At 28.3% G+C, this 232,079-nt stretch overlaps 3 protein-coding genes, 4 non-coding genes and 1 pseudogene across 11 annotated transcripts; 2 read left to right on the top strand and 6 right to left on the bottom strand.

The window, feature by feature from the left end:
• Positions 1–32,596: 32,596 nt before the first annotated feature.
• On the bottom strand, positions 32,597–33,903 carry LOC147802188 (uncharacterized; annotated as a pseudogene).
• A 29,026-nt stretch (positions 33,904–62,929) lies between these two features.
• On the bottom strand, positions 62,930–91,732 carry LOC107457061 (uncharacterized). The gene is made up of 11 exons (XM_087153910.1): positions 91,259–91,732; positions 90,919–90,970; positions 90,701–90,785; positions 88,308–88,367; positions 87,059–87,114; positions 83,716–83,820; positions 80,234–80,447; positions 75,162–75,341; positions 72,123–72,323; positions 69,000–69,099; positions 62,930–66,279 (listed from the first exon to the last, which is right to left on the bottom strand). Exons 1-11 carry the CDS (start codon positions 91,365–91,367, stop codon positions 63,068–63,070), a joined length of 4,374 nt encoding a protein of 1,457 aa, XP_087010036.1. The 5' UTR covers positions 91,368–91,732; the 3' UTR covers positions 62,930–63,067.
• A 7,237-nt stretch (positions 91,733–98,969) lies between these two features.
• On the top strand, positions 98,970–115,921 carry LOC107457062 (uncharacterized). The gene is made up of 6 exons (XM_016075108.5): positions 98,970–99,228; positions 105,317–105,504; positions 108,497–108,638; positions 110,056–110,189; positions 113,995–114,172; positions 114,872–115,921. The coding sequence occupies exons 1-6, from the start codon at positions 99,202–99,204 to the stop codon at positions 115,496–115,498; spliced, it is 1,296 nt and encodes a 431-aa protein (XP_015930594.3). The 5' UTR covers positions 98,970–99,201; the 3' UTR covers positions 115,499–115,921.
• A 16,877-nt stretch (positions 115,922–132,798) lies between these two features.
• On the top strand, positions 132,799–230,776 carry LOC107457060 (uncharacterized). 5 transcript variants are annotated; one of them, XM_087153906.1, is made up of 3 exons: positions 132,799–132,882; positions 217,183–217,855; positions 229,760–230,776. In XM_087153906.1, exons 1-3 carry the CDS (start codon positions 132,826–132,828, stop codon positions 230,071–230,073), a joined length of 1,044 nt encoding a protein of 347 aa, XP_087010032.1. In that variant the 5' UTR covers positions 132,799–132,825; the 3' UTR covers positions 230,074–230,776. The 5 variants fall into 5 exon arrangements, with proteins under 5 accessions (XP_087010032.1, XP_087010033.1, XP_087010034.1 ...); XM_087153907.1 differs by lacking the exon at positions 132,799–132,882 and adding an exon at positions 139,756–139,874; XM_087153908.1 differs by lacking the exon at positions 132,799–132,882 and adding an exon at positions 166,150–166,313.
• On the bottom strand, positions 186,339–186,411 carry TRNAV-UAC (transfer RNA valine (anticodon UAC)). The gene has a single exon. It is a non-coding gene; the product is annotated as a tRNA-Val (tRNA).
• Positions 186,933–187,005, bottom strand: TRNAV-UAC (transfer RNA valine (anticodon UAC)). The gene has a single exon. It is a non-coding gene; the product is annotated as a tRNA-Val (tRNA).
• TRNAV-UAC (transfer RNA valine (anticodon UAC)) lies at positions 187,417–187,489 on the bottom strand. Its single transcript has one exon. It is a non-coding gene; the product is annotated as a tRNA-Val (tRNA).
• TRNAV-UAC (transfer RNA valine (anticodon UAC)) lies at positions 188,207–188,279 on the bottom strand. Its single transcript has one exon. It is a non-coding gene; the product is annotated as a tRNA-Val (tRNA).
• Positions 230,777–232,079: the final 1,303 nt, after the last annotated feature.

Raw genomic sequence — 232,079 nt, 5'->3', positions numbered from 1 at the left:
TTAATAATAGACATTATTGCTGTTGAGATCATTGGTTCAGTTTCAATAGGCTCCAAAGCTATCAATATCGATACTATTTATTATATTTATACTGCATTAATACGGGGCGGTTTTCATGTGGATACTGTAATATACTGTGGAAAGAGCCTCTTACTGCTACTCAAACGAAATAAGTACTGGATAAAATTGCTCATTATAGCAATTTTAATAAAATATTTCAAAATATTTTTCGAAATATTCCCCTTTATAAAGAACACGTTGGCACACTATGCAAAATTTCTGAAGATTTCTTATGTTCTCTACTTAAATAAAGGCCGATATTTTGTATTTATTTTAACCTGTAGTTTAAAGACTCGTCCCCATTTATTATTTTTATATAAAAAACACGAGACCAAGTTGCAGAATTATAGACGAGTTAGTTTGGGCAGAATATGGCCTAATTATACTGTAAATCTTTTTTTGTTTTTTTGTGCGTGTTCTCCTATACATAAAAGACCTACAGTTTGCTTTTATGTTAACCTATAATTTGAAAACTTCTGCCATTTATAACTTCAATATAAATAAACACAAGGCCAAGCGGCAAATTTATGGACGAATTAGTTCGGGATTTTAGGGTTTAATAATAATGTCCTTTGCATATACATAAAAGCATATAAGTTACCTTTATATTAACCAATAACTTTCAATCTTTGCCCATTTGTTATTTCAATACAAGTAAATACAATCCCAAGTCGTCGCAAAATTTAAAATGATTCAGTTCAAGCACCAAAGGCTAGTTGTAATATCAATATTCCCATTATAAGAGAAGAGTATAGCAGATGTTCTAAATATACACGATGACCTTTATCTTCTCTTAATACGAATATATAATTCTGAAACTTGATCAGATATATTGATATAACGTGATAAACTATCACACCAAGTCTCAAAACTATAGACGAAAAAGGGGGTCCGCGCAATTTCTTTGTGCCCCAATGCAAAACCGCAAAAAATTACTTTGAAGCTTGATTCTCGTGAAGAAGCTAGACGACAAATGTACCGTTGTACACAACATGAAGCTCAAGAATTCATGCTCCTCTATTATATTAACAGAAGCGTCAGAATTATAGTTTAATATAAGGTGATGATATGGGTTACTACATGTATTCAGAACAAGAGCAAAACTTTTCTAAGTTCTGACGCTTTTATTATAAACGCACTAAAAAAAAAAAAAAATATTTTATGAAAATTAACATACTGTAAAATATTAAAAAAATTGTTTTGTGATTAAAAAAATAACGCTTCTATTATAAACGAAATAAAATATTTAAAAAACGAATAAGTAAAAATTAAAAAATTAGCTTTCATTAAAACAGACTTTAAGAAAATAAAAGAAAAAAGAAAGAAATACTTTATTAAAATAAACATACTAGATAATAAAAAAAAATGGTGCGTAGAGTCCCTCAGCCCGGAAGAAGTTAAACTTCGTAACCTGCGACGTTAATTGTAGAAGAATCAGCAGTCGTAGAAGGATCACTAGTTCTATTCAACGACTCTTTTTCCTGCTCCTCTCGCTTCCGTGCTCTGTAATAACGGTAATATTGTGCATTTTTCCCTCGTGAACCTCTTGAATCAGTGGAAGTGCTTGTGGTTGCCTCATTGTCTCGCCATGGAAAATGTATTTGTATTAATAATGTATGTGAATGCGTCATAATGTAATTTCAAAAGAGAAAACCTAACAATCAACTGATATTCACATGAGACGTACCTTGACATAACCTTAAATCCGTCGCATTGTCCGTGGGATTGTTTTCACTCATTTTTTACAATTGTTATCCACTAAATTTGAAAAAAAAAATATACTATCCTATTAAATTATATGCGTATCAAATCAAACTAAAAAAATATTTATAGATAAACAATACTTTTATGACTTTTATTATTTTTATGCTAGTGAGAACCAAAATAACATGGAGATGAATGAGGGAAAACTGGATCGTACCACGTGATTTCCCGGCCAATAAAAATGTAGTGTTAAACGTTTAACGCAACCTTGTTGGAAGTCGCATAAGAAGTGCAACTTTAAAAAAAAAAAAAAAAAAAAAAAAAAAAAAAATTCCTTTTTTTTTTTTTTTTTGTTTGGAGATGAAAATATTTAAATTCCACAGTAGCGGTTATCAAACCACGAAACACGAGATTAATACTTTTGCGCAAATTGTTATGCATACCACGGACCTGACTGTTAGTCCCAATTTAAGCTTTTTTAAGTCATTTCCGCGGTTTGGCATAGTGGGTTTATACTATGCTCCATTGTTCGGATGCTATTTTTACTATAATTTTTGGTAAGGCATGGTAGTTTGAATAATCAGCACAATATAACGGAACAAGTTTCAAAGTTATAAGTTTAATTTAAGCGAAGATATGGGCCATTATACAGATCCAGAACATGAGTGAAATGTTTCTAAGATCTGGCGTTTTTATTATAAACACACTTAAAAAATAATTAAGAAAAAAAATTTAACAAATTCAAAATATGATGGTTTGGTTTTAAGCAGCATCATGAACTCTGATAAGCTGTCTGTTTAACACAAATCAAGTTTTTCAACTCATTTCCATGATTGTGTATAGAAAGCACAAGCACTTAAAAAGATAGGAAAGAAATATTTTATTAAGATTTCAATACTGTGAAATAAAAAAGAAATTGTTCTGTAACATAAAAAAAAAATCATGCTTTTATTATAACAGATCGGAAACGATCATTTATTGAAATCGAATGAAAGAGACGAATCAATAGTTGATAAACTACAGAACGCCATTCTTCAAGATTTGTTACTGCGTTTGCTGAAAATAATAAATAAAGAGTATCAACTCTGAATTCATCCCCGTAAAATTTTAAAATAAAATTGTTAATCGAGTATATTTTTCTTAAAATGACTGAATTTTCAAGAAGTTTAAAATAATGAATCCTGCAAGTAAGGAAGGCTACATGTCAGAATAACTTTTTATTAGATGGCCCTTAGATTAGAACTATCGAGTTTTTCGATTTTTACTAGCGTTAACAATTAAAAAAAATATTGAATTGAAAATCTAATTCTTTCGATTTTTCACAAAAAATTAGATATTAAAATTCATATTTGTTGATGTTCTAACACACGAAAAAATCAGGAATTTCAGAGGAAGGAGCTAATAATCAGGACAAATGTGGATAAAATATTTTTATCAGAACAATTATATACCCAGTTATTTAATGCATTATGACTTAAAAGAAAATTTAAACAGATACTAAAATTATCTTTAAAAAAAAAGCACGACGAATTTCTTCTACTAAATACAAATGATCTTAATAGTCGTATGAATAACTGTGAAGTTAAGCACTTTTTTTCAAAACAGTGACCTTATATGTCTATTCTTAATTTTCAAACAAGCTCCATTAATTAATGAGGCCTAAACCATCTTCACTTACACATCCAAACAATTCAACTCTTTTTCGTATCATTTTCCTGTTTCCTTTAATTCAATCGCCATATAAATTTTTTTTATTCTAATCATTCTCTTTTCGCCAAGAGTGATGAAAAAAGATTGAAGTGGCTGCTATTGAAAACAAGAATTTTTATTTTCACTTTTAGTGGCGAGAGCTTAGATAAATGCAATTAAACTACATTTTTTATTTATTTATTTTTAAAAAAGATAGCATCCATTTAATTGAATGTTTTTCCAAGGGATCTTTCGTAAGTGAAGTCTTGTTTAAGAACTTCTTTAGCTTTTTGATAAATTTTTATTTTTTGGCGCCGCAAGCATGTTAATTATACATTCAAAAGCAAACAATGGACGCTTAAACTGAATTCCGTTGATATGTCTGGAGAAAAGAAAATGGATAGCCTTATGGAAATTAACTTCGATAAGAATAGCGTAAAATGATTAGATTCTACAAGAAATTTTAAATTGAAAATAACTTAAAATTTAATTGAAAACCACTCTTCTTAACATATTTGATAAATTTTATTATACGTTTCTTAAGCTTAAATATATTTTTTTTATTTATTTAAGTGATATGAAATAATTATTTTTACAAAAGAAAAGGCTTTGTTTATCTAAATAATAGTTTTTTCCCTTGACAAAATCTAAGCAAAATTTATAAAATAGTTTATATTGGAAAGAATTTTTTTTTTCAAAGTCGAATTTTAGTGTTTTTTAATCAGTTTACAAGATCCCAAATCTGAACCTGTAAAAAAAAAATAATCAGAAAAAGAACAATAAGTACAAGAAAAAAATACGTTCAATAAAATTATGCATAAAAAAATGCTTGTAAATATTTTTATTAAGAGTCAGTTTTTTTAAAAAAATCAGGCAAATCAGGAAATTTTGTATACCTGAAATTTTATTATTTTCTTGAAATTTTCAGAATAAGACTATTAGACTCTTGTTGTTTTTTTTTAATTTAGCGAAAAAAGAATTTCTGGAAATTTCGATTGATTAAAACTGAAAAATAAATTGATTTACATGCGGCAGTACTTTCTGTGAAACCAGTGAATCACGGTACTGACCGTTTTTTACAATTGGAAAGAACTTAAATTTCTCCAGCTCTTTCAGGGTCATTAACTATTTTCGCCATAACAAGGCAAATAGGAATTTTTTTGGAAAAGAAGCCTTAAGTATAGCAGAAAAAAATCAGTAACTTATATTTGCTGATTAAAAATTTTTATGATGTGGCCCGAAAGTTTGAGACCCATATCTGAAAAATAAAAAACAGAAAGAGGTTTTGAAATGTGGTAAATCGTTTTAAAAAATGTGATTTAAGTCCAATATAAACATCTTGTGTGAACACCTTCTCCCGTGCTGAGCTGCAATATCCATCTAGAAAAGTGGTTCCCAACCTGGGAGGCACCTCAGCTGATCGATAATCCTCAGGTGGCAGATCAGGGGGTGATGAGTAATCAAAATAAAATAAATTTGCAATTAATAATAATAATAATAATAAAAGCCAGCAAATCGCTCTTCATCTGGGTCCTGTCAACAAATTCAATAAAAGATCTAGTTCGGTCGTACAGCTTCTCACAAAACAAAGAAGTAGGTTGGACATTCATTTCAAAGGAAACCTACATTTAAATCTGACTAACATGAAGTCTGGTATTCAAGCTATAACTGAAATCCTCCAAGCACAAGGTATATCTTTGAATGCATAAATAGATGTAAGTCGAACATTGTTCTTTTTGAGAAAAATCATTTTAACTCTTATTATTTCAAAATCTATCAATTCAGTCTCGATCTCGTTCGATTTAGAGTAAATAAATACATAAGATAAAATGCATTGCTTGTTTATACATTTGTTGTTGTTGTATAGCAATGTCAAAAGTATTATTATGCATACGTACAAGTCTGTACTTTTTATCTACAGAAATTTTCATAACTTTTAAACTATTACTAATAGATCTATAAACTTGGCTGTGGTTTTATTCGATTCATAGTGAAAAAAAAATATAAAAATCTAAAGAACACATCGGAAATAATCTATTGCCCCCCCATAAAGCGACACATCAAGTTCAATGCCAGTTAGTTGGATGTAAACAATAAAAAAATAAAAAAGAGGTACCAAGAAAAGTTGCAAAAATTATCTGTCCCATTTCACAAAAAAAAATAAGAAGTAGTAAAAAAAATAGACCACTTTAAATAACCTGATATAATGATCAGATCTTAGCGTTTTAAGACTCAATCATAATAGTTCGAAGGAGTAGACTCACACTTGCTAAATAGTGCAGAGGATATTTTAAGTTACGAAATCAGCATAAAATGGTTACTTCCTATGACTAAACATACTTTTTTTATGATGAATTCGGATTTCTGATCCCCAAAATATAAAGCAGAAAATTTGGGAAACATGTTCAGGAGGGCAATCCAAAGTTTTGACCCTTTAATGTCAATTTTATACTTTTGGCGTATTTCGTCATATCTAGAGAAAATGTTAAGCGAATTGAAAATTTTTTGCAAACAATCATAAAATTCGTTTATCCAAAGAAAATTCCGCGCAAAATATAACATTTAGTAAATATTTATTATTTTTTATTATTTATTTAATAATAGTTGAAAAAATTTTGAATTGTTAGGTAAATTATATTTCACATCATTTTGACGAATATAATTTTACATACCAAATTACAAAATTTTAGTGAAATCAAATCTCAAATTTTTTATTTTTGTATTTAAAATTAAATTCTTTAAAATGATGTAGGATATTGTAAACCTTGCCATTCAAAATTGTTTTGACTCTTACTAACAAGGGAAACTAGGGAAGTGTGACTCGCCAATTTTGAAATAAACTAGTGGGATGTATGCCTTATGAGGAATAATTTTAGGGGGCAACATTCGTTTCGGCCCATAGAGGGTACTATGAGAGATAAAAAATAATTAAGTATGTAGAAAAATCGGTATTTCATTACTTCAATGCAGTTGAGTATTAGTTATTGTAATTATCTTATACTCCAATTAATTTTATGGTACTTTCACGTACTATATAATGCATATTTATTGTCAAAATTGATTTCGAAAATTTTATTTATCTGTAGTTTTTCAGAAAAAAAAAATAAAAAAAATTGGCATTTTTAAAAAAAAAAAAATTGGCATCAAATTTTTAAAATTTTTTTTTTTTCAAAAAATTTTCCAATATTAAAACTAGTAAACAGTAATAAATTTCATTTATATGAGAGTCGAAATATAATACGCATTTTTCCAAACTGAAGGAATTTTTTCATATTTAATGTGTATCCAAAAATGTAATTTATAAAAAAAAAAAATTTTTTTTTTCATATTGTTAGATTTTGCAAAAAAATCTGAAATAATTTATGTGATTGCATAAAATTAAATTTCATTTATAAAAATGTTTTCAAATTTGTTTGGCGGGAAATTTGAACTTAAAAAAATCTTTCAGTTCTCAATGATTTTCTTTTTTTCTTGAAAGGTCAACCGTACCTTATAAACAAAATTTGTAAGTATTTGTCGCTTCAATAGACACATTTTTTTTCTTAATTTTCTTTATTGCACAACTGAATAAAAAACGAAAAAAAAGAATAAGTTTCAAAAAAATTTAAATTTTTTGCCAAGAAATTAACATATTATTAAAAAAAGTTGTCCTGTGAATTGTTCAATATTTTGTCAAAACATTGCTATTTTTGAAATATTATTCATACAATTATCTTTATACCTGATATCCTAGCTAATGCCAACTTTTAAAGTTAAATATTTCAAAAATTAGCTAGGATATCAGATATAAAAATAATATTATAAAGATAGCAATGTTTTGACAAAATATTGAACAATTCACAGGACATAGATATCAACGGATTTTCCACTTAAAGTGACATATCACTTCAAGTTTTGTGTATACAGTACAGTTGATCTTTTATGAAAAAAATCGAATTGAAATATTAAACATTATTTAAGTTCAAATATCCCGCCAAACAAATTTTAAAACATTTTTATAAATGCAATTTAATTTTATGCAATCACATAAATTATTTCAGATTTTTTTGCAAGATCTAACAATATGAAGAAAAATTTTTTTTTTTTGTAAATCACATTTTTGGATGTTACATAAGCTATACTCACAAAAAATTCCATCAGTTTGGGAAAATGCGTATTATATTTATATAAATGAAATTTATTACTGTTTACTAGTTTTAATATTGGAAAATTTTTTGAAAAAAAAAATTTTAAAAATTTGATGCCAATTTTTTTTTTTTTTTTAAAAATGCCAATTTTTTTCATTTTTTTTCTGAAAAACTACAGATAAAGAAAATTTTCGAAATCAATTTTGACAATAAATATGCATTATATAGTACGTGAAAGTACCATAAAATTAATTGGAGTATGAGATAATTACAATAACTAATAGTCTGCATTGAAGTAATGAAATACCGATTTTTCTACATGCTTAATTATTTTTTATCTCTCATAGTACCCTCTATGGGCCGAAACGAATGTTGCCCCCTAAAATTATTCTTCATAAGGCATACATTTTACTAGTTTATTTCAAAATTGACGAGTCACACTTCCCTAGTTTCCCTTGTAAGTAATATAATATTGAATAAAAAATAATTACTTAAACTTATTTATTGCATGTGATTGTCTAAAAAAATTTATAAATTGGGAGCAAGAATTTTTCTATTCACTTAAAGAGTCCTCGAGGTATGACGAAATACACAAGAAGTGAAATTAACACGTAAGGTCCAAACTTTGAATCATTATTCTGACCAAACTATGGGACCATATTTCCCAGATTGCAGCTACCACTATATATTAGGGAAACAAAACTTGAATCCATGAAAATATATATATATATTTATTCAGAGGAAGTACGTTTCTTATGTCTGATTTCGTAATTTAAAATAACGTCTGCGCTAATTAATTACTATATATAAGGTTTATCCTTGAACCATTAAAATTGAGTCCTAGAACGCGAAAATCCGATCATTAAGATCAAAAGTTATTCTGGATGGCACATTTTTTTATGCTCCGTAGATAAGATAACTGGCTCGTAAATTTTCCTCTACGTAGCTTAAATGCGTTCATAAACATTCCTGCAACAACTGGCCTGCATCCGAAAGGTTCTGGGTTCAAATCCCGGACAAGGCATGTATTTTCTTTCATTCTTAGTATTACATTTACACTCAGTACTCAGTACTACAGTTTAATATTAAGATTTTTGTTCAAATTGAAACAAAACAATATATTATTTGACCTTAATACATTCTGTCACATTGAAAGTTGAAATCAAGTTTCAAAATTTTTTTTAATTTTAATTTTTTATCTAATTGAAGATTTGGGAATTTTTTATAATTACTCAGTAGTACAGTAAAAAAAAGATTAGGATACAACTATCTAAGAATCAAACTGGACGTAACTTTATATTTAGTTTCATTTAATCATTTTAAGTGAAATGATTAGAGATATGTTAACTTTGAAAATGGAGATCTTATCTGTTATCACACGAAATCAAAAGGCCGGCAAGGAATTAAGAGAAAAAAGAATTACTTGTAATTCAGATTTTGAGAAATGAAAAAAATCTAATTTACAAGAAGGAAAATTTTACTTATACGTAATCTGATACTTTTTAAAATTAAATCTGAATGTAAGACTTTTAATTATTTTCTAGTAAGATATTCAGTATCGAAATAAGTTAGGATAAGATTTCCAATTATAATCTGACAAATTCTTATCGATATCCTTAAAGATATATCTTCCGAATACTTCAATTTAATAGAAATTCGATTCTGATATGTAATATGTATAAAACAATATCAAATATTGTCGTTAAATTTATTATTTTATGCATGATTCAAAATGAGAGGACAGTGAAGCTTGTCGAGCTGACCACCGGACAAATTTGACCTCTATTGTCAAGTACAGAATTTATCCTACAGATGGAGTGGGGGAGATCTTTGCAACTTGACCGCCTGTCTATATTGTATGTTGACTTCTAAAATAGGGTTAATTTGTCTAAAAGTTTTTGTACTGTTTTGAACATCTCATAAGTAAGCCAGAAAAAAAAAATTCGTGAAATCTGGTTTTTCCTTATAGTATGTATTAAAATTTTACTGATGTGGTGAATGGTTCTTGTACAATTTAAAAAAAAATAGTTAGAGTAAAAGAGTGGAGTAAAAGAAATAGTTAGATCATCACCAACAAAATGCGTGTATTTGCTGTTTTTTTTCTTCAAAATTAACCATTTTAGTATTAAATTTTATGTAGTATATTTCAATTAATTATAGTAATTACTTGCGTTTCCTAAGATGCGTGAAGTACTTACTGACAAAAATAACAAATTCATATTAGAAAAATTTAGCTACAGCCGGCCAGGTGGCCGAGCAGTTAGCGTGCCTGACTGCGAAGCCATAGGCTGCGGGTTCGAATCCCGCTCTGGGCATGGATGTTTCTCTCTCTCTTTGTGCTGTTCTCTGTTGTGTGTGTGAATGATGTGTGAATGTGGCCCACCCTATAAACGGGTTTGTGGCAATGTGGCGTGGGCAATGTTGCTCGCCTCCGTGACTTTGGTTCACAGGTGCCCACTGGGTAACGCGAAATGAGCAACAATTCTGGCATAGTATAGGCAACGATTCAAATTCAGTGCCTGCCATAGGGGAAAAAAATTTAGCTACATTTGTATCTATATTCATTGTTAATATGTAAGAAATACATGAAAAACAATATTAAACCATTCATTTGCAAAAATTACTGTTTTTAAGAATTGATTAATATAAAATTAAAAAAAAAATCACTATCTGTCTAAGTTTACCGATGAAGCAATGCACTGCAAATGGCTAACTTACCCATATTTCACAACATTGAGAAAAGGATATAGCTTTAATTCCTTTTTTTTAAAAATGTATACGGAAAGGGATGAAATTTAGATGTGTTTTCGAAAAAATGTATAAGAAAAAGGATATAGTACTAATGCGTGTTCAAAAAAAAAAAAAAAAAAAAAAAAAAAAAAAACTTGGAAGAGGTATAAAGCTTAAATACGATTTGAAAAACAATACGCAAGGAAAAAATGCGGCTTAAATGTGTATTTGAAAACATGCATAAAACTCAAAAGGCGAAATAACCTGTCTGCTGCAAAAAACCTGTCTCAATTGAATAAACATTCACCGGCAGATTTGTGAACTTTACGAAGGTTCCTATTGGCATGCTGACTGGAAATGTTACTACTTCATGACAATGACTCTTTCCTCAGCTCAGTCTCAAACTTTGGACTCTTTTTGCTGGGAAGTGTTGGACTACCTCTCAATGCAGCCCAGACCTATCGCCAAGTGATTTTAATCTTTTTCGATGTTTCAAACACTTTGGCTGCAACCAGTACAACGATTGCGAAGATGTGAAAAATAGCGTGACCTCTTAGTCATTGGAGCAAGTGGCAAATTACTATGAAAGGGCTATTCTAAATCTAGTTGTAAGGTATGGTGAGTGTTTAAGCAAACTTGGAAGCTATTTTTTATTTATTTTATATCCGTCGTTGAACAGCAGACCCAATTTTATCGGTTTACGACTACTAATGTTCAACTCCGTAGCCTTGCAATTTTGAACCCGATCCAGAAGACAAGGGCATTTGCGTTTCATGGAGAGGAAGACCACGAAAACCTTAACATTAATGATTCTGTTAAAACTCGAAATCTGATAAGTCCTAGCAAATACCAAAGATGCATGGTAAAGTCCAAAGTATCCTTTATTGTTATTCCATCTCGGCCTCTTACCAAGTTCATTGCGGTAGAACCTTAGTATTACCAAGTCACTTTGGCAAATTTTAAGTTTCACAGGCAAAACTTCTGACTTTTATCGAAACAAATAAAATACAGCTTTATAACCAAACTATTCAGATTAAATTTTATTAGAAATAAAATAATTGTATGCATCACGTTCATCACCCAATCATCTTTCTTGTGAAAAATTGGCTTAAACCATTCTTCCCCTTTAGTATTTAAATGATAACCATAATTTTGGAAATTTTCGAATATTTTCCCATTAATGATCCCTCTAGATACCTAAAATTCTTTTTTAAAAAAATTATATCCCAATTGACGAACGAACCTCTATTCTAAAAGAATTGAAATTAATTATTTTCTCCATTTCCTGAGGGCTCAAGAAATACAAATTCAAACTCAAAAGAACCATTTAGTTTTCCTCTCATAATTCAATTAGCTAAAAACTCAATTTGTTTCACTAAAATACCTTTTTGGATACCATTAAGAAATCAATACACATTCTTTCAACTAAAAGCATACACAACCGAATTCTCTTGATGAAACTTAATAATTAAATTTAGTGTCATCGGGATGATAATATAAATCTGCAGGAAAACTTTCTTAATTATTCTTTTAGTTATAGAAATCAGGAAATAGTTAAATAAATTAAAAACAATGCAAATTTAAAATAATTGAAAATGTTGGTCTAACTATTATAATCATATTATAGATGTATTGTTTTTTAACTACTAAATAATGTGTAAATCGAATTCTCCAATATATAGATATATATATATGTAATAACAGGGCTCTAACCCTGTTATCAGTGTTGTATTTAGCTTGAAATAATTGCAGTCTTAAGCCATCATACGTTCTAAACAGGTTTATTTAAATGTAGGCTGGTATTGCTAACAGTTCACGTCCACACTCCCTGTGGGAGGGGAATGGACAAGACTTCTGACAATTCCTGAACAGCTTATCAGGATCAAATCATGATGAAAAGGACACGCAAAACTATGCGTTCTTACGTTTTATACCAACACAGATTTGAGGTAAAAAGGCACATTTCGTACATTCCTTGTAACCTTACGCATTAAGGAAAATCATTTCTGCTTCCTTATATGGAAGTGAAAAAGGGAACGATTCTAAAAATAAGTCTTCCTTTAAAATATAAATCTCTTTATATTTCAATGGTATGTTTTCAGCCTTGAATTCCCAAAATAGAATCTCTCTACGTTTATTCTTTAACAAAGACATTTTATGGAAACGAAAGAGTTTTAATGCTTTTATTAATACAAAAGTATTTAATTTTTGTATTACATATATATACCAAGTTACCCGAGATTGTTGAGTACAAAAATGTATTATTATTTTCCTGAACTTCAAACACATTACTTTTAAAATACAATTCTTACTTACACTGGTGTCCAAACTTTCTTTTGTTCCATAGAGCTTTTTTAATCAATGTAAATAAAATAGTAAACATCCATTCTCTTAGGCATAAAAAGATACTTTAATTGTCACTGAATAATTAGCTGGTTAAATAATATTCAATGCCAGAATAGAATGATCCGTTTCAATTTTTGAGCTGTTATTTTACCACTTAATGACAAACTAAGCAGAATTTAAAATTTCAGTTTACCACAATTTCAATGACGACTGCTCTAATGATTTTTGATTAAATTTTGCCAAACGCCGCCAACGGCGAATTCTCTCTTTTGCTCGATTAGTCCGAGAAGCATTTGCTAAGTAATAAGGGTGAATGGGCAGACCATCAATTATTGCAAGTCCAGTTCTATCCGGCTACGAATTACCGCGGCTTTGCCGGACGCGGAACTGTAATTCGGTTAACAGTTTAATTTATATGTAAATAGAGCGTTAACATGACTCGTCTTCGACGTTTGTCACCCTAACTTTGTAAGATTATTGTCGAATATCTTCAGAAGACGCCCGAGGCCGTTTTAACCTCAGGATTAAATTAAAACCGAGTCTGCGTTCTGGGACTTGTAACGGGGCTTTACGCTGAAAAGCCTTCCCAGGGCTTAAGTATGAAAAGCCCCTTTTCGCAGAAACCTCACTCTCAGCGCTGTAATCGCTGCATTAAACCTACCAAGCAGCAAAGCTAATTCCCGACAAGGAAACTGGAACGGTATTTTGTTCCAGGAGAAATCGGAAAACTGGAGATTCTTCTTGTATTGACTTCGGTGAGTGAGTGAACATTATAGGCTTAAATCGGGGAATTAAAGGTTTGCCAAAGACTTAAATAAGATTAGCTTACGGTATGTTTAGGAAGATGGAAGGAAGTTTGAAAGTTTTGTCATATTTGATTATCAAGATATATTTGATAGTATATACTTTTAGAAAGCGCATTCAAAATCTCGCTTTAAAATATTCGTGCGAAAAATATGACTTTAAAACAGCTTTACAACTCAAAAGATTTGGATTACTTAAAATATTGTAAAGCAAATTAAGCCGTTATCTCTGCATAAATTAAGTTAAACTCCATATGAACAAAAATTGAACATACGTTGAAATAATGCACATTATTTCCTAAAATTTCCTTCATAATACAAATTTCGAATAAAAAAAATGCATTCATCAAACATACAAAAATGTATGTTTGGAAAGTTTTATAAATGTGAAAACATAAAACTAAATTTAATGCTTTGACACTTATGTTTTAGATATCTCAGAAAGTGCTGCTTATTACTGCAGTGAATGGATCATTCTTTTGTGGTAATTTAGATTGTTTTCTAATTTTCTGTTGATAAAACTATAAAACGCTGTCTGACTAAAGGTTTCCCATAAATAGTGCTATTAGCTTTAAAAATTCCTTTTCCCCTGCTAAAAAAAATCTGAAGAAAAGGTGTATTTTGCAACTTTTTTTTAAAAAAAATTTCGGTTTCTTCCTTTTTTTAAAAAATTGCAGAAATTTACAATTTAAAAAAAATGCCAAAAACTTTTATAACAAAGCAACAAACAGGGCATTTTGATATTGTTCCCTCCCCTCTCCCGCAAAGTAAAGATGTTAAGTTCAGTAAAGAAACATATTTGATATTAAGCAAAAATGCCGACCGGCCTGTGTAGAGGGCAGGGAACTGTACTTGCATCAGAAAGGTTCTGGGTTCGAATCCCGGGCAAGGCAAGGATGTTTTTTCCTTCTCTGTACTATCTGGCCTCACTGCGGGAGTAACTTTGGCCCACCTAATATGGTACCCCTGAAGGAGAGGCCAACAAAATCGCCCTGTAAATGCCTGAATTGACGGATGTTAACACAAGTGGGGATTAGAAAAAAATTTTTAAGTAAAAATAAATTTCGTCTATACAACATGCTTCTGTAGTTTCACTACACTGGACCAACTCTTAGTATCTATATATATATTTCTCTTACACGGCACCGAAAAAAAGCCTCATTACAACTCCCCGAATGGCAACGTTAGAAAATCGGCCAATGATTACTGCTAAAAATGTCACATGGCAAATGTCACATGAGCTGGCTCAACATATAGCGCTTTTAAAAACGGAAACAATAACCAGAGTGAGCATTATCAGGTTGTTCAATTCAGATTCATGCCCTAAAAACATGATAATATTTAATTTATTGAAACGCAGTGCTATAAGCGAAAGCAGAGAGCACGCCGCACTTTACTATACTCAATACTCAATATTTAATTTAAACTCAATTAGGAATTAATTAGGCTGGCCTTCTCCATGACTATAAATAAGTCACAAGGTCAGACTTTTGAGAAAATCAGTTTAGTATTGAGTAAACAAGTTTTTAGTCATGGACAACTAAGTCATTTGACAGCCTTTCAGTAATTGCTCCAAGATGCCAAATCTATAATTGTGCTTTCAAAGAAATTCTAAATGCTTAGTGTTAATTTCTTAGAGCTTTGCAGAAAAAATGTTTTTTGGAAAAAATTTAATTGAAATTTCTATTGGCAGTAGGCAAGGGGAACTGCCAAAATCAAAACTCCCCGATTAGAAATGCAGCATGGCGACCTCCACGTGGTATTTCTCGGGTAATGCTAAAAGCTATGCATTTTAATTTATTGTATGTAAAACATCCTTATTTTGTTCTAAAATGTTATGTACTTTATCACAAATGCCAATTAATATAGAAATTGATTGCAATAATGCTGATCACCAAAAAATATTTCATTTGGCGATAAAAAAAAATTTTGTGTTCTTGAAAATGAAAGACTTTTTGAGGGTTATTATCTCACAAGGAAAATTTAGGGTTTAAAGTTTATATTTTTAAATAATAAAATTTTTTTCTAAAACTTTCAGAATTTCTAGCATTAACTAATTTATTATACACATTTAGTTGAATTTAGGTGAGTAACTGCAATATTTGATAATTTATTTTGCTAATATGTTTCTCATTAAGCTAATTTTTTGATTTTTTCACCATGTACAATCTAAGTAGCTAATATACTTTTTTAAAAGTCAATAAGAACATTGATAGAATTCTTCTACATAAGTACAATACTATGTCTTTGATGATAAAATACTATGTCTTTCATGATAATATACTATGTCTTTGTGCTAGAGCATTGTGTTCATTGGCGAGCGAGCGCAGCGAGCCATGGTTCACGGCGTGAACCACATAGGATTGCGTAGCAATTCTCGGGGGTTGGCGAGCGTTAGCGAGCAGGGGGCGGAGCCTCCTAGTACTAAATATTAACGGTCGTAACTACATAAAGCTTTCTAACCCACCTTGGTTGGATGTGCACCCTCGTTTAGGGTATTTAGAAGATTTGTTGGATTGAATCAGTCCCTTATTCGACCTCAGGACACATTTCCCACAACTGTTCTCATTGATGAACACGCAACTGTCTTTTAGATCCCACCCCTACATTATTTTGCCTCCTTCCAAGATTCGCTTTGACATGACAAACACAATCTCCTGTCATCAACGAATGTCATACCTTAATCAAAAAGTATGTTATGTACGAAGATTTTCTTCATGGTTTCAATATTCTGCCAACTGTAACATACGGAAATTCTCTGTCAACTTTTTCAACAGAAATTTTCTGCAATATTAATGGATTTTTAATTTTTAATTTTACAGTGCATGATCAATACTAATTAGTTCATACAAGTATTATGACTAGGGATTATTTCATACACGCAGACATTTGACTGGAAAGGACATGGCTTCTTGCCTAATTCAAAAATCAAAAAATCCATACAGGAGAATCTGAATAATGTTCCAGAGACAAAAGTTCTACAGACGTAAGTCTAATTCATAATATCATTCATGTAAGAATCCCAACTTCGATATTATTGCCTTTGTTATTCAAATAAAATATACGAATTAAGAAAGTAATTATGTAATAAATATTATATAACTTTTCAAAAAATACATTATAATTTTAACGTAAAAGCGTTTTGAAAACTATAAACATTCCAAAGAAGCCACTTCTATAACACTGTACAAAATCTCATTTAGACGAAAAAACGTGTTTCTTGTATATTTTTGGCTGAAAATGTCTGAACATATATTATGATTTTTTCATATTATATTTTGCATTGTTTCCCGATACCATATTTCGTCTCGTTCACCGTTGGTGACTTCATGTATTTTAGAAGTACAGAATAGCAACTTAAGACTGTTTTTCAAGGGTTCCGTCGTAATATAAAATGCTTTTTTGCGAATAATATGCTATTCTTAAGACTGCTGTGAGTGTGCAACTGTTACTCATGACTGTTGGATCAAGTTTAGCCTATCTAAAGCCAGCGCTGTCCACACTTATTTTGAAAATGGCGCAAAATATCAATATGGAGAAAAGGCTCAGTTTTGTGAAAGTGAAAAACGTTTGTGATCTAATTTCTTACTATTTCAAAACTTACTCCAATGCTGCATTATCTGGGCTCATAAAAATTTACAAAAACTAAGAATACGGCAGTGATTTTGATAATTTTCATCTAGGGGAAAAAAATGTCGACAAATTGGCGATTTTTAAAAAGAGTTCAATAACTTTTAAAATATTTAAGTTAATTGTCGGTTCTAAAGCCCAGATAATTCTTCACGGCTAGATTATATACATAACTTAAAATTATCACATTGATTCAAGTGTAAGGCACTTAAACTATGGCTTTTATTATTTTCCTTGGCGACAAAGCTTCGAAAAATATCGTTAAGGGTAAATGCAAAGCGTTATTGTTGATTTTAGGATCGTCGCTAACTTGATGGCCATTTTAGGGATAAAAGCCTTATGTACCTTCTTGGCGTTTCGAGGCTTCAGATTCATTAGAAAGCGAGGTATTCTACGATTCAATCGTATTTCTTTCAAAACGATAAAAAACGATGAATGAAAATCGAACGATGAATGAACGATGATCTTGAAAAACGATAAATAAGGAATCATTTTTACGATGTATGAATCAAACAACTTTTATTTATATTGAATCTCATACATAGTTTTATCTAAAGAACAGGAAAAAAACGTTCAAAAGCACTGTGTTAGATTGCGATCAGCAGTTTTAATTGTAAATATGGATTAGACTTATCATAAATTATTTTCAATTATCAATAATTTTAATAAATAAATAAATTATAATTTATGAGTTGAACGGTATAAAGCAATCAGTGAATGATGGGAATTGATTTTAGTGAATGGATCAGGTAATTGATGTAGATGTTAAAGAGGGTACAACTTGTAACAGATCCTCAGGGGAGACAAGTCTGGAGACAAAAATTCTTTGATCTTCCGTCCTCAAAGTGAACTTTACAACTTCTTCTACCAAGCAATGCTTATAACCAACCGAAAATATTTGAATTAATACCAAAAGCAGAAAGTTTTTTAATCAGCAATTTTCTCCTGATATAAGTCATACGCTGATTTAAAGTCAACAAATACAGCTGTCGTAACTTCTCTATTGTAGAAAATATCTTTTATTGCCTGGCTGAAATAACCAACATGATCAGCAATGGATACGATTTCTTCTAAAACCTGCTTGTTCCTGTCATATTAACTTATAATTCTCTAGATAGCAATTGAGTCTCGTGTTTACCATTCTCTCATTACCATTTTAGTGACGATACCAGTTAGAGTGATAGGCCTATAGTTTGACAGGAAGTCCGGTTACAAGCAGTCCGGTTACAAGCAGTCCGGTTACAAAACCGGTTTTACCTCTTTTTAATATTGGTATGACTAAAACACTATTCCAGTTTTCAGGGATAATAGCCCTTTTCCAAATGAGGTTAAAAATTTTAAAAAGCACTTTCTTCGCATAATTTTCCAGATACTTCAAAAATTCGGAACGTATTCTGTCCTCTCCTGGCGACTATTTTAATATGAGTTTCTTCAAGAATGATTCAAATTCAAATTCCGTAAAAGGAATCGAATATATGACCATATCAGAAACATGAACACTTACTGATAATTGAAATTTCTTTTTCATAGTTCTTGAATTGTTTATTGCATAAGGGTTCTTATTTTGTGACAATCATTAAAGTCTACCAAGTGCTTTCCATATTTATTCTTCCATTAATTTAAAACGATTAATGGTACACGTCCTCCATGTTAATACGTACTATATTCGACATTGAAATAAATTTAAGAACAAAAAAGATAATGAGAAATTTAAACATTTAAAATAAATCGTAATTTACTACACAAAATGTATATTTGTCTACAAAACACTGGACATATTTAAATAATTAGCATCTTGCATTTGATGAAATAACACAAAACAAATGACCAAACGATTGCAAAAAATTTTATAAATCCAATTAAAGATAATAAAAGAAAACGATAAATTCATCTAACAGTAGTTAATCTTTTTACTGTAGTGTGGCGCTATAAAACGTACGACCTGAGTGTCGCCATTTTGGTGTTCATCAATTAAAAAAAAAAAGCTTCTTCTTTTTAAAAACTCTAGTTCTTAGAGAGGTAACTTGATATATTTGACATTGAAATAAATTTAAGAACAAAAAAGATAATGAGAAATTTAAACATTTAAAATAAATCGTAATTTACTACACAAAATGTATATTTGTCTACAAAACACTGGACATATTTAAATAATTAGCATCTTGCATTTGATGAAATAACACAAAACAAATGACAAAACGATTGCAAAAAATTTTATAAATCCAATTAAAGATAATAAAAGAAAACGATAAATTCATCTAACAGTAGTTAATCTTTTTACTGTAGTGTGGCGCTATAAAACGTACGACCTGAGTGTCGCCATTTTGGTGTTCATCAATAAAAAAAAAAAAGCTTCTTCTTTTTAAAAACTCTAGTTCTTAGAGAGGTAACTTGATATATTTCTCTGTGGTCAACACAAAAACGATTATTATTATTAAAATAATTCTTATTACGGGATACTCAGAATTCAAGAAGAAAAATACCAATGATACACAACCACCTGACGTCTCAGATGCTTCGCGCATGCTCACGGATGAAAGTGTTAACTGACAGTTTATGATATCATAAAATTCCCCACTTGTAGAAAAGTTTAAACTTGAGTTCGTTTATTTACAATCATCATCTTACATTCGTGAAAACAAACTTTATTATTGATTTTCTACATTGTTTTACTAAGTTTCTTTTTTAAAAAAAATATGAATTTGCTCAATCTAATAATTTAACGAATTACAACACCGTATCGCATATTGAATTTGTTTATATATATATTTCTTATCTACGTCTTTATTTAGCCTAGATTTATTATTTGCTTATGTATTTTATTGCCACAAAAATCATTTTTGTTTTGTGTCTTGCTTATTTTATTATTTTGCGTGTAAAATAATTCTTGAAATTCTTTTTAGCTTTCAAAGTTAAAAGTCAGTTCTTTTTACTCAGTCAAAAACCTCAAAAATGTTTCTTTAAAAAAACATTGATTTTAGGAGGAGGAAAAACGAAAAAAAAAAAAAAAAAAAGGAATTACGCGGCACTTAGCCAAGATTGTCGCAGAAGGTCAGCATTCGTTTCACCAAAACAAAAATCATTCTGTGGGAAAAGGAAGGGGAAAGTAATAAAAAAGAGGCAAAACAAATAAACGAAGTTCCAAGGAATCTAAAAAGGAACAACGTTATAGCGTCGAGTAGTGAAAAAAAAAAATGGCTCCAACTATGCTTTTTTATTGTGACTTTTCCCTTTCTTGGCCCATTCGTTCAATCGCGATCGTTGTTGTCCAATACTTTTGGGAAATCATTGGCGTAAAGATCGATAACCGTAAACAGTAAATTCTGTCCCTTTGTTTGTTGTTCACTTACTGCAACTGGTCTGTAGTTTGATTATATGAAAAAGTCTTTTTATACGGTATCTTTGAAGTGAAGATTTAGAAATAAATTGAGTCAAATGATTTGCTTTTACTATTTAAAGCAGTGGTGGTGTATACAAAAAAGATTAAGTTTAAATAACGGAACAGTGCAGGTTTGCTGCTGTATTTAGACATAAGGTCATCATTAAATACAAAAATCCTTACTGAGAACAACCATTTTTAAGATGTATTTGTAGAGCTTTGTAAAAAAAAAAACTTTTTTTTTTACATCAAAACCTGTCTTATTTGAAAATTTATGAAATGAATTTTACTCTGTGTTTTGACACTGACATTCAAAATTAAAAGAATTTTCATATTTGATCAATAATCTCTGGAACTACTGAATAAATTTTAATCAAGTTTGGTTTGAAAATAGGTGCATAAAGCCTCCTGAGACTTAGAAACCAATATATCAGACAATATTGGGTATAATTTTGCTCAATATATTGGGCAACATTTGGTAAAACTTTTTCACGAAACAAATAATATTTAAGGACTTTTTTTTCTGCTGATCTGTCGTCACGAAGCAATTGTTGATATAAAACTGTAATTTGATTAAGCATGCTAGCCAGAGGTTTTTAGTTACAATGAAAAATTATGGGAAAGGTAAGAAATTTGATTCAAGTAAACCTTTGAAGTGGCATATAAATATGTTATTAATTGATTTTTGGATTTTAGTGGATATTTTCATGTTCAAAGCATAAGAAATACGCTATAAATGTATGCAAAACTATGCGAAAAATGCTAAAAAATTTTAATTTATCATTTTTTAAGCAATCATTAAAAATAACCACAAAGTGTTAAATTAATTGAATTTTTTAAAGCATTTTATCACAATTATTAGTTTAATTTAGTATAATAGATAGGTATAAAACAATAGTTGCAAAATCGAACAAATAAAATTAGGTTGATAGAAGTACGTCCCTCTACATTGACCTAACAACTTTATTTTAGGCTTGAAATTAAGTAGTTTAGAATTTCATGTAATTGTTTATAATAAAACAGAAGCATTGTTTTTGCGATTAAACAAATGCTATACCGCTGGAAAAATCTTTCGTAACAAGTTCTCTTTCAAGCACATAAGTAATTTGAAATTTAAAGTATAGAGAAAAAAAATAAAGCTTAGATAAACCAAGAGTAAGATTATGTTTCAAATACTGATTTTTTTTCCTTCCAAACATCAAATTGTAAACAAATAAAGGCAGAATCAACTATTTTTATATATAGAAATGAAGTAATCCTACCGTAATTTGTTTTAAATTTGGCATTTTGAAGAAAAAAAACTAGAATTTAAAACTTCATGGTTTAATCTTGGTTAATCTGAACTCATTTTTTTCTTCTATTTTAAATTACTAAAGCTGTTGAAAAAATAATTCACAATGAAAACTTTCTTACCGCGTCTAGTTGTCTTCTAAGCGTCTTCTTAACAGTTGTCAGAGGGCATACTCTACAAGTTTGAGGTCAGGAGATTTGACTCAATAATTCATCGTTCGAATATCTTCCCTTTCCAGAAAATCGCCAACTTGATGAGAGTTCATTGTGCCCCTGAAGAAGAAAGGCTTCAAGATCTCATTTCTATAACTAACAATACTCAAAGTGCATTCTTCAAATGTATGGAGGAGTGTCCGGCCATCAAACATGAAGCCTTTTCAGACCACCAAACCTATTACACCGTAACGATCAATTTCCCGGATTCTGGGGGACACAGATCGTGAATCCCTGGATAAAATTGTTTTTACTTTTAGGTGGAGAAATCGAAGCATAAAACTGTTACCTGTCCTTTGATGTTCAAGAAATTAACGACTGCGAGAGCAAATGGCTGGTAATTTGGACAGGCATAATGTTAAATGGCTACGCAACCCTCCACGTTTTTGAAAGATAGGCAGTTTTAACTGCTGTTAGGTATATGAATTAGATGTAAGAGCCTTATGTTCAGCTTTTAAATGTTATTGTTGTAATTATAATCGTCATTGAGCAGCCGAAAATGAGTTTACGACTACTAATGTTCAACTCCGTACGCCTTGTAATTTTGAACCCAATCCAGAAGACAAGGTAACTCCTGGATCAAATATTGGGAGAATTTTGACTTCATGGAGGACCTTTCTATTACATTGAGAGGAAGACCACTAGAACCTCCCACGGTTAGCCTGACGGCAAAGGACTCTAACCCATGATCCATCTACCACTGAGGGTGTTTCACCCTGATTTCATTTAACACTGATTTTATTTTTATGGACAATAAAGCATGGAACGAATTTTTATGGATACATGAAAGGTATTCGTCAGGTGGTTGGCCATCTAGATTTTCAAGCCTCAATTTAATAAAATAAGCCAGGGACCCTCTGATGAAGAAGATTGAAACTTGCAATCACGACCATCCAAGTCTTCAAACGTCGTTGCTATGTGAACTATTGGGACTAATAGCGAATTGCACGAACGCACATAACGCGCGTATACCGTTGCTAACCGGTACACCGCGATAACTGCAATCTTTTTCTTTCTGTTCAGCAACATTTATCTTTAAATAATCTAGAAATAATTCAAGTAACCATAAAGTAAATAACCTATTCAAATCCGGAGACTTAAAGTTTCGTTAAAATTTGTTTAGTTTGTAGTAAAACGATTTGCTTGGTACGAAGAATTTAGATCACACATGAAGCAATTTATTTGTGCAAGCTATACAATGACTAAAATTTTAAAAAAAGTTACGTGTACTAAAAAGTTCTAGTTAAATTTTAGATGATTTTGCATTCCTTGTAAGTTTGTTTTTTGGAGGGAGAAATATTGGAGTACGGATATATATACTACTAGCCAATCAAAAATTGTTCCTAAGCCGGGTAATTGAAGCTTTTAAAAATTGTTATTTCATATTTATGCCCACCCTTACTTTCCAGTAGTTGGCTATACCATGCACCTGTATAACATTTCATAAGCAAATACGGTGCTTGCAAATAACATAATTTCTTGGCATAATAGGATTTTGTAAACAAAACAAGTTTTTATTCATGCTCAAAAATTATTTTTAACCCACAATTTCTAAATGAAAAATTTCAGCTGTAGATTAAAAGCTTGCATATTAAAATTTATTTACATCTAAAAAGGTTTTCTGATTAAAAGTCATTGCTGTAGTGACTTCAAATAAACTTCAATTTTAGGAGAATAATTACAAAAAGTAGCTTTTTATTTTAAAAGTGTATCTCGAAATTCACGTAAGAACAGAATTTTGTATCATTTATTCCAAAAATGTAATTCAAACAAAATAAATAAATAAAAGACAGTTTAGAGTAGTGTAAAAAATTGAGAATAACATATTTTCACATCTAAGCAATGTTATGTTAAATTCTTGTAATTGGACTTAAGTCATTGTTAAGTCCAATGTTCGGTAGTGTAATTTCCAGTTTTGATTTCTAGAATTAATCACCTAGATCAGTGGTGCGCAAACTTTTTTCGACCGCGACCCCTTTTGTAGAGAGAAAATTTTTGGCGACCCCTAGAGATAAATGTTCACCAATACGATGTATATTTCGAGCATTTCTTTCGTTTCATCGAATAAAAACATCATTATAATCATATTTGACTCATATTAAATTTATTTATAATTTTAAGAAAATACTTTTTGTATAACACAAAAATCAGTAAATTGCCCTTTAATGAGATGTATGTGGCTGCAAGTTTCTAATTATCTCATCGATGTTTGGATGTATGTTGCTAATTGCAATTCGCATATCATCTTCAGGTTTTAAACGCGAGTGGTATTTAGTTTTTATTGAAACTAGTTTGCTAAATCCAGTTTCACATAAATACGTTGATGCAAATTGTATTAACACTCTGATGGCATTCTTGCATAAAACGGGATATTGTTTTTCCACGGATAGCCAAAACGTTTGGCAAGGCTGAGTCTTAAATTGATTTCGAAGAGTATAATCACTAATCAGATCTATCAATTGCTCTTTCTCACTAATTTGAAGCGTTGAACTGCATATGTCAAAGGAAAATGGATCACGAATCCAACCAAGATCGTTTTCAGGAAAATCCTCGAATCTTCTCGAAAAATTTTTCTTTAACTTTTCAATGCGATTGGAAATGATGTTTTTAAATGTAAATATATCTATATTATTTTCCTTGATAAAATCGTTAAAGCAAGGGAACATGTTGGTGTTGTTTTTATTCAGTTCAGTTTGCCAGAGACTAAACTTATTCTTAAAAGCTTGAATTTTACTGGCTGTAGTTATGATAGTTGAATTCTCACTCTGCAAGCTCAAATTTAAGTCGTTAAGTTTTTCGAAAATATCAACTAAATAGCTCAGCTTCCCTAGCCAAACTTCATTGATATAATAACTTGCCAATCTATGTTTCTTTTCGATTTAGAACATGTACACTTCATTTCTCAAATCAAATATCCGTCATAGTATTTTCCCACGTGAAAGCCATCTGACTTCGATGTGTAACAGTAATTTCTCATACGTTGAGCCCATCTCATTCCAAAGTATTGAAAAGAGACGGCTGTTGTGGCTGTTGCATTTAATGTAGTTAATTGAACTAACAGCGTCTTGTAATACGTTGTGCAACTCTTCATCCATATCTTTTGCAACAAGAGCTTTCTGATGAATCATACAGTGATTAAATACCATATGAGGTGCCACCTTCTGAATTAAGCCTCTGAGCCCTTTATTCGAACCTGTTAATGCTGCAGCACCATCAGTACAAACCGCAACACAGTTTGCCCAGGTAAGGGACTTTGTTTCAAAATATTCATTTATTACTTCGAATATTTTTTCTCCAGTTGTTTTTCCTTCCAAATTTTTGCAACATAAAAACGTTTCTGTTATATCTTCCTTAAAAATAAACCTAACGTAAATAATTAGTTGTGACATTTTAGTAATATCGGTAGTCTCGTCCAGTTGTAAAGCAAATACAGATGAATTTTGTATGCGTTTTATGACTTCTGACTCGATATTTCGTGACATTTCGGAAATCCAATTGCAATTAAACAGTGAGTGATGGCGCTTCACTCTTTATATGTACACTGTATGGTATGCAGCATGCAGGGATAATGCATTTCATAAAAATTTGGCGACCCCCAAAAAACTTCTGGCGACCCCCACAGGGGTCGCGACCCCTAGTTTGCGCACCACTGACCTAGATCATGTGATTTAAAGCTATAGGGCCTTTCATTTCAGTTCTTTTTATGCCTAAATTTTGAGACAACACGATCTTCTTTCATCATAAACCTTATCTCTAAAGTTTATGATGACATAAATTGAGCTCTGTATCTGAAAAATTCATACAAAATTATGCAATATAGTTTTTGAATTAGTATGCACCAACAAAGTTGAGGAAGCTAGTTAAACGATGTGCTATTCCATATTTGACCTTCCGCTGTATGTTTTATGAATGAATAAAAAATTCTACGTTTTTAATTAACAAACTGTATGTTCTAAAATTTAATTATATGAGTAAGTTTTGAGACTATGGCCTTTAAAATATTACGTAAGCTCCTAAGGGTCTTGTGATTTTTTTTCATTTTTGCTGACGAAGGGCAAGGAGGGATATGAGCATTGCATAAGTAAGAATTTTAACATCCCCGTGTTTTCAACAATACTTAAGCAAAGAAAAAACGGTAACAAAGAAATTACGCATAGCAATATTTCAAATTTGGAATAAGGTCAAGGAAAGAAGAAGTTGTAAAAAAAAATTTTGAAAAATTCAAAGGTCAAAAGTTTTCTAGCGCAATATATATATATATATTCTGAAGAATTTTTTGTTTAAAATTTTATAAACTGAAATAGAGCGCAAATTTTGTTTTCTGTAAGCTTATATTTTTGTGTTTAAATTTTCTCCTAAAATTAGAAGTCAACTTTAAAACAAAAACCGGGGGGGGGGGGATGTTGAGATTTTCTTGCGTAAGCATGGAAGGGCTTTTTGACGTGTTTATTTCAGCTGACTAAGGGGGAGAGGAAGCTTCAGATTTTCAGAAACATGCTTGCAAAATACTTGAACCGTCCCACATTTCGTAGATGCCGCAGGTAGCAACTGTAAATATTTGTCATTATTGGCATTGCATTAACTGAAAACCATTTTTAGTTACTGATGTTGCTCTTGAAAATAAAAATTTAATAAATACTTTACTTTTATCAATTTAAAAATAAAATCAACTTTCATAATGAGCACATATTAAACATTAGTTTTCAAGTTTAGCAAGATTTTATTTAAAAATAAAAATGAGAGAAAGTGAAGTATTCTTCATTTCAACTCGTTTTAACTAATGGGATTTTTAAAATGTGGTAAATTCTTTGAAACGATAGCTATATTCAAACAAAATCCAAAAACCATTTTCCCGTTAAAATGAAAAAGGTTTTTAACATATCACTACCATTTCCAAGATTCGGAATGTCATTCTATTCAAAAACAGCTTTAATAATCTAGCTAAAATTAACGACGATTCTTAAAAATCACTTTTTCAAACTTTTAAAAGAGTATCTATAGATACGGACACGACATCATTAGCGGATCCGCCAATTCAAACTCAAAAAACAGTTTTAACGAAGAAAACCATTGAAAGTACGAAAAGTTAAAAGAATTTTATCTCCCCGAAGAATCTCCGCAGAAATCAAAGAATGTCAATATTAAAAATAACTAATAATTTCAAGATGAACATTAAATTTTATCGAAAAAGTTGAGCATTCCTGGACTTTCATGATTATTTACGCTCGCCCTAATTACCCGCTGGAGAGGCTATTCGGAAGTAAGAGTCTCTTCACTTCACTTCGAATTTAGTATTAAGAAGAAAGATTGCTCGTTCTTTGGAATTCGTTCTTTTTAAATTCCAATAATGGCGCCCTCTAACGAAAGAGGCAAAATTAAATGAGAGCATATTTTATGTGTTGGGTCAATTAAGCTAAGTGCCGTTCCCCCTAATTCTGAGCTTATTTTTGATTCTCGCTTATTGAAATTTTTTTATTTATATATGGCAACACTAAATATTCTTTTTTATTCAGTTTCCGTTTTTTTTCCTTTGTTGTAATGATTAATTTAATCGAATCTTTTGAAACTCATTGCGATCTTATCGAGAAAAAGTTTGTGGACTTGCTACTAGTTCAAAAAACATTAATTTTGTTACTTTTATCTGGGTAAAAAATAACGAAAATTGTGAGGGGAAAAACCTCATTTCATCGAAAAAGTTTTTTTTTAAAGGCAATAATTGTTATAAATGTATTTATCTTTGTCCTTAATTGTTGTTCGTTACTTACGATAAATGATTATTAGAATTTTTAATTATGCAAAAAGTTTTCTCGTTAACTGGAAATATTTTTATTCAAAAGCTTCTTAACTCATTAGTTAATGAAATATTCAGCTTAACAGTATATGCAATTTTATTTCGATCTTCCTTTTTTTTTCACCGCATATCCCCGATACTTGATCCCACTTTTTCTAGATTTCAAACGTATTTCTTTTTCAAACTAATATAAAAAAGCAGTAGTGTGCTGAAAGCAACAATTATGTTTTCAGTTTAAGACAATGATTATAGTATTTTTGTATATTTTTGAATTTTTGGCACTAAATACTAACGTAGTAAAATATAGAAAAGATTGACTACATTTGTTCTGAGTTAATGTACCAAAGAGCTTTCGAAAGTACTCTCGTTTGTCCCAATATCCTTTTCCAACATATCACCAGATCGAATAATGTTGCTTTGCTTTGCTCTAATTGTTCACCAAAACAATTATTAAACTTGGGGCTTCCAAGCAAGTTTTTCCATTTAAGTGACAAATTCTGTTTTAAGCCTGCAAAAAATTTGACTCATTTGTTTGGTCCCACGATTAAAAGTATTTTTGGAGTGTTTTTTAATCTAACATATTAAAAGTGTTTTTTGGAAGTTGCTTTGCCAATGAAAATAAAAAAGTCTCAATTTTAAGTGCCTTACACTCGATTCAAGCTATAAGATAAAGCTACATATACCATCTAGCCACGAAGAATAATATGGACTTTAGAACGGACAAATAACTTATAACTTATATTATAATAACTTTTATAATAACTATATCATAAAAGTTATTTAACTTTTTTTTTAAATCTCCAAATTTGACGAGATTTTTCTATCTATATGAAGAAAATTAAAATTTATTAATAATTCTCCGTTTATTGAAAACTTTTTATGAGCTCAAAAAAGTAAGACATTGGAGTAACTTTTTAAATATTGTGACGCTTATCGTCACTCAAAATTAAAATCAAGAGAAAGGGCTAAAATTAGATTTCTAGAACATTTCAAAGTCTTCGATTAAATAAAACTACAGTGGGAAATCTCCATCGGCAAATAGTAGCTTAAATACGGATAAAGTAATTCAAATAAACAATTAGGTTTAAATCTTACAATGTCACCCCATCATGGGATTAACCCCATCATGGGACAAAGTCGAAAACAATAACCTTTGGACTTGATCTTTCCTCAGATTTGCAACTTTTTATCACGCAAAAAATACGATATAAAAGCAGCCGAAGGAAAGGGTTGGAAGCAATCAAAAGAGCAATCAGCCAGAGTGTGCTGAAACCGAAACGATGACTAAACTTGGTAAGTCTCCATATCCATCTATTCTAAAAGCACGTAAGAATTAATGTTAAAATGATAAGTTGTTTTAATTGTATATTCTAATTCTAAAATAGTTATGTAAATGCTAAATTGGTTTAATATAGTTATGCTATTTCTTAAATTGTTTAAATAATAAAATGTTGCTTAAAAGCAAGACTTATATTAATTCTTTATTTAATTTAGCAAAAACGCCACAATACTACAAAAAAAAAATATACATCACAAACACTTTTACAAAAATTCATATTAACATTCTGCACCATTTTCAGAATTAGCATAGAGGGACAAGACTAAAGACAGGCAGAACTTAACGTAACATGCATGAATAACTATTACTAACTCACAAGTAGAATATAAAAATAGCATATTATTCGGTAAACGCTTAATTTTATGTGACTGCAAAACTTAGGAAAAAAAACTTTAATAAAAAGTTGTAAAGAGTGTTTTTATATAAAAGTTGGAAGTCAATTTCTGGGAGGGTCTTTGAAAGCGTTGTATTTAGCTTCGCACACAACCAACACATCTTGTTAAAATCATTTTAAGAAAATTTATGACTAAAAACTACAGTTTAACAACCTTTATTTGATTCATGATTGCCTTTATTTGATTTATGTGGGGAAAAACCATGCTCGCAGGACTTGAAAAGTAGCAGAGATGAAATTTAGATCACTTATTCACACTCAAAATATCTATCTCAAAACCACGTATATCGTAAAACCACATAATTGTTTCAGAGCCTGAAGAGAGTTGTTATCTTGCTGGTGACTGTTATTTTACTAAGCCAGTACTAGAAGCAATTTGGATCGTTTTACCGTTATGGATTAAAGTAACGGTCCCCAAGATTCAAATAATCCTAACTTTACAATACTTTTCAGAAAACTTCATTTAACATTTTCAATATGTTTAAGTTAATTTCTTATTCCTTAAAGCTTATTCATATTTTATTCAAATAATAAGGATAAAAAATGTAAAATAAGTAATTAACTAAATAACTTTTAAACACGTAAACTAAATTTAGTTTGCTATTGTTTTCCGAAATTTAATGGTCGACTACAAATAAAAAGAAAAAATAGAATTTAACAAATTCCGCAAAAATTATTCTTTCACAAAACCGAAAACAATACCGAAAGTCATTCTCCCAAAATTAATGTAAAATAATACTTGACAGTTTCGGAAGAAGAAAGATTTTTCCACAAGAGAACGGAAGTGAAGTAAAGTCTGCTAGGTATCGTCAGCAACATTGTTCCTAAATTCAGGTGGATTACATTAAAAGGCAATATGATAAGATCCTTAATCCCGGGGATTACATTTTCAATTCTGGTTTCGTTTGAAAATTCGTGCAAACGATTTTTTGATTGTGCGACGCGTACTATTTATTCCAGAGGGATAAGAAGAAGGATTTTTCGGTGATAAATGGAGTTCTAGATAAGAAGTGTCTTTAAGAAAGTTCTTGATGATGCGAAGAAAACACTCGGGGGAGAATGTCACGGCCATAAATTTAAAATCTATCCAGCTTATGTGCTTTTTGCGGGGAAATCGAGCTTTAAAATGTTGCTGCCTGAATTATTATCTTGAAGTTCTCAAACTCCACAATGAGTTTTTTTTATCTATTTATTTTTTCACTTATTTCGATAGGCGTTGAAAAATTTAAATTCCTAAACTGAAAAAAAAAGGATATTTTATCATGATTTTTTTTTCTCTATGCAGATTTAAAGCTTATATTAAAATTTTTATTTCATGAATATAAATAACTCTTGGTTCTGAATAAGAATTTACTTGATAAAAGTTACTATGGTGACTTTTATTTTCCATAACCTAATGCAACAGACCTTCTATACATATGCAGATAATTTTTGATGGATTGCTTATAAGAAGAAATGACACGATATTTTCTTTCATTAAAAATTTCCATTGGATAAGCTTTGACAGCTAATTTCAAGCATTTTTTATATCCAACATAAGATGGAGTCAGAGAGCCACTTTTACATTCTTATAAACTGGAGCAGTAAGCTAAAATACGAATCGTCTGCAATTTAAACTTCACCAATGCCTAATGATATCCTATGAAAAAATTCATTTTCGTTCACCCCGCTCGAACGATTCTTAGTAGAATGTTCTAATATCGATAGTGACTTTCCCGTTCTACGAACTATCAGTATGACAAATTTCCTCGATTTCAGACGAATGGTTTAGTGGTTTAGGAATCTATAAAGAGCAGACAGACATATAGTCTCATACAAATAAATTGAAGGGTATGTCTGTGCGTCTGTCTCTCTTATAACTCCAGTACCGCTAAAACTAACCTCACGGAATTTAGAGACTGGATTGGAAGGGGCAATTTTAGCACCCAATCTTAAAAGTTGTCCGAAAATTTGAATTAAATTGTTCGAGAGAAACGTTTGAAAAATGGAATTTCTTCATTGTTTATAAATCCCCACTGATAAAAATTATAGATGATTCCGTTCTTTTCCCCAAGTATTAAGATAACATAACTCATGTTTCTAACTGATAGCTCTCATGAGTTTTTTGCGCGTTCATTTTAAATTATTTTTCAATTGTTATGTCAGATTAACAAACTCAACGATTAACTCAAAGATTAACAAAAACGTGGTAGCATAGGCAGACTACATTACTAAATTAGTATTCCTAAATCTATCCACGTGCTAATTTTGCTCATAGTTATGTAGTATTATTCTTAATTGATAATGAATCGATTAAGCAAGATGATTATAAATCATTTCTTGTATGTTGGCTGGCAACAGTCTGGATGAAAAATAGAACTTCAATGGTGATGAAGTGTTGTTTTATCACTTCAATAGAAGAAAGACTTATTCAGAAGGTTAGCAAATATTTATTCACCATAGCTGTTCTATTTTTCATCCAGAATGTTGCCATCCAACATACAAGAAATGATTTATAATCATCTTGCTTAATCGATTCATTATCGATTAAGAATAATACAAGGTAAATCTCTAGTGACTTCGTCAATAAATCTTTGGAATGTAGCTCCTGCGTTGCACAGTCCGAACTGCGCGCGCGTACTTTCGAATAGTCCAAAAAGTGTATAAATGACCGTTTTATGAATGTCATCAAGGTTAATTGGAATCTGGTGATAGGCCTTTACTAAGTCAATGTGACTGAAAATTTTGGCGCCATGCAGTTCAGATGTGAATCAACTACACAAGGAATGGGATATTTCTCCTTCACAGTTTGTGCATTTAGTGCCCTAAAATCACCAACTGGCCTCTACTCCAGTGTTCCCTTTTTGGGAGCCATGTGAAATAGGGATGCATAATTACTTCTAGATGGTCTTATGTGCCCTAACTCCATCATTTTTTTTTTTAAATTCTGATTTTGCAATTTTTAGTCTATCCGGAGCTAATCTGCAAGGTTTTGCTACTACAGGAGGACCTACCGTATTTATAAAATGAAGGGTGTTATGTTTTACGGGTTGATTGGGATCTGGTAATTTAGGAATTGAGGGAAATTCTGCTAAAAGTGTATGAATCACGGAATCAACTGATATTGTTTTAACTGAATGCAAAATTATTTCCTTAACATGACCTTTTGTTCTAAATTTAGTCGTCAAATCTCTTAGACATTTATTGCGTAGATCTGGCACTAAAGCAAAAGAGTGAAGGAAATCGGCACCTAAAATTGGCGTCGTAATATTAGCAATAAAAAATGACCAAGAAAAAATTCATCTTAATCCGAAATCTATAGAAAGTGTTTTTTGTCCATAAACATTAATTGGTGTAGAATTAGCAGCGAAAACTGTTTGCAGAGGATTATTTCTTTTTTTAATATAATTTGCCGGGAGAATGGACACGTCGCATCCAGTATCGACCAGAAATGATAAGTTTGTTGTCCGGTCTCGAATGAACAGGTGACGCGATGTTTGTGGCAAAGAACAGGTCGCGTTTATTCTTCGCCAACTCCGTTTTCCCGAAATTTACATGGCATAACGCATTTTCCTGGTTTACATTTGTTTCCAAAATGGCGATGGTACCAGCAAACAGATGAATCTCGTTTTTTTAACACTATTACTTCTGTTTCTGCGAAAAGGAGAACGAGACCTAGAAAGTTCAAGCTTATCAATTCTTTCATTTAATTTTTTAATTTGGCGAAGTAATTTCTCTTCCATTGAATTTGAATCGTTTTCAGTTATAGAGTGGGTTTCCATGGGAACTGGCGGGACTTCTAATATCTTATCGGAAATGTCGGCTGCTTTTTCTAAAGTTAAATCTGAAACGGCTGCTAAAATCGTTTGCACTGATGTCGGCGAACGCTGCAAAAAATAATTCTAACATAAGCTTTTCAGGGACTTTTAATGTTTCTGCACGATGTTTCATAATCCTTAATAGTTCGGAAGGTTTCCTATTACCCAGTTCTTCACCAGACAAAAGTTGACGAAATTCTTGTTGAGATGATTCGCCTGATCTAACAATTAATTCTGTTTTTAAATTATTGTAAGGATCTGTACCGTCAGGATTCATTAAAATATCTCGTGCAATCGAGGCAATCTCTGGCGGTAATTGAGAAACAATGTAATTATATTTGGTTATAGATTCTGTTATAGGTTCGGGAGATGCCAATCTAAACGTGCTTTCACACATAATAAACCAAAGAGCAGGATCTGATCTGTTATATACTGGTATTTGTACTGCACTTACCTCAGACATGGCGAAAGAAGTCTGAATGGCTTCACAAGATTTTTTTTCAAACTGAAATCAGAGTCAAACTAAACAAAATTCTTGATGGATATCATTAAAATCAATTCAAATCGTCCGCATAGTCACCATTGAAGTGTTGTTTTATCACTTTAATACAAGAAAGACTTATTCAGAAGGTTAGCAAATATTAATTCACCATAGCTGTTCTATTTTTCATCCAGACTGTTGCCATCCAACATACGAGAAATGATTTATAATCATCTTGCTTAATCGATTAAGAATAATACTACAGTGACTATGCGGACGATTTGAATTGATATAAATTATATCCACGAACTAAGCAAGGTTGTTTAGTATAAAATATTATTTATCAATGATGTAAATAGTGTAATATTCAAAATTTTATGTGAAATATTATGTCGTTTCAGAGTAAAATTCTCTGTCACTGGGGGGATACTCTGTAGTATTATTCTTAATCGATAATAAATCGATTAAACAAGATGATTATAAATCATTTCTTGTATGTTGGATGGCAACAGTCTGGATGAAAAATAGAACAGCTATGGTGAATAAATATTTGCTAACCTTCTGAATAAGTCTTAATGTATTAAAGTGATAAAACAACGCTTCAGTTATGATTCTAAAACGTGTTTCTATAAAACAAAATAAGGAAAAATCAACGGTAGTTGAAGTTAAAAAAATATATGTACTGAAAAGCAAAATTTATGGAGTATTATACCCCCAAATATGGGTATGCGGGAAAAATTTTCATCTTGTCGCCGTGACAGTTTCCCGCACAGCCGGAGGTGGACAGAGAGTATCTGCCACACGCACTGGCCGAGAGGCCCGGCGAAGCCCCTCCGTGGCATTTATTTAAAAACAGGAAAAAAACATAGTACTATTTTGGCAACAGCCCGGAGGTTATCGGGCAAAAATACAAAAGTAACAAGTTCCCCTCAAAAATTAGGCGTTTTATATGTATAGTTGTGATTATTCCGACTATTAACTATGAGGTGAAATTAAACATCTAAAGATTGATGTTTACAATAAAATATATAAAAAAATCAAGAAAAAAATTTTTTTTTTTTAAGTTGAAGTTTAAAATTTGTCCAACGGACCCTTATAAGAATTTGAAATTTAATAAATTTAACGATATCAACCATGTGAGATCCAGAATTTACCATGTGAGAGCTGTCAAAGTATAATGGAATTTGTACAAGCTTCATGAAAAATATCTTTGGTCAAACCTCATGACCGAAAACTGGTGGTTAAAAATTTAAAGTTTAAAATACAGGAAAAATAATAAAAAGATTGTAAGGGACAATTGATAAAAGGAAAAAAACATGAAGTTAAAGGCTAAAATTATACAATTGACCAAAAGGGTCTAAAAATTCAACATAAAAATTTGTAAAAGATCGAGCATACTCTCAAAGTCGATATAATAAGACATAAAAATTTTTAAAAGATTAAAAATGAATATAGCACTTTAAGTAAAAACATCGAAATCACTAAAATGATTAAGAGAAGTACAGTTAAAATAACACAAAAGACTGACATAAAATAGTCAACATGTACAAAAACAGATTAACATTAATAAGAAAAAGTTGTTAAAATTCATTGACTAAAATACACGAGGTCAATAAAAGAATAGTACAATGAAAGAACGTTAAAAATGTGAAAGCCTAAAATAGGCAAGATAATATCAAAACAATTAAAAATGCAAATAAAGTAAAAAGGTGGTCTAAAATCGTATAACTACACTTTAAAAAAAAAAAAAAAACTTGGTTCGTGGTCCATAATATAAAATTTCAAGCTGATCCGGAAATGGAGATATTAATTAGTTGTTAAAAACTTGTGCCAGCAGATCCTCTAGAGCGGTTTTGATGATGGTTTTGATTATTTCTCTACATCTATTGTTTGCAAAAATTTGTTGGTCATTTTTATCATTGAATAAGTTTTGTCGGAGTGCTTGGAAATGATTGCAGAAATATACTAGATGTTCAAGTGTTTGTTTTTCGTTACAGTATTTACATTTATCGTCTTTGTTAAAAAATCTCTTTTGATAAGTTCCAAACACTCCGTGCCCCGTCAAATATTGATTTAAATAAAAGCTTGCTTGTAGTCTGGTATTACTTTCTTTAATAAATACTAATTGAGATTAAAAATATTAAACTATTGTACTAAAAACCAAATCAATAGAGAAATGGAACTAACTAATTTAAAATAAGCGTAAAAAATTGCACAACATTGACGCCAATGATCAATGACGGGAACAGCACAGTAGAAGTCTCTAAAAAAGAAGGATTTTGCAATGAATTTTGAAACGATTGTGATAAACTTAACTTAATACTTTTTTTTTATCAAATTGTACATATTTTAATCTTTATGTTACCTAGTACAATCATTTTAAGAACTAGCGCTTATCTAATGCAATGTTTATGTCATATATTTTACATTATCCACAACTTGTTGTACTCATAAGTAGAAAAAGAAAACATACAATATTGATTCCGTTTCGAGTTTTTGAAACTAGATGAATGTAGTTTTTATTGCACGCAGAATTTTTTAAAAATAATTTTTTTTCACAAAATGGTAGTGTTCTGAAAAAAAAAGACCTAAAATTTCATTGATTGCACAAAACAAGTCAAGCCAATTAAGAAATCACTACGTGCAACGTAGACTATATTTAGAGTGAACATTGTATCAACAGTTCGCGTAAATCGGTAGAAAATTGTACTAATTAGAAATACAGCAAGTAAGAAAAGCATAGTTATCTATAAATTGTGCTTAGTTTCGTGATCAATCATCCATATAGATGTAAAAATTTTTTAAATTAATTATCAATACCAGGTCCCTAAGATTTATCTTTTCCATCATTTTCAACAATTTAAAAGTGCTAATTTAGCACTTTCTTCTCCATCTACCCTCAAGTGACGCTTCATATTTTTTTAGAGCAGCAGCTGAAATTCTGAGTTCATCTTTATTTTGAGCATTTTCTTTGGCTGTTGGGCCTAAATTTAATTTTAATTATTCCAAAACTATCAATATCCCTTTGCAGCATCCATTTAAAATTATTACAGCTAAATAAGTTGCAATTGCAACTATGTATATTGAAAGTGTCATTGATTTTTTTTCATTGCATATAATTTAAACAAATTCTTTAAATAGAATAGTTTTTTACCAAAATATTTTGATAAGAGAAAGAAAATCCATTAAACAACAGAACGCACACGCTCATCAAAGCGCTACCTACGTCACACCACGTGCTCGGTATATAATGCTGAGACTTCTGAATTTTTAAAAAAATCAATTCAATATTTTGCTACAATAATCTTAAAAAGATAAACTATCGAAAATTGAAAAACAAAATATAATCTACACACTTAGAAACAAAATTAACGGAGAAATGATACTAATTCATATAAATGAAAAGTAAAAAATCGCCTTAACATTTTTGACCCCAATGATGTCCAATTAATTTTGATAATAGTTGAAATAGTTTCGATAGTAATTGAAATCAAAATAATAATAATAATAATAAGCTATGCACTGTAAAGTAAAGCTATAGTAACAATGGTACTAATTTATTTAAGAGAAATGTGATTATTGACACAAACAATGCTTAATTAGTTTTGGTAATAGGTACTAATTGAAATAATAAAATAAGCTATGTTCACAAGAGCAAAATAATGGAGAAACGGTACTAACTCATTTAGGAGAAAAGTAAAAAATCGTCATATCATTTTTGACGCCAACGATGCTAAATTAATTTCTTACTTACTTTATTTAAAAACAACTGGGCACCTGGGCCGCGCAGCGGCCCCTATCCCATTCATCGTGAAATTACAACAATGAGGTAAAAACATTTTGAATATAAGCAGTCGTTGTGGTAACTTTACAATAATATTACCATGATTAGAGAAAATACAAACTTGAACAGAGATATTTACAGTAATTGCCATGAAAATATGTACAGAAAATATAACGTTGATTTGAAAAAATTACAACTTGAACAAAGATATTTACATTAATTGCCATAAATATGTACAGAAAATTGAATATGAGCATTAATAAATGATGATTATGTATATACAAAAGTCGTGCTTCAAGAACGTGAAGATTTAACATAAATTTTCGACAAGCCTTAGTGGCGCCATCTGGTATGCTCAACTTTAATTTGAAAGGGCAGTATGCAGTATTTATTTATAATCTGTATGGAAAATTAGAGTTCTGAATAATAATAAGAGTTCAAATCAAGTAAAAATAAAAGATGTTACTGTGCAAGAGTGGCTTCCCCCATAATCCTTTGAAACAGTTGAAGCACTTCTTGATTTTTTAAAAGTTCTTGCAATTCTTTAATTATTGTAACCAGCCTTTGAGCAAGTCCTGTTATTGTTGGTGGTATGGCACGTGTTCCCCTCCTGCGGGGACGGGCTCTGCACCCCGTGTAGTTGGCTGTATGAGAGTCTCCGCAGTTGCTGCACTTAGGTTGTGTATTTTTATCTTTTTGGCACTCGTATGATCGGTGTTTGGCGGCGCACTTTTCACATCTTGATGGTGAATTACATGATCTTTGACTGTGGCCAAATTCTTGGCAGTTGTAACACTGGATTGGATTTTGTCCGCCTCGGAACCTTTCAATACTGACCGGGATACTTTGTATATTGGTGATAGAGAAAATTTGTCGATTAACATCTGTTTCTGTGAGAATTGTAAGAAAAAGTGGGAGGAGCCTGTAGGTCCCGCACACTTTTCTCTTAAACTGAATTATCTTTTGCGTTATGATGTCTGACTTCGCCAGTTGCTGGGAGATATGATCAGTACAGAATCCAACTGGAAGACCACGAATAAGAACTTTTATATGCTTAATTGGTTGAACTTTTGCTGGAGTTGTGGGTGAATCTACAGTTGAACTGGAATCCTCCTTGGGTGGGGCTACGTCAGTATCAGATATAGATTCAGATGGTTGTAAGGAGGTGGCGGAATCTATCGGTGAAAAAAGTTTACTATTCGTGGTCATGATTAGATTTGCTTCAGCTTTTTTGACATTATTTTTCTTTTTCTTCTTCTTTAAAGGGGGTTCTGCAATATTTTTGGTTGAGTTTTCTGAATCTGTGGTAGACTCATTCCCCGTCTGTTTCAAAAGTTGGCCTCCTTCATAAGTTTTCATATCAATGACATCAATTGGTGTTGTCGGTATTTCGGGCCTATTTGGCACAGGCATGAGAAACTGCTCCAATTGATTTAGTTTCTCAAGTAGTTCTTTATTTTTCCTTTCATCTTCTTTAATTCTTCTTTCCATGTCTGCTAACTCTTTAGCCATTTTGGTTTCAAAATCCGAGCATTCCTCATCCGACGTTGAGCCACGTGCAGGTCTTTCGGTCAGCCGCTTTCCGCCTCGTCCGTGGTGGTGATACGTAGCCATTGTTGCGTAATTGCAAATATTAATTTCAGCAGTGATGTTAACGTAAATTTAAAGCTACTATATCTGGCAGAATCGTTTAACTTAACTTGCATCTACTTATACTCTTAAGTTAACTCAGAATTAGAAAACATACATGATTGCAAGAGTATGAAATAGGTATTACTCACTGAAACGCCTCCAATGAAAATCCGAAAGTTCTACGACTTCCTAAAAGCATAAATTGTTCTTCCACATCACATCAGACCATCATAAACAACATCGGTATGTCCGAAAGGATCTCTTCTCGAGATTAAAATGACGTGGCTAAATTAATTTCGGTATAAAGAAAGTACTCATACAGGTACAAATTATATTATGAGTAAATTTGAAGCCTATTGGAACTGTACCAATACTATGCATTTGTATTACAGATATGGTTTTACATATGGGCCCCTCGAAGACATAAGTATAGGGGAAAAATTGATTCAGCTATGCGTTGGTTTCGAGAAACAGTATTAATCCAGATGATACTGAATACAGTCAATTTTGAAAGAGCGAGTCTCTAAAAACATGCTTTAGCTTAATCTCTTTAACTGTAATTCATATTAGTATATTAATGTAATTCACAATAAAAAGTGATAATTGTAAACAGGTTAGTAAGATTAGACACCGATTTAAATAACTTTATCTTAAAATGTAATTACATTATTCTAATAATAATGACTAGTGGGCTGCACCCCCTGCTCGCTAACGCTCGCCAACCCCCGAAAATTGCTACGCAATCTTATATGGTTTGCTTCGTAAACCAAGCTCGCTTCTAACTTAGATACATTGCAATTGCACAAAATTCTAAAAATTCAAAACAATCATTCAAATCCATATAAAAACTTTTTTTTTTCTTTTTTTTTTTAAATTACATCTTTTTAGTAAATATTAAGTCATTAAAATAAATTTGAATTCAAATAAATGACATGTAATTCGTTAAACCTATTAGAAATGTGCTATAATATAATTCGTGATATAAATCAAAAATCGTCAAATAAATTCGTAATACATAAATTCGTGAAAAAAAGCGTTTCGACAAAATACTAAAATAGAGATCTATCGACAAAGACTACTCACTTCTGCCTAGCTTAAAAGTATGAGATTGCCGCAGCTGATGCTCTCTGGTTATTTCAGTTTCCGTTTTTAAAAGCACTATATGTTGAGCCACCTCAGCTAGATTCTAGATTTGGCATGTGACATTTTTAGCGGCAATCATTGGTCGATTCGCCGTGTAAGAGAAATAGTAACGTAAACAAAACAAAGCAAACGTTGCCACCAGCGGAAAAGAAATACAGCCAAAACTTGGGAGCCACATAAGAGAATCATATATATTAGATAATAAGCAATCCTCCTAAACTCTTAAGTAAGAAATCAAACAAAATTAAAAACGTAATAACATTACAGGCAATTTTAACCTTGAAATTACGGGAGCAAAAATATTTGTAGGAAAACTATAACTTTTGTGACTAATATCAATTTCATGTTGATAACAACCTAAGTAATATGAAAATTAATGTGTGAAAACTGCATCCTATTATGTGATTTTTTAGCCAATAAAAATGTATTGACAACAATGGAAAACTCTGACACCATCATTAGACTATTATCTATAGTGAGAAAAGCTCTAGAACTTGTATATTAAACTGAATAACATAAATTGTCTATAGAATGTGACTGCTTATTTATTCTCGCAACTGTTGTTTCTCTCAAATTTTTCTGCTATGGGTCACAAATCACTTTCTGATACTATTTTTTGCACAAATATGAATTGCCTATGTATTTAGTGTAACACAAACCCTTCTCTAGGAATGGCACAGTGAAATAATCCATTGATTCAAGTCTGGCGAATATAGTGGCCATTCTCGTACTGTAAGAAACTTAGAAAATGCGTCTTTAGTAGTGTGTGTGCCTAATAGAAAGACCATTTATGAATTTTGTCAAAGGAAATTGAAAATTTGCAAAACCAACTACTATATCTGCAATAAAAATATTTAGTATTAGATTTTATCTGAATTATTACTTGTCGCCATGTATATTAAAGTTAGTCATTACAAAACATTGATACTCATTACATCATACTGGTATTAAAAGCATTGATACCCATATGTTATTTTCGTCTTGTGTTGGAGACTGTTTCTTCGAATTGCCTTCAACACGAGCAAGTCCCGACACTATAAAAAAAATTTTTTAGAGCATCTCAACACCAAAACTAGTATCAACTGCTTGACACTAACGTGGTGTATTGAAACGCCATGTATAACTCTTGGGTTTAGTGGTTCACTACATGTTCTTTTACACTACTTATTGGTGTAAAGTAGGCAATAACACTAAAATTTATAATTAAAGTAAGATGCAATACACATAATAGTTAGTAAAGTTACTTTTACAACACAATATAAAGTAAGAATCATTAATTTAAAATGTATGTGTATACACTTATTCTTAAAACGAAATTAGTTTGCAAATACATACTTGAATCACTAAGAAAACATTTAGATGTAGGCTTAACAGAGAGGAAGCTGATAGAAACCACACATTATTAAAATCAAATAATACGAGTCTTAGAGATTCAGTAATTAAAATATAATTACCCTTATTACACGTCTAAAAGCAATGAATTTTTGTTTCTGATGATGAATAATAGCGTTGAAAATAATAGCAAACTCTCGTCAACTCATTCCAAATAGTAAACAAATTGCTCGCGATATTCTACTTACAAGGGAAACTAGGGAAGTGTGACTCGCCAATTTTAAAATAAACTAGTGGGATGTATGCCTTATGAGGAATAATTTTAAGGGGCAACATTCGTTTCGGCCCATAGAAGGTCCTGTGAGAGATAAAAAATAATTCAATATATAGAAAAATCGATATTTTATTACTTCAGTGCAGACTATTAGTTATTGTAACTGTCTCATACTCCAATTAATTTGTAATTAATTGGTTAATTAATTAATTTTCTAATTAAAAAATCAATTAGCAAATTAATTAATTATTAATTAATTGATTGATTTGCAATTACATACTCCAACTAATTTGGAAAATTTTTGAAGAAAAAAAAGTAAAAAAATTTGATGTCAATTTTTTTTTTAAATTAACCTAACAGGTTTTTTTTGAAAAACTTACAGATATATAAAATTTTCAAAATCAATTTTGAGAATAAATATGCATTATACAGTGGCAGTCAAAAGTATTCGTACACTTAAATTACTAACTTCAAAAGTGAATAAAAATTGAAATTGCGTAAAAATTAATTGAAATTTTCAAAAAATCTTAATGTTTTTCAAGTTGTTGCATGAATGATTTGAATTTTTAAGAGGAAATTTTTAAATTTGGTCATAAAGAGCTCCTCGATAGAGTGAGAATTTGAATCTCACCACTAAACCTCGTGCTTCAAAAGTATTCGTACATCCAAGTTGTAAAATAATAAAATTAAGACAATTTGTGCGCCAAATATCGTTTGTGGGAATATATTTGGCGAGATTTTATATTATTCTTACTTTTACCGCTTTATCTGTTTCATTCTTATGTTTACTAGCTTTGAAACTCGCATTTTTTGTTGTCAATCATACAGCTTTAAATTGAGATGGCTCGGAAGGGAACTTCTCTCGCTGAAAGAAAACTGATAATGAAACTACATAATAACTCTTTAAGAAAGATATCACTTGCTATTAGAAGACCCCGATCTACAGTGCAGAGATCGACATTGCCAACGCAATACTGTTGAAAATATTCCACGAAGTGGACGTCCAAAAATTCTCAGCATTAAGCACAGACGCTTACTCGTAAGATTGATTAAGAAAAATCCAAAATTGAGTGCCCCGGCAGTAAAAGTCCTCAAGCAGGGAATTTCGATCTCGGTAAGTACTATACGCCGCACTTTTAACGAATCAGGATTCCATGGTCGAGCATCTCGGAAAAAGTTTTTTGTGTCGGAAGTTAATAGAAAGAAACGAATGTCTTTCGCCAAACAGCATGTTAATAAAAATCCTGATTTCTGGAACAGGGTTATATTCTCGGATGAGAGCAAGTTTAACGTGTTTGGATCTGATGGCAGACAAATTGTGTGGCGTAAAAAGAATACAGAGCTACAACCAAAAAATTTGAGTGCGACAGTAAAGCATGGCGGTGGTAACATTCTAGTTTGGGAATGTATGAGCGCACATGGAGTGGGTAAATTGCACATCATTGATGGGATTATGGATCACAAAAAGTACATTGACATTCTAAAAAGTAATTTAAATTCTAGCGCTTCACAAATGGGTCTTCAAACTAACTATATATTTCAACAAGACAACGACCCTAAGCATACAGCTTATAATGCTAAGCTCTGGGTATTATATAACACTCCCGAAAGACTCAACACACCTCCACAATCACCAGACATGAATCCTATTGAGCATTTGTGGAGTATTTTAGACGACAAAATCAAAAATCGAGGAGTAAAAAATAAAAATCAGCTGAAAACCGCCATATTGGAGGAATGGGCATCAATTACACCAGATATTACAAAGAAGTTGGTAGATTCAATGCCAAGTCGAATGAAAGCAATAATTAAGGCGAAAGGGTATCCTTCTAAGTATTAAACTGTGATATACTATATAATTTTAGGGAAATTTCTTAAGTGTACGAATACTTTTGACACAAAAGTTTTGATAATTAATTCCTATTTTTTATATTTTTTTCCTGTAATTGTTTTACAAGAAAACTTTTTTTGATTAAATTGCTCAAAAATAAAGGATACAAGGCCTGGTATCTGTGTTTAATGACGTAGTATAATTAATAAAATACTATGAAGCGATGAGCACTTAAAAATTCACTGTACGAATACTTTTGACTGCCACTGTATAGTACGTGAAAGTAAGTACCACAAAATTAATTGGAGTATGAGACGATTACAATAACTAATAGTCTGCATTGAAGTAATAAAATACCGATTTTTCTATATATTGAATTATTTTTTATCTCTCACAGGACCTTCTATGGGCCGAAACGAATGTTGCCCCCTTAAATTATCCCTCATAAGGCATGCATCCCACTAGTTTATTTTAAAATTGGCGAGTCACACTTCCCTAGTTTCCCTTGTTAGCAGTTCTTGAGTTTTTGATATTCAAAGAGCAAACATTGGAGTTTTCAACCTTGGAAATAATTCTCGTATATGGCGTAAAAGCGCGAGATTTTGGTGTGATATTATTCAATTTTAAATGCTTAGATTAAAATTACACCTTATAAATCGTATATGAACGTTTGATCTTCGATCTGTTGTTAACCTGGAAAAAAGTATTCCATCACGCAATTAATTGGGTTTTTCAAAATTATTGAGCAATTCTACAAATAAACGCCAATTAAGCCGCCAAAAAAAAAAATTTGGCCGCCTAATTAGCGTTTATTTGTAGAATTGCTCATATTACACCACAGTTTCTACTGTGTATAACCAGATAAGTACGAATTTTAATATCACGATGTATTGTCAAAAAATATCGATATTTCACAATATAGCGCTATATTTTCCAATTTAACTAATTTATTTCATTTTTATATTGATCAATATATTCGTTACCCAAATAAAGTTACAATACCATACACAGTAATTATCGTTACAAAAAATAATGACGTGAATACATTCAAGTTCAAATTCTTTTTTCATTGTTATGCTATTAATAATGATCATGATATTATCATAGTTGATAAGTATTGTTATCGCTTGTTGAATATCCGGTACCCGAAAACCGAAGTAAAGAACAACCTGGCATTGTTCTTACGTATTAGCAGACTTTTGGCTTCATGGTCCCTAAAGCCGATAAGTACAAAAGCTTTCATATGCAATCAAATATATAAGTACAATTTATATCAGTCACTTTTGTATAAATTTTTTTTTGGGGGGGGGGGGTTACGACTACTCATCTCCGGAACCTTGTAATTTTGAACCCAGTCCGGAAGACAAGGGAACTCTTGGATAAAGTATTGTGAGAAATTTTACCTACGTAGAGGACTTTTTGATGGAACTAATTTGAGTTTGCGTTACATGAAGAGAGAGATCACGAGAACCTCCCATGGTTATCCTGACGGCAAAGGGACTCTAACCCATGATCCTTCTACCACTGAGGATATTACACGGCCGCAGTGAGGTCGACGCAAGCAAAATGCGGATTCGTATCGACCAGCCATAGCTGGGATTCGAACCCGGTTCACTTCATTGGAAAGCGAAAGCTCTATCCCCTGAGCCATCGCTGCTCTGACATTTTTTTGTGAAATTGTTAGACAACTAGACAATTGTTTTAGACAATTTTTTATGAAAAAAATATTGTACAAGAGCTTTTCGCCCAAATTTATACAGCTAATAACTATTTTTACGTATTTATTACAGAACAGCTAAGTAATATACGAATCAAACATACTTAAAATATAAGTAATTAATTCTAAAAAAAGATCCTAAGAAAAGAAGTTTTAAAGCATTAAAATAGATTGAACTTAAAATGAGAAAGTGAAGGAAAAAACATACTGGTAAATTGTAATAAATGCTCTCAATATATTTATAGAATGCTTTCCAAAAAGGAAGATATAAAGCTTAGGGCAAAGTAATATAAAAAAAGTGAAAAAATTAAAATATCTCTCTAATCATTATCCCGATCAGGTAGAGCAAAGGAGAGATTAAAATCCTCAAAAATCCGTTCTTTAGCTTAATGAGATTAGAATGCATACACCTCATTATAACTTAACTAGTTTTAAAGGATTTTAATTTTTTTATTATTTGAAAAATATATTACGTATTAAGAATAGTTACTATTGAGGTAAATAAGAGCAAGGAAAGGATCGAAAACATCAAAAACCAGATTATTACTCTAGTAAGACTGAAACATATTCACCTCTCTTGAAAATAACTTGAGCTTCGTCCCTTAAATAAACCATTTTTTGATGATTTTAATCCCTTTTTCGCCCTTAGTTACCTCTAGTTAGGGTAATAAGTTTTTGTCATTTTCATACTATTTTTATAAAATTTATACGTTCCTGACATGTATCGATCTTACAAGTATTCTAAAAGTTTCCATTAAGGGAATTTATTGGAACACCCTGCATATCTGCTTCCAAAACATTCATAGTTTTAGTAATTTTACAAAAATAATAATCATTTTTTTTGAAAAAATTCAATAAATAGGCAAACTACTCTGAACTCTTTCTTCAATTATCTGTATTAAACCAATTCTCTGTTATGTACCTCAATATCAGATTTAATTTTACATTTAAACTCGTCTGAAGCCTTTTATTCTAAAGCTAAAAATTACGATTCATTAGATTTGTCTCTGCAATGTCATAACATTGATTCTAACTAATGGAATAAAATAATTGCATTAATCTTTATCGTTCCAGAAACACGAATTAAATGTTCTTTTTCGGTTTCTTGGCCTGAGGCACACCGTTTGTTAAGCCTCGTTAGTAGAAAGGATATATTCTATTTTCCCAGAATTCCACGAATTTCTAGTTAAAAGTCTCTGGGGATCTTAAAAGGGCTCGACTCAAATTTCAGAACATTTAGGGGGAGGGAGAAGACTGATTTAATTTCTATATCTTCTCCGGCTAGTTCAGCAACAAAGGTGGAAGTAAAATGAGATTATATTCGAATTTTCATGATGGTAGAGTTGGAATTTAATTTCGGAATCAACAAAGGAATTGCATATTTTTGCATATATAATCAGAATTTCGAGGAATATGCAATTTGAGAAAGATTCTTCGCTGACTCTGTGTCTAGAAATGATGAGCATATAATTTTATTTTCTATGTTTGTTTTTTTTTTAATCTTGATAAAAAGTATAAGATAAAATTTATGAGGATAAAAATAAGTTTTTAAAGAATTATTATTTCCTTTTTATTGAATTAGCCGCCTTCGGTTTCAACTACTCGCACCTTGTCATTAGGCGACTTGTCACTTGATTTGAATTTTATACCTTGAGGGAAAAAAAGAAAATTTCTTTCGCCTTTTCCGAAAAAGATGCAGTTCAAAGGTTTGCAAAAATTTTACTAAAATGATAAAATAAAAATGTGATTTAAAAAGCACGTTTTTCGAAAATCGTAGAGGACGCGGCTTTAGAAGCACTTGCTAAAGTGTTAGACCCCCCTTTCTTTAATTTCAGATTTGGCATTTCCTACTTTTTAATCTACTTAAAAAGATATGTTAGGGAACTTCGACATACTTAAAATCGGGTTTTTGAAAACAAAACTTTAATATTATTTATAAACTTTAATTTTATTAATATTATTATTATTATTATTACTTTCATTTCAGTTTTGCACCAGACAGTTTGTTTTTGTCCCAAAGTGATAAAACTTTCATTTGATGAGTTCATTTTGGTAGGTTTTTTCAGGATTGGTTCAGTTTTCAATTGTCACTTGAAAATTCATTTCAAATTCTGCATTTAGCTGTCATAAAGTAATTGAACTTACATTGTTATTCGGCAAAGAGATCCAGTTAAAATATAAGCACTCTAGCTATTCAGAAAGTGGTCGAGTTTTTGATTTGTGATAGATAAATTCAGCTTGCAGAGGTCGAAAAGCATTTAAAACTTGTATTTCTGTTAGAGTCATAGTTCAAGTTGAAAGTTCAGCACTCTTGTTAGTCGCAAAGTGGTTAAAATTGTCGTTGGAGATATAAATTCTACTTATGACAGTCAGAAAACAATTTAAGCTTCTGGAATAAAACGAGCACAATTCAGGAAATAAAAAAAATTCAGTTGATCATTAAATAATTGATATTATGAGTAAGGAGTATTGATATTATGAGTAATTACATAATTTATTCAGCATAGTGATTTCAGTTAAAAATTTGGGCACTCTTGTTAATCGGAAAGTAGTCAAGATTTTGATTGATGATAGAGTGATAAATTGTGTTTTTTTGTGGCTGGAAAATGTTTAAATTTTGAGCTTTTATTAGATACAGAGCTCCAGTTAGAATTTAAACTCTCTTGTAGACTGAAAGTGATCGGAATTTTAATAGAAAATAAATCCTGCTTACAACGGTCAGAAAAAAATAGAAACCCCACTTGAAATTCGAGCACATTGTGGAAAAGGACAGAAATTATATAAGTCAGAGAGTAACTGAAGTTGCACAAATCACTGTAGTTTTCACCTTACCTCTTGCCAGTCGGCACTTTTAGCTAAAATTGCACGGTGCTGAGCATAGTTTTGAGGAAGATTTGGAAGAGATGAGTATAATGGCAAATGTATAATGAACAAAAAAAATTTTTATAGTTCAATCTGTCTATAGCTCAAGCTATAAGTCAATTGGCTTCATGATAATTTTGCATATTTAAAGGACAGCTTAATAAAGCAAATTAGCACTTTTGTTAAAATCAAACTTTATATATCCAGCAATTGGCATTTCATTGATAGTAGAAAACGATCTCTTTCATGCCAGTTGTTTTTATTTTAAAATGTTTTAAAGGGTTATATTAATGATTGAAGGCCATCAAAAAATTATTTTAGACTTTTTTTTCCAATTTTTCTGATCCCCCCCCCCTCTTTCTCTTTATCACTGAGTGCTTCACTTCACAGCACTCCCTACCATCACCCCCGCCTTTTTCACATGTCAACATGCATTTGCAATTCAGAAACTGAGAACTGCCTTATAGTTTATATTTCAGACTACATTTGCGAACATAGCCACATTAATTATTATATATGCACAATCCATATTTTTTATTTTTCTGGTAAAATCTAAAAATAATTTTTAAAAATATAATTTTAAATGCTTTCATTTTAACCGAAATGATGTATTATGACACCCCTTTTGTAACCCTTTCGCGACTTTCCATTTGTCACAATTTCAGAAACCCTCTCCTCCCTCCTAGTGTGTTATCATTTGTTAAGCGGCAGTCTAGAGGAAACGAAATTTAATTACTTTAACATTTTATAAATCTTTATCCAAATTACAAAAGTCAAAATTTTTTTTATTCATTTTTTTTTAAATTTATCTATTTTTATTTATTTATTTTTTTATTTTGTAAAATAAATTCATGAAAAAGTGAAGTTTTCCTTTCAAAACTTTACAATCTCTCTCACACACACTTGAAATTAAAATTTTGAAAACAAAGAAAGATGTGTTTTTTCGAAACGAGCTCAAATAATAACTTTTCAAGTAAAAGCGACGTACAAAGTTTGGTCAAAGCTGTTTTAGAAATAAATAAAAAAAATCTAAATATAAATGCATTTTTTTAAAGAACTTAAATATAAATTTATGTTCCCCCTATTTTTAAATGAATTAGTGATGCGATAGAAAAGTTTCGTGATTTTTTTTCCTAATTACAAAGAGCATGTACGCAAATACACTGGCAACACATGGTACACACGTGGTATTTGCAAGCGTGGTATTTAACAAAGATTAAATAAAAAATGTGGATATTTATTTCCCAAAATAAATCAAATACTATGAATCATTAAAGAATAATGCAGTTAAAGTTCGTAACGAGTGTGGTACAATACAAAAATTTCTCTAAAACTATACTTTCCTAAAACACCGTCAAGTGCGAACACTTCAGATAAAAAAATTACGTGTTCATAATAATTTAAAGATACTCGCCATCCGCTATTATGACAAATTTTTGAGAGGCATTTTTATTTATTTTCAATATCAATAAAGAAAAGCGAAAACGAACAATATTTTCACCTAATTTCTTTCTTGCAATACTAATAATTTGTTTATAAAATAAATGTGTAAGTGACCCCGGGTCAAGTAATTTTCCTCCATACAAAATATAAAATCTTTAGCTATTATCTTTAGCTATTTTTAGGTAACCCATTAAACCCTTCCAAAGAATGCACCTTTTGATGACTTTTCCATTTTTTTCAGGATTTTTTTTCCTGGAACAATTGAAATCAACATTCCAGATAATCAATGACGTCAGAGGCTACTATTGCATTTCCGTTTTTTTTTTTTTTTTTTTTTCAGATATTTTAAAGATAGATTTTGCTTATAACGACAAGCTCACTATAACAACAATTCTATCTGCCTTGTGAATCGTTCGTTATAATGGACTCTTAATATATTCCATTTTAAAAATATAGATACAGGGGTTTCCAACTTACACGAGGCCGGGGGCCACAATTAAAAACACAAATCAAATGGCGGGCCACAACTTCCTCAAAATTTTATGTAGGACTCTTTTATGTTTGAAGGAACATTAAATATTACTGTCAGATTTTTACCAAGTTGTACAAAACAAAAGTATTGAATTGCAAATTAAAATAAGAAGTAGATTTTTAAAAATATTTAATTGCATATTAAAAAATTGGGGTCACAATAACTTTAATGTGCATCCCTGCATTAATTAATGTGCAGCAGATATCTAATTGTTAAAATATAAAACTTTGAAAAGGTTGGTATTAAAACTTACATAGTAGCACACAAAATGCTCAATGACAAAATTGAAGTTTGTCTGCTGCAACCACCAGAGAATAGATATTAGCATTTAAAATTTACAAATGTGTGTGTGAAAATATTTTCATCCAAAATGAGTGGTTTCAAAAAGTTAAATCGGAGAATTATATTCACGAAATACAAAAAAAAAAAAAAAAAATGAAAGAAAAGGAGCAACATACACAATTATTTTTGTATTTGAATAAATATTTTCTTGGATGCAAAACTTGAGAAATAATTTTTTTTTTTGCACCGTTGGTATGATAAATTTCCCAGAAACGAAGAAATTAGGTTTTTATTAACGAGAAAAGTATTTTAAACCCATATAGATTTTTTACGAAAATTGTCCGCTAAAAAATGACAACTAATATATTTTAGTTCGCGGGCCGGATGCGGCCCCCGGGCCGCCAGTTGGAAACCGCTGATATAGAACATCGACTTTTATTAAATTTGAATTTTTTTGTATGCGTAACAAAATGTTATGTTTAATAGGTAAGTTTAATAGATAGGATGTGCAAAGGTCATTGTTTAATAGGTATGTTATGCATAACATACTTATTAAACAATACAATATTTAAAAACAAGAGTCCTAGGTCCCTAATTACAAGAAGATTAGATCAATAAATCACGAGAAAAAAAAAAGAAAACAAAACATTATTATCCAATTTAAGACAGCTTCATTGAAGTAAAAAATTCAAAGAAAAGTACTAATCTAAAGCAAATGTTCTAAATATAGCCTAATTAATAAATCGGCAAAAACTGTATTCTCTACGTCTAGTTTAGTTTCTTTTTTCTTCCTTTACTTCTCAACATTAATTATGATGACACAAAAGTTAATTAAATATCTTGTGTCAACATTAACTTAAACCATTCAGAAATCTTAAAAAAATGGAATCTGTTATCAATAACGAAGAAAGAAGTAAATTTATTTTTGCCTTTTATTCTGCGTTAACAAGACGGAAATTAGAACAGATATGGGGGGGGGTCTATTAATTAAAAGTACGAAAATCACCAAAAAGGTAAATATTTGTTAAATATTAAGCAAGTTTACAGTCGACTATAATTCAAATATAAAGAAATAATTAAAGCATAATATTGATGTTACTGCTATGACATAATGCGTTTTCCTTCAAATTATTTATTTGTTAACATTCATTTGTTTTAACTCATTTGTTAAAATTCTTATAACCTTTATACAAGGGGATTTGCAATAGTCCACACGTATTATTAATGCCTAGAAACCTTATAAAAAATAAAGTCAAAAAAGTATATACGTTTGAGAACGCAAATTAAAACTTAAGTGAATAAAAAACGAAAACACGGTCATATCTTACTGAGAAAGGCAAGATAAGAAATATCAAAACCAGTTTGATTACCTGATTAAACATAAAGGGATTTCAAATAATCACCTTTCAACTTTCTCCGTTTTCTTCGGTAATAGAACAGATTTAGATTTTGAAAATCGTTTTGTTTCGATATCGTTTTTTCCTAGCTGATTAATTTGCAAATTGTGTTCTTTACGCAATTTTTGACAAGAATTATGAAAATAGATATTAAGGGTGGTCATTACGGGACACTTTGTGTAAGACTCTCAATGTTTCTGATTTCTTTTATAAGTTCTACATTTTTATAACTACTATTATTTTTGTAGTTTGAAATAATTTATTTTAGAACTTTGTGCTGACACTGAGATTGGGTAGGTTTTTAAAATATGATTATTGACAACCGAGCAAACCCAGAATAAAGGAGGCAATTGACCCCTAATTAAAAAAGACAATCACTTCCTCCATTGCTTAGTATTAGATAAGGGACCAACCAAATATTATATCCGTGTGTTGTTGACAATTTAAAAACAGCTCTCCCTGCTTTTTAGCGAAAATAAACAAATCACAACCAATTCAATGCTAGCGAAAGAATGTTGCAACTTCCGTTCTCTTGTATTTTGCTTTAACTTTGGCGTTTACTGTAGTAATCTAATTGAAGAATTAAAATAAAATATGTAGCTTTGCTTTACACAAAATTTCAGTTTTATTTTATTTGTAAAATTTTGAGTAAAAACTGTTTAGGAATCTTTTGTGCTTTCTTTCTGTGGTTCCCCTAGACCAGGGGTGGCGAACCTTTATGCACCAACGTGCCATTTTTTCTAAAATATATTTTAATGAAGTCATAGACGTGCCGACAAATAGTTTTGACTTCGTGATTATTGGGTAAATAATAATACTAAATTTAATCAACTCAAAACTCTATATTTCCTACGAAAAAATATTATTCTCAACTTTTGCAATGTCTCAGTTATACGCGTAATTCAACTTAAAGTAACATCAGTGTGACTTCTGTTGTTGCAGATTAGATGACAAATAACTTAGATTGATAATATAAGATGTTAGATGTTAGTAGTTTATTATTCCATTAATCAAGAACGAAAGTTAGAGGTTCGAAGGCGATCAGATACCGCCCTAGTTCTAACCATAAACGATGCCAGCCAGCGATCCGGCTGTGTTCCTCAAATGACACGCCGGGCAGCTTCCCGGATCCCGGATATTTAAAATATAAGATGTTAGTTTAAGCAGAACTGTTACATTTTTTGCTAGTGATTTATTGTTCGCTTGTTTTTTTGTGGTTATTAATTGCTTTTTTGGCTTTAATTGTTCTTTTTTTGTGAATTTTAATTGAATTGTTAATATGCTTCATAGTAAACTTTGTGATCGGTGGCGTGCCCAAAATATTGTGTCGCGTGCCATAAGTGGCACGCGTGCCACTGGTTCGCCATCCCTGCCCTAGACCTTTGAAATTCTTTGGAGAAATTTATTTCCAACATTTTCGTTCACTAAATTCTTCCAAATTTGAAACTTTTCCATGTGCAATGTTTTTGTTACATTTTTATGCTTTTTTATCAACTTTGTTCGGAAAGAGGGTGGGATTTTAAAATATTTTCAGGGATTCAACGGCTCAAGTTAAAAAGCATTAAGTTCTGAAACAATGGAATTTAGTTTAAATCCCAGCTATAGGCGGTGGGTTCATATCACAGTCTGCGCTGACTATAGTATCAATAGTAATACCTATAAATGAGCCTATAATCAGCCCGTTAGTAACAGGCTGATTGGTTGAGATTTTCATCAAAATGCAAACATCGTTTAATATTACTTCAAAAAACTTACAGATAAGTGACGCATAGGAAATTTTAGGCTTTTTTAATATTTTTTATGACGATTCAATTTTAAATATTTTAAATAATATATAACCAGTGAATGCTAATAAAAGATTACAGTTTCTTATTAAATATTCACATAAATATATGTCATTACCTGTCTTATTACCGATAGTTAAAAAAAAATACACATTATCATATTAATTGAAGTGGACTTGTTAATTCAATGGCGAGAATCGATATTTTTTTAATACATACAACTGCGAAAGCATGCAGGGGTTTATTTATAACTTTTTTTGCAGAGTAAAACAAGCAAATACATTATGAATTAGGAATAAAAGAAAAAATGAACTTCTTGCATTAGGGAATCCATTAAATGTAGCGAATGTAGCAATGCATCTAGATTTTTCGCTTACACTTCACCTAATTAGTGTTGCTTAACTTGCACTTTTTTTCTACTGTTTGTTGTTAAATTAGTTGCTGGAATTCTACTTAGAGTCACCCCCCCCCCTCCCAGAAAAGAAGGAGAAAAAGAAGAAAAGAGGGAAAAACGTGCTTAGAGCCTACGGAGAATTGAAAGAAAAGTTTTATGTTAGTACACAAAATAAATAAGAAATGACAAGATTTGGCTTGTTTGAGTTATATTTGCTTTTATAATGCGTTAAAAGAAGTTTTTAGTGTTTCTATTTATTTTAAGGATCTTTTTTGAAGTTTTTCGCCAAGGAAAATAAGGAAGCCACAATTTGTGTACTTTTAACTCGCAGTAAAGCTTTAATTTAAGGCCATGTAAGTTACACTACTGAAGAGAATTGGTTATTTTTGAAAATAGATAAATATTTTCAAAACCTTTTGAGAAATTTTATAAAAAAAACTATAATTTATTAAAAAAACTTTTGAAAAATTTCTATTTTGGCGATATTTTTTTCATCTGGTTGAAAGAAATGGGTCATTTTTTTAAAAAATAATCGCAGCAAAAAATGATTTCTTATTTAAGGTTAACATACTTTAGAAGAATAATCCCGAGAAATTGAAGTGGAAGGATATACTCAATGATAAAAAACTTTAGTTACCTCAAATATGAGAATGTTTTTATTTTATTTTACAACCGACGTTGAACAGCTGACCTGATTCTGGGTTTACGACTACCAACGTTCAACTCCGTATCCTTGTAATTTTAATTCAAATCCAGAAGACAAAGGATCTCCTGGATCAGTACCCCCAGAGGTTTAAATTTTTTAATGGGAACTTGGAGGACTTTGTGACCCCAACAGAGATTTAACGGGGAGTCTTTGGCAGGCGGGGATCGAACCCACGACTTCTTGGACACGGGCCCAGTGCCGTACCAACCAGGCTATCCCGGCCCCCATGTGAGAATGTTTTATTTTATATTATAATATTAAACTGCCGTTGAACAGCCTAACCAATTTTTGGGTTTACGACTACTAAGGTTCTACTCCGCAGCCTTGTAATTTTGAACTCAACCCAGAAGACAAGGGAATTCCTGGATTAAGCATTGGGAGAAATTTTCCTTTGCGGAGGACTTTTTGATTTAACTAATCGGCATTTGCGTTACATGGAGAGAAAAACTCCCACGGTTAGCCTGACGGCAAGGGAACTCTAACCCAAGATCCATCTACCTGAAAAAACTAAACTAAGCTGCTCGACAGCCCATAGAGGGCCAAGGCCTACTGTGCCCATCTCATTTTTCTTGACCATGGGCTCTTGGGTGCAGGAGCAGTTGTTCCGGTCAGGTAGTCAGCCGAACTCGGAAACCCCAGTGTTTAGTTCCCAAGCATGCTTGGTACTCATTTATCGACTCACCGAAGGGATGAAAGGCTGAGTCAACCTTGCCCGGCCCGAGGATCGAGCCAAGGACCTGTGGCATGGGAGCGCAAAGCGGTACCACTCAGCCACCGGGCATCAGATCCGTCTACCACTGAGGATATTTTACGTCAGCACTGTGGTCGGTGCGAGCCGGATGCGGATTTCGTATCGACTGGAATTCGAACCCGGTTCGCCTCATTGGAAGACGAAAGCTCTATCCCCTAAGCCATCGCGGCTATGGTAACTATTATGAAAAAACAAAGAGAAACATATGCAGAACCAAAAAAATAAACCTGCTCCATGCGGAATTCGTATCGACAGCCATCGCCGGGATCGAACGATTCATTTAAAAAAAAATTTAAAGTTTGTTTTTTTATAACCGTTGTTGAAGAACCGACCCACTTTTTGGGTTTACTATCACTAATGTTCAACTCCTTAGCCTTGTAATTTTGAATCCAATCCAGAAGACAAGAGAACTCCTGGATCAAATATTGGAGAAATTTTGCTTTCGTGGAGGACTTTTTGGAAGACCTAACCCGTTGCGTTACATGGAGAGGAAGACCACGAAAATTTCCCACGGTTAGCCTGATGACAAAGGGACACTAACCCATGGTCCGTCTACCACTGAGGATATTTCACGTCAGCACTGTGATCGGTGCAAGTCGGGTGCGAATTTGTATCAACCAGCCATCGCAGGCATTCAAACCCGGTTCACGTCATTGGAAAGCGAACGCTCAATCCCCTGAGCCATCGTGGCTCATATGAGAATGTTTATGAAAGTCAACAAGTTTAAAAATTTTAAAGAGCGTTTGGTTTATCCGATGTAGCCAATGTCGGTTGCATCAGACAACCCTTTAAAATTTTGACTTCAGAAACACCATAGATATGTCTATTATCAAGAATGGGATAAATCTTTTATCACCGCACATTGACGGTATCTTGAGCATAAATTCGATTTCGATAGTGCGAAAATTCATTCGATCCTCGTTACATCAACTTAATTTGCAGCACATAAATATTTCAATCATTGATATGAATAGCAATTCTTTTGTTAACGATACTGATTCCTCATTAACTCTCCATAGCGTGTGGAAATTTATTTTATCTCGATGTAGACATGAAAATAACCATTCGTCACACGCCGTACGGCGAGTCAACAAAATAAAAGTGGCCACTTAAATTAAATAAGCAACCAGTCACTTTTTTTTTTTTGAAGATTATTTAATTATAAAAGCACATCGCTGCAGAAAGACTCTAGGAACAGTAGAAATAAGAAGAAAAAAATTTCCTACTTCAGGCACTGATTCGAACCCGCAACCATTGGCTTCACATACAGGCACTCTGATCGCTGCGCCACCTGGCCAACGAATAAAGAATTATCATTAAAATGTCCAATGTCTCCATTCAAAATTTTTATCCTTTATGATCTATCAATATGTGGTGGGAAGATTCACGTGGAAGGAAAGTTCTTCAATAGTTCAAATATTTCAAAATTGTAGTCGAATTCTTGGCCATAGATGGCGCCACTGGAAAACAAGAACAATCGCACCCCTCTGCCTTAACAGGCATACGTCAACATTTCAAAATTGTAATGTATGCGCCACTAAGTGAAAATTTAAATTTTAAGTTCTACCTCGGATTTGCTTCTCTCAGTTGAAAATTATCAAGCGCTATTTTTCTAAATCTAGTAAAAAGATCTCTTTAAATTCTACCTTATTTTAAAAGAATTTAGCCAGAACAAATGAAACACCAGGAACTATAAATGTGTATAACATTTTTCAGTTTTTTTGAAAACTGTTCCCTAGGAGTTGGTTTGCAGACGAGTGGAAAGGCGCGAGTTACTGATAAGGACAATATATTGGACATGGTCAAACCCCCTGCTGTTGCCTGGTACAAACAAATTTTTTTTTTTAAAAAAGAAAAGAAAAAAAATCAAGTTTTCAAACTAAATTGAGAACATACTTAATTATAATAATGTAATAATTAATAACATACAATAATTAATAATAACACAACATAAATAGTAAAAGAATTAAAAACGATAAAATTATAGACCTCTAAATTTGCAAACACCGGCTCTGGTGAAAAACTCTTGTAAGATCCTTCTTAGCAGAAAAACTCAAATATTTGTGACCATACATAGTGAGTTAGAAGCTTTCTGAGAGCCAAAAGACAAAGATAAGTCGATCACTTTTCCTGAAAGAGTGTTTGATTTCCAGCATTTCTGTGATTGAAGTTGCTTACGAAACAACGATTCTGCGGTTTCCAAGTTTATTTTTGTTAATTTTACTCCCAGCTATAGCATTTCCCATAAGTTTTTCCCCAGAGGCAATTTACAGTAGAAAATATCTGGTGGTTTAAATTACCCATATTGACAGCGTAACTTTGGCCACCTAATTTTTGAACTTTTAATGAAAGAGAAGGAATAAAAATAATACTGAAACATCATAATTCAATTAAATAAACGCTCTCCTAAACTTTGATTTTATTTTCCTCTTTCTAACTAATACAGTAGTGAGTAGTACATAGTTTTCATTAAAAATTTAAAATTGAGTAAAGTAACCCCAGTATAATGTTTGGAGAGAGTTATTATCTACCATGTCAACCTTCATCTATCAAAAGATACCTCTAATTAAAATCAAGTTAACATGTCTTATATACTAGGGGTGTGGTATTTAATATTTATAGTGGTAGTTACGCCACATTACTCCCTTTCCAGAATTTTATCAGTGATAGAATTCTATAAATGAATATCACTAGTTGATTTTATTTTAATTTCATTTTTGCTTATTATATATATATTTTTCTTTTCGTTTATTTATATAATTTCGCTCATTATTTTTTTTCCTTCATTTTTGTTTATTGGCCGGGAAACTTGTAATTACATAACCGGAATATTTTGTTTTGTTTTTGAGAGCTATATTTTAAGCACATCAACTGTTTAAATGTGGACCATCCGTCGATGTTGGCGAGATCATATCACGTCCGCAGGTTAGGTACCATTGAAGGGAATTAATTATCGACAATGTCAAAATTCACCTATCAAGAGGTACCTTCTGATAGATGAAGGTTGATATGGTTGATAATTATCTCCCCCATGTCTTATACACTAGGGGATTGGTATTTAATATTTATAGTGGTAGTTATGCCACAAATGTTGTACAACTTTTTAGACTGGGTCTCATTTCAGAAAAACTCAACTACAACCCATATATAAGTTCACAAATTACGTATAAAAAGAATATATTAGAATTTCCGAAATCCTTTAATTTATCGAAATAAAAAAAGACGTTGCAGCTGATATGTCACCACTTTCTAAGATAATTAGTTCTTTGGTAAATGGTGCCATTTTCAAGAAAATGTTGTAACAGATACAACGTCAATTGGCTTGAAATGGGCATAATTTTGTGAACCAAAGGAAGAAAAAAAAAATACTGGACATTTTTTTTTTCATTACAAAACTTTATTGCAATAAGCCAAACTAGTACAAAATTTGTGAGTTTTTACAGATGTATTTCAAGTCATAAAATTTATCACATATATGTAATGCATATGAAACCTTTCTAAAGGCTTTAAACAAGTATTTCATTTTAATATGACAGGGTGCGTAGCCAAATTATTCAACAAAAAATAAGCACTTTTCAAGCACTCAAAAAATATTTTTAAGCACTTTAAAAAAATATAATTAGGCAGGGTTGGAAAGCTTTTGACAATTGACGGTTTTGTCTTGTTTTAACCGACATGTCAAAGAACCCTTTGGCATTCTTTTTGACAATTGTCAAAAATCATGAAATTTTAAATCATGTAAAACGAATGGCGTTTTCATACACTGTGGACTGACAATACGCTGAAATAGATAGGGGTTGAATTAATTGAGAAAACGTTGAATAGAACAATGTGAACTGAGTCTTTTTGTATAATTCGAAGTGAAAATCAACATAGTAAAGAAAAAATTAAGCACTTTTTAAAAACACTCAATCAAAAAAGCACCTTTAAGGGCTTTTAAAAAACGAAATTCCAAAATAAGTACCTTTAAGCACTTTTTAAAAACGCCACGCACCCTGTATGAATATAAATATTTTCAATAATAATAATGAATATTTTTACATAAACATCACAGACTAAGTAATTATTCAGATATTTTATTTGATACTGTCAATGAAATTTATTAAATATAAATAATCAAAAATTCAATTTCAAGTCATACGTCTAATAATTAAGAAAGCATACGAGTTTTTACAGATGTCTTTCAAGTCATAAAATTTTACAGATGTATTTCAAGTCATAAAATTTATAACCTATATGCAATGCGTTTGAAACCCTTCTAAAAGCTTCAAACAAGCTTTTCATTTTAATATAAATATTTTTGATAATAATAATAATGAAAATTTTTACTAAACATCACAGACTGAGTAATTATTTAGACATTTTGTTTGATACCATCAATGAAATTCATTAAATATAAATAATCTAAAATTCAATTTCAAGTCATACTTCTAAGAATTAAGAAAGCATAAGTCAAATCCTTAATATACACAATGAGAGGGGAGAAAACGATATCACTCAGAATAACTTTTGTTCTAATGAATGCATTTTCACATACTAAGCTTCAATCATAATGATTCAAAAGATTTCAAATATGGTTAAACCCATAAACGCGTGAATTTTTTATATGCTCTGCCACAAAAAAAGTTCCTATTAAAGAAGTGATTTTTTTTAACTAAATGAATATTTTCTTCTGTTAAATACTTTTTGATTTTTTCAACTGATTTGAATTCTAATTGAACTTGGGGGTACCCACAGTCTGGAAAATTAGGTCCCACCAGTTAAATTAGGAGATCAGTCAGAAGTTTAGGCACCTTAATACTTAATACCAGTTTCAATTTTCGAACATATTTGTAAAAGTCAGTGATCGATGCAAAATGGTTTTAGAATTACCATTTTTTGCATTTTATATTGATCAGAAAATTTTTAAATTGCAATAGTTAGTAAAAATAAAAATACAAAGTTAGTAAAAATATCGATCAAATAGTTTCTGAGTTAGAATTTTTTTTTTATAAGTCATATTCTTTTATTTTTCACAATGTAGTGTTGAAAAAAAGCAGTTTAATTAGACATCTAATATCAACCACTTCATGATAAATCATCAGAAAATCAAACGTTCAAATGTAAAATCTCATTTCTTGTAATTCATTAAACACATCAGACCAATAATTGAAGACTAGAGTAATTTTTCTTTTCAGTATACCTCTTTATTAATAAATACTTCATAACAATAGATTATCTAATAATTATGATTTCCTAACAAAGTCAAAGTGTCCAATAAGAGTGTTATAATTAGTGTTCTACATACCTCGAAATTTAATAAAGGGATTTAATACCTACCCACAATGCTTATATTATTTTTAGTTACAATGAAAATAAAATCTATGAGCTATGAAATAAAACAGGTTTATAAGCTGTAATATAATTTTAAAAGGAAGAGAATATAATATAGAAAAGAAATTACAATTAACAATTTTTACAAAAAAAAGTAAACATAAAAAAAAAGTAAACATAAATAAGAAAAAACAAGCTAAGATATAACTAAAAAAATTTTGTAATCAAAACCGAAATGAGTTTCTCTAAAATAAAAATTTAAATATAATTTTAAAGGAATACTACTAGCAACAGATTTTACATGATGTCAAACTTGCTCCAATGTGTCACAAAGCAAATTTGTATTTCTGGCCCAAATGTGCAGAGACAAAAGAAAAAAATATATACTTAAGTTTTGATTACTAAACCGATTTAATGTTATTTATTAAAGAAATATAATAACATTATAAATATTGACCCTTTTTTAAAATGAACACTGTTAATTGTGTGAATATTGGTGAACAGAATAATATATATATATATATATCAATAAAAAATAAATGATATATTGGGTATATTGATATGGATATTATTAAGTCTGATCAGTTATATTATTGGTGTAACTGCTCAACAGGTAAAATATATCACACAATTTGACGCTTTCAACATGAGTGTTCACAAGTTGTTAAGCAAGTACTGCATTACAGTAAAATTATGCGGAACCAAATCAAATAATTTGTATCAATCAGTCAAATTTACGATGGGTGTATAAATAAACATTTACATAGCAACAAACTTAAATTTATAATTAAAAATTCATTATTTTTAACATGTTTTGTCAACATAATTCAGCAAATTAAATAAAAATGATATAATTAGTCTAACTATATAATTAGTCCTAAATATAAACTATGTAAAGTAGTCAGAAGGTCTTCAAAGTCATCTATAAAATAGATTAATAAAAAAATAAATTAACAAGCTTCAAAATTTTACAATTACAAAACAGCATACAATAAATAAAAATTTCATGCATATTAAAAACCATATTTTTTACAATAGTCTAACTATATAATAAGTCCTAAAAAAAAACTATATAAAGTAGTCAAAAGGTTTTCAAAATAGTCGCCTGTAAAATAAGATTAATTAAAAAATAAATTAACAAGCCTCAAAATATTACAATTAGAAACAGCATACGATAAATAAAAATTCCATGCATATTAAAAACAATGTTTTTTTTCTATTTCGTCAGATGTAAAAAAGTTCAGAAGTCATAAAAATTAAAAGATTTGAAAAATACACAAAACATACATATAGATAATTTTTAAACACTATACAGGTCAAATAACTTTCAACATAATTTTACAACACAAAGTAAACTCCATGCATAATAACTTTAAAATAAATAGTATTGCCCACGTTTAAGAGATAATGTTTGTCGATATATTTCATATGCTGCTTACACAAAGTATTCTTTAATCACAGTCCTTCATATATATTTTTAAAGTTTTTACTAAAAACAAAATAAAATAGCAATACTGGAGTTCACAAAATTGATGTAAATAAATGAGAAGAAAAAAATATTATTAAAGCTTGTGCGAACCAGAATTGTGGAAGATGAGATTAAAAACATCAAGCACATTTGATCATTGGAGGGAAAATGTCACAGTATAAAAGTTAAAAGAGATTTGGATAAATATATATTGCACAATAAAGACAAAACGGATAAAAAGAAAAAGAGAGAAAAACGAAGAAAATTAACTAATATATGTATTAAATGAAAGTATATATTTTTTTTAATTAACTGAAAGTTCCACATCATTTTTTTTTATCCAAACTATTATCAGCAAAAATATACAAAATAAATAGATTCGGGCAGTCAAATCATTACAGAAGTGGTACATAACTTTTTTTAGAAAAAATAAAGTAATTAATATTTAAAACACAGAAAGGAAATTAAATTAATTATATTTTAAATACTTTCAGAATTTAAATTCATTTGGACATTTGAATTTCCAAGAATATATATGCTTTTAAAAATATTTCTATAAATTTTTCATTTTAAGAACTGTTATGCATGTACCAGCTAAATCCCTTACTTGGGTCGGTCAGGATGAATATTTATGCTGAAATGTTTACTTTTACCGTATATTTTTAACCCTATACATTTGTGTAGGGAGTAAAAACTCTTCTGGGGTACTGCCAGGTTCACTGTTTTCTTCAAAAATATCAGGAGAATTTGATCGATTATCAAGTTTTGGATTCTTAGGGGATAAAAGATTACTTCCCTCATCTGATTTTCGCTTTTTCCAAACACATGAAGATGCATTACATGACTTGGTTGATGTCATATCACAGACATTAAATTTTGGGGCAATAATACTAGGACTATCATCCAAAACTTCTACATCGCTGCCATCAGTTTCTAAATCTATTCTAGAATGAGATTTCACAGCAATATGAGACTTTCCAGGTCTGTGCGTGTGCCACTTATGCTGCCCACACCTCAATCTTGATTCCTCTCCATCACAATCTTCATCAGAAGATAAATCAATGATTTGAATAACTGGATTTTCTTTTGGGTATGATGAAATGTCATTCAAACATATAACCTCAGAGCTATTATCAGTGCAACTAGAGGATCGCCTTTTCTTTTTGAAATTAGGACCAAAAATGGTGTCATGCTTCCTTGAAAGATAGTATTCATCCACTTGATGTTGTTTGCAAACTACATCAGGGCTTTGTAATTTACAAGAATTCGAGGAGGAATTAGTCCCGGAAGAAAATCTTAAACTGGAATTATAAAGTACTTGTTCTGGAACATTTTGAAAGTTCTGAGTTGAAGGTATTTCATCACTACTAGATAAATTCAATGAATTTACAACCAGATTACAATTAGTAGATTGTAGGGTTTGGAAATCAATTTTTTCAATAAATGCGGACTTTAAATACTTTAAATTGTGAACTTCAGTTTTCTTTGAAAAATCTGAGATTTTTCCTTTTGTATTTGGACTAGTTTTTATAGAGTCAAAATTTTTCTCATCAATAATGACCACTTCTTCATTTAATTCACTATTAAATTTGGGATTTAATTCAGATTTATCATTGTTCTCATTGCGCAAATGACAAGAAAACTCATGAGAAGTATTTTGATTTAATGCTTTATTTAGTCCATTTATTAGTTTGATGTCACTAGAACTTGAAACAAATTTTTGAGAAGAACTTTCAGTTAATGAATTGGAAGGCTTACTTTTAGCTTTGTTTGAAACGGAGAATAACTTTAGAGATTCTTTTTCACTAATTTCATCGAGTAGCTGAATTTCATCGTCATCTGAGCTTATCTTAAAATTAGGAGCCAAATTTTTATTCAATGTGTTAGACAGTTTACTTTTATCTGTATTTGGAAGTCGTTTAGGATAAAAATTATTATTAAATGTGTCAGTTGACGTAAGTGGATTCTCGGGACTTTTCTTTTTTAAGTATTTAGTTTGATCAGAGTTACTAGGAATTTTTATAATACAGTTTTCAGAACCCTGCACTGAACTTGGAATATCTCTTTTTAATTTTGAACAACTAGGGGTAGTTTCAGCATTATCTGCATTTATAGCATCAATTAATAAGTCCAGTTCCTCTTTTGCAGATAGAGCAGATTTCTGAGAATCATTATCTTGACTTTTACTAGAAAAATGGATAACTGCAGCGTCTGTTTCAATATCCAACGAAAGTTTATAATCACGCCAGGAATTGCTTTGTTCCAATCGGTCAGAATCATTAGAATCTGAGTTGTATATCGAAAATAATAAATCTGAAATAGTATTTGGGATTGCGTCAGGTTTGGTTCTTGAAAATGGTTGATCAACAATGCTAATGGATCTCTTTTGTTCACTATGTTTAAAACTAGTTTTAGATTCTAATTTTTCAACAGTAGTTTCTTTAGAGTCACATAGTTTTGAACTACTTTTAGACTCTAAGCTAAGTTCAGATTTTGTCTTAGTGCTATTATCTAGGTCCAAAGTCTTTAAACATGCTTTTACAGCAGGGTCAACTACATTATTGATTTCGCCATGCTCAGGCTTTTGATTTAGGTCACCACTATTTTTTATTTCAGAATTCTTTGTTTGATAATGTCCTAAATCATTTGAAACATCAGAGTGATGAGTCTTTTGCCTTAATTCCTCTTTGCTCTTTTCACAATTCTGTATCTGACATTCATTGATTCTATTCTGAAGTTCATTGTGGTATAACCTGTGATTTAAATTTTCTCTGTTCAGAAGTATAGAATTCCAGGTCTGATTACAGCCTGGAACGCATGAAATGTCACTGTGTTGAAACATCACAGCTCTGCCAGGTTTTGATTTAGAATTTCGTATCGGATTGCACTCTGACACAGTTAAAATTTCACTTAATTGGAAACTCTGCTCTGAAATCTCATCTTTTTCAGTTTGTATGTTTTGTGTCTCATTACACTTAGACGTATTTGAGATGTCACTGATTCGAAGCTTCTGATTTGAAATAATACTGCTGTCAGCTTTATAATTTTGCATTTGACTGTAATCAGATGCCTCTAAAATGACACTGTGTTGAAGTTTCTGCTTTGAAGTTGCACTGTTTTCAGCTTTAGAATTCTGTACCTGACTGCACTCTGAATTACTAGACACACCATTATCTAAGCAGGCAGGTAAAGGTAATTGTGAGCATATTTTCCCTTTAGTTTCCATGGCTGGATGCATAGTTAGTTCACAAATAATATTAGACTGACAGTCAGAAAAACTAATGCCTAAATGTGCGTTACTTTTCTCAGATATCATTTCACCGAAAACTTTATTTTGAAAGACTGAAACAGGAGATAATTCTGACTTATTCTGAACTTTCCTGACACAAGCAGCTGTTGAGTCATCAATATTTCCATCCGAAATAATAGTATGATTTCTTGAATGAGTTCTTTCTAGAGATTTATTATCAATTAATTTTACATATTGTTCCTGTGAGCTTGAATTAATGCTTTCAGAGTCAGATTTGTCTTTGGTACTGCTAAATGAAGAATTGGGATCCAAATTCTCATCATCTGATGAAAAGGATGGGAAATTCCATTTTAATGGTGAGGAACTAGAAATAGTTTGTTTGCTGGTTATTGTTACTAAATTAGAATTATGTTGTTCACTGGATTGATTGAACGTTTCACATTGGATGGATTGATGATTCTTTGAAGAGTTTTGTGTTTTTTTAGAATCGAACTGCATCTCTGGAAGCCCTTTCTTTGGTAAAAAAATGTCCTCTTTGTTTAGATTCTCAGGAATTTTATAACACTCATCATAAAAATGAATGCTGTCAGTATTATTAACAGGATCTGCACCTAATGAAGAAAATGGAAAATTAATTGTTATTTAATTTACAGGTAAGATATACAAAACATCTGGTTCATGTAGGTCAAATATTAAAATCCTAAATAAAAATTCATATACAAGTTCATATACATGCTTAAAGAATATCTGTAATTTCAAAAAAGAACCAGAATGGTAGAAAAGAATAAATTGCAAATAAATATAAGGCAGTTGTATTTTGTTTGAAGGTATGTACAATTATTTAGGCAAGCAATTTTAAAGACCGTTATTACATTACAATTTGCTAAAAGAAAAGAGACAGGATTAGGATATTTGCACAATATAAAATTTAGGCAAAATTTACAATAAATTTTCTAAAGCATAATTCTAATATGGAAAATAATGATAATAAAGTAAATAATGATAGAAAATTTTCCCTAGCACTAAAACTGAAAAAACATTTTGTTTAGGAGATTTGTCCATTAACGGGGGAGTACACTAGCGACAATGGCTAACACTATAAAATGTTTTTAGAATAATTGCAATGATGTAAAAGTGCTTATATAATCTATAATAATTATTTACATTGATACTTATTTAATCTTAACAAAACTATAATATTTACAATATAAAAATAATAGGTGAAAAAATTTGATATATATATGCTATGGGGGTAGTAGTTATCAACAATGTTAACTTTCATCTATGAAAAGGTACCCCAACATAGAATCGAGTTAACAAGTTTTATATACTAGAGAATTGGAATTGTATTTTTGTAGGGGTAGCTACACTACAGTACTCCCCCACCAAAATTTTATCTGCGATAGAATTCGATGAATAGGATACCATTAGTTGATTCATTGCTGTTTTGTGAGAAGATGGGAGAGCTGTATTAAGATCATTGTACTTTTTTAGTGCTGATCGCGAGAGCTGTATCAAGTTCATGGTCGTTCCTGTGTTGCCAATAGCAGTCGAATGTATACGTTGTGTGTGATCGAGACTGAGAAGCAACAGCGTGAGGAGAACAATGTTGCAGTCACAACTAGCAAGTCAACTGTTCAATGTGGACCATCCATCGAAGTAGGATGTGTTCAAATCATAATGGGAGTTTCTGCAAGGTAGGCGTGTTCGCATCACACCCGAAGGTCACTAGTGTGGAGCTAGTGGTAATCGACAATGTCAACTTTCATCTATGAAAAGGTACCCCAACATAGAATCAAGTTAACATGTCTTATATACTAGGGAATTGTAATTTTTGTACGGGTAGGTACACTACACATGCTTTTGTTTTATATTTAACCAGTTAAAAAGGAAATGTGATAGAAATTTGTTTTAAGCAGTTGCAATTTACCATATCTTCATGGTAAATTTCTAAATCATTTAGTCTTTTACACCAATTTCATCAGTTTTGGATAAATAAAAATTTCTCAGTCAAAGTTTTCACTTTTCAGGAAGCATTAATTCAGTAGCAGTTCCTACATTATCCCTCACATCATTATTTATGCACATTTCAACTATGCTGTTCACATGTAAATCATGCTTTTGGCATTCAACATTCTCTTCAATGTTTACAAAATCATCATTGATAACACTTCCTTGATGGTAAACCTTCTGTGATACAAAGAAAAGAAGAACATGGCAATGCCTGCTTGTAAGGCATCAGCCCTTATGAAATTCAAAATCAATCATTTGCTAGGAGTCTGAATAAATGTTTCATTTATATAAACTCCTCGATGACTAGATTTCTGTTTTTTTCTTCTTTAATCCAACTGTGTTAAGGGCATAAATAAAATTGATTAACAGGTGAAAAGAATTTTCAGTGAGGAAGGGGAATTGAGAACATTTAAAGCTGTGTCATTTCAACTTGTAACCTGTATTGTTCAGATGAAAAGATGGGAAAATGCCAATGTCCGAAATATTTCACATGAGCAGCAGCATTTTCTCCCCTTTCTGTACAAAGATAAAGGAAGAAGACAATAGTATATGAACTGTTGAATTATGTTCACAGTAGTACTTTTATTTTCCTTTTTTTGTCAATAGGTGGCAGCATGAACATATTTAAAAATATGGTGATTAATCAAAGTAATAGTGAGAAAATTTTTTTTAAAATTATATTATTATTTCAAATTAAATGTGTGAGTGATTCATTCCTTAGCAGTGAAATAGCTTGATAATATTTTAAGTTGAGGATAAGCAAAAACATTTACATACTTTTAAAAATGGTGTAAAGAGATGCATGTTTTTTTTTTTAAAGTAGAAATAGTTTTTATTTTTCAAACTTAGAAAAAATGGTGCCTGATTTGAAGAGACTGAAAATACATTTCAGGCTCTAAATGACTCCTCGTGTCCGGTTACGGGAGTGTCCCCTTTGCAGAGAGTGCATATAATGGTTTATTCAAAGAAGATTTCTTTTTAAAAAATTCCCTTAATGAGAAACATCCATAATATGACGTTACAAATGACAATAAAAACTGTGTAATTAAAAATACATTGAAATAATGAAAGCAGAAAAAAATTGAAATAAAAATATTATGAATTATTGTTTTTGTCTTACAACATAAAACTACTGAAATAAAGAAAAACAAACAAAATATCATTTACTATAATAATTTGAGTAATTCTGAAAATTACAACATTTGCGAACATTTCTGTTTTAAAGAAAATCAACAATATGAAAACAACAATGAAATATGAAAAGATAGGGCGCTGAATAGTTTTAAGATACCTAAAGTAGTAAAACAAAAATGTATACCTTCAGCAAGACTTTTCAGAGGACCCAAAGGCGATATGTTCTGTTCCGAGTCGCTATCACTAGACTCTGAAGAGAGAGGAGCTTGCAGCAAATGTAAGATCTAAAGGAAATTGAAATACAATTTTTGAAGGATTCAGACAATTGAAACAACAAAAAGGAATGTTCGGAATTATAATTGCTGCCTATGTTACATATAAGGTTAATTCAAAGAAGTCAAAATACAAATTACGAAAGATTTAGATAATTGAAACAACAAAAAAGAATTTATCTTATCATTATCATAGATTTTTCTTTATAAGTATATCTTTGAAGTAGATAATTTCCTGATGAAATTATTAAACTTCGAAACATACAAAATATGAAAGTATTACATTGAATTAAAAGATGCATAACTGATTAATAAGCTAAAAAAAATACAGAAAATATTATCTGGGAAAATGTGTTTATTTCATGAAATGTAATTTTTATTGGATAAATAATGTTAAGATTAATTCTAAAAAAATAAGTAGGGAAAAAAACCTGAAAAAAAGTATATGCAATGCAAATGCAACTAAAATCTGAAAAATAAAGTTTTAATTACACACCAAAAACGCCATTAAAAGTTATTTAAAATTATAATTAAAATTTTCCTGTGAAGTATAACTTTTTGATTTATTAACACCAGGAAAACTAGTCTTTCTTGTAGAATAGCCTGCAGCTTAATGCAAAATGCTCAGGGGACAGGTCAAGTGTAACTATAACTATTTATATAATTATGCAAGTTTAAAATTAACTGATTTGAGTTCCAATGAAGTTAATAGTACTTTAAGTTTGGCGCAGATCTATATCAGGGTGCGTAGCTAAATGTTTCAATAAAAAATAAGCACCTTTTAAGTACATTTTAAGCACTAAAAAAATATTTGTAAGCACTATATATATTAACAAAATGCAAAATAATTTGCAAATACTTTACATGAGGATGATAAAATAACTAGTTTCTGACAAAGAACTTTTTTTATTATATTAGCCATTTAAAATGATCGAGATATTTTTCGATTTGATATCAGAGGGTGGAAAATAAAGTCTGAAATTGTGAATATCTTGCAAAATGCAGCAGAGTTGCACATGAGACAGCAAGTATTTCAATAAACATGTAAAATGATTAACGCTTTCATACGCTACCGACCAATGGGAAGCCGAAATGAATTGTGGTTGAAAGGTTTGTGAAAACCATTCAACCACAGGATAGAACAATGTGAATAGAACAAGTTGAATAGAACAATGTGAAAAGCACGCTTTTGCATAATACATGGCGAAAATAGACACGGTAAAGGAAAAAAATCTTTTCGAAATTAGAAAATTAAGCATTTTTTAAAAACACCCATGAAAAAAGCATCTTTAAGGGCTTTTAAAAAACGAAAATCAAAAATAAGCATCTTTAAGCACTTTTCAAAACGCTACAGATGTATATAATGTAATTCTATAAGCAACAATTCACCAATATTAACTCTCAAAAAGTCTTGATGAAGCAACAAAAATCAATACATATGTTGGATTTTACTTCCAATGCATTTAATAATTTACATTAGAACATATCTCTGCTTTTTAAAGTATTAATATTTAAAAATTAATTTTAAGCATTAATATTGTTCTGTTTCATTGCTATATTGCCATGTTTACTAAGCACGTATGAGAATGTGTGAAATATAAAACACAAAGTTCAACATAATGCAAAACCAAAGACTTTAACAACATATAATTCAGTTTTATAAAAATCAAGCATTTCTTGTAGCTTTCATTAAAATAACTTCTAAAATCACTTACAATTCTCCAGTTTTTGGCAACTTTCATATGTTCATTTTTCTAAAAGAGTTATTTTAACAAAAACTTTTGAAATAGCTTGATTTTTTTTTAACTGTGTATTTTTAAAATCTTAAAATGCAACATTTATAAATGATGGAAATAACGGATCACTATATATTATAAATTTGATATATATTTTATAAAACTTTCAACTTAAATATATAGCTTTTTTTATAGATCAAAAAGTTATTTAAGGTATGTTATTTTGTACCAAACCTGTATTCATTAACTAAAAAAATGTTTAAAGAGCTACCTCAATTCCTAAAGGGAAAATTTTTTGTATCGTTTTTAAACAAAAACATACAAAGTAGAGTTTGAATTCAAATAGAATTTAAAATTCTAAAATTAACATAAATTTAATTTCATTTACTTATTAAGATATGTTATTAATAAAAATTTCTTTTATATTTTGAAAGTGTTAAAAAAATATAAATAAATTTAATGGTATATTTCGAATGCATAAAACTTTTATATATAGATTGCCTAAATTCATGCAAAATTAAGGAAAGAAATTGTATTAATAAAATTACCAAATGGAAAGAAAAAAAGAGAAATACCATCATGAAATAAATATTTCAGCCTGCTTTAGGATAATAAAAAGTTTGCACACAGCTTTTTAAAATTAAAAACTTGAATTTTGTCCCTTTTCAAAGCTTTACTTTAAATCAAAGAACAAAAAAAAAAGAAGAAAAAGAGGAAAAAAAAAGACACCGACTTAGAGTTAAACTGAAAGTAAAGAATTTGGGAATGCATACAAGTTTTTCAGGAAGTTTAATAAAATAACATAGAACATATAACATAGATAGAAATAACATATATAGAATAACATATGTAATATAGAATATTCCAAAGATTAACTCCATTTCATTCAGCATAAATAAAATTTATTGCAGTTAATTTAGATTATTTTACTTGTTTATTCAATTACAAAATACCAGCATTACAAAATAGTAGCATGACATAGTTAGCGTTTTAATTTGCTGCTCAACAAAAAAGTAACAAAAGAAACAAGAGATCTTTTTCATAAAAGTGATTTAATTCAGTTAAAATACCAAAATTTATAAACCTGGAAAAAAATTAGATTTTAAAAATGCTTAAAAGTTTTTTTGACTTCTAAATAAAAGATTTTAGAGATAAGAGAAAGACCTTTTCTACTTTCACATGCAGTTTTTTAATGTAAAAACAAAAAACTTTTTACTTTAAAAATAACTAAATTCAGTAAAATTGCTAGAGAATTACAAGCCTGAAATAAGAAAGGATTTTTGATTTTAAAGTGCTTACAAGTTTTTCAGGCTGGTTAACAACATTGGGAAAAACTTTCTTTGGTTTCAGGTACTGTACCATGTCTCTTTGTTCAGCCAATGAAGAATGAGTAGAATAGCAAACGCGGTACATCTGCTTCACAGCATCATAATGAGCAATGTTTGAACTTTCGCCCTTACTAAAAAACATGGCACTTGGCTTGATCTTTCTGACTTTAATCTATAGGAAACAAAAATACAATAGAAAATACAGAAGCAAACAGAATCATGTGAAAACATTGAAGCAATATTACAATTAGCTACAATTTCAAAATAATCAGAAGAGCAATTTTGGTTAAAAACATCTCAGTGTACAAGATGGCAATAAGAATTTTGTATGTATTGTGCTATTATCAAATAAAAACTTGTCTAGTATCTACCAAGAAAAATATTAAATAATAGCTTTATGTAAAAGTGTCATCACAGGAAAAGAGTGGTGAATCATTATACAGGGTGCATCAAAAAAAATGCAGACAGATAATTTTTAATACAGCTTGATTAAAACAATAAAAATTAACAAAATATAAAAAATAATAAGAGTAAACTTTCATTAATAAATTTAATTGTTTTTAAAGTGTCTATTTTTTACAGCAATGCAAAGGCTCAAATGCTTATTGAAATTTTCAGCAATTGCTGCAAGTCTTCTACCTTAAATTCTCATTCCTGCCAAAGCAATTGCTTTAAAGAGTCAAAACTTTTCTGTGGTTCAGTGTAGGCTATAGACTCCAAAATGGACCATACACAGTAATCTAGGAAATTTAGATCTCGAGAGAAGGGTGGCCATTCTTTAGATGATATGTGTGAAAAATGCACCTTGTACCACTCTTGTGTCTTTTTGGTTTTGTGAGCTGGTGTAGTCTATTGAAATGATTAGTTTACATTGCTGAAATGCTTTTTGGCGCACAGAAATACAACAGCTTCTAAAATGTCCTGCTGGTACACTTTTGGATTTATTTTAACACCCTTATCCACAAAATCCTGAGGTGATTTGTCACTAGTGCAAATTTCGCCCCAGATCATGACCGACTTTGAATTTTGGAGACGTTCAACAATTGCCAAGGTGCTTGAAGCATCTACAAAGCATATCATATTGTTCAGAAAGTTATGTGCTTGTCAGACAGTAAAGAGCTTCTCATCAGTTAAAGGAATCTCTCCTTGTTCTCTATAGCTGAAAATTTCAATAAGTGTTTGTGCATTGCTGCTTTTTGCAGCAAAAAGGCAACCACTTTGAAACCAATTAAATTTATTTATTAGTAATAGTCTACACTTATTATTATTTGTCTAGGCTTCTTTTACTGCACACTGTACTGCTCAATTGCTATATTGTACCCTGAATTGACCATATACTACTTAAAACAAATTCAAAGTTAATAGCTTCATGTTTTCAAGCTCATGATAGGATTTCAAGAAAAGTTTTTGAACTATACAGGCTTAGATATACAGTTTATGAAAGTAAAAAAATATTTTACATCAAAAATTATTTTTAATTAAAAAAAATAATTAAAATTATTTTAAAATTAATAATTACTTTAATCAATAAATATGCTGTCAAATACAGTCAATGTGTTTGATAGAAATTTAATTGCCATATATCCTGGTGTATAAGTTAACCCCCTATTTTTAATACCAAATTTCTGGTATGTCAGCTGTTGACATGATCAACCATTGACAAAACCAAACATGTAAATTTTTAAAAATTTAAATCATTAAGTCTAAAAAAATTTCTCAAGTTAAAAATGTTTCACATTGTTTTCACTATATACGTAACGTAAATCTGATACATATGATGTTAAATTTGTAATTTTAGTTTTAAAAGTTTTCATTTTGTTGCATTTTTGAAATAGTTTTGAATAAATTATTATCTTAACTTTTGTTACTCTTAATTTTAGTTCTAAACCTAATTTAAAACATTGTTTTTTTAAAAAAACGTTTAGATGTAAAGAAAATTGAAAGTTATTAAATATAATATAATAAAAACCATTTTTTCACAGTGTAAATTGATACAGACTTATTCATTTCTATCTTACTGTTTATAATACATTGATAATAAAAGATAAACAAAGGTTCGACTTTATTAACGGTGTATCAGTTGACCCCCTGATTTTGTAAAGTTTTTTAGGTTTGAAAAGTTGATTTATACATCAGGAAACATGGTATATAATTTTGCTAAGAATATGTTATAAATTCATTTGGTCAGTCGATCATTTTATTGGCAGTAATTGCTATAACCTTTTATAAAATAATGATTTTTTAGCAGTATAATAGCATGATTACACAGGTATTTAAATAATCATTTTTGGACATGCAGGATCCGCAATGATTTTATCTTAAATCCACGTGATTTTTATCAATTTCTTTTTCAGCAGTTATTATGTGAAGATTTTCACATGGTTTAAAAATTAGTTTCCTTAATACTATGTCCTTACAATACACAAACTTCTGTCCATCCTCTCTGATTTAAAATCGAGTTAGATAATATTTTTCTCATTATGAGTCGAAATTTTTTTTTTCTTCATTTGGAAAGATTATGGATTCTTGAGGTTTATGGTAATAGGTGTAGGGAACACCTTAATTAGAAAGTGCTTTCTAGGCATACCCTAAAACTTTTCAAATACCATTTTGCATAAATGTGGTCGAATTTCACTGATACAAGGGTAAATGTTTTCCTTCAGGGCATGGGTACTTATAGGCTTGTTTCCTTAAGAAAGGTATCTTAAGCTTAAGAAAAGGTCTGGCAAAGTTAAATTGCATTATCTGGGTGATATGACAAGAGAATAAATGAACAGCGCTCAAATATTTTCTTACACAGTGGTAGCACTAAATTTTATCAAAGCTGAACTGCCAGGTTCAGCAACTTATTCTTTATGCTCCCAACATTTAAGTGCACAAAATTCCAATTTCACATGAATTTTAGAATATTCTTTAGTAATTTAAAAGTAAAAGCAACAATGCTTCCCAAATTATAAGATAAAAGGCAGAAGAATTGAAAATATAAGTATTAAAAAAATATATATATTACCGAATCTCCCGCCACAGTACAATATCCACAAGGTGCTTCTTTGGAGTATACTTTTCCTTTAAATTCTCCTTTTCTATAAGCGCATGCATGTATTCTTGCATCCCAAGGTATATGAGTTACTGCATCTTCAATACTTTTAACACCTTTATACTTCATAAATTTCTCCTCTGACACATGAGTCTAAAGAATATACATAAATATTATTGCATTGTAGATCTAAATATTTTTTAATACATCAGATTTAAAGTGGTAATTAAATAGAACATTACTATTAAAGTTTTATTTAATTGATTAATTGCCACTTTATTAATTGAGTCAAAGTGGTAATTAATTGAATTATTTTATAATTACTTGAAATGCGCTTATAGAGAAAAGTAATTACCGAACGGACTATAATTACTTTGCTATTATAAATACTTTTAATGTGGCTGATTCATTTAGTTATGTTATTACTGTTATTACATATTTATTTTCTTTTTTATAAAAAAATTAAAAAAATATTTCAAACAATAACAGAACATTATTATTTGACAAAGCTTGTGCACACAAGAATAACAAATTTTAGAATTTAAGAGCTAGGAATACTATTATTTTTTTAATGATTTTATAAAAATAAAAACATGGTTCCTGATCCTTCAACTCAATCTCACTTCAAGTAAATTTCAATAAATGGCAAAGTTGCATTCCTTGAAATATCTGACAGTCCTGAGGCGAATAACGAAAAAATTTCAATGTTATAAATGATTCTTCTCTTAATAGCTAATACTAAATAGCTGATTCCACAAACTCAATCTAGCAAGTACAAAAATACCAAATACTAAATAAACTAATACATAACAATATTATTAATACTTTAATAATAACAATAAATAAATAAATACACAGAATTATTAATTAAATAAATTGACTAACTAATAACAAGCAATTTCATATCTATTGCGTGTTTAGTTATTCATAACTCTTAGATTCAATTTTGACCACTTTCAGTTTAATGTCATGCTAAAATCACCTTAATGCATTTTAAAGCCATTAATTCTATATATAAATCCTTTTCCTCTAACTCTCTAATATATGAACATAAATAATTGCGATTGTTAAAACCACTTAACAGTTGGTTTCTTTTAAAAATAGAGTTTATCCATGAACTCATACATTTATCTTAATAGTATAAATTTATTTTTGACTTTTGCACCATCATTTTTATAGTCTCAGTTTTTCATAGAAGTCTATTTATGAAAATAAAAGTTTAAACTACAGCAAAGAAAGGGGAAAAACAACAAGCAAAGAGGTGACTTTTCGAACTTGTCAAGTGCACTTGATTGAAAAATATGCACACAAAAAAAAGAAGTAATGTCATTAGGGTTAATTCATCAATAAATGTTGCCATCATAAATGTTGCATGCGATAGGAGCCATTCAATTTTAAGGAAGCAATAATAGACCTTCTTTTTACACTTGTAGGTAAAAGATGTGGATCATGCAACCTTACACAAGTGCAACAACAAGCTTACATAAGAAAGTCAGAACATTCGTCTTCATTTTGCTACAATTTTGACTCTAACTGTAGTAATCTAATTATCAGATTAAAGGCAAATAAAAGATGTAACTTAGCATTAAAATAAAATTTACATTTTAGGGTGACCCGGGATAATTCATGATCACTCTGTTTCTGGGGTAAATAATGATCACCTAAGTTTTATTTTAAAAAAAATTATTTTTTTCTAAATTTGAGACATGGACAAGAATGCTTGTACACTTTACTAAAGTATAACTACTAAACTAAACTAAACTAAACTCAGTGGCGCGACAGCCCATAGAGGGCCAAGGCCTACTGTGCCCATCTCAGTTTTCTTGACCTTGGGCTCTGGGGTGCAGGAGCAGATGTTCCGGTCAGGTGGTCAGCCGAACGCGGAACCCCCAGTGTTTAGTTCCCAAGCATGCTTGGTACTCATTTATCGACCCACTGAAGGGATGAAAGGCTGAAAAGTATAACTACATTTACTTAAATAATAGTTTTTTGTTTAATCTAACAAAATAAGTATCTTTTAAACTGCTTTCTGTATTTTCCATTTCAAAGATGGGTTTCAAAATGTGCACATTTCTGCAAAGATCCCCTTCCTTCTCTTAATAATAAATATTTTGAGTTATTTTTTTTTTCTTTGATATAAAAGTAGAATTAGCTTTTGTTTAATTGTTTCATATCTACTGTAATCATTATAATTGATTATAGGAAACTATACCAAATGTTGCCCCCTACAGATGGGGTAATTATTGATCACTGGGGTAATTCCTGATCATTGTCATTTCTTCTTATAAATAGTATATAAAATAGCTAATAAGTAGCTAATTGCATTTTCTTAAATAACAGTTCATATTTATTAAGTGGAACAACTATAAAATATATTTTAACTGTCATCACAAAATTTGTTTTTAACTGTATACAAGACTGTATTCTGATTTGCACCATCTCTGGTTTGTTTTACCTTGCTTCTATCTTAATTTTATGTTCGTATATTGTTAGAATAATTTTTAAGTTTATTAATTAGCCTAGTATAAATATGGTGAGAAATTATTGGCCTAAAAAGGATACTAAGCTTCTAGAAAGCAAAATTAGTGAATTTCTTTTAATGATTGAAAATGAAAATTTCAGTGTGAAAGCTGCTGCCAGAGCTGTTGAGTTGACCTTACTTAACTTTACTTTACCTTACTTAACTTTACACTTTCACTTAATGAAGTTAAAAAAATCCAGCAAAAGTAACCCATGTGGGAACTCTCTTATATTTCAGCAGAACATGAGAATGAGTTGGCTGATTGCCTACAATGTATGGCACGATGCAAAGATTTTTGGAAAATTTAAAGTGTTTATCTTTCTTGCTTTTAAATAAATTGTTTTATTAGCTGCTTAAACATATCTTTTTTGTTTATTTGTTTGATCTTAATGTCTTATTTGTTAATTACCATTATATGATTATTTTTAAACAGCCCCTTTACAATAAAAACTGGCTATCAGTAATTACCCCAGAAGTGATCAGTAATTACCCCAGAAATGATCAAGACCAGGGGTAATTCTTGATCACTAAAAATTTAAAATCTTTTAAATTCTAATTGGATTTTCAAACAAAAGAAGGTAGCATAGGACTCATCTCATATAGCCTCAAACTTCCAATAAATATTAAAATTTTATCTTGAATAGTTTTTTCACAAAATAGATGTTTGCATTTTTTGATCAGGAATTACCCCAGGTCACCCTATTTTATATAATTTTGTGAAGAACATTTTGTGAATTGCGTTTTTAAGAATATTTTGTGTTTTTACGAATATTTTGTGAATATTCCCCACGAAACCCAAATTTTTCATTCCACCAAATTTTACTTCTTTTTTAAAAAATTTCCAAGTGCAGTTTTTCCACTATTTTTTGTTAGATTTCTTTTGATTACAAAAAAATAAATAAAGAAGAATTTAGTACCTTACATAAGCAATAATCCTCTTCTTTCCTTTGCCAGCAAAAATAAGCAAAGCATAAACCTCCAACCCCCTTTAGTGCTTAAGTAATATTCGAATGGTAGCTTAAAAATTCTAGTTTTGTATATGTCTACAATTAAACTCTTTAATTTATATCAAATACATGCTTATTATTTATAACCAAAATATAATTTATCATGAATTAGTGTCTTCTTCAATATTTCTAGTTTAATTATTAGCATTTGCTGCTGCACTTTAATAAATTTTCCTTTCAGAAAAAAAATTCCATGAACAATGTCATATTTTTGTTATAAGGTTTACAATTAAAAAAATGCCAAGCAAATTAAGATAATTTTCAAAAACTATAACAGATAGAAGTTATTTCGTTTTTGCTTTATCCCATTATTAGCTTATAATGACAGTTTTATTTCATTGTAATAACCACAGTCAGAACAAAATGACTGCCTATTTCCAACGGAAAAAAGAAATATAAGATGACCTAAAAAGAAACTAAGTAAAGAAAAACTTTCTTTAAAAAAGTTTTTTCCTTTTTCTTAACTTAGTCATATTTTTTTTTCAAATCTTCCAATATTTTGCCTAAAAACCCCCCATAATTATTTTTTGTTTTGTTTCCCCCGAGTTTCATTTATTTTGCAAAAAAAACAAAAAAAACTGACTACTTAATATAGTACTAATATACCAAAATTCCTAAAATTGTACAATAGTATAAAACTACTATAAATGTCAGTTTATAACTTAAGACTTCAGATATCAATACAAGTAACATTAACTATTAAATTGTGATATTGCAATTTTCAATAAAATGAGAAATTAATGCTAACAAACTTTATGGAAAATATATCAGTTAGACATGCTATAGCTTTCATATTTGATTTCCATAACAATTAAGCTTACTACAAATTTTTATTCAGATGTAAAACAATTTAATTATACAGTTTGATAATACAAATGTTTTGATATGCGTCAGGGAACTTTTCAAGATACCATAGAAAAAATACATGCTTTATCAATTATAATAAGAATTTAAAATGGTTATAAAAAAAAGAGGGAGAGATAAAGAAAAATTTCAGTTAATAGATTTCTTCTTTCTTTTTTTTTAATAATATTTTCTAAAGAATCTTTTATTGCAAAACAATTAATAATACAGTAGAATCCTAATAAACTGTGGGTAGACTATCTGCAAGTTTCACAAAGAGATTAAAAATTATATTGCATGTAATCCATCATTAATCTTGAGGTCCTTCAAAAAAAAAAAACGTAACTGAACACTTTTATGGAATGTATTTACTATTTTTTATTTTATTATTTCAGTGATTTAGAGGAAAAACAAAGATTTATGTTGTGCATTCAATATGTATACGGACGTTTGTTAGCACTATCGTGCTACAAACAATATATATAAGTACGAATACAGTTTAAAATTACTTTTCGTGTTTCCACTTTTGTTTTTGAGTTTACTTGAATTTTGGTAATCCACAATGCCCTAGCCACTGAATTATGCAAAAAAAAAGCAGATCTTTACTGTATTTGTAAAGCATATGAAATAATAATAACAATTTTACAATGCATACATAAAAGTTATTAAATTACCTTTTCCCCAAATCTTTTAAATAGCTCCACAAACACAAACTCATATGCATACTGAGCTGAACAGGAGAAAAAAATTATGTGATCAGAACCTTTATCAAGCCACGTTTTCACCAATGGTACAACAGTATCAAGACATTGTTCTCGAGTGGGAAAAAACATGTATCTTCTTGAACAGAAGGTGGTGTCAATATATAATGAATCAAGAGGTTTCAAACTGAAAATGGAGAAATATTTAATATCAGCAAACAGATACAAAGTAAATAAGTTTATTAACAAATATTATTAAGCCAACTATACAATGAATGGAGAGGTTATGAATGAAAAATGAAAAAAATATAAAAATTTAAAAAAATGAAATTTAAAAAAAAAAAAGTACAAAAATACTGTTGTTAAAACGATGTTTCTAAATACCATAACAAAACACTATAAGGCTCTTAAATCCTGAAATAAAATTCATGAAAAAAAATTGAAAAAAACTTTAATCAATAAAGAAAAAACTTAACCTCAGTAAATAGATACAAAATAAATTTAACAATCTCATATATTGATAAATTTCACAGTTCCCAGAGTTCGTAAAAACATGTATTTTCTAGAACAGAAGGATTGCGTCAATATATAATGAATCAAAAGGTTTTGCACTGAAAATTTAGAAAAATTTAATCTCAGTAAATAGTAACACTTAAATTATTCAATATGAATTAACGATAAAAAAATTCTTTTTTGCAACAAATCTTCCAGAACATTAAAAATTAAATTATATAAATTGTTAATAATAGAGAAAGAAAATAAGATAAAAACAAATTTTATTGAATTGAAGGAATGAATTGCAGTGAATGCTTCAAAAGTTGAAAATAAAAACAAAAGAGAAATTATATTACACAAGTAATACAGTTTCAATTTTTGAAAGTAGAAAGGTATAAACGTATCCAATCTTGCATTGACAACAACAATATTTTTATTTTTAATTTAATTATGCGAAGAACTTCTTTTTTTTTGGGATGACCCTTGTATATAAAATCTCTGATAATTGATGAGCTGACTGGATGAAGATTCTAAATGCTATTTTGATAAATTTGATTTATAAATTATTACTAAATTTGATTAAACAAGTCGCAAGCATCTAATGGGAAAAATCTAAAAATCTCTCGATAATCTCATTGTCAATCCTTGCATTCTTGGCATTTTGAGTATACTAATCAACTGGTTGTAGCCCAATTGCTCTTGAAACTTACTTCCATTACACAAATATTGTCACTTAGTACATTCAATTTGGAGATTCGACAAGATAATTTAATGCTGAATTTCCTTAAAAGCAACATTTAAAAACCATGCATAGTAAAATTTTCATTAAAACCTAAACATTTTACCCACTGGGATTTTAAAACAATCTGTGAAACTTGGAATCTTAAGTTAATGTTGAATTTTATAAAAAGCAATGTTTAAAAATCACACTTAATGAAATTTTCATTAAAATGTTACCGTTGGGGATTTTCAAATGTTGTTTGAATGAAAAAATTTTAGGATTTGTGATTTTCAAACCTTTTTTAATGAGATTTAATTTTATTGCAAAGGATATTTCCTGGTCTATTTTAATGTAATGTTGTACAGTTAAAAAATAAATAAAAATAAGATATTTCCTGAAGAAATTTCTATTTTTGTTCAATAAGTCACTCAGAACCTTCTTTCAGTTCACTTTTCAAGAAGTGTTAAGCAGGGGTATGTGGATGCTCAGGGTAAGTTCTTCACTGTAGTTGCCAATAAGAGTGTAATAATGCAATCATTAGAAGGGGGGAATCCAAAAAACTTTTTTTAAAAATTGGAACAACTCATATAAAGTTTAATATATATTTTAAATTCCTTTTTATGTATATGTAAGCAGGAGTTTTTCTTCTGCAACTATTATTTCCAAAAAATTATTTTTAAAAGTAAAAATTATTCAAGTTTAAACGACCTGAAACTTCCTTATTATATTTGTTTTAAAACCACATTTTATTCTTCATGAAATATTTAACTATTTAAAAAGTAAATCTCAATAAAAAAATAATGTTAAAAAGAGATTTAAAGTTTTGGTTTACTTTGCTGTAAATTGGATGCCCACTTTTACTCCCTTTGCACGCCACTGTCTACACTAGGACTGGGCGATATAAGAAATTTTATATCGTGATGCATCGTCATTTTTACATCGCAATATAGCGATGTATCGCGATATAGTATTTTTGAAATTCATTTACTTGTAAGGCGCAGACAGTCGGATTTCAATCAAAACTTCATACTCAGATTGATTTAAATCAATTTATTAATTTGATGTATAGGTTTTGCTTAAGAAAGATATTAATGTTATATTTTATAAAAATGATCACGCAAATAACGAAAGATTTCTTAGTTTAAAAATAAATACTAAAAAAATAAATAAAATTGAAATTTATCAATATATTTACCTAACAATATAGAAAGAAAATTTCAAAAATAAGTTCGTTGTAATTTTATTTACCAAAACAAAAACAACTAAAGATTTATAAATTTAAAATAAGTAATAAAAACCCATTAAATTATTATTTTATCCAAACAGTTTTTAATAAATTAAAATAAAGTAAAAAATAGCCTAACAAATTTAATTAATTTTTAATTTAATTTTTTATGGGCACCTTAAATTAGATTTCCGATTGTAATGAATTCAATAATGTAAAATAATACTTAAACATATAATATCAAAATTAATTTTCACATTTAAAAATAAAAAAGAAAGTTTTGTTTCAAAAAAAATTATCTAATTAATTAAGAAACACTTCTTTATACATTCTTTTCAGTAATAGCTTACGTTCAGCACAAGGTAACTATCACGAAGTCAGTCCCACTGAAAATAATCTACAAGAAACGATATCAAATCGCGACAAAGAAGAAAAAAAAAAAACTAAGAGGTGCGGTAACGAACATGCGAGATCACGATATATGTTCTCAAAACTGATTCTACCGCTCATCAATCAAGGCCGTTTCAATATAACGATACGTACATCGTCTTCCCCAGCGCGAGTTGGCATCGGAACGTAAAGGTTCTTGCGTGTCTTGTATCGCTATATCGTATATCGCTATATCGTTCGTCTTCTTTACTCGACGGCTTAAATCAGATTTCTGATGCATCGCCTGGAACGAAAGTCGCTGTATCGGCCTGCCGATACAGGCGTTAAATCGATATGTCGCGATATATCGATTTATAGCCCAGTCCTAGTCTACACGCATACAACAGTGCTAAGCGCATCTTTAGAAATTTAATTGATATTTTACCATTATTGAAATAAAAAGTAAAAAAGCTGGAAAATATGAAATTTAAAAAAAAAAAAATATTATTGTTAAAAAGATGTTTCGATATTTAATAACAAAACACTATATAGCTCTTAAAAAAAGTTTTTTACAATTTTTTTATCCTGAAATGTTACTAAAATTTGAATTAAACCTTAACTAATAAAAATCAAGAAATACTGCACCATCCAGCTTCATCGTGTAAATCACGTAATCTAGCAGAAGAACCAATAGGCAGCCTGAAGTCCCCAGTGTAGAGAATTCTGCCATTATCTCCTTCGATTAGAAACCTAAAAATGTAATTTCAATACAAAAACTTTCAGGATATTGTTATAAACTAATCTAAACACATAGTTATCCAATTATTGCATGATTAGTAATATCGCAAAAGTATCCATATTTCATTTCAATACAACTGATACTTAGCATTGATAATTCTTTTTGACAATATTGGTTGGATTGGTGTTCATATATCATTTCATTAGGATAGACAGATCTGGTTGCTTTCTTTTAAAAATATTCAAAAAACAATGTTAACCAAAAGCATCTTACAAATATACTCTGAAAAGCATTACATTTATTAGTGTACTTGTGTTTTTAAAAAATTTATGGAGCATGTCAAATGCATTCCTTAAATTTTTTTAAAAAAAAAATCCATCAAATTAGGCCTTCGAATATGACTGTATCCTGAGAGGATTCTGATAAATTTAAACAGCATCTAACAACCAAACAAATATTGTAGACATTAAAACTTATGTTTTTTTAATTTATCTTCATTTCTAAGTTAAGTATACTTGCTACATAAACTCTCACTCAATTAAATTTTTGAATTCTTTTTTATTCAAACCACAAGCTAAAATTTAATTTCATTTAAAGATGCTTGACATCAAATATTACTTTTGTCAACTGCTCAGAATCAAAATTAAAATCTCATTTTCCAAAAGTAAAAATTAAAAGATTATATTTTGAAAAGGGAACTTTTTAAAAACGCTACACACCCTGATATATATATATAATGAATTCGTATTTTGAAATTTTTTTAAAATTTAAAGATATTGTACTCTAATAAACACATGCAAAAGAATAAAAAGCATTTAATTCCATTAATGTCAAAGTGCTCAGGGGCATTATTGCTGAAGTTATCAGATTCAAACGAATTTGAAACAATAAAACTAACTTTATGTAGGAAAGTGAAAATTTTTATGCTAAGCTTTAATATAATAATTTTCCAATTAATTTCAGCAATCAATTTTTGGCAAAATTTAAAATTTAGGTTTTCATTTACTTTCTGAGGTTTACATTGTCCATAATGCCTAAAACATAACAAGGTACTTTTAATCCAATTATGATGCACCATCTTCAATCCAATAATTGCTATGAATTTGGCTGAAACCTTTTTAATGTTATATTTAGTTTTAGTCTATAGTGTAGGGTTCAGCCAATAGCAACATGGTTTACAGCTTTTGCTGTTCACCACGTTGCTGAACAATTGTTGCCATAACGAGACCCAATACATCTTCATTCAAAAAGTATGTGGTGTTGTAGGCTGCCAATGAGTTACAACACTTCTTATTATATATATAAATATATAGTAAAACCTCACGTTACAGACACTCCTACTAAATTCACGCCTCTCATTACAGACATGATTTTAATTTTTAATTCTCTGTGAATTTTTTAAGAAAAAATCCTCCAGAGAGGATGCTGGCAGTTATTTATGATCCAAAAAGTTATTTTCTATCTCTTTAAACCATACACTAATTTTTTAAAATTTGACCAAAAAAAAAAATTTCGCTTTAAATTCACAAAACAAATGTATGCAACGTTCCACCATTTTTAAACAATAAATTTTTTGCCTTATCCATAACGAAAAATATTAATATATTTCACTACTTAAAAAATAAATCTTTCTCCCATCATCTACCTTTATTTGCAAAGAAAAAGGAAATGATACGCACATGCGAGGTATTTTAGGTAGCAGTATATTTTTATCAGGGCAACACAAGTTAAGAGATCTCATCACAAGCTGAAATTATGCATTAAATTGTTTAAATTCCTCTTTCCCGCTGAAAATTCTTTTATTTCAATTTCACTCCTGTATTTAACACAGCTGGGTAAAAAATAAAAAGTCATTGAGGTGTTCATATAAATCAAACATTATTATGACATTTACACTTGACAGATGATCTATTGTGAATATTAGAGCTTCCCCTAGGGTCTAGTGCCTTACAGGTATGTATTGCTGCTTTCTTTCTTCTGTGCATCGCAAGAAATTTACCTTGAAGGTGGTATTACTCCACTTCCTATCAAGTAATGGAGAGGTGTAAGGAGTGTAAACCTAATAATTTGAGGAAGTGACGAAGGATTAAGACCGTCAATTCGCTATCGTATGACTAACTTGAAAGTCTTTGTAGAAAGGAAAAACATATTCATTTATCAGTAGCTACATCTAATACTATGAACATATATCAAACTTTCTCAATTTCTCTTTGTATTGGAAAAATATTTTTTAAAAGTGTAAATAAATATGAATGTAAACAGTAGTTACAGATTATTGAAATATTTCTATATCAGTGCAATTATTCTAAAAACATTTCATGGCATTAAAATTTGTTATTAGTGTATCCTTCTCATAAATGGACAACTTTCGTAGTCCGAAAATGTTTTCAGTCCCAAGAATGTCCGTCTAACCTGAGGCAGGCTTCACTGTACATATATATATATATATGTATATATAGATAGATAAACAGATAGATAAATACATACATACATAAATGCATGCCCACACACATAAAGAGCATTATTGTTTATGGTATTATAACTAATGAAAAACATGTGGGTAATAATCACGTATTGAAGAAATGAAACCCTTTCATGTTTCAGGGTGATTGTGAGCCTAAGTCAAAATTCTGGAAAATTTCTTGGGTAAAAAAAACATAACAGTTTAAATTGAAAAAAATTTAAACAAGGTTTTTTTCCTTTCTCTCAATATTTCTTAGTTTACTTAAAGTATATTTAAAATTTTACACATACCTATACCATTGACACATATCTATGATGAGAAGTAATTAAAATTTACAAATATGTCTTTCTTGAGTTTATGATTATAACAACTATTTACTGATAAAAAATGAATATTAATCATGAATATGAGGTTATAAAGTATCTCTCTGGCTCTCCCTTACAAACAAATATAATAAACTGTGTTTTTAAGTTCCTTCCACCTTTGAAAATTTGATTTCCGGAAACTTCTGTGATCAATGATTTTTTGAAACGTCGACCTTCGATCTCCGGAAACTTCCGGAGCACAATCAGCCCTGGTGTTTTCTCAGCTTTTCTCTTGTTACAAAATATAATGTTGAAATAAATACATTGCATTTTGTAACAAGAATAAAAAGCAGAATAACTAATGATAGTCAAAGATATTTAAATAATTTTGTCATACCTAACATGAAAGAAAAATTGGTACATTTACCAATATAGAAATTTAAAGAGTATTATAAAAAAGTATAAAATTAATTTTCTTACATAACAGACCCAGGACAATGGCCAGCGGTTAGTAGAGTGACAACAACCCTTGAATTCTAGAAGATAAAAATAAATTTTAAAAAATGCATAATCTATGATAAAGTATTTGAAATATTGGTTTAAGTAAAAATATTGAGATTATATTATAGAATTCATACACATAGCGTGTTCCATAATGGTTCGGATTAAATACATATATTTAGATTTCATATTTAGGTAAAAAACAATGAAATTTTTAACAAAATTAAAGTAAAAAACAATGATCTATTGGAAATAAAATATTTAGGACTGGCAAATAAATTTAATCGTTTAAAAAAATTGAGTTACAAAAAATTTAAATTTTAAAAGAATTTAAATTTGCTGTTTAAAAGAATTAAGAAACTAAACTATGTATGCTTAGATTATGGTGCCTCATTAAAGTGACATCATTCTTTTCAAATTTGAAACAAAAAAAGGCTGAGTCACTTACTTTTCTCTTCTGAAACCATTGACTCTGAAAATTTTAAAACCTTAAGACAAACTTATTTTGATTTTATATATTTATTATCGAAATATATATGTTTTGTTTTTATAATTTCTACATTATTTTATGATATCAGCCACCATAAAGTTCCTCATACTACAAATGCTAACATTTTAAAAATTATTCAAACATTTTATAAATGCAAAATAAAGGCGAGCAAAAATTTTAGTACACATAGTACCTATAGAACTGAAATTTCATGCCCTGCCACACAAACAGACAAGGACATTTAATGAATTATAATTAAGCACGTAATGTTATGTTATTTTTAAAAACACATTATGTCATTAAAATTAATATTTTTAATGGATGTGTTATTTTTAAAGGACAGGACTAAATGACCTTTTTTGAGGCTACAGAGCATTTTTAAAGTCAGGAAACAACTTTGATTTTACATTGTCAAAATATGCAAAAAAATGTGAGCAAAACTTATTTAACAAATTATAAAAGTGGGTAAATTACGATTAAGTAAATTATGGAGCCTAGTGTAAATAGCTTATAGAATAGTTTTTTAAAACTTAAAACCTTCTTTCACTTGATCTTTCTAATTAGTAGAGTTTTCTAATTTAATTATAATTGTTTAATGCAATTTGAATTAAAATTAAAAGAATAAAAAATTAGTTTTGACCAAATTTGTTTGTTCTTTTAAAACTGCAAAGAACACAAGAAAAAGGAACACAATTTAAAATAAGAAATGCTAAAAAGAAAAAATCTTAAGAGACTTACTTCCATTCCATTTATGTCAGGAATCAATATCAATTTAGGCTGTTCTAATGGTAGACCTACCTAAAATTTTAAAGAATGTAGGGGAAGCATAATGAATTTGCATTATACAGTGAATTCGCGATAACTCGAATCTGATAGGACTGACGAAAAACTTCGACATATCGGAAGTTCGACTTACCGTTAGTTTCGGTTTTGGACTTTCAAAATATTGTCGGATTATTTAATTAATGCTTATTAATTACAAATCTTCTAAATGCTTACAATATTTAAGATCATTTTTCTGACAAGCCATTTACGATAAGACTGTTTGAAGCACGTTATGATACCCTGGTCCATCAGCTGCAACTTTGCTGTTGTGTTTGGCGGGAGAAACTGCAAGTTTACTGCTTTCAAATAAGGTAGGGCTATCAAATTCTATGGGCTGTGCATTTATCCATAAAGAGTATCACTTTTCTTTTTTTAGCGAAGAATTTCCGATCCAATTTTCTTACATAGTCTTCAAACGAAACTGATGTCTTCCGAAACTTTTTGTTAAAGTTGTAATCCAAAGGATACGTTTTTACATTCTTGAAACATTGGGGATTTCGGTATTTTCCGATAACAACTAAGGGCAATTTCTCTGTCCCAGACGCATTTCCTCCAACTAGGACAGTCAAACGCTCATTTTACCCCCTGAGCAGTTTTCATCCTTAACATAGTTTTATTTGGAAGACATTTAAAAAATAAACCCATTTCATCAATATTGAAAACATCATTTTCACTGTATCCTTGAAGTAAATTTGGTAACGTTTCATTTAACCACTGTTCACATACTTCAAGAGGGACAGCTTTAGCTCCTCCATGAAGAGTGCGAAAGACATTGTGTGTGTGTTGCAAAGGAAGGGGCAAGATATCAGCTCCAAGGCTTTTTTTCTTGCTTTAAAAGATCCAAAAAAAATCGAGTTAAAGGGAGTAAAATTCGAGTAATCGAGAATAATTAACATGAAATTGAAGATAAAAGGGTCGGGACCACATAAAAAAATCGAGTTATAGTAATATTCGAGTTATCGTACTTCGAGTTATAGCGAATTGACTGTATATATATATACAATCTATGATATTTTACAGAGGAAATTTGACTGATAAAAAAAAAATCACCAAAAATGTTCATTCTAGCTCCCCACCTTAATTTGCAGTTTTTGATCACATTATTAAAGACAGAAAAATAATGCTACAATATTTGCCTGCATAATTTTTCTTTGCAAAAGTCAATCAAGTAAAAAAAAAGCTAAACACTGAGAACTTGTTATTTGCAAAAAAAAAATAAGAGGTAAAAATTAGATTCCACAAACTGCTAAAAAGAAAGATTTTTATAATCATATCATTGTAGGTTTCTTTTCTACGTAGGAAATTTATGAAAAATTATAAGAAATTAGTTTTTTAATCATATTTTATAACCCTCATTGAACAACTGACCCAATTTTGAATTCACAACTATCAATGTTCAATTCCATAACCTTGCAATTTTGAACCCAAAGCAGAAAACAATGGAACTCTCAGATCACGTATAGGGAGAAAATTGCCTTTACCAGTACTTTTTGATTGAACTAACCTGCATTTGTGTTACATGGAGAGGAAAACCTCATATTGAAAACCTGAAAACAAGGAGACTCTAACCCATAATCCATCTACCACAGAGAATATTTAACGTCAACTCTGCAATTGGTCTGAGCCTGGTACAGAATTCGTATCTATTAGCCATTGCTGAGATACAAACACATACATCTTTGGGAGGAAAGCACTCCATCTCCTGAGCCACCACGGCTTATTTTAATCATACTAAAAAGAATGCACTTTCAAAATTTCTATTTAAAACTTAATTGTTTTTTCTTCTATTAATCAAGCCTGCACCCTCTCAAGTCTCTATGTGATTGTACAGTTTCGCTTCTTACAACTTCGCTTGTTTTTAAGCACAGAGACAGGAAAGCACAACAAAGAAAAATAGGTGACTCAAACGAGGAACAATCAATATCAGTGTAAAGCTAAAGGTTATTTAATATGCTAAAATGATCTTTTGTTTTCTTTTATCATAGAGCATGAAAATGTAAATTTAAAGAAAAGAGCAGAAAAAAGCTGTGATTAAACCTGTGTTAAAGCTTCAAAAGTAACCAGTGTAACATCTAAAAGCTCAATTCTCAAACTTTCGAAATTAATTGTTCATCCTTTTAGCCAAACATATAGAAATTTATCTCATAAAACATATTAAAAAACACTTTTTGTTTGCTGAACAAAATTAATTTATTGAAATGCTAATATTTTCAGTTAAAAAGAAAAGCAAAAATATAAACAGAAAGTTACTTCTTTAAGTTATAAAGTTATTAACTTATCAAAGTGATTTAATAAAGCATACATACTAAATATTCGGACAGGTGACTATAACTTGAATCATTCTTCAACAGATGTTCAGAGACCTCCGAAAGATAAATTTTGCTGAAACCCCTGCAAAACATAATCTTTTTAATGCCTTAAAATATAATAAAAAATTAACATATAAAGTATGTTATAAAATATAAATATTAATGTATTGCTTTAATGACCAAGAAATCTCAATCAAAAAAAAAACTAAACAAACCTTCCTTGTAACAGAAACCAGAAATGTTCATCACGTAGGCCATGCATATGATCTGTAAAATATATGAATAGTAATTTTATTTGGTTTCGGTATAAATAAATTTACCTGATCACAAATTAGGTAAAAAAAAAATATATATTTTTTGCAACTGGACTAGAAAAAATAAATAGATAGATATAATTGATATAAGCTCGATTATCAATTGTTATAAAGTAACACTGAGTCCAGTAGGGTTGCTACTTATGATTTTTAAAAATGTTAAAAATACTAAAAACAAAGATTTATTAGTTTTATAACTGTATGTTTGAATATTATAAGTATTGATATTTGTTTGTAGTACCTAAGTGACAATGAGATAAAAAATATGTAGATGATTCATAGTTTTTCTGCCGAAAACAGTCGATTGAAATAAGCTTGTACTCATCCACAATTCCACCAAAAGTACTCATGATAAACGAATAAGTTTTACCGAATAAATAACAAAAACGTAGGCGTAGAATTTCTTGATGTGAAAATAATAATTTAAAGATGTAAAAATCATTTATTTAAATTCATTCTCAATAATAATAATAATAAAAAGTTCAGTCAAAAATGTGCAAGTTGACTATTTCAATTCATTAGAGTTAATAATTTATAAAAACAAGAAAATATTTTAATATATAAGTAAGTCAAAACAAGGGTTATAAAATTATGATCAGTAAATTCATTCTTGATTTTAAATAAATAAATAAATTCATTATAGATAAAAAAATTAAAATTCAATTCATTTGTTTATTTACAGACACAGATATAGGATATATTTAAAATGAAAGTTGAAGTTCATGAGAAAACTCGCAAATATTGTTTTGTTAGCAGTTAATTCATCGCTAGATGTCAGGACGGAAAGCTCTAATACGTCATCTGGAGAGAAGGCAGGTTCCATGTTCTAACGCTCTCTCCTCTTGTCTCTCCCCCTTCTCAGTTATATGGGAACAGGGACTGATTTACAGGAGGGCATTCGGGGCACGTGCCCGGGGCCCCCAACATTTGAGGGGCCCCCTTTCCCAATAAATGATCTTTTACATTACATGGCCAATACAAAACCTTGTGTAGAAGATCCCTTTGAAAGAATGTTTAGAACAGGGACAACTATCAAATTTCATGAATGGGGTACTTGCATTATATCATTATTCCATTATATCGTTACTATTTACTCCGCACTCACACTAGAGCAAAATAATTTGCTATTGACATTATTTATTACAGTATTACAACAACTTTTAGGCCATTCTTTCTACAAGACTAAGCTATAAGCTTCTGTTAGTAATTTCTCTGAAGCTTGTTGCATTAGTTAATCATTGTTGTTTATGGTATCTTAAAAATTTTCGAATGTTGATGATTACTTTTATCAGATTTCGGTACAAATATCTTGTTTCCTTCATAATTTTTAACATTCTAGCCAAAACCTCTAGATATATTTATTAAATTTTTATATTTTTTTAACAATTTCACTAAATTAAATTCTGAATATCTGGGGGACGTACTTCTGAATAAGGTTTCATGTTACTTGCAATGTTTATGGTCTGAAAAATACTTTTTCAATATTAAGTTTAAGACCTTGCATGTTAACTAAAATTTATCGGCTCTTTAACTGGGGCCCCCAAATTCATCTGTGCCCGGGCCCCCAAATCTGTAAGTCGGTCCCTGTATGGGAATGTACAGTGCAGCCCCAAAGAAAAATAAAAAATAAAAGAAACTGACCACCCTGAATAACTTTAATTTAATGATCATCGCTTTCATGTTCTAGAACTCAATCTTAATGGCCGGAAGGATAGACTCAAGTAAGCTAATTAATAACGGCAGATGACAATTTAAGGTACAGGTACGAAATCATACTCAAAAACGTACTTTCTCTGAATAAACATGTCTTTTTTTCGGACTCGGATTTCTTACCCCCAAAAGCCAAAATAAAGGGCGTAGTGACATTAGGGGAAATATGATCCCAATAGGTTGGTCAGGTGAGAGCTCCAAATTTCAGAATCATTAATGTTAATTTGACTTTTTGCGTATTTCGTTATATCTTGAGAACTTTTGAAGCGAAATTGAAAATTTTCCCATGCAATTATAAAATTCGTTTAGACAAAGATAATTCCATGTAAAAAACAATTTTTAGTAAATATTCATTATTTTTTATTATTTTATTTAAGACTGGTCAAAAAAAACTTTTGAATCTTAAGGTATACAGTTTTTTTGCTTCATTTTTGAAAAGTACAATTTTATACGGCAAAATACAAAATTTGAGCAAAATTGGTTGAATAGTTCTTGAGAAATTAAATTTAAAAAAAGTTAGGTATTTAAAATTCGATTTCTCAAGAGCTATTTAACTGATTTCGGCCAAAATTTGTGTTTCGCCATCTGTAATTGCGTACTTTAAAATTATCTGAAAAATGGCATACCTTACAATTCAAAAAACTTTGTACTAATATTTAATAAAGTAATAAAAAATAATAAAGAACTTCAAAATTTAAATTTTTTGCAAGAAATTATTTTTGAATGAAATAATTTTATAACTGAGGGCAAAACATTTTCAATTCGCTTAAAAAGTTCTCGCGATGTGGCAAAATACACAGAAAGTGAAATTTATGTTAAGGCGTCCAAACTTTGCATCGCCCTTCTGACCGAACTATGGGAACCATATTTTCTAGATTGTGGCTACGCCCTATATTTTGGGGGTCAGAAATCGGAATCAATCGAAAAATGAGGTATGTTTATTCAGAGAAAGTACGTTTTTGTGTTTGATCTCGTAACTTAAAATATTATCTGTAATAATTAAATATCATATTTAAAATTACCCCCTCGAACCATTAAGATTGAATCCTAGAACGTGCAGATCCGATTATTCGATGGAAAGTTATTCCGGGTGGTCCACTTTTTTTGGAGTACTATACAGTGCACAAAATAGAAAATGGATTTTTAAAATGTAACGCATATTAAAAATTATCCCGTCAAACCATTAAGATTGAATCCTAGAATGTGAAGATCTGATTATAAGATCAAAAGTTATTCAGGGTAATTCGTTTATTTATTTATTTATTTTTGACGCCCTGACAGTGCACAAAATAGAAAACAGACCCCCCAGGGATAGCTTTTGATCTTCGCGTTTTAGGACTGAATCTTAAAGGTTCGAATGGTTAATCTCAAATATGCTAATTAATTACTGCAGATGATGTTTTAAATTACGAAATAAAACACAAAAACGTACTTTCTTGGAATAAACATAAGTTTTTTTTTATTGCGTATTTCGCGATATGTCGAGAACTGTTTAAGCGAATTTTAAAAAATTTGCACACAATTAAGAAACTCGTTTATCCAAAGATAATTTTATGCAATATATAACTTTTAGGAAATATTTATGACTTTTTTTATTGTTTTATTTAATAACAGTTGAAAATTGTTTGACTATACAAGTTTTTACATCTTTTTAAAGAATGTAATTTAAAATTGCAAAATACAAAATTCGAGTGAAAACGTTAGAATAGTTCCTGACACCTGAGAAATCAAATCCATGACCAATTTAATTCACATTTTTGTATTTTGCCATTTAAAACTACATTCTTTAAAATGATGTAAAAAATTATATATCTTACAAAACAAAAGTTTTTCGACTATTATTAAATGAAAAAAAAATCAACAATATTAGATATTTATTAAAAGCTATATTTTCCATAGAATAACTTTTTAATAAATGAATTTATCAATTGTGTGCACAAAATTTTCAATTTTGCTTAAAAAGTTCTTAAAATATGGTGAAATACGCATAAAATAAAATTAACATAAAGGGGTCTAAATTGTCCGTCCGAAAAAAGGCTATTCAGAGAAAGTAAGTTTTTGTGTCTGACGCCTTCACTAATTATTTAGTATATTTGAGGTCACCCCTTCGAACCATTATGAGCGTGGAGATTCGATCTTTAGATCAAAAGTTATTTAGAATGGTCTGTTTTTTTTCTCTTTTTTTTTGCGCATTGTACTACAATATCTTTCCTTTTCTAATTATCTTCGGATAAAAATATTTTTTTTAAATTTTTACGGCACTTTCCCTTAAAACTATGTTAACTGCAGTTTTCAGTTTCATGTAGTTTCCTAACTTAAAAGTTTTTAATCTATTTAAAAATCAAGACAGAAACTAACGTACATCCTTCTCCTGTGACTATCCACGCGCTGCAGGTGAAAGCATGCGAAGTGTAGTCGTAGGTAAAGAGTTCTGCTCTACGTCACCTGTAGCCCATTTGGATCGTCAATACTATTATTAAATTCCTTATAATTTATAAGAAATAAATAATACTTTTAGTGAATTCAAATCATATTTTTTCCAGAGTAAATATTGTCCTTAAAAAATTATTTGCAAATAGGGTTGGATTTTAGTAAATTTTTATTCAAAAAAAAAAAAAAATCGTTAACAAAACAGGAAATTACATATTAATAAATAAAGTTTTTGTTTTCCTTACTCTAAATTTAATAACAATTCTTTTTTTCTTCTATTCTAGCTTCTACAAATAATTAGAAAAATAATTATTCAATTGTACATTACAATAACAAATAATATAACAAATATTTCTCAATTTAACAAAAACAATAATAATAAATAATAAGCAGATAAACGAATAAAATATGAAGAAAAAAGTGGCATCTGAAATATTTTTTTCCATACTGCACTCTCGTCAATGATATTAAATTTAAAGGTGCATATTATATAATACAATGTATTAAGGCAATACATTAAGGCTTATTATAATATAATATATTTTAAATTAAAATAGAAATAAATATTAAATCATCAATATTTATTAATGAATCATGCATGATTTTTTATTTTAGAAGAATAAAAGACTTTAAAAAAATTAATTATTCATTTAAATAACATTCATTATTAAATTCATATTAGGAATCATATTCAATATCTAGAAAATTAGAATTTTATGATCATAAAATGATAATAATATTGAAAGTTGATTGAATGATAGTTATTGAAACTTGATATTGAATGATAATACTGAAAGTTGATTTGAGATAATTTTTATAAAATTTTCAGTGAAGAAGAAATTCTTTTTTAGAGAATGAATAACTAATCAATTTTTAAGTTAATGGCGTAGTTAAATTAACAGCTAACTAAGTTAAAGAATAAAACGAAAATATTTGCCTCATCCAGGCTTTATCTTTGCATTAAATATAAACAAAAACCGGTTCTGAAGCATACGAAGAAGCTGCTCTCTTTCTCGAACATATACACTGGTGTGCAAAACTTAAGCAACAAGTGCGTTTTTTGTCATAACTCTTCAAGAAATCATCCGATGGACAGGAAATTTGAATATGATGTACATTGTTTTGTACTTAAACGATGGTAAAAGAATAATGGCACAGAAATGAATATAAAGCTTAAAGTAGGGTATGGAACAAAAAAAGGCTTTATTTGACATACAGTGGCGTTACACATGATTACCAGAAGAAGCGTAAGTACAACTGGCAGATGTTCCCTAGTATGGGATATGCCCTCCCCTTACTGTAATTGTTGCTTGGCATCGTCTCTCCTTGCTAAGCACCTGATTATCCAGGAGTTCTTGGGGTAAACGTCTCCATTCCTCCTTTAACGCATCTTTCAGCTGATGGGTGTTACCAGGAGGATACTGTCGTGTCGCAAGACGTCTCCCTAATGCATCCCACACATGCTCTATGGGATTTAGATCTGGAGAGTAATCTGGCAAATCCATTCGTGTGATATCTTCACTTTCTAGTCGCTCTTGAACATTAGCAGTACGGTGTGGCCGGGCATTGTCATCCATAAAAATGAAGTCTGGTCCAATGGCCCCTCGGAACAGACGCACATGGGGTAAGATTACCTCATTGCAGTAGCGGTCTCCAGTTACAGAACCTCGGTCGAAGATCTGAAGCTCAGTCCGCCCGTTCAACATAATGCCACCCCAGACGACAACTCCAGGACCACCGTAACGATCTCTTTCCACGATGTTATTGGGATGAAATCGAGCTCCAACCTCTCTCCAGATCAACTGACGTTGAGAATCGCTTGTAGCACTAAAACGACTCTCATCTGTGAAGAGGACGCGACTCCATTGATGAAGTGTCCAGGTTTCATGTTCTCTGCATCACTCTAAACGGTGCCGCCGATGGCTAACTTTTAAGGGTATGCAGCGCTCAGGACGTCTAGCAAATAAGCCACCTTTGTGGAGGCGTCTGGCCACTGTAAATCTTGATACTTGTCGTCCTGTGGCTGTGCACAGTTGCTGAGATATGGCGCTCGCTGACTGAAAACGGTTTCTTTTCGCCTGGAGGACAATGTAACGGTCATCTCTTTGTGCTGTTTTCCTTGGACGGCCACCACCAACCTTCCGAACAGCTGTACCAGTAGTAACTGTACCAAGCACGAGAAACAACACTTTTGTTGATCCCGAACTCTTCGGCGACACTGGTCGCACTTCACCCCTCCTCAAGCTTCCCAATCATTCTTCCTCGAGTAAAGTCGTCTAAATGATTTCTTGAAGACATGTTTCACAAAACAAATCACTTGCACTTGCAGCGAATGTCTTTAATTACGGTGCTGTTCATCCTTTTATCACAGCTTTGACCTGCGCGCGCCGACCCACAAGGTTTACGTACACTTACATCACCTACGACGTTTTATTTCTAAAATTTGCATACAAATAATCTTTCTACTGAATTACGTGCATATTATACTGCAATTTCATGGCTATCTTATACTTTGTTGGGGAGCTGTGGCCGAAAAACCACTTGTTGCTTAAGTTTTGCACACCAGTGTAGTTTGTCTAAAGTAAGTGCTCCTCCAGACATTTGTCTGGATCTGTGGCTGTGACTATGGTAACGAGGTATGACTATTTCAAATAGGGGTGTGGGGTCACTGTTTTGGAGTAGTTTCGGCACGGATCGGCGGGAGAAAGGGAATCTCTTTCTTCGGTCTATTGTGTTTGTCCTAGAGTGACGATACCCTCCCTAAAATGAGCCGTTCTTGTTTTCATGGCTCCAGACGGCCCCACTCTTTGTGGCGGGAGGAGTTCTTAGCTTAGATAGACTGTATCCAAAACAGAGCTCGTTATTGTGCGGTTTTGAGGAGAATTCCTCCAAATTAAACATCTGGGGCTGTCTGCTGCTATACTAACGAGCGAGAGCACATTTCTGAAGGGGAAAACGATAGAGGAGTGAAGGCGTTGATTAGTTTACTCAGACTGACCTATGCAAAGATCAAGACAAAACTGATCTCCCCACACCCATATTCGTAAACATCTTTCCTCGTAACCATGGTACCCGCAACAACGCAAGACTAATGTCTGGAGGAGTTCTCCTGAAATCCGTACTATAATAAAGCGGATTGAACTTTTTTCATGTTAATATGAGGCAAATATTTACATAAAAAATGAAACAGGCAGCACCTCATTCCAGTTATGTACTGATCTGATGTACCAAGCACAACATAATTTGTTACAGAATTCTTCGACTTGAGTTCAATCTAAATTTTGTAATTTATTTTATCTACGACAATTTAAAACTCCATGTTGGTTTCGCTAATCAATTCCCATCTCGAAATCGTTTTTGTTTCGACATTTTGCTGTAAAACAAAGGATTCACTAATTGATTCATTTCATGAAATATATAAAAGTTAACGTAATAATAAATTTTATGAGATATTTTTTTTTAAAAATCGAGTGACAAATCAACTATTCCAACTAATGGTGCAATTGCGAATATGTTTTGAATTAATTTCTTTTTAATCATCTTTCTTACTTTTTTTGCTGCAACAGATATTTGTAACAAATACTTTTTATATCAAAACAGCTACAACATGTAAATTTAAGCATTTGTCCTCACTTGTTTCTATTTCATAAGGTGACATGTAATTTGTTTATCACCGAAGCGGATGTGTCTCAGACGATAACAGTTGACACGTTGAACTTGTAGATAGTGATAAAGTTTCATTAATCTTTTTTTTTATATACATCATCACTTTTTTTTTTATATACATCATCACTATACATTATCACTTATCACATCTTGTCATCACTTATTTTTCCGATTCAGGAAGGGAGCGATTTTCTTCATCCACACAAAACATTTTTAAAAACAAGCAATAGGAATTAAGCGCATCGAAGAGTTAAATAAGTTGTTGTTTGTAAATTCTTGAAAGGTTCAAACAAGCTGTAAAAAACGAATTAAACTCAAAAATTACGATTGTTTCAGCAACATTAATCGCATTTGCTTTTAGACGCCAACTGTAAGAGAATGGCATCAATAAAGGCTCGTTTAAAGGTAAGAAGATTTTAGTTTCTAAAATACTGTAGTCTATATCAGGGATGGCGAACCAATGGCACGCGTGCCATTTATGGCACGCGACACAATATTTTGGGCACTCCACCGATCACAATTGTTGCTACACTATGAATTGTTATTACACAAATGTTATTACGCTATGAAGCATATGTAACAATTAAATTAAAATTCACAAAAAACAAACAAAATATTAAACAATTATTAATAAAAAAATTAAAAATTAATACTAAAAAACAATTAATAACCGTAAAAAACAAGCTAACAATAAATAACTGGCAAAAAAAAAATCAACAGTCCTGCTTAAACTAACATCTTAGAACCTAATATAAGTTATTGGTCATCTAATCTGCAACAACAGAAGTCACATTGATGTTACTTTAAGTTGAATTACTTGTATAACTGAGACATTGCAAAATGTTTTTTTTTTTTCAACGTAAATAAAGAGTTTTGAGTTGATAGTATTTAGTATTATTATTTTCCCAATAATCACGAAGTCAAAATTATTTGACCTCATTAAGCAATTTTTTTAGAGAAAATGGCACGTTGGTGTATAAAGGTTCGCCATCCCTGGTCTATATCTACAGAAGACATGTATATGCTTATAGGAAACCATTAGCCAATGGGGTGCTTCTTAAAATTGCGTCGTGTTTAATTACCTCTTAATTTTGTTTTGTGAAATCTGAAATCTTAAAAAAATTAATTCAATAATTACTTATTTTATACGTTATTTTGCGCATTTTTCCTGAAATAATTTTATAACTTTAAATATATTAAAAATTATTACGTAGGTTGTTTCAAAAAAATAATAAAATGTATGAACGAAATATTAGAACATTATATGCGAGTATTTCTTGCAAGTGCCATTAATTTAAGCTTTAATTTTTCGATGAATTGTTACTATATAATTTCTTTTACGATTTTGGCTTTTTCAAACCCAGATTTTTTTACCCTTTCAGGATGATGATATACGTGATTGTTTGATTTTTTCTTGGGTCACGGTATCGTGACCTAAGATCATACGGGTGTAGTTTCTATTCAGTACTTTCATATTACATCTCGTGTTTGTATTATATACGTATCGTCTCGTATCATGTACGTACTCATAAGCACATATATTATAGGCACATATACGTACTATAGAGTACCTTCTCTATATTACATATACTCTTCAAATGAGCCGGGATAGCCAGGTTGGTCAGTGCGGCGCCCTCATGTTCAAGAGATCGAGAGTTCCATCCCAGGCGACGGTGTCACCGGGAACGATGACTGGTGCACGTTAAATCTGTCGGATCACAAACCCCTTTAAAATGATCTGTGACGAGCGTGTGGCTGAAGTCGTATTCTTGGCCATAGATGACACCTTTGAAAAACAAGAAAGACACTCTCTGCCTTAAATTCGCTTGGTTTCACCAAGCACGCTTGCTGATATTCGACAAGGGGTATTAGAAACAACAACAACTCTCGGAGTGTGCGCACCTTGAAAAGCACTTCTTTCTGCAGATCCTGAAGGGGTTAATGGCAAGAGAAAACACACAAATTGGAAAAGAAAAGAAATCTTTTTGAACTCTTTTCTTTTCTTCATTTTTTTAGACATTTTAAAATATATTACTACCTTTTATTGAAAGTTACAATTTAAATTTTGAAAATCGCTTACTAAACTAAGTTAAACGATTGATAAAGAAAAAAATATTGAAAATCCCGTTTATACAAAACTAAATTTTCAACGTTATAATACTTATTCGATGTTATGATATCGATTCGACAATAATACCTATTCGAGATTGTGATACCTATTTCGAGGTTATGATATTTATTTGAGGTTCTCAATCTGAGAAATAGGTTATAGTTTCTATTTTTCAGATTGGGTTGCACTAGAGAAAATATTTATTAAGAATCTTTAATAATGACCACCTTCCATGAATATTTTAGGAATTCTTTTGAAAAGTAATGGAAATAATTGTGTATATTAGAGACCTCAAATACATATTAAAGAAATTAAACTGTTTTCAAACTTTGACCAATCATAATTGAGATCAATTAAAAGAGATTTATTTTAAACCAATTTATTTAAAGATAAAATCAAAAGTTCCCCGAGTGAAAAAATAATGAACTCTAGTCCAGCTCTACAAGTGAACTTTTTGATGATTTTAATGTCTTCTTTACTTTTCTTGAACCCAGTAATGATAAGTTACAATTTGGAAACGTTTTTTCTCCTCACAAAAATATTAATTTTTGACCAGTAATGAGCACAATTATACTTGATTTTGTTTTTACAAGAAAAATAATTATTCAGGGGAAAAGCTACGAAATATCCTGTATCTAGTGAAAGTTCAGATACATACTTGTTCAAAGTTTTCATGTAAAACATTTTTAGACATCGTCAACATAATTTGTACTCTTAATATATTTGTTTCATATTTCTATAGCTCAGTCAAATTTTTTCTTATTTAAAAACAAGTTTTTTTTAAAAAAAATTATCTACTGTAATCAATAAATGTAAGAAGAATTCTAATCGTTATACCCTTTTAAAACTTGGGGGAGCTAACTGCATTTAGTAATAAAGTATTTGTGTAATTTGACACTTTCAGTCCACTACTATTTTCTTTAAATAATCAGAATTTTACATATTTTATAATTAAACATGTTACGCAAATTTTATATTGAATCTGATATCTGTAATATGCATATTTTATTCTATGTTACTCAGTGTATAGGCTCTAATTATATCATTTCTGAAAAGACTTTTGAAAGTATACTTACTACTTCATAAAGAGAACTTAAATATGAATTTTTGGAATCTTTATCAAACAGGGGAAAACATAAAGAGATGCACATAGGGAAGCACAAATAAGTATTTAAAATAAGTATTCAAAAACAAAAATGTTATCGAAATGTGATAAATTACAGCATAGAAAAGTGGACTTTAGGAGAAAAGACAGTTTTAATTGCGAGAGATGATTATTAAAAACATCTTTAAATTTCAAACTTAAAAAATTTCAACTTTCATGGGCAGAGACGCATAATCGTTTCGTTTTCTCTTTAAATACTCAATTTCGATTAACAGTTAATTTCGTTACGGTACAAAATGAAAAAAAAAGTTAAAAAAATAATATAAAATAAAATAAATAAATAAATAAAAATTATCCGAAATTTATCCGTTTATTAGCTATTATTCGCTATTTCCCAAGGAACAAATAGTTATTTTTATATACCGAACACTTTATTCACGTTAAAATATCGAAAAATATATTAAAAAAGTTATATATCAAAAATTACAAAAATTTGAAGGTCGACCCTCGCCGAGTTTCGAACCCAGGGTGTCTGGGACAACAAATCCAAATTACCCAAAGCGCTATCAACTTCGCCACGATTCACATGTCAGCCCCACGAATATTTAGCTTAAAACACCTCCACCCGGTTAGTCAACAAAACATATTTTGGGTCATCGTAGGCCCACTAAGTGGTCTATCAAAATTCCTTTGACACAATTGTTAGCTATATTAAACTCTAATTTTAGGAAAAAATTGAATTTTATAGGTTAATATTATAGGGAGATACGGGGTGTGATGTGTGCGTTCCTCCTGATACGACTTTCGTCCCTTTTGAAGCCATTATTTGCTCTTTAACAGAGAAAATTAATTCTTTTTATACATAGAACACTTTATTCTTTTTAAAATATTGAAAAAGAAGTTAAAAAAGTAATATAATATAAAATAAATAAATAAATAAGTATTATCCGAAATTTATCCGTTTATTATCTATTATTCGCTATTTCCCAAAGAAAAAATAGTTACTTTTATATACCAAGCACTTTATTCACGTTAAAATTTCGAAAAATATATTTAAAAAATTATATAAGAAAAATTAAAAAAGTTTTAAAGTCGACCATCGCAGGGTTTCAAACCCAGATTATCCGGGACAACAAATCTAACTTGCTCAGAGCGCTATCAACTTCTCCACGCTTCACATGGCAGCCTCACGAATATTTAGCTTAAAACACCTCCTCCCGGTTAGTCAGCAAAACATATTTTGGGTCATCGTAGGCCCAGTAATTGTTCTATAAAAAATTCCCTTGGTACAATAGTTAGTTATATTAAACTCTAAGTTCGGTCCGAGTTTGAAGTTTATAGGTTAATATTATAGGGAGTTACGGAGTGTGATGTGTGCGGGCCTCCTGCTACGACTTTTGTCCCTTTTTAAGCCATTATTTGCTCTTTAACAAAGAAAAATAATTCTTTTCATATATAAAACACTTTATTCTTATTAAAATATTGAAAAACAAGTTAAAAAATAATATAAAATAAAATAAATAAATAAATAAGAATTATCCGAAATTTATCCGTTTATTATCTATTATTCGTTATTTCCCAAAGAAAAAGTAGTTATTTTTATATATCAAACACTTTTTATTCACGTTAAAATATCGAAAAATATATTAAAAAATAATATAAAATAAATAAAAAAAATTTGAAAGAAAAATAATTATTTTTATATATAGAACACTTTATTCTTATCAAAATATTGAAAAAGAAGTTTAAAAAGTAATATAATCTAAAATAAGTAAAGAAATAAAAATTTTCGGAAATTTATCCGTTTATTATATATTATTCGCTATTTCCCAAAAAAAAATTAGTTATTTTTATATATCAAACACTTTATTCATGCAAAAATATCGAAAAATTATTAAAAAAATAATATAAAATAAATAAAAAAAAAACTCGAAAGTCGACCCTCGCAGGCTTTCGAACACAGGGTTTCCGGAACAACAAATCTAACTTGCCCAACGCGCTATCAACTTCGCCACGCTTCACATGCTTGCCTCACGAATATTTAGCTTAAAACACCTCCCCCCGGTTAGTCAACAAAGCATATTTTTGGTCATTGTGGGCCCACTAATTGGTCTATAAAAAATTCCATTGGTACAATTGTTAATTATATTATACTCTAATTTCGGGCAAAAATTAAAATTTATAGGTTAATATTATAGGCAGTTACGAGGTGTGATGTGTGCGTTCCTCCTGATACGACTTTTTCCCTTTTGAAACCATTATTTGATCTTTAACAAAGAAAAATAATTATTTTTACATAGAGAACACTTTATTAAATTTAAAATATTGAAAAAGAAGTTAAAAAAATAATATAAAATAAAGTAAATAAATAAATAAAAATTATCCGAAATTTATCCGTTTATTAGATATTATTCGCTCTTTTGCAAAAAAAATAGTTATTTTTATATACCGAACATTTTATTCACGTTAAAATATTTAAAAATATATTAAAAAAGTTATACATGAAAAATTAAAAAAATTTGAAGGTCGACATCGCCGGGTTCGAGCCCAGGATCTCCGGGACAACAATTCTAACTTGCCCAACGCGCTATCAACTTCGCCATGCTTCACATGCCAGCCTCACGAATATTTTGCTTAAAACACCTCCTCCCGGTTAGTCAACAAAACACATTTTGGGTCATTGTGGGCCCACTAATTCGTCTTTAAAAAATTCCTTTGGTCCAATTGTTAGTTATATTAAACTCTATGTTAGGGCCGAGTTTGAAGTTTATAGATTAATATTATAGGGAGTTACGGGGTGTGGTGTGTGCGTTCCTCCTAATACGACTTTTGTCCCTTTTGAAACCATTATTTGCTCTTTAACAATGAAAAATAATTCTTTTTATATATAAAACACTTTATTCAATTTAAAATATTGAAAAAGAAATGATTAGTTGTCCATTAAACCGGTTTTGAAGTTTATTAAAATCCCTTTCCTCAACCTTAATTCGTCATATTTTGATAGCATTTTTATTTTTTCCTCGCTTAAATATTATTATGCAATCCCATATCAGAATACTTTCTTGTTTTCATTGTTCATAAAGATTTTAAAATATTTATATCACGTTTTTACGGAACTACCCGATAAATGAAATACAATATGAAAAGTATGAACACATTATTCTACTTAAAAATATTATTAATTTAATAATTTCTCCGTTATATTTTTGAGACATATATTACTGTCTTGTAATTATTAATTAATTTATTTTCCTAAAATTTTATTTTCATAATTTCAGGTAGTTGTTATAGGCGCGGGAGCTGCTGGTTTATGTGCATTGAGACATTTACTGGCAGATCCCGAGCACTTTGATGTCGATATTTTTGAAAAAAAGCATTTCGTTGGAGGCATATGGAATTATTCAGATAAAGTAGGCCTTGATGAAAATACTTTGACCATTGAATCCAGTATTTATAAAAACCTAATGTAAGTATGCGATTTTAAAAATATTTTACGGATGTATTATTTTACTCCGTAGTTATTTTTTTTATGTAGAGCATATTACTAATAGCTTAAACATTATTTAATGTTTAAAAAACTTTGTGTTGAATTTACAGGTTTGTTATACAGTTGGAAAAAAGTAAAGATGGTGGGACAAAATAAATTTTGATTTTAGTGTCTTTGTGAAAAAACTAACCACACTTTTAAAAAAAAAATTTTTTTCGAATTTCCTATAAAAGTTATAAGTTTTTAAAGTAAATTCCGTTTTATCTGGTATTTGGTGGTACTGATGGAGTGAGATAAAGCTTTTACAAATGATACAACAGTCCATTATGCTGGGACGCAGGTGATAGAGTCCAATGAGGTGATTTAGGTCAGAATCCCAGCGACTGCTGGTCGATTCGAATTCTGCTTCGGTTTTGCACCAACCACAGTGATAGTGTAAAAAATTATCATTTGAGATAGACGGGTCATAAGTTAGAATCCATTTGCGGTTGGGCTAACCGTGGTGAGTTTTCGTGATTTTCCTCTAAATGCAGCGAGAATGTGGGATAGTTTCATCAAATAGTCTTCCAGGAAGGCATGAAAAGTCCAATGCTTGATTCAGAAGTTCTTTAGTCTTCTGGGCTAGGGCAAAAACTCCAAGTATACGGAGTTGAACAGTAACAGCCGTAATGTTGAACAGCCGTTCAACTCCGGTTGTAAAATAAAATAAACACTCTGTGAAACCACTCACAACAGAACCTAATGGCTAAATCTGAAAATAGCATTTTTATGAATAAAGCAAACAGCTTGCATGAATAATGAAATCACAAATAATGCCAGGAAGAAAACACACTGCAGTTTCAGTTCTATAATTAAGAAAATTCCTTCGTGTTTTTAACGCACGAACACTTGTTTTCTGTATGAAAACAGCTATGAAGCTCTTGATTATAAAACCGAAACTATAATATTTTTAAGACTTTATTTATTTTTTATTTTTTTAATTTCATTTATTTATTCAACGTTGCCAAGCTTTACACTGTCTTCTATAATACTTTCACGTATATGCGGATCGTAATATTCAATGGCCATGATAGTCAAAGAAATTCTAACAACCAAAACTCAGTTAAATTTAAATTTTTTGAAATTTTAACGGTCACATTGTTAGGTTACAAGTGTGTGATGACCTAATTGGTGATTAATCTTTAAAAAAGAAAAACTGACATAAGTTAAGCCAATCCCGTGTTATCTATCGTTTATTTTAAGTAATTTCGCTGACGAATTGAGCACCAAAATAATGTTTACAATTTTCAATGTTTTTTATGTATATATAATTGAATCATTTTGATGCTAAAAAGAAAGCAAGATTAAAAATAGATTTTGACACTTAATTGAATAATCTTGAATAGTAATGCATTACGCAATTAAATTGAATATAAGTGAGACGTTACATTTATTGAGAAATGTGAAAAGAGTGGAAATATTTACACCAAAGAGCCATTACATTATAACCCCCTCCATCTATAACAATAGGCTCGCCCAGGTTTCCATGGTTTCTCACCCAGGAACAATGTTTTCATGGGGCACATTAGGACCCATAATCCTCATCGAACAATCCCTGACGTCTGTAAGCTACTTGAACATAGTTGCTGACCAGGTTCACCCATTCAGGGCAACAGTTTTTCCTGCGGGGGATGGTGTTTACCAACAGGATAATGCACCATCTCATAAGGGTCGAATCGTTATGACATTCCAGTGACTTTCAAGTCATGTCATGGCCCCCAAATTCACCTGACCTTAATCCAATAGAGCATTTGTGGTCCTACTTGGAAAACTAAATTCGTGCTGCCACGCTACCCCCTCACAATGTGAGGGAATTGCAGGACCAGTTGGTGAGCGCTTTTTACCAGGTACCTCAGACTACCTATCAGCACCTTGTGGAATGCCATGGCGGGTGCTAGTAGTTTTGAGGACTAAAGGTGGTGTTACATGTTATTAGCAGGGTGGTCATAATGCAATGGCTCTTCGGTGTATATCCATTCATTGTGAAAATGAATAAAAATAACTTAATTGTTTTAGTCAATCAAAAAAGGATAAGGAATGATTAAAAATGGCTATGAATTTTACAAAGGAAATTAAAAATATAGGAAGTACAAAATGCCTATAATGGCATGACATGGATATTGTTTCTAAACTGTGACTCCTCTTGATTTTTTACCAAACCAAAAGTAACAGTGGACAGACAGGGGAGGGGAGGGAAGGTGGAATAAACTGATAATTGATATAGTCTGCAGCGTCTATCAGCGTTTCAGCCCAAACTGATGTTACGAATAGAGCAAGAGTTAATATAAAATTTCTTGGATTTTTTTTTTAAAAATCCTGCCAATATAATTCTGCAGTCATTTTTTTTCAAAAAGTAATTTAGTTCGGGAACTTTTGGATTTTTCAATACTATATTTGCTTTCGAGCAATTTGCAACAAAACTATATTTCAGGTCATCCAAATCATCAGCTTTTACGAGTTTAAACAAAAATTAATGTAAATTTAAATAAATAAAAACGTATGTATATAAACAAAAGCAAGTATATATAATTAGTCTATAGGTGAAAAATTATATGATCTCGTAATTTTATTGCTTTAAACTTTTGACAAAAAGTCCTCAGAAGTTATAAACGTTATCAAGTGATACGTGGTGCCGAACTATAAAAGTGCAGCGAGTGTTAAATTAATGCTAGATCACCAAAAATTCTTTAAGGAAAAAAATCAGGCAACGGAAATAAAAAATGTTACTTTAATTTTAAGATTACAACGAAAAGAAGTATTAAATCTATATTGAGCTTTTCAGATAAGGAATGATTAAAAAGCAGTTATTATTATCAACTAGAAATTCAAATGGAAACTTTCTCAAAAGTGTTAAATTTAATTCACATGACATTATTATATCTAAGCATTAAAAATGAGAATCAGATGTCACAGCTTTGTTAATTCTTTTCAGAACAAATATTCCGAAGGAGACAATGGCTTTTCCAGATTTTCCATTTCCGCACTATGGGGGTTTGTCTTATATTCACCACACGCAAGTGCTGCAGTATTTACGAGATTATGCGGAGTACTTTGACCTATATAAACATATTAAGGTAAATAAAATAATGTTAAATAATAATTATTTTACATACATTATTTAACATTATTTTTTTCTTTTCATACATTTACGCACATAATTCAAATACCTTGGAACAATGATCAATGACCAAAACAGCATAAAAACAGAAGTAGACAACCGAATTAAAATGGCAAACAAGTGTTTCTTTGGACTAAGAAAGCAATTAAGATCAAGCCTAATCAGTCGAAAAACCAAAATTAAAATTTATAAGACTCTTATTCTATCTGCAATGCTCTATGCAAGTGAAACATGGACACTAAACGCAGACACTCAGCGTACTCCTGGTGTTTTTGAAAGGAAAATCCTTAGAAATATTTTTGGCCCAGTACAGGAAAGAGGCTGTTGGTGAATCAGATACAACTTTGAATTATATAGACTCTATGGGCAGCCACAAATAGTGCAGGTCATCCGAAGCAATAGATTAAGATGGCTTGGCCATATCTGGAGAAGTCCAGAAAACAATGCAGTACGAATCGCCACCTTTAAAAATCCTTCTGGATCTCGGGCCAGAGGAAGACCTCCAACTAGATGGCTGGATGACACGACTAAAGATCTCAAAGTAATAAAGATTAACATCTGGAAAAAAGTCGCCATGGATAGGAGGCGTTGGAGGCTACGCGTGGTTGAAGCAGCCAAGGTCTGTAAGGGGCTGTCGTGCTGAAGAAGAAGAAGATTTAATAACTATTTTACATACACATAAATAATTATTCAAAGAAAAAAGAATTGAGGAGTCATGCTGTATTTCATTTATTAGAATTTTAACGGTGCCGAAGAAAGAAACTTATAAATTGCGTTGCATCATTATATATATTTTTTTAATTAATTAGGCATTAAACATTGTTTTTTTTAGTTATTTATTTTTTTAAAATGAAATTAAAAATGTTCCTTCTCCCGAAGAAGAGACTAACGTTTTTGAGCATCGACTATTCTTCTTCCCAGGTTACGATTGGACCAGCTTTCTTAACGCTTTTGATCTAGTTCACGATAAAGAAATGTCCGGTTGTGGCGCTTTTCCGAAAGATTATGTGACCGAATTATGCAGATTGCGAGTTTTTAACGTTGTTTCGGTTAAAGCGTTTTTCGTGATGTTTTTCCTGATGTGTGTTTTCTTAAAACACGTTGGCTGTTAACCGTATTTTTTAAAGCGATGTTTTTCTAAGACGCCGTGAGCAAGCAAGTGCGTCTTTTCATTCAATAAATAAACTGGATGAGAGTATTTTATTTTCTCGATAATGATTTAAAATAGTAATATGATTGCACTTTTCCCTTCACTTAAATAATTTTTAAGATGTGTAAATTCTAATAACTTCATTTTTACTAAAAATTTTAAAAGTAAAAATTGCTTCTTTGTTGTGGCAGAATCTAAACTATATCTAATCTCATGTTCGCAGTTTCACAAGATGGTTGAGCATGTTAAGCCATTAACGTGTTTAGGTGGCAAAGTGGGATGGCGTGTCACTTATTCTGATGTTCTGACAAAAGAAAAGGAGGATAAAATGTATGATGCAGTGATGGTATGCAACGGGTGAGTTCCTTTTTACCTAGGAGAAGGCGTAGTACCTAGAGACAGTTAGTAAACAATTATTTTTATTTCTACTTGGGTAAAGATTATGGCTGAAATGTAAATAATATCTTATTTCTTACTATTTGAAGAATCTATAAACACTTTCAAAATATGTTATTTTATAAGAGAGAAATAAATTATTTTTTTACACCCTTCCAACGTATCTCAAGGTGCAACACCATGTTGTATTTTGGGATGAAGATTATTTTACATTGGCACTAAATGAAAACTAAGCAAATTATAGCAAATACAACACAAAACATTATTAACAAAATAAAAAAGACTTCTTTATCTACCAGGTTAGTCCATGGACTAAAATTCATATGGAATGCACTATGCACGAAAATTCATATGGAACTTGCGTGATTACTTCTGACGCATTGCAGACCCAGTTGGTGAGGGTGAAGGCAATTACCATATAATTTCTGTATATAGTTTCATTTCTTAAAAGTATTCTTAATTTTCATTTCAAACTTAATTTTCTTAATTAAAAAGTAACTTAATTTTCATTTTAACAAGGTATTGCATTCCTCCGAAGGCACAACTGCAGTTCAGCCACTACATTTAAGAAATCAAAAACATGGCCAGTAAAATTGTTTGCGGATAGTTGTTCAGATTCAATAACTATACCATTAAATAAAACATTATTAAGAGTTTAATATACTATCTTAATTTTTAGCATTAATCAATTTAAAAAATAGAAAAAAAATAAAGGAACTATGCGATGAAATTTTTTCCTTTTATTTTCTATCTCCCACATGTCTCACTTTAAAGTTGCTAGCTACTCTATTCTAACTCCTGGTGACTAAAGGAGCAACTGCCTCAGGTTAGTTTTGTTAGTCACGAATTGATGGCAGGGCTATGTTGTTCGTCCCAATGTACAACGCTCTCCCCTATTTTTTGAAAAGTGTAAAGAGACCGAAACTAATTCTCTCAATTGGCACAAGGTTCATTTCTTTTTCACAAATCACGGAATCACATTCGGCGTCATATGTGGCAACTGACAGCATTTTATTGAATCCTTGTTGTTGTTGCTGTCATAGGATATTAAGGCAGGGGTGCGATTGCTCTTGTTTTTCAGTGGTGCCATCTATGACCAAGAATTTGACTTCTGCCTCAACCATACGTCACACCTGTTCATAGAGCGAACCCATTCATACATCCATTCATTCATCCACAGATCGTAATTTTGACCTGAATTGATAAATCTCTGATTTAGTACCCACAGAGGTATAATTTGGTGCGGAAACATGGAGGACTTTGCGACCCGACAGATTTAACTTTCACCAGTCACCATTTACTACACTGGGAGTCTTCGACTTGCTGGATTCGAACTCCCGTTCTCATGAACGTGAGCCCAGAGCCCTGCCAACCAGGCTATCCCGGCTTTATTGTATCGTTATTTTGGTGATATAATTTAATGTATCCTAGGAGACTTTAAATCCGCTCCTCGCAATAGAATTTATCAATCATTTGCTTATAGCAAACCGAGGAGGTTATTCAAGTACATTTCATAAATGAATCATGTTTTTACAGGATACTATATGCGAAAAGGTTGCTTTGATTATGCCGGTTCCTTTGTTGTCCCCTCTATTATTTTGTAATTATTAACAGCAGCAGCTTCCCTTATGATTTTTAGTTTACTTTTAAAGTTAGAAAATCTCCTTCTTGACTCTGAGTGAACTTAAGCTCAAAAAAAAAATGTAATTGGAAAAAATGTACAAATTGTGTACTTTTCTTCTAATTTTTCAAAGCAGATCATTATGGATTTCAGTGCGATATCAATATTGTACATCAATTTATATATTTACAATATTTTGTAATTATCAAGTCGGCAATTAATTCTGAATAGCAGGAAAGGCAAATTATTTTAACGTATAAAAACATTAGCTAAATTTGACTCCAAAATTAGTTTCAAAAATAAATCATCCAAAGGTAGAAAACTTCCCTTAGATGTTTGAAGTGTATCAACCACTGGAAAGTTTTAAAGAAAGAAAGTTAAAACAAAAATTCGAAAAAGATTTATTAATGACTTCTGCTTTCACCCTATAGTTCTCATTTATAAATTATATTAAGTTATCTTTTTTAAGCTTTATAAATTTCATTTTCCAAACATTATAATTCGATAAAAAGAAACTCTAAATAAATTAAGCAAATTTGTTGCAATTTGCTAATGGTAATGGACTGTTGTAATCACTAAAATTTGATTTTTCTTTTACAAAAGTACTTTTTTAGATTCTTTTTCAATTACGAAAAAATCGGATAAACAGCAGTCAAAAAGGGAATAAATTTGTCTCAAGTAATAAAAAAACTTGAAAACTGATAGGCTCATGTAAAACCTGAGAAATAAAAGCATGGCCGAAACTACTGGACTGTGGTAAAATTTATCGGGTTTCTACCTCTATAGGAACACCAAAATGCTCGTAATTTTTAGCGAAGCGTTTTGATAATGATTTTAGTAAAATTAACAATAAAATATTGTTTTATAATATGTGGTAAATGTGGTAAAAATTCGTAATTTTATCATATGTTAGAACTTGACATAAACACTATTTATTAAGATAAATTTACTTTTCAGTTCCGTGTTTTTAACTAAATGTGTGGTAATAAAAACTGTAATTTTGAAAACCAGAATTTCCGATAAACCGTTACCATATGAACGAAACAATTACCAAATGAATGGTTTAAATACAACATATTTTAATTTTTGTTAGCAAGATTTAAGAAGTTCTTTCTTTTTCTTTTTTTTTTTTTTTTTGCCAGAAATGTCATTATCATACAGTACAGTAATTCTACCAAAATTTTTTTCTCCGTGTAAATTTTATGTAAATAAAAGGAAATAAAAGATAATCCGAAAGTCTTGTTAATTGCTTTCTTTTTTAATAACGCCATCTCATTTTTGAAAATAACTAAATAAATTAAAAAACCATTTTTTTTTCTATATACAGGGTGTTCATAAAGTTCCGGACCCCACACGATCCTCCTGTAAACATTTTCCTTTATAAATCCCCAAAGAAAAAAGTCCAGCGGCATTATATCAAGTGATCTGGATGGCCAAGGAATTGAACCTCCTCGCCCAATCCATCTTCCTGGAAAATGGTCATTCAAAGAACTACTAACGATGATACCTCAATGAGGTGGTGCACCATCTTGTTGCAAAAAGACATGTGGCTGAAGCTCTTCTAGTTGTAGAAATACGAAGTTTTCCAATATGTCTATATACGACTGATGAGACCGACGACTGATGAGACAGGAAGATGGATTGGGCGAGGAAGTCCAATTCCTTGTCCACCCAGATCACCTGATATAACGCCGCTGGACATTTTTCTTTGGGGATTTACAAAGGACAATGTTTACAGGAGGATCGTGTCGAACATTGATGACCTAAAAGCCAGAATTACAACCGCAATAGCCTCTGTGGATGCCGACATGCTTGCAGCTACCTGGCGTGAAATTGACTATCGACTTGATATTCTCCGTGCGACGAAGGGGGCACACGTGGAAGCTCATTGACAAGGGTCATGAAACTTTTTGAGTCTATCTAACCATTTATGTTATTAATTTTAATCTATCTTTATTATTTTACGAGTTATTAAACATCAAAATGGGTCCGTGACTTTATAAACACCCTGTATATATTTTCAAGCTAGTCCTCCTCTCAAAAGAATGTGAAAAAATTTACGGACAAAATATGTTTGACTGCTTAATTCTTCTAGTTTATTTTTGAAAGTTTGTAAATATGTATAACAAATAGGTTCTCTTTCAGCTGTCAGAATGTGCCTAATGTACCAGAAATACCTGGTCTCAACGATTTTCAAGGAATTCTGATGCACAGTCACGCTTACAGAGAAAATGCTCCCTTCAAAGATTTGAAAGTAGTAATTTTAGGAGCTAGCTTCTCTGGGGTAGACATCAGCTTAGAAATTGCGAATGTGGCGAAAATGGTTAGTTTGGTACATTCTGTTTAGTGTTTTTGTTTGGCATTAATTTCTTTAAAAAATCATGATCATGTTAAATCAATAAATTTCGTTAAAATTAGATTAATAATTATTAGACAACGTTATTGTGACCAGATTAAACTTGAGAATCCGGAATAGCTATCGTCAGATCAGGAATTTCTTATCTAAAGAATTTTATTTTGTGTTTATATTTAAAAAGTTTACACTAAAAAGTAATAAATAAATAAACCTAAGCAAATTTCGCATGAAGCTTTGCCTCATATATCGTATTCTCCGAACTTTTCCGTGTAAATTACTACTACTTCAAACTTTTAAAAAACGTATGTCTAAAGCATAAAATCATTGAGTTGACAAAAGAAGTTTCAAAACATTTTTTTAATTTATTGACTTTACGTGAAAGCATTCAGGTTGAGCATCAAAAGCATTGATTCAGGCTTCACCACGGTTACAGTTTAGTGCAGTTTTGAAATCGAACTTAACGTTTTTTATTAATTTTAAATGTCATCTGATATCAACTTTCGTAATCAATTTTGAAAATTATGTATGGAATGTTCACAAATTTTATGATCAATACACTGTTTATTTAATATTTTTATCACAAATTGTTATAGAGTTATTTAGTTTGGAAATCGGGTGTTCCTTCGCAGGACGCAACAACCACAGTACATTAATATTCCTTTTCAGGTCATTTGGAGCCACAATTCGAAACCCAAAACATGTCCTTTGCCTAAGAATATCATTCAACTTAAAGGAATAGACCACGTCAATAAGACATCCGTAACACTTATTGATGGACAGACCCAGGAATGCGACGCCATCATCTTGTGTACTGGTTATCTGGTAAATTATCCTTTCCTGGACCCCAGCTGCAGTCTCCAGGTTCAAGACCAGAGAGTGACACCACTTTACTTTCACACATTTCTCATTGACTATCCTACCTTGGCAATATTGGCCGTGACCAAATATGTCCTCCCGTTCCCTGTCTTCGACCAGCAAGTGAGAGTCTTTTTGAAATTTCTGAAAGGTGACGTAACGTTTCCGTCTCCTGACGAGATGAGGGAAGAAGAAGAAAAAGATTTCAAAAGAAGGCTGGACATAGGTCTTAAGCCGAGTCATGCTCATGATTTTCTCAATGATCGTTTGTGGAAGTTTGATGATGAATTTTGTAAGCTCGGTCAAATCGCTCCTACTCCCAATAGTATTCGAAATTTGGTTAATGAAGTAATGAAAGAAATGAATGAAAACTTGATGCATTTTAAAGAAAATAAGTACAGAGTTGTAGATAGTGAAACATTTCTTCAAGTGGATTGAAATTAAAGTAGAAAGGTTTTCGTATCCTGGGCAAAATGATCGCCAAATATTAGTCACAACCAGGCAATGGCACGAAAAAAACTAAAAAATAAATAAATTGCAAAATCGGTCAAACTTGAAGGATAAAATTCAAACCTCTTGGCAAGCTACTATATAGCTTAAAATAATTTGAGTCCAAATACAAGAATCAGACAGTTTCACTTTATGTATTGACAATATCTGTTAAAGGAATTAGATACCAACAAGAAAACCTCCATATTTGTCACATTGATTCAAGTTCAAGTTCCTGAGTTGTGGTTTGTTTGTTCGGTCGCATCATAAGCTATGATGAATGATCAAGATGTAATTTCTTTTGCATAGCACTGTGTGTGCATGTTGTTATTTCCTCAAGCTGTATTTTTAATAAACTCTTTATTTGCCGGCGTTGCTTCTGTGGTTCTTCAACAAAACAACATGATTATTAGTGTATCTTAGATGTGTTTTGCAAACTTAAACAATATATGAGAAAATTAACCTGTCTTTGTTATGGCCCCTCAAGTTACTGCGCAACAATATTCTAAACCCCAATTGAGACCTGTGTGCTATATTTTAACTAATACACTGATGAAAATTCCGAGCCACATTGCACCAAAAATTGATATTTATTTCCTGGCGACATAAAATGGAACTCAATTTTACCATATTTTAGTGTTTTCGTAGATTGTACAAGAAGTAGAAGATTGTACCAAAAGTAGGTATTTTGAAGAAACAAAACACCAATCTTCATTCATTCTTTCTTTCTTTCTTTTTTCTTTTATGCGAACAGAGGAGAATTGCCCCATTAGGTATTTTAAAAGAGCTCAAATACAAGCCAAGGTTGCTATTTACCGTAAAAAAGATATTTACCATAAGTAGGTTATTTTATGACAAATCTCTAACCAATTAATTGCAGAAATTTTTTTTAACAATCAACTCATAAATGTCCTTTAAAATAAGATTACTATTAAATTGTACGATACAGTTATGAATAATATATATACTAGGAGGCTTCGCCCCCTGCTCGCTGGCGCTCACCAACTCCCGGAACTGCTTTCACAGTTCATTTCGGATTGCTTCGCAAGCCAATGCTCGCTTTGCTCGCTCATTGGATACGTTCTTAACGTCTAGTTTTTGTATACTTTTTTGAATACTGAAGTTCCGAAAACTTTTCACTGTAGAAAATTCTAAACTTGTACATTTCAATATTAATTTGAAATTGCGAACAGTTCGCATATTTTTCTTAATCACACTATTCTAAATTTCAGTTGTTGAGAAAAGTAACTGTTGTAAGTTTTGTTTTAAAGTCTTTCCCACCAGAGGGCTAAAACCATGTGTTGTAAAACAATATAAAGTAGTAGTCTGCCACTGAACGCCGGATGTAAAGCATCGGCTTTGATGAAGATAATTTTGTATTTTTAATTCTCTGAAGGGCGCCACCTTAATAATATGGAATTTGTAAAATAAATGTATATATTTTTTATTGTTGATGAAGCCCATCATTTTGTGTTTTCATCAGTGTTCAGAAGCAGAACAACTCTAAGATTTTTATTTTATCACAAAAAAATAAAATGTATAAATACAAAGAAAAGAGTAAGAAAATGAGTATAGTCGTAGAAAAAGTTAAAATTATACTATAGTATTTGTCAGTTAAAATAAAACTTTTTGAAAAACTAAGTCATTGCTAACAATTCAAATTTCTCCGAGGCAATTCTAAAGTATAAATTAAGGTAGTATTGTTAAGTTGAAACACAATATTTTTAGTTTTGATGTCAACAATACAATTCAATTTTTCACAAAAACGATTGTTTCCATTGTTAAGCTCAATGTCAACAATTCAAATTTTTCTGAGGCAACTCTTAACCTCTAAATATTTTTTTTTATGTACACATTTCTAAATGTCAGTATTCAACCACAAAACAACTTAAAGTCCTTAAATTTAGCATGAAGTTGTGAAATGTAATGAAAGAGGGTCATAGCAATAATGAAAGTAGAAGTAAAGTAAAATTAAAACAATATTTTCAATCAATGAGCCAAGTTCTTCAAGAAGCAGTTGTAGAAGTAGGTTGTTTATTTAAAACTTTTTATAGAATATCTTTAAGAACACAATTGTTAATTTGGGCATTTGGCGATACAACACTTTTAGAATTGAAGGATTTGTTACGTCAAGCGCTCAAGTATCATAATTTTGGTCTAGTTGCGCTTCCATGTCATTTTGATTTATGTTGCTAAGTTAACTTTCAAAAATTTCTATGGCTGGCAACAGCATTTTTATTTTCTAAGTTGTTTATTTTTATTTCTTTTAGAATTCGTTATTTTTTTAGCGAAATGTTTTTTAACCTAACAGAATTCTTTGCCGACTGTTTTCTCTATGAATGAAGAAAATAAAGTAAATATTTAACTGTTGTGAAAAGAATCTTATTTAGTTGTACAAAGTACTTCAGCCGAAATTTGGGAGCCACGTAAAAGAATTATATATAATATATATATATATATATATATATATATATATATATATATATATATATATATATATATATATATATATATATATATATATATATATATATATACACAAATTAACATGAAAAACATGAATAAAATAAAAATAAAAAACTAAATGGTAGAGAAACAAGAATGGTAAAGGCAAATAGTCGTTGTCAAGACACATCTAATTGCCATAAATAATGCGATATTTCTGAATAAAGAATAATTATCCTAAGATAAAAATTATTCTTTATATGTGTCGATATCGCAAAAACCTAATGTTGTAAAAAATCATGAAATAAAAGAAAAATGTAAAAGGAAATCAAACTTACCGGCGTGAATTAAAACGCGGTTTAGGTTTAAAAGTACAATAATAAAACAGTTAACAAAAATCGCGAAGATGTAAAATATTGCTTATAGCTTGAATCGAATATAATAAATTTAAAAAACATTTGATCGAAGAAGAAGAAAAAATGTTTAGGTAAAATATTAGTGCTGCCATCTGTGAGAAACAATTAGTAAAAAGGTAATAAAATTGAAATAAAAATAAAAATGTTTAACGGATTGAATAAATTAGCAGTCTTAAAAAAAAAAAAAAAAAAAAAAAAAAAAAAAAAAAAAAAAAATCATTAATAGGGAAATTAATTTAAAAGTCAGTCTGTCAGGATAGAAAGCCGTTTATAGACTCATCCTTCATTCAAAAAATCTAACATAATTTTACAGAATACACATATCCATCTTTCATAGGGTGACTTATTTAAAAATCAGAGCCTGCATACAGGAATAGAAAACCGTTTATAGGTTTTATTCTTCATTCATACAACCTTACATAATTTTAAAGTATACATGTATCATCTGCATTCATTTGGGGTGGTTCTTTACGAACCAGAGCCCATTCCACTTATACAAAAATAAAAATAATTAAATAAATAAATAAATAAATAAATAAATAAATAAACTGTTTATTATACTGGACAATTAAAATTAAATTAATTTTAAGAGGCTACAAATATTAAAAAGTAACTAAAAAATATTTAACTAATCCAGTATAAAAGGTCATACATCCAAACTATTCCGTCCAGTGGCTTTAGGAATAGTTTATCATAGTTAGTTCCTACCTTGAAAAAATCAGAGCTTATTCTTAAAACAGAAAAATTAAATAAAAATTAAAAATTAATGTACCAAGTTTTTTAAGATTTTTTTAAAATAGAAATTAAGAAATGAACTAGGAAAATGGCTATTAATTAAATCGTTTTTATATATATCAGTATCTAATAAAAACTCGTTATAGTTAGAATTATTCCTGTAAAATCTATGAATTTGATTGGCAATAATATTAGAAAAAACCTTATTGGCTAAGTTAGAGTTGAAATCTATGCATTTTTTAACTGGAAATTTAAATTCATTTCTTTTGTCAAAAAGTTTAAATGTAATATTTTTATCTGCATTAATATTAAGAGTCAAATCTAAAAAATTTGCTGAAGAATTACTATTGTTTGTTTTATTAAGAATTAATTCATTTGGATAAATATGTTTTGCTAGAATATCGAAATCATTAAAATTAATAACTAATAGATCATCAATGAATCTGAGAAAGAGAGAATCAATTGGAAGATTAACATGTGATTTTACAAATCTATATTCTTGTAGAAAAAGAAAAATATTGCAGATGTTAGTACTGAAATTATTTCCCATGGGAATACCATTAATTTGTTGAAAAAGGTGGTCACTGAAAAGAATATAATTGTTGTTAAGGTTAATATGTACTAGAAAGTTCCAGTTATATATATATATATATATATATATATATATATATATATATATATATATATATATATATATATATATATATATATATATATATATATATATATATATATATATATATATATATATATATATATATATATATATATATATATATATATATATATATATATATATATATATATATATATATATATATATATATGTACTTGAGTGATATGATATGTAATCAAAAGAATCTCAAACAACTTTGTAATAGCGTCTGTTATTTTAGTAATGTAAATATAACTTCTTCTCTCGCATTCTTTTTAAAATTTTTAACCACAAAGAACACAGCAAAATTTTTCCGAAAGGAAAGTTCAGGGTCTTCTTTCAACAAAGCTTCCAGAGAAATAATACTTTCACTTTATTACTGAAACGCAACAGATGGATACTATTTACAAAACCTTTTATAGCCATATCCCATTCCGCGAATTGAATTACAGAATAGCAGAGAAAAAAGGTAATTTGTTGCGGGCATAAAATAAATCAATTTATACCCATTAAGTTAAAGGATACATAATGGAAAAGCATCCTTAATGGAAGAGAGGTATACAAGGGAAGAAAATCATTAAAGTGATCATAAAAATACATGTTTTATGATATTTTTTTCCGTTCTGGGTCGTAAAATGTGGAATGCTCGTTGGGAGAGGGTCTGTCTTTATGCTCTCTCAGTTCTGAATATGTTTAGAAACTCACTCAGCTTATTGGAGGCTTCAGGGATTGCATCAACATATTACAGAACTGAAAGACCAACCAGAATGAATTTGGACCAAGTATCTGATACAGAATTGAAAACTTCGTGTGGGGTTTCGTTTCAAAGCTATTCATGTTCTGCTAGAAAAATCTGATTGGGGTTTTAAGAGTTTAAACATAAAATATTTAAAGTAGTATTCCACTAATTGAATTATTGTGTAGAAATATTTTTCGCTAGATGTAGAAAATGCAAGCAATTGATATTATATGTACAGAAGGAAGAATTATCATTGGAAATTTTGGAGCTTATGGAACCTTAACTCAAATCTGCTACAAGCTTAATACGGTGCAGAATAGATAAATTTATTTGTTTTAATCTCCCATATTGTAACGGAGCTTAAATTCTGACTCAAATTGTTCTGCAATAGTTTGGATTAAATGGAAATCAACATAATTGACAATCTACATTTAGTTTTCTTTTTGTATGGAGTTTCAAGTTTTTGAATAGTTTTGTAGTGAGCATTTTTTAAATAAATAAAATTTAATTCAATTACCAAAATTCAATTTAATTTTAAAAATTGTGAAAAATTTGAATTCTGACTCAAATATATTATACATGTGACTATAAATATGTAAATTGACAGTATACATTTTTTTTTCTGAAAGGTGTTTCGAGTTTTATATATATACATATATATATATATATATATATATATATATATATATATATATATATATATATATATATATATATATATATATATATATATATATATATATATATATATATATATATATATATATATATATATACATATATATACATATATATATATATATATATATATATATATATATATATATATATATATATATATATATATATATATATATATATATATATATATATATATATATATATATATATATATATATATATATATATATATATATATATATATATATATAAAATAAAATATGTTGAATCATTTTGAGCTTTATTTTAAAAAGTACAAAAGCACATAAACTACTATGAAAATTGCTCGAAACTTTTTATGTTTTTAAAATATTCAATTAAGACTTTTTTCGTTAGTTGTCAAATACGATTCACTACAAAATTATGAATTTAAAAAAACGTAAATTTTTTCGTCCATGCACAGTACAAGAGAACTACTTTAAATACTCATATCTTGAGTAGTTTTAAGCGAACTTTTTTCAAATTTTAAAATAAAATTTTTGTATTTAATCTTAAATTGCTCCAAAGAGTTTGATTAATTTTACTTAATATTTTTGAAATTATATAAAAAAAATCGTAAGACAAAAAAAATTAATCTTTTATAAAAATGTCCCGATCTTTATAAATATTTAAGCTAGGTTTACGAAATTTAATGTAGTATTTGCAAATAAAAACCGAAGTAATCGATAAAAGTTACAAGTTTGTTGCTTGATTTTCTGGCATAGGGTGTTAAAAATACTAGTTTTCTTTTATTATTTATTGTCAGTCTCTCAAACCTCTGAGAGCTTTAAATCTTATTGCTAATTTTGAAAAATCGCATGAACTAAACAACTCTAAAGTTACAAAATAATCCTTTTTCTAAAAAATTTAGAAAAACGTCAAAAACTGAAAGTGTATTATTGTAGGGCAGTGTATATATATAGTATTAATATAAATATATCTGTTTTGCACTTATATGGTATAAAGGAGAAAATAATACTTATAGGACCATAAGTACCAAAGTACCATAGTACCAAAGTGTGGGTAAAAAGGAGAAAAATACTGTCTGATTTTCATAAAGACAGGAAAGAATGGTCAATATCGTCTATATAAATTTATACAATGTACGTTTTAAAGTAGAATATGCTTTTGGAGATGGCAACGAAATAGTTTACATGTTAAATAGTTTAGAAGCTAAGAAGTTTATTTGTTAAAAGGAGGAATTTCGTAAATATTATTCGGTTTTCTTCTTTTGGTGCATTCCTTTTTAAATAGCAGGTAGTTTTGCTTTGGTGTACAAAAACTTAAAATAAGGAAACATGCATTTTGGCATAGAGGAAGTAAGTTAACGTTTCTAAAAATGTAAGTGTTTTTATGCTGAATTTTTAAAACTTTAAAGCATTTGTTTTATGAATGAAGATACATGAAAATATGAAGAGACGAAATAGGAATAAAAATTTTTTTTAAATCACCATCCCAGATAAATATTTTGCAAGAGCACTCAACCAACTAAATTGACCAACAAATTTCATTTAGCCTAATGATTAGGTTATAGGGATGAGTTGTGCATCTGTATATGCTTCTACTATTAGTAATTTCCTTTGGTATGGTACTATAAGTATGTTATAATATAGCACATGACCAAGTTTGAATATTAAGGTTAATATTAAGGGGAGATATAAAACCATGTATATACATAGTACATGAGCAACAATTTCTCCATTTTAATGGTTTAAAGCACAATTAGAAATATTAATAATTTTTATTAATGGCAACTTTGTATTTTAATATATATTATCATGACTATCAGTAGGAGATTTGAACGAAGTCTTTTAAAAAGTGTTCGGTTCGACTTCTTTCTAGGATTTTGTGTAATTATTAAAATATTCAATGACATTTAAATTATTAAAATATTATTAGTAATTATTAAAATATTATTTAGTATTTAGTAATTATTATTAAAATATTCAATGACTTTTTGACATTGAAAGGAAACAATCTTAGATAAGATACAAATTTATACCTTTGATTTCTTAAAACATTGCAAACCGTTATACTTTTTTGTACAAAACCTCTGCTTAAATGAATTTAGTTTCCTCTAGTATCAAAAATGTTTGTCGTAATCCCCATAATCATCAACTTGTACTTTTTTTATGTCACTCCAAATATTATAAATACGCCTTGAGTAAAAAGGTACATAGCACCGTGAGTGCAGCAGCATACGTAAAACACACTTTTACCGTAAGATTTTATACTGTAATTTTTACAGCAATGTTTATTTAATTAGGAGACTTAGCAGTAAATATTGCTGAAAAAATTATATTAAAATAGATTTTTTTGTTTCGTAAAATTTTACTGTAGAAATGAATTTTATGATAAAAAATACAAGAAAATTACTAAGCTGGATTTCGATGAATTTTTCTAATTATTGTAAGGATTGCTATATTTATTAGACTCAGTATAGTCTTTTTAATATCTTAGATGAAATAAAATCAAATAAATCTTACATTCAGATGCATTTTCTTTCTAAATATATTTGCATCAGAATTAAGAGTGTATTCAAAGCTTTCAGATGCGCATTTATAGTGTGATTCGAGTTGCATTTGCATCAAGAGTTTCGATGCTTTTAAGAAACTAAATGTTAACAACAATTTAAAAGCTTTAGTTTGCTTTAAGAATTCTTGATTAGGACTTATTTTATATGGCTTCTTAAGTAACTTGTGGCTTATTATACTAAAATTTAAAATATGCACACACAAAAAAAATTTCCTCTAAAGAAAAAAGTCAATTTTTATTAAGCTTTACATTTAGAAAAGGCCGTTTAATTTATCAGTAAGACCAGCAACAAATTCTTCTGAAAACTGAAGTTTATTAAAATTAATTATGAAAAAAATATATAAGTGAGTGTATACTATTCTGTCACTGAATTTTACGTCTTCTCATAATTTAATTTTTTCAGATACTGATTTAAATAATAACTCAAACTTTCCTTCAATTTATATAATTGGCTAATAAGGGTAAAAAATAGTAATAATAAAATAAATAAATAAAATTGAATAAGATTAGTGAGACTAATATAGTATAGTAATAATATATTTCGGTAATCAAACAGACTAGTGAGGCTATAATTTCGTAGAGCTCAACAACTGTAAAAAATTCGGGATCAAATTACAGTAAAAATGACCAACATTCAGTACTCTTTACCATGTAATTTTACAGAACAAAAAATCTGATGCACCATAATCTTTACAGTAATATTTACTGTAATTGTATGTAAGGTTGCTGCACTCGCAGTGCCAGTTTTTTTTTTATCTTAATTTTATCCGCAATTATTTGCAGTGTATATCATTGAAGGCAGTTTTGGTGGCTATTAATAATCGATGCTAAAGAAACATTGATTTTTTCATCCCATCCCAGCACATACAGCCTAGGTAGATAACAATAAGCAAAAGGAAAAAAAGGTAAATTATTTTTTCTTACAAACACTTAAGTACAAATAATAAATTTTAAGTCATATCTTATACTTTTTAACTTAAAAACTTGATAGAGACAAATATGAACAACTATTTAAAAAACAGTTTGGAAGAAACAATTTACCCCTTGTACGAATAAGACACGATGATTAAACAAAAACAATAAGACAAATATCGTAGTAAAATGTTCCCTCTCATTATTTTTTTAATGAAATCTAAATTTCACCTTTTTTTTAATAATAGTTTAACACTTAATGTATAAAAAAATATTTACGGAATAGTTTGAAATGAAAACCAAGATAGAATTGTTGATAAAAGTATTTACGTAAAAAAAGAGGTTAAAAAAATGTATAACAACTTGAGAAAATATAATGTGAAACAAGTAGTACGTATGATCCGACCCCCCAAAATGCGATAATGAAATTCAGAACCATTAAAATGCACTAATGATTTACGTATTTTAATCAAATTTATTTTCCTCTGTGGTTATTAATATATTCTGTGGGTTTTAATATATTTCAAAAAATCTATGAGAAATGATCAAATAGCATATTATAAAGAACATGGTATAAAATGGTATTAAAAATTGACCCACACAAACTTTTCTGCTACCCTCATTTAAATAAGCCAGATTATGTAACAATAACAATCAAAACTTCATTGCTATTTTTTTCTTTTAGCATTTTTATAGTTATCAGAAAATGATCGCACCTATCATAGGTGGGAAAATAGTTTCATTCACAACAAAAAATTAATTAAGTTGGTGGTATGTATACTTACCACGGCCTTATAAAGGGTTAAAAGGTGAAATTTGTTCCTTTACATGGTAAAAAAAATTCTAATAAAATAACAGCATTGTTTAATAGTAACATTTCTGATTAATTATTCATTCTGTAATTTTTCCCTTAATATGGATTTGCTGGAAATTCTGGTTTCCAAAATTATCGTTCTTATAACAACACATTTAGTAAAAAATACAAAACTGAACAGAAAATTTAGCGGAATAAATGGTTATTATTACATGCTATTAAGTATCCCGATGAAATTACCAAATTTTGCCACGTTTACCAAATTTTATCACTTATTATTTTACTGTTAATTTCACCGAAATCATTACGAAAACGCTTCGGTGAAAATTACCGATCTTTTTGGTGTTCCTACACAGCCAGAACACCATAATATGTTTTTTTTATTTAATTGATAGCAAAAGCGTACGGTAAAATGAAAGTTCGATTTTAAAAGGGAATTTTTTAAAATAAAAATAATTTTAAGAAAATCGCAGGTACATTTCAGATAAATTACAAATCTCACAGGAAATCTCACATATTCTTAAAGATATTTTTTACACATTATGTAAATGGTTTTGGTTGACAATAACATGTTTCAGGTATGTTTCTATTTTCTTTAAAATATTTATGAGATTTTATGGGGGATATAATTCTGGGAGCGAAATAATTCTGGGACATCATTGTAACCATATTTCTGGCTTGTAACTACTGATAAAATATATGAGATAATCGTTGAACTATTTCTGAAATTTTTTTTAAATATTACTAGTTGTGATCATTGAAATATTTGTAAAATATAATTGATCAAGTATTTCTGACGTTTCATGAAGCTTTTTTGTATGCCTAACAAAGATTGCAAAAGTTTTTTTCTATCTGAAAGTACATTGACGTCTTGTGGTGTGGTAATTTTATCAAAAAGCTGGTATAATTTAGTAAATATGGTGAAGTTTGGTAATTTCATCATGATACTTTAGGGCTTAGAATAAAAACGATTTATTCAGTTAAATTTGATTTTCAGTTTTGTATTTCTTATTAAATGTGTGGAGATAAGAATTATAATTTTGAAAGCCAGGATTTCCTGCAAGCCTTTACCATATTCACAGAAAATTTTTCAAATGGTTAAAATACCATACATTTTAGTTTTATTAACCAGAAATATGTTGTTTTTTTTACCAGAAATGTCATTACCATACAGTACGATAAATTTCCCTCCATGAATTTTTCTCCATATTCCCCAGAAATTTTTCTCCATGTAAATTGTAAGCTTTTTAATTTCAAAATTGATGCAAACTTATAAGACTAAATAAAATTTAACCTAAAAGAAGAAAAAATTATAACAATATTTAGTTATGCTTTTCAATTAAATAATTTTCTCCCTGATTTGATTTGTGAAACGTGAAAAATCGTATAAAATCATATATAATGATTTGAAATTTATATATAATGATTTTCAGTTAAGATACAAATTTAGGACATGGGTGATGAGGTATGATTATCTATTTCTTATACTGAAAAGCTATTATTAATCTAACCATTGTGAATTTAAAAATTACCAAAAATAATAATAATAATAGAGTAAAATAAAGTTTTGACTGGGTGATGACCTTCTGCAGCAGTAAATTATCGCATATTTCATTCAATAAAAAAGTATTGATATTGACTTTAAGAGAAAATAAAAGAACAAATTGTAAATTGAAGTTTTTACACAATAAGTACCCCGTATTGACGTATGATCTTAACTTTTCTATTGACATAGTTTTATTAATCGACGTATTAAGAATTAAAATTTGAGCAAAAGAACGAAAAAAGTAATTATAAAGTAAATTTAAGTTTCGACACTGTGGCATCATCATCACAGGTTATTGGATAGTTCATTAACAATTAATTATTAATCCATGTAATGGGAATTTAAAAATCAGCAAAAGAATAAGTAAGTAAAGTAATGACTTCTTTACAATAGCATATTTTACCTATTAACGAGTTTTTATTTGTCAAAGATTTATCAATTTAATAATAAGAAAAAGAACGTAAAAAATAGTAATAAAATAAATTTAAGGTTTGACATTGTGTGGAACTTCTGTATAAATAAGTTATTCCAAAAGTTTCATTAATTAGAAAACAACTGATTTCAAAAGGAAGCGAAAGGACAAAGAGTAAAAGGAAATTTCGGCCCTTCTGAGCCGATGTATTGTCACAAGTTTTATTAACAATTTTTATTTATCCAAAAAATATGAATTTAAAAATAAACAATAGTACGAAAAATAATAATAATGAAGTATTTTTATAATTTGAAAAATAGTATAGAACAAATAGTTAAGTAAACTTTTCGCATTCCGAACCGATGCATGATGGCATTGTTTGCAAGAACCAATGCATGATCAAATTTATTTGTTAATTTATTATTATTATTATTTTAAGCATTATGGATTTAAAGGTAAGCAATAAAACAAAAAATATTAGTAGTAAAGTAAATTTAAGGTTTGACATGGTGAGGAACTTCTGTAAAGATAAGTTATACCATATTTCATTTATTAGCAATTATTTATTATAATTATTGTGATCTAAGAAAAAAGCAAAAGAACAAATAGCAAATTAAAACTTTGCCAACATGAGGGCTTTTGTTTTAATGCATCATTACCTATTTCGTTTATTAGTAAATTGTTATTAATAAAAGTATTGTGAAATTTAAAAACGAACAATAGCACAAAAAAAACAACAACAATAAAGCAAATTTAAGATTTGACATGGCGAGGAACTTCTGTAAGGATAAGTTATTTCAAACTTCATTTATTAACAAGTAATCATTATCATCTTTTGATTTAAAAAGAAAGAACAAGAGCTAAACTAAAAATTCGTAGATTTAAAATGAAGAAAGGAACATACAACAAATCGAAATTTTAAAGCATTGATCACATTTGTACCGCTATAAGACTCAATATTTATTATTTAAGAACACGCTATTTTTGTCCCTGAATAATTTAATTCCATTAATTTCCATTGAAAAAAGATAGTTCCTGAACATATTTTTGGTATTTTTATACTCATTCACTAAAAGGTAATCCAAATTTACAAATATACAACTTAAGAAAATCTTCCTACCTGTAAAAATAGAATCTGAACACCCTTTTATGTATAAGAACAAACAGGGATATCCTTTCAAAAAACATGAGTTCTGAAAAAGAAATTATAACCATTTATAAAAAAAATTCTTAATTCAAAATAATAATGCAAAAACTCTTACTGCCACTTCTAAATAAAAATATTAAACTCAGCAGTTATTTCAAACAATCCAAAACTTGCAAAAACAGACAACATGCGTCTCTCAGACAACAAATTTTAAAACTGAAGTTAGCAACGATATTTTTTAAGACAGATGGCTTAGTTCCATAAAATTGTTTAATCTTTACGCTTAGAGTAATTATGAAATACATTAAGTACAACACTCATGTTTACGATCATCTAAAAAGGTACATGAAAACTGAAATGCTGTCTCCTTAGCCCAAGCTATTTAATGTATTTATTTGAGCTATTTAATGCCGAACATATAAAATAAAGCGGCACTTAAAAGTAACTTTAGAGAGGGAGAGAAAAACTTAACTTCGAACTAATTTATATTTGTTTCAATAATATTTATTGTTAAATTATATGTTTTGTTAATTAATTGTTTGAATTATTTGGTTTAATCATATTTTTTAATTAATTGTTTTATTAATATTAATTGTTTTATTTGTCTTTGGATATTCAACACGAAAAATACATATTACTAGTCGGCTGCGCCCCCTGCTTTCCTAACGCTCGCCAATCCCCAAAAATTGCAACGCAATCTTGTATGGTTTGCTTCGCAAACCAAGCTCGGTGCTCTCGCTACTAACTTAGGTACCTTGCAAATGCACAAAATTCTAAGAATTCAAAACAATCATTCAAATCCATATAACAACTCTTTTTTTAAAAAAAATTACATCTTTTTAGTAAATACTAAGTCATTAAAATAAATTTGAATTCATATAAATGATATGTAATTCGTTAAACCTATTAGAAATGTGCTATAGTATAAAAATTTATAGTATCAAAATACGGTTAATAATGGCCATACTTTTTTACTCAGTGCAATTTGGTTAAAATTTAGAAGTGAGTAGTTGATATATGCTGTAAAATTTAAGATTAAATTAATTTTTTTTAAATTCGAATTATAAACACTATGATGGCAATCTCTCGATTGTCATCAGCTATTTTCTTTTAACTTTCGTTACAAATCCCTTGAATGACATCGACAAATATTTGTGTTCTCGTTGACATAAAAATGTAAAGTTATTTTGACAAATTCAAAACAAACTATAAAAATCTGATGTTTAACTTTAAAAAATGAACTATGGTAGTTACCCATAACTATAAAAATCTTTTTTTATTTGAGAACAAATGGAATTCTGGAAAAATTTTAACTGCCGACAGCAGAAGAAAGAATTAAAACATTTTGAAATTTGAATGGTGAGAGGACTATATGCAAAATTCAAAACTTGAGAAATTTAAAATGAAATATCAAAATACCGACGAAATATAAATATACCAATATATTTTACAGATTTAGGCTCAAGTATTCTATGCATTTCCTTGAATATCACAAATCAAAAAGTTTTATAATGATGATGATTTTAATATATTTTTATAATATATTTTATAATATTTCATTAATATTTTTTCTAATTTTTCCATATTGAACCATCCTGATTTTAGAGATTTTAAAGATTTTTGTAATATTAAGTTATTTATATTTTTTATATTAAATTATGTTTTATACACGTGTAAGGAAAATTATAAATTGAGAGCTTGTATAATTTCCTCTTATAATACATTAAAGCCGATGAAAACGTTTTTATAAGCCATTAAGCATTTAAAATAGCATTTACTTACTCTGAAACAAATAATATTGAAATAAGTAGTGAAAAGAATATCATCAATAAAAAAAAATTTACACTTATTTAACCGGAATACCTATATATTGTTTCCAAGCAAACCTATTCAGTAATAAGGAGAAAAAAAATACTAATATGAAAACTAGAAGTATGAAAATTTTTAATGCTGAATTTTTCTTTTACAGTTATTCAATTGCTATTTTTTTTCTTCTTTTTTTTCAGATATCCCCTTTGTTTACTGGAATAGCGATTCCAAATGAAATAAATTTAGTTGTAGAAAAATATGTATTTTTTTTGTTATGAAAGAGACATCTAATTTCACTAGTGCCAAAATATTAATAAAATTTTAGTAATACGGCAAGAGTACATGAATTTTCACATTTATTGAACCTATTACTGTTAAACGTAATGTTGTAATAATGAGAAAATAACCTTAATGGAGAAAAAAAAATGAGTAATATCAGTCAAGCACCAGTTTAGTTATTTCATTAGTACCGTATATCATTATTTTCAGAAATGACACTTTTTTAACTTGTGAATAACGATTGTAATATATTTTTATTTTTTAATATTTATGTTAGTTAAGCAAAATATTTGGATCATCTTAATACATTTAATACATAACATTTGTACCATCATAATATGTTCCACTGTGTAAAAATTAAGTCGTTAGTATTATTTGGGATGCATGTAATGAGCTTTGTCCTAAATTTACGAATAATCTTGATTTTCTGAAATGAGCTTTTAGTTTATTGAACTAACATCAGAGATAATAAAGAAATAACTAAGCCACTTTCATTAATTTTCTTCTGTTCTAAAAATAAACTGGTCCTTAAAATAGGACGTTAGACATTAATGACTTTAAAATATTGCTTGTTGACACCTTTTTCACTTAAAACTTGAGGCGGAATCATAAAAATATACAAACTCGATTTCTCCAATCAACAAGAAGATGATTTTTTCCTTATTTATTATATAAATTGAAAAGTGCCAGTAAAACATCTTTTATGAATCAGCTCTCGTGAATTTCATCTCTTATGAATTGTTCAATTTTTGATGCAGAAAAAAAAATGCAAAGATGGAAAATTTATTTTTAGAACGTTTAGAATTAGACCTGAAAATAACCACTCAAAAAGCGGCGAGTCAACAAGAAAAAGGATAAGAGGATATATATATATATATATATATATATATATATATATATATATATATATGTATCCTCTTAATATTAACCTATAATTTTGAAACTTGGTCTGATATATACTAATTGTTCATGCTATCATACCAAACAAAATTACAGACAAATTAGGAGACTCCCAATAGAATAGAATATTGTTCCATTGTGCAACTTATGCAGAACCTCGGAAATGACTTATAAAGCTTGAATTGGGTAAAACAGCCAAGGTTTAGTTCGTGGTAGGGTTCAAAGTGCAAACTGCTGTTTCCGTGATCCATGGTTCGATTCCTAGAGGTTAATTTTCTTTTAACAGAAAAAGAAAAAATGCTTTTTTTTTTTAATTTGCAGCATTATTATCTTAATAAATATTCCATTATTTTTATTTTTGTTTTTCAAATGCGTTTATAATAAAAGCGATCGAAAATGGAAAAATTTGGAAGCAGTGCTTGTAAAAAAATTATTTTATTTTATTTTATTTTCTTCTTTAACATCGGCTGGCATCGTTGGCTTTATAGGTATTTCGTAAAATTCCGTAAAAAGAACTTATTTATTTTTCAAATGTCTGTACAAATATTTAATTTTTATTAACCTCACAATACTGCTTAACCTTAAAAATTTTTATTCCGTTGTACACCGTTTTAGTATATAGTTTCAAAATTCTTAAAATTAAAATATATATGTGGCCACCATTTCGTATAATTATGCAGAAGCACTAAAATTTCATCACCAATACGATATTGTTTATAAATTTCAACTTTCTGCTTCCTTTTATCAATAAAGCATAGAGCTTCATTTACGAAAAGGTAAATTTACACATAATTAAAAAAAAAATCTTTTTTTACTTCTTTTTTTAAATCTTTTTGTAAATTTTATTTTATTATTTACGCGCGAAACAAAGGGCATTATTATTAAATTTACGTTAAAGTAGTTGAATTCAGAATTTTTTGTAAATGTTTAAATTAAACGTGATTGTGAGCAGACGTTTTACAAGAAATTCCTTACCTCTAAAAGAGGCACTTAAATTTATTGGGATGAGCCAAGCGTTATCTGTAATTTTATTTATGTGGGGGAAATGGCTACCAGTATTGAATGTTTAATGTGATACAGGAATTTTGTAACTTATCGATAGCCCCAACACTTAGAGGATTGGTTTCTCTTCTAGGTGGGCGGATACCTGGGGTGGAAAAATATTTTTTCTTACCCCGAGGCAACAATGCAAAATTTCTTTTTCGCAATTTTCTGCAAATTCAGTCAGTTCCAATGGTTGCTCTTTATTGTGCCTGTAAGCTTTGCTTTCTGCAACACAGAAGATATAAGGTATGTCAGTTACACATATTTTAAAAACAGCTTGTTTGTTTTTTATTCCATAAACCCAAAATATATTGTTAAACAAATTGGTTTCAAACCAAATATCATTTATGTTTTCTACACTGTAAAAAAAGTATGGTCAGAACTACCAGAATATGGCAAAATTTATTGTGTCTTTGGCTTAATGGAAACACCGAAAACCTCAATTTTTACCAAAGCACTTTGGTAATCATTTCGATAAAATTTACAATAAGATATGGTTTTATAATAATGTGATAAAATTTGATAAATGTATTAAAATTTGATTATTTGATTATACCATAGAGAATGGCACATAAACCACTTATTCGGTTAAATTTGCTCTTTGTATTTTTTACTAAATGAGTTGTGATAAGAGTTGCAATTTTGAAAACTAGAATTTCTGGAAAATCGTTAACATATAAACGAAAAAATGACATAATTACTGATTAAAACATTATATTTTGACTTTATTGCGCAGAATTATGAGTTTTTTTTCTGATAAAAATATCATTACTATACAGTACGGTCACTTTACCGGAATTTTTCCAGAAATTTTACCTGGAAAAAAGGGAAGATAGATAAGGGTTTGTCTTCAAAGTGAACCCTATATGAATAAAGTATACAAATTATTATTGTTATTATTATAGAGTTATTTATTTATTTTTTTTAACTAATTAATTTTTTGATACTTTGAAATTACAACCAAAAACGATTAACGGGAAATCCAGTGGTAGAAATACTCCAACTCAGTAAAGAACGCTGCAGATTTTTAACACAATCAGACAATTTTTCACCTCAGTTTTCATTTTCTCTTTAAAAATACTGATAAATAGAGAAAAATTCCTGAGACCCTTTTTTTAAATGGCCTCTGAGCTTCTTTTTTAGAAAAATTATATAAATCATCTCAGTCTTAGTGAATTTTAGAATTTCTCCGTCATTTTTTTACTTGGTTTTAAAACCGATTAAGTAGTATAAAAGAAGATATTAGGGGTTAGTTACTCGCCGATTAGTCAGGTTTGTTGGATTTGAGTGCTGATAAAAACAAAAAACTTCATTTCTTCATTCATATTTCACTTCATGCAGAGTTTTTAAATCTATAGAGACGAATTAAATCAACTGAATTTTTAAATCGATTGGATTTATAAATAAATCGAGAATATTTAAATGTGTGTGAAAATTTAAGCCTAATAGTTTTAAATAAACACGTGTACCCAAACAAGTAATTAGAGTAATTTCTTCAATTTGACAAAGGGTTTGCTTAGAGCATTCCCATAAATCATTTCGTCAAAAAAAGGAGCAAATTTCATGAATTTCCAACATTCATTTTTTTCCATGTATGCATTTGCGAACCTTATTTTTTTTGTTCAAGAGTTGTCACGTGACTATGTGCTCTTCTAAATGGAGTTTTTCTAATAAATTAACATCATCACTAAAAGAAACGCCTCGGGTACTCATTCTTAAATTGTATCATTTCCGACTGAAAAGCGAAACTTGTTTTATATTAATGATTTACCTAACACCCTGAAACATAAAACGTTGTTTCTCTGATTGAAAAAATAAAAGAAAGCTTGAAAAATTATAAATAATTAATTTCTTGAAGCAATATATATCGCTGAATTTGGATAAGTTTTACGAAGTATTTGATCAACAGATAAATTGAGAAATTTTACAAGCGAAATATCATATTAAAGTGATTCAGTGGTTTTTATTTGTTAAAATAAATGTGATCGCGTTTAATAACAATAACAAAATTTAAATGAAAATCAGTAACAATATTACACGTTAACATTGCTGAATTAAAATCTTTATATATTTATAAGACTTTATTCATTGTTATTTAATTTATTTAATTGTTAATTAATTTTTATACATTGGTTTTTTTTGGCCCATACTGAAGTACTGAAGCGCGTTTGATTTGTTAGTTACCTCTAAATACAAAATGCCTCTATTTACGCTTTTAGCTCGATTTGCGCATCTGCTTTCATATTTTAAAATCCGGCAATCTTATTTCGAAAATATTTTTAATTATTTTTGAAAGTTTCCCGTACATTCGAATTCGCTACTCGCTGTATAGATTTGGGTTTGTGTTTTGTTCTATTTTTTCTTTACATTTTATTTTGTTTCTTACGTGATATATTTTTCTACTTAATGTGTTCTTCTTCGTTTCAAAAAAAAATTTTTTAGTGCTTCACACACTATTGTATTGACATATTTTGTATTGACATATTTTGTATTGATACAATATTAGAAGGCACTTCTTTTCGCTGATATAATTGTGTGAATTGATGAAGAGATTCTATCTCTTTATTTTTTGTTTCGTTTTCTGGCTTTTTAATATTATTTTACTATAATATTTTTTTAAAATTTTTTTAAAAAATTTTCAAATATTTATCTTTTTAAATATTTTATTTTAATAATTTTTTCTCCTTCTTATCTTCTTTTCTCTTCATCTCTTTTCATTAATCTTAAATTTTTTCCATTTTTTCTTTATGTTTTGAACTTAATTTATGAGTTTATAAAATATTTTTTTAAATTTTTTTAAAAAATTTTCAAATATTTATCTTTTTAAATATTTTATTTTAATAATTTTTTCTCCTTCTTATCTTCTTTTCTCTTCATCTCTTTTCATTAATCTTAAATTTTTTCCATTTTTTTCTTTAAATTTTGAACTTAATTTATGAGTTTATATAATATTTTTTAAAAAAATCAAATATTTATCTTTTTAAATATTTTATTTTAATAATTTTTTCTCCTTCTTATCTTCTTTTCTCTTCATCTCTTTTCATTAATCTTAAATTTTTTCCATTTTTTCTTTATGTTTTGAACTTAATTTATGAGTTTATAAAATATTTTTTTAAATTTTTTTAAAAAATTTTCAAATATTTATCTTTTTAAATATTTTATTTTAATAATTTTTTCTCCTTCTTATCTTCTTTTCTCTTCATCTCTTTTCATTAATCTTAAATTTTTTCCATTTTTTCTTTATGTTTTGAACTTAATTTATGAGTTCTATATACTTGCAGCTTATGCCCAGTAAATAAAACTTATTAATGCTCTTTATTTTCTTAGTATTTCTTTTGATCAAAACTGTCTTTATTACTTTGTCTTAGAGAGAAGTTTGCTTATCGAGATGGAAATTCTGGTAAAAATTACCGTACTGTATGGTAATAACATTTTTGGTAAAAAAAAAAAGAACAAAAAACATAATTCTAGTTAACCAAATATATGGTAGTTATACCCTTCGTAAGGTAACGGTCTACCGAAAATTCTAGTTTTCGAAACTGTTAAGTTCTTTTTACTCCACATTTAGTAAAAAATTCAAAATTGAAAAGTAAATTTAACCGAATGAATGGTTTCTATACCATGCTCTAATCTAAGGTAGCATGAAAAATTTATCAAATTTTACCACATTTACAAAATTTTATCCCACTTTATTAAATCATATTTTATTGACTTTATTGGTTTTATTAAGTTAATTTTACCACAATCATTACCACAGTTCTTCGTTTAAAATTACAGTGTCTTTTGGTGTTCTTATAGGGTCAGAAACACAGTAAATTTTACCATATTCTGATAATTTCGACCATACTTATTTTTCCTCAGTGTATTTGCATAACAAATAGTCTCGTTTTTATCTTAACAAAGCAGTAAATCTACGAACATTAGAAACACTATTTCACTTTTAGGAAGGTAATAAAATGTTTTGAACTTTTATTACGAAGTAGTGGCATGCAAGTGAAGAAACAGGAAACTATTTATGAAAACTGCATCAAACAGCTGCCCGAATCTGGCTTCCAGCAATAAACCTATTGAAGAAAAAAATAATAAATAACTTCATTTAAAAATGGCAGTACCGAAAAAGAATATTGTTATTATTGAACATTATGCCTGCTATTATTGAATTATGGTAAAATTTAAAGAAAATGATTGAGACAGTTTAAGATGCAAAACCAACGTTTGTTTTTATCAAGATGGGAGATGATGAATAAAGTGCTATAAAATAAATTTGGTGTTATGTATGCTACTTAGATACTGCTTCGATAAAATTTATTAATTTATTTTCAATGCTAAGCAACAGCAATTTCAACCATAAAACGGTTAGAAATTTCGTGTGTGTTGAATCATAAATATGGTTTAAATTTGTATCCACCTTAATATGATTAACCTTAATAATACCTTTCCTAACTCAATAGTGAACCATATTATCGTATTTCTTAAACCTGATTAATCCACACTTTGTTTCAACGTAAACAGAAATTTGTTGTTGTTGTTTCTAACGCAATTGCCTATACTAGCAAGCCTGCTTGGTGAAACCAAGCGAATTTGAGACAGAGGGTGTGTTTCGTGTTTTTCAGTGGCGCCATCTATGTCCAATAATACAACTTCAGCCACACACACACACATCGCTGCCCGTTTATAGAGCGGGCCTATTCATACATTCATTTATTCATCCATAGATCGTAATTTTTGACCAACCAGAGAACGATCAGTCTCCAATTCAGTACCCCAGAGGTATGATTCATTAAGGGGACATGGAGGACTTTACGATCCGACATATTTAACTTGCACCAGTTACCATTTGGGGTCTTTGGCCGATGGGGATTGAACTGAGAACCCCTTGGCCATGGTCTGAACGCCTTACCAACCAGACTATCCCGGCCCAAGCAGAAATTTGGTTCAATTTAACACCTTATTAAGATTGCAGCAAATTTTAACCGTATTAGTTTAAGGTACCGATAATATGGTTGAACGTTGAATCAATATTTTTAAGAGCGTATTGAAACTGAGATAAAGAATGATTTAGTCGTGTATTTAATATTGTCTTAAAATGCAGTTAGAAACTTTTGCATTTGATCTGCTTATTAAGGTTTCGTCAAATGCACATTGTAAAAACATTTTGTGCATATTTGCCACCATTTTTGATGTTGAGGTCTACTAAAATTTCTTTCAGTGCATGTAGTCCCCGTTTTTATATACTTTTTATTTTTTTATAGCTTTACTTATTTTGTTAATCATTTTTTTATTATTATTTATTTACTCAAAACACATATCTTCATGCGCATTAAAATCAGTTTATGGCTTCATTGCAAAAACATTTCATTTAAAAAACAAGCACATTTTAAGTAATATATTCTCCCTTATTCCTTCAAATAATAATTATTTCGTCAATTTTATATAAATTCTTTGCACAATAATTACAGTTCTATTCTTAACACCAAAAATGGTAGCGTTACATCGCAATTTTCTACAGTGTATTCGGTTAGTATAATTTAGATAATATTTATTTGATTCAAATATACAAAAAAATTCTTATTTAATCCCGATATAATAGAAAAAATAGTGCAATTATTGTAACTATTATTGTATTAGAATTATTGTAATTAACATTTATTATATTTTTAGCATTTATATTAGCTTTAAGAATTCAAAATGTTAAATTATCTATATAAATTTCATTTATGTGTTATGGTAAGTGTCGGGCGCACTAGTCTAAATGTAATTGCATATACTTTCATTTATGGAATTATAACCAAAAGACTGATAATTGATATTTTTTAACGTTTACATTAAAAAAGTAGTTTATTTACATTGCATGGAAAAATATTAGAAATCAGTAAATTATCGATCATGAAATGAACATAGATTAACAGAAATTAATTTTCTACCCAAATTTACCTTACAGAAAACGGTTATAATTTTGCATCTGCGATGATTTTGGTGTAATTAACAAAGTTATGGGGCCTTAGGATGATGCCCTATGTTATGCTCCCACTACGCCTCAACCTGCACCACTTGCACCATAACCATAATTCAAAATAAATTTCTAAAAAAAATGCTCCCAAAAATTTATACTTATAGTATAAGTATAAAACATATACTCATATGATTATCGTGAAGAGTAACGATGAACTTGCATCAGTGTGTCTAAGATGATTCTTGATATAGCGAGTGAATAAAGTAAGAAAAGATCAACGAATTAAAATATGGAGAATTGGCTTCCGACAGAAATAGTGCTTAATTTGACTGAAATAGTGAAATAATTTGAAGAGCTAGTGAATCAGCATATTGATGAACCATTGAATCGGAAACTAAACAAATCATTAAATTGGTGGCTCAGTTTATAAATTAAAAATTTCATAAACGTAATGTGTGAAACGATAATCGAATTTTTCAGAGAAAAAAATTTCGAAAATTTTTATACGATCAATGCATTAAATCAGAGAAAATAAATAACCTTATAAGGAAACTGTGGGGAGTTATCCCCTTTATTTATTTATTAAAATTTTTTTTTAAAGAAAAAGAAGAAAAAAAATGTTTATAAGCTGAATAACATAACTATTCGGTAACGGCGAACAAAAATAAATTTAGAGGGTATTTCAGGATTAAATTTGCAGCTTTAAATGACCTTAAATTTTTCCCTACCTCGTTGTTTTCATAACAGGGTGGAATTTTTTGGTTTATCGATATTTTATGTTAATATTACTCGTTATTCCAATAAGTGAAACACTACGTTTTGACAAAATTTATTGTCTGGCATTTACTTTAATATTTTACCCAAGGCCAAAAATATTTTTTAAATAAAAATTTTAATAAATTATAACCGTCAATATTGAAGAAATGAAAAGATAAACTATAATTCAAGTAGTTTAATTGAAAGTAATCTTTTCTAATACTACATATTTAAATGAGGTAAACTCTTTTCCTTCTCATTGGTTAGTTTAGAAGAGCTGAAGCGAGTTTCGATCATTCATTGGTTTACACTGAGTACTTATGATGATTTTATTCCCCAAAGAAGGAGGGGCTATTTTTTATGGGATCCAATAGGAAGACCTATAATAGGGAAAGTATGTAATATTTTTTATCCCCACTGAAATGTTTCAAAGGAGTAAATAATCTTATTTATCGTTATGTTGTTGCCGCTGTAAGTTACGATGGTAGTTCTAAATTTTTTCGTCAATGCATTCAGGAAACATTTAATGGTATGTTTTTTTTTTTTTTAATTTTTTTTTTTTTAAATGATCTTCTGTTTTCAAACCTTTCTCGATATTTGAGATTGTTTAGGTGTTTAATCTGAAACCATTGCATCAATTAAAACAATAAAAATAAAATGGCAATATTTACAGCCCTGTTATAAATTAAAAGATGTTATTTACAGCCATATTATAAATATTATTTAAATTTTTTTTCTTCTTTTTTTTTTTTTTACCTTGAAGCTGATTGGCTAATTCATTATCAGCAAAAATAAATAAATAAAAAAAATAAAGAATGCAAATCTTTCCCATGTTTACGTATAAAAATCGCAAACACACGTATTTCGTTTAACTTCGACTTTTACTGTAGCAGTTTAATTTTTGAAATTTTAGAATTAAACTCAAGTAAAATATGTATTTTAGCACCAAAAAAAATTTGCTTTTTAATATTCTATATATAATTTTGAAAATTATTGGAGTAACTTTTTCTCAAATTTTTAATTTACTTCTTTTTTCAAATTTTACTTTTACTTATAGTTAAAAAGTTTTTTTACTTATTTAATTATATTTAAAAAAATGTTTGAAAGTAAGGGGATATTAAGGTCTTACGTAAGCATCGTTTATACCACCCCTCCCCTTGTAAGTATAAATGAGCAGATTAGAAACCCCTCCCCCCTACAGGGTTTTACATATTGTTTCAACGGTATTTTTCAAGTATATTTCACGAAGGAGTTTATGATATCGTTTGGCAAATTAAACTGTTTTTTTTTTTTTTTTTTTTTTTTTTTTTTAAAGAGGAAAAAAGGTATGAAAAATAAATAAATAAGTAAAAATAACGAATTGTTGTCATGGTAACTGAAAATATTAAATGACGCTCACTTAAATGACGTTTTTGCTAAAATGAACTAGACAAACACAGTAAAACTGCATCACTGACTGCATCACTGTTAAATCTGAAAATGTGGAAGTAAGGAAAAAAAGTGAAAAATTCTGCTGTGAAAATACTGGTATGAATTATAGTTGGTGTAACAAGTAGATTTATATTTATTAATCAGATGTTATTTATTGTTATCAATTGTGCCAGTAAGGAAAAATATTGATTCATTGACGAAAAAAATTTCTATTTTTTTATTTTTTTCTTATTCCTTTATTTTTTTTTTCTGTTCATCAACACGGTTTTTCCCCACACAGATAGAAAATGAGAAGAAAAATCATGCTTTCTCCATGATTTATATCCGCCAAACCATACTATTATAATTTAGTAAAAGAGCATTTTTCATTGTATATAATGTCAAGCTAAAGTAAATAATAATGATTCTATTTCATATTTTGCCTTTAAGCACAACACATTGTAATGCTGGTAATTTTTACATTGTGGACAACATACATAGTAGTACACTTAGTATCAGGAAATGATAAAATTTGCGGTGTTTCTAGCTCTATAAGGATACCAAAAAGCTCGATAATTTTTACTAGAGTGCTTTGATAATGATTTTGGTAAATAATAATATCTGATAAAATTTGGTAAATGGAGTAAAATTTGGAAATTTTATCGATACCTCAGGGCATGGCATAAAAACCATTTATTCGGTTAAAATTACTTTTCAGCTATGCATTTTTTATTAAATGTCAAATGTGTGGTAATAAGAACTAGAATTTTGAAAAGCAAAATTTTCAGTAAACAGTTACCATATGAGCTGAAAAGTTATAAAATGAATGATTTAAACATCGCATATTATGGCTCTATTAAACAAAATCTCTTTTTTTTTTTAATTTTTATTTTAAAAAAAAACGGAAATATCATTCCAATACAATACGGTAATTTTACCAGATATTTTTACTTGGCGTATGAAATACATCACACTCATTACAAAACTATAAAAAATATTTTTATTTACTTAAAAAATAAAAAGATACAACGATGAAAATATACAAGTTTAACAAAATATAGATTAGATAATCTTAATTTTTTGCAAAACTTTTGAGCAACGAATAATAACGTTGTAAATAATGTTTGAAGAGTTCAGTTTATCCATTGATGAGTATTTTAAACTGTTTTATCTTGGAATATGTAAAATATAGCATTATTACAATCGTTCAAAATTAGGTGCTAATATGAAAGAAGGTTTTGTTTATTGCAATTTTTGTTTGAAGGTTTTGTTATTTTTATTTCTGCAAGATTTAAAAGCTTAAAATTTGAATTTATTATTATTAATTATAGCTGTATTGTAACTCATTATTAAAGTTAGCATTGATGACTATTTAAAGATATTAAATCTTTGAATGTGTAAATCTTTGAAATGCAGCACAAACTAAAATTTATCGAAATTCAAGTCAATGTTTAGATCTAATTTTAGACAAGTGCCTTTTCTTGTTGTTGCAAGATTTAATATTTTTAAATGTTTTATATTTTAAACTATTCAAACTTGGAATATGTTTAGAGCAAATTTAAAACAAGAAATTTTAGCAAGATTTAATATTTTTAAATATTTAATTTTTTAAACTATTCAAACTTGGAATATGTTTAATACAGCCTAAATTGCAGAAATAATTTAGGACTTTAGGAACAAACTTCTGTAATTTTTTATACCTTGATATGATTTAGTAACTTAATATATTATTGATGAATATTTAAAGGTATTAAATTTTGGAATATGTCAAATTTAGCCTAAATAACAATCAATTAATTTGTTACTTTTTATTTATGCAATTTTTAAAACTAATATAAAGCAAAGTTTTATTATTTTTTTTATTACTATTTTTTTTGGTGTGTTTGTGTATGTGTGTGTGTGGGTTTGTAACATGTAATAGCTTAACATAGGGCTGATATATGAAAAAGGCTAATCTAAAGAAGGGTTTGTCTATTTTCAAGTCTGTAAAATTTAATAGTTTAATATTTTTTGTTAAATAATTTAAATTATTAGTTTTTGGAATATATTTAATATATTTAAAACAGCCAAAATTAGAAATAGTAAAATTATGGAGCTGGTATATGACAAAAAGCCTATATGAAACGAGATTTTGTAATTCTTTTATGTTTGTAAAGTTTATTAGCTTAATATATTATTGATGAATATTTCACAATTTTGATAATTAAGATATGTTTGCGACTAATATGAAACAAATTGTTAGTATTTTTTATTTACTTTATTTAGCTATTAATTTGTTTATTCATTTTTTCAGTCTTAGAATAAACAATATATTCATAAACATATCGACAAACATAAACAAAGATTACAGACATTTTTTTTTCATTACAAAATGAAACAAAGATAGAATAAGATAGTGTAAGTTAATATGTTTGACTTTTGTCTAGATTAGCACTGATTGACTCAATGATGAATTTTTAAGTCTAAAGCTTCCTTCAATTTCATTTATTCAATTTCATTTCCTTCAATTCATTTTATATAAAGCTAATTTTTTGAGCTAATTATATAAATAACGTAGGCATTAACTCCCTACAGTCTTTAATGTGGAAGCGAAAAAGAATTATGAGGACATTAATTTGTTTGATTTTGCCAGAGTTAAAAAACGTTAGCGTACAATATCAGATCTTAATTGCTTAAGTTATCTATTAATAACGGTTATCAAAAACGTTGTGAATCAAATAAATTTAATCAAAAATTGAATGGTTGAGCAAAACGCTTATTGCTACTTTAAGTATTTAAATAAAATCCCCCATGTTATTGGCATTCATGTAATAATAAATTTGGGATGTTAAGATAAGCAACATCTCATTTCTTATTTTTTTCTTATATTTCTTTCTTTTTTTTATTTTTATTCTTCAAACATTTTTTTTTCTCCATTTTGTTCTTCGTGCTCACTGAATGCAAACCACAGCAGCTTATTTTATTGCGATCAACGATCAACCGACTCATATATTAAATTTAATGCTTTCTAATGTGAGTATTTAACATCATCTCTCGAAACAGCAAAATTGAGGCAGGTATCGATAAAAAATCATTTTCATGGACTGTATTTTCAATAAAACTAACAAGAAATCAGTTTAGACTCAGAAGAACTGCAATAAACCGCACTCGGTCAACCAGACCACGATATAATGATGCGTTTTTTGTATTTATTAAGTATACAACGAAATTCTCAAGAATAATATTTTTTTATCAACCTAGCAGGAAGGCAGAGATTATACATCAAAAAGGAAAAATAGTTATAAATTAAAATAATTTATATTATGTATTATGCTTTTTTCCCCTTGAGGTATTATGAGACCTTGAGATAACATATTATTCAATAAAAATGTAGATATTAATTACAAATATTTCTAAAAGTAATTTCAATGCAAATTTAATAATCTTTTTTACACTGATAACCTAATTCAGATCAAAATTACGATCTGTGGAGGAATGAATGTATGAATGGGTCCACTCTATAAACAGGTTGTGACTTCGATGTGTGGCGGAAGTCGAATTCTCGGCCACAGATGGCGCCACTAGAAAGCAAGAAGAAGCTTGCACCCTTGCTTTAATAACATACGACAACAACAACACTGATAACCGAATTTTGAAATGAGTGGTTTTGTCTCTGTTAATGTTATTAATATTCTGTCCGTTATATGTTAACGCAAGTTAAATCGCAGTTCAACGCAATTATACCAATTTAAAGTCAAATTGTACAGCTGAAAGAAAATTAAACTTCAAATTAGTTAGAGATGCACGTTAAACAATCATATTCAACAGAGATAGATTTTAAGATAATATCGGTGACAACAGGTTCTATTGCTACAAAATGGGAAAATTAAATTAAACAATGATGCTCCATTGAAGCTTATATCATAACAAAAATATTTACTAACGCAACGAGTGGTAGCAATTTTTATCCGGGATATAGTATTTTGAAAGTTTGAATTCAATGGTTATGTAGAGTGAGCGAAATTAAAAACGGTATAACTTAATAACTTCTGATCTCAAGAATGGATTTTCACGCCCAAAGATGACGTATCACGCTCAATGATTCGAAAGATTAACCTTAACCCATTAATGCCTAATCACAACTAGTGGTCTATATATGAAGAACACCTGTGAAAATGATAGTGTTAGTGCATATTTGTTTATATCAAGTGGATATTTTTTTCTCTTACCTACCACTTGAGCATTAAAAAGCACCGTGCTTTGATTTCGTATTGAAGTAGAAATATTTATATTATTGCTTTATTATGCACAGAACTATGTTGTTTTCTAAAAATAAATTCTTATAATGAAGCACTTGGGCTACACTGTGAAAACTGTGTTGTAATATCTATCTGGATTTTGTGTTAACATCTCTAAAACTTGTGAGATTATTGTGATTACTTCATTTCAAGCGAGTACGACTGCTTAATTTAATTACCCAATCGAGCTTTCTTACACACTTCAAAAGGTGTAGTTTAATCTTAACACCAATAATTCATAAATCTTACGGTTTTTCAAATTTAACTGAGAATGCGAAGCAAATTTCAATTCCTTTTAAAGATTGATGAAAAATATTGATTGCAGCTGATTATTTGAGTACTTTTTATCTCCTTGTTGGATTGATTTAGCAAACTACTCACCACTAAGATGTTTTGTCTGTTTTGAAATGCAGGTATGTCTTAAGTAATTTAAGAAAGATATATATGTTCTCATAAAATTTGCATAAATCTGTCAATAAATAAAATAATTTTATAACATTCACTTCAGTTATATTTGAATTCACGTTATAAATATTTCGTCTGTGTTGCATGTGAATTAGATTAAAAAAAGTAATTTTATTAGAAATAGTGCATGTATGCATCCTGAACTTATGATTTTTACTTCAGATTTCATCGTAAAAGTTATTTTTCTGATTCTTATGTGTATCATATCTTTTTGTTTTTTCGAACTTTACTGAGTAACAAATATGGTAATTGCTTCTTTACACAAAGCAGTGTAAAATAATGTTCTAGGTGTTTCACGACATTGGTCCTCAGACATCTGCCGACATCAGTCTTCAGACAACTATCCTCAGAACATTTAGGGAAACACCACTTTGGCGTAATGTAGATGCCGCCGTTTTTGGTGTTCAGATAAAAAAAAATTCTTTACAGACTACCATTTTATCTTTATTTGGAAAAATGAACCATCTTTTTAAAAAGACAATTGACACAAATGATGTTTTGTGTATGATACTTTCTGCTTAAATTGAAAAAAAAAATATTCAAGTTCAATTCCTCGAACCTTTAATATTACATCTTAGTATGTTGCATAATGACCATTAAATCAAATGTTTTTTAAGTGTTTCGTTTTATTATCATTATTATTATTAATATTTTACGAAATACACAATTAAGTAAACTAAAGAGTACCAGTTTTAGTAATTATATGAGAGTGTGCCAGCTTCAAAATGATAGTTAAAATAAATCATTTTTCGCCCTTAATGAAGATTTTACTTATTATGTTTTGCATGCGCAAGAGTTAAAGTACAGAGTTATTCATAATTCCCTCCGGGGTTTCGAACCGTTATAGTAAAAAAAAGAAGACGAATAGGAAAAAAAAAAAAGAAACATATGATATTATTCCGAAACTATTCAAGTTTTTCTTACATACGTTACAGGTGTTCTATGTGTGAACCCTTGGTCACACGGCATACATCAATGCGATAGTCCAATTCCTACCAGGAGGGAATTGTGAATAATCCTGCATTTATCCGCCTGTAGAACATTTTACTTGTAAATTAGTGCCATTGTTTGTTATTTATTATTAAAATGTTTTTATTTATTTATTTAATAATATCTTCTCGCCTTTGAATTGCATTTCCTTTGAATTATATTCCTTGTTATCCAACCTTACCTTATACAAAAATTAAAGTATTTATTTGTTATAAGAATAAATTGCAATGCGATAAAAAAAAACATACAGACAGAAGTATAATTTAAGTTCTAGTTTATAATTTATCTGCTAACATTGATACTATGAGTCCCAAAACAAGCGTCCATTTGTACATTAAACTTACCAAAATTTATGTTAGAGCTTCTTAAGCATCCAAATCGAATATTCCTTTTTTCATGACTGAGTTAGATTCTTTTCTTGCAAGCTTGCAGCTTGTTTTGTTTATTTATTCATTTATTAATTTTAAGTTCTATTGAAACTCAATATTCAACGTAACATTTTTACGTAACGCAAATTTTAAAACTCACTGCCTGGTAAACAAAAAATTAATAAATGAAATAAAATAAATGAGTATAAATTAATGAGGTAATTTTGATGTGAGGGATTTGCTTACTGATTATGCGATTGTTCCGCTTTTCACTTAAGATTTACTCAAGGTGTGATTCAATTGGGGGAACAACAGAAAATTGTAAGCAAAACAAATATTTTTAAACAATGTATGCCATAAATAACAGCAATTTTCATGCAGCTTTTACGAATGTTATAATGAATATTATGTGTATTCAGTATTCACTTTCGTTAACTTACGGATCCACGACGATAGTTCTTTAAAAAAAAGTATATTCTTCATTTTATTTTTTATTTATTTAATTCCTCATTCTCCCTCATTCTCTCAACCCTCTTGTTACACTCAATTTGCGCTTTTGTTTTCATCTTTTGTTTTCATATTTTGTAATCTGGCAATCTTTCTGCGAAAACATTTTTAAATCATTCTTGAAAAATTTTCTGTCCGTGTAAGTTGATCTGATTTTGCTACTCGCTTTATAGTCCCCTTTTTAATGGTTTTTCTTTTTCTTTTATTTTATTTTCTGTTTTTACATGTTACTTATTTTTACTTTTTGTGATCTATTTTATTTGTTGTTATTTTTATAAAAAAATTTTTGAGTGCTCCTCACACTATTGCATTAATACATTTTGCTTCGGCTTTATTGATACAATATCAGAAAGCACTCTGTTTTGCGGATATAATCGAGTGGGCTGAAGAAAAGATTATATCTTTTTTTTTTGGTTTTTTTTCCGGTTTCTTTAAATAAAATTTAATCCTTTTTTTTTTAAACTGTTGTCTGTTATTTTTTTACTTATTATTTCCCCCCCCCCTTTTTTTTTCATTTGTCTATTATTTTTCTTTGTTTTATTCTTCATTTTGAACATATCTAATGAGTTCTGTTTACTTGCAGCTTAAGCGCATTAAATGAAACTTATATATATATATATATATATATATATATATATATATATATATATATATATATATATATATATATATATATATATATATATATATATATATATATATATATATATATATATATATATATATATATATATATATATATATATATATATATATATATATATATATATATATATATATATATATATATATATTTATATTTATATTTATATTTATATTTATATATATATATATATATATATTTATATATATATATTTATATATATATATATATATATATATATATATATATATATATATATATATATATATATATATATATATATATATATATATATATATATATATATATATATATATATATTTGATCTTCATGCTCTTAGTTAGACACTCATTGCTCGAAACACTTATTGTATCTGCTAAGGATACAGCATCGTATCAAATAATATTCGCCTTAAGTTTCTGCCGTTTTGAAATCTTTGAATGAACTCACTTTACTTTCCTGTGGCGAGGGATTAAAATACAATTTACTTTTAATGATGCAGTGTAACGAAATTATGAAATATTTTATTATACAACTCACTAATTAGACATGCTGAATCAAATATGAGTTGATCAAAAATAAGTGATTTCTATAATTGAAACTGACTCGAAAAATCAAAATCATTTTAACCACAAAAGAAAAAAATTATGCATCTAACTCTGTTATCACTAATTTGAGAATTAAAAAAAAACACACGCACACAAGCAAAATATGATCAAAATTATTTTAAAATTTGCAGTCTTGAAACGAACCAAACAAAAAATTTCTATTTCTATTATTTAATATCTTTTGTCTCACATTTAAGATGAAATTAAAGTCAGTGGCGTAATCATTACATAAAATATAAACCAGATTAAAAATTTAAACAATGAAGTAAAAACTAAAAATTAAAATAATTTGATTATATTTCCTAAATAATCTCCTAATATTATATCAGTATTTCCTAAATTTGTGCAAATAGTTTTTCTCAGATATATATTTATATGAACAAAGCTGAAAATAAATACTTACAATTTATAACTATTGAAACAATTCTAGGAATTGGTTGCAGTTAATTCCCATTTTCACTCAAACTCAAGTACACTAAAAAAAGGTACTTTTTTATACAGTTTCATGGCATACTTGATAATTACTGTATGCTTTAACCATAAAACCTTTTAGTACTCTTTTTAATACTTATTAAAATATTAGACCCCAAAATTGTTACAGCGGTTAATGAGAAAAAAAATATTATGAATTATATTACAATACAAATTATATTACAGAACAAATTATATTAGAATACAAATTATGCACAAATTATATCATAATAAACAGCTTCACATCACTAAATTAAAACTAAATAAAAAAATAATTAATTGAATTTACAAACTTTTTTATGTAAAGTAAATGATAAGGAATTAAATATTTTAAGATATAAATAACAGTTACCTTAAGTACTTGTTATAAGAGAACCAATATTCCTCGGTGATGTGGTACTTACATTATTTTACTGTATTATCATGAAAGTTGTTGAAAAGGGAATTAATTCCTTATGGTTGTAAGAAGTCATAGTTCTGCATTGTTAAAGTCATTTTTATGCTCAATAAGTTGGGAGTAAGTGAACGTTTGACTTCACATCCAAACGTTTTTTTTCTGATAAATAAAACGTTAAAACGATGTCTCCTCTATAATTTTTACGATGTATGAACATCTATCGTTTCGTGTTTCGAATAGAGTTGCGATTGCTTGAAATTATCTCATTTCGATTTGGCGTCTTTCGGAATGGGTTATTCGTGTTTTACAGCCAAAATTACATTTTATCGGATTTAAAGAGGCCAATATTTCTCCTTGGCAATGACAATTAATAGAATTTTTCTCGTTTGTTGGTTTTGAGTGTGGAATTTCGTTATTCTAATGTAAGCGTGTTTTGCAAATTTAAAGCTATTGTATATAATTGTTTTTAATGTATGTTTCCATTATTAAAAAATTAACAAATTAATCTAGTAAATTACGAAACAACATTGGCAAATGTTGTATATAAAATGTTTAAAATATTTAAACAAATATAGACCTATTTTCTAATATTTCTATTAATATATCCTTATTTCTTAATATTTCGAAAAATAAATTACATATGCACTGTTAAAATTTTCATTCTAAAATTATGGTAAAATAACCGGTATCAGTCTGTCCCTCTAATTAACAGTAAAGTTTATGGTAAAGAACATTTTTCACCCTTACGGGTTTGAAACGCTTACAATTATTATAGTTTAAAAAGCATGAATACAAAGCAGTACGGTCTTTTTAACCGTTTACAAATAGCATGGTTTCAAAAACAAAAAAGAGAAATTTAAATGGGCATTGGAGATAGGCTTCTCGATTCTAATTCGTGCATTGGTTGTGATTTAGTTGCGCTTTATCAAGGGGAAATATTGTGGTGTCAACGCTGGGACTCGAACTTCCTTTCTGATGGTCATGAGATTGACAGGATTAGCCTCTAGGCTATATTGCGTACTCAGCTGCAATGAACTAAGTGACTTGATTAGGGGAGCCTAGATTGGTCTTGAAAACTCTGGTTGTTTAACCGTATTAGGTGTTATTGCCGTATTAGGTAGCAGTTAATAAACGGTTTTTCTTACAGTTAGCAGTTTGAATATCATCTTATTTATAATTATTTGACTGTTTTATTTAAATATAGTAAATTAACATTTAAACAAAATTTTATTTAACCTCTTTTTTCAAAGAAATTCCTTACAGCTTAGGAATTTTAATTTTAATATTCAAATTAATTTTTACAATCTAACTTATAAGGACTGGTGATTATTAATTAAGCCCGCTTCACTGTTTTATTACACACACTTTTATGATACAATGTTATCATTCTGAAATTAATTTTACAGATTTATCATATTGTTATGTACAATTTGTAATTTTAAAATAATAAGTTTCCTTTTTATTAGCATAGATTTATCGTAAAAGTTAAACACGATATTTTTTATCTTATTATTCAACAAAAATATTAATTTTGAAGTAAACACACATCTTTGAAAGATAAAATTATGCATATAAGACGAAAATAAAAAGAAATTGTGCTATGGAGCACAATTTGTTTAAAGAAGTTTAGATCAAAAAGTTGCATAGTATGTGTATTTAATGACTTAAAGTGAATTTTATTTACACTGTAAGAACAGTGGTCTAATACCTATCTGCATCACTGTTGACAAAACTTTAAAAATTGTGTGAATGATTATGATTATGAATATTTTTTTTCAAGTTAACAATAAACAGAGCGTTCTTATAAACTTGAAAGGGTGTAGTTAAATAATAATTGAATAAGTTTATACCAATCTGCTGCTTATTGGTGAAGAAGTTTGTGTCTATCGGGTTCCGTAAACTTGACAAATAATTAGTGTATGTTTAAATTATTTAAATAAATTCTTGTGTGAAAAGATGTTAGGACATTTTTTATATTTAATGTTATGCGCTTGGTTTCCCTGAATAGATGATATTGGAATTTATATTCTGTTTATTCGCTGGTAGAAACTTTTTGTAAAATTTATTTTCATAAACATTTCCAAAACTATTGGATTATTAATAATGATAAAATCCTGCCTCATACCTTTTGCATTAGCTACAAAAATCTCAGGAAAAAACCTACTTTTTTTCGCATTCTTACTTTTAAAAAAAATGTTCAAAATATTTATGTATATTTTTCTCAGTATGAAATCTTCATTATATTATAAAAATTTCAACTCACTGTAGGATAACTATAATTCTTTAGGCTTACTTATATTTCACAATGTAAAAATATTTTTTAAAAAATCAAGGAAATAGTTTTGAGCTTATTTAATTTGCGCGTTGTTAATTTCGTCGCATGTTTTGATTTAAGCACGTAATGCTTCTATTTCATTCTTATTATAGTTTCATTGTATAAATTAAAGCCTATAATTTTCTTATTTTGAAATTTGAAATTTTTCTGCTTTAAAAATTTGATATGTATTATTACAGCGTTAATTTTTTTAAAAAGTTATTCACCTTTTGCATAGGCCTAACTTTAATTGTGGAACAATAACTAGCCACAAGAAAATGTAAAAATAAATAACTTTTAATAGTTTGGATTAAAAGAAAGTTTCGAAAATCCCTTACATGCTTTTACTGTTACATATTTTAGAATGCATAATGATTTTATAGAAGTGTAAAAAAAGCAAGAAAATAAGCATATATTGTGCATTTTTTTCGCCTTTCTTTAGTATCTTACTTTTTTTCCGTTAATCTTTTAGGATGCATAATGATGTTTTAGAAGTTGAAAAAAAGCAGAAAATAATCCAATATTTGACTTTTATTCCGCCTCTTAACGATATTGCTTTCAATCAAGATTCAAAATATGGGAATTTAATAAAACCGTTCTTGGTTTTCAACCGCTTCAGCTATTTTGGATACCGTAGATAGCAATAGGTTTTAATACATACATAAAAGTGGTTTTTATTGATATTTTTCATTTAAAAAAAGCTTTTAAGTTTAACCTTTGACAATATAGGAAGAAATATTGCAAACAGATATTTTTTGCTACTTTACATCAGATCTGAAAGCCTTCCTGAAAAATCTATTATAATTTTTTGAAAGAGCTGTCCTGCTCTTTTAATATCTCAGAAGTATTTATCAATGGGCCTAACCCTACATTTCTGATCTTATTGTGTTTCTCATATATAAATCACAGAAATTCGTGCTTCTTCTCCAATAGAATAAAAGTGATTTCTCTATTGGTTGAAAAAGCTGGACAAATCTTTTGCTCTCTCAATCGACGCGAAATGTCTTTATCAATATTTTTGGCGTCTAATAAAGGCATTTAACGTCATAAAACGTATCTTCATCTATTTGATTGCGCCCATAAAACGGATTATTTGCACGGCTGAGTGAATATCGTCTGCTTGAAAGGAATACCAAACGATTTAAAAACAGATGCAGAAAAAAAGCTGGTATGAAAAGTAAAAGAGAAGAATAGGTGATGCATGACCGGGGCTCTTATATGGGGCGCATAAGGGCTGAAAAAGCGCGCGCAAGATGCGTGGTGAATGCAATCAATGGGGCACTCTGAGATTTTCGAAGAAATATAATGGAATCTCTGGGGATGGCTGAGGGTGGTTGGTATTTATATATCGAACAACTTTCTCGAGAGTACTCAAAACCTTCAACTTTTTACCTTCAGCGGAAGAAAAAGAAGTCATCGGTAAATATTTTAAAAATTTTCTCAGAAATTTCTAAACATAACTTTTGAAATTTTTAATTTAAGGAAATTTAATAAATTGAATATTTACTTTACTTTTCATTAATCAAGAAAGTTTGGTAAAAAATAGCGATCAAGCACTATGAAAATCTAATTTTTTGAAGTAAATTTACAATTTGTAAATTATTTTTTGATTTAGTTTATCAAATATTTTAACATGATATAAATTCGAGAAATCATAACAATTTTTATTGAATGGTATTTAATAAATATAAAGCAGAGATACCTTCTTACCCATATAAAAGTTTATGTTTTACATTTTTTCGTGAAATTTATCACGAATATTATCCTGCTTCTATGTACACGTTATGACAATGCATCGAATATTAGTTACGATTAAAATATGTTTCAAGCCTTTTTGGTAAGCTACAAAAACCAATGGAGCATTTTTAAATTATTCACACAAAAATATGACCTCTAATGAAAGAAAAAAAATGCTTCAGCAAATATTTAAAAAAATTTAACATAATATTTCAAAATAAAACATAAAACGCTGATTAACAGTTTTCAAACGCTCAATGTCTTAAATAATGTTAAATTCCTCTTTAATTGTAGTAATTTTAATAAATTAAATATTAGTTTTTGATAATCTGATAAATTTTATTTAAAAAATTAGAGATAAAGTTTTATAAAAATATAACTTTAAATCCTTTAACTGTGTAAAAATGACTTTCTGAATTCAGCTTTTTACCTTCAACTAATAAAAGGAAGACATCGAAAAATATTTTTCAAGTTTTTCCCGTATTTCAAAATTATATTTTAATGAAGATCGACATCTTTCAAATGTTTGATGTTTTTAAATTAAACTTTTTGTAATTTTTTCAAGAAATATTAAAATATTACATATTGAAATATTCAATAATATTAAATTTTTTTAAAAGCCTAAGAAAGTTTAACAAAAAATGGAGACAAAATGGTGACAGATTACAGTTGGAAAATTCTAAAACTATAGAAAATAAATACATTTTAAAATCACAATACATTTACAGTTTGACAATTATAAAGCATGAAAATTTTGAAATTATCGGAAATTATTTTAAATTCACAGTGTATTTATAGTTTGACAATTTAACATTTTGAAACTTCTGAAATTATTGGAAATAAACATACTTTGAAATCACAATACATTAATATTAGTTTAATAATAATAATAATAATCACCTTTTATTTTAAAACAAATGCATAATTTTTCTACTAAGAACAAAAACTAAACCTTTTTTTGAAAATTTTAGTTTACTTTAAAAGAACTTTGAAACTCAAACTATTAAATATTTGAATAGTATTTTAATTTAAATTATAGATTAAAAAAATAAATGATAACAAGTAAATAATGTTTTGAAATAGTGTTTTTAAAAAATAATTGCAAAAGTTTAATACTTTAATACATTGAAAATAAATAAATAAATGCATTAATCAGATAAAGATTAGACAATGATAATAAATCTCTTCTTTTTTTTTCATTATTAAAATGTTTGATAAATGAGAAATAAATCTTTCAAACGTTTTTACCATTTGCTGAATAATGTGTTCGCTAGAATAAATTTCGCAACCACTAATTTAATACAAACTATAAAAACTGTGCAATTAGACATCTACATACAAATATCACCAAATGAAATCAGTTGAAATCAGTTAATAAATGAAGTTAATTAATGAAATCAGTTATGAAATCAGTTGAAAAATACATTTTTTGGAAACAAGCAATATATTATGTACAATTTACAATAAATATATGACTCTAACTCAAATAAATATTATTAAATCATTGTCAAATACTGTAAATAAACACAAACCACATATAAGTGTAGTTTTCCAGAAGATGCCACATATGTGATTGCAAAAATTAATTACATTTTTTTTGTGTGTGTGTGTGTGTTTCGATTGATCTTTATAACAAGTTTTGTGACATTATTAACTAACTTCATTAGTTTTCTATTCCGTGAACAGGACAAGTTGGTACGTATAAATATATTTATATTTTATTTTTCGAAAATATAGCTTGGCTGAAACAAAACGTTTCTGTAAATATTCAAACAATTATGAATTTATTTAAAAAAATACATATTTTCAAAAATGTTTTATCTTATCTTTTGAAGTTATCTGCAACAGAAATTTTTATTATGCTGCTTCAATATGAATAATTAAATAAGCAAATGTTTTATTATATATATTTTCCTCAAGTGGAGGTATATATAAAAATTTATTTTATTGTTAGATAAACTAATTCAATAATACGAATTAGGAACATTTATATGAATTATGCAAATTCGTAGGAATTTTTATCATTAATATAACTGTTAACGGTAGTATGAATTATTATGATTCATATAAATTATCGATATTGCTATTAATTATTTACCTAAGTAATATTTCTAGTAAAATATTCCATGTAGATAATTACGTTATTTAAATATAAAATTTTTTGAAAAAATACTCGAGCTGTATTCTTTATATTTTTGTTAACAAGAAAAATATGTAAAACAAACAAGTATCCAATAAGCTGCTCATTACAACATTGTTCACTGTATTAATACAGCAATATGAATTATTTCTTTAATATGAATCATTTGAATTAATATAGCTCTATTTTGAATTCTGTACATTAATATTATTTAATATGAGTTATGAAAGATAACTTGAGTAATGATCGATGTAAATAATAATTTTATTTGTAAATAGAATGTTACGAAAATAGTGTAATTTCAGCTAAGCTACATAGTAGAAGAGAAAAAAAAATGTATGGAACTTTTTTCTTACCGGCATTGTGAAAAAAAAGCACTTAAACACATTTAAAAATCCCTGTTAATCTTTACATTTGCATTATAAAAAAAATATAGTTTATCTTATAAAGAGAATTAAAAATAGTTATTATACAAAATGAACCAATATTATTTAAAATTTAAACACAAATTAATATAAAACTCATTATCGAAAATAACATTTTAAATTATACTTACATTTCCTGATAAAATTATTAGTTTTTGCCTGCATAACATATCGAAAACACAGTTACAGTTAAGAATAGGATGCATTAGAAAGAATTTGGCGTGTGAGAAATTCTCATTAAGAATATTACCGGGACTATTTTTATGGGCGTCATCTAAGACGAGAAATCTGAAGGAGGCAATTTGTCGAATCTCTGAAGGACCCAATAGTAATCCTAGCTAAATGGCGAAAATACTTTTATGGCTATTTTTATGATCAGCCAAGTATTGTTCCGGGACGCAAGGCTTTTGGGTATAGGATAATCCTGTTATACTACTCATCAAAGTTGAGTCGCCAAGCTCATGATTATTCGTTGCTGATTCTCATTTGAGGAATATCAAAAAAATTCTCTTGCTTATTTTAATAATTTGACACGCTATTGTTAATATACATTGCTTTAATTTTTAAAAATTGAATCAAAAATATTTCGAATTAAACTTAATGTATCAAAATATTTATCAAAATATAATAATATACTCTTGAGAAAAGTGTTCAGCATTTAACCATAATATCCATACTAACCATAATACTGATCTTTAGCCATAATATTGATCTTTAGCCATAATATTGATCTTTAGCCATAATATTGATCTTTAGACATAATAAAGTACAAAGTTGATTTAACCTTAATTGGGTGTTAATTAGAAAATTATTTCAAAGTGAACCACATACTATAAAAAAAATCAAGAAATGTTTTTTGAATTTATAGGGCAGCTGCGGTGGTTGTAGTTTTCAAAAAACATTTCTGAATATTTCGGAAACATCTTTCTACAATATTCAGAAACATTTCGCAGTACTACTTCAGAATTATTTAAAATCATTTCTTGTAGTTTCGGATGTTTTAATTATTTATTATTATTTTTTTTAAACATTTTGAAGCGTTTCTTAATGCTTCGGAAATCTCCTATAGGACTCGGCTATCAACAATGCCAACCGCCATCCATCAGTCAAAAGGTACCTCAAGATAAAATCGAGTTAACGTATCATATATACTAGTGAATTGAAATTTAATAGTTGTAGTGGTAGCTACGCTACTCTCTGAAATTGAATCGGAATCAATACGATTCAGTTTTTTATTTTTGAGAATAAAAGAAATGTTTCTCAATTTATCGGAAACATGATATTCAATGAAGATCTCTGAGATTTTTGGAAACATTTTTATCGTGTCAACACTAGTATCTGAATTTTTTTTACAGAGGAGGGTCGCGTTGGCTCAGGGAATAGAGTGTTCACCTTTTTCTGAGGTGAACGAAGTTCGAATCCCAGCGAACGCTGGTTAAAACAAATGACGCCATGCTTACCCCTACCATACTGCTGACGTAAAATATCCTAAGAGGTTGACAATTCATTGGTTAGAATTCTTTTGACCATTAGAAGCCGTAAGAGGTCTTCCTTTCCATGTAAAGAAGCAAATACGAGTTAGTTCCATCAAAAAGTCCTCCACGAAGGTTGCTTTGTTTTAATGTTTGATCTAGGAATGCCCTTGCTTTGTTGTTGAGTTGTGTTCAAAATTACAAGGTTACGGAATTGAGCATTGAAAGCAGTAAACCCAAAAATAGATTTGCTGTTTAACGCCAGTTATGATACAAAATAAAATTGAAAAATACTGCCATTCAAATTTAAACAAACTTCTAAAAAGATTAATTTGCAAGCAAACTAATTGTATACTAATAACATAGTTAAACTTAGTACCATATTATGAGTGCAGAAAAATGAAACGGTATTATGGTTCAAAGCGTTCCGAAATGTCTAACAGCTATAAAATAAAACTTTAAAATAACTTATCTCGACGTTTCCTTTTTCTGAACTATTGTGTAATTACAATGTTTCGAGAGAGTTATCATAACATATTTTTAAAATAATGCGAATCATTACAATTTTTAAAACAACGCATTTATATTTAAATTTTGTTTCATTTAAAATAGTTTTCTTCTAGTTAAAATTAATAAAAAGAGCATAAAAGACGACAACTCATTGAAAACACGAAGTAAGAAAACTTTTGTTGCATTCCTTGTAAGTTTTTATTACATTTATAAAAATAATACTAATGTATTAACACTCAGACTCTATTTAACTTATTCTAGCTCATGTTCACTTCGAATTAAGTGATTACTCTTTAAAAAAATAAACATTGTCAAAATATCATTTTTTTAGACTTCGTTTAAAGTTAACACAAATCTTTTTTTCTGGACACCTTAGAATACCTGAAAATATAAAAGAAAGAATAATAGTTATTTCATTTTCACTATTATAGATATATTAAAAACATAAGCACTACGGATGTAAATGTTTCTAATGAGGGAAGTGAACTCTATTATATAAATTAAATATTTTAGGAACTAAATTCATTAATTAGATATAGTAAATTTTAAGAAATATCTTTTACCTGTTGTTTTCTGTATGCATTTGAAAGATTATTTCATAGTTCCATGTAATATCGCACTTGTCGAGGGCCAAAAAAAAAAAGTTCGATGTATCAGAATACGTGGTATACCGATATTTGTAATCGGAAACTGTAGCCAATTTTTCAATAGAAATATAGTCAACTGAGATAACTTTGACCCAGTAAAAATTTTTTAAATCACTAATATCTTTTCATTTCTATTTAGTTTTTTTTGAAAATCACAAATGCACACGTTAATAGTGTCGAAATAATAATAATAGAATTTCCTCTCTCGCTCTTTATAAATATATGACAATATTATAATTCTAATTAAGTATTGCTTATAAATTAATAAAATTAGGCTGCAAGCGTATAGAACTCATAAAATAAGTTTACATAAAGAGAACATGGAAAAAATATAATAACGATTTATAAAAAGAAACATTATTTTAAAGAAACATTTATGAAGAAACATTATAAAAATGGAATGCTTTAAAAAAAATTTAAGAATTTTATTTTTGAAAAGCAATTAAAAATTAATACAAAAACAAAACAAAATAGTGAAACTAAATAGCGAAAATAGGTCGGGAAACAAAATAGTAAAAAGATATGATTTCGTCGTCAGATCCTACAATTATATCCTCAAAAGTGCAAAATATATCAATACAATAGTGTAAGGAGCACCCAAATTTTTTTTTTTTGAAACGAAAATAGAACATATTAACTACAAATAAAAAAATATCAAGCAAAATATAAATAAGAATAGAAAATAAACAGAAAAAAATGAAAAATAAGCAACTAACTAAATAAATAAAACGAAATAAAATGAAAATACAGAATTAAATACATGTAACGAGCAGCGAATTCATTCCATTTCTTATACATTATAATATATTTAAATCTGTTTAAGATAAGACAACAGCTATTCATAGTCATACTATAAAGAATATCCAACATATTTTATTTCTTGATCATATTCATTGCATAGAATAAAGCAATAGAAAAACCCAACCAAAATATAAAAAATTAAAAAATAAATAATTGATTTAAAAATCATTTAAAAACAAGTCACATAAAAACAATAAAACTCAATATAAAGTACAGACATTGACACTTATGATAGACCCAATACAATTTAAATATGTCTTTATTGTTAAGGTCGGTCGAATCCGATATAAGTTTAAAGGTGACTCGAACTCATGATTTCTGTTTTGCAAATCGGGCATATAGACTATTGATTTATTTACATGCATTTCAATCTCTCTAGGTACAAAATATCGATAAATACGGTCTAGATTACCGTCTGCCTGGGTGATATGTTTCTAAATTGGTAAAATTATATCTTTTATTTTTAAAAAAGAAAATATTAAAGTGCAACTAATTGAAATTTGGTATAAGGTGCTTATTAAAAAAATTGCAATATGAATATTTGTGTGCATTTGAAGTTTAAAATTCTATTGACGATCTACTAAATGTAAGTTTATCTAGTTATTTAAACATTATCTAATTATTTAAACATTTAGCTGACATTTTCAAATTATAATTCATTGTTCGTAAAAATAATTTTAAGATTTAAATATAAGTATTCCTTTATTATGTTTGTTCATGTTTGTTTAAAAGAATTCTTAAAATATTTTTAAGATAAATGATGATTTTCCTACTTATATAATTTTGTTTAAGTCATAATTAGAAAAATTGATATTATTATAAAATAAGTTATTTAGAAGCTTTTACCCTTACAATATTTTTTATTTGATGCAAAGAAAAGTTAATTTAGGGCTGCATATAAATAGGATTAATAACAAACTATACAAAAAACCACAGATTTGATTGAAATACTTTATTAAAATTTATTACATTTTTTATTTGTGTTATACGACATTATTTCTGCTTTTCGCATTGTTTTAACTAAAATATTTCTCATGACGCTACATAAAAATACTTTACGATTTCATTAATATTTCAATAAGGCAAAATAACTCTAATAAAAATTTACTCACTGAATAATTTAAGATTTACCGAATATATTAGCCGCAAAACATTAATTGCGATTTATTTTGCGTAACCTATCAAACATTTGATACAGTATTCAAAACATATCAAATTATTATTCTTAGTATTGGAAACATTTTTTAGATTAAAGATGTTTTTGTTTTTATTGTGTCAGCTAATTTATGGCTCGGTTTTTACTACACAAAGAAAAAAAAAGACTTGTTTTATTTAAAAGTTTTCTTTTGTTACTTTAACAAAAAACAATTTGTGACCTTTTTTGCTTTAACAAAAGAATAGCGTTTATATCACGTGATTTACGTTCACTTTTCTTGACTATAATGTCCTTTTTGAAAAATAAAAGTAAATGATTCGCGATGCAGAGAAGCTATGTTTGATTGGCTGAACTTCTTTTTTTATTGGTTTTTCGAAGCAAATCTAAATCGTTTTCCGTTAAAATATTTGTTTACAGCTAAACAGTATACATTTTGTAGGATTTTTAATTACCATACTCTCTTTCAGATGTTCAGCAGTAAAAGTTTTTTCCCTTACACTTTAGTTTTCTTTCAATTCTTTGTTAGTATGTATTTATTAAATTTTCAATGAATAAACGAAAGAATATTATGTTTTAGTTCTTGTTATTTAAATTTAGGATTAAAAGCATGAACTTTGACAATATATAAAGGATTTTATGTATTCTCAAAACCTAAAATGAAGATTTTTATAAATTACATGTATGCTTAACTTATTGAAAATTGATTCAAAAACTTATTTATGTACTGATGAACGCAAAGAATTTTTTCTTCTTGAAGCTTTTATATGTTAGTTACTTTAAGTAAATTATGTCACTTTAAATTTAAGACTCATATCAGAATTTATTTAAATATTTTTAGTACATTTTTAAATTTATTGCTTTATAAAACTATTAATTAAATATAATGGTAAAGATTTTACGACAATAAATGTATAAATTTTAGTGGAGGTTAATAAAACTTTATCTATTTAGGAAAATTTTTATCTAAAACATTTTATTTTCCCAATTAAGCACCATGCTGTGATGCTGTGTTACAAACCATATTATTAGCCTAATATAAATAATTTTTCATACTTTGAAAAATAAAAATCTTTGTAATTAAAAAATTTAGTATCGGTTGTTCTTACGTTAAACAACAGAAATATGCAAGCAAAATATGTATTAGGTGATAGCAAAAGTTCGTATCTATGATGCGCACATACAAAAAGAAGAAAATGTAAATCCACATTTGTTTAATGGAAAATGTCCTTTTTTCACATTTATCGTTCACCAGATTCTGAATAAAATTAAAATCTTAAAAGGAAAAATTACATGCATTCACCGGATTGCTTCAATTTAGATTTTAACATATTTTGTTTTATGAAAAATAATTTCAAAAGAAGAACAGTAATTTTTTTGGATTAACGAAAATTGTCTTAACGGAGTTTTTTGACAAAACAACTGTAATGTTAAAATTTAAATTTTCATGCATTCATTTTCAAAATTATAAATGTTCGAAGTTTAACAAAAAACGTTTAGAAATAATCAAGTAAAAAAAATTATCTTTAACATATGTTTCAATCCTAAATTCCACGACTTCTTTTCTCTTGATTTGATCAAAAGATCTTCAAACTTCGTCCTTCAAGACCTACAAAGAAATTCGAAATAATTAAGAATTGAAATAAATAATTGCAACTCTTCTATGAATTATTCAATTTAAAATACTCATTGAATGTAAGTAATACCAATGCTAGATATTTAAAACTTTAACTTTTATAAACAATTAGCATAATTAAATTATAACATTATACTATTATTTTTAAGTCTGAGCAGGCATATTTTCTTTATAAAATGAATATAGGCAAAAATAAAGTTAAATAATTGTAGAATATTTTTAAAAGTATTTATAAAAAAAACTTTGCAGGTTTGATATGTTTGCATTTAATACAGAGACATTAAAAATAGGTGTTGCTTTTTAAATATATTCATTCATACAAATATTATTCATTATTTATTTATGTTGCCATTCAAATACTAATTATCATTAATAATGCTTAATGAAATTACTATTGCAAAAACCAAGTAATTATTTAAGAGAATAACAATAGAAAATAAATATGCAACTAAATTCTTGCTTATTCTAAGCTTTGTTGTTTATAAATTTTATCAATTTCAACATCCAAACACACGACAAATTGTTTGATAAATATTTTTCATTTTGGTAAGTTTAAAATATTTTAAAAATATCATGATTTTTTTTTTAATGACCAGAAATATTAAAATATTCATTTTTATGCCAACAAATTAAAAAATACCTGAATGCACGTTTAAAAAGGCCATTTTCACAATGAGAATTATACATATATAATTCTTATTATATTATGATATTATTTTAAAGAAGAAGAATTATTATTTTTGTATAAATTTGGCGTAAATTATTTTTATAATTGCAAAACTTAGTGCGAGAAGATTTGGGGAATTGAAGAATATCAGTTATGGCAAATATAGCAAAAGTAGGAAGCGTTTCTGCAAAATCTTCTTTTCTTTTTAAAAACCACCTTCTTTAAACATTCCTCAAATTAATAACACTCAGTGCTTTCAAAATATTTTTGACCAGTTTTTTATGATCAAAACATGTCCTCTGATTACTGTGATAAGAAATAAATTTTCCAGATTCTAAATGACAAAAATAAGGAGACAGAAGTGTATTATTGGACCCGATGTTATTGTATCATTATAATTTCAAAGTATAGTCTTATGCACTATGTATACAAAGTATAGTATTAAACTATGAAATTACTTAGTTAGATATGCGATCATTATATCAAAAGTTAATCATTTGAATTTTTTTTTCTTTCAATTTTGTAATTTTAATTTTGTAGTACATTTTCGCATCGCTAATGTAGTTATTACCACTACAGTTATTTTCACCAAATTAGTCCTTATTGATTCCTACCATGGTTCAGTTTGTATGGAAATTAAGTTATAGTTAGAAACTAATTAAATCTGCTGAAGACTAGTATGGTATTATGTTTCTAGGTATTGATTTTATGATTAAACTTTGAACCAATTATTCTTAGTTTAATAGTGATTGGTATTTGCTAAAAAAATATCGTGTTATCTTGTTATATTTAAACATTGTTAGGGCCGCTGATACCGCTGTTTTGCGTTTTCAACTTAACGCTACATTTTGTTTTGATGCGCAAACACTATAAGACTGAGACGCTAGAAGTTTGAAATTACGAAGATGCGTAGACTACATAAAAAAATAGAATTTTCTTATTAGTTCGGAAATTTTTAAGTGTTAAACTTATTATAAAAAATACCGTACAGGCCACAAGAATGCAACTACAGCGTTGAAAGTTTGTACGTTGAAAGGACAATATGAACTTAATAAAGAGTTTCTTGGAAATTTTAATTTGTTCAAAATTGTTGTAATTAAATGCTTTTTTGTCAGTTTCTTAAGTTTTTTTACATTTTGCAATCTCTACAAAATCTGTAACACTTAGAAACTTCAAATCACGAAGGTATTTAGAAAAATGTACAGGAAGTACACCGATATTAAAAAATCAAGATTCGACAATTTCTTCAAGAGTTATTAATATTAAACGTGTATTGAAAAAATACTATATTTGGTCAAACTGTAGCCCACTGAAATACAACTACGGAGTTAATGTTTGACATAATAACGAGAAAAAGTACAGAAAGCTGCAATAATTGTATATTACAAAAAAACAATATAATCTCGGCTTTTTGTAAAGAATATTGACTTTAAAGAAATGATGAATGAAAAGCAATTACAGGGATTGGTGGTCAGGGTATAAATTCAGTAAATAAGTCAATATAAAATATCACAGTTATCCCCTACACTTCAACTTTAGTGGATAATTTATCCATTCGGATGAATTCAAAAGCCTTGATCTCAAAATCTTTTAATCTAACGCCGATGTTTCTTTTACTGCTCTTGTTGTCTGCGTGCAGTGAAAACACTTTTACAGCTTTATATTTCCTTACCTTGACTCTTGAAAATTACCATTTTATAACTTAATTAGAAAAAACTGAAGTTTCTTAACTAAAATAATTCAGGGAAAAGTAGCAAAAAAAAAAAAAAAAACTCTGAGGTAAGTTTGATGTGAAAAAGGATTTGATTTAATTCATTGATTTTAATCTTGTTTTTATATTTTTCTTTTGTGCAAACTGGGACAAAAAAAAGGTTAGAACGAAAATAATGGTAAATAATTTTGGCTGGCACAAAAAATAATAAAAAATAATAATAATTGGAATTATTTTAGCTTTATTAATTGTGTTAGAGTATGTTTTTTCGTTCTATGCATGATTTCGTGAGGTTAATCAGTACTGATAAGCTGATAGTTTAATTTCTTTCACCCCACACGATAACCGGGTATTCAACTAGTTATTTAATATGCAAAGCGCTACTCAAACTCTGCATTGTTTGGGCTTTCAGAAATATTCAAAATTCATTCTACTAATTTTTAAAAATAGAAAATGCTTGCTAAGATGGCGATTCGTTATTTAATAAAGTTTATTAATTTCTTTTAACTATTTATTTGTTTCAAATTAAATGCGATTTTGTTCTTCAAGACTATATGTATTAATTAAAATTTAACCATCAAGTTTAAAGTAATTAAACTGTCGCATTTTGATGGCAAAAAAGTTCGAAAAATACGCTTAAATCAAACATATTTTTAATTGATTTATGAAGTCAACCATTTATTCACTATACAATTTTTAAATCTGCTATCAAAATATATTTAAGTAAATAAAAAATGTTTATTTTCTTAAATAAAATGCAGAATCTTAAAAATATGTTTTACTACAAGAACATAAATTCGACATTTGTAAAATATAGATTTTTTTTTAAAGTTAAGTTTTATTTATTTATTTTCCTTTGAAATGGAACTTAGTATAGGGCAATTATGTTCAAATTGCATTTTTCGATACAGAACCACTTAAAAAAACAGGCGGCGTTTGCAAAAGCTTCAAAATAAAATTGAAAACAACCAACGGCAGATATGTTCTCATTGTGTTCAGAAAAAATGCGAAGATTTTCTTTCTGTCAAAACAACCATTAAGATATCAGACAAAAAATGCCGACATTTCTCATTCGAGCTTTTAAATGACTTTTATGACCTTGAAACGTTTTCAAGCTAACCCACCAATGACTGCATCACTTGAGACCCGAATCACGTTTCTCTCCTAAGTGATTTACAACAATTTTCCAATCCAGTTTCTTTGCTCGCCAATTAGAATTTTGGCTAAATTTATTTCTCTGATAAGAGAGTCATGTTCCAAAAAAGGAATAAATCGTTTATGTTTGGGGGATTGGGGGAGGGGGTAGAAAAATGTATCCTAAAACGAGAATGTATTCAATGTAATGACACTTTTAAGCAAAGAGCCATGTGCAGAATAGATAGCTTAAGGGGGTTTCCAAGGGATCATGTACTGTAACGAAATGGCCCTGAACTGTAGGATGTGTGACAGGGACTTGTCAAAGGTGAGATGGAATTGTGGTGACAGTTTTGACCATTTCTTTCTCTTATGTGGGTTGAGCGGTTTGCGAGAATCTAATGTTGATTTCTCATTTTGACTTTTGGTTCCATAAGAGGCATGTTTAATTGATGGCTATGCTTAAGACTCTATGGAGATGGCAGGTAAGGAATTTTACCATTGATATAGAATTAGATAAATGTCTAAATTTATAAACAGAAAAATTTAATATTTTAGTAGTTGTTGAATGTTTCAAACATTAAATATTTTTAATATTTTAAACATTAAATGGTATCAAATATTCTAAATGCATAAGCAAACCAGCTATAAACAATATTACGGGTGCTAATATCGCACATTTGTAAAGGTTTTATCAGTAAAAACAAGGTTAGCAACTATCTTTCTTTTCCTTAAATTAAAAATAAAGAAGAAAAATAAGTTTTATTTTCCAAATAATCACGTTAGTTAATTTTTTTTTATTTCCTTGAATAAATTTTTTTATGAACTATGTGGTTATATTTTTAATATTTTAAACATTAAATGGCATTGAATATTCCAAATGCATGAACAATATTATGGGTGCTAATGTCGTAGATTTATAAAGGTTTTAATAGTAAAAACAAGGTTAGCAAATAAGCAGTATTAATAGAAGGAAAAATAGGAGGAAAATAAGCAGTATTTTGCAAATAATCACGCTAATTAAAAGTATTTTATTTTCATTGAATATATTTTTTTATAGACTATAAGGTTCACTACCTTTTTTTTTCTTTTTTTAGTTAACCACTTGAGTTTTCAAAGTTATTAAACTTTTATTTAAACTTTTGTCGTATTAAACAGCAAAATTATAGCCCTAAATTAAAAAAATATGATTACTTTTTTTAATTGAGGGATATTTCAATATTTTTTAAAATTATCATTTAATGCACTTGTTATTCAACTATGATTTCTTTATAAGTATACACTTAGCGACATTTTCTCTGTATGCATATGACAAGTAAATTTTTAAATAAACATTTGAAATAGGAATGATAGAAAAATTTACATATTATCAATTTTTTGTAGTTAGTTTAGTATAAAAACCTATTATATAAGAAAAAGTTATGTCGAAGTAAAATATTATATTCTTAAAATTATATATTTGAATACAATTCCTTCAAGAGAAATAATTTTGTTAAAACTTATTTCTGACTTTCTATTTTATTGTTGACAGCTTAGTTCAGAAAATGTACTTTCGTATATTTTTAATTTTTAAAATTAGCATTTCGGAATGAACTATCTAAGAAAGGGATCCCAATAAGTGATGTTTTTTTTTTTAAACCAAGCTGAATTTTCCTGAATGAAGAATGATTTGAGTACAGAGCCCTTTGTCATTTTTTGTCCTTGATACATAGAAAAGTATTCTTAATATATATGCATTAATTTATTTTGGCTTTAAACTAATTCAACATAATTACTTATAAAATATGATAGTTAATGAAATTTTTTCAGTACGTCAGTTATTTTATCATTTCAAAATAAAATTTAGACCTCGAATTTGTCGTAGAGAGAACCGACTCTTTCACTTTTTTTATACCAATATATAATGTCATTTCAAAAATATTTAAAACACGAAAACATACTAATCTTAATTTACAGAAAAATACTCTAAACTCTTGAGTAATAATTCCGTTTAGTTTCATATTAATTGTTCGAAAATTATTTTTTTTTAATTTTATTATTTATTTATTTCCTTTTTTTAATTTTATTTAACTTAGTCATAAGTCATGCAAATTACAAAAACTGTCCAACCTTGTAACAAGCAAGCCATAAAAGATTAAAGAAATAATTTTCAGAAGAAACCAATTTGTTACTAATTTGCTGAATATTTTTAATCTACTGATCTTTTTAATTTAATGAAAATATCACTCTAATTTTCAATTTAAATTCGAAAAATATTGTATTTTTCCAAGCATTATGCAAATTTTAATATTAAAATTAAATACCACACAATTAATATCATTTATAAAAATAATTCTTTGTTTCCCGGTATCCAGTGTAAGTTCGAAATCCTTGAAGATTGTTCGAAATATTAAAATAATTTTTGAAAATTTAAGAAATTCAAAAACTTCCTCAAGTATTAATGAAACTTCGATAATGATTTAAAATTGTAATGGGCTTGAAAATTCCATGATGAGACTCGAAATAGGGGAAAATTTTTTAAACTCATAATTATAAATATTTCTGCCATAGATTTTCTTTATGACACACGGATAAAATTTCCAATAATCATGTTTACTGTTTAGTTGGAATAGTAATTTTTCATGTGAAACTTAGGTTAAGAATATTTGCTTTTTAATTTAATAATATGAATCTGTATATTTACCTAAAAAATTATATATTCAATTTAATTTTTATCTTCAGAGTTCGAAAAAAATACATTTTGAAATTGTTTCTATTATTCTTTATATTTTGTTCATACTATAAATTGAAAATCTATATTAGTGTGGGATGAGTTAATGTTGGTTTTAGAAAGAGTTATTTAATAGAGAGCATAGCAATCAAGTTTTTAATATTTTTTGTTTCTGTAAGAATAACAGTCTTTTTAAGCAGTAATACATAAAATTAATAAAGTAAAGAAATCAACGTATCAATGAATCATCAAATAACGTTATTAAAAAAAATTCGATTTTTTAAAAAAAAAATAAAAATTATATAAGCCTATAATTTGTGATACGGCAGTAAACAGATACAATTTTTGTAGGTTTACATTCTGGGAAGAGGTAATCTTGACAGTAGCAAGCATAATTTAATAGCGTAAACCATTTTGTATTTTTCTCACTTTGCTTTATGAAAGAAAACTGTATTGGTTTAAGAAAATGTAGTTTTTAAGGATTAAAAAGTTGTCACTTATTAAAGGAAGTATCACTGGACCACTTAACTTTGGTAATTTATTTCGACATCAAAATTGGTAATTTTGTAGTTTTGTACATTTTAATTTTATTTTATAACCGTTGTTGAACAGTTGACCCAATTCTGGGTTTACAACTATTCATGTTCAACTCCGAATCCCTGTAATTTTGATCCCAATCCAAAAGAAAAGAAAGCTCCTAGATCAATACCCCCACAGATATTGATTTCTTATGAGAACATTGAGAACTTTGTGATCCAGCAGATTTAACGTGCATCAGTCACTATTTACTGCAATGATGTGGAAGATGATAATTACATTTTAATATAATTATTATATTCCATACCTAGGCATATAAGTTATAATCATAAAATGTTAGGTAAATATTTGGAGGGGGAAATAAGCGCCATTAGCCCAATAAAGGAAACTAGTCGCTATCATTGAGCCAGAGTGTTTCGATGAATAAGCAGGTAGACATTTTATTTTTTATTATACACAATATCCCCTATAATGCAAGTCAATAAAAAGTTTAAAACTATCGTGATCATGATTTGGGAGTAAAAAATGCTGATTAAAACCAACACAAACCCCGAAAAATACGTATTATGAAGTGTATTATTATGAAAAACATATCATGATGTACAGTGTACATCTAAATAAATAAGATATCCCATAGGGCTTTAATTACTTCCGGTATATTTTTAATAAATTGCGTACAAAGATGTGTGAGTGTACAGTTCGTGAAACTTGCGAAACATTAGTCTCGATATGTTTTCTTTGTTTAAATTAGCATACCATTTATAGTAACCCCGGCCGACTAGCATTTTTTAAAAAAAAAGTAAACAGTCATTGCAAATAAGGTTATATAAAGCCGATTTGACATAGTTTTTAATGTTATCAGTTACTCATTAAGCAAGATAAACATTCTCTGTCATCCATATTTAGTTTACATTAAACAACTAGAAGAAAAGTATAGAATTCGTACATTCTTCTACAACAGTGTTCCCCAACCTTTTTATCACCGCGGACCTGTCAACATTTGATAATTTTACAGCGGACCGCTAGGGGGGGGGAGCGTTGATTGTTTATATTTTAGATTATTTTGATTTATTAATTTTAATTTAATTGTATTTAAACATGCATTCAAAATAAAATACACCAAAAAACCAAAATATACAGTTACACCAAAAAATAAATATAAAGTGATAGCATTGTAGCATTTTAACTATACTTAAATCAATTAGTCATGATCGAGAGAGAAGACGAAGTTCTTCATTAGTTCCAATGTAAATTTCGCACCGCTCTTTCGTGTTTTATTTATGATGTTTACAGTTATGATGATTGATTTTTTTTTATTAAAGCTAATTGAAAGAGAAAATAGTTGCAGTGGTTTTATTTATTTATTTATTTACTTTTTAAAACATTAAAAAATTTATGTCACTACCTTCGAGGGCCCCTTTTTTTTCAATAACTAAAATTTTAATGGAACTATTTTTAATTTGGGATTTATTTTGATTTTGGGATTTAAACCTAGGAATTTAAATTCAGTTTTAATGAAATGGGCGGCCCAGTACCATTTGATCCACGGACCGGGGGTTGGGGAACACTGTTCTACAAGATTTATTTATTTATTTATTTTGAATGTGTTTAACTTATGGTCAAGACAACAATTTTGCACCTTGAGCATACTATAGAGTTAACAGATAACGCCTTCTGTTAATAACTATAATATAATGGAGACTGTCCGATAAAGGAGCCGCTTCAATGGTAGCAACTTTCGCCTAAATACAAATAAAAAAATAAATAAGCTGTTAAACTGTTTTTTTCTTTTACGTTAAATTTAAATCTTTATTTAGTTACCTTAAGGAGAATCATGTTCTCTTTTATATAGACCTTATTATTATGTAAACAAGTTCAAGAAAGTGCATCATACGTTTTCTTATTATTAAATTGTACTTAATAAATTCTTTTAGTAAGCTTTAAATTATTTTAGTCCTTAATTTTCTTAGAAAAACTTATTGCAAGGGTGCGATAAATGAACATAACATGGGAAAAAATAAAAATCCTTTAAATTTTTGACGTGTGATTATACACTTTGTTTTGCATTAAAATACTTTCCTCAACATATTACACTTTATAGAATTATACAATTACATCACCAATATATTGTACAATTTAAATATTTTTTTATTGTGGCAATTTGTTACAATAATAAAAAGTGTTCAATCTGGGTGAAAGAGTCTTTTTTCGCGATTCAATCTTGCTACGCTATTTTTATTACAATTTTACTACTTCGTGTAGAAATTCTTAAAGCACGGACGAAAAACTTCAAAAAACGGTTTTCTGTTTAGCTGAAGAAAAACACTAGCGAGGAAGTATATCAGCGGAAAACAAAATTGTTTCGGAAAAACTACTAAAGAAGAATATCTGCTATGATAAGAAAAACAAAACACAAGATTCAGAAGAAGCAAAATAAAGAAAGCGAAAGAATTAAAAAGTTCGGGTCGTTTGGTGCATCTTTACGAGGACTACCGGACGGTGGTCTGGCCGTAAAAGAATGCCGTAAGACCGTTACGATGGCCGTAAGATCGGGTCCAATCTTCTGTTTACATTCCGCGTATCCTAAAAGCAAAACCAACGGGCTCAAAGGGCTTAAGAAAGCAGTCTGCCATTAATCAGTAATAAAGTTGGTAGCCAACTTTTAATGGCCTCTTAAGACGCGCAGCACCCATCGTAAAAAACAATGTAAAAAAAGTTATTTTCGTTTAATAAGTTTCTTGTTCAATAACTAGACGTGCTTTGCAACACGGGATGCGTTAACAAAAACTCTCTAATTTTTTTTCCCCGAATAATTCCTCATTAATGTCATTCGTTTGAAGACGTTTAATGACGAAATTAGTTTGTTATTACATATTCAACAGGTATATTTAATCATTTTCCCAATTGTTTTTCCCCCCTCGTTGCTGTCAATTAGATATGTGCATAATTAACGGCGTTTGCTTTCATTCTTTGGTACATAAAATTGTTTAACTCTCAATAGATCTAATTACATTAATTTATTACTTTTATATAAAGCAAGGTCAACTCGTGGTTTTAAATTTGCATCTACATATTAAAAACCACGCATTTGCATTTGCATATCTAGGAATAATCAACAGTAGGAGCGATACAAATAGAAATATTAAATAAAACATTATTTTGAATATGTATTCAATCTGTATTTGTTTTCATACTATTTTTTTTCCAGCTTAATTTTTGCACAATTTTTAATTTTAGATAATTAACGTTGTTCAATTGTTCATGTTGCATGCTTTCACTTTACTTTAGTTCTTTCGTAGAAGCTGGGAGTTAATTGGTGACTAAAAAAATATTTAGATCCATGAAATTTAGGATTTTAGTAGCTTTTATAGCGTTGTTCATTTATTCATGTCTCGTTCAAATTAAAATCAACAGCGCTTAAGCATCTTTGCTTTTGGTGAAAAATGATTATTTTTGCTTTTTCGTAATTTTCTTATCTATTTCTATTTTATATTTTTCTTTGTAATAGTTATTTTTCTTAGTAAATGTGTTCTATGACTGTGGAATTATGGGTAAAATGTTAAATATGCACTTGATAACCTCCATTTTATTTTCACGTAAAAACCGATGACTAATATTTACTCTATTTAACATTTTTTTCTTTTTCTTGTAAATATGTAAACTGCAATCATGAACGATCATTGTCTAATCACAATGAAAGAGATGCAGAAATGTTCTCAAAACTTTTCTTGTTAATTCTAACAAGAAAAGTTTTGAGAACATTTCTACATCTCTTTCATACCAATGCGATTATGCAGTCAGCATTTTCAGAAAGGTCATCTAATATCAAACCTATAAAATATTTAATATTTTTAGAATTTTGAAAAACCTTTCGGTATTTGTGCAATTATCGTTAAAGTATATTTTTTACCTCGTCTAAATTGATTTTTGTTAGTTTAAACTTAAATTAAAGGAAATTCTTAAGTATCTAAAATTCAGCAGTGATGGCATAGGTGATAGAGCCTTCCAATGAGATGAACTGGGTTCGAATCCCAGCGATTGCTGGTAGATACGAATTCCGCATCTGGCTTGCACCGACCACAGTGCTAACGTAAAATATCCTCATTGGTAGTGGATCATGGGTAGGAGTCGTCTGACTAACAGTGGGAGGTTTTCGGGGTTTTCCTCTCCATGTTAAGCAAATACGGTTTAGTTCCATCAAAAAGTTCTACAAGAAGGCAAATTTCTCCCAATACTTGAGTCAGGAGTTTCCTTGTCTTCTGGATTGAGTTCAAAACTACAAGGCTACGTAGTTGAACATTAGTAGTCGTAAACCTCAAAAATTGTGTCGGCTGTTCAACGACGGTAATAAAATATTAAATAATTTAAATTGTATATCTAAAATTATACATCTAGCAATAGATATATGTCTGTGAATTCGGTTGTAACTAAATAATTAATATCTGATAAGAGAGATGGCTATTTATAGCTGATGTAACTCAATTTCAAATACTATCTGCAACTACTAAAATTCCCTTAACGTCTCACGGATATCCATTATTTGTTTACCTTGAAAAATTAAAGGAAAAGTACAAAATGTGTAACTTCTGGTACAAGAACTTGATTTGGACGTAAATGACTCGCTGTCAAGATGGCGGTTTTATCAAGGAGTTTTCAGAAGAAGATGATAAGAAGTAGAAAGAAAGGTTGAATCGAATGACAGTTATTGATAAAAATTCACGTTATAAATAAAATCCAGGATTCTTTCGATTCGATTTGTATGGAAACCAACGGTATTCAGAGAGATAAAAGCAAGATCCTATTTTGCCTCTAAGAAAATGTTTTAATTTAAAATATCATATATTCAAAATATCTGCTTGACAAATAATAATCTAAGTGTGACCCATTTAAATAAAAACAATTTATTTCATTGCTACGTACTTATAATTTACGTAATTTTGAATAATTATATTAACAGGAACAGGACAAGGGAGTTATAAGCCACCACGACCGGCCCCAAATTCATATAAATTATTACCCGACGCTGATTGGAGAACAAATACATTATTGGTGCTTTATCAAAAATGAACACTGCCAAAAACGAAGCCAATTGAGTCAACCCCAACATATCTACTAATGTTAATATTTCAATAATTTGGAAGAAGGTTTAACTCCAAATATTTCATAAAAAATTTAATAACAAAATGATTTTTTTTTATAATATTTAAAGCGGTTAAAAAAAAGATTAAAAAAGGATTTTGTTACTCATCTACCGTGATATTGAATTATAGTTAGCCTACACTTACATTGATAAAAAAAGCTGGCATTTACATTTATTGAGAGAAAAAAAGAATCGAAATGTTTGCATCTGCTCTATATGAAGCTGAATAAAAATTAATCAAATGCATTATTTATTTAGAAAGAAAATATTGATGATAATAAATAATTATGAATTTTATAAAATAAAGGGATTTAAAAAGGATTTAATGTGGCATGACAAGTCAACTGGGACCTTTTGTTGACAATAACTATAAAACTAAGAAGGTGGTCCGAAGAAAGAGTCAGTCAGATGATAGCAACCTTCTCTTACTTTTCAACTAGCATACTTTAATTTTAAAAAATTCATTACGCACATAAAATTTGTTATTTAAAAAGTAATAAAAAGAAGAATCAAAGAAAGAAACATCAAAAAAACAAAAATATAATCTAACCTGAAACCCAAAATTGTCTACTAAGCCTATTTTTCTCTTTTTTGTAACACACATGCTACAATAGCGCTAATCTGCAGCTGTATAAAATTTTTTTTTTAAATCTATAGAATAAATAATAGCACTGGTGTTGATAATAGCACTTTTTTTTTAGCATAGAGGAAGCTGTATCTCTTTGTGCGCCTTACGTTGCTTTTTGAGTTATATGCTGCTGACTCTGAGCCATTCGCGAATCCTGCGAATCATTTTGACTCCGTTAAGGTTTTATATTTAATTAGAATTTAAAGTTACGAATCAGTGAGTAAAAATTCATTTGCCTATTTCGAATCCGTTGTTATGCTATATGTTGTGAGTAAACGAAGAATAATGTTGGCAAAGAATAATGATTTCTTCAATAAACGCATGCTTTTTGTTTAGGTGGTTTTGGTAAGACATGTAATTAGCATACCCTTATAAAATAATTTTCAACCTTAAAATGCCCTAAAACCTGAACCTTAACCCTTGTTAACCTTAAAATTTATTTATTTTTTAAAAAAAAATTAGAATATTTTTAATTTATACGGGAGAAAAATAGAACATAAATGTTAAGCAAATGCATATTGGATAAAGAAGTTTAGATTCTACATTGAAGAAACTTTGAGCTCGAAACATTGATCAGTGTATTATTAGCTTAATTTATACATTCATTCCTAAAAAATTAGGATCGTCATTTTGTTGAAATAGGTATGCATCTTAATTCATTTAATTCGATTTAAAAACAAATTTCGATTTTACATTGAAGAAAACATTTAGCTAGAAGCATTAATTCAGGACATTATTTGTTTAATTTATACATTAATTCACAGAAAAATAGGGATTACAATGTTTGTTGCATTTAATAAATACTTGCAATTAAAAGTCAAACATTGCTTAATTTATGCCAGGAATTTCAATTCTGAAATTGGTTTTGCTCCTAAAGCTAGTTTTTTTAATGACATGTTGGTCGAATTCTTCTTGAACTGACTAATTAAAAAGTGCTATATGTAACAGGGGCCGCGTCAATGCTGCGACAAATTTGTTGGGAAGTTCAATAGTACACAAAGAAACAGTTCAAAACAGAGAAGCGCCCATAGCTGCGTATAGTCACATTCCGGACTGGTTTCTACTATTTAATCTTGATGATGTACCCTATCTCCCCTAGAAGTTTTTCGCGGCATTTAAGCCACTATCTGCTATATTTAACGATTTTAAACTTATGCATTTCTACAAAAAAAAATAGAATAAAAAGTTCATTTAAAAATAAATAAAAAAAATAAAAAACACTGTCGTAGAGAAACCGATTGCAGATTTGAAGCCAGAGATACCAAAGTATATAAGATCTGTTAACAAGTGCAACGGAAAAAAATATATTGTTCCCGAGTGTTATGTATTAGTTTGCTAAAATATGTATTTATCTTAGTTTATGATTATTTAGAAATAAATTCTGATTTCATCTTGATAATATAAGATGTTTACGAATATGCATTTGAGATATTGATATCAAACTGTTTTTTTTTTTTTTTCAATTTTAATGTTTAGAACAAATTTATTTTAATACTTAATTTTTCAGCAACTTTGTTGTGACATGAAATGTAATTTTCATATTAAACAAACACCTTCAACTCCAATCGTACACAGAAAAAAGGAAGAAATACGCATATAGAAATTGTTATTTAGTCTGTAACATCATTAATATTTCCCGACGTGAAAGTTTTTATAAATAATTTTTATTTTAGTCGGAATTGGAGTCAAACATTTCAACTGCCGATTAAACAGCTTTGATTGCAATTAGTATAAATACATAAATTGCTTCAATTAATATCATTAGTAGAAAATTTTTACTCGAATCTTAACATGAATGGTTCTTTACATGCAATAAAAATAAAGTAAGAAGTACATTTAAAAAAAAAAGAAAAAAAATCAGATAACGATGTTAGAATTAATAAAAAAAATTTTAGATCATATTAGAGGACACTCATAAAATAATTATACAAATAAGATATGGCAAAGGCATTTTTTAAAATTTTGTTCCCTATTATTAATTTGTCAGGAAAATAAGCGAATTGCGAACTCCCTCTTCTACTTATATACTATAGATCAGTATTCTCCAACCCCCGGCCAGTGGATCAAATAGTACCGGGCTGCCCATTCCATTGAAACTGAATTTAAATTCCTAGGTTTATACCCCAAATTAAAAATATTTGTGTTTCATTAAAATTTTATTTATTTAGAAAAAGGGGGCCCTCAAAGGTAGTGACATAAATTTTTTAATGTTTTAAAAAGTTAAAAAAAAAGAAGAAGAAGAAGAACACAGCTACTATTTTCTCTTTTAATTAGTTTTAATTAGAAAAAATCAATTGATTTAACGTTCTAGTAAGTTAAAAAGTTAAATCATTTTATGTTCCTTTTTGGTGTAACTGTATTTTATTTTGAAGGCCTGTTTAAAGACAATTAAATTGAAATTAATAAATCAAAATAATCTAAAATATAAACAATCCCCCCAGCTGGCCGCGGTAAAATTATCAAACGTTGACTGGTCCTCAGTGGTAAAAAGGTTAGGGAACACTGCTATAGATGAACACCCGCCATCTTAAATTACTTATGTAGTGCAAGAATAAAACAAATTTCCAAAAAAATCGTTGTCAACTTTAAAATTGAGCTTCATTTAGGAGATTAAATTTCAGAATAAATTATGATCACGAATGAATAATTTTTATTCTATTCTCGAAATTTTATATTTCAAATACAGTACTCACTTTAGTTAACCAATCAGAGAAACCACACGCTCAAGAGAATGAAGTTCTGGCAATCTTGAGGACGAATAGAATAAGGTGTCTGAAGAAATAGGAGGAGTTTAGCAGTAGAAGGAAATTCATTCGCCCAACGTTTAATGATATGTTGTACCTTCAAATCTCTATAGCCAATACTTTTTTTGCACAGAGGGAAGGTCCGTAACTAAATAATATTATTCTTACCTGAAATGATAACAATGGATTAGAAATTAGATTACGGCTTACATTAAACAGTAAATGAACAGTAATAATATTTTAAAAATATTAAAAATGGACTGTTGATAATATTGTATTTCGGTTTGCTCATAATTATTATGCATATTAATTAATATGAATGTCACTATGAATCAAGATAATTAGTTTGCGCTACTACATATATATATATATATATATATATATATATATATATATATATATATGATATACATAAATGATACTGATTTTGCGAGTCAGTTTCAATTATAAAAACCACTTATTTTCGATCAGCTCTGTTGATCATCCCATATTTGATTCAGCATGCCTAATTAGTGAGTTGTATAATAAAATATTGCACAATTTTGTTACACTGTATCATTAAAAGTAGATAGTATTTTAATCCCTCGCCACAGGTAAGTAAAATGAGTTCAAAGTTTTCAAAACGGCAGAAACTTAAAGTGAGTATTATTTGAAACGATAATGCATCTTTATCAGATACAATAAGTGTTTGGAGCATAGAGTGTCAAACTAAGAGATTATTCAAATGCAATTTCACTTACAATTTTTTCTCTTTTTTTAAGTTTATAATTAAAATTTCGGAATTAACAAAATCTAATTCATGTCAACGAAAAAGCTCCAATGTTAAACATAAAGGAAAGTTTACCTTTATATTTTCAATGTGAAAATTCGATCCATACTTTTACACAACTTAACTCAAAACAGTGAATGTGAGATCGGGCTCCATCTAAGGAAAAATTTATAATTTTTCAAGATAGTGGATGAAACTTAAAATACTGAAGAAAAAGAAAACTTAGACCAATCGTAAAATAGATGAAGCAAAGAGAACTAGTGGATATAGAACAAAATTACCAAGATTAGCAAAAATAATTTTAATTAAATTTTGTAGTAGGTTGTGTTTATCTAACATAGTCAAATTCATAACTTTTTTGTATTTAACTAATTTTACAATATTTTGTTTTAATAAATTTATTAAAGTTAAAACTTATTTTTGTTTTAGATTTAATATGTCGTTAAATTAAATGTTCCTTGAAATATATTATATTCAAATTGCTTTAGAATTATTATTTTTTTTTAATTATTTCTGAAATATGTATGAAGTAATAAATATAAAAATAACATGGCATTTAAATCTATTCTATTATTATTATTATTATTATTTGCTAAAGTAAACTTTAGTTTCATTATGATTATAATACTCGCACAGTACCCTTTTGGTTGGCGTTCAAATACGTATTAGATGAGTATACGTACGGAGAAGTGTTAGAATAATATTAATTTTTGTAGCTTTTGATGATTTTGGTAAAAATTTAAGATAAAAGTTTGGTTTATAATAAAATTAAATATATTATTATGCCATTCATCTTATGTGCCGTTGCAACACGCTAAGCCTGTTTGCGAAATAGCAAAGGAAAAGGAATTAAATATATTTTTTTTTACGAAATAGTTATCGTTATTGAAACCTTAGGAAAAGAAATGTAAAATTAAAGATTCATTTAATCCCAGAACATCAAGCATTTTCTCACAATGCTACAGAGAAAGTTCTAAGCCTGGCTCTCAGAGTAAATAATCATAACGAAAGAAAACTGCAGAAGGTCAAAGAGAAATTCTTCGATATAGTTTTGTATAAAACTGAAATTAGTATATTAAGGATTATAAAATTTTGGGAATATTTATATTTTATGATACTTATATTAAGTTTTAGTTTTTTTTTCTTTTATAAAAAATTTTAATTCCATATGGATTATTAATTAACCCCAGAGAGTGATGAATGAAATCACCAAAGTTCGTTCTTAATTGGATATGTTTTACCATTTTTATTGAATAAATATTTAATATAAGGTGGTTTCGATTTTCAATGTTAAAATTTTCGTAACTTTCATTCTTAATATCAATTTCATTAACTAAAAAATAATTTAATTGCTCTAATACTTTTCTGTCACCTTGCAGTTTGTACTAAAAGTTAAATAAGAATCTTTTTATTTTCTTATAAATGTTTTTTTAATAATATTTTAAACATACAAATTTCTATTTGCTTTATTGAATGAATGCTTAATGACATGAATGCTTAATTTGAGTACTGAAAAGAAATATTTTTTTTAAATACGTTTTTAGAAATATAATGCATAATTTGTTCATACATTTTCTCTGTTTTCCGTAAAGAATGACATTGGTTCGAGTCTAAGTATGAAATTTATATATCTATATATTATTAGATAATTTATATATAGAGAGAGTGAGTTTTTAGCGACCATACATAATATAAATTAAAAATATAGCAACTTAAAAATTTAGTGCTGCCATCTATGAAAAAAATACTAGAAGAATAAGAATATTTGGAAAAGCATTATAAACATTAATTCGAAATAAGAAAGAAGTTCGTATAAAATATCATAAAAAATTAATTTGCTTTCACTATTGAAAAATGTCCTAATTCAAACAATGCAAAAAATATTATAAAAGAATATTAATTTTATATTTAATAACTTAAAATTTTGTATTGGCAAAGTAAATTTTTATGATAGTCTTTATTATCATAATAGTCTATTTTATTGATTGTTTTTTAGTTGCTCTTATTCTAATTGCTACTGAAGTTAGAAGTTCTTGGTGTCATATTTAATTATCTTAAAGTTATTAACTTAATTAAGCGTTATTAGTTATTTGATTATTTATCATTTTCATTTCGAGTTTTTATTACTTTTGTAATTAAATGATTATTATAATATATCTGGAAAGGATGTAATGGAAACATATTTACGCTTTAGAATTACGCATCCAGACTGTCTCCAGACTTCTGATCATTTCTAATTTGTTTTCCTAAAAAGTAAATAAACAAACAAACAAATAAATAATATAACATAACATGACATAAAAATTTTTATCAAGAAGTTAAAAAAAAATTACAATTATTTATGTTGTAGTCCCTTAAATAATTGTTCTTTCGGTTGTTAAATATTTTACAAATCTTAATACAATTTTGATTATAGAAATGTCAGGTTTGACAATAGTTTGTGCTTCAGTCTTTTAAGTCATTGTTCTTGTAAAAAGATATTTCTCTTGATCATAAAAGAATATGGACTACATTACCAACAAAAATTATTTGTTTTGCGGTTTTCTAATTAATAGTTTATTATAATACTTATGTAGTTTAAAAAATGAATATTTAATTTTTACCCTTATTATAATGCTAAGTTTGAACTTAGTTTTTGTAATTTTCTTCACAAATATACAGAGTGATACTAATATACAAATTAGTTTTATTCCAAAATTATGCACACTAACTATCTTTGTTTATAACTTTCAATAATTAAGATAATTCATTCCAGTAATAGTTAAAACGAAAGTGTCAACTGCTAAGTAATATTTTACCACTTTCCCTGATAAAAATTATTTATTGAGCACCATTTTAATCAAACTGTAAAAAATATTATGTTAGAAATTTTTGTTATGTTGAACTACATTATAGTGCAACTTAGCTGCTCTCTTATTATAATGCTAAGTTGAACTTCGCTAAAATGCAAATTAAACATTCTTAACTTTAAAACGCTACAAACACGGATCAATTAAATAACTATTAAATAACTACGGATCAATTTGTGGTGAGAAATCAAAATAATTTACGTTCTTGTTTAGGTTGCAAAATATTTGTACGATATTATGGTTTAATGTTGAACCAATTTCTCTGAGAATGTGCTTTGAACATTCGCTTATGTTTCTCTTTTCCTAAATAATTATGATTTTTAATGTTGAAGAATACAATTATTTTTTCTTGAATAATCTAAATAATCAAAATAATCTAATTTTTAAAGTATGATTATCAATTTATTATTATTTATTTAAGCTACCGTGCGATTGTGTACATTTTAAAGAGTTTTAAGTTTTTTCTACATTCAATATCTAAAAAAAAATCTAACTTTTTTGAACCTGTGATTAACCTTACTCTTGCTCTGAGCTTAAAAAGATTGGTCCAAGAATTTTATTAGAGGAGTAAGAAAAGACAATACTGTAAAAAATTCTGTATGAAATTACGTTACAAAGTATTGGCACACCAAGTGCCAATAATTTTTATTCTTAAAATTTTACGGAGCAAAAAAATAATTTTTACTGCAATATTTACCTCAAAATCATTTCAATTAAAAAAATATTACTGTAAAAATTACGGTATAAAATTTCATGGTAGAAAGGGATTTTACTATAAAATGGATTCTACGAATGCTTGCCTCAGAGTGACAGTACTTTTTACCGTAATTTTGTCCTGCCATTTTTAACAACGTACATACAGATTGTTCCCTGACACAACGTTCAATGTTTATTTTTTAGAGTTCTTGTTCAAATTGAAGTTAAAAAAAAGTACGCACTTTAGGTGACGTAGATATATTTAAAAAGGAAATAAATAAAAACGCTATCAAAATCTACCGATTGGTAAGAAAAGAGTGGAGAAAAACATCAAAACTAATAGGAATAAATGAAGCGATTGAAATTTAAAGGCATTTCTTATATCGTTTCTTGTACAAAATAATCCACCGTTCATGGGAATATTTTTGAACTTTACCTTTGTTGCTAGGTAGCTGAGAAAAATTTAATAAAATTTTTTTGATTTCTAAGGGAGTTGATTTTTAAAACAAAAAAGATTTCTTGAATACCTTAGAATGTTATTTCGTTTCATTAAAGTCATCGTTGCGAATTGCTTCGAATAAATAATAATTATATTACCTATAGAAGATTTTTTTAAATCTTAGTAGTATATTTACAAAGTTATTGGTGTCAATTTGAAACATCCATTTCTACACTGAGAAAAAAAGTATGGTCAAAACTACCAAAATATAGAAAAATTACCGTATTTCTGGCATTATGGGAACATAACAAAGATCAGCACTTTTTACCGAAGTGCTTTCATAATGATTATAGTAAAATTAATAATAAAATATGGTTTAATTTTAAAAACTGATAAAATTTGGTAAATGTGGTAAAACTTGGTCATTTTAGGATGATACTTTGGAGCATGGAATAAAAACCATTTATTCGGCTAAATTTACATTTAAATTCTGTATTTTCTTTGCTAAATGTGTGGTAATAAGAAACTGAAAACTAGAATTCTGTAAGGCGTTACCATTTAAATGGAAAAAAATTACCAAATAACTGGTTTAAATATCGTATATTATGGTTTTTATTACCGGAAATATGTTGTTTTTATTTACCAGAAATGTCATTAACACACAATACAGTAATTTTATTAGAATTTTTTTTCTCCGAGTGAGAAAAATGTTTTTAATATCTACAAGTAATTATTACAGAACCATGCAGAATGCAAAACTCTACCTCCTAGCGGCAAGCATAAAAAAATATTTTACGGGGTACTAAAAATAATAAACTCTTAAAAAATTGAAGTTTTAATTAAAAGTAATGATTTATATCTCTTTTAAACGTTTAAACTTTTTTTTTTATTTCAGCAAGAAGGGTGCGAATGAAAAAATGAATTTTTTTCATACATTCAATTTCAATTCAATTCAATTTCAATTCACTTCAATGCATTCAATTTCATACATTCAATTTCAATTTCAAATGATGTTGAAATTTTTATGGCTATTTTTTTTTAATTCCCTTTCTCTACGTTTATTATTATTATCGTTATTATTTTTATCTTAAATCTTCAAATTTGATGAAAAAAAACTGCATGAAACCTGAAATATATATTTAATATATTTAGCTGTAAATTAATTTTAAATAATAAATAAATAAATAAATAAATAAATAAATAGATAAATAAATATATAAACTCAGTGGTGCGACAGCCCATAGAGGGCCAAAGCCTACTGTACCCATCTCAGTTTTCTTGACCTTGGGCTTTGGGGTGCGGGAGCAGATGTTCCGATATGGGGGTCAGCCGAATGCAGAATCCCCAGTGTTTAGTCTCTTGGTACTCCTTTTATCGACCCACTGAAGGGTTGAAAGGCTGAAATAAATAAATTTATAATAAGACTGCTGAATAAATTACTAAATTTAGATGAAAAATAAAGAGGTAAAATGAGTTTTTTCGTTTAAATTTTTTAAACAAATTAAATTGTAAATATTTTTGTTTCAAATTAACTAAAAAAAATGTTAGTTTAAAAAAAAAAAATTTATGTTGATTTTAAAAACTTAATTTTTGAAAATCTTAAATTTTTTAAAATTATTTTAAAGAAATTATGATTATTTATCATGATTAATTATTTAATAAGGCAATCCTTAAATAATACTAAGTTCAAAAAAGGAATTTAGAAAAAAAAGAATATATATACATACTTATATATACATATATATATATATATATATATATATATATATATATATATATATATATATATATATATATATATATATATATATGTATATATAAGTATATATATATACATATATATATATATATATATATATATATATATATATATATATATATATATATATATATATATATATATATATATATATATATATATATATATATATATATATATATATATATATATATATATATATATATATATATATATATATATATATATATATATATATATATATATATATATATATATATATATATCCATTAAACTCAGCAAAATTAAAGACAATATTTGCTAACTACATCCGGTAGAAATTGAGAATTCCAAAAATTCCTATAAAACTTGCACGTTTATTATATCTTTTCTTTTATAAAAGTATAAATATATTTTCTACTACAATTTTTAAACATTAAGGGTTGTAAATGAATCGATAAGCGAGGAAAAAACAAAAACTCTTTCTAAGAGTGACAAACCAACTACTGAGAAAGGTGGGGTGGAAATATATTAACCAGTTTTATTGCATGATTGGAGTTATTTCAAATTACTTCTTTTTCAACTTTCTAACAACCGTCCTTTCAGCAATAACGATTTGGTAGATTTTAATGGCGTTCATACTACCTAGTCCTGTCCTAGTCTGATTTTTTTCCCCATATGATGTTTTTCTTTACTGTGTTGTTTTTTGCTGTGTTATCCCATGAAATAGTGCTTTTTAGTGAATAATATGTTTAATTTACAGCTCATATAAGCTTGTAGCAGTTACTCACAATGGTAGTCAGCGAATTAAATTTCATTTTTCAAAATATTTTAAAGGAGTAGATTGCATTTTTTTGCTTATTTATGAAAAAAATCATTGAAATCAAAAACTTTTTTTTAATTATTTTTTTTATTAATATTTTTTATGTATAAAATCGGGACGCATGAACTACCTATAAATGAAAATTAAAAAAGTAAATAAATTATTATTTATGCCGTGTTTAACATTAAAAAAAGCTTTGAAAAATGTTTTTGTTCGAATGGTGTTCAGGTTAAAAAAAGTTAAAGAACTACGCTGATTTTAAAATTCGAAAATTAAATAAAGCTAAACAACGCGAAACGCTTGATCCCTCTCTGGATTAAACTGGGAACTTTTTAACGCAAACGGGATAATGAAATCGCGCGTTTTTCTGGCTTTAAAACCTGCTTAATCCAAATGAATGCAACCGAGACTCATTCTGTATTTCTACCTCTATTGTAGATTTTTCCACTAAGAGTAGAAAGATTTTTTTCTTTTCTGTGTCGATAATTAATAAGACTGCAGGCAAAATTAGTGCACCGTTTATATACAAATACACGGGAAAACTGGAAAATCTTTTTCATGATGCCTTCAAATCATTTTCTGTTAAAAAAAAGAAGTCCCATTTGAAAAGAAATTGGCAGTAAAAATGGTTGCATGTCCACAAAAAAATTCTTAAAAATATAAAGTGTGCTAACAAATATCGATGAAATTATAAAATATGAACATACTTTACTATTATGCATAATTTCTAAAAAGTATAAAATAGTGCCCTACAATTAATTTACCATAACAGAAACACATATTATCATTTAATGACTGTTTTGCTGCAATAAAAAAATTTACTATAGTATGAATTGTAATTAATATTTTTTTTTTAAAGAAATATTTATGCTTAGGAGTTCAGAAGATAATAAACATACCGAATAAGTGTACTGTAAATCTTAAGGTCATTTAATTAGTTCAGTGATCAGAGACTGAATACGCTCGAGCTCATAAATGTTAATGATCTTCTAAACTGAAGTCAATCTTTTTTGGAAAATAATCTTTTTTATTTAATATTTTGGAACAAATGACACGCCAAGCTTTAAATTTCTTTATTTTAAGTACGTTTTTTAGATATATGTAATATTTTTGTTATGAATAAAGCAAATTCTTATGTAAATAACATTAAATTACTAATGAAATATTACAATTATGAGACCCAGAAATAAACGCTTCTTTTAAGGGAATAAATTAAAGGATAAAAGGATCTCTTTTTTTTGCTATTAATGAGTCGTTTTTTTTTTGCAGTAATAGATCCCTTAATTCGTAGTTTAATGTATAGTAAATTGTTTATAAATACTTTTTATTTTTGTGTTATTAATAATTTGTGTTTAAATAATTTGTCCTGCTAATGTATTTAAAAAGAATAATAATAATAATTAAATTTCATACGAAATTGCAAAAAGAAAAGGCGCATGGTTCCGCCCAGGATCGAACTGGGGACCTTTTGCGTGTAAAGCAAACGTGATAACCACTACACTACGGAACCGGTACCAGTGAATATGTGCACTTCCTTCATAATAAAAAGATTAATTATTCGTTATTCTAATTTTTGTGCGTTCCTTAAATTAAAATAAAAAAATATGTAATTAATTGCCATAAAGTTAAGAAACAATGACGTGTTTCCCAGATTTGATAAAAAAAAAAATCTTTATAAAAATTTCATCAGCTTTGTTATAAGTTAGACAAATGGTGTTCAAAAAAAGTACAGAACTTGGTTCCGCCCAGGATCGAAGCGGGGACCTTTTGCGTGTAAAGCAAGCGTGATAATCACTACACTACGGAACCGTTGCTTGTAGTTCTGTGCATCTCCTTCATAATAAAAAGATTAATTATTAATTATTCTAATTTGCGACAATTCTTTAAAATAAAATTGAAAATACGTAACTAATTGCCGCGAATTTAAGAAGCAACAAAGTGTTTCCTAGATTTAATAAAAATTATTTTTTCTAAAAAATTCATCAGCTTTGTTAATAGTTAGAAAAATGTTGTAAAAAGAACATCTGACCTTGGTTCCGCCCAGGATCGAACTGGGGACCTTTTGCGTGTAAAGCAAACGTGATAACCACTACACTACGGAACCGTTGCGTGTTGCACTGTGAATCTCCTTCATAATAAAAAGTTTAATTATTAGTTATTTTAATTTGTGTACATTCTTTAAAATAAAATTGAAAATACGTAACTAATTGCCGCAAAGTTAAGAAACAACAACGTGTTTCCTAGATTTGATAAAAGTTATTTTTCTAAAAATTTCATTCCCTTTGTTTTTAGTTAGAAAAATCTCTGGATCACATTTCCTTCACAATAAAAATATTAATTATTAGTTATTCTAATTTTTGTGCGTTCTATAAAATAAAATTGAAAATGCGTAACTAATTGCTCTAAAGTTAAGAAACAACAACGTGTTTCCTAAATTTGATAAAAATTACTTTTTCTAAAAAATTCATCAGCTTTGTTAATAGTTAGAAAAATGGCGTAAAAAAATGTGGGAACTTGGTTCCGCCCAGGATCGAACTGGGGACCTTTTGCGTGTAAAGCAAACGTGATAACCACTTCACTACGGAACCGACACTTACGTTCTGTGCATCTCCTTCATAATAAAAAGATTAATTATTAATTATTCTATTTTTTTGCATCATTTAAAATAAAATTGAAAATACGCAACTAAGTGCCATAAAATTAAGAAACAACAACGTGTTTTCTAGATTTGATAAAAATTATTTTTCTAAAAAATTCATCAGCTTTGTTTTTAGTTAGAAAAATATCTGGATCACATTTCCTTCACAATAAAAAGATTAATTATTAGTTATTCTAATTTTTGTGCATGCTATAAAATAAAATTGAAAACGCTCAACTAATTGCCATAAAGTTAAGAAACAACAACGTGTTTCCTAGATTTGATAAAAATTATTTTTTCTAAAAATTTTATCAATATAATATTTTTGTTAGGAAAAAAGCAAATTCCTAAATAAACAAAATAAAATTCCTAAATAATTAAAATAAAATTGCTAATAAAATATTAAAATATGAGTCCTAGAAATGAAATTTTTTTATAAAGGATTAAATAAAGCCTGGCTTAAAGGGTCATTTTCTTGCAATAATTAGTCATTTTCTTGCAGTAATCAATCCCTCAATACTTAGTTTAATATGTAGTTTATTGTTTATTGTTTATAAATAATATTTATTTTCGTATTATTAAATAATTTGTTCAACTAATTATTTTATTAAGAAAAAGAAAAGAAATATTTAAATTTCATACGAAATTGCAACAAAAGGAAGGAACTTGGTTCCGCCCAGGATCGAACTGGGGACCTTTTGCGTGTAAAGCAAACGTGATAACCACTACACTACGGAACCACGGTTTAAAGTACTATGCATTCCCTACGTCATAAAAAAGATTTACTATTCTAATTTTTATGTGTTTTTTAAAGTAAAATTGATAATATCTAACTAATTGCCGTAAGGTAAAAAACAACAGCATGTTTCCTAGGTATGATACAAATTACTTTTTTAAAAAATTTCATCAACTTTGCTAATTTAAAGAAAAATTATGTTAAAATTTCTGAATTTGGTTCCTTTTATTAAAAAAATTGAAGAATTAAAATTATAAAGAATTTTTTTTTAATAAATTTAAATATTTTTTTCGTTTTTACCAAAAGACTTTTTTTTAATAGATTCGTATATATTCTTCATAATATTACAATAAATAGCAACTCACGTATAGTTTAATAATTATATTAATACATCACCACCAATTTTGCATTTTAATTTGATTAATGACTTTAGCTAGACAATAATCAGAGTCTTCTGGGTTTTTGTCCACTATTTCTCCGATAAACCTAAAAGAATTATAAAAAGAATGGAAATTAGTTTTTAGTATTCATATCAGATTTCGCTGAAACAATAAAAATTTTAAAAAATGCATGACGTGAAACTTTTTTTAATATAAAAACATTAATTATACCGTAAAATTTTAAAAATATATTAAAAATAAACATTGAAACAAACATTAAGCCATTTCCATCAGCAAATTTATAAAAATAAGAAGTTTATTTTAAAGTGAAATTTAAATTTCATTTGAAATTTCAGTATAGCAAAAAGTGTATTAAAAAGAGTCAAAATTTAGCTTTTTATCATTTTAATGAATTTTTTGTCTTATACGTTATGATAATTAAATGAGAAAATTACTAGCAGTATAAGCAAAGTACATTGGATGATTTCCTTTATAATAATAATAACAATAACATACGCGGTAAAATTACAATGAAAATAAGAAAAATAAGTTATAATTAATTTTCCATTTAAATGAAAAATAAGTGAGGAGGGAGGAAATTTGTAGCTGCTGCAGAATACGTTGTCTTTTGCTTTTAATTATTGCTTTTATACAATAAGAAAAAAAATTTTGTTCTCAACATTATTTCAAATCAAAAATATAAAAAAATAAAATTGTTTCACACAATTGATAGAAATACAACACAACATTAGTATTACATAGTAATATTTTCGTTAAATGCTTGTGACTCTGAATAAAATGAAAAGAGCATTAACATTGCACGAGTTAAGACTTTTTATCACTTTAAAACAAACTAGTTTATTTCAACTTTAAATGAATAGATGGCAGCACTACAGTTCACTGGGAGCAATAGTTTAATAGGAATTGTTGAGCGTTTTTTTTTTATTGATCTTTCTTAATGTAAACTGATACTTATTATAATAACCGATACTGATTGATACTTACTACTTAAATTGAAATATGATCATTTATGCTTAATTAATGCATTCTTTCCCTTTCTTTTTGATGATCGAAACACATGCGTGAAATTTTTTTTCCTTGTTTTAGCCAAGAGAATTTATTTTCATCTCATTGAGAATCACTTTTTTTCTAATATTCTGAAAATTAAGTAATCACGAAATATGATTAAAATAACAGGAAATTTTTTAGTGAGCATAATAAATATAATGTAATAATTGTAATATAAGAAATAATTATAATATAAGTAACAATTCTAACATCATAATTATAATATAATTATTGTTATATTACAACTATAATAATTATAATATAATTATTGTTATATTGCAACTATAATATTTATAATATTATAATTATAATATTATAATTATAATATTATAATTAATAGAAAATGAATGAATACTGACTAGAATTTCCAAATTTTCTGGTTATAAAATTATTATAAATATTTTTACTGTTTTATAATTATAGATTTATAAAAATTTCTTACAACTCTCAAATTTTAAAATTATTTGAAAACATTTTTACATTTTTCCTTACATGAAATTATCATAACAAATATTTTTTGCGATTCTTTAATTTGAAAATTTATAAAAAAATTTGTTAATAATTTTTTAATTCAACAATAATTCTTATTTTAATATCCTTAATGCAAACACAAACTAAATTCTGTTTTATAAATATTTTTTTATGTCTTGATTGCAAATGATTTAATGAAACTAATTATCATTAATTGTTTATATTTGTATATATCTGAGAATGGATTATATAATGAGGTTAAAGACTTGGAACTTTTTAAAAATAAATTAAGCAAAAATAACTTGTAGTCCATGAATCATAATCTCCAAGTTTAGAGACCATATGGCCATACTGAACTTAAAGGAAATAGTATGCTCTTAATTCACTTCCTGCTCTCTTTTTTATAATTGTCATCTACTGATATCTTGGGCGTTTGGTGGGTTGATGTAGACCTGCAAAGTTAAATAAAGGTAAATAGATTAAAAGTTTTAATACTTATATTGAAAAATGTACAAAATTTTTCAATGCATAATATTTAATGTCAGAAATAATCAAGGTGAATATTAAAATTTATTGAAATAATTTTTATGTATGAACTAAAAAAAAATTTGTTTCGTTGAAAAATTATTTGAATGTTTGATATGAGAAGCATTCGTCGATTCATTTGTAATTAAGTTCAAGAATTTCAATTTCGAAACATTGAATAAAAAATTTAAATTAAGCGTTCAATTGTTTTTGGGATGTATTTGATTTTAGTTATGGGATTTTAGTTTTGATTTTAGTTAGTTCAACTAACATAAGTAATTTAAAATTTAAAGTTTATAATAAGTGAGTTCAAGTAAATTTAAATGCCAGAAAAAAATGTTCTGATGCCTGAAAAGTGCCTGGAAAAAAAAAGCAAACACAGCTATGGCAGGATTGTTTAGAATTACACAAGGAAGAATTAATTTTGCAATAGTTTGTTTACTTTTGGATATTTTTAAAACATTTTTTTAGTTATTTGAAACTTCATGGTTTACTCTAGAGTTAAATTAATTCCTTTTTTTTAAAACCTTAAATTTTAAAATAACAATTTAGGTGAAACGAAAATCTCTAATAAAAGTCTCTCCTGCGATATTGTTTCCTCTTAACGTATGCAACAAATTAACAAACACAGGGGAAAATTAAATACTGTAAGTGCAAACATATTTTGTTTCTACTGTCAACCTCGATATAAAGTATAAAAATAAATAAACGAAATATTTTAAATTTTAAATATAAAACCATTTTTTTACAAACATGAAATAAAAGATAGCCATTTTAATTGCAATGAAGATCAAACTGACAGTTAAAAAGTGAAAAAATAGAGTCAACAGTATCTAGGTAGAAGTATAAAAGGAACAATTTATTTTTGTGTAGTTGTTCGAGAAAATTTTTTCGGTTATACTTTCTATGAGTGTTACCAACAAAAGGTAAAAAAAATTTTTTAATAAAACAGTAATTCAAAAGTCATAATAATGTAATTATTAAACTTTCTAGTTAAAAACTTTTAAAAATTGGTTAGAAACTTTAAAAAATTTTAACAACTTTTAAAAATTGCTTGAAAATTTCTAAGTATAATGATATATTTATACAAGGAATTTTGTTTTTATTTTTTTTAGATTTCTCTCGCAAAATCCGTAAGAAAAATTAACAAATAGTTTAGGAGTGCTGCCATCTTGTGACATTTAATGACACGTAGTTTGAAAATGAGCAAAATTGTTGATTAAAAAAGATTTTTTTTTTTTGTGTGTTCTACGTAGAAGAAATAACAAATAAATAAATAAATAAAAGAAGGAACGAAAATAAAAATAAAATTTCATGAAGTATAACCGATTAAGTATAACATCAGGCAGGGAGTTGATGTATCTTACAGAAAATATGAAACGAAGTTGCATTTCCTTAATTATCATAAAGTTATCCTATAAATTGTAATCTTATTACGCGTCATTTTATGATAAACAAATTTAAATCAGTATCCTAACATATTGACCATTTTTTAATTATTTAATGGTAAATAAATAACATTTCTTTTTACTAAAAGTTTTGGGTAAAACTATATCTATGTCTTCGCATGTGCAACGGAAGCAGTTCAAAATTGTAAAACATTATTAGGAATTTAAGTGTCGCATTATTACAAATTGATCTTCCATGCAAAAATATTTAACGAGTTTTAATAGTAATCAAAGATTAAATTGGAATTTGAAAAATAAAGTTGCAATGGTCATCGAGCAAAAATTTTTAAGTTATATGTAATCCTAATAAAATCAGGAACTAAATCTGGGACAGTAAATCTGTGTTAATATATTAAAATATTTTGACTATAGAAACTTAAATATCGCTAAACTGAATGTTTTTTTTTTTAACCTAGATCCATCGCATGGAACAAAAAAATTACAGTATCAATTATTGTAGTTGGTGAACGAAGCCTGCAGGGGTTTAAAAAAATTTCAAAAGCAATTATTCTATATTGACATAGATTTTTCTAAATTGACTTTTATCGTTTTTTAACTATTAATTATATTAAATTTTAATTCTAGTTATTAGTATAAATTTTGAATATTAGTTTTCTTCATTTTAGCTTGATCTTCGAATAGAGATAACTTATTTGAATGAAATAATTTATAAATAACTAAAATGTAACTATGTTTGTATCTAATTTGAACTTTATTTTAAGAATATTTTTTATTAGTAATAAAATATATTACTTTTAGTTCCAGCAGAAGAAAAGTTAAAATTTTAGTTTAAAAAAAGATGGCAGCACTAGTCTTTTCACAGTTAAAGTGTGGTTGTTTTTCCTCCATTTCATAAGAGCCTGATAAGCAAATGGTGGTGATAAAAAGCAAAGCATCTTTTCTTGCTTTTTTGAAGCAAATCTTCTAATAAAATAAATAATACTGCTAATAATTTACATATAAATAAAAATAATTCAATAGTGCCATTAAGTATTGATATTATGGATAAATTATTAGTTTATCAAATCAAAAATGCAGATTATTGTCACTGAAGCACTACTGCATCAAACGTCTTTAATTTTTTTTTATTTATGCAAAAGTTGTTTAAAAAAATTTTGTCGTCTCATGAATTAACTTTTTATAGAACAAAATGTGCTCTTAAAAAATAATAATAACAATAAATAAAAAATCCGGAATTATTTGGAAAAGGTGTCGAATGAAAGAAAGAACATCATAGTTAGCAAAGATGCCTATATTTATATAGAAACATTTATATAGTAACATTTATATAACATTTTTTTTAAAGAAAACTACTTTGTTAACTATACGCTGCAACTAACAATAGGTAGAAAATATTATGTCGCGGACACTTCATGAATATTATAATATTTATAATTATTTATATTATGTTGATCATTTAGAAATCGCGTCGAATGAAAGGAAAGACGCCATATTTTCCGAAAATGCCCATATCTATCTAGAAATATTTACAGAAATGTTTTTTAAGAAATTTGCTTTGCCCGGAATACACGTCATCTAGCAATCGATGAAAAATGATATAAGATGTTAAAGTCCCCTTTTTGATAATTCAGAAAATGATATAAGATGTTAAAGTGAAGAAAGGTCGCAATTTTTTAAAAATACAAAGAGTATAAATAGTAACTTTTAAATATTTGAAAATTTACTTTAACACTGATAAACATTGCTTATACTAAAGAAAGTAAACAGAAGGGCTTTCGAAAATTTCTTCTAGGTAACAAAATCTTGGAAAAAACTGTCGGTTTCCAAAATTAGTTTATTTTTAAACATCTAAGCTTTTTTTTTATTTATTCTAAAGTTCAAACAACTTTTTATATAGCCAGAAGGTAGACATAGTTTAAAATTTTAGCTTCTCTTCAGGTTTATAGTAACTAAAATGTGGCTTTTTTATTTATTTTCAATTTCAAAATTGCAATAAATAATTCTCAATTTTAGAAATTTTTATCAGCCCCATTAATGCAGCTTTGGAATCACTTTCTCAATGTTAAAAATTCGATGTCAAACAATTTTCCTTTTCATAAAACTATGGCTTTTATTTTTATGAACTTGTTGCTCCATTTTCAATATTAGCATTGAAGTTGTTGGCTAAGATAAACTAAACTTGACCAAACAGTAATTTATAACTATTACAAACTAACGACGGTTAACATGTTTTTGTGAAGCTCTGTCGTAAAGAAAAATAAATAAGCCACAGCTTAAGTGGCTTGCACTTGAAGCAAAATGATGATATTAAATTAAATATATATGCAATTTTGCACCAAGAATTCTCTGGGTTTTCGGAAAAATAAATTAAATATACTGAAGCAAATTAAATATACTAGATTACGGAAAAATATATTAAATATTTAAAAATTTATTTATCTTTTTTAAAAATCGCCAATTTGGCGATATTTTTCCATCAAGAACAATATTATCAAAATAACCGCCTTATTCTCAGACTTTGTAAATTTTTATGAGCCAAGATAATTTAGTGTAGGAGTGAGTTTTTAAATATTGAAAAATTGGACAGCAAACGTTTTTCAATTCCGAAAAGAAAAGGCTTTTCTCCACATTAACGTTTTGTGCTATTTTCAGATTAAGCATGCATAGCTCTAGATTTAGATAGGCTAAGCATGTCATAACAGTGATGACTAACTGCTGGAAGCAGCAGTTGGAAAAGCAGTTTTGAAAATAGCTTATTATTCACACAAAAAAGAAAAAAAAAATATTTATTTCATGTGATGATTAAAGCTTTCGAAAAACAGCATTTTAAGATCCATGAATCAGTAAATTTTTTTCACGTTCATATTTTTATGAGCCAAAAATATACAGTGATCGAGAAACTGTTCAAATATTGAAAAGTTACACCACAAACATATTTCTGCTTCAAAAGAGGGAGTTAATTCATCTGATGGATTAATGCATGTTAATTCATGACGGGCAAATGAAGGTAGACAAAACTTAACGTAACAGTCACGAATAACTGTTACAAATTCACAGCAGTTATGAAAATTTGTATTATTTTGTATTTAAAGGATGTTTTTTCGTAGAACAGCCTTAAAATCAATGAATAATTTTTAGTTTTTGAGCGATTTTACGAGCCAAATAATATAGTAATGTAGGAAATTTTTAAATCTTTGAGAAAAAAATTATTACAAGACGTTTTTAAATTTGAAAAAAAAAAACAAAAAAAAACGTGATTTCTTTAAGAATACTGCGACATTTCCATTTTAACTGTGACTGGCTTACAATAGACTAACAATAACTTCCTTTCATGCATTTGTTTTTCTTAATTAATTATACTCTATCTTATATTTAAAAAATATCCGATTATCCAAAAAGGAATGATATCTTCCTTATGACGGTAATTTAGAGATTTATTAGTTTCTAACATAATTGGATATATACATGTACTAGAAAAGCAAAACTGATAAAAAAGTTATGTTAATAGGGAAAATTGAGTTATAATCAACTTTTAGAATCCTATTCATGGGGAAAAAAGAGCGTGCACCCCGCGTTGTGTTTCAAGGAGATTTTTGAAGTAAAAGTCTCTCACTTATTGATCCAATTGCAATGAAACTTATAAGAGGAAAGTTTATAGGGAAAGCCATGAAAAACTGGCTTTTATTTGTTTTCAACTTCATTTGAAATCATTTGAACTTGAAAAGTAAAATCAAACTTGTCGGTCATTACTTAATATTAAACAATGACTAACAAAATTGATAAAAATTTGGTATTATTAGATATTGAAAGAATAACTATAGAAAGTTTCAGGAAAATTAGACGTTAATTTTATATTTAATCTAGATTTTGTATTTTAGTTGAAAAGCTAATAATAATAATAATAATCAAAAAGAAAATCAAGATTTTTAGTGTAATTTGTGTTATTTTAAAACTAATCAATCAGTGATTTCAATTAAATTAGATAATAAAAAAGTCCACGCAGTTCAACTACTGCCTGGCAAACACGAGATGAACTTCATTTTCGCAGACAGTACCTTTTCTAAGAGCTCATCTCGTAATTGGTAAACAGCAATTTGAACCTTGGAGAACTAAACAGTATTTACAAAACAAAAAAAAAAAAAAAAATTAACGATTATTAACAATTAACAATAGTGAATATGAATTTATGTAAGGAGCGAAACTATTGAACCATTGCTACCCTTCGCATGTTAAGAGTAAAGATTCTAAATCCACAGAAAAAAAAAAAAGGTATGCTTCTTCAGAGAAAGTTTGTTTTTATGTCTGACTACAAAACTAAAAATTTCTCCTGCACTGAATAATTAGAAAAATTACATATTTAAGGTTATGCCTTCGTAATATTAAAATTGAGACGTAGAATTTGAAAATAGGATCAATAAATCAAAAATTATAAGCAATGTTTTTTTTTACTACTGCTTATAATAACACTGGAACAAAAATGAGTAAAGGACTATTATAATTATTTATTTTTAATCATTTATTTTTATGAGTAGGGGAAGGTGGGGTAGCTAAGATTTCAGGGACTGTTGGAACCAAACTGTTCAACTTAAAAAATGTCTGATTAAAAAAAATATTCATTGTCTAAGTTGCATACAATACATAATTTTCGAATTGTCATAGATCTAATTTTTTTGTAAACGTTATTTCTCAGGAAAAATTAAAACCACCTGTTTGTAGTCAACTAGTGGGGTAAAACTGGGTACACATGTTAATTCTGCGGAAAATTCAGAAATACTAGAATTTTAGTGAAAAAGAAGCAATCTTTTTTATTTTTTAGGAGAATTTAAAAATTATGCATGTAATTAACATGTGATGTATCTAAGGCCGGATTCAAAAGAGGGGAGGAGAAAAAGATTGACAATTATTTTGGTTCCCGTGTCAGTTGAATGCCCGATGACACTTCTTTGCAAAAAGTATTGCGACTATTAATATTTTTTCAAAAGAATATGGGGAAACTTTCTTTATATCTACATCAAAATTGCAATTTTGTGCAAAAACTCTTCGAAAATAGAACAAAATATGAAAATAAGGCTTTTATGCCTTGAAGATGGGTTCCGCAATAAATTTTGTCCTGGGGCCCGGAAAACCTTCATTCAGTCTTGGAAGTAGTTATGTTCTTCCTCTGCTGCACTGCAGCTTTCATGGATCCAGCATAGACACACATCAGGGGTGTCGGATTGGGTAGTACCCAGTTTTACCTCTCGAGCAGAGGTAATCGATATGAAGCAGGAGAGTGCTACTTGTAGGGCTAAATCTTTATTGTTTGTTAAGAGTATGAATCCTTAGTGAAATTATAATAATCTGGGCTAAAAATAATTTTTATAACTGTAATGACCATTAAGAATAAGGAGAATAAGGAGTAGGGAAGAGTGGGGTCAATTGTAACATTTTTTACTTAACTATTTTTAACTAACAAAAAAAAACAATATATTATTAGTATTAATTGACAGACGAGTAAAGTAGACTATCCTCTACTAGAAAAAAAACAGCAACCTTATTTTCAATGCTATTAAATTAGTTATTAACAATTTATGACAGTCGTGCACTTGTTACAATTGTCCCCACTTACGGGGTCAATTGTAATAGTTCATAAATTCAACTAAAACATAGTTAATTATGCATATTATCATAGTTGTGATATATTTTTTTATTGATCAAAAAAGTAATGATATTTTAGGAGTAAAAATAATTATGAGCAGAGACCTAAAGGGTTAAACTTTTAACTTTAAGGGGTTAAAAATTTTAATTTATGCTGTGAAAGGTGACAAATAAAATAATGCACATACAACATAATATAAATGATGTAGGAAACTATTAGTGGTTCTTAAAGAGTTAAGTAATGGTTTGTAAACATAAGATTATTTATTTTCAGCTGTTACAATCGTCCCTTTACTTATTGTTACAATCGTCCCCAAGACGCCATTTCAGCTTCATTTGTTAAAAACAATGCTAGTTAATTAACAAAACTAATCTATTTTTTTAAATGTTAATTAAGGTGTCCACTTACATATTCGGTTAATAATTTTTATTTGTTTAAACAAAATTACTTTGTTACAATATAATAGTCTAACACCAAAAAAAGTACTTACGTAGCGGGAAAATATCTTTTGTGATGTAACTCTTTCAAAAGTACATAAAAATGGTTGCCAGCAGCAAGGTACGTGTAGATTTATTAAATACACCTTGTGCGCCACCTAGGAACCAAATCTGGAACCCAGTACTCAAAATTTTCGCTCTGTTACAATCGTACCCTGTTACAATTGACCCCACTCTCCCCTATATAATTAGCTTAAGGAGAGTAAGGAGATATAATAAGAATAAGGAGAATAAGGAAGAGAATAAGGTTATAAAAAGAATAAGGAGAGCTTAAAAGGGAGAACATTAGAGAGTTGACACAGTAAAACAAACTTATCTACACAGACACAGTGAATTAATCAATAACAACAAGACCAATATGGTTGACCCTTCATCTTGACTTGCAAAGTGAAATACGGGGTTAGTCAGCTAGAAAACAAAACTAATTTCGCCGAAAATCGAGGTACCCGCTTTTACCCCGATACTACCAGATTTCATCCCACTTTTTCCTATATATCTTTCCATGTGGAAGTTGTGAATTATTAAATTGCGAATTATTTCTCTGATCATGCTGATTAAATAATTTTTACAAATGATGATGACTATTGAGATTCAAGATGTGTTGTAACAAATTTTGTTATTTTTAAATTAAATCGTTTTTCTAAAATTAAAATATTTTGATTTACAGGGAAAAAAATAATTAAAAGATTTTATTGAGAAATATTATTCAATTGAAGCATAAAAAAAGTATTGTCACACTGAGAGCAATAAAAAAGTGGATACCAAATTTATAATGAATGAATATTTATTTATTTATTATTTTTCTCGTAGACTATAAAAAACTTATTTCAAAACTGATTTGAGTTAGTATAAAATTTTGTTATGCTGGTTTTAATATGCTTTATTCAATTTGTAAAACGTAAATAAGTGAGCATTAACTTTTATACCCGGAAGTTGTGAAACAGTTTGCATTTCAACAAATTTAAACAAACAGTTTGAAGTGAGGATTTATTGCAGAGTTTCCTGTTGTGTCCTTATTATTAAATTTAGAAAATAATTGTATTTTTTTTTTCCTTATCCAAAGAGCTGCCTTTAAAAATTATAACATAAAAAAAAAGAAAGGAAAAAAAAAAGAGTAGGAAAACTGGGATTAGTTTGAAACGTTTCTTCCCCCCTAGATGTTTAGAAGACTATACTTGATATGTTAATTGTGTTATTCAAATGCTCTGTCTTAAATGACGAATAGTATGCTATTTTCATAACTGCTGTGAGCTTGCAGTAGTTTTTCATATCTGTTAGGTTAAGTTTTTGCAAATCATTAGCCAGCGCCCTCTATATGCTAATTCTGAAAATGCCTAGAATGTCATATGAAAAAAAGTTACAATTTTATAAAAATGAAAAGCGTCTATTATTTAATTTTTTAATGTTTCAAAAGTCACTAAAACGTTACTTTATCTGGACTCATAAAAGCTTGCAAAAATTGAGAAACATTGCAAAATGCAGAAAAATTGAGATAATTTTTATGTAGGTGAAAAAAAACTTGCCTAAGTGGCGATTTTTTTAAAATAAAAAAAATAATGGCTTTCAATATATTTATGTCATTTTTTATTCTAAAGCCCAAATAAATATTTACAGCTAGATGTTATATATGGATAAAAATTAAAGCTTCCCCCACAGTGTAAGGCCCTTTAACTATGATTTTTTTTATTTTATTCTAATACAATTCTCAGATTTTTTTCAGTTCAAAATGTCTTAAAGTAAACTACATTACTTTAAATGTCCACCATAAAAGGAGTGCTTTTAGAATATAACTTAAAAATATAGTGACGAGGTAATTCATCACCATTAACCATTTTCATGAGATTTAAATGCTCCTATTCATAGTACATAAAATTAGAATACTTCAAGTGAGGGTTTTTCTCTGATCTTCTATTGAAATACTTGAATCTTTTTTCAGCGAATCTATTTTTATTCCCCTAAATTAGATGGTTTCTATTTCATTGCATTGTATAATTATATATCTGTAATTAGAATCTCATTTATCCTTTAATGTGAAATGTTCTTCAGAATAAAGTAGCTTTTCACTATATAATAAATTCTATCCTTATTGTCCTAGATTTTATAAAATTTTCGACTGGATTAATTTGCACTGCTAAAGAACAATGTTATTTATTTAACATTTGCCTGAATAATTCCACTGTTTAAACATCCCAATTTTGAATTTTAAAAAATAAATGTTACGTGCAACAGTTACTTGGCAACCAAATTTCAATTAGAAACACGGATGATAATTAAATTTTTTTTTCTTCATTTGATTACCATAGTTCGGAATAAATTCCGAAGGTTTATTCAAATTTTCTCCATTTATGTTATGTGAAGGGGTCTAATCTGTAATATCAGGGGTGATTAAAATATTTATGGTCCCTAAATAGAACTCATCTTTGTTTGATTATGTATGACATTGTTTTGAATATAGCTGCGGGACGCATCATTTTATAAATGAAACAGAGAGGAACTCAGAACATGAACAATATCATTATATAATCATCATTCAATCAATTGCCCTAATAATATGGTTGCTAATGAGAAACAGTTGCTTACACTGTTCCACTTTGACATGAAACGCATTCCAATTGGTTGTCTACTTGTAACTGATTGATCATTGATAAATTTTTAATATGCTGGTAAATGAAATAACGCCAGCTTGAACATCTCTATGGATACACAATTTTTAACCTTTTTCATATTGACTCTCTGCCTAGGGACCGAGGGTGTGCGGTATTTGCCCTCGTTAAACTGTTCTACCGTAAAGTGCGCGGCTTCGCATGCTGGTTGTCGGGCTACCGAAGCGGGGGTGTCATCCCCTCTGCAGTGGATCAAAATTGTGATGGCAGGTCTTCGGATCATCCTCAGGGATGTTTCCCAGACCGTCGCCAATTGCCCATTGTGGTGCGACGTAAATGAACTACAACAACAACAACAACAAATCATATTGACTCTAAATATAAACGATTGCTGATTTCCCATATCAATAATCCCTCTCGCTATAAATCTACAGCCTGTAATCTATAGCCTGATGCATTTTTTGTGAATAAAATTCAGGGAGAAAGTAAGGCACTTGGCAATGAAATAAAATTATCGCATGCGTTAAGAGAAAAAGAAATAAATTAGACTGCGTTACCAAGTCATGGGAATTTGAGTCTTGAATGGGGGTTTCTTCAAGACTATATTTTTTTATCCGATTTTCTTTGTAAGAGGGTGTTGTGTTTCACATTACAGATGGAACAAACACGTGGCGATGGGTGTTGAAACATCTTATGACTACTGCTATTAGGCAATTGCTGCAGTAATAATTTTGTTTTTCGACGCGAAATGGAGCGAGTTGATCTAATTTTGAAAATGACTTTAATCTGAAAATGGGATGAGTCTTATTTTGTATGAAACGCATCTAAGTTGGTAATAATTTTTAATAATTTTTTTTTCTTCTAATGAATATTTTGTTTGAATATTTTCTATCACTTAGCATCTTTTTTCTAAAATTCATTCAAATTATTCCATATAGGATCATACATACATTCCACACATACTTTTAAGATTTACGTTAATTAACTTTTTATCAGAAAAATTATTTAAATTCAATAATTTTAGGTCGTGAACGGGAATACAATCTACAAAATTTAACTTTTTTTTCGGATTTTCGAAAAGTGTTTTCAAACATAATATTTCATTTTAATGACTGTTTACAATAAATCTTTTGCTTTTTCAAATTTCAGACACTGCTTTAAATAATGTATTATGTGAATCATCTGAAATTGAACTAATTAATGTAGTTTCAAATTAAGCAGTCCTTGAGCCTCTGATAATTTAATATTGGAATAAGTTTTGTTTTCCAATTATGATTTATAGTTATGCCATTCCTCGTATTACACAGAATGGTCATGGAATTTCACATAATTCACATTCATTGATTAACGCACTCTGTTTTCGACGAGAGTTCACAGTTATGCACATGATTTTAATCTCCATTCCTCGTATTACCCAGAATGGTCATGGAATTTCTGATAATTCACATTCATTGATTAACATATTCTGTTTTTGACGAGAGTTCACAGTTATGCACATGATTTTAATCTCCATTCCTCGTATTACCCAGAATGGTCATGGAATTTCTGATAATTCACATTCATTGATTAACATATTCTGTTTTTGACGAGAGTTCACAGTTATGCACATGATTTTAATCTCCATTCCTCGTATTACCCAGAATGGTCATGAAATTTCTGATAATTCGCATTCATTGATTAACACATTTTGTTTTTGACGAGAGTTCACAATTATGTATATTATTTTAATTTTATGCAGTTTGTTTACTAGGGATTAAAATTTTCTTGAGTACCACACTATTCTTTCATCTGATTCCAACACTGAATTTTCAATTGCATCCGAATCATCTAACGCTGTACAGACTACTGAACTAACGTGGTACAGACTACTTGAGACAGTTTACTTGTTACAGTAATTCATTTTTTTTAAAAAAAAATTAACAGTGCTTAATGCAATTTCTTGGATATCATTTTTATTGTTGATTTATTTCTTTAAGCAAAATATAAGCAAAATCAAGAAAATATTTTTCTTCTTACTTTTCCTGCTGAAGAATTTTTTTTTTTGGAATTAGTTTCGAACTTGTTTCGAACTTTTTGAATAAAAATAATCTACATCGTGCTCTGCAATTAAATGTAAGAATTTTTTACTGAATTCGATAAATTTTTGATATCTTTCTTTAGAATTTTGCTAAAACAAGATCTCACAAAAGTCTTAATAACACAGAGGAATGCAGTTATCCTTATATCCACTAAAATTTCCGCTATAATTTTTTTAAAATAAATTTTGTATTTTAAAGAAGTTATTTGTTTTTTTTTCTTCTAAAAAAATAATCAAACAAATTTAAAAGAAATTTTAATTTCGTGTTTTTGTATTCTGTGTCCAATTTAAAATATTTCATTGTTCAATCCACGATATCATATATTTATTGTACCATTTTTGCTTAGGGTTATAACTTCTTAATTTTTATTTTTTATTTTATTTATCTCTCCTTCGATTTTAAATCATTTAACCATTGGTTAGGCTGTTTTAATTTCTTTGAAGATAATTAATAATTGAGAGAAATAGTTATAAAATAGCATTAATAATTTTATTTGTTTTTATTTAATATTTTTTAAATTGTTTCTTATCAGTTTAAATCTTCAAAATTTTTTAAGCATAAGAAGATTTTTGTTATTTTTGTAACGTTATAAAAATGATTGATACAAAATCTAAAGTTAAAGCGAAATTTATAAGATTTACTACGAGTATCAATATTTGTTTCATATATTAACTGGATGATAAAATGGAAGAAATAGATACAATATAAAAGTTCAGTTTAATTAAAATTTTTGTCAACTAAATTTTTATTTAAATTTTTTACCATTTTGTGACCTTTCCTTCCACTTATAAAAAAAGAAAAAGAATTAATTAGAAAATAAAGTGAAAATAAAAAAAAACTAATGATAGATAATTTATAACATTTACCACTTGCATTGGCATTTAAAGGAAATAAGTATCAAATGAAATTAATAACCAATTTAAAAAGAGATAAATAACCAAAATTGGTTTAGTTTATTTGGTTTTGTTCAAACATAATTTTGAAAGTTTCGTTACTACAGAAATTTCGAAAATGTGTATTTTAATCATAAAGTGTTCAGTTTTTTCTTTCTTTAAAACCTTCTTTCCAATCTTCTTTTGATTACAAAAATTTTTAATCAAAAGAAAATGTAAAAACATAGTTTATAATTTTTTTTCTCCTCTTTTTTAGCCGAAATATAAAATATACATTTTTATGAGAAACTTTCATACCTATTAAAGAAACATGTAACAAAGAAATACTAAACACAAAATTTCAGGTATTTTTCACTTTTCTCTAAAATATTTAAATCTATAAAAATAGAATTTTTTTTCTGGACTATAGCTTCAAATTTAAAATTTAGCAACTACGTAAATGATAATTTTTTTATCTCTCCCAAAACAAGTAAATAATCAAACAGTTTTCCAGTTGCTCACTAGATGGCACTAGCAGGACTAAAATCAATTGCGACTTATTTTTATGAAACTGCTGCTTTTTCACTTGTATCTTACATACATGCCGTTTCACAATTTACCATCTCTAAATAAAATAAGCATAAAAATTAACAAATATTTATTTTGAGGTAATTTTAATTGTTTTAAACAAAGAAATACATTAAAATTTATAGTATTTCGTACTGTTAAGTTGCGTAAAAACTACTTCAAAATATTTATTTTTCAATAAATATTTTCGAAGCATAAGTATTTTGAAACATATTATATTACATAATACACGTATTCGTTTTGAATTGGTTTTAATAATTTTAAAAAAAGAAATACATTAAAGTATTTTCTTTTATTATTAATCATTTATTTATTTTTTTTAAGTTACACGGAAACTAACTTCTGAATAGAGCGACAATTTTTTGAAAACTAATTAAATTTAATTTCATTCATGTTAGACTGTAATTTATTTAATTCTAATAAAATATTTGAACTCAAATATTAAATTATAATATAATTAAATTTCACTACTAAAATTTCAATCAATGAATAAAAATTCTATAAAATGAAGAAATCTAACAATAAATCTATAAAGAAATGTATAAAATCTATAAATAAAATTTTATTGGTAAAATTAATCTATTATTGCGTTTCATTTTTTAAAAAAAATTTCCCTTTTTTGGAATTATGTAAGAATTTAAATTGCTGTTTACTTGAATTTTACTGTTAAAACTCGGTTAATTAAATTCACCTAGTGCTCAAAAAAATAAAAAATAAAAATAAATAAATAAATAAAAATAAACAGTGCGTGAGATAGAAATTCTGCAAAACGTTGTGAAGTTATTTGAGCTACACAGCGGTTTTTGGAAAATATCCCAACAAAACGCAGTATCACTAAAAGGTAAAATTAAAGTTGAAGTTATGGTTAACGTGAGACAAATGCTGTGCAAAATCTCTTTAATTCAATTCCAGTTTTTCCTTATTATACTATAATTACGATGGTAATGGGAAAGGTAAGAGAGCAAAGTATTCAACCGACTAGGTAATAAAATAAAAATAATTTTTAAAATAAATCTACGGATTCAGAGAAATTGGATGATCGTTAAACCATAATATGGTTCAAATTTGTTGTAATATAATAAGTGTTAAACTTAAACATATCATCGCTCCAGTTGAAACGTAGCATTGTGTACATAATTTTAAGAACGATAATCAGGTTTAATTTAGCACCATATTAGAGATTAAAAAAATTTGAACGAAATTATTGTAAAAAATAGCCGTTTTTATTCACGTTTAAAATTTTTAGAAGTAAGAAGAATTTTTAAAAAGGAAGAGTATGGTTTATATATAGAAAGAACTCCCCTCCCCACGAAGTTTAAGACCGTTTGCTGTTATGCAAATAAGAAATAGCACACTTCAAAGAGGGGAGCTTCTTTCTTCCCTGATTCCCTTTCTCTCAACCCGAGTCAAAACTTGTCTTAAGTAATGCTCAACGCCCTACTTGAAATAATTAAACCTCGTAACCATAGTAACCACCACCACTCCAGACGAAGGGGAGTCCTTTACATAGTCAAACTATACTTAAATAATTTGTGCTGCAATTATTACATTATTTTCTTGCTCTTTCTTTTTGTGTTAATCAATGAGTTATAGTTATATGTAGATAAAATAAGAGTCAAGTTAAATAAAGTTCGAAATTTATCATACTTCTAATAAATGCAAGCCAAGTGGCTCATTTATTGAAATGTTTTCTGTAAAAATGCAAGGTGTTCTGTAATGAGCGCTTTCACTATATATTTTTTAGAATACTTGATAAAAATTGAAAAACAAAACTTTTCACATTAGAGTTCTTACATTGTAATTCAATCTAGGAAAATACAAGAATCTTATCCACTCATTATTAAATCCAATCATTAAGACTATTATTATCATTACACCATTATCACTGAAGAGCGTCGGATAGAAAACTTAAAAAACTTGTTTGATTGCCAAAGGAAACAGAGCTTTTGAAAGAAATCATCAAAAACCCCTCCATTTTTCATTAGGCAATCAAACTGGTTCTGATTTTTTAGTTTCTCTTTAAAGTGTATGGATTTACATATTTCGATAGTTTTTCACCTTTTCCTCGCTTTAAATTTTATGTGCATACTTTTATGACTTCATTTTTGACGAGGATTCCTAAAATATATATTAAGAGTGGACACAGCAGAATACCGTACATTCGATATGATATCATGTAAGCGAAAAATAAAGCACTAAGTTTGAAAAACTGGTTTAATGGACAGGTTTAATTAATGACTGGTTTAGTTAACTTTTAATATAGAGAACGCGCCTCCCAATGAGGTGTCCCAGGTTCGAATTCCAGCGATGGCTCGTATTCGTCACAGTACTGACGTAAAAATATCCTCAGTGGTAGACGGATCATGGGTTAGAGTCTCCTTGCCGTCAGGCTAACCGTTTGAGACATTTCTCTTCATGTAAGGCATATGTGGGTTAGTTTAATCAAAAAATCCTTCACGAAGGCAAATTTCTCCCAAATCCAGGAGTTCCCTTGTCTTCTGGATTGGGTTCGAAATAACAAGACTACGGAGGCTGAATACTGGTAGCTGCCAACTCATAAATGCGTCGACTGCTCAACGTCGGTTATAAAATAAAATATAAAACTGTTCGGATAAAATCTTAATTTATCTTTCAATTCTTTTAAGTAAGTCGGCTTCAATTTCTATCACATTGTTTTGTCGATTTTCTTCAATTCTGTACATTCCATTTAAGACAGATTTTTAGTATACACGGTCCTTTATAATAGTTTCCTAGACGAAGGATAAACATTGACCTGTGTTGGATACTTTTTTATTTCTCCTTGTAGCACAAATACTGGTTTGCTTAGCTCAAAAAGAGTTCCGTTGTCTTGCGAGTTGGGTTAAAAATCCCAAAGAGGCACAGTGAATATAGATAAGATAATTAAGACAGGTGATAAAATGAAATATGTTTTGCAAACATAAACAAACCTAAATTTTTTAAAATGATATAATAAGGAGTTTTCAGTATTTTGTTTGAAAAACAAAACCAGAAAGCTTCGTCCTTTTTCATATTGGATTTTTGGTTAAATATCTCATTTTCGTTGTCTCGTTTTTTGTTTATTCTTTTGATGTAAGATCATCAATCTACATCATAATGACTTCCAAATAATTTGTGAATTCTATTTTATGAATTGGGAAAGATATCTCTTAGAACTATTACGAATTTCTTTCCCCAAAATCTAAATCCATTAAATAAAGCGGCTAATAATTTTTGATTGATAATTTCACAATTACATTTGTTATTCATTAGATTTTCTTAAAGTAATTCTTATATTTATTGAAACCAAAATTAATCGATTTAGATAAAGCTTTTATCTCCTTTCAGAGTAAATAGATTATGTAAAAGCAATGATATTTTTCAAAAAGCTTAAAGCAGGCAAATTTTTAATACAAAATTACCTTTCTAAAAATGCAAATTGTAGATTTACATCGGCCCACTTTTCTCAGAAAAAGTACCTTCCTATTCTACAATAACGCCAGATTATTCTAGTGTTATTTATTTTGATTTCAAAAACGATCTTTGTACGTAATAGCGGGTGATTCCTAAAGACTGCCCTTGAAGTGTATTTTTAGAATCTTTACTAAAATCTTTCAAAGATTTTGCATATAATTTCATTAACTCGATGAAGTTGGAAGTAGTAATGTAGTGTTCAGTTGCTGAAATATGAGTTTGTTTTTTGGTATATGAGATGCTATTTTTAAAATGAAGGTTGAAGTATTAAATTTATTATGATTTTCATTGTTATTATATCTAATAAACATATGAATATCGTAATTGTGTTCAGTAATAAATAAACAGTAATAATTATAATTGTTTTTTTCTCAAGATTATCTGAAGCTTCAATAGCAAAATTCTCATTTGTAACAAGTCCCTAATAAAATCCCTAATAGCATCACAAAATTTGCAATAGCAGCAAAAGGATATGATTTCACAATAAGGAATATAGTTTCTTACTATGAGTTAGTATCTCATGCAAGGCAGTAAGGCATTGCTTATTAGCAACTAATCATATTGAAAAATGTATAATATACGCCAGAAAGTTGAAAGTTAAGTAAAAGTTAGTTAAACTATGTTTATTTAAAAATATTTTTTGTCAAAAAAAAAAGAATATATAAAATATAAATGAATATTTATTTTTATCTGGTTAAAAATAATACATTTAACAGCTTACATTTAAAATTAAAAAATAATAATTTATTTTTTTTAAAACTACCAATATTTTTTTTAAAAACAATAAATTCAAAAAAAAAAATTGGATTTAAATTTTGCAAGAATTCCCAAGCCTGATTAAAAGCTAATTTTATTTCTCACAATCATCATTATATTGATTATTTATGATAAAAATTGAAAGTAAAACATAGAATGCATTCGCTTCTATACGGCATGATCATTTTTCCGTATCGGTAAACAGGAATTTCTTGTTTTCAAAATTATAGCTCTTATTATTACACATTTAATAAAAGTACAAAACTGAAAAGTAAATTTAACCGAATAAATTGTTTTTATGCTATGCTCAAAAATATCATGATAAAACTACCAAATTTTACCACAATCGCCAAATTTTATTACATATTTTAAAACCATATTTCATTGCTAATTTAAACAGAATAACTACTAAAGCTCTTCGGTAAAAATTACCGAGCTTTTTGGTGTTCCCATAGAGCCAAAAAAAGCGGTAAAGTTGATCATATTCCATTTGATCTTATTTTTTAAAATTTTTATTTTTATCAGTCCAGCATGATAGGCCACACATTTTTCTTTAAACTAATCGAAAATTTTTTACAAAGATGCTACAAAAATTTCGTTGCATTGGTTATTTAATTTTTTTATTCAGATTTTTTTATTTTAATTTTTTGGTTGATACATTACTCTTAGACTATGTATTAAACGTCTATGATATCAAAGGCGGGAATGAGTAATTGAGATAATTAACATTCGATTTCACAACATGATATATCACGTATTTTTCTTCAAACTAACCAAGGTAAGTAACTATGATATTAGAATCATTTCCTCTCTTATAGGTTATTTCATTTTTCTCATAAAATTGACAACATTGTTCAAACATAATTTAGCTCCAATATTTGCAATGAATTGGATCGTAAAAATCCCAATAAAACTATATGACTCAAGCTATAGCAAGACAAATAAGACAATATTTAGAAACTATTTCATGGTTTTATCATGATTACTATTTACCCACTTCTGCCATCTGCAGTAGATTTCTTTTAAGCTCTAATACAAAGTTTACTTTAAGGATATTTATTTTTTTTTAAATTAAATATATTTTGAATCCTTAGTATACAATGTTAGTAAGTAGTATCTCATTAAATAACTTAGTTGTAAGTATACAATGTCACTAAGCAGTATCTCATTAAATTAGTTTTAAGTATGCAATATCACTAAGTAGTATCTCATTAAATAACTTAGTTTTAAGTATACAATGTCACTAAGTAGTATCTCATTAATTAACTTAGTTTTTAGTATACAATGCCACTAAGTAGTATCTCATTCAATTAGTTTTAAGTATACAATATCACTAAGTAGTATCCTATTAAAAAACTTAATTTTAAGTGTGCTATGTCACTAAGTAGTATCTCGTTAAATAACTTAGTTTTATTTAAAGAGAAGAAATACCAAAACTTATCTATTTTAAATAAACATGTAACAAATTGAAGAGTAAGAAAAATAATCGTTTGCTTTTAAATAACTTTGGTTAACATAACTTAAACGCTCAGTTTATGATTGTGTTTTGTAATTTGTGTCAAACATTTATGTATATAAAGGTTTTACAGTTTTTAATGATTAATTTCATTACCGTTTAAATTGAATCGAACTAAAAAAATTGAGGAACTTCTGTGAGCCAGGCTGACTCAAGGAATGGACTTCTTGGTTTCGCTTTATTTTATATTTTATAACCGTCGTTGAGCAGCCAACCCAATTTTCGGGTTTATGACAACTAATGTTCAACTACGTAGTCTTGTAATTTTGAACCCAATCCAGAAGACAAGAGAACTCTTGGATCAATTATTGGGAGAAATTTGCTTTCGTGGAGGACTTTTTGATGGAACTAACCCGCAATTGCATTACATGGAGAGTAAGTTCACGAGAACTTTTCACGGTTAGCCTGACGGCAAAGGACTCTAACCCATGATCCGTCTACCACTGAGGATATTTTAAGTCAGCACTGTGGTCGGTGAGAGCCGCGGGCAGAATTCGAATCAACCAGCCGACGCTGGGATCGAACCTAGGTCACCTCAGTGGGAGGCGAGTGCTCTATCCCCTGAGCCACCGTGACTCTTCTTGTTTTCATTGTGGAGATTCAGGTTCGATTTTCGGTGATTGATTGTCAATTGATTTTCTGCATCAGGCTCCGCACTGATTACAATACTATTGTATGCACACGTATCCTTAGTTACGGATCAGATTACGGATTAGAGTATCACAATTACGGATTAGAGTCGTCTTATTGATGAACTAACCGTGGGAGGTTTTCTCGTACCATGCCAAATAGGCAAGTTAGTTCCAAAGCTACGTTTGATCTCGAAATTAAAATTCAAAATTAAAATTCAATACGGTTCCTGTTATACATCGATTATAAAATAAATAAAAATAAATAAATAAAATAAAATAAAGCAAAATAAAATAAAATAAAATAAAATAAAATAAAATAAAATAACATAAAATAACATAAAATAAAATAAAATAAAGGGACTCTTGGCTTTAGAATTTAGAGATGCACCTTCACTTCAATTTTTAATTGTTATTATACGGTTTAGGAGTGTTTACCATCTCTGATTCACCGACAATCGAGGATATTTTTTTGCGTTATAAATAAGTAAATACAATTGCGTGCGAAGTTCAATGGCAGAGTCAAAAGAAGGTAGTAGCGTATTGCTTTCTTCTTTTTATTAAGAGAAAGTTGTATGAAAACTAATGTCCCTTTAAATTTGCGATAAAATTTCAAGTACAGATATCACTTTTATCAGACATATAAATTTTGCCACAAATACTGAATAAAACAACGATAAATGTTTTCATTGCTTTACAAAGCAAAATCTTTAAAAATCTTTATTTCTTCTTCTATTATTATTAAGTTGAGGTTATTTCAGACAGTATTATTATTATTTTTTTAATAATTCCTCGGTTTTGATTAATTTTGTATTATTCCCCATAATATTCCGGTGCCATTAGATATCACAGTATAATCATGCTACATTTTTCATTACCATGTTAGGTATTAATTACTTAATTTTTTTTTTATGTTATGATTTGACACGGAGTTAGAAATGAAATTTTTGAATTTTTTTAATTCCGTGATACATTTGAAGTTAATTATATTAGTATATGCCATATCTACACGAATCAGTACTTGTGTTATTTCTATAGATAATGTTTTAATGACGAGCTTATATTTTTTAAAAATAATTCTGAAAAAAAAATTCTTTTAAAAGTTATTGTGTTTCAATATTTTTTAAATATTAGCACTCATTGTACTTTGGCTGCCTTATATATGGAATTATATGGAATATGGTTATTGGGATATGTTATATGGATATCTTTGAAGGTCAAATGAACCCAATTGCAAGTTTCTCATACTTTTTACTTGAAATATAGTAAAGTATTTATTTCAAACTGTTTAATTATAAAAAGTGTAAAATAATCAAGTACTGCTAATTTAGCAAAAAATGAATAATTCAGAACTTTAGCGAACAAAAGAAAGTATATCAAAACTCAAATTAGAATTACCTTATTTGAGTACAATTTTTATTCAATTTTTAAGGCAAACTTGAAGATTATATGTTTTAGATAAAATCGATGTTTTGATAAAATAAGAAAAAATTTTCTGAAATTGAATTTAAAAAGTAATATTGAAATTTCCACTTAATTTCTGAATATCCCCTTTAACAACTTAAAGTTTTATTTCTCTCCAAAAATTACTTTCATTACGACTAACACGGAGATAATAAATTAATAAATTACTTAAATAAATTTAAGACAACTGAGTTAATTAAATAACTTTAATTTATACTCCTTTTTATTTTACTTTAAATATAGTTTTGAATTCTATTTATTCAAAATAATTTTATTTATCTTGGAAAATCATTATTTAAATATTTTCTTTTTGAGTCATTTTAAAAATATTATTTAACTTCCGATTTTAATCCAAGGAAATAAACAATTTAATTTCTTTCGCCTTTAAAAATACATCCAAATAATATATCACGCTACAAAGTCAATTGAAGTTTTCAAAAATAATTTTTTACATTCCATTTCGTCTTCTTCATATACATTTTAAACATAAAATGACTTCGGGTGACGAAAAAACTGTGGATATAAAATCACTTTTGTGTAAAACATCGTTTCAATATTTTCCAAAGATTTATGTGCCCATCAAGCTTTTAAATGTTTACAAAGCATTTATACTTTATAGCAATTAATGTTTTAATCATAAACACCCTCATAACTTATTTAAAACCTGTTAATATTCGAGTAGTACCTCATTCTATTCTCAAATAACCATAACGATTAAAGTGCTTTTTAAAAGCTTCTGGAGTAAAGTACCTGCGATTACTCTCCAATGCAAATAGTGATACAAGTTCATGGGCTATAACGTAACACATAAGTACCTATAAATTAAAAAAGACCGTGTTAAATATAGAGTCAGAGGGATTATAATGTCGCTCTTAACCTAACAGTGAGTTTTGTGGCTTTGATTTACTCATGTGAAGCAAATGGATGCAATAAATGTGTTTTTATTTTTAGATTTCGGTTACTGGTATTGAGAGTACTATAATAATTTCTAATGTGGGCTTTTTACTATGCTTTACAATAAAAGAAAGTTATGATGATTTGTTATGGTTTGTTTTCGGATATTTTAAATAATGCTTTAAATAGTTTTGCTTTTTTTATGAACAATTTATTTAGCATTTTTACAACATATTACATTTTAGATCACATAAAAATTAACATTTGAGGAAAAGTACTTTAATTATTGAATTTTTTTATGATTTCGACTTTTCAAACATTGCTTGTGAAAAGAATAACAGGTGTAAAAATTGCAAAAAAATTTGACTTATTCAGAGGTCTGAAAAGTTTTTCCAGTTTTCAGGGAAAATTAAAAATTTTTTTTTCCTAAAAGGATATTTGAAATCTCACAGATTTAGTTTACCAATGAAAAGAAAAGAATATATATCCTTTCTGTGTTCGTAGCAACTGCTTTACTCTTCCGATTTTTTCACAATAATTTCTTTATTAAAGAATGTTTTTTGAATATTTTCACTCAGTTTAGTTTAAATTGGAATGGTCTTTCGAATATCATCGAAAAAACTCTCCCCTTTCTTTCAATTTAAATTCCTTTTAGAAATATAACCATAAATTATTTACTTATTTTTGAAAATTTTTAGTAGTTTTGGCCTTAAAATTTTACAAGTAAAAATAATGAAAAATATTTAAAAAAAAAAAGGTTTGAAACTTTTACAATAGCATATCTGATAGTTAAATAAATTTAATTTCTTGGTTCTCTTTAAGTTACATAACTGATATTTAGCATTTTATTGTTTTTAGACGGACACTTTATGTAATAAGTTAATAACTAAATGTTTGGTTCAAATTCATGCTATGAACAAAACATCTAAGCAAAGAAACACATTTGGCAAATAAACAGATTGATGTTTAGTTAGACTTTAATGACGTTGGACTAACGTATTTGTTGTACGTTGGGAGGCACTTGTTGTTCGATTTATGAGTTTCACTTAAATTTTATAAGAATAAATAAATGTAACGAAATAAGGTAATTGTCATAGGCTGCCATAAAAAATTATACTACATCTTTACACACGGATCTTTAATAATAATTGTTTTTAAAATTAGATTTAATTTCTTTAAATGTTTAATTTAATTTCTTGAAAATTTTTATTAATCTGTTTGGACTTACTGATATGATGGTGCAAGCAAAAATTATAGTTTTAAATATAATTGCATAGTTGTTAGGGATATTTCTCACTGATTAATTTTGATACTAAGCACAAAGTAGAAATAAAAAAAAAATCTATGATACTTCTAAAATCAATTTCATATATAAAGTGATACTCTACTTTTTCATGATACTTTATATATTTTAGAATGATACTTGAAGTAATTAAAATAAAATTTTAAGGTATATTCTTTATTTTAATTTCTCATCAGAAAAAATAAATAAAAAGAAAACTAATTTCAACAAGTCGCTGGATAGTGTTAAAAGTTCATAAAATTATTAGATTTTATTGGTATATGAGATGAAAAAACTGAATAATAATTATTGTTCAAGTTTAATACAATCTTAGAAAGGTTTGAAAGACATAGATTAATTTTTTGACAGTAGTTAGCCAAATAATCTGGCTCTTTGTCATCGTGATGTTGCAGTGCTCCAGACTAATTAAAGAAGTCTTTTTATCTGTCTGATTTTTTTAAAGCTATATTACTATCAGCTAATATACCTTTGGGCTAATAAGGAAATGTGCGATGACTTATTCAATCAGACTGAATTTGCTTAGGCTTTTTGAAGTAGACTTACTCTTTATCATTAAATGCTTTTGCTATTAAATGCTTTTTCTATTAAATGCTTTTACTATTAAACGTCTTTACCATTTTGGGTTTATTGCAAATGGTCTGAAGTAAATCAACCCGATGGAGCAATGAATAATAAATTTTCTAAGCAGTCAAAAAGTATGAAGCTGCTTGTAATGAGCCTAAACCATCTTAAGATGATTAGAAAGTTATCAAGAATTTTTAAATTAGTCTGACTTGTTGCAAAATGAAAAGGATGGTTCCCATTTTTACAATTCCCATTTTTAAAAGGCAGAAAATTGAATGATAATTAAGATTTAGTGCTTTGATGTTATGGTACTCTATCGAATATTGTCGCAAAGGTTGTATCAAGTAACTGCAACTCTAATATGCTGTAACTAAATTGTACTAATTAATGTATTTTATTTACTATATATTGTTTAAGCTAATATTTTTATTCAAACAATGATAAAATAATGACCTTTTATTTTGTTAAAGTGTATTTTTTTAAATATGTTAAAAGAAGTTTTACGTATTTCAGCATTACTAATTCCCATTTATCTCAATAATTAGTGAAATTTGATTTCATCTCATCAGTCGACAATTAGTTATCAGTAGAACGTATATAATACGATTTTAAACTATGTAAAGTATAATAATCCCACTTTTTAAATAAATGTGAGGGTTAAAAAAAATTATATTTTGAAGCTAAAAATAAAGAAAATTTAAATTTACAATATTAGGTACACTTCATAATGATATGAGTATTGAACGAAAAAAAAAAGAAAAAAGAACTAAGTGACACATTTTTTGAGTAAAAAAATTAAATATCTTATTTAATACAAAAATAATTTTTATTGAATTTTAAATGCAGGAAAGTTATTAGTGTTTTCACTAAAATAATTTAAAGAATTAAATTCTTTGAAATTTGGTAAAAAAAAAAAAAAATAATTAAAAAAATATTTTCTATAAACTCTGAAATCCAACAGATAAAAAAATTGCTAAGTTTCGGAAATATTTAATGACTAAAATTATGTAAATTTCAAACAAAGTAAAAGACTTTGCATTTTAAAAATATAAATTAAGCAAATGTAAGTGAAGGAAATTAATGTGAACTTCTCTTAAATTTTTTTTTCAACTTGTAAAATAAATAAATAAATAAATTAATTAATAAAAATAAATAAATTAAAAAGATATAATGTAAAATTAATGAAATTAAATAAAATAAATTATTAAATAAAAAATAATGTTATGTGAAATAAATAAAATAAAATAAAATAAATTAAACTAAATTAAATAAAATAAAATTAAATAAATAGATAATTAAATAAATTAAGTAAAATTAATCAGAGAAACTAAAATGAAACAGAGAAAAAATAAAATGAAATGAATAAAATGAGATTTTATAAAAGAAACTTTAACGGAAATGTGTCGAACATAATTTCTAAAAATTAACATTAACTTTTAAAACGAAACGTTTCGTGAAATACAGAATAACAATAAATGATTTTATTAATCTAATCTAAACTTTTACGCGAATAAATAAAAATATAATAAATTTCCCAATATATATATTTTTTAAAAAAAAAGTTCCTAGTCTTATTTTTTTTTCTTTCGATAAGGCCTAGTGTGTGTTCTAGGCGCGGAAAGGAATAATAGGCTGGTTCTGTAAAGGAGCGCAAAGTGTGGTAAGAGAACAAAACAACAGGAAGTTCAAAAAGTGGCGGAATTCAGTATCCCTATGATCCACGGCACCCAGACTTGGGGATATATATATTACTTTTAATGATCCCCAACCCCACGTGATGCTCTCCATCCAATGGAAAATGTTGGAGGGCGCCTCTGAATTCTACCGCTGTGCGCGGCTCCTTCATCTCCCATATTTAGATGGCGAGCACGGTTTGAAGAGGAGCTCACAAAACTCGCCTCAGGCTAGATAACACCCGGCGAATCGATGTCAAGAACAACTTCTCACTGCCGGTACTCTTACTCTACTTGTTGAACCAACTCCTCATTCAGTGCTTTACATTTAATCAGATTTGAAACAATAATTTCTGATTTAATTATCCGATTTTAATACAAATGGACAATTGAACTCTTATTGAGTTTTTTTTCTTCTTCTTCTGTGGTGCTACTTGTAAATAACATATATATTTTTTATTGGTGAATGTGTCCTTAAAATGTCGTATCAATGCTTGCTCTTCTACAGGCAGAGCCTTCAACTATGATGAATGGTAGTTTGTACGAGGAAACTTCCAACAGCCGTTCCAGCGTCGAAGTTGTTCAATCAGCGAACACCGGTCCTCTTCACATTCCAGCGAAGCGTGTTCAAGCTACCAGTCTGGCGGTATCAGCGTACGGTCACTCCGATTGCGGAGGTGTGGTGGAAGGAGCAGGAGGTGCCCTGGGGGGCGCAGGTACGGCGGGTGGGGTCATACGCCACAGTCACCATCATCCCGCCACCCAACCTTGGGGTGCTTACGAGAATCATTCGGCGTTCGACAGTCACCCGTCACAGTACAACCAGTCTTCTCTGTGCAGGGAAAGCATGACTCCCAGCTACTACTACAACGATCATCATGCGAGGGCAGATCGAAAGCCCCCCATAAAGTTCTGGTCAAACACTTATGACCTACCCAGTGCTGGGCCCAGCACTGTTGCAACTACGGACACTTGCCAAACTTTTGCTCCTCAGTCCTGGTGTAATTATGCACCTTATTCTGGGAGGCATATGGATCATCACGGGGCCCAATCAGTCACCTACCTCTCGACGGAAGACCGGGCACGGGCCCCTATGGATGGCTTTACACATACGGATAGCTACACCCTGAGGACTTTTGCTGCCGCAGAAAATCATCCACAACCTACCTATGTCCCAGCAGGTACGGGTATATACTTTATCTGCATGAAAATAGATTTTAAGTTTTATCGGGCAATTAAATCAAAAGTTATCAGTTAAAAGTTATAAAAATTTTAATACACTGATTGTTTTGAATCAGAGTTAGCTTATTCTTTATATATAATTTTTACTGTAGTGAATATCTCACGTAAAAGTTTTTCAACAGCTCCTTATATGTGATAGGTAAAAAAATATAATAAATAGTTTAATAGAAAATAATGAAATCCTCACTTCTAATATGTTATATTGTATTTTATTTCACAAATAAACGTTAAACTCATAGGGGGTAATATGGAAACAAAAAATTTAATTTAATCTTATCATCACATTTTCTTAAGGAATTAATTTCTGCGAGACATGCCTATAAAACATTTAAACCTCAGTATTGAGCAGCAGTTTCACTTTTTACCCAGAGCTATCTAAATTACTATAATTTTTGTAGATGAATGAATATTTATGCAAATTTAGTTATTAAATTCTATGTATTGTCTTACCCATATTTAAAAAAAAACTTATTTATTTTGTTTCATAAAATAGATATTATTTTTAAAAAAAATACCTAAATTATTTAAAAAAATACTTGTTTTTTTTATAAACATATCGATAATTGACTTTCTTCTGTAAATATGTTTTCGTTATAACAATATTTTTAAATATACTGAAAAAGTTTTTAAGTAAAATGTAAATTTCATCAGGGCATAATAGAATTTAATCATGAAACTCTTCAGGAAGTATTTAGTAATACGCATTATACTGCCAACATGTATTTTTCAAAGTAAATCCAGTTCTTCTGCTGTTAAACATAAATTTTAACAAGTCTTTCTTTGATGTTTCTAACGAGTGCAAATTCCTTAGTAAACAGACTTTGTAGCTTTATTATTATTTAAAAGCTCATGCATGCGGTAAATTAGACTGTTACTTTATCACGGTTATATCCAAAATAAAATTTAATTTTTAAAAGTTCGTGAAAGTGTAATAAAATAAAAAAGTTTAAAAAAATGAAAATATAAATAAACTAAAACAATCTCTAATGAAATTTAAGACTATCATTTATTTATTATATGTTCTTGAAAAACTGCAATTTTTCTAAGTTTAGTTTTAAGCATAATTTTATTATTTATTATTAATATATATTATCAATATGTATACAATAAATATTATTATTAATATGAAATATTCAAGAAGAATTCTATATGGTGTGGAAAATTTTAAGTGAATTTTTTAAAAACAGTATTATTTTCCTTATTAAATATTTCATTTTTATTAAAAAAAAAATGTTTGTATTGTTTTAAATTCTAAGTGCGTGTTTAAAATTTTTTTCATTTTTTTAATGACAAACCCTTCAAAATAAAATGAATTCTTTCATTAATGAAATATATGTTTGATAAACATTTTTTATGCTTTTATATACAATTAATTAATTTGTGAAAACAAGGATATAATTTTTATCACTGTTTTATTGACTAATAAAACGTAACTACCGATAAACTAATTTTTTTTAAAAATTTTTTTTACTTTCAAATAAAAATTTTGTTGCATCATTTCATAAATCACATGCTTAAAAAATTTTATTTGAAGAAAAACGTGTTAAGCTTTACTGACTTCATATTTTAGCAATTTAAGGTGATGATGAAAAATGTTTGTCATTTTATGCAGCTTTAACGCATTGTTGTATATAAAAGTTTTACGGTCTCTTAATAGTAGTTGAAGACCGTTGAAAAGTCCGAGAAGGGGTTCATAAGGGAGATTTTATTACTTTTTCCGTTCGTAAAAGGGGAGCTAACAAAAAACCGTACAAAATGTTTTTAACTGGTTTACGCTGCTCCATGACTAATTACGGACATTATTTTAATTAAATTGCGAGCTTTGATTATTTTTTGAGATATTTAACTAATTCAAGATACGTTTATAAAAAGATTAGTTTAAATTATTATTTATGTTGATTAGTATTTTATGCTGTTTGAAATCTTTAATAAAAATTAAAAATCTTTCAAATTAATTTAGTTTCCCTTCAATAACTTTGTTAAAAATATTTTAAATTAAAATTTCATAATTTTAATCAGCTTTTGATAAGATTTTGAAAAGATGCACTTAAAATACATCCATCTTATTTTAATTTGAATATTGTTGCAAATTTTATTTTCATTTTATATTGATTGGTTTGACATTATTCAAAATTATAATTATTTTAGATTTTACAATTATATATACATGTGCACTAATCATACAATTTTAAGTGCATTTGTAACTGTTTATGTTTTTGTTCTGAGTATTTTAAAAAAAATATTTTTAGAATATTTAGTGGATATTTATGATGTAAAAATTAGACTTCTTAATAAAAGGGTGCTCTTTCTGCTACAATTAAGCAAAAATGAATGAAAATTGCTAACGCTAGTTGGTCTTTTTTAAAAAAACTGTATTTTCCTTAAAATCATCAGGTAAACTCTTCTTTGCATATTTTTATGTCTGCATAAAATTATAATATTAACTTTACATTCCCCCCCCCCCCCCCAGGATACAACTTTTCAGCTCTATTTCATTTTTTAAGATTGAAATCAAGTGTTAAACTTAATAAAATGATAATTTGTTAACAAATTAACAGTTTTTTTTAATCATGCTTTGTATGTGAAAGTTAAGTTTTGTTCAACAACACCTAGGAACAACACATCTCTCTCTCTCCCTCTATCTATCCATCTATATATATATATATATATATATATATATATATATATATATATATATATATATATATATATATATATATATATATATATATATATATATATATATATATATATATATATATATATATATATATATATATATATATATATATATATATATATATATATATATATATATATATATATATATATATATATGTGTGTGTGTATATGTATATATACACATATACACATATATATGTATATATAGCTAAATTAAAAAAAAGCTGAGCTTAATAACATAATTAGTTTGCTAACGAATGTTAATTTTATTGAGTTTTACGCGTGATTTCAGTTTGATTTCAAATACTGTTAAAAAATTGTATCTTGTGGCAAAAAAAAAGTAAGGTATGATAATGTAAAGCATGTAAATGTAATATTAATTATATTTTAAGCATTTTAAATCGATAAATAATGATTTTAAATTCTCAGAAATAGAAAAAAAATAGTGTTTTTTTTATACAAAAAAATAAAATCAAATTTAATTTTTCTTTCATTGAATGCATTAGCAATTGCCGCAAATAGTTTACAATCTCACAAACTACGAGCAATGTAACGGCTGATGCCATCTCAGATAAGAGAATTTTATGGCCCTATTCGTCTGCGGAATTGTGGCGCAACTGCCCGATAACCATGCCACGTGGTTTTTCGTATAATCGTCAAAACTTTGGCACAAAAATTAAATTTTCATCCAAAGGATACAGGTGGTGCTGTTATATTTCAGAAACAAAGCCAGATACTTTTATTACGTAATTTCACAGGTGCGCTATCGTTAGATAACTAGAGCTTTCTCTAAGTCTTTTTAACACGCGTTATTTTTTGCTTCGTTGCTTAAAAGCCACATATATTTCAATCAATAAAATTAAATGTTGCTGTAAAATAATTATTTTATTATTATGAGAACTATTTATTAAAAGAAATCTGCAATTAATCAGAATAAGGGCCTTTTTTCAGTTAATTTAAAATCTGTCAATCAAATTAAAGTTGAAAGACTAGTTTAATGCAAATTATTTTATTTTGGGTGCATTACTTATTTAAACAAAAGAAACTTAATAAACAATAACGTTCAAAATCTAAATGAATTTTTTAATGGTTAAAGATTTAATGATGAAGAAATTTAAATGACTGAAGAACCGAAATAAACATTATTGTTAACTAAATAAAAAATGAAGTATTTCTTTTTATACTAGAAACATTATTTAGGTTAATAATACATTTGAGTGCATTATGCTTCAGTGTTACTCAAACAAATTTGAGTTTCTAATCTTTTAGTATTTTCAAATTAGATTAGCTCTTCCTTTTTTTTAAAAATCAAAATGTGCATTTTAATAATTAATTACTTTTAAAGAATAATACTTCGAAAAAAATTATAAGTTTTTCATGATTTAATGATTCAATGTATAAATGATTAAGATAATGCGAAAGTAACATTTTAAATTTTAATGATCACGATTTTTAAAGAATATATGATTTTTTACAAATTTATTACAATTCTTATAGAAACTTCATGAAAGGATGATAAGAATTTGCTATAGAGGGAAAAAGGAATTATTTTATAAATACTCCATTATTTTAGTAAATTTTAATTGTTCTTTTATTTTAGTTTTTATACAGTGATTCATAAAAGGTTCAGATTGGATGATTTTTTTCTGATGATTGGATTTTGCATTTGTGCAAACTCAATTATCTAAAGGATTGATGACGAATATTCATGTTGATTAGTATTGATTATTAATTAAATAGTGATATGAATTACAAAAATGAAGCTTTTCTGAATAAACATGTCTTTTTATCGTCATTTTTAGATTTATGACCATCAAAATTTGGGGAGTAACCGTATTCTGAAAAATATAATTGGGATAGGGAATTACAAGTTTTGTCTCCTTCATGTTAAGAATTTTTTCAGCATATTAACATATCACAAAATGTTTTTCAACGAATCGAAAACTTTACCATACAGTTATAAAACTTGTTTATAGAATATTAATTTCATGCAAAAAGAAATATTTTTTAATAGTTATTTATTATTTTTTCACCTTTTAATTAATAACTGTCAAATTTCAAAAAAAATTTTTGTTTCATAATTTTGAATTATGTGAAATTAAATGGCAGAATACAAAATCTGAAAGAATCCAGCCATAAAACAAAAGTTATTTAAAGGGATATCTTGCATAATATGGTTACACAATTTCCTTTAAATCAATAACTGATATTAATTTCTTTCTTATAAATTAATAAATTTTTCTTAAGTGAACTGCTTTTAGGGAAAAATTAATAATAATATTATTTGAAAGTATAAAAGAAGAGTGGTGAAAAAATTCCGAAATACGTATTAATAAACTATAAGATCAGTTATTTTAAGCTGAATAAAGAGAATAAAAATACTTTTAATGTCTCCTTTTGACTTGAGAACGTTAAATGATGTGTTTTTACTGAAAAAATGTCCACATAAAATAAATTCGTATTTATTTTTAGGTCATAAAATAAAAGCTAATTAAAATACTCCAGTAGTATTGCAAGTCTCGAACTATTGCAGAAGAAAATATATTGAATATAAATTAATTCCACTGTTATGAAGTAATTTTTTTTATAGTAATTGGTTTTTTTTTCGTTATGTTAAATATCATGAATTTTCGTAAATGGAACATTAGTTGGAACAATTTTCACGTATTTTAATGTGCGAGAAATGCTAAGAAATACGAGAATCATTTTATGTTTTGAGAATAATAATATCGATAGACACAAAATATTGAAGTATTAGACATAATTTTTGGGGGTATTTTTATTGCGCTAAACTATACAAAGTAAGACATTCGTATATGGATTACATTTTTGTAAAACTTCAAAGAGTTTGAATTATTTAACTTAGAGATGCATCAAATTTTTGCTCGCTAAATTTTGAAAAGTAATAGTTTTAATAAAGTCATTTAATAGTTTTCTAATTCGAAGTAAAAAAAAAAAAAATTGGGGGGGGAGTGACGACTTTTATTCAAAAATGTCGAAATGAAAGTTGATATGTTTCAAGCGCTCCAAAAATAGGCACTCATACTCAAGATTTGTAAGATATAAGCATTTCTTCGACATTTAAGCTACAGAAATAAACAAAAATATTTACATTTTCAAATTATATAATTTATAGTACTCTTAAAAATTCCTGAGTAGAGCTTTGAAACTGAGCATCATTTAATATGTAGTATTAAATATATACTATCAAATATATTTGTCATTAACATTTAAATTAATTAAAACTAAATTATTTTGCTTAAAACAACACACAATTTAATAAATATTAATTATTGTTGCTTTAAACTTTTATTTCTCACGTGGGAGTGGGAGGGGAGTCAAATCAAACTTTAAATTTCAATCAGCAAATGAAAATAAGTCATCTTCTAAATTATTCACTATTTTCATTTTTTATCGTTCGATGGCGCTACGATACCGTAAAGTATATCGAGGGGTCGGGGTCAGACTAGAAAAATGAGTTTGGGGACATTTAAAGAGGGGTGGTTGAGTCAGCAGTGATGACGTCACAAATCTTCGAGGTGAGGGGTTGAATTGACGACGCCATTTTATTCGAACGTTCTTCATCTCCCTCTATTCTAAATCACACGTTTTGATGTCTCATGTTTTCAAAAATTAAAAAGAAAAAAAAAAATGATCTAAAAAAAAACTTTTACAAATAAATAAAACTTAATTTTTTGGGCGGATAAACATAAAGTATATATGGAGGGAATTAATATTATTCAAAAACAGCTTTCCTGTTTCTAACTTGTTTCCCATCTCAAGTAATTTAAGCTTTATTCCGAATAAAGCTAATGCATTATATTATTGAGTGTAACAGTTAAATTAAGTAATTAAATCAAGAGCAGCAAAAAACAATTTTATTGATGATAATTGATCGGTAAGTTGGTTACCGCTCCAAGAAACAATCACGTTGTTATTTAGACGACATGGGAAATCTCATTTTAATATTTTATTATAATTTGTTAGAACAATGAATAGGGCGGAGTCGAAGCATATATGGATATCAGCCATTTGGGAGTTGTTGTTAAATTTGAATGGACTTTTTATGGTTGAAAGTAAAAACAAATGCCTTGAGCAAGCAGAATTTCAAAAACACTTGATTTATAAATTTAATCTCGATAAAAATTATCTGTAATATAAAAATGATTTTCATAGTGTTAATATTTCTTTTAAAAAATGTTATTGTTTGTATTATTTACGGAAGGTTATAGTAGCATTGTCGAGCATTTGCAATCGAAAGATATGTTATTAAACTAAGAGTTAGAGTTAAAAATATGAATAAAATTTTTGATTTAAAGAATAAACACTACACACAAAGCAGCTCTAATAGGCGCTGACAAAATGAACTTTCAAGTCCTATTTGAAAGAAATTTATTTAAAAAGTAGGATTGAAAATCTGAAATAAAAAGAAAAAAGCAAAAATGGTTTACACTTCTTATAAGTTAAAAATATGCAGATTTGAAAAAAAAAAAGAATAATTACAATTTTATTACCTATGATACTGCAATTTAAAATTCATTCAATATCTTATCGTTATTAATAATGATTCTATTTAACTTTAAAATCAAATTAATTTTTTAGATCACCCCCTGTATCGTTTCGCCATTGAACCTCATTATAGGTACCTTAAGCTTGTGATTCCCAAGGGTCTCCGCAAAACCCAAGGGTTCCATGAAATTGTCGCAAGGGTTCCGAAAGTTTGGACTTAATTTGACCAATTGTGATTTTTGATAAGTGGAAATGCATTTATGACTTGTTTATTTGTATTATTTTCTGTTATTTTATGAAAAAATTATGAAATTATTTAAGTTGAGTGCCGGAGAAGAGGAAAAAGCAAAATATTGAACAAATATTGAAAAGGATATGCCTTTGTAAAACAAATTGCCTTTATTTTTAACTGAACCTTCTAATCCAAAATGAAATTCAACGAGAAATTTGTTTTTATAACAACCATTCTCAATTTTTATAGCAGTTCGATCTTGTTTTCATGTCAAAGCAAACTGTAATTAAGTTTATTTTATTCATTTTCGTGCTATCACACATAAACCCTAAGAAGAAAATTCAGAACTAATTAAATCGTCTGTTATAAAACCTAATTTTAAGACTTGTATTGATAAAACTATGAAAATTCCCAAATAATTAGTAGTCTTTCTTCGGTTAATATGTTTACTATTGCTAATGCACTTTATTAAGTGGGAGGTACGCCAAACAAGGTTTGATCATTTAGAGATTCAAAGCCGAAAAAATTGGGAACCTTAAATCATAATACGGTGAAAAATTTGTCGCAAGGATAATAAACTGCTAAACTGAATTACGGATCTAACAGGAGCTATATTACTGTGAATCTTAATTTTACGTCTCTCAACTTAGCAACAGTCTCTATTTACGGCTATGGTGCCTGATTTGACTCCGTATTGCAGAAAAATCTCTATTTAAGGACAACAGTGTTTCTGTTTTAGGATGGAATTTTTTAACGAAATAGAAATTTTTCTAACTTTTTAACTCAACAAAACAAGTTTTTAACTGAGGAAGCAAATTACCCATTGTAATGGAGTCGAGAAAAAACAGGGAGGATGTTCGTTTAAAGGATTTTCTTCAACTGTAAATGAAAATTTCTTAACAACTGATTTCAGTGAAAGGCGCTATAAAGGGATCATTATTGTTCTTTTATGCAGGTAGAACTACATCTATTGCTGTTTCAAAAATATATATTATTGCATCATTGTTATGAAATTATTACAAACTTACACGCGCGTGCTAAATAAATTCAAAATACAAAGATTGCAAAACTGTGAGAGGGAATATCTTTCAAGTGTTATTTAAAAAAAAAAAAAGTTTAAGGAAGCATTCTATTTAAGAACCATTGGTACCTCCGAAGTCTTTAACCTAATGTTTTCTGCAAAATCAAATTTAAAAATCTCGATAATAAGGTTCAAATTATCATCATATTAAGGCTGCTTTGAATTTGAACAATATTACGATTTTACACAATCCGAAATCCATGACGGAGTATATTTGAAAATGTCTTTCTGCGGGATTAACCTCAAAAAAAAAATATTAGTTACATTGCTTATCCCATTCCCAGAGCTTCAATATTTTGTAATTTTTGAGAGTAAATAACTTTATTTTTAATTCTTAAATAAAAAAGTACTTATTTAATTGTTATGAAATATTTCTTAGAAATTTAATTAGCAAAAAAAAAGCAGTATGAATTTAATTATGATGAAACTAAACATGTTTACCTAAGCTCTTTTCCAATTTTGATAAATTCAATTAAAAGAATATTTTAAATACAGAACTCCAGCAATTTTAATTTTTTGAGACTTTTTAATTCGAAATAATTTAAGCAAAATCTATACAAAAGTAAAATGCATGTTAGTTTTCTTTACGGATCTTAAACTATTTTTACAGAATAAACTTGACAATGTTTAACTGTTAGTTTGCGCCGATAATTTCATATCACAGTTAACTTTATTGGTGATTGTTACTTCTTGCGCTGTTTTGGGGGAGAACAGCAAGTTTACGACGCTTTTACGACCATTACCACTTCGTGGGTCATAGATGCAAGTGGCGAGGTTTTTCTCTTTTAACTGCTCCCGGAGATCGCTAAATAGTCAATATATTGTATCAGAGACTTATCTGAACTAGTTATTGATTCCAAAATACCTGTTACTTCCAGAAAACTGAACTTTAATTAGAAGATATTTTTGAAGTAGTTTTCAAGTATTTACTTGAGATTTAAATATTACTGCACCTCTATATTAACTTAACTAAGTTATAGTTCCTTAAGGTTTTGCTTAATTTTACTTGCATCGAGTACTTTAAAGTGCTTTAAAAAATTAGCAGCAACTTTTTTGAAAGTCGCTAGAAATTTTTACACTTACAAATAAAATTTTTTCAATTTTTTCAAAGAAAATGGGATTTTTTAACTACAGTATTGGTACTTTTATAACGACCATAATACGGAGCAAATTTGCCGTAACCGTGATGCAGTGCTAAACTAAATCATTTCTTCGCTCAAACTGAGCCATAGTATTGTGTATGTTTAGAAGGTATGATAATATGGTAAATATTTTTTTACTTGATTTTAAGAAGTTCGCTAATATGGTAAATAATATTTTGATATAAGTTTAAAAACTACGATAATGTGGTAATTATTTTTTTTCTGACAAATATAGCATCATTTTCAAAATTTTCATAAATTTTTTAATGCTACTTGAATTAAATTTTGCATCTTATTGTATAATTTTTTATTTGTTTATTTTAGTTTCAAAAATACATTGCTATTTTAGCACACATAGCTAAAATTTGCAAAATCTAGTAACAAAAAAAAAATCTAGTCGGTTTATTTCGTTATCGATTCCCTAAGAAATGCTTGCAGGGGTTCCGGGAAATCATAACAAATAATAGGTTTGGCATTTGAAAGTGCAAATTTATGGAATAATTTCTATCAAATATTATTCCATATTAATGGAATGAGTATATTTGTAATACAGTGTAAGTCAATATATAGTTATAAAGTATATAGTCAGCATTTAAATGGAATTTAATAGATGAGATTGATATCAATACTTTAAAGAGCATTTAAAATTTTAAGAGGAAATTTTACGGAAACTTAACTTCTCGAATTATATATTTCAAATTAGCTTATTTCTAAAAGTTAAGTTGAAAGTTACAAAATTTGGTTATTATACATGATATTATTAAATTATAGATTAAATTTTGTATAAAGAGATAAACTTTGAACTTAGTATAAATTAGTTTCTGTTCTGCAGACTGTGATTTAAAAAGAAATTAATCATTGAAAATAAATTATAATCAGTCTTACAAAAGGGAGAGAAATTGCATAAAAAAGAAATTAGAAGAAAAATGAGTTAAAACCAAATTGCTCAAAGTGAAAAAAAAATGGTAAGCTAAATATTTAAATAAACATTAGACTCGAAAAAGACAAAAAAAATGTCTCAATGATTTAAAATTTTTTTTTTTAACGGGTCAAGCTCAAACTCTTACTCGATTTTTGTTTGTTTGTCCTTTATCGCAAAAAAACCAGGCAACTTCTTTTTTGCACAAATTTAAAGAGCTTGTTTTTAATAAATCAAAAGTATCAAGTCAACGGAGCAGATACAGCAGGTTTAATAAAGTTGCACATTATAAAAAATGCATTTATGCTTTTTTTTTAATAGTGAAAATTTTCGTAAAGGTTTTCAAGTATGAATTTGAAGTAAATTAAAATTGCTATATTATAAATTAAATTAATTGAAAATACACATTTTTTCAAGAATTGTACATTCTTAAATGAGATTACGCTTAATAAGTAAAATTATGGTTTATGAAAATGGTTCGAACATGAGCGGCGCTTTCTTATTGCTAACCGATATCGGATAAAAGCATGTTTTAATGCGTAATTGTATCTGTAAAATAAGTCCCAACATAATCATTTTATTAGGCTATTTCGTAATATTTTGATTTAATAAGTTCGATAATTTAACTCAATATTTTCGCCCTTATTCATTCAAAGAAAAACTTCGATTTTTGCCTTGTTTTTAAACCTTTCATCAGCTTAAAAGGGTTTTATATGTTGCTTATTTATTTATTTTCTTTTTAGGATAGTTTGTAATTTTGTTTTATTATTTTTTAATTTTGTTTTATTATTTGTAATTTTGCTTTTTGCTATCTCTGAATAATTTTTTAAATGTTAGCAATGTCTATAAGCGTGTCAATTTTTTTTTAAAAATATTGAAAAATTTGAGTTTGAAAAAATTAAATCAAAGCTAAAAAGAAAAAAAAATGCTCTTAAACCTCTAAGTCATGACATTTGAAATTCAAACTTCGAAAATTTTAAAATAAAAAAAAATGTTTTCAAATTCTTAGCTCATTATATAGAATTTAAAATTCAAATTTAGAAAATTTCGATGTTTTAAAGTAAAATTTTAATTTTTTAAGCGGGGTTTTGAATTGTTGATAAAAATATACTTTTTTGAAAAATATTGTTGTATGCCCAAGCAACAGAAAGTAAATGAAAAAAGTGGTATATTTTTATGATTCTTATTCGAAATTTCTATATTTTATTTTCAGGGTAATTTGAAATATTTTGCTACTTTCCTTCTAAAAAATAAATTTCCCTTTTTTCTTCTTTTCAGTTTCCGAGACTGTTGTAACAAACCCTTTGGAATGGACGGGGAACGTCACGGTTCGTAAGAAGCGCAAACCATACTCTAAATTCCAAACCCTGGAGCTGGAGAAAGAATTTCTCTTCAATGCCTATGTTTCAAAGCAAAAAAGATGGGAGCTGGCGCGAAATTTGAATCTGACGGAACGCCAAGTCAAAATTTGGTTCCAAAACCGGCGAATGAAAAGTAAGAAAAACAGCCAAAGGAACAGCGAAAACAACCAAAACAATAACAATACGGTGGTGAATGCCAATGGCCAGACGATAGCACAATCAGTCAAATAAATCTTAATCCATGATTTAAACAACAAACTATAAATTGTTGTTCTTCCCGATGTCATAAGGAAGGAGTTCCATTTGCAATATGTGTGTGCTGTCGAACATTGAACATTCCACATTACACCGGAAGCTGCACATACTACCGTTTGCAAACGATTATCTATAAATATGATCTGGAAATTAATCTAGTTTGTTAATGGTGTTCATTCTAAAATTTAATTTCATTCGAACATTGGAATATTGAATTTTCAACTTCAAGATGTAAAAAGAGTACAAAAAAAAGTTAAACGTTTGAAATTTGCATAAGGTTTTCGTGCAATGTATAGATTATCCAATATATTAATCTGAAAATATAATAAAATGAAAGAAAGCAGATTGGTTTTGAATAAACTAGAGTGCTATTAAATATAATTATCTACAGAACTTTTAATAAAACCACATTATTTTTGAATAAATATAATTTTTTTTAAATTTTTTAATATGTTGATTCTAAATATATGTGTCATATCTGATTTCAAAATATTTATATAAAGCAAATTAATTTTTTTCAAGTTTTTTTCAACTTTAATTGTTAAGTTTTATAGCAAATTTATATTTACGTTTAATAGTTTTCAAGTTGAGGAATTATTGTTGTTTTAATGTTCTATTTTTAAGACATGTGATTTCAAAATCAGCTTAATCCATTTTCAAATATGTAACTGAATACACACACTGAATACAAAAAAAAAAAAAAAAAAATGGTATTTATGTAAAGATTTGAACTAAAGCATGCTTTTCAATGAAACTTAATTATATGATTGTTTTAAAATAGTTTTAATTTGCAAAAACATTTTAGTTTTTGAACACAATAAAATTAATTAAGGTTTAACAGGAAATAATCTGTTAATTATGACAGGCATGTTGAATGCAACTCACATTATATTGATGGAGTATAAAAATTAAATTTTTTATTAAATTTGTCATTAAATTAAATTAAATTTAAATTATTACTGTCAATGAGTAAAATATTGGTATTTGACAGATAGACCAGTCATTGTATAGAGTACCTGGACATTTAAGCAAAGTATGAAACACGAAAATTGTTATACAGAGTGTTCTGTGAGGACCACTTTTAATCTGTATTGTTAAAATTTTTATCAAGAGCTTAAAACTAAAAATTATGCACATGGGAGTCAGAAATTAAAATTTAAGTGAGGAGAAATTAAAACGTTTATGAAATCTGGCAAACTTTATTAGACATGAGCAAATGTAATACGCATAAAAAAGCTTTGCTTGAAGGTTGAAGCTTGAAAGCTTATAACCATCTTTCACCTTTTTAGAACACTCTGCATACTTTGTCTAGTCATTATTTAGAATGCCTTGGAATAAGTGCTTGATATGTAAAATGCTTGTTAAGCAAAATTAGAAATAAGAGAGTTCTTATATATTTTGCCTATGTTATATTTAACTATAGTTTTTTTTTTTTTTTTTTTTTTTTTTTTTTTTTTTTTTTTTTTATCATTCTACAGAATGCTTGCATATTGTGGGAAATATTCATACTTAGCCATTCAATTTTTGGCATTCTATACAATGACTAGGGTTTGCTATTGACTATCCTATTAAATTAATTAAAGGTAACATAAATTTAAACAGTATTCCGGGTTTTAAAAAAAGGAAAGTAAGGAAAAGAACTAAAGAAATTTAGAGAAATAATCAAAATTATCAGAATTTCTGATGTACGCTTAAAAATTCGAAATATAAACTAAAAGAAAGCCTGAAATTTCAATAAAAAATCATAACATTGAATTAAGCTGGCATTAATATCAAAGATTTGGTTTGGATCTAATTCTTAAATCGCTGACAATTTCCGCCAATAAAAACTGTCATCATTTTTTGCGTAAGTTTTTTCTGACAAAATTAGGCATTTCTTAAGAGAATTTATATTACAAACATTAAATAAAATTGTTAATTATCTCCTTATGTTAAAACATATCAATTTAATTTAATGAATAAATCCGTTTATTCTAAATCTA

This window comes from Parasteatoda tepidariorum, chromosome 10 (genome assembly GCF_982258835.1).
Source record: "Parasteatoda tepidariorum strain Cologne lab strain chromosome 10, Ptep-v5.0, whole genome shotgun sequence".
Taxonomy (NCBI): domain Eukaryota; kingdom Metazoa; phylum Arthropoda; class Arachnida; order Araneae; family Theridiidae; genus Parasteatoda; species Parasteatoda tepidariorum.
This window is presented reverse-complemented; position numbering and strand designations above follow the sequence as displayed.

Excerpts from the sequence above, each read along its gene's own strand:
- LOC107457061 (XM_087153910.1), bottom strand. The coding sequence starts at position 91,367 with ATGAGTACTTTTGGTGGAATTGTGGATGAGTACAAGCTTATTTCAATC. Across the intron at positions 87,115-88,307 it reads CTGACATAAATGGAATGGAA|AATTCAAGGGTTGTTGTCAC; the intron begins GTAAGTCTCTTA and ends TTTATCTTCTAG. Across the intron at positions 83,821-87,058 it reads CATTGTCCTGGGTCTGTTAT|GTTTCTAATCGAAGGAGATA; the intron begins GTAAGAAAATTA and ends TTACATTTTTAG.
- LOC107457062 (XM_016075108.5), top strand. The coding sequence starts at position 99,202 with ATGGCATCAATAAAGGCTCGTTTAAAG. Across the intron at positions 99,229-105,316 it reads CAATAAAGGCTCGTTTAAAG|GTAGTTGTTATAGGCGCGGG; the intron begins GTAAGAAGATTT and ends TCATAATTTCAG. Across the intron at positions 108,639-110,055 it reads ACCTATATAAACATATTAAG|TTTCACAAGATGGTTGAGCA; the intron begins GTAAATAAAATA and ends TCATGTTCGCAG.
- LOC107457060 (XM_087153906.1), top strand. The coding sequence starts at position 132,826 with ATGGTTGCTCTTTATTGTGCCTGTAAGCTTTGCTTTCTGCAACACAGA. Across the intron at positions 132,883-217,182 it reads TGCAACACAGAAGATATAAG|GCAGAGCCTTCAACTATGAT; the intron begins GTATGTCAGTTA and ends GCTCTTCTACAG. Across the intron at positions 217,856-229,759 it reads ACCTACCTATGTCCCAGCAG|TTTCCGAGACTGTTGTAACA; the intron begins GTACGGGTATAT and ends TCTTCTTTTCAG.